This window comes from Haliotis rufescens, unplaced genomic scaffold (genome assembly GCF_023055435.1).
Source record: "Haliotis rufescens isolate VD_foot unplaced genomic scaffold, xgHalRufe1.0.p SCAF_22, whole genome shotgun sequence".
Lineage (NCBI taxonomy): Eukaryota > Metazoa > Mollusca > Gastropoda > Lepetellida > Haliotidae > Haliotis > Haliotis rufescens.
In genome coordinates this window covers 13,029,919-13,318,276 of record NW_025963913.1, presented here as the reverse complement: position 1 = coordinate 13,318,276, position 288,358 = coordinate 13,029,919, and the positions used below count along the sequence as shown (strand labels likewise).

At 42.2% G+C, this 288,358-nt stretch overlaps 5 protein-coding genes across 25 annotated transcripts; 3 read left to right on the top strand and 2 right to left on the bottom strand.

The window, feature by feature from the left end:
* Positions 1-10,601: 10,601 nt before the first annotated feature.
* LOC124140101 (neuroglian-like) lies at positions 10,602-92,786 on the top strand. Of its 6 annotated transcripts, none has more exons than XM_046507471.2 (24): positions 10,602-10,717; positions 27,348-27,416; positions 54,593-54,713; positions 55,299-55,404; positions 56,656-57,191; positions 58,882-58,896; positions 65,341-65,440; positions 66,385-66,572; positions 67,120-67,251; positions 67,820-67,963; positions 69,249-69,430; positions 69,673-69,763; positions 75,800-76,075; positions 76,317-76,693; positions 78,770-79,001; positions 79,188-79,318; positions 80,380-80,608; positions 80,758-80,880; positions 81,015-81,188; positions 82,007-82,312; positions 83,831-83,893; positions 86,693-86,818; positions 87,446-87,518; positions 88,570-92,786. In XM_046507471.2, exons 3-24 carry the CDS (start codon positions 54,629-54,631, stop codon positions 88,772-88,774), a joined length of 3,894 nt encoding a protein of 1,297 aa, XP_046363427.1. In that variant the 5' UTR covers positions 10,602-10,717; positions 27,348-27,416; positions 54,593-54,628; the 3' UTR covers positions 88,775-92,786. The 6 variants fall into 6 exon arrangements, with proteins under 6 accessions (XP_046363427.1, XP_046363428.1, XP_046363429.1 ...); XM_046507472.2 differs by lacking the exon at positions 10,602-10,717 and adding an exon at positions 15,185-15,279; XM_046507473.2 differs by lacking the exons at positions 10,602-10,717; positions 27,348-27,416 and adding an exon at positions 33,641-33,922 and having other exon boundaries at positions 87,446-87,506.
* Positions 92,787-104,664: 11,878 nt separating this feature from the next.
* LOC124140100 (neuroglian-like) lies at positions 104,665-178,967 on the bottom strand. 4 transcript variants are annotated; one of them, XM_046507467.2, is made up of 22 exons: positions 178,784-178,967; positions 137,004-137,107; positions 135,196-135,295; positions 134,257-134,639; positions 132,426-132,554; positions 132,191-132,293; positions 130,757-130,947; positions 128,588-128,719; positions 124,444-124,587; positions 123,467-123,651; positions 122,872-122,962; positions 121,848-122,129; positions 120,479-120,855; positions 119,627-119,858; positions 118,733-118,863; positions 117,812-118,010; positions 116,056-116,178; positions 114,523-114,696; positions 114,063-114,188; positions 111,899-112,069; positions 107,036-107,362; positions 104,665-106,769 (listed from the first exon to the last, which is right to left on the bottom strand). In XM_046507467.2, exons 2-22 carry the CDS (start codon positions 137,080-137,082, stop codon positions 106,363-106,365), a joined length of 4,086 nt encoding a protein of 1,361 aa, XP_046363423.2. In that variant the 5' UTR covers positions 137,083-137,107; positions 178,784-178,967; the 3' UTR covers positions 104,665-106,362. The 4 variants fall into 4 exon arrangements, with proteins under 4 accessions (XP_046363423.2, XP_046363422.2, XP_046363424.2 ...); XM_046507466.2 differs by lacking the exon at positions 178,784-178,967 and adding an exon at positions 164,703-164,926; XM_046507468.2 differs by lacking the exon at positions 178,784-178,967 and adding an exon at positions 164,703-164,926 and having other exon boundaries at positions 111,905-112,069.
* A 4,434-nt stretch (positions 178,968-183,401) lies between these two features.
* Positions 183,402-256,517, bottom strand: LOC124140099 (neuroglian-like). Of its 13 annotated transcripts, none has more exons than XM_046507452.2 (23): positions 256,434-256,517; positions 255,188-255,262; positions 252,567-252,672; positions 249,431-249,801; positions 222,423-222,551; positions 222,204-222,306; positions 221,710-221,900; positions 218,335-218,466; positions 217,714-217,860; positions 212,255-212,436; positions 202,343-202,721; positions 201,616-201,986; positions 200,196-200,433; positions 199,541-199,674; positions 198,659-198,872; positions 198,226-198,348; positions 197,647-197,829; positions 197,298-197,417; positions 196,329-196,487; positions 195,198-195,377; positions 192,622-192,663; positions 190,673-190,763; positions 183,402-184,878 (listed from the first exon to the last, which is right to left on the bottom strand). In XM_046507452.2, the coding sequence occupies exons 2-23, from the start codon at positions 255,240-255,242 to the stop codon at positions 184,620-184,622; spliced, it is 3,909 nt and encodes a 1,302-aa protein (XP_046363408.2). In that variant the 5' UTR covers positions 255,243-255,262; positions 256,434-256,517; the 3' UTR covers positions 183,402-184,619. The 13 variants fall into 13 exon arrangements, with proteins under 13 accessions (XP_046363408.2, XP_046363409.2, XP_046363410.2 ...); XM_046507453.2 differs by having other exon boundaries at positions 195,204-195,377; XM_048401530.1 differs by lacking the exon at positions 183,402-184,878 and adding an exon at positions 189,965-190,019.
* Positions 256,518-269,229: 12,712 nt separating this feature from the next.
* On the top strand, positions 269,230-274,463 carry LOC124118548 (contactin-3-like). The gene is made up of 5 exons (XM_048401576.1): positions 269,230-269,796; positions 270,483-270,844; positions 271,189-271,326; positions 273,938-274,046; positions 274,442-274,463. Exons 1-5 carry the CDS (start codon positions 269,714-269,716, stop codon positions 274,461-274,463), a joined length of 714 nt encoding a protein of 237 aa, XP_048257533.1. The 5' UTR covers positions 269,230-269,713.
* Positions 274,464-275,950: 1,487 nt separating this feature from the next.
* LOC124140098 (neural cell adhesion molecule L1-like) lies at positions 275,951-280,198 on the top strand. The gene is made up of 3 exons (XM_046507450.2): positions 275,951-276,520; positions 277,658-277,796; positions 278,545-280,198. Exons 1-3 carry the CDS (start codon positions 276,280-276,282, stop codon positions 278,657-278,659), a joined length of 495 nt encoding a protein of 164 aa, XP_046363406.1. The 5' UTR covers positions 275,951-276,279; the 3' UTR covers positions 278,660-280,198.
* Positions 280,199-288,358: the final 8,160 nt, after the last annotated feature.

The window sequence follows — 288,358 nt, the reverse complement described above, 5'->3', positions numbered from 1 at the left end:
ACCTTGAAGCAAACTATCATAGACCAGTCAGACAGCAGCGATCAAAGAACAGGAAGCGCTTAGTGGTGTGTTTTTTTTTTTTGGCTGGTTCCTGTCTAAAATTGGCATCTTCCGATAATCACAAATACCCTTGTATATATCCATGCAACTTCTTTACAAACTGAGGATGCCTCTGTACAGAGTAAAACCTCGTCATCCCGGCCCCTGTCTGTCCGGAAACCTCGCCTTCCCGGCGATTATCAAGGTAGCTTTATTGACCTTTTTCACACTTCGCTACTTCGGGTTTGAAAGCGAGGCTTGGAGAGGAGAAGGTGAAGGCTGGAGAGCCCATGAAACACATGGAGATGTCAACAAGGCACGCAATCGGGACAAACTGTGACAATTTAACCATCCCGGTACATTTATCGTAAGTATTGAACATTGTTCTTATTCTTATCATTGACAAACTATTCTACTGTTATCTGGTCTCCTTACCGATAAATTTGAGTCTGGCCGTTCTGTTGTGATTTCATTTTAAAATATCCATGACCACCTGGTAACTCCCAGTGCAGTTTATGGTAGCTGAACAGACTTAATACAAATGCTACTGAGATCCTGTAAAGAATAATTAATTGTTTACACACCATTAAGCCAAACTATTTATTGTGAGTTTAAATAACTTTGCGAGTTGTATTTGAAGTCGAAATATTGACCTTTTGACCATATCTAGATATATGTCAGAAACTAACTAAATTGATATGTTGATATAATGTATCAAATTGTAACCTACTGAGAATTTACAATCGTAACAAATCAGAATTTTGCATCAGTTGCGTATTTGATGCAAATTGTAATGGACTCAAATGCATTCCAATAAAATATTAGACCTCTAGATCTACTTGTGCTGTCGATATTGTGAAAGTTGTTATTTTGATTCTCAATGTTGACAGATTAGATATCATGAGGTGTAATATTTCAACTGAATTATTACATAAAAGGTGTTTAAATATTTGAAGTAAAGTAAAGTTTGATCTTCAATTTTGTAAACAATATTTCTACCAAAATGATATTTACTTTACTGTACCAAATTAATTATGTCATGAAATGAACAAAAACCCAACTAATTAATGGCCAGTAAATATTCAATCTACATGTGATCTTTATATAATTTACACAAACAGATAACTCTGTAACAGTTTGTATTCAAATATTTCAAATGCATAAATGGATATTGACATTACTATAAACTTAAAGTATAAACAGAAATATTTTTAATTCCAATGCGTATTGCAATCATAACTCATTTATTCTCTTTGTTTAATTGTAAAACCCATCTGGCTTTATGTCCACAAACATGTTTTGAAACTTTAAAGACAAAATGATTTCTTTTGTGTAAGCAATTGCCATGTTTTATTGATTATTAGTTGTGCTTACTGTGTCATTTTGCAATAATTATATTGTTATGATGTAATATTTTACTATTGTTAACAATCTTTAGAACTTTAGTTTATTTCAATCATGTCAAGTGGTGTGATCATTTTGATAATTTTTATAATTCAATCAAAACGAGAAATATAAAAAAATATAAATACATGGAAGTAATTTGTTTTCCTTGTCAAATAACGATGACAGCATGAATTTATCTCATTTTGTGATGTGACAAAGTTAATATTTTCAAGTCAAGATATCAACTTTAGTAAACAACAAGAAGAGATAAAGAGATAAATTCAAGTGTTATATTTTCTTTGTGATCTTCATGACCTTACCATAGTGTCAATGAGGCAGACTGACTTGATATTTCACCTGATTTTAATAAAAATCTTATTTATTTCACTCTAGCGAAAGTATGTTTTCAGCATGGTCAGACTAAACAAAGTATGTCATGATTAAATACATACCGGTAATACAAATATCAAAACGTGTTTCATTAAAACAAGAGTAAATTTCTGTGTGACATTGATATAAAGAGCTGTAGTACACTGTCACATTGTACCTATATGCCGACGAGGTTATGATAAAACAATCTATTTCTGAAATACGTATCTCGAAATGCACCTTTTGATTCACATCCGGGATCCTGACAGCAAAATGCTAATTCCAGTGTATTACAGGCATATTTTAGTTGGACCTCATGATTAAATGTGAAATATTTTCTGTATTAGATACAGAGGATACCATTTTTTGTTTGTTTGAAATGTCCATCAGAGAAATGCACAACATGCTGTCTGTTCCCTATGAGCTGATGCGACTCACACTGCATGGAGCTACATGTATGCTCTCCAAGCCTCGTTTTCGATCCAAGATGGCGAAAACGTGAAAAAGGTCAATTGTAATGAGACAAAACGACGTATCATGATTCGGACGACTTCACAAGAAACCACACCGTCCGCAAAAACGAGGGTTCGGTGTATTCCATTCAAGTCAGTATGATCCTGTTTTCACACAGTAGGAAACACGTGAACATCTGGATTAGAATAGGTCATCAGCAACCCATGCTTGCAAGGCGACTATGCTTGTCGTAAGAGGCGACTAACGGGAATACTGGAATATTGCCGAGTGCGGCGGTACACAATAAACAAACAAACAATCATATAACAAGTGCTGGAATGTGGTTCTGAAGCCCTGCATTAAGTCTATCTGCCCGAGTTATCACCCTTCCATCACCTGTACTTGACCCTGTCACACGTCAAGTTTTTTCCCTCGAGAGAAGTGGTGGCTGTCTCTCAACCACCTCCTCGACTTTGGGAAGCAGTACGTTCTTGTTGAGCTGAGCAGTGAGCGGGAAGCTGTAGGGGCGGCTGGCTTAAAAAGATTCTTTCTTTTGAAACTTAAATTGGCTATACAGGCTAGTTATCTTGTACTTGCATGGTTGTTCTGTGAGTAAATGTTCAACAAGCATATTTACAATCTCCATATAACCACATTATAAATACATTATACATTTGTCTTTTCAGCCACCTTTGTCCGCAATGTGTACCCCTATCAGACTCACAATTGTAAATTGATCGTACATTTTAAACAAATATTTTGTTCAACAAATATAGTTCCCAGGGTCTGCGATGTGTATGAGAAGATGTAGTGGTTGGTGAAGCTCCTCCTTCAAGACACCTGGTGTTTGTTTGGCTCAAAAAGAGGCCAGAGAAGCCAGCTTGAGAACATGCCATCCACTCCAACACTGAGTTTATAGAGGTACTCAGATCCCGATGCGTGGGTGTGTTCGTATCACATGGTGCTAGTCTCTTCACTGGTAAGATCAAATGGTCGAAAGAAATGTCACTAACCCATTAGTTAACTATAAGTGTAACTTATTCTCGCGTGATTTATGCCAAGGAAACGATTCATCCTAACGAATCACGTCTAACCACGGACTCTCTTGCTACACGCTAAGGATGTGGTCAGTAATGCATTACCTCGTTCCAGCTGAACCTACACATCGTGCACGATACTCCACAGCCTTTAGCCATTTATACATGGGACGTCTTTGTTGACAAAATGTTGAAGTAAAATACTTGTCTTCTAGGCGAATTACCAACATCACAAACCATTATACAGGTCCATCCCACCCAACCCCTATGATCGTCCTCTCTTTCCCTTCATCTTCGCCCAACATCAGAACTATATTATTTATTGGGGCACGGATTTAGTTGAAATTATTTTCAGTAATTCTCTTTGAGCATTATGACTTTCCTTGGCGCTGACTGGATGGTTCGTTCCATTGCTTGTATTGTCTGTGAAGAGTATCGTGGCGGATATAAGCGACAAAACACTTTCCATAATCATAAGACATCTTTGATTCCGACTATATCATAAACACGTGTTCATGAATCAGTGTCACATAGTGATGATACCAGATTGTCTCGAGAAGATGCAAAGTCAAGTCAACTGTTCACCTGAAAACATACGGGAACATATGGTACAAGTCAAAATAGAGAATTGTACGGGACTTTATGTTTGTCATTGATGCATCAAGTTGGAAATGTTCTCCATACATCTACCAAAAAACTTCTAAAAGATTTACTAAGGCATTGAAAATTGAAACATCTGATGAGCATGAGTCGTAGAAACCTTCGTAGAAAAGCATGCTCGATCGATAGTATTTCAGAAGTAGTTGAGTCTAGACACCAAATGTTGGAACTGCTGGAATGTTGACTGTAGTAATCCCTTTTCGTCATGCAGTCTTGCGAATACTTTTTGTCAGACTAAATCTTTATACATAAAACTAAATATGAAAATGATAAGGCAGTTGCACTCGACTATTGTATTTTTAACTCAGGTGGGTAAGTCAGCGGAAGAGAGTTGTCTATTTGACCATTATTGAACGATCATCGATACACCTTATAAGTCAGTATTTCTGACTCTGAAGCTAATAAGTCAGTAATTCTGACTCTGAAGCTAATGAGTCAGTAATTCTGACTCTGAAGCTAATAAGTCAGTAACTTTGACTCTGAAGCTAATAAGTCAGTAATTCTCTCTGAAGCTAATAAGTCAGTAATTCTGACTCTGAAGCTAATAAGACAGTAATTCTGAATCTGAAGCTAATTAGACAGTAATTCTGACTCTGAAGCTAATGAGTCAGTAATTCTGACGCTGAAGCTACTATCTCAGTAATTCTGACTCTGAAGCTACTATGTCAGTAATTCTGACTCTGAAGCTACTATGTCAGTAATTCAGCAAAGGGGGGAGAACGATTGGTACCAGTCTGGGTGCCTACTTCTTGTCTAAATACCCCACCCCCAAATTTAGTACAGATGTTATCCGTATGAGGAAGTCCTGCATGTCACATATTGTTTTCTCAGTAAACTTCAAATGACATTTGTTTCATAGTTGCCGAATTGCCCTGAACCTCTGAAGGTACAGATGTAATATTAGCTAACATCAAAAGGTTTAGTGACAAATGCAACATGGATCAAGGAATGAAGTTTTTCCTTAATTGCATCATTTGGGATAGTGAAAAAGTTGAAAAACGAAATGTTTTGACATAATTGAACTTGGTTTATTTCTGAGATTGCAAAAATTCAAGCAAATCCTTTGAATTTTTGAAAAACCACATGGTATTAATTTCACTTGTCGATAATACTTTCTTTGAACATATGGAAAGTCCTTCCTTAATTGTATGGTTAATCTTTAAGACAGGGATTTTGAGGTACGATTGCTGGACCAATCAATAGATCTCTCTTAGTATGGAGTGAGGTCGTTTGAAAGAATTGTCGCAAATAATTGAAGATGAAATTATCCATTTCGATGAAGTCGCAAATGATATAGGTGACGTCGTTGTAACAATAAATTGACAGATATCCCGCAATTCCTCGTCTCTCGTGGGTTATTACTTGTGTAGAATTTCATCAGGGTATCAAGTTTGGGATTCATTTCAGCCGACACGAACACAGTGGCATTTCGGAAATACTCAATAACAGCATTGAACAATTTGACTATCACCCTATATACTTGCGAGCATAGCAATATACACAAAATGACTGTTAATGACAAAGTCATGAACCATCGTGGAAAGTTACAAACACGATGGATTAACCACTCAATATCCTGATGGTAGACTTGTCGGTGGTCTAAGCGGATCTTCTCATAAATAATACCAAACGGCAGGTGATCAACTCTTTGTTTCAACATTACTCTCCCCGCTTTGCCATGAATCCTATTTTACAATTAGCTAAGCAGAAAACAATGTTTCGCCTCCTGAATGAGCAGACGACACTTGAGGAGTATTTCTCCAAATCAAGCGGGTTGGTGTGGATATTGCGGACGTCTGAGACGGTGTGAGACGGGCTCACCTGAGATAACAACGACGTCGGGTACGGCGTCTCCCAGATACAAATGCCAGGGTTCCTTGTCCTTGTCTCAGCAACATCGACGGACAAGGTGCTTTCTGGAAACTGATTACTGGGCAAACACAGCAGTGTTGTGATGCTCGAGATGACACTCTAAATACCGGCCATGGTGGTCATTTGTCCCGCGATAAAGAAAAGGCCATATGCATCCGAGATTTATCGGCAAATATTTCGGATTCTATGTAGACCACGCACCGTATTGAGCTGTTCATTTAAAGCAGACCCATGCTTGCCGTAAAAGGTGACTATGCTTGTCGTAAGAGGCGACTAACAGGATCGGGTGGTCAGGCTCAATGACTTTGTTGAAACATGTCATCGTATCCCAACTGCGTAGATCGAAGCTCACGGTATCAATCACCGGATTGTCTGGTCCAGATTATTTACCATCCGCCGTCAAATAGCTGGAATATTGTTGAGTGCGGCGTTAATCAACAAACAAAAAACAAACAAACAAAAACAAACAAAAAATCATTTAGGGCATGTCTCTGAAATGAGGGCGAAAAGTGTATTATAGCTGAATACTCTCTGTGGTATATCAGTGTAAGTGAATGTTTTTTGCCGTAGTCAGCAATTTTATAATCTAATCCCGGCGTACTGTGAAAGATTTACTGTGAACCAGGCAGGCACTGGTTGAGAGAATGGAGGAGAATGGAGGCTATCCACGTCGAACCAGGTTGACATCTTGCAAGCATAAGGTACTGGGGAGATTCCCACGTCACCAAATGAACACAAAACACAGAAATAGTTTTGTTATTTAAAAATATATATCTACAAAATAAAAAATGATAAAATACAAATGGAGCCCAGAACAATTCTTAATTTCAGAGCTGAGGCAATCTAGACTTGCCCAAGCATTCTAGACTTGAGTTGTATTGAACATTTTTAATTTATTCTCTAGGGTCTGGGACTAGGGCTGACACAAGTTGTCCTGCATGGGCATTACTTTGCCTGGTGGGCATTTATCTGTTACATACTGTCATAACATGTCGGTGTTTGCGTTGGTGTCAGTGTAGTTCATGAGAGTCCAGTCATATTAATAAGAACATTCCATTTGTCAGCAAAATATATATGTCCATAAATGACTGAGAAATTCATGTTGAGTCGAGTCTTCGTGTGATATTTCAAGCACACACTATGTCCACTTGAAATAGAATTAATTAACGAAGATAGCTGCAAGTGTGCTAATACTAATAAAGTGAGGACAAGCCATTCCGCCGATAAGAAATATTACTTACAGTAATGACATAAATTGCAAAGTGTGCTTTTCAAGAAATGTCCATTTACTGAGCAACAAACATCATCTTCGAGTTTTGATCACGTGGTTTCAATCTGGGTAAGAATCGATACATCTGCACGTGTTTTTCTTTCAGTTCGTGCTTGTAATGTACGTCACTGCACATGCTGCTAAATATAGTCGCTCCAGTCACCTGACCGCCCATCCGCAGTCGGATTGTAACCACGTGATCAAAACACAGCGATGATGTTTATCGCTACGAAAACTGACATTTCTTGAAAAGTGCACTTTCCATGTTTTGTCATTTTTTATTTATTTAATATTCCTTATCCGTGGAGTGTCTTGTTTTCACTTAATAAGAAGTAACACACATACAGCTATCTTCCTTTATTAATGATCGCGATATTTTCGTGATTCTATTTCAAATGGTGAGGACTTACTATAGGACTGTAGTTGTTTTTTAAATGCTCATGACGTTTGTTAAACTACATGTATGGATATAACGAGAATGTCTTCAATGTACACAATAGCGGATTTCTTTTCTATGAGCGATAGTGCATAAAAACAACTTAATTGAAGCATCCAACTCACGCGAGTCTCAATATCAAGAAACATCCATCGACATTAATGCATGTTACGCTGTTGTGTCGTTAATATTATTACATTGTGATCTCCACATAACGACCGTCGTAACAGCTATATTAGTAGTCTGCATTGCGATATTTGTTTTTATTCACTTAGTTTGGGAGTTCGATGACAGGCCTATTCACTTGTCTGACCCTGTATGCATGTGTGCTTTCAGGCGGAAAATGACGCCAGACAGAGTTAGCGCACACAGGGATCTGCTTGTGTTGTATATTCACTTTCATGTGGACGTTTCGTGAAGTAGGCCATTACGAAGTGGCTAGTAAAATAACACTTTCTCATGCTGTAATTTCTTATATGTCTATGGGAAAGTCCATGAATCATGATTTTATTTCATTCATTGTCTGTCTTTGATATCATATCTCAATAGAAATATAAAAAAATATGCACCTTCAACTCATGAATAATATTGGAACACTCTTTTTAAAACAGATATATTGTGCCCACTTTATCAATACACGTATCAGGTATTTCGCCCCCTTTCTGATAAAGAATGTGTTATGTATATCCATCATTGAGGGTGAGGTGAAGTGAATTGGTGTTTAACGTCGCGACCAAGATTATTGCACTTATATAGCGACACGTGTGTGTGTGTGTGTGTGTGTGTGTGGCTGCGTGTGTGTGTGTGTGTGTGTGTGTGTGTGGCTGCTTGTACTAGTCCGGACTGTTTCCGATTTATAGTGCTAGACCACTGAAATACCATGCCGCAGTTTAACATGAATAACCCACTCAGACACAGCCGACCAGTCCTTGCTTAAGCCCCTTAATGTCGAGCGTCAGACCGGGTAACAACAAGTGCCATCTTTTAACGTATTTTGGAATGACGCGGCCGGGGATCGAACCCGGACCTTCCCCTCTCCGGGCGGACGCTCTACCACTAGACCACGGAGGCGGTTATCCATCATTGAATATTAATGGAAACAATATATAAATAGACTGTGCGAGGTGTCGTGTTTAAAAAGTGTTTAAATACTTATTCTTTTTATGGCAACGTAGGGTGTTAGGATGGTGGAGTTTCACACTTTATCTCGGTATCTCACATTATTCAGCTTTATCACGGTGGGATTTCACAGTATACAATTATATTACGATGTAGTTTCACATTATTCAGCAATACCACAGCGGGGTTCCACATTATTCAGCAATATCACGGTGGGGTTTCACAGAATACAATTATATCATGGTGAAGTTTCACATTATTCAGCTATATCACAGTGGGGTTTGACATTATACAGCTTCATCAAGGTAGGGGTTTCACACTATATCACGGTTGGGTTTCACAGCTATATCATGGTTGGGTTTCACAGCTATATCATGGTGGGGTTTCACAGCTATATCACGGTGGGGTTTCACGGTATTCAGCTATATCACGGTGGGGTTTCACAGTATTCAGCTATATCACGGTTGGGTTTCACAGTATTCAGCTTTATCACGGTGGGGTTTCACAGTATTCAGCTGTATTAAGGTGAGGTTTCACAGTATTCTGCAATATCACGGTGGGGTTTCACAGTATTCAGTTATATCATGGCGTAGTTTCACATTATCCAGCTATATCACAGAGGGGTTTCACATATACAGCTTCATCGAGGTGGGGTTTCACAATATATCACGTTGCGGTTTCACAGCTATATTATGGTGGGGTTTCACAGCTTTATCACGGTTGGGTTTCACGGTATTCAGCTATATCACGGTGGGGTTTCACAGTATTCAGGTATATCACGGTGGGATTTCACAGCAATATCACGGTGGGGTTTCACGGTATTCAGCTATATCACGGTGGGGTTTCACAGTATTCAGCTATATCACGGTTTGGATTTCACAGCTATATCACGGTGGGGTTTCACAGATATGTCACGGTGGGGTTTCACAGTATTCAGCTATATCAAGGTGGGGTTTCACAGCTATATCACGGTGGGGTTTCACGGTATTCAGCCATATCACGGTGGGGTTTCACAGTATTCAGTTGTATCAAGGTGGGGTTTCACAGTATTCAGCTATATCACTGTGGGGTTTCACAGCTATATCACAGTTGGGTTTCACAGTATGCAGCTGTATCAAGGTGGGGTTTCACAGTATTCAACTGTATCAAGGTGGGGTTTCACAGTATTCAGCTATAACAAAGTGGGGTTTCACAGTATTCAGCTACATCAAGGTGGGGTTTCACTGTATTCAGCTATATCAATGTTGGATTTCACAGCCATATCACGGTGACGAGCATCTTGAGGTTCGACAATGTGTATCCAAAGGGAGAATCAATGGGGTCAATATTTATTTAAACAGTAGAGAAAAGGGATGTGCCTGTAACACATTCTAAATTCATGTATATTATTTGAACAACTCAACCAGAATATTGTTAAGTCTTTACTAAGTCAGTCAACAAACAAAATTACAGGTATTTTGTTCATTATTACAGCTATATTAAAATATACTTGTACAAAAGTGTTTCAAATGCGGTTTCCACTAACTCATCATATGTATCTGTGAATATATATTCGAACTTCTACACCGTAATTGTATTAAACGTTGCTTCCATTCTACTTCAAAACCGGGTCATTCATGAAATATATAAATCAAACGGCTCCATAATATCATGTTCACTAAACGCCAGTGTGAAATTAGATCAGTACAACAAATACATAACCTGAATTTGAGATGACCCCTGTAACAGGGTTTATTAATTAAAGCTTATAAACTAAATGTGAGTTGTTGAAAATGTCCATGTCCACAAAATGTATTTTCTGCCTGACTGAAAGACATATGTAAGCCTCATTAATTATTTTATTTAGCTTTAAATGATTAATATTATTCCATTTTAAACAGAAATCCATATATCACTTTGCAAGGTGCGCTATTAACCGGGTAGAAGAAACGAGCTCTTTCATTGGCTGTTGCCGTCACGTGCAGTATCTCACACTCGAGCGGTTAGTGCGAAGCTTCGCTTTGACACTGGTGCAAGTGTGCGGAATATTTGCGTTATTGTTTTGGAATTACAGTTATTCCTGATTGGCTGATCACAGTAAGTACTGCAAATTCCACGTGTGTCGTTTGATAGCATGGAGACGTTTGCTAGCGTATGTAAACAAGCAGAGGTGACAAAGACATGACACATGATCTCAAAATATCGATCACGAAGCACACGTTGAATGACAGATACTGTCTATTATGCAGTAACAGTTAAAGCTGTATGTCGATAGGCCCAGACTGTAACACTCGCAGTTTCATTTATTACAGAAGCAGCAGACGACTAAATTAGACCACGTCTTGTCACTCAATATCTGATAGCCTAAAATATACCTAAATAGGACAGTTTTGCCTCAGTGTCGATGGGCTTATGTCTAACAGGGTTCTTCAAGCTACCCCGTACCGCCGTAGTAATGTGTTATTAAGTCTAAACGATACCCATAGTCAGACGGTATGTGGATAAATGGAATGTATTGTGTACATTCTTCTCATATCATTTTATATATACATAACAGTATGGGGCTGACAGCGAGCTGTTCGGGGTACAGCAAGTAGACCGGTTAAGCCAGGGATGTAGGCCTACAGAATGAAGCCTACGAGGTTCACAGTGTAGCCTAGATTTACCATATTGTTTACAGTTTACACCTGTCAATACCACTGCTGTCACTGTGCAAGCAGATCAAGTTCTTAGCGGAGGGACACTAGTATTCTCATCACCGCGACTTTTTGTGGAGAGCTTTACTCATTATCTCGCCTGTAATTTACAGGTGATTAAACTATGGTGTTACCTGTGCAGGCAGCACGACTCGTTAGCAGTTGTAGGTTTTCCTAGATTACACTAGTATTCTGTCCACTATAGCTTCTCCAAATTATTCGCTAAAGGGGGATATTTGCAGATTCTGGTATGCATTACTTCTACTAATGCTAAAAAAACATGTCATAACAAGCTCTTGCTTTTTTAATTACAGAAGATCGGCATCAACATACTGGGTCAAGAGTTCTTATTCAGATAAATGTTCTTAAAACCATTTTCAGGTGATAAGATTAACTACAATAATGATAATTTATTAGGGTTATGTCACTTTCTAGTCATTAGCTGCTTTTAATTCTGCTACTTGCAGTGTTACAAGTAAACACTTGCCCCAGGCTTGTTGAAATACGTACTGCTTGGCTATTGATGAATGGCAAGTTTTAATGAGTATTTGGCGACTAAGATTGATACATTAGGGCACAGAGTAGCTATTAATATAAGTTCCAGAACAGACTCCTATCTTTGAATATCCTCTTGGCTGTGGCACTGTAACATGCTCCCCCACATACCACATTACACTTCATCACTTGATGCCTGTGTTATCCCCATGATATGTATGGATTAGCAAACTCATGTTTGCGTTAGACATTGACACTAGGGCTGGGACGAGTCCAAATTTACTCTCCGGGTGAAACCCCCTTATTGCCCAACTCTACCTGGGTACCCACTGTATTTACAAAATGTCCATTTGGGAATATTTTGACATTAGCCCTGGCAAACTGTATTTAGATTCACATAAAACGATCTGGTCATGCATACTCTTAAGTTGACTGAAGTTTTATCTTTAGTCAAACATGTAAAAGTCAGAAGGAATGGGTGCATAGTCAGAAAGAAATGTGAACATTAGTAACATGTAGTGTAATCATTGAGATAATATTTGACATTAAATAATATATCACATGACTAACCATGGGTCCAGATAGTCCTGTGGGTACCAGGGTCCTACTCAGGCCCCACCCGACCCGAGTACTCGAGTTACCCATCCCAGCCCTCATGGACACTACCCCATTTGACGTGTACTAACTTTTCACTTATTAACTATATGCACCGATCTATGTGTAAGCAGTAGAACGAATCTTGTTAAGTAAATATGAAATGAATATCTTTAATAGTGCAGTATTCATAAAGTATTTATCCTTTAAATGTATGGCTCACACCAAGAAGGTCTAGTTATGCATGTGGCCTTGTATCTTTCATGTATGTGTGTTTCCTTGTTATGTTGCACACGTCCTTGTGATGACTTGTCTAAATCAGGGTCAATCATAGTTAATAAATGAATTCAGTCGTAAAACAGCATCTGCTTACTCAAAACCATTCACCTGAGTGCTACACATGGAAAACATGAAATATTGTCAGACAATGGCAGTTTCTCCACATGAAAGGTATATGAAGGGCTAGTGAATATTGTAAGGGCTAGCTATGTGTAAGTGGGTGCCATCCCTGATCAACAATTTATGAAATACCCAACAGTCTTAAATTATTCTGACTTCTTGTAACAATACCATCTATAGCTCTCTAGACAATGTACTGTTTTTTATATACCATTTGTTTGTTTGTTGTTTGATGCAGCAATATTCCTGCTATCTGTAAATAATCGAACCTGGACCAGACAAACCAGTGATTGACCACCTGGTCCTGTTAGTCGCCTATTACAAGGTTAGAACTAAACTCAAAAACTTTACTAGCCCGGATAAAGATTAAGTGCCCTTATAATGTTAAAACAATGGGGAGACTTTGAAATTTGTACTAGCCCCTAGGAATTTGTATGAGCCCGGGGCTTGCAGGCTACTGTTCAAGTTCTAAGCCTGTATTACGACTGCATGGTTGCTGGAGGTAAGTTCTCAACCGTATCTTCATGGGTTGCTCTTTGTTAGTATTAAAATCGCTGTGAACTTGTTGAGTGTTTGATGTTTGATGCAGCAATATTCCTGCTATCTGTAAATAATCGAACCTGGACCAGACAAACCAGTGATTGACTACCTGGTCCTGTTAGTCGCCTATTACAAGGTTAGAACATCCACAGTGCCCTCTAGCCAATATGTTTCTGCCTTACAATGTCCCATCTTTGATCTGAAATTTAATCACAAATGAATCGGGGTTGTGATTCACCTGCATAAGGAAAGAATATCAACTTGAGAAATATAAGTACTGTATCAGGATACAAATCGTAAGGCACCTATAGTATCCGGAGGGGTAGGGGTGGTACAGTCATCTAAGGCGCTGTGCAGAGCTGCATCCCTGAGGCACGCCAGAAACCTATGATTGTGGGTTCGAATCCAGATTCGCCCCGATTATGTGTCTAGGTTTGTCAGCACCATACTCGAGATCAGGATACGTATTGTATCACGACCCCACCGTATTGTTATACCTCTACCACGTACGTGTCAGTTTTCTGGATGACTTGGTCCCTGACATACTGATGTCCATACACAAACCCTGATTTACTGAGGCAGGGAACACAAGAAGCCGGTGACCACAGGGTGTTGTTGGAGTGTAAATATGTTCCATTGTCATGCCAGAGTGTGTATTTCAGGCATGGGACCACCAGTGTTTTAAAATGCGTGATTCCTGAACATTACCCAGATTGAGTTACTGTTTGGATTACAGTTTACTTAATGCATCAAATCTTCCATAATACTTTGGGCCCTGAATGAACAGCATAGAGTCATCATAATGTTATTGATGTTTGACTTGATGTGTTGAAAGTGCTGTTTGGCCAGGAATCAATGCGGTTGCATGATGGGGAGTACTACACAAGGCTCTCAATGCTCAGTAGTTTGAGCTTGGTTGCACAATATATCTATGACTACAGAGGACTCTCCTTGGCAATCCTGATTTGCTGGCATCTCCTGTCCAGCTGATGTCAATGCCCATACACAAGTAATGTGTACATCAGCTGCATATATTTCAAGAATAAAGGTCCAAAGCAATGTCATCTGTGCTGTTGTTAGCCTTCAATAAAGTGATACCTTATTGACTAAAACATCGAGTCAATCAGTTAAATTTTCTTTGGACAATCAATTTCTGCTCCAGGCATTTAAAGTTCAGCCTTTGTGAACTCTGATTTTCTCCTTTTTACAAGCTCTTATTGTAGGAATGTACAACGTGAAGCTTTGAGTATATATACTCTTCCATGGTGACACTTGTTACTCAGATTCACAAACGACGTCTCTGAATGTTTACTTTGATGAAATGCAGTAGGGTCAAGCTGTCGAATGAAAAGAAACTGTTTGCAATTTGATTATTTTCCAACCTAGATAGACGATACAAATTCTCCAACCTTTTTTTTACCCCATTTAAATCACTGAAGCGATACCCTCAGGTAGAGATGAGCTGTCCATTGATCCCACTCCAGTTGTAGGAAAATATAAATGATGTGGCCACCATTTTGGACATTCCAACATTGCACCTTGCCGGCGGGTACTGGGCGGTTGTAAGTCTGACTGCTCATTAACTGGAGCACTGTTTGCGCTAAGGAATCATGCACGTTCCACTCATTAGTAACACGTTTACCCTCTATCATTATGAGCTTCGAGGCAGTTTCAGTGTTTATCCTTGCATTGGCTTTCTGAGCATAACATTGCTGTAGAAAATCACTACTGGCATTGTTTGGAGATGCAGTTTCCACGGTAACAAGCTGGTAGCGTTGTAGAGTGTTTTGAGTGAGTCATTGAATTTACTATTGTCAGCATGCAAGAAATGCTGTGAAATATTCATACAAGTGTGGCTGCTTGGTGTGAATGCACGAGTCTGATCATGTAGCCGTCTGCTGACATTACCGTCTGCTCGGAGGTACATTAACCCAGGTAAATATGTGCAACGAGATGCTACCACAGAGGAATACATTTCTGTCATTGTGGCTAGGTGCTTTTAGTAGATAACATATCCTATGCTGAAAGCTTAGCTAATCTGTATTACGATAGGTTCAGTGTGAGCACCACTCCAGAGACCTACATGAGGGCATTAATATCACATATTCCACAACAGCAGATTTATTCTGACAGCGTTTCAAACTGGTTGCTGTTTTATGTTCAGGATAAGTTGTTTTTCCTGTATTTCACATGTAGTTTGGATGCTGAAGATGTTGTTTTCCTGTGGTGGTACAAGTCCAGCTTGCAGCGTTTGGTTCATAGTCCTCGATAGACTCTCATAGAATTTACCTGTACATGCTTGATGAAAGGGTAGTAGCATTTGCTGTGGCAAGTGATGAAATAAAGTGAGAGTGTTGAATGTGTGTTTGTTGGGCCACACATTAGCTAGAAGTTTACTCAACTTATTTTAGTAATATTCAAACATTAAGCCATTATGATGACATCATGGTATTGTGCTATTATTCTGAGCCAGGAATTCACAGGGCATTCTGAATGTAGACAACATAATTCTGTAAAGTTATGGTTGATGTATCCATAACATTGTTGCTTGATTCTGTTGACTGCTTCCGGGTTGAACAGATTCTCATGATTTCTCGATTACAGAATTCACCTGTTCATGATTATATTTGGAAACTTATACTCACAACTTGTCGTAGAGCAGTCAACATTATGGCAAGTGTGAGACTGGTTTCTTGACAATATTATTATAAATTGTGTTTTGATGGATTTACAGTCCAATGTCAATTAGAAAATTTTGAAAAAATGGCTATAAATGTATGGCCACTTGGTCTGTACAGGTTTGTATAACTTACTCTTGGACTGACACAACACTTTGGGTACCCACACTTCAGTGCCAGTGAAAAGTGTTTTTTGGTTTAAATGTTTGCATTCAATTATATTTTACAAGATCAGATGTGTAATGATTCTGATTGATATTCTCAGTAATCGCCTGCTTCCAACTGTGATGATAATTTGGTATTGGTAAAGAAGGATATTGTGAACGTGAGACAATATGCTCACAAAGACAATAATTAATTCATTTATGTTACTTGTTTATTTATGCCAGAGGATGTCAGTAACCAAAATGCATGAACAAATTTCCAGTATCAGTCGCTAGTATCTGTATTGAATGAGAATGGAAATTAATAGAAAATGGACCGGAGTATCTCGTCTGTGATTCACTTCTATTTGTGTCGTTACAATTGTGAATAATTGATAACAAACTGTAGCGGAGAGACAATATTGATCAAGCAAAGAAAATGCTCTCAATTTGTAGAAGGACAAAACCCAGGTTATCCTGTGTCATTGTTAACCATAATGGACTTCTTAGTTGGGCTTAGCATCTTGTAGACACAATACTGGCAACCATATTGGATTCACAAACTCTTGGCAAGAGGGATTGTGGTCCCTTCTCGTCATGTAGTTCCCCGATGCTACGGGTGATTTGGGAAGCACTAAGGGTGTATTGATCTGGAGGCACGTTAGTCTGGGTCGCGTCTTTCTTAGTCATAATAGTCACTTCCCTGATCAATACATGTACTGTAATTGATGCTGTGATCCCATCTTAGTGTTGCAGGATTAGTCATGAACCTTCAGTTAGGAGCGTCGGGATCTACACGGTGCTCCGTGGGTAATATTTCCCCACTACGTACTGCAGATACAATGATGATACATGTACTAGCACATGTACTAGCATGGAGGGAAATATTGGTATCGGGTGACTCATCGTGTGTTACATTGGGTATAGATTGGGATACGCATGCTGCATCATTTGTTTGCTGGGACAGTGTTCATGAAGTCTTTTATCTCTTTGAATATCTCTTTGAAAACCTATGTTAATTAAACAAGAAGTTATAAGCACCATATTAGTTTTGGAAATATGAGAAATCTGTTGGGTGTCGTCTTGAATACATTTGGTTGTTATGATATGAGCTTGTGAAGTTTGATTTAGAAATGGTCATGGACGACCATTTCTTAAAGTGATGAAAAAAATGTTTGTTATTTAACATTAATAAATTTATAATTTAATTCTGCTGTGAGACTGGAGCTTGAGTTGTGGCTGTGTTTAGGTTTTCCCAGACATGTATTTCATAATTGATTAATCAATGATGGTGGCATAGAGCTGAAGGTAACTAGTGCACCTTGCAGGCTCCTGATCAATATTTAACGGAATCTGCCATCAGTGTCTGTTAGAACAGCTTAATGTTTTACTGGCCTGAAACAAGGCAATAAACTGTACATGTCAGATATATGTGTAGAGCTATTCCCTTTGATCTGGCTCAAGGTGAGATTACTCAATTTGTTTCCATGCCCTCTGACCTGGATGGATCTGGGTGTCCATCGGCAGGCAGGCAGGCAGGCCAATATGGTAAAGACTTCAAACGCTCCTTTATACCAGTGCAACAATATGCTTGTACCTGAACATGTTTATGTCATTGTAAGGCACGATATTGGGACAGAACATGGTAGGATTTTACTATACAATTGTCATTCAAGAAAGACATCTACAGTTGGGTGACGAAACAATATTAAAAACTTTGATACAAATGTTGCTATTGAATGATATATGCAGGAGCACATGCAACACTCAACTTGCATTGTTTGAAGTTTAGATGCAGTTTTTCAGACTAATCCCTGGAAAGAATGCTTTATAAAGAGAATATTTCATTTTTCACAGAAGTTAAGGGAGGATGGTATTGAATGAGGAAGCATGGCTATATTTCTACTCGGCTTATTTTCAATATTTAACAATAATATCTCTGAGTTTTTTATATGTAATATACGGTAGTAAACAAAAAGGGCGACTGTGCTTGTGGTAAGAGACAAGTCAGGGGATCGGGTGGTCAGGCACGCTGACTTGGTTGATGCATGTCATCGTATCCCAGTTGTGTAGATCCATGCTCATGGTGTCAATCACTGGATTGTCTGGTCCAGACTCCATTATTTACAGACTGCCATGATATAGCTGGAATACTGCTGAATGTGGTGTTAAACAACAAACAAACATACAGTAAACTATGGTTATAATGAACTCTAAGGGACTGATTTTAGTTTGTTATGATCATCATTTAAGTTTGTCATAAGCAAATGGCCAGGACCAAGAAGTAAGTAAGTTATATCCATCAGTTCATTATAAGCGTGTTTGTTATTAACGTGGTTTGCTGTACTTGAACAATTGACAACACATCATGTTCATCTACTAATTACAAACTGCAAGTGCTTTGACAACCTTTAATGAAGCAGTGCAAACAGGGCTCCAGTGACTAGAGACACCTACTTACTGTAAGTCTTTGCTCAATGTATTTGTTGTCTGCTTTGGAATATCAATATTAATAATCAAATAACTCAAATTCCTTTTTTTTTATTACTCAGATATATGTAGCACTAATGACAGTGGTAAATGAAAACAGTAACCCTTTGCCAGGGGATTCTGGTAGAGACCTGGTAGAGTAGTGGTCTAATCGTGACTCACTGACCAGAGGAGACCTGGTAGAGTAGTGGTCTGATCGTGACTCACTGACCAGAGGAGACCTGGTAGAGTAGTGGTCTGATCGTGACTCACTGACCAGAGGAGACCTGGTGGAGTAGTGGTCTGATCGTGACTCACTGACCAGAGGAGACCTGGTGGAGTAGTGGTCTGATCGTGACTCACTGACCAGAGGAGACCTGGTAGAGTAGTGGTCTGATCGTGACTCACTGACCAGAGGAGACCTGGTAGAGTAGTGGTTTGATCGTGACTCACTGACCAGAGGAGACCTGGTAGAGTAGTGGTCTGATCGTGACTCACTGACCAGAGGAGACCTGGTAGAGTAGTGGTTTGATCGTGACTCACTGACCAGAGGAGACCTGGTAGAGTAGTGGTCTGATCGTGACTCACTGACCAGAGGAGACCTGGTAGAGTAGTGGTCTGATCGTGACTCACTGACCAGAGGAGACCTGGTAGAGTAGTGGTTTGATCGTGACTCACTGACCAGAGGAGACCTGGTGGAGTAGTGGTCTGATCGTGACTCACTGACCCGAGGAGACCTGGTAGAGTAGTGGTCTGATCGTGACTCACTGACCAGAGGAGACCTGGTAGAGTAGTGGTCTGATCGTGACTCACTGACCCGAGGAGACCTGGTAGAGTAGTGGTCTGATCGTGACTCACTGACCAGAGGAGACCTGGTAGAGTAGTGGTCTGATCGTGACTCACTGACCCGAGGAGACCTGGTAGAGTAGTGGTCTGATCATGACTCACTGACCAGAGGAGACCTGGTGGAGCAGTGGTCTGATCGTGACTCACTGACCAGAGGAGACCTGGTAGAGTAGTAGTCTGATCGTGACTCACTGACCAGAGGAGACCTGGTAGAGTAGTGGTCATATCGTGACTCACTGACCTGAGGAGACCTGGTAGAGTAGTGGTCAGATCGTGACTCACTGACCAGAGGAGACCTGGTAGAGTAGTGGTCTGATCGTGACTCACTGACCTGAGGAGACCTGGTGGAGCAGTGGTCTGATCGTGACTCACTGACCAGAGGAGACCTGGTGGAGTAGTGGTCTGATCGTGACTCACTGACCAGAGGAGACCTGGTGGAGCAGTGGTCTGATCGTGACTCACTGACCAGAGGAGACCTGGTAGAGTAGTGGTTTGATCGTGATTCACTGACCAGAGGAGACCTGGTAGAGAAGTGGTCTGATCGTGACTCACTGACCAGAGGAGACCTGGTAGAGTAGTGGTCTGATCGTGACTCACTGACCAGAGGAGACGTGGTAGAGTAGTGGTTTGATCGTGACTCACTGACCAGAGGAGACCTGGTAGAGTAGTGGTCAGATCGTGACTCACTGACCAGAAGAGACCTGGTAGAGTAGTGGTCTGATCGTGACTCACTGACCAGAGGAGACCTGGTAGAGTAGTGGTTTGATCATCACTCACTGACCAGAGGAGACCTGGTAGAGTAGTGGTCTGATCGTGACTCACTGACCAGAGGAGACCTGGTAGAGTAGTGGTCTGATCGTGACTCACTGACCTGAGGAGACCTGGTGGAGTAGTGGTGTGATCGTGACTCACTGACCCGAGGAGACCTGGTGGAGTAGTGGTCTGATCGTGACTCACTGACCTGAGGAGACCTGGTAGAGTAGTGGTCTGATCGTGACTCACTGACCAGAGGAGACCTGGTGGAGTAGTGGTGACTGATCAGCACTCATGACTGTTCTCAGATGTCTGTGAATGTCCTATGACCACACTCCCCATGTTTTTGTCGAGATACATTGATTGTGGAAAAAACTTTGGATTTGAATACTATCGTTTGCCAGGTATCTATAATCACTTAAGACATTGTTAAAATTTTGATTACTAAGAATATATTGGATCATGTTAGCATCATATGGTTGAACTTTATATGATCTATGTTCCATATCTTTCATTAACAGTACAATGGTCACAGTTGGTCACAGCTGCCTGATCTAGGTGTAAATGTAGAAATGTACGTGTGACAATCATTAGGATATAATGCCATGTCTGATTATAACATTCTTCCAAGACGGAAACAAGTGTATTTTGATGGAAGCAGCATGAAGCTTATTCAGGGGTATGGGCACAGCATGGCTGTTATTACATGCATTGTGTCCACCACAAAAGCTGATAATATCAGGCTTGGTTAGAATTTAATAGCTTCATTGTCCAAAGGATGGGATAATTGAAATGAAAATAGGTTTCCCTTGCCCAAGGCAGGATGTATGACCCAGGGTGATTTTAGAATAGGACGGAAAATAGATGAAATGTCAGACAGTGGTGGCGGAATTCTGTGGCTGGTGAGAGAAAGTGGGTGGAGAGAGAGGGACCATGTCAACAGTGCTGATAATGAATACCTGTATCAATTCATGAATTCCTGGTGCAAGATGTCGACATAGTGAGACACTTGGGTGTATTTCACTGGATTGTCCGGTCCAGACTTGATTATTTACAGACCACCATCACATAGCTGGAATATTGCTGAGTGCGACGTTGAATAACAACAAACAAAACTTGGATATATTGGTACATGAAATTATATATTTGTACGTTGTTTTTGATGGTGGCAAAATATTGCATTCTATATGTGGCATTCATGTAAGATTTATCTGATATTTCTATTTTGAAGATAAATACAGTCAATCATGTTAATAACTCTTTTATTGTTGGGAGTTCCCATGACTCATTATGTCCCCCCCAGAATGGAGGGAGACATATTGTTTTTGGCACGGTTCCCGTCGGCGTTGGCGTCGGCGTCAGCGTTGGCGTCGGCGTCGGCGTCGGCGTCGGCGTCGGCGTCGGCGTTCCCGACGATTCCGGACCATAACTCAGAAACCGTTTAATATTTTTTCGCGAAAATTTTGTATACACATTAACCCAGCACTGAAGTGGTGCCTTTTGCTATTTAGAGATTTTTGACATTTTTATTTTTTCTCGTTTCCATGGAGATAACTTGAACATAGACTCTGAATGGGGGTAAGCTTGGTTTCCGGACCATAACTCGGAAACCGTTTAATATTTTTTCGCGAAACATTGTATACACATTAACCCAGCACTGAAGTGGTGCCTTTTGCTATTTAGAGATTTTTGACATTTTTATTTTTTCTCGTTTCCATGGAGATAACTTGAACATAGACTCTGAATGGGGGTAAGCTTGGTTTCCGGACCATAACTCGAAAACCGTTGAATATTTTTTCGCGAAACTTTGTATACACATTAACCCAGCACTGAAGTGGTGCCTTTTGCTATTTAGAGATTTTTGACATTTTTATTTTTTCTCGTTTCCATGGAGATAACTTGAACATAGACTCTGAATGGGGGTAAGCTTGGTTTCCGGACCATAACTCGAAAACCGTTGAATATGTTTTCGCGAAACTTTGTATACACATTAACCCAGCACTGAAGTGGTGCCTTTTGCTATTTAGAGATTTTTGACATTTTTATTTTTTCTCGTTTCCATGGAGATAAGTTGAACATAGGCTCTGAATGGGGGTAAGCTTGGTTTCCGGACCATAACTCGGAAACCGTTTAATATTTTTTCGCGAAACTTTGTATGCACATTAACCCAGCACTGAAGTGGTGCCTTTTGCTATTTAGAGATTTTTGACATTTTTATTTTTTCTCGTTTCCATGGAGATAACTTGAACATAGGCTCTGAATGGGGGTAAGCTTGGTTTCCGGACCATAACTCGAAAACCGTTGAATATTTTTTCGCGAAACTTTGTATACACATTAACCCAGCACTGAAGTGGTGCCTTTTGCTATTTAGAGATTTTTGACATTTTTATTTTTTCTCGTTTCCATGGAGATAACTTGAACATAGACTCTGAATGGGGGTAAGCTTTGTTTCCTGACCATAACTCGAAAACCGTTTCATATTTTTTCGCGAAACTTTGTATACACATTAACCCAGCACTGAAGTGGTGCCTTTTGCTATTTAGAGATTTTTGACATTTTTATTTTTTCTCGTTTCCATGGAGATAACTTGAACATAGACTCTGAATGGGGGTAAGCTTGGTTTCCGGACCATAACTCGGAAACCGTTGAATATTTTTTCGCGAAACTTTGTATACACATTAACCCAGCACTGAAGTGGTGCCTTTTGCTATTTAGAGATTTTTGACATTTTTATTTTTTCTCGTTTCCATGGAGATAACTTGAACATAGACTCTGAATGGGGGTAAGCTTGGTTTCCGGACCATAACTCGGAAACCGTTTAATATTTTTTCGCGAAACTTTGTATACACATTAACCCAGCACTGAAGTGGTGCCTTTTGCTATTTAGAGATTTTTGACATTTTTATTTTTTCTCGTTTCCATGGAGATAAGTTGAACATAGGCTCTGAATGGGGGTAAGCTTTGTTTCCGGACCATAACTCGAAAACCGTTTAATATTTTTTCGCGAAACTTTGTATACACATTAATCCAGCACTGAAGTGGTGCCTTTTGCTATTTAGAGATTTTTGACATTTTTATTTTTTCTCATTTCCATGGAGATAACTTGAACATAGACTCTGAATGGGGGTAAGCTTGGTTTCCGGACCATAACTCGGAAACCGTTTAATATTTTTTCGCGAAACTTTGTATACACATTAACCCAGCACTGAAGTGGTGCCTTTTGCTATTTAGAGATTTTTGACATTTTTATTTTTTCTCGTTTCCATGGAGATAAGTTGAACATAGGCTCTGAATGGGGGTAAGCTTTGTTTCCGGACTATAACTCAAAAACTGTTCAATATTATTTCATGAAGTTGTAACATATTAACCAAGTCCTGAAGTGGTGCCCATTAGTTGTTTGAAATTTCTAGGAGTTCTATTTTTGTCACTGTTATTTAGTAATGGAGGGTGGGAATGAAGAGATGGGGTTTAACGTGAAGTAAACGAATGAATGGGGGTTAGGGGAGTGGGGGGAGACATATGTTTTTACGAGTAAAAACACTTTCTAGTTGATATATGGACCAAGGTAGATCCTTCATTTGCAGTTTTCAGGATGTATTTATATTAGGAAATTGTTGTAAATTGTCATAAGTTATTAGACATTTAAATAATGCAAACGTTGTAAGGTAGTTGGTGTTTCTGTGTTAGTCTGTATCACCGTGTGTATCATGATACACAACTGTATCACAGTCACGCATCAGCCACAGTGTGACTCTATACTGGAAACCTTGGTACAGTCAAGTCCCGTTAATCTGACGTGGGTGTATTGAAAAATAAAACACGATAGATAACGATACAAACATGTTGTAATAAAAAAATGAAAATGAAATATTCATATTGTTATGTTAGCAAGATAGGTTTTCTAATCATGCAACCCCTGAACCTGAACACAAACCTACTGTGACAGGCAGTATGACTGGTTCAGAATACTTTAAAAGCATAGTCTGGAGTGGAAGTCGCCAGTTTGAAACTAGTGCCGCAAAGCTCAAGAAACTTGCTTACTTTAACAGCCACTGTCAACTTCCTGTTAGTCTTTTCATTGGTCGGTCAAAATTCACGAAAGGTCGTTCGGAAGTGACCTGTAATAGGATGTATCTGATTTAAAGAGATTGAGGTAATCTAGGCATGTGATTAATCCTGTTTTGGTTATTTAAAGCATTTATTGTTTATTGTTAAGCAAGTTTATCTTTGCAGCCTTTGTAATATACAGGCTGTGTACTCGCGGGCAGATGACTACGGAGTACTCTGATCACCGTATCGGATATACGAGATTGAGTAATAAGTTATTTCGGTTATTTGCTACATATTTGGTGTGTCTGAGTCAGAGTGCGAGACTGTCAGATTAGCATATCTAAATAGGACTGATTTGGTCAGTTCTCATCATTAGTGTCTGATAAAAGCGATTGTCAGATTAACAAGTGTCGGATTAACGAGACTTGACTGTATATATAAGTTTTGCATTTCTTTCCCGAAAAAGTGAAAGTACAGTTTGCATATGATGGGTGGGAGGGCTTGCTTGATATCCAGCATGATGCCATGATAGCAACTTTCTATGTGTCATGAAGGAATGAAGACCGTCCCTTGAGAGATTGAGTGAGTAAGTTTGGTTTGGTTTGGTTTTACTTTAACGCCAAGTATTCCAGTTATATCACAACAGATTAGCTTCTTGTGGAAAGCCTGAAATGATGCTGTTCTTAGATGTCTACCACTGTGGTGAAACCCACATGCACAGGTTTGGTGCTGACAAACCTGGAAACATAATGGGCGCGAACCCAGGATTTGAACCCACAATCAAAGGTGTCTGTTATGCCCAAGGGTCGCAACTCTGCACAGCTATTTGCTGTGCCTTGGATGTTAAGGCCACCTGAGAGATTGAGAAGATACTGTAAATAATTGTATGATTGATATGAACATGATTTGTCCTGATGTTAAAGTTGATAGCAAGTGTTGACAAAACGTTAAGACATACATCAGCTTGAAAGGTGTAGGAAATAAAAGGTCCAACTACATGACATGATACAGAATAGCACAGACACGCACAACAGTTGTATGGGGCAGGATATAAGACCCAGGCGCACACAACAGTTGTATGGGACATGATGTAAGACCCAGGCATGCAAACAGTTGTATGGGGCAGGATGTAAGGCCCAGGCATGCAAACAGTTGTATGGGGCATGATGTAAGACCTAGGCGCACACAACAGTTGTATGGGGCATGATGTGAGGCCTAGGCGCACACAACAGTTGTATGGGGCAGGATTTTAAGGCCCAGGCGCACACAACAGTTGTATGGAGCATGATGTAAGACCCAGGTATGCAAACACTTGTATGGCGCATGATGTAAGACCCAGGCATGCAAACAGTTGTATGGGGCATGATGTGAGACCCAGGCATGCAAACAGTTGTATGGGGCATGATGTAAGGCCCACGCACACACAACAGTTGTATGGGACATGATGTGAGACCCAGGCATGCAAACAGTTGTATGGGGCATGATGTGAGACCCACACACACACAACAGTTGTATGGGGCATGTTTTGTAGAGTGTTGTGTTGATCTGGAAAGAAGGTATGTGTCCGCTTGATGACAGACATGTTTTGTAGAGTGTTGTGTTGATCTGGAGGGAAGGTACGTTTTCTAAACAATCCTGATGAATTATCTTGTGCAGTTCTTAAAGAAATCTGCAGGATTTACAGATTTGCTTTCATCTGATCTTACTCCAGGTTTCAATCACAGGACGTTTCAGTGCAGCACAAATGTATGTCATTAAATGTACATCTAGAAATACATGTATTGATTAGTTCTATCTGACATATATATTCTCATTGCTCAATCGTGTTGTTTTCATGGGACAGTTTAAACAGACATTTCAGTGATAGTGGTATTTGTCCTGGGCATGAGTGATGTTCCCCTTTTGGTAATGTTATGTAAATATTCTCATTTCTGATACAAAATACATTTATTTTGAACATGCATTAAACTGAAACTGATAAAAATATTGCTGGGTTTTATCTCCTAAAGGTTGAAAAAGCCATTTAACAGTGAAGTTGCCCATAATGATCTGGGTTAGAATTGGTCTTCAGCAACACATGCTTGTGGTATGACTGACAAGACCAGGTCATCAGGATCGCTGTCTTGGTTGATGCATGTCATTGTATCCCTATTTGTGCGTAGATAGATTATTCACAGACCATCGTCAACAGTTGGAATATTGTGAGTGTGATGTAAACAATAAACAAACAAAACAAAACAAAACTATCAGTCAAGTTAATCATGAAATTTGTCATCATTTATATGATTTACTTGATAACTTTTAGAGATGCAGTTCCAGCGGCTGTCTGGCAAGTCTAGCAAGGACTGAGATCCTAAAAGATGATGAGGCTCATGTTGACATTAAGGGGAAGAGTTCTAATACAGATATTTAGTGAAAATATCACGAGGGGAACATGGGGTTTTATGCATCTTGAGGCGAGGGGAACAAAACCTGACAAGGGACGCATAAAACCCAACATACCCCAAGTGATCCTGCTATAACGAATTTATCTTATAGACATGTTTTAATGTGAAACTGTAAAAGAATTAATACAAATTCAAAATTGATAGAAAACAGCTGTTCGATTGAGCTAAGGTTAACTTGTGCTATGTAACATGACTTCCATTGACTCAGAAAAGTGTGCTGCTTTTTGCCTTGAAGCGGGGTATTAGGGATTTATTCTGCCTGTGAGAAATCCACGTGCAGCTTGTATTGCTCGTGTATTGCTCGTGGTGGGGTATAGGAGTTTTATTCCCCCGCTGAGAAATTTATTACCCTCAAAGGCGGGTTACACAGTATTTTATCAAGATCACGGGGACCAATCAGATCTCATCATTCTGACATGGAGGTAAGATAATACTCCTTGCACTTCGCAAGTGTAGGTGCAGGACATGAGACGATCGTAGCACTAAGTATGTGTCCATTTTTTAAACATATGGGGATGCTAAGCAATTCAGAACCTGACATAAATTTGATAATTTTGATTAATATGTTTGATTTCTTTAAAGGTTAACAAACAGTAAATGCTGTCTGTCTTTTTCAGGCTTTTCTCCAGCAAGACAGTTATAGTGGAATATATGTGCTTACCGGTAGATACTCTGGATTTATTCAGGTGAGTGATTGTTATATCAGTGCTCTCAATGCATAATTAGGCATGTCTCATTAAGTTTTGACTATTCATACTGTTTGAACCTTTATTCCTGTTATATCAGCTGTGCAATGTTGTTGCATCAGAGAGGGGAAGAGCAAGAAGCTCCTCATGCAGAGTGTAGAATTACTGAGTACCAGGAGCATTGTGTTGGAAGTGTGGACCTCAAACATATTCATCTACCAGAAAGGAGATTATGTAACATCTGATCAGGCAAATTGTACAAAAGATGGTGGACAGACCCTTTTGGGGTGATGGAAAAATGCTTTCTGGGTGTCATGAAATATAACGATGACAATATTTTACCCATGAAGGCCTAGCTGAGCGTACATTCCGATTGGTGATATTGTCATAGTTGACTCACCATCCTCATCAAAGCTTTCACTTTCACATGGTGTCACCTAAGGCCACACTATTTATGAATCCGTCTGTCCTTCCAAGGACATTTTTTGTGTGACCTGTAACTTGAAAACAACTACATAGATTCTTTTCTTTCAATTTTTTTTATTTAATGAAGAAATACAGCTTTTTAAAAAAAATTATGCTTAGAACTTTTTTTTTACTTAAACATTTGTGTGACCTATATCAGATATCTTGAAAAGTTTTGCATGGATTCTCTACCAATTGGGGGTACACGTTCTATACCAATAGGAGAGGTGCAGTGTAAACTTTGTTTTCAGTATTTGGATTTTACTAAGAATTTATATTTTACTTCAACATTTGTGCGACCGACAACTTAAAAAACTCATGATGTCAATCACTGGATTGTCTGGTCCAGACTCGATTATTTACAGACCGCCGACATATAGCTTGAATACTGCTGAGTGCGGCGTTAAACAACACACAGATAGACAACTTTAAAAAACTACATAATGGATTCTTTTCCAATTTGGGGTACAGTTTCTATGCCAATAGGAGAGGTGCATTTAAGGTTTGATTTTGATGAATGGATTTTCTGAGAAAATATTGCTTTTTTCATGTTTTGAACTTAGAAATATGTTAGAGTCGAAGTTGGGGTATTAGTGAGGTCTTGTTGAATTTTATGTTTCACGGATTTATTCCAGCTGTTCCACACAAGGTCATTCGAAATAAAAATATATAACTATGTCAATCGTTTATTTCTTTGAAAGTCATTCTGCTGTAGAGTTATAACGTCAGCTGGCTTGTTGAATCACTGATAGTGATGTAGACATGGAATTTATATGTAACATACTGTATTGTATTAGAGGATCTATATTACGTGTGGGAGACATAATAACAATGAATATTTTTATGTTTCATTTATTTCTTGGACCAGCTGCTTTTCAGTAGGATCGGCGTGCCTTTGAAACAAAAAAATGAGCTTGGAGTGATGGATCTACCCCTGGCCTAGTCATTCTTCTAAAAATGTCTACCATATTAGACATATTTCTGACAATGATAAATATCTGTCAGAATGATATCAGAACATGAATGTCCCACTTGGACATGCTACATGTGTAATGTGATTGGCCACATTGCTTGTGTCAGGGCAGCTCAGTGGCCATGGATGAGAGTGGGCAGTATGGGAGAAGCCACATCAGTGATCACACTTTAATTGAACCACTGCACTTTTGTCCGATTCCACGTCTCCTCTGAGAATGCTGGGGGCATGTTGAGCTCTCCTCCTCCTCCATGTAACAGAGATAATCAGCAGACGGTACTTAACATGGCTGTCAATTCTCCACAACCAGTTGGTAATCAGCGAAGGGCTACACCAAGGCTTGATTGTCAGCATTGTCTGAACTCATACAATACCACCTGGGGCAGATGTGGACAAGATTTTCACCAGCAGCCATTCAAAATTAAGTTGTGTCAATCAGTGATATCTGACTGTAAATAGCAGTCTATTGCCTTGTCTGTGTTGCTACTCATATGCGGAGACATGCTAGGGCAAGTGATTCATGTTCAGTAAGGTGTTGTCTGGCTCATGATGAGGGTGGTAATGGTCATTTGTGGTGTATCCCTTGAGCCCTCACGACACCTACAAGGACATGATGATAGTCTCACAGCTCTGTATGCATGGCAGGACTTACCTGGAGGTGAGGTGAGGTGAAAAGGGGTTTAACACTTGCACTTATATAGCGACGTGCATGCACATGTGTGTGGCTGCTTGTTCTAGTCTAGACTGATGCCGCTTTATAGTGCTAGCTCACTGTGACACCCTGCCACATTCTAACATGAATACCCCACTCAGACACAGTATACTGACTCCGAGCGGACAAGCCCTTGTTTTAGCCCCTTAACGCCGAGCGCCAGACAGGGTAACAACAAGTACCATCTTTTAACGTCTATTGGTATGACACAGCCGGGGATCGAAACCCCAGGCCTTCCGCTCCCTGGGCGGATGCTCTACCACTAGAACACAGAGGCGGTTCGGCAGGACTGGATGTCAGAGTCTCTGGATAGAGTACAACAGGAGACATGATGCTGATGAACTAAATTTCAATAATTATTGCAAACAGGTATTAGTGTTCAGTTGTGATAATTGAGCGATAATGGGAGCAATTATCTGTTTGTTTTGAGGTAGATTGATAGAAAGGACCTGTTTGTCCTTTGATGGAAGATAGTGGATGATTAAAAATGTCTGGTATAATGTGATTAAATAACATGAAAAGATGAAAGGTTTGTTTTCTCCACTCTTGAATAAATACCCAATGTCTGCACTGTTAAGTTAATTGAGATGTATTGAAACATATACCATGGTTTCTGCAACTAACCCTAACCATGCCACTGTACCTGATTGTGTTTCAAGGTTTGTCAGCACCATGACTCTGGACAATGCTTGTGGGTTTCACCAAAGTCGTAAAAAAAACGTCTGAGACATGCATCACTTCGGGCTTTCCTCCCACATAAAGCTGACACGTCGGGATGTAACTGGAATATACTGTTGTTCAAAGCGGTGTTTAGCCCAACTCACTCACACTCTCCATCCGTAGAACATACCTCTGTTACAAGGTATGCCACAGGGCACTGCACTAGTCAATGTAACTCATGCACTGCAGTAATGCAATGTTTCAGCTGGGATATGCACATCAGTGTTTACAAATCTATAGATGTGATATTGCCGATTATGGCGTGGAGCACATTTCCTCGCTATCATGCGCTGTGTCCTCCCCCATTTGGTCCTTGTTCGGCCACACATCCTCAGATATGGTGCCTCTACAGATACTCAATGTAATCAGCAAAGTGTTACACACTTTAAGTTCTCATTGAGTCTCACAGCATGCCTATCATTAAAGTGTAATTTGAGGAGATTTAGGAGAGGATGCCGGGCCATGTCAACAGGCTATCTATAGGTTAACTTGTCACTTGAACCAGGTTGGCATCTTAAATGCCAGCAATATTACTGTGGAGGTACGAGTGTAAAGTTCAAAGATGAAAACTTTAAAAATCAGATACTCTTTATCTCCTTTCTGTTAGCTCTATGAATTTTTTTGCACAGTTAAGTTGCAGCTACATATTTTCATGTTGAAATATCTGAGATGTCTCTCAGTATATGGCAGATTTGGTGGATTATCGGACATTAGCACACAAGACATGCAGAGTTAAGTCATCTCAAATCGGTTGTATTCTTCAAAATCAAACTACCTGCTGTAAAATTGTGGACTACATATCAAGGTGTGCTACAGTGCCATTGCACTATTTTTACAGTGTGACTCCAAACTGAGATTGGTATTCATTGTTGCAGAAATTGTTTCAGTAGATGCTATTACCTATTTTGTGTAATATTGTCATGTCTTTGACCTAGCCCAATTCTGTTCTTCACGCCAACCTTTGCCTTTTTATGCCTTACATTTCAGTGGTGGTGTCATGATGAGTAAATATTGTATGTAACTGACTCTGTGTGAGACATTGAGCCTCTGTTGAAGTCAGGGAATATTGGGTTGGACGGATCCAAGCTAGTTGCTGAGCTAATGATGCTCCTGAATGGAATGACACAGGCTATATCCGGCACTGTTTATTTTTTTCTCCCCCAGTACAGAGGTTACAATACATCTTGTTGACAGCTCCAACCTGTACCAACAATGCTGGTGATCTAACACAGACAGTGCTGATGAAACAAAGGTCACAACGAGGCAGTCGCAGTGCCATGTGAAACAAAAACGGACAAATCTGTGTGCAACTTGTGAAAATATGTCCAGGTTGTGTATTATGTTGCCCCAAAGTGGTGGAATGTTGAGACATTCTGAGAAGATGTTAGGACATTATGGGGTATTTGTTCTGTGCAGGGTGTGATACGGAGGGCAGGTGGAGGAGGAATAATTAACCCTGGCAGTAGGGCTGTGACGGGCCCAAATTTACTACCCAGGTACCCTCCACCCTAGCTATTACCTAACCCTACCTGGGTACCCGTTGTAGATATTTAGAGATAGGTACAAACTGTCCGATTTGGAAATGTTTGACCGTAGCCCTGGCAAAATGTATTTAGATACATGTGTAAAACAATCTGGTCATGCATACACTGATGTTTACTGCATGGAGTTTTATCTTTATTCAAACATATAAAAGTCAGAAGGGATGTGTGCATTGTCAGAAAGAAATGGGAACATTAGTGACTTGTATTGTAACCATAGAGTTTTAGATAATTTTTGTCATTAAAAAATATATCACATGACTTACTACGAGTCCAGGTAGTCCTGTGGGTACCCGGTACCTGCTCAGGACCCACCCGACCCAAGTACCCGAGTTACCCGTCCCAACGCTACCTGGCAGCGTGTCTGTGCAGCTTGTTTTATATCCACTCCTTTCCATAATGTGTGGTATTTTGGCGTTCTAAATTTATTTTTATATAAGTTTTACAATTCAAGAAACGAATAAGATCAGTGGATTTTTTTTTCAGTCTGACATTTTACATGAAACTGGAACAAATGTTGAAACATTCCAGAACATGTATATTATTTTGTAGGAGCATATGCAGTAGTTGTGCATTATTAATCAGGTTTAATTCTCCATTTTAGACTGCTAATTATGTCCCTTGCAGTTGAACCTTTCGGATACGGATACTGTTCTAACCATATTAACACTTGTATTCAACAAGAGCTAGCCAACCTACCTTGTTATCTTGTGACCATGTTATCTTTCAACATTTAGCCAATTAATTACCCTGACAAGGCTCAGTGACTTTGTCCCCTACCTGAGGCCGTAGGGAACATGCTTGTTTATGTACTGTGGCACGTGTCAGTGTGTGGGATGTGAAAGGTTGCAGGTCATGTGTCAGGGTCTGGGAATGGCAGCCCCAAGTGGCGTGTGTAAATGGTTAGGTAAACAGGAATAAAGTGGTTTTAATCATGGGTGTATCCCTCCTACAGTCAGTATGCAATGTTGTTTCCGAAAAGTAGAAATTGTACCATGATATGGTGAGAATATTGGTTCTGCTGGGAGCGTGTCGTGTCAAGACTGTTTTCCCATGTCAGTCATGCATGGGCTTTTGTATCACTTTCAATGTAGGGTCTTTGTCTAACCATCAGTGTTGATGTCATCATAAGACCACGTGTCAAGTATTTGGTATAATGCGTCAAGGAATTTATCAAAGCTTGGTATTATTATAATTCCAAAGGCTTTCTTTTTTAGTATTCAGTGTGCTTTATAATGTTTTGATACAATGATAATTTTCATAATGATAAAATAATTGCATAATATTGCTTTATGTCACTGCCTTTATTGTGCCGTTTTTGTGTAAGGTGTGATTTTGTTTGTTCGTTTGTTGTATAACGCCGCACTCAGCAATATTCCAACTATATGACAGAGGTCTGTAAATAATTAAGTCTGGACCAGACAATCCAGTGATTGAAATCTTGAGCATCGATCCAAGCATCAACCAAGTAAGTGAGCCAGACCACCGGATCCCGTTAGTCGCCTCTTACAACAAGCATGGGTTGCTGAAGACCAATTCTAACCCAGATCATCTTCATGGGTTGTTAGGTGTGAATCATAACAGATCAGTAAGTAGTGCCATGCTAGATCAGTAAGTAGTGCCATGCTATTTTCTGCAAGTGATTTCATATCAACCCTACCCAATTTGCCTCCGTATATTCAGATCCAAGCGGAAGGATGACAAATGATATTGTTTGCCTCAACCATTGGAAGTATTGATTTATTAGCACTTATTCTGAAACAGACCATAACCTAATTTAGACAGAGCATCAGCATTCAGTAGGCTGTTCCATTCTATGAGCAGCTTCCCTCCGCTAACCAGGAATGGCTAGAATTGGCACCGGGCATATTGAGAGATCGTTAAGTCAGTGAGGGTAGCAGTGTAGAGGTAGGTGGTTGATCCTTGTGGGGGACAGTCTGGTGGAGTGTTTCCAGACTAGGACAGACAGACACACTTACGGATTACCTGGCCTTTGTACTCTTGTGTTAGATGTGATAGGTTCTGTGGAGCTAGCAGCAGAATTCAGGCAGGAAGTGGAAGGAAGAGCGAGGTGGCCAGTAAGATTGTTTGACAGGTATGTGTGTGCAAATGTATTTTTGCTTGTCTGAGTAACAGATGGGAGACTCTTAGTAACAGATGAGCAGAGGAAACTGATGGAATGTACTATTTGTTGATATTTCACGATTTAAAACATACAGTAAGGAAAGCTGCTTAGCAATGATAATTAGACAACATATATACTCTTTTTTATGGGTAATTGATATTTAAAAATATAGAGTTTGTGTGACCAGCTGAAATGCCTGACCATTAGCTACAAGTGGATGTCCCGAGCTGATGTCATGGGTGGCGTTGGGGGCTGGTGACACAGCATGGGCATTACTCAGTGCCAGTGTACGTCATTATGTTAATGTCACTGTGCATCTACCGCTGCCTCCTCCATCCAGCAGACCTGCGCCATACTCTAACACAACTAAGAAGAACCCAGCTTCCATTGATTATGCTGGGGGAACCCACAGTCTTCCTGAATCAGTCAGAGACTAGTATTGATCTCTCGCTGCTGCAGGTTGCCTGATTCTCGTGTGTCTGCTTCGACATGTCCTGAATATTTCAGTGATTCTCCTCATTTTTACTCAGTCCAATTTAGATATTGTCTTGCCCTGACTGTGGTTTATGAGTTTATTAATTCATTTTCCTTCTTACAAGTGATTATTGTTCACATTGCATTACCGTTCATGTGATGGATCTGGGAGATAGGTGGCAGCAAGGTCCTAGATCAAGAGAGCTTCCCCAAGCACTGTAATCTTCAATATTGCTCTCTTCTGGTATGTACAGATGAGATGGAATACATTCAACATGTATGCTTTCACAGATCATACTACATAACAGTGTTTCCAACTAAACGAAAATATATAATATTCTTATTGGAAATAATAAATCATGAATTAAAATATTTTGTCATCAATAAACTACAGTGATGTATGCTGGACTTGGTTAATTCAGCAAATTAAATCAAATCTAGGAAAAATAAAGTCAATTGTTTTTACTTTTTAATTTCGCCAGTGATAATCATAATGTCGAAAAATGAAACCTCATGCAAAATATTCATTCCTGGTACGAACTCTTTCACTAGAAAACACATTTTGCAGAACCTTGGAACATTGTGGTGATCACCTCGTATCACCTCGTTACTGGAAAGTCATAAGAGACAGGAAGAAGCAGGCTGCCACATCTGCTTGTTGCACTGGCTAATCATTATGTCTTCTTTTTTGCACGTTTTGAATTAATCGGTCCATTATGATAATGAATTTGGTAACCAGTGCTTTCTGACAGCTGTATGAATTCACCAGGGCTATCAGGAATGGCAGTTGTTTGCTTATCAAAGTCAGTTTCCATGCAGATTTAGCATATGTTTAGCGATGCTTCTGCTTGCTCTGTGGCAGTGTCCGCTTCTATACCAGGGCCAACTTGCATGAGTCTCCGTGTCCAGGCTATTGTATAGAATTGACACCAGTCAGGTATCCCTTTGACGCAGTTGTTATATTCCCTCCATCATTCACTAGCCATTTGAAATTTTAACATTTGAGTAATTTTGAGTAATTTTGTATAAGGAAGTTGAGATTCACATGAAGGAGAAGGCCTGGGTTCGATTCCCCACATTGTGAAGCTCATGTCTGGTGTCCCCTGCCTTGATAATGTTGGAATATACTCATTCACTCTGTGACCTACTCATTGACAGCTATTTGATTGGTTGGGATAGGTTAATCCAAAGATTCCTGGAAAGACTAGATCTTTGACTAGATCTGCAGACTGTTTGAGTGACAAATTCAATTCACAATTGTTCATGGCACTCTAGTTCTAAACTACCAGACATGGCACTCCCATCACCCTGCCAGACACAATGCATGGCACTCCCATCACCCTGCCAGACACAATGCATGGCACTCCCATCACCCTGCCAGACACAATGCATGGCACTCCCATCACCCTACCAGACACAATGCATGGCACTCCCATCACCCTGCCAGACACAATGCATGGCACTCCCATCACCCTGCCAGACACAATGCATGGCACTCCCATCACCCTGCCAGACACAATGCATGGCACTCCCATCACCCTGCCAGACACAATGCATGGCACTCCCATCACCCTGCCAGACACAATGCATGGCACTCCCATCACCCTGCCAGACACAATGCATGGCACTCCCATCACCCTACCAGACACAATGCATGGCACTCCCATCACCCTGCCAGACACAATGCATGGCACTCCCATCACCCTGCCAGACACAATGCATGGCACTCCCATCACCCTGCCAGACACAATGCATGGCACTCCCATCACCCTGCCAGACACAATGCATGGCACTCCCATCACCCTGCCAGACACAATGCATGGCACTCCCATCACCCTGCCAGACACAATGCATGGCACTCCCATCTCCCTACCAGACACAATGCATGGCACTCCCATCACCCTGCCAGACACAATGCATGGCACTCCCATCACCCTGCCAGACACAATGCATGGCACTCCCATCACCCTGCCAGACACAATGCATGGCACTCACATCTCCCTACCAGACTCAGTCTGTGGTGGTATAAGATGATTCAAGACTTCTACTACAGACAGGCGTGGCAGGTGTGCTTGGCATGGAACCCATCCAAGGAATGTGTGCAGTTTGATAATTACCAAGTCAGCAGTTTGAAGCAGCTACCTACTGGCTCCACAGACAGGTGTATGGAGGAGGCAGGGGACCCCTGCTTCTCACAGTTCTGTTGAATAACCACTCAAAATAGTCTTGCCGGAATGCAGGAGTAGGTCACCGCAACACGATAGGGTTCAAGCAGATACCGTGAAGGGAAGAAATGTTGACTACAACAATGATGACTGCTGTGCTACCTGCAACTGTTCCAGTGTGCACTACTGCATGTGGTGTTACACCGGTGATAGTCATTGATGATTTCTTGTGACATTGAGGGATGTTGGTATAGGTCAGGTCCCCATCCAAGCTCGGCAGACTTAGGATTGATCGTGTGCATGATCTCACCTCATGTGCACCTCTAAATTGGATACTTCATTAACAAATTGATAGATTAGACCACCCGTACACTTTCTCAGATGCAGCTTAATGTTACATGCCTCTACATATCAGCCAGATCAGTCACACTTGCCTCTTAGAAGAAACTGCCGTCATATGGCTGGATTTTTGCTGTGCGCGGTGTTAAAGAACAAACAAACCAAACAAACGTAGAAGAACTGAGTCTGTGGAGGAGCCAAACATCATCAGGGTCACCATACGACTCCACTACAAAATATATCACGTGGATACATTTTGTCCCGAATATTGACAGTGTGAACTCTCCGTCTAATAGACGGCACTTATTTCTATTCTCCAGTGGCACCATACACCATGCATTAAAGAAGTTAAGCATATGCTATTGATGGGCTGAGCTTTTACAGAAACTCTTGATCCTACTGTTGGCAGCATGGTTCAATTGATGAAACAGATGGACTTGAGATATATCCAAGTATACAGTATATAGACATAGTTTGATATAAATAGCACTGGAGCAGCACAAGGACAGGCTGTTCAGCCTGCTCTGTGTTCGAGCTTGTCTTGATCCTTTTCTATCTTATAATTGTAATATTGATATTGTCCCCGTTCTTGCGAGGAACAAACTATAGATCTGTAATGTCATGTGTTAAAGTAAGTATTATACAAGGAATATGGATATGTGAGTAGTAAACATTCAAGATATATCACACTTAATTACAGTTGTGCGGACAAAGTAATGACAATACTGGATTACTTGAGGTCAGTTCCTGGTTGAAGGCATAGCTGGTGAAAAGTGCCATCAAAACCCATGTACCTCCACTCTCTGTCACATTCCCTGCCAATATTCCTGTGTTAGTATTGTCACGGGCACTGTGAACTGAGTAACATTCATACAGTCAGCCTGACAGCCATTGGTTTGAGTTGTACACATCATGTCTGTGTTGCAATGTCATCCAGGGCCCTACCCAGTCAACCGTGACTCTATACACAGTTGCACGGTGAGGGGATCATGGCAACATACTGCCTGTTGTATGTGGGAGACGCCATCTTCCTTGCAGATAGTCAAAAACAAGCATCTGCCTATTGATGAAGTTGGAGGTCATTGATCAAAGATATTTTGTGGGGAATGCAGCAAAAGTAAACATGTTGTGTAGAACTGCAACAACTCTGACAAAGGCGTTTATTGTATTTTTATCAAGCAAAAAAATTGAGTGAAATGTTCAGTAAGATTGATTGAAATGTTCTGGTAGATATTGATATATTGATATAATAAAGAGGTTTAAGTTATTATGTATATAAGTACAATAGCATAAGTATAGCCTGGCAAATTGATCTATGCAGACCATTGGGATTGGTGATATGTGTGTTTTTGTATATGTGATGTTAGCAACTCAATTGATGTTCAGCTGCCACATGAATATTATTTTTGTAGATTCAGTTTGCAAATGGAAAAAAAGAACATATTGTAGTTTCATGATGGTCGGTATTTCTTTTCTTCTCAGGCTACTGTTTCAGTTACTATGTGCGAGATACAACTGTACTTACTGTATATAGGGGAGGTGTGATAGCCTAGTGGTTTTAGTGGTTTGCTTGTCACGCCGAAGACCCCGGTTCCATTCTCCACATTAGTACAATGTGTGAAGCCCATTTCTGGTGTCCCCCCACCGTGATATTGCTGAAATATTCCTAAAACGGTGTAAAATGATACTCACTGACTACAGTATACAGGTCTGAAGCAACCCATGCTTATCATACTGATGTGGTCAGGCAGGGTGACTTGGTCGTTGCATGTTATATCCCAATTGTGTGGATAGATGTTCATGTCAGTCACTGAATTATCAGGTCCAGACTTGATTATTGAAAGACCTCCATCATATTGCTGGAATATTGCTGAGCGGGGCATTAAGAAACAAACAAATCTAACTATGTCTAAAAATGTGCGCCACTGCTTCAAGTACAGCAGTACTTATCACAGAGTGTATAACTAGAACTGATGGGCTTCAAAGTAAGGACTGAGCACATTCTTTACATTTCCCTCCAACCAGAATATACACATGGTGCTATCTTCTGCCGCTGCAAGGGGGAAACCGATAGGCTCAGTGATAAGGAAGATTTGTGATTTAGATAGGCTTCCTCCTGAGAACTTAATAAAAATTCTTCCTTGTAATACAATCTTGTTCTTATCTGAAATAAAAAAGAAGATACACATTAAGAAATGTTTTCAATTTTTAGCTGAAATAGGATGACTCATGTTAATCCATGTCTTTAGCCAGTTTGAACGACAGCAAGTTGGATAGGGGGGACAGTCTGTTTTGTCAAACTTGAGAAAGGTTAAGTGTGACTTACCTGAATTGAATCACTGGAAAGTGTATATTGCCATTGCTTGACTTGAATGAAAACTGTTATCACAAGTTAGCATTAAAGCACCATGTTCAAATAGGGTATGTGACTTATTAGATTTGGAAGAAGGAAATGATGGTCTCATTGGCTAGATGATGATCAAAGGGTTATTATGCCACACAGAAACTATATCGAACATGGTAACACATTCACACAGCTACATCAGAAGGTGTCTGCAGGCTTAATAAGTTACTGCTAAAGAATTGTAGAATGTGGCAGAATTTGAATTTGATGTAAACCTGTTGGTCTGGAAACCCAGTTTTCCAGGCAAAGATCATCAGGAGCATCTACATCAAAAGGACTCATCGCAGTGATCTTGACAATTTCCCCAGGAACAGTACTGTCTGGCTGAGTGGAGGTTTACTGTGTTTTCATGTTGGTCATGGAAATCCAAAACATACCAGAACCATGAGTGTTTTATCACCAGCAAAGCCTAGTATCGTGGGAGGGACCTGTGCAGACAATGCATGTGGCTCAAGGGTTCATTGTATATGCTGGTATCACCGCTTGGGACACTAATCCTGGCCAAAAGACCAATTGATTGACTAGATTAGAACAGTTTGTACTACAACGTGTGAACTCCTGAACTATATTGAGGAGACAAGGTGATCAATGGGGAGATTATTAGAGAGATCCCACACACTGAAGGACATGGATTTAGCTTATCGGAGCTCAGAGGAGCAATTGACACTCAAAGGCCTGGCAAAGATCTTGGCATTACCTGCTGGACTCTTGATTGAATATTGTAATAGAATCCTATACCCAATTTGAGCATTATGCAAGTGGGTGAGAGATGTCCGGAAACCTCCATATCTGCATTCTACATACCTGTACATGTGTCATTAGAAGAGCTGGGGTATCAGCAAGTTAACTGAGTTTCACTCAATACTTTACAGGGTTGGACCTTGACTTACGAAAGTGGGAATCCAGGGTCCCTGCAGGCAATTTGAGGGTCCTGTGAAGTGAGGAAGTGGTGTAGTGTACTGTATGTCTTGATAATTACTTTTGAGCCAGGAATGAATCAGTGATCATGTGGACAGTAGTCATGATTGATGGAGGAAATGACTGACAACCATAACTGCTCTTGATGCACTGTAGGTACAATGAATATAATTGTGCATCCGTTAGGATGCAGTATGTTCTTTTTCTGCTACCAATCTCAACATTTGTGCATCACATAAAAACCCAAGTTCATCTATCAAATTCTTATGATGTTGTTGTCCATCATATGGTTTGATTCTTTACGCATGCATATTCAGGGATTCATCTAGGTGTTCTCAGAGGCAGATATTCAAGCCAAAGTCAACAGTAGAAGTTGGTGAAAACTCCCAATTTGTGAATTTGAAATTTCCCAAATGTTTTGGATTATAACTGTTAAGTTTAACTGCGCAAAGGTGATTTGTCTTTTACTGATAAACTAGGACAAATAAAGAGGTTAATGCTTTTTTATGTAAACTTGATTTCTTTGAATGCAATCCTAAGTTTGAAACAGAATGTTGCTTTTTTTCTCATTCATCCTGCCGCAGGCACTTAATTTGAAATCCTTTGTAAATCAAGACTGAAGAAAAGGAAGAGCTTTTCATCACCACAGATGGTCCGTGGGTAATGTTTATTTTGACTTGGTCCTTTCAACAATAAAAACATTGAGTGTTATCCTGTGAAGTACATCTGGTAAGATATTCAAGAACTGATGTCAGTCAAGTTGGTTGCTTGAGACCCAATGGTACCATATCTTATCCATGTAAATTAGCATCTCTGCATAATGCTAAATAATGCTAAGTAATATCTTAAATCAGGTTTTCCATGGCTGATAATATTTACCACATTACAAACATCAGTGTGCAAGTTTGAAAGTTCAACATTTTAGTAACATTGAGATGCAATATATTTGAAAGTAACATATTCATTATGAGCCTGATGGAAGGGCCAAGTTCCGTTGTATTGAGGATGGTATTCCTAAAATGAGGAACAGGATGGGGCGTTCCTGCTGCCAGGGATCGCCAGGTAATGGGTGTTCTCCCTTGACCTATATCCTACTTCTGACACTGGCAACTTCCCCAGGAACAGAAGCCATCTGGAAGCCATATTGAATAATCATTGTTACCAAGACTGGGATTTGATGAGATACAAGTGGGCGGCAAGTACGAGGACAGAATGTAGTTTCACTGTTAGTGGGGAAAACCACATCTCCTATGTCACATGACCAAACTTATCGCTACTTGATCTGCACAATGAGTTTGTATTTGTCGGTGTATTTCTGCAGTGTGTACATAATAACACAGAAGAAGGTTCTGATTGGACCTCTGTTTTTATTTTATGTGATGTAGCACTGTGGTTAAAGCATTTTCTTGTCATGCCGTTGAAATGGGTTCTATTCCTCAGATGTATAAAGCTCATTTCTCATGATCCCCGCCATAATGTTGCTAATATTTCTAACAGAGGCATAAAACCCAACTCACTCACTATCAGCTGAAGTAGTACTGCTTTTGCCCAGAATACCTTCATGACTTTTAATCTTCACATCAGTTGGTAACAGTTGTTTTTTTTCTCTTCCTGTTAAAATGTTTGTCTTGTTCAATGATTCAGGAATGTGACAAGTATACAAAAAGAATTGTGCATGTGAACAATTGTTGTTTATGTAATTCTACAGTACATTATGAGATGTAGACAACTGTAAGTCTGCAAGGATGGTGGTTAACAATGATGACCCAACTGAAGCCCCTGTTATGAATGTAATCATAACAATGATACAAAACAATGGTAGCTATGTGGAAGCCATCCCTGTGTCGGCAAGGGTTTAGCCTGCACAGGACACCAGCAGTGATGCCCATCACTGACTGGGATCCCTCGTAATCTTTGATTGATGCCGAACGCTCTCACTTCATTTGATTGTTGTAGAGACACAGATTTGTGTAGCCCATGCTACATCAACTGAATATAAGACACAATGATGTGCCATTAATCTTCTTGTCCAGTGACTCACCAAGTAAGTGAATCTCTCAGGGACACAAAGCTAATGAATATTGAGTTGCTTGGGGTGCTTGCCTGTCTGCTGATGACATTTGGTATTCCTCATGATGATTCTCCTTTTTAGGGAGTTTCCCCATTTCAAAGATCAAGAAACAACATTATGTATAATCCTTTTTCTGAAAAGCCTCTCATTGATGCTACCCACATCCATTTATAGAAGGAGTTGTCTGAAATGTACAGTATCCATAGCAACTCCACTGAACCTTGATGTTTCAACATAGATTGTTCCAAGGCTAATGTCACAGGCAGAAATTACACTTGATCATGCTGTATTATGCTGCAGGAGCAGGGTGTGAATCACACATGTTGCAAATACATTTTCAGTCTTTGTCACCAAAATTTGCATAAAATCAATAGGTGTCTAAATGACAATGTTGATTTGAACAACTACAACCATTACTCACAGCTTGGAACATATGGCGATCATTGATCGTGGCAGAGTGGAGTAACGAGTCCATCCCCTGCATTTACATTGTCAACACGTCGCCTTAGATCACCCTGACCAACCCGCCCCTCCCACAGTTCTTTGTCACTTGTGATGCAGATGTTGTCCTTAATTCTGTGCCGGCAACGTTCATGTCGTAAATGTTCTTCACTTTCTTCTTTGTTCCTCTGAAGTGGAAGAAAATTAAAAAAGGAGAGGGAACATTTATCTCCTTGAATTATTGCCTCCAAGCACAGTTATCCCAGAGAAGGTAATCAGTGAGTTACCACCAGTGGAAGAAGAGCAGGGCTATACACAGGTGTAAGGGACACGGTCGTCACACAGGCCTTGTCTTTGTGGGTTACACAGAGTATTGCTGGTTGATGTTCCATATGCCCCCATGACAAATATATTATCAAGCATGTTGTCAGTTTTACTGAGTATGTAATCACAAAAGAGTCCAATGTTAAAATAGGGAGTGTATTCAGGGTTCTATTATTGGTTAAAATAGGTTGTGTATTCAAGGTTCTATTATTGGTTAAAATAGGGAGTGTATTCAGGGTTCTATTATTGGTTAAAATAGGTAGTTTATTCAGGGTTCTATTATTGGTTAAAATAGGGAGTGTATTCAGGGTTCTATTATTGGTTAAAATAGGTAGTGTATTGAGGGTGCTATTATGCGTTAGAATAGGTAGTGTACTCTCGGTGCTATTATTGGTTAAAATAGGTAGTGTACTCTCAGGGCTATTATTGGTTAAAATAGGTAGTTTATTCAGGGTTCTATTATTGGTTAAAATAGGCAGTGTATTCAGGGTTCTATTATTGGTTAAAATAGGTAGTGTACTCAGGGTTCTATTATTGGTTAAAATAGACAGTGTACTCAGGGTTCTATTATTGGTTAAAATAGGTAGTTCATTCAGGGTTCTATTATTGGTTAAAATAGGTAGTTCATTCAGGGTTCTATTATTGGTTAAAATAGGCAGTGTACTCAGGGTTCTATTATTGGTTAAAATAGGCAGTGTACTCAGGGTTCTATTATTATTTAAAATAGGTAGTTTATTAAGGGTTCTATTATTGGTTAAAATAGGTAATGTACTCAGGGTTCTATTATTGGTTAAAATAGGCAGTGTATTCAGGGTTCTATTATTGGTTAAAATAGGTAGTGTACTCAGGGTTCTATTATTGGTTAAAATAGACAGTGTACTCAGGGTTCTATTATTGGTTAAAATAGGTAGTTCATTCAGGGTTCTATTATTGGTTAAAATAGGTAGTTCATTCAGGGTTCTATTATTGGTTAAAATAGGCAGTGTACTCAGGGTTCTATTATTATTTAAAATAGGTAGTTTATTAAGGGTTCTATTATTGGTTAAAATAGGTTATGTACTCAGGGTTCTATTATTGGTTAAAATAGGTAGTGTACTCAGGGTTCTATTATTGGTTAAAATAGGTAGTTAATTCAGGGTTCTATTATTGGTTAAAATAGGTAGTTAATTCAGGGTTCTATTATTGGTTAAAATAGGTAGTTAATTCAGGGTTCTATTATTGGTTAAAATAGGTAGTGTATTGAGGGTTCTATTACCGTATTTTCTTGAGTATAGTGCGCACCCATGTATAATGCGCACCTCCCTCTAGCGGGTTCAATATTTTGGAAAAAAAGAAATTTGAATATTATGCGCAAAAAAAATTTACACCGTACCCTTTCAGCGAAGTCCGGCAAACGAACGGGTGCTGAGAAACTTCGTCAGTACAAATTCGAATACATGTTTATTTACCGTTTAAATAGTATTTATTGTTCTGCTAGGCATTGTTTTATATCTAGGGATTAAGATTACGTGATCGCGAGAATTTCATGTTGGCATAGAATCGTCAAACAAAAACAAATATGACTTTTAACGAGTCAAAGTATGTCATTTATGATATATGTATCCATTCTCTGTCAACTAAAGTTCATTTCAAGGCGTCAATAGCGGTATTCTGACCGTTGTTGCTGTTAATAACGGTGAGTTGTGCGATCTTCCGATCGCTTCACACACGATTACACCGAAATTAATAAAAACAATATTATGAGGAATTTTGAATAAAATTAATGAAGTAAGTGACAAACATAAGTCCAGATATACAAAGAACACTTTTTATAGCCAGACAGTGTAATTACATAATTATTTTGCGTACTTCGGTATGGATTTGTTGACATGGTATTTCCGGTGTTTCGTGCATCCAAACTCATAATTCGTGTATAATGCGCACCCCCTTCTACACAGCTGTGTTTTTTCGAAAAAAAGTGTGCACTATACTCAAGAAAATACGGTATTGGTCAAAATAGGCAGTGTATTCAGGGTTCTATTATTGGTTAAAATAGGTAGTGTACTCAGGGTTCTATTATTGGTTAAAATAGGCAGTGTATTCAGGGTTCTATTATTGGTTAAAATAGGTAGTTTATTCAGGGTTCTATTATTGGTTAAAATAGGCAGTGTATTCAGGGTTCTATTATTGGTTAAAATAGGCAGTGTACTCAGGGTTCTATTATTGGTTAAAATAGGTAGTTTATTCAGGGTTCTATTATTGGTTAAAATAGGTAGTTCAGTCAGGGTTCTATTATTGGTTAAAATAGGTAGTTCATTCAGGGTTCTATTATTGGTTAAAATAGGTAGTTCATTCAGGGTTCTATTATTGGTTAAAATAGGTAGTTCATTCAGGGTTCTATTATTGGTTAAAATAGGCAGTGTACTCAGGGTTCTATTATTGGTTAAAATAGGTAGTTTATTCAGGGTTCTATTATTGGTTAAAATAGGTAGTTCATTCAGGGTTCTATTATTGGTTAAAATAGGTAGTTCATTCAGGGTTCTATTATTGGTTAAAATAGGTAGTTCATTCAGGGTTCTATTATTGGTTAAAATAGGCAGTGTACTCAGGGTTCTATTATTGGTTAAAATAGGTAGTTTATTCAGGGTTCTATTATTGGTTAAAATAGGCAGTGTACTCAGGGTTCTATTATTGGTTAAAATAGGTAGTTTATTAAGGGTTCTATTATTGGTTAAAATAGGTAATGTACTCAGGGTTCTATTATTGGTTAAAATAGGTAGTTTATTCAGGGTTCTATTATTGGTTAAATAGGTAGTGTATTCAGGGTTCTATTATTGGTTAAAATAGACAGTGTATTCAGGGTTCTATTCTACTATTAGGGATGAATGTTGGAACAGGACATGGATTATTTTTTGCATGTTCTTCCTTTTGTACTGCTAGTATGAGTCTGAGTGACCTGGGGGCCTGTGTGGAGCCACTGACTTGCTCCCATGGTGGAAGTGGGCGTGGCACCCTGTTGACTCATGTCAGCTGGTAGGAGTGTCGACCCAAGATTTGAAGGAACCATCCTGGTGAAGATTTGACTGTAAGCAGTTTGGTGGATGGGATTCTGAGTTGAATACTAGTGTTGAGAGTTGAAGATATATATGGACATATTTATGAACACATGTAAGCTTCGGGACCTCCTTATGATGGGAAGTGAGATGTGTCGAAGGACAGGAGGAGATATAAGAAACCATCCCATAAATGCTGTTCATGTGGACAGATTTAATAACTGAAAAGCTTTTATTTCCAATCATCAGGATGACTCATGGAGGGTTGAGTGGGTGGAATGACCAGTGCAGCTTGACTCACAAACTTTGCATTTGGATATTGGCTTTATTAGCCTCAGGTGTCATATATTATACCACCTACAGTGTGGGTATATATTTTTCATTCAATGCAGATAATTGGTGTTTTATGCTTGTGATAAATTTCTTGTATGAGGGGATAAATTATGAATTTGGATGTCATTGTTATTATTTATGGCTGTCTCTGATAAAGTTTGTTGTTTAGTTAACTCCTTTTGGCAAGATTTCTTGATGCAATCATTTTTGTCTGGACAAGTCAGTTGGTTGTAAGAAGGTCCATGATAAAAGAAGGCACTACTTGAACCGTGGTACAAGGAAGATGTCAGCATGGTTGGCAGACTGAGGGATGTGCCACTGAAGGTGTGAAGAGCATTCTGTGAGGACACATTCATAACACGATAGCTGCAATTTGCATCATTCAGTTAATTTTTCCGACCACAGCCACTCTATGCAGGGAGTTGCCACGACTGGTAGGCGGCAATCACCACTAATACTGCTGTACACAGGCGCCATTTGCCAAGCTGTGGTAGGTGTGAGGGTTGATGAGGTAATTGGCCTAACTCAAGTTGTTACCTCAGTTCTGTGTAGTGGAGGTGTGTAAGTGCCAGATGCACACTGTGAGTCACAACAATTGTAAGATGGACAAAGGATGCATCAGGTTACATAGCATTTCATTGCAGCAGCCTTCTCACGGCTGTGTGGCCACACTGGATGCAACAACGGAAAGGTTATCTCCCAGACACAGGGCTCGTGATTCCCTGGTATTTATTCATGAGAAACACACCCTGCAAGATACCAGGAATCCCAGGGAAACAAAAGACAGATAATATATAAACATACATGCTTTATTTTGCAGATAAAATTAAAATATGCTGATAATAAATTCATGGATTTCAATTTAACCAGAAAATATCATTTGCTTTTTTACATATCTTGGCTTTCCAATTTGAAGTGGGTGAAAGTTGAGACTGCAGGTAATGGGTGCTTGTGTATTATGGCTTGTTGTGACTGCATGTAACCAAAGTACTACACATTAAGAGCATTGTGGAGGTCAAGTGTCCAGATGGCAGCACTTGATTGCTCCCATGCCTCTTCAAGTGGTCACATGGTCATCATAACTGTACCATCAAAGTGACCCGGCCAGATGACAACACTGGCCAAATGGCCAGGGAATATGGCCATGTTTGCCTACTGGTGTCTTAGTAGGACCTAAATGTCCCAGGGCAGTAAAGCATGGAATATATTGATGAGGAAAAGATACCAAGGTCAGGGTATTCTGAGTGGCTGGGGAGATATGGGAGATATCACCCCTGTTGTATTGACCTATGGATCCTGGGTGAGGACTATGAGATGTCATCAAGATAGCATTGGTGCAATATTGAGAATCAGTTCTCTTGAAGCCAACACAATAAAGATTAAGAGATATCATCAGGAGGTATTGTAGTCCCTTCCTCAGTAGGACTGGAGTTATTAGTGACAGTTACTGATGATGCCCTTGGGCCGAGCCAGCACCTGCTGAGAGAGCCCTGTCCCATGTGGCTATAGGCTGTAGATAGTACAGTGTCCTTTTACAAGTATAAATAGGTGTTGAAGGGATCATTCTGAGGATGATACAGGCTTGGACTAATTGGTTAAGGTAGGTAGTCAGTTGACATGTTAGGATTTTGCCTGCTTTTTCTTAAGAAGGTACATAGAGGGATTGGTTTGAGTTCTGCCAAAACTCAACTCATCTCAAGAAAAATAAAAGGCTTTCATTGCAGGCAGGTTAAACAGGCATGCAGTGACAAGACCAAGATGTCCAAAGACATTTCAGAATCTGTGTACAGGACAGGCTTACTTTAAGATCCGGCGGGGGAGGGGGGTGGGACATGGTATTGCTTAATCAGATAAACATGTGTACACCATTGAGTTGAAATATTTCCTGAACGAATGGTTCACCTGGTATCCATTGCTGATATCATTGAGTGGATTCACCTGGGTGCTCATCTTGTCCGATTGATACACGGTTGTACACATGCTGCTGCTTCCAGTTTGGCCTTTTTCTATAACCGTCTGAAGGTTGTTCATGTGATCATTGTCTTTTGACCAGTCTCTTTTATTCACTGTCTTCACACTGAGCTGTCAGAATTACTTACCTATCTGTCTATTTTGTAACACTTTCACTGGTATATCCTTTATGTATCACATTGGCTATTTTTGGGAGAAAGTTTTAAGATAATTATATCTTGACCTACAGACAATAAGTAATAAGTAGTTCATATTCTGGATGCCTCATGTAGTTGGTTACCATCTAAACATCAACTTTCCCCTATATATTTGTTTAGTTATTTGATTGTGCTATTCCCAAGAATTTGGTCAACTAATCTTTGCTGTCATTAAATCAGTTGATCGTCTTTTTTTCGCCAGCTCTGACTTCAGTAGAATTTGGAACCAAGTTTATGAACCTGTTGTGAATATATTTCATGATGATGCATTTAGCATGTACCAGCTGTGACCACCAGCAGAGAACTGGTGTTTGAGTGCTGTCACAAACACTGCTGCAGTACATGTGGGCAAATGTTATTGACTCATGGTGTAGAGTACAGTTGTATGTGGTCACTGCAGCAAAAGGTGTGGAATTGTGTACTATAGAACTGTAACCAGCTCGCCTCTGAACAGCACTAGAGACAGTGGACAAGTCCACTCAAAGGTGCACCAAATTGGTTCCTCTTTAGATTGTTGGTAAACTCAATCTTGGCTGTACATTTTGGAGTTGGAAAGTGCATGCTTTCATTGTTCAAATCATATGTTCTTGTGATAGACATTAGCAGATGTGAGCTTGAGTACAAGGTAAAGGCATCTCTCTGACTGAAAGCCAAGGTGAAACATCATTTATCCTTAACCCAAACAAGACAAGTGTGGGTCTGTTTGTTCAACAGGAAGGGCATCTAGTTTTGAGAGTTGTTCCACCCTTGACATGTGTTTGAAGTGGCAGTTATCACTGCTGTGGTGTTTGACCCAAGCCAGACAGGGGTGAACATGTCTTGTGTTAATTGCAACCACCTATCTGGACTGACAGGCACTGGGATCTGTTTCACAATATGAGAACAAAATATTATCAGCAGGCTTACCCTTGAATAGGTTGAATGTGGAGGTTGCAGATGTAAATGAATTCTATTAGGCAATGTTGTCTATTGTCCTCATGTACAGTATAAGTGTTGTAGCAGGACGACCCATGAAGATAGAATGTGTAGAATAGGTCTTCAGCAACCCTTGCTTGCCATAAAAGGCGACTATGCTTCTCGTAAGAGGCGACAAACGGGATCAGGTAGTCAGACTTGCTGACTTGGTTGATGCATTTCATTGTATCCCAATTGCCTGGATCGATGCTCATGATGTCAATCACCAGATTATAGCTAGTATTGCTGGGTGTGGCATTAAACAACAAACAATACGTCAGTAGCTGGACAGGACAGGACAGGACAGGACAGGGGAGGGGAGACCATGAGCGTATCACTGACCCCACTTCCCAGTGCCATGGCTAACAGGCTTGTGTACAACATCCTCCTGTAGCAGTGCAGGACTGCATGTTATTCATCACTTATCCCAGTGTTGCCAGGGTAACCATCGTTGTGCAGTACAGGACTGCTTGCCCTTCATCACTTATCCCAGTGTTGCCAGGGTAACCATCGTTGTGCAGTACAGGACTGCTTGCCCTTCATCACTTGTCCCAGTGTTAACGTTGCCAGGGTAACCCATCCTGGTGCAGTTCAGGACTGCGCTCCATTCATCACTGTCCCAGTGTTGCCAGGGTAACCATCCTGGTGCTGTGCAAGACTGCGCACCATTCATCAATGTCCCAGTGTTGCCAGGGTAACCATCCTGTTGCAGTGCAGGACTGCTCGCCATTCATCACATGTCCCAGTGTTGCCAGGGTAACCATCCTGTTGCAGTGCAGGACTGCACACCTAACACCACTCATAAGTGGTCCAGTCACTGCTTATGATAGGACTGTCTATCGATATATATCAATGAAATCGATAATCGCTAACTAAATAACTAAATCAGTTATCGATGAATATTGGAGAAGTAACTTCAAGCAAATATGCAAGAAAATCCCGAAAGAAATCCACATATTTCACTCCACTGGTCAGCAGTGGCACATTTATGCAGGGAATACTTTGTGGAAATTTGAGATGTAACAAAAAACAGTTACTTTATTTCATCACAATGTAATCTGACAACAATTTCATATCTAAAATTGTTCATTTCTTCCCATCGACGATAATTTCCGATTATCGATCCTTTTAGCCAGCCCTAACTTATGAAGACCACAATTAAGTTTTTGTGATAACAGTGAGTTAACGTATTGTCACGGTCATGTTGTTGACTTTTCTGGATGTCTTCAGGCTGCTGACAACACGACAGAAGGTTTCTATTGGATTTGAACACCACGCACAAACCATGACCTGTTCCACAACAATTTCAAGGCACAATTTGGCGGTTGGGTTGCCTAGTGGTTAAAGTGTTTGCTTGCCACACCGAAGACCGGGGTTTGCTTCCCGACATGGGTACAATGTGTGAAGCCCATTTCTGGTGTCCCCCGCCATGATATTGCCGGAATAATGCCAACAGTGGCGTAAAAAACATATTCAAGACACTCACTCAAAGCACAATTACCGTATTCGACGTAATAAGCGCCCAGGGCGCTCTCAAAATTAGAAATAGGGGGCTCTTATTAGAATATTATTTGAGTTGAAAGATCGTAAATTTCGTGGTTTATGCCGACAGCCTGAAATGTTTATATACGACAGATATATTTTTCCAGAATTTAATTGCCCATAATTAAGGGTGCATATAACATACGAGTGCGTATTATACACAAATAAATAAGTCTTGTGTACATTAATCAATTGGAAGGGGTGCTAATTGAGATTGTTCACTAGCCAATATATTAACAAATATCGCTGTGGGCGCTTATTAGAGCGGGGCGCTTATTACGAAGAATACGGTAATATCAATGTCATAGCTCTTTGTGGAACCTGTTCCTTGGGTGTTGGCTCTATTGCTTGTCATCATCATGATCATCCACTAACTGTGCCCCACCTTGCCTCTGTGTTTTTGTAATGGCCCATATTGCATGTTTTGTGTACACGTGAGTAAACAGGTTGTTGTATTGTTGTGAAGCACCTTCGCTTTTATGCAGTTTTGTTATATTTCTTAAGACTTTTGGCTTTTATTTTTCACATTGTCAGGGATGTCATCATAGGTCAAATTTTTAATGCTGATACTGTATAGATACAAAGTTATGATTATCAATACTAAGTTAATAATTTACTGCCACATAGAAGCGTTTACATTTATTAGGATTCCCATGGTTGAGATGGACATTAAGAAGGCAGAATTTGAATATTTCTTTAACCGTTTTTCTTTCAGCTTTATTGAGGTCTACGTAGGTCATTTATTCTATCCACAAACAGAATAATTAAATCTGAAATTAATTGATATATCAAAACCATGCTTTCCTAACCTGCTGTTTCCTTCTGGTGACTGAGAAACGGCAGCAGTGCTGACATTGAGTGCTACCACGGTTACACAATATTTTCACAAGCTGACATTTTTGAGCTACAGATGTTAAGTAAACAGTTGGAGTCTTTGTGATGATAATGTTCCATATGAGAGATTGGATTGATACCAGAGAACAGGGATATGTCAACCACACAACATGTCTCCCAGGTTCTGTATTTATGTGTCTATGATTAGAGAAGTAACATGCACAGGGCCTAGCATTCAGCCTGTATAGAGCAGTGACGTGCACAGTGCCTAGCATTCAGCCTGTATAGAGCAGTGACGTGCACAGTGCCTAGCATTCAGCCAGTATAGAGCAGTGACGTGCACAGTGCCTAGCATTCAGCTTGTATAGAGCAGTGACGTGCACAGGGCCTAGCATTCAGCCAGTATAGAGCAGTGACAGGCACAGGGCCTAGCATTCAGCCTGTATAGAGCAGTGACAGGCACAGGGCCTAGCATTCAGCCTGTATAGAGCAGTGACAGGCACAGGGCCTAGCATTCAGCCTGTATAGAGCAGTGACAGGCACAGGGCCTAGCATTCAGCCTGTATAGAGCAGTGACAGGCACAGGGCCTAGCATTCAGCCAGTATAGAGCAGTGACAGGCACAGGGCCTAGCATTCAGCCTGTATAGAGCAGTGACAGGCACAGTGCCTAGCATTCAGCCAGTATAGAGCAGTGACAGGCACAGGGCCTAGCATTCAGCCTGTATAGAGCAGTGACGTGCACAGTGCCTAGCATTCAGCCTGTATAGAGCAGTGACGTGCACAGTGCCTAGCATTCAGCCTGTATAGAGCAGTGACGTGCACAGTGCCTAGCATTCAGCCTGTATAGAGCAGTGACGTGCACAGGGCCTAGCATTCAGGCCAGTATAGAGCAGTGACGTGCACAGTGCCTAGCATTCAGCCTGTATAGAGCAGTGACGTGCACAGTGCCTAGCATTCAGCCAGTATAGAGCAGTGACGTGCACAGGGCCTAGCATTCAGCCAGTATAGCGCAGTGACGTGCACAGGGCCTAGCATTCAGCCTGTATAGAGCAGTGACAGGCACAGGGCCTAGCATTCAGCCTGTATAGAGCAGTGACGTGCACAGTGCCTAGCATTCAGCCAGTATAGAGCAGTGACGTGCACAGGGCCTAGCATTCAGCCAGTATAGAGCAGTGACAGGCACAGAGCCTAGCATTCAGCCAGTATAGAGCAGTGACGTGCACAGTGCCTAGCATTCAGCCAGTATAGAGCAGTGACGTGCACAGGGCCTAGCATTCAGCCAGTATAGAGCAGTGACAGGCACAGAGCCTAGCATTCAGCCAGTATAGAGCAGTGACGTGCACAGTGCCTAGCATTCAGCCAGTATAGAGCAGTGACAGGCACAGTGCCTAGCATTCAGCCAGTATAGAGCAGTGACAGGCACAGTGCCTAGCATTCAACCAGTAAAGAGCAGTGACGTGCACAGTGCCTAGCATTCAGCCTGTATAGAGCAGTGACGTGCACAGAGCCTAGCATTCAGCCAGTATAGAGCAGTGACGTGCACAGTGCCTAGCATTCAGCCAGTATAGAGCAGTGACGTGCACAGTGCCTAGCATTCAGCCAGTATAGAGCAGTGATGTGCACAGAGCCTAGCATTCAGCCAGTATAGAGCAGTGATGTGCACAGGGCCTAGCATTCAGCCTGTATAGAGCAGTGATGTGCACAGGGCCTAGCATTCAGCCAGTATAGAGCAGTGACGTGCACAGGGCCTAGCATTCAGCCTGTATAGAGCAGTGACGTGCACAGAGCCTAGCATTCAGCCAGTATAGAGCAGTGATGTGCACAGAGCCTAGCATTCAGCCAGTATAGAGCAGTGATGTGCACAGGGCCTAGCATTCAGCCAGTATAGAGCAGTGACGTGCACAGTGCCTAGCATTCAGCCAGTATAGAGCAGTGACGTGCACAGTGCCTAGCATTCAACCTGATAGAGCAGTGATGTGCACAGAGCCTAGCATTCAACCTGTATAGAGCAGTGACGTGCACAGAGCCTAGCATTCAACCTGTATAGAGCAGTGACGTGCACAGAGCCTAGCATTCAGCCAGTATAGAGCAGTGACGTGCACAGTGCCTAGCATTCAACCTGTATAGAGCAGTGATGTGCACAGAGCCTAGCATTCAGCCAGTATAGAGCAGTGACGTGCACAGTGCCTAGCATTCAGCCAGTATAGAGCAGTGACGTGCACAGTGCCTAGCATTCAGCCAGTATAGAGCAGTGACGTGCACAGTGCCTAGCATTCAACCTGTATAGAGCAGTGATGTGCACAGAGCCTAGCATTCAGCCAGTATAGAGCAGTGATGTGCACAGTGCCTAGCATTCAACCTGTATAGAGCAGTGATGTGCACAGAGCCTAGCATTTAACCTGTATAGAGCAGTGACAGGCACAGTGCCTAGCATTCAACCAGTATAGAGCAGTAACATGCTCTTGGGCAACCTTTTGGGGGGGGTGGGGTTGAAGAAGTCTGCTAGCAACTTGAAGCAGAAATAGTGGGCTTGTGCATGACAAAGCTGACATTGACCACACGTTCATGATTCAAGATATTGGTTGTAACTTTCTATGCCATATTTTAAGGTAGATATGTGACTCTGGAATTATGTTTCAGGTAGTGCAGTAGAGAGGGACCAATGCTGAGTTAACAATGGGTCCAGGTCTGCCTCCTGCCCTTGTGCTGGTGGTCCTATCGACAGGACTGGCCATAGCAACAGAGAGTCTTTCTAACCCCAGTAAGTGCAAACACACCCCACACCTTTATCTCCAACAACAGGAATCAAGCTGGATGTGTTCATTTTAATTGGCTATTATTGATATTGTAGTTTTGTTGTTGGTTTCATTATATGGTAGGTTGATGTCATTATTGTTTAATACTATTTTGATTTTCATATTGATGTCATAGTTTGTTGTCTATATAATTATTGTGTCATTGAAGTTGTAGTTTCGTTGATATAGGTTTTATCATTTTAGTTTTGATATATATGTTCACATGGTTTTATTGATAACATAGGTTTTTTATATACTTTTACTGCTATTATAGTATTATTGATATCATAGTTACATTCCAGGTATGATCCTGGCATTAATACTTCAGTCTCACAACACACATGCATGGCTAGTGTGAGGTTAGACAGTGTTTGACTCTAGTGCTTATGTGAGTTGTAGTTTTCTCCCCTTATGTAGTATTGTCACATACACATCCGGTCTTGAATGTAGTGGCATCTAGTGCCTGGTCACCCCAGCATTAACCAGTACTTCACATCCTCTCTATGTATGTACTTGTGTACTTATTTTCATTGTCATTATTATTGTTTCAGACTCCAAGCCGCCCAGTGTTGCCAGAGCTACTCACAGGAATGTTTATTACTTAGCTGAAGAGAAAATAGAGTTGGGTTGTATAGCTGAAGGATCCCCCGAGCCTGTGTAAGTACCGGTAGGCAGAGGAAGCTGGAGGGAGTGGGGAGTGGGGCGTGGGGCGTCAGTGACGAAGAGATCCCAGAGGCCCATGCTTACTGCACTAGAGGAAGCTGGAGGGAGTGGGGACTGGGGCGTCAGTGAAGAAGAGATCCCAGAGGCCCATGCTTACTGCACTAGCCAGTTCTAAAATTGGGTGGTCAGACTTTCAGACTCAATGTTTTGGATGCATTTTTATCATTTCAAAATGGCAAGGATCTTTGCTAATGCTTTTAGACACTGGTTTTTCTGGTCCAAACTTCATTATTTTCATGGTGCTGTGTTCGAGCTGAAATATTCGCTGATTGCTGGATAAAATAACTTTCACTTATACTCTTCTCTGAAAGGATACAATTACAGCCTCAGAGTATATAAAAGACTGTTTTATTAATTGAATTCTGTTCTCAGGTTAATGTAGAATAGCTTTGTGAGACTGCTATCTACTTTAGTATAGGATCTGGTACAGGGTCTCACAAGAGTTGTCAGATCCAACATCAGATCTCCACTTGGAGCTGTTGTCAGATCCAATGTCATATGTCCACCTATAGGGGACACCATCATCCAAACATTCCTCCAATAGCTGTAGTGGTAATAGAGATAAAACAAGTGAGTTGATATTCAATTTCTCGGCAATATTTCGGCCATATAGCAATGCATGTTCTGAAAGAAGTATATCATCTTCCTAAGGCAAGCATGCCCTCTAGCCTATATCAAAGCCTAGTTTCTACCCTTGCCACATCACGGCCACTTTTCTTGGCTTGACCCTGGCGCCACCTTGCGTAGATCACGAGTTGTGCCCCTTGTAATGAAAACGCTATATCCAATCAGATCGCTGTTCTTATCTCGTATAGCTTCACAAAGATAGCAACTACCATAGGCGACGACCTAGTCAATCAGATAACGAAAAGACATGTTCGTGTCAACAAAGACAGGCAGCGGTAAATCACGTTCATACGAAGGTGTACGAGTTGTGAATGTAGATTTTGTTAAATTTAGCAAAAGAAAGTGGGCTTGATCTAGCAAGGGTGGAAAAAAGCAAGTGGGCGCTCTTGGCTTGGGAAGTTTGAAGTATATGGACATGTGTTTAGGTGACCAGTAAGGTCTGTCCAGTACTGGCACTCTGATAAGAACTTTTGCTCAAACTGTGCCCAATATGCAGTGTAGATTATGATTTTGTTTCATAATATATAACATGCACTACATGTTATACATTGTTTTCAGATATTACTGGCTGAGAAATGGCATTCGAATGAACCTGAGCATTCCCGAGAACAAGGCACGGATGACCCTTCAGTCTAACGTGGGTACTTTGGTCATTGACCAGGCTCGGACCACTGATGAGGGAGTGTATCAGTGTGTGGCTGAAAATATTTTCGGCAAATCTATTTCAATTAAAAGAAACGTGCAGTTAGCAAGAATGGACCCTTTCCCCACCACAGTACCTCAAAAGAAGAGGGCATTGTTGGGGCGATCAGAAATTCTTACGTGTAGACCTCCAAATAGCATTCCAAGAGCAAAAATCAGCTGGATTATTGTATCCGAAGGTGACCTTGACTACCGGGATGAGGATTCGGAAGAGGGGTTTAACTTTGTGAACTTGGATAATCGGATTACGATGGATTGGAAAGGTAATCTGTATATAACCAATGTGAAACCGGAGGATGGCCAGGAAGGGGCCAAGTATGTGTGCATGGCCAACAACAAGATTGTACGATCATTCAATCAAGGGGAGGATAAAATTCTGGAACCTTTCGGAAGTAAGTATTGCTCCTTCCCTCCAGGATTATATTGCTGCATGTCATGTATGTAGTCAGTATGGAAAAAGTAGCCAAAATGATGTCATTTAAAAAAGGGGATCTGATTATGATTTGATAAAAAAAGTGTTCAAGAAGTTTAGAGAGATTAATTCATGTGCAGGACGACACCAGTGAGTATATGTAAGTCATCCATAGGCATTATCACAGCGCTCACAACTCGAACCAATACAATACAATCCTTCAATGGCATACGTATGTAAAAATTAGGTTGGTTCATATGCCTATGCCCCATGATTTGTTAGGCATGAGGTTTTGACCCAAAGAAAGGGAAGGTTGACATCTGTGCATACATGTGGAAACACTTAATGCCAGGGTTGCTGTGTTAACAGGTTTATATGTTCCTTTGAAAATGCACATTTGTTCTATGTACGACTAGATCAGCAATGTGAGAGAGCTATATGTTATGGCGCAACATTTGGGAAAGAGTTTTAGTAAATGAAGTCTCAAGAGTTCGGCCGAATGATTAGGGGCCTCGTCATCTAGGATGCTGCAATTTGCTGTGCAGAATTGTATCTCTTAGACATGCCAGGCATCGTGGGTTTGAATTTTGGTTTGCCCTGATTATGTTTCTTGGTTTGTCTACACCATATCGGTAATCGTGTATTTCACCATAGTGGTTAAGGTCTGAGTCCTGCATCACTTGGGGCTTTCCTTGTACATCAAACTGACACGCTGTGATACCATAGAATCACACATTCTTATCACTCATCATTGGCACTCTGAAGTCATGCCCCTCACTTTTAAATGACATTTTGTCTGTTTATGACATGTCTAATGAAATATCCTAGTTATATGGATAAGTAACAGTTGATGTTTGGGGTTACTTTTAAAAATAAGTGGAGGGAAACAAATTTTGATGTTCTCTGTCATCAATAAAACTTTCATGTATTTTTTGTAAGGATGAAGTTATTTAAAAAGAAACTGGATAATGGTAATGTAATTGTTACTTACATGTGTGGACCAGGCACTTGACTGGTAACTGGTGTGCTGAGGAAGGAGGAATGCCACGAAAGAACTGACATCTTGGATACAATTTTGTGATTCTGTGATGTGCTGATAGTCTATCCTGTCTCAGTGTCTATAAGATGCCACACAAGGGTTTCAAGTGGCCATTTGTAGCAGTTGTTTGTTTGTTTGTTTGTTTTTGAACGCTGCTCCCAGCAGTATTGTAGCTTGTTCATAATAAAAATCTGGACTAGACAATCCAATGCTTGATTTACTCACCGCAAAGACATGATGGAATAGATTAATAGGTGGTTGTCATGAAAGACCAACCTTCAAAGACATTCCCCATCCCCTTTTTGATGAAAATAAACATACAATCAACATGATTACTTGTAAAACTTAACTTTAATCCACCAAAGCATTTTAATCTATGATAGTTCTTGATCATATATATGCATGATTGTGCAACAGATTTGTTTTTAGTATGTAATAGAGATACATATTTAAACTTGTTACTTTTGCTGAAACCGTTCACATTTGAATATTTGTGTACTGTTATCTGTTGCCTGCTTTAAATATGATATTTTATGTGTGCTTCACCAGATGACTTGCTACCATGTGGGAAGTCATGCTGTGATAGCTCGCAAATACTGTCAATGCTGAGCTTTTATTTTGTCATTTACAGAGGACGGTGAAAAGGGTAAACTTCTACAAATCTTGTGCCAAATTAGGATCAGTGACTCTCTTAATCCAGCGTAGCTCTTCCTCTAAAATGCTCTACTATAATACTAATTCTCTTCTTCTCAGTCCAATGTTTCTGTAGTGCTGTGACCTGTAACTTTGTAAAGGACATGCATTAACCAGACTCTCTAAACCCCATATAGAAACAAGAAGTCGTTTTCTTAGATGTTTTCTGTTTCCTGAAGACCTGTGATTGAGTAGAAATAGTATTTACAAATCTGTACACTTGTATGTACACATGAAGGCATTAGCGATCAGCTGCACCGAAGCGGCATGCTTAGGGTTATTAATATTTTAAACATATTTAGTAAAAGCTGCAATTTAAAATAGCATGATATTGGAATATATTATTCCTGATAAAAAAATAGTTTCAGATACAATTTTTCCCTATCCTTGTATCAAAATCCTTTAAAGTTATATCATTGGGTAAGTTTTAACTGAATCACCTGTAGATTCCAATAAAACATGCGTACAGCTGATTGCTGTTTCCGGCTTAGTTTATCAGAAAATACAGAGGGTAACCTTCATCTCTGCATGTAATACAATGCCTAGCAGAACAATAAATACAATTTAAACGGTAAATCAACATGTCAAATTTTTACTGACCAAGTTTCTTATCACCCATTTGTTTACCGGAATTCGCTGAAGGGGTACAGTGTAATTTTTTTCTGCACATGATATTCAAAAAGAATTTCCCCTAATGCTGAATCCACAAGAGGGGGGTGCGCATTATACTTGGGTGTGCACTATACTCAAGAAAATATGGTACTTTATAACAATTCAGTTTTTATGGATGCGTTGGGTATGTCTCAACACTCAAGGAAATAAGTTTTTAATCCCATGCTAACATTTGGTACTGCTCCATAGATGGTATTGTTGTAGCTTGTGTGTTTATGTACTTCAGACATTGTACCTGGGATGTATCTATTGGGAGATAATAAGTGGGGTTCGCTCCCCTTGATCATATAGCCAGACACTGGAAAGTTAGGACACGCCATTATATCCGCAAACTGTCGAAAAGGACCAAATTGTACAGTTTGTTGACAATAATACAATACTGCATTGATGCACAATTATATGTATAATATAAATGTATCATGTATTCTCTGTGTTAACAATTGACATTCTTTAGCTATTGTATTTAAATATTACTGGTATTTTGGGGGTCCCTAGATTAGGTCAAAATGGTTGTTCTAAACAAAACACTAATCCTTATTTGTCTAACATGTATAAGGTTCTACGTGCTTACTTGTCATGAACACACACACACACACACACACACACACACACACACACACACACACACACACACACAAGTTGGCTAAACGTTGTATTGTGAAACACTGAAATCCATGAATTTCAAAGAAAAATTTACAAGCACTAAATTTCCATTGACCGTCTGCTACAAATGCGACTGCACCTTGTATCGGAAGTTGCTGTAGTGGGTGGAAATAGAAAATAGGTGGTAAAATTATCAACAGATTTTCAGAATCACATGGATGTATTGTACTTGAGATGATTCAGTGCTGTCGAAAGTGGAATCTTAAGTCCAGTATGGTAACAAAACAGCAACAAGTGTTTTCATCTATAAAGTATAGCGTGACATCTTTGACCCACAGTGGCTACTCTGTCTCATGATGCATCTTACATATGCATGTGTGTCATGATGCATCTTACATATGCATGTGTGTCATGATGCATCTTACATATGCATGTGTGTCATGATGCATCTTACATATGCATGTGTCTCATGATGCATCTTACATATGCATGTGTGTCATGATGCATCTTACATATGCATGTGTGTCATGATGCATCTTACATATGTGTATCAGTGTATACATACATGTACTATAATTATGTACACCTGAATGTTACAATGTGTGCTGTCTGTCATAACATTTGTGAAGTTCTCTCTAAATGTGGCAAGCCAGTATAGTCTAACCCAATTGTTTCTTTACATTACAATGGGTGAAGACCTTTTCTGGTGTCCCCCTTCATAATATTGCTGGAATTGTGCTGAATCCATACTCACTCGCTCACTCCCTCTTTACATTACATACGTACCCCATGAAGATCCGGGGTAGAATAGGTCTTCAGCAACTCATGCTTGTTGTAAAAGGCGACTTTGCTTGTCATAAGAGGCAACTAACTGGATCAGGTGGTCAGGCTCACTGACTTGGTTGATGCATGTCATCGATCCCAATTGTGTGGATCGATGCTAATCACTGGATTGTCTGGTCCAGACTCGATTCTTTACAGACTGCCGTCATATAGCTGGAATATTGCTGAGTGCGGCGTTAAACAAACAAAAACAAAACATTACATATATTTACACGGGTTTTTTTTTACTTGGACACTGGTTCTAAAATTTGTATTTCAGTCGAATTAGACAAGCAATGGCAAAAATATGATCAAGAGATGTTTATGATCAGTTAATTTCATGCTCATCTCACTTAATAGTATGAAGTTCAATTGATATGCCCCACTTCCGGTCTCGTTGCCATGGTTTGCTTTGTTAAAAGTGTAGTTTAATTGACGGATGCATTTGTCAGTTGATAGAGTAGGTGGTTGATGATACACATACCTCCAATTTTCACTGGTGCTAAGAAGGGTAACTCAGGGGCTTCTGTCGGATAGATCATGAGTAAGACCCAGGTACCCACATGACTACCAGGCGTAGTTTTAACAACAAATTTGTTTGTAGCCAGCTTGCTCCTTTTTAAAGTTACTGACCCTTCTCCAAACTAACTCGCCTACAACTAAATGGTTGAGGCTGTGAAGTGGTCAAACTTGAGGTCGTGTAGTCACCTAGCAGGGCTCGGAAAAATTTGAACTCCATACGCCTAAAATGTTCTTTCCTGCACTCAAGGTTAAATCTTACACAACATTTCAAAATGGTGGCTGGTTGTCACTCTGCCGAGCCGATCCAAGCTTGGCCAAAATGGCCATCTACTTTAGGTTTCAGCAAGCCCTTTGTCATGTGAACTGGCCACAGGCCAACAGGCCAGCAGTTAACCTCAGCAGTTAACCCGACCACTGGGTTACTACCCTGGCCAGTGGTTAGTTACATGATAGTTTAGTTTGATGACAATAACAATAAGACTCCATGGTTCCAGTAGAAATTGCTTATGTTCTCATTTCTTTCTGACTATGCACGCATTCCTTCCGACCTTTATATAAATGAGTAAAGATAAACATCTTCTCTGAAACTGCTGGACCAGTCAAGCAGAACCTTTGCATGCTTGTTTCTTTTGATGATGCCAGTATATTTGTTCATCATATTCTGATACAGTATGCAGTATGCATTGCTCACAGTTTAGAGTTTATTTTTGTGAAAGGTGTCAATTGAAAGTTAATGTTTTGTGAAACAACTCGAAAAAATGCAGAGGACTGAAAACTTATTTTGACTCTACTCGCCCTACTTTTTTATGCTTATCACTTTCTAGGGGCAACAGAGAAGAAGGAAATTTAGATTTGTTTGTTTCCACTCATTTACCATGTTTACAGGGGATTGAGAAATAATTCTCTTGTATTTTTATTGTTTAGGTCAGCAATAATAAAATATTTTTAAAAAATCATATTTTTAGTAGTGGAATGTAATCAAAATCCAGGAGAAGTGTATAATCCAACTTATTAACTGTTTAAATGCAAGGAATACCAAAAAGAAGCAGGTGAGCAAAAGGCTAGGTGCAGCATATGCTGACAACGGAAGTGAGTCGTGTGTCAGATTGAACACTCTTTCATCACCGACCCCGAGTGTTTACTTTTTTTACCAAACCTAAGGTACAGTGTTTTATCTGTCTTCTATTCTGAAACAAACAATCTGAAACACCATTTAGCAACAATTTTATGTTTACAGCACACTTTCTATGACCCCTAGGAAACGGACATAAAATATCCCTTGCTGGCATACATGTACTTGTAATACAGATTCTTTAAGCATTGTGGATTATGAGTGCCTCTTTAGCCTAGGGGCTCGCCCACTCACTAGGCTACATATACAGAGGTTGCAGGTTCCATCACACTGAAATTGGAGTGACATTTGTCATTTGTCAACACTGCCCCCACAAGAAACACACACCACGCACATGTTCAGATGGAGGGACTGTTATATGGAGTATGTTCAAATGCAAAGTATATCTGTGGGACAGAGGCACTTTGTGTAAAATATCCCTGGGTGAGGGGGACTTTCTGTCCCTGCTAAGAATCATAAGATGATACCATTAGAGGTTTAAGGGCCAGTATATAAAATACCATGAATGTTTAAGGTTTCTGTATGGGTGTCACATTACCCGTGGAGTTTAAAACCTACAGTTGATTGTGAAGGTATTTAACAGGGGTTGCAAGGTTGTTTACTAGTACAGTGGGATGTCCTGTGTTTATATTTTGTTTAATGAGTCTCCAAATGTTAGAAACTTGTTTATTCACTACAGTCCTATCTTTAGGGATCCATTCTGTACTCATGTGAACCCTAACCTGCTGTGATATACAGCTGTCAACCCAGAAATGTTTCAGTGAGTGAAATTGGGTTTAACCACTTTTGGGCATCGTTCCACAAAGCAATCTTAGCACTACAATTATCGTAAGCCAGTGTTTAAGTGTGGGAGTTACAATCTGGTTGAAAGTATGATATAGATTTGTTTTAACAGAGAGATGTGGAAGAAAGATATAGTAATTTGTTATAGGTGTGTGAGATTTCCTACAGAGTTGATAGGGATGTGTTGTTCAGCCAGCCAACTTGCTATTCAGGTCAAAATTTCCTTTAATATACTAATTAATATAAAATAACTGTGCTTCATAAATTAGTTCTTTGGACTAGTGACTAAATGTGCAGATTAAAATGTATGTGCCCAATAAATCCAGGCTTGAGTCAATGCAGACTACCATATTTTCTCGAGTATAGTGCACACTTTTTTTTAAAAAAACACAACTGTGTAGCAGGAGGTGCGCATTATGTCTATGTCAGCACGTAATTCTCGCGATCACGCGCACAGGAGCCTAGACGGTGACTGGTCAGACTGGTTCCATGTAAAAAATAATACCCGGCAATAGCAAACAGCTGCTTCGCTTGGGTTATTATTATTTTAAATATATTTAGTAAAAGCTGCATCTAAATTAACAAGATATTGGAATATATTATTCCTGATAAAAAAATAGTTTCAGATACAATTTTTGCCGATCCTTGCATTAAAATCCTGTAAAGTTATATCATTGGGTGTGTCTTGACCGAATCACCGGTAGATTCCAAGAAAACGTGTGTACAGCTGATTGCTGTTTCCGGCTTAGTTTACGAGAAAATACACAAGGTAATCTTAATCCCTGGATATAAAACAATGCCTAGCAGAACAAAAAATACAATTTAAACGGTAAATCAACATGTCCGGTGATTTTAAATCTCAAATTTCGAATTTGTACTGACAAAGTTCCTCATCACCCATTCGTTAGCCGGACTTCGCTGAAGGGGTACGGTGTAAATTTTTTCTGCACTTGGTATTCCAATTATTATTTTTTTCAAAAATACTGAATCCGCTAGAGGGTGGTGCGCATTATACACGGGTGCGCACTATACTCAAGAAAATACGGTAACAGTTATATATGTAACCCAATACAGACTTAATTGTCACTTGAAGCCATTAACATCACACAGCTTCAGTGTTGAGAAAAACACAATTTGACCTCATCCATTGTTCATGACATCTCAGATAATTACATTGCATCATTTGAACAATAGGCTGCCTTCTGTGAAGTTTCTTCATTTTCTCTCTTAATATTACAAAGAGTAAAATATAGAATAACCAACTTAAAACTCTAGATTAACACCATTCATTCACTCGGGACAGTTCACTGTAATTTGGCGTAGCTCACTGCTTATTCTGTAAATATCCCATTCAAGCTTGAATAACATTATGCTAAAAGTGGCGTAATTTTCTTCTTTGATAATGAACCAATTGCTAGGCTGCTGTAAGTATACAGTTGCGTGCTGGCATAGACATATTGCAAAGCAGCTTAAATTTGTCTTTGGTTTCAACTGACAGAACATAAAGCACTTCTTGGATGTCACCTTTGTGAGAGTTGTCCAAAGCAGGAAAGAATATTTGCAGTGCCTTGTTAACAGAGCAGATGTCAGGTGATGGGTTTAGTGTGACCTATGAATGTTCACATCTCTTCTTAGTCCAAGCAGTTGTAATGAAGAATTGAACAGCAGTTTATTGGTTACAACCCAGTCTTCATAAAATATTTCATAATCATGCTAATTTACTTTAGTAGGTATGTCTTTGCCCAAAAGGCTAATCCAGTAAGCAGGTCTGTTGCTTCAGATTCTAGATCCTGCTAACTGGTTTGAGACATGTTTCATACAGACGTGTCGTGAGAGATGTTGTCATACTCTGTTTTCTTCCAGAGCCAGCTGATGAGCCTGTGTCTCTTCTGTGGCATTCAACCTTAGATGTGCTTGGACTCGTGGGCAAAACAGCCAAGTTCAAGTGTATTTTCGCAGGAAAGTAAGTGTTGCATGTGACTCCACTATTGCTGGCCGAGTTTACTTGTGAATGCTGTAACAATGCTCGTCCAGCTCATGACACTGCCCAGTGCAGTAACAGCAGATGTGATGAATACTTAAGACTGCTCATTACATTGAGAAGATGGCTTATATCCACACTTGGAGCCTTGACAGTCTTCATCCATGGACCTACTGCATTGTCATATACTGTATTTTCAGCTATTGAGATATGACACATCAAGCAAGAAAAGTAAACTTTACTCAGTTAACTGCTTATACCCCAATCTATATCATTATATTCTAAGTTGACAGTCTTGTTGTAGTTATGGGAGAATCGTCTTTTTATTTTTCTAAGACCACTTGCATTAATGTCATTATGAAGCTTAGGCTTGGTGTTGGTGCTCACGTAAACTCATGATTTTTCTCAGTATGTGTCTTTTGGTATGTTTGTGTGGTAAGAAGTGCTATGGCAGTGTTGCTGGTACGTCATTTTATCAAATCAAGTACTGGTATGTTTTTTCCTCATAAGAATATGTTGACTGTGTTGTCTGCTTTTTTGTCACGGCATCAAGTCAAGTCATGTCACCCAGTGTAATGATGTTGGAATTATACAATTATGTTGTGTTATTTATTGACTTAAGCCCAAAGTCAATAGAACTACCCCAGTGAAAGCAAAAAGTCCATTAATCTGACTGATGTATGTTTTCCGTCTTATGCCCTTGGTTAAAATGAGACAATGGCTGCAGGACTACTAAGAAGATCCACTGTCAGTCCCTTACTGTAACGTCGTGTCAAGCTTTTGTGGACTGGATCTAACACATCAGCAATTTTCTCAACTCCCATTCATTGACTCTCGATACTTGGTTTGTTTGTGAAGCTCACGGAATGTCATGTCAACTGAGAATCTATAGGTGACAGTCATAAACTGGATGTGTCATCTTTCAGCCCTCAGGTAAAAATTGTATGGAAGAGAAAAGGAAAGGAGCTGACGTCTCGAATGTCACAGAGCAGGGATATGTTTGACTTAGAAATCAAGAGAGTCAAGTATGAAGATGCTGGACTTTATGTGTGTGAAGGAAGCAACACGGCCCATGACAAAGTCATCAAAAAGACCTTCAATCTCACAGTAGAGGGTGAGTTGACCATTAACACTGTCCACACTTGAAACACATACTACACGCATTGACATGAAACCCACACCACATACATTGAGAAGGAGGGGAGTTGACAGTCTTACCTGCCCACACATGAAACCCACACCACACACACCCAGATGGAGGGGAGTTGACAGTCTTACCTGCCCACACATGAAACCCACACCACACACACCCAGATGGAGGGGAGTTGACAGTCTTACCTGCCCACACATGAAACCCGCATCACACACACCCAGATGGAGGGGAGTTGACAGTCTTACCTGCCCACACATGAAACCCGCACCACACACACCACACACATTCAGATGGAAGGGAGTTGACAGTCTTACACATCCATGTTCATAGACCAAAGTTCAAAAAGGTTTATTTTGGAACCATAAAGATTCATTGTCTTGGACAAAATGTGAAATTGGCAAGTTCCCCCTGAACATCAACACTAGGTTTATGAAAAGGGAAAGTCTTGAGTGAATTGATAGTAGATTGGAAGATGAAACACTTAATAATCCTGAATTCCACTTTGCAGCCAGACCCAAATGGGTGTTGGAGCCTAAAGACCTGACTGTGGGTGTGGAAGAGAATGCAGCGTTTTCCTGTGAAGCTAAAGGAAGCCCTCAGCCCACAGTCCAGTGGTACATCAATGGGAACCAAATTGAACGTGAGTATTCTGGACATACTGAAACATGCCAAAACCTTTTTCTAAATAGTCTGATTATTTTGTGTAGGATGGAATGCAGTATATTGTTTTTTAAGCTTCACAATCCATGACATTGCATAGGAATCCTTCTTGTTTATCAGAGGGTTGTTCAGTTCATTTGCAACAAGGTGTTTACTTTCTCCTTGAGTTAGTGATTAAAATGTAGCAGTGCATCTGCAGTATTTCAGCCATATAGTGATGAGAACAAGTTGCTATATATATATATACAATTGTGTCATGAATACAAAACCATATTTATAAACAAATTTGTCAAACATATTTGGGCATAACAATAAAATTTACATGTTTAAAACATGGGCTGTTGGTCTCTTTGAGTAAAACATTACAAGCATGAACCATGAACATTTCTCACAGCAACATCTCTTTCAAAAAAAAAATGTTTAAATTTAAATTGTGACAATAACAATTGAATCATTTTGACACAGAATCTTTCAGGGCTGATGATGATGATGATGTTTATGTGATAACTGTTTGGCATGTTTCCTTTCATGGGATTGTTGTTTTCCAGTGGAACCCCCTAACCCAAGAAGAAGGCTGCAAGGAAATAAACTTATCTTTACAAACCTGTCCAAGTCTGACTCGCAGGTCATTCAGTGCAATGCCACCAATAAGAATGGCTTTATGTGGGCTGATGTCTTCCTGCATGTTCTTGGTGAGTCTTTGATGAGTTTCCGCCTCGACCCTGTAGGGGATCTGGCTTGTCATAAGAGGTGACTAATTTGGATCAGGTGGTCTGACTAGGTTAATACCTGGTCATCGTACCTGAACTAATGGGATATTGATCCTAATGTTAACCGTGGTATTACTCACACACCATATCTGCATGTACAGGAAGCATCTACTGCTTGAAGACTGACTTGGATGTTGAAAACCATGTAGCATCTGTCCTGGTGATTGCTTCACACCTCAGGTTTCTTGGTTGACTACGATACTTCCAAACACAGAAGTAGATTAGGATGTGAAGATTTGTCCACACACTAGTTATTATTATACCCCCGACATAAAAGGGTAGGGGTGTATATTTATACCAAGGAATTACGACCTTCCTTCCGTCTGTCCTTCCGAGGACATACTTTGGTGCGACCTATAACTTGATAACAACCAAATAGATTCTTTTCAAACTTGGTGAACACTTTCTATACCAATAGGAGAGGTGCAGTGTCAAATTTGATTAAAGTAATTGTATTTTCTAAATAAAAAAAACACAGCCCTCTTTCATTTTTTTACTTAGAATTATTTGACCTGTAACTAGCTATAGAAAACTACTTCATGGATTCTTTTCAAATTTAGGGAACAGTTTACATACTTATAGAAGAGGTGCAGTGTAAAGTTTCATTTTGACTTGGGTATTTTCTGAAAAAAATATGATTTTTTTAATGTTTTGTACGTAGAATTTGTTTTTACGTCAACATTTGTGCGACCTATAATTACTTCATGGATTTTTTTCCAATTAGGGGTACAGTTCCTATATCAATAGGAGAGGAGCAGTGCATAGTTTGATATTTATTACATTTTCTGAGAAAATATTGCTTTTATCAGGTTTTGAACTTAGAAATGTTGGAGTCGAAGTCAGGGGTATATGGGACTCCTGCACACTTTTTTTCTTGTTTGCATTATGTTTTGTCATTTTTATGCAGATACAATTGTGCTGAAATGGATTGAGTTTAATTGTGCATTTAAATCTCTGCGTAAAACACAATGTCTTGCAGAATAGGAAATACAATTTAAATGGGATCAACATGTTTAGTTATGTTTTATCACATGTTTCCCATTACTATTGACTAAGTTTGTTATCACCTGTTCGTTCAACTGAAGGAATGGGAGATAGTTTTTTACTGTGAATAATTCTCCAAATTGTTTTATTTTGTATGTTTTCATAGTGCATTAAACATATGCTGTGTTGTTGGTACCTGTTGAGAGCTTGATCCTGTTTGCAGCCATCCCAGCCAATGTAGACCGGGAGCCCTTGCCCAGACTGAAGGTGGCCGAGGGGCAGACAATTACACTGACATGTGAGTCGTCGGGGAAGCCCAAGCCCAGCGTTGTTTGGTTCAAGGGGAATCAGCCCCTGACTGGGGACCGCCATGTTGTACAGGATAACGGAGATCTCCTCATCAAGGTGGGTGCAGAAACAGGAATATAGCTGGAATGTTGCTGAGCACGGTGTTAAAGAACAAACAAACAGTAAAAAAAGGAAAAGATTATGTATGAGAAGAATTTGTTTTTAATATTATCAATTGGTTTAATGCATTACACTTATATACCAAATGCAGTTGGCAGATCAACTAAGGGTTGAGTAATCTGAATGGCTGGGCAAGGTACTTGATTATTGACCTGCAAGCTGTGTTATTGCTGTTACAGAATGTGAACCACAAAGACACCGGCAACTACAAGTGCTACGCTAGGAACAGGTTTGGGAAGGATGAAGCTAATGGAACACTCACTGTTAGAAGTAAGCATTGACAATAAAACATTTAATCAATATTGATCAAAACTACTAAAAGATACTGGTTTCACCAAAGTGGTAATCGTCTGAGACCTGCACCACTTCGAGGGGTGACAGTGTATTACACACTGTGATATAACTGCAATATTGTTCAAATTGGTGTTAAACCAACCCAACTCACCCACTGAAAGTAACTTCCATGTTCCCTCTCTGTTGTACCCTTCAATGTAGCACTGACTCGGTCATCGCGTGATAACACATGGCTCCCAAAGTTTATGTAAACTCAAGTTTTCACTGACACAATGTTTTTTCACAAAGCAAAGATGTTACCAGCTGAACACTGGAAATACCAATCAACAAATCCAAACTGAAGTACCCACTTTAGTACTAGTATAATGCTCTCTGGTTATGAAAACGTGTTCATTGTATATCTGGACATACGTTTGTAATATATCTTATTCATGTTATTCCAAGTTTCATCATTGTGAGGGATCACTGTATATTTCACTGGTTATAAGGTTTTTATGTCATCAGTAACAAATGTTATTAATGGAAATCAGTGTGCAATCATGTCAGAAAAGCTTTATTTTATCTTATCCTGACTAATACTTATTGCTTATCTCTCTCTCTTCCGAATAGGTAGTGGAAACGTCCTGTGCTGTTCCCAAAGAACAGAGAAAACAGCTTACCCAAATGCACCCTCACTCTGCGCATGCGCACCGGAACCATGTGACCAAGCCCATTAACTCATCACTCTCTCTTTTTCGCGCCATCTTGGCAGCTGGAAATTTTTTTCTTTGCATCATAATCCAAGCTTTCCATAAAAATTCACCCTTTTTAACAAAATCATTTGCTTGGATTATCTTCTGTGATATTCTATACATCATATCTAACGATTATTTTATATATTTGGCATTAGAATTTTTCGTAATTTGGACTCAAATGCAGCCCCTATCGGAGATCATGAAAACATGTAACTGATGTAAATTACGTTTTTCAGATTTCGGACCCTCATCCAACCTGTACCAGCTGCACAGTACAGAACTGCACTGCAGAGAATAGATGCAAATTCTGCGCCCCTTTTGGGGAAGGAAGAATTTAGTAATTATCTTTTTGCAGTGCTGAGGAAAAAGCTGGATCGGAAATGACGTGAGTCATCACGCTCGTTATCATCCACGGAGACGGCTAAAAGTAAGAAGAGGCAAGAATACGCCCTGCCCTTCGTCAGAATATGTTTCCCGCTGAATATGATGCAGTCACCCCCCCATCTTACTTCCTCGTCTACCAGGAAGAAGTCTAGAGGGTCTAAGAATAAACCTACTGAACGCTTCAGTAAGGCTATCACTCTACAACAACTAGCTAAGAAAAAGAGTGCTGCATCATCTACTTTCATCAGCTGTCTTCCCCTAGGGGAGAGCATGTTTTTGCAGAGGTTATTACCTCTACAAAACCACAGACTTCATCCGCAGTCATGAAGGGAGTTTCAAGAAAATCAGCTGTTTCTTCTAGCCAGAAGAAAGCCTGCGCGCAGACAATTACTTCCGCACAACACCAGAGGTTCGCGCAGCCCGCAGTGTCATCCAATTCGGCTACAAATACAACCGATATATACCTCAATCAGCCTCAGACCTTCGCGCAGATACCGGCCTTCGCGCAGCCCAACACAACAATTACGCAATCCTCTACCTTCGCGCAGGCTATTAATCAAAAGAGTATACACAGACGCCAGCGTTCACGCAGGCTCCCGCCTTCGTGCGGCCTTCAACGTTTACACTGCCAACTACCTTCACGCAGGCTACCTTTTTTACACAAGGTACTTTGCTAACGCCTGCTATTAATACAGATGTGATTGCAAATATCACACAACAAGTCATAATGGCTATGCAACAACAAATGTGTAAACAACCTGGCACGCAGTCGACTACCTCTTCACACAATAGCTCGCAGATGTCGCAGCCTTCATTTACGGCTCCGAATCCTAACGCCTCCTATCTTCTGCGAGAGGAGGATATGTTCGAGCCCCTTCAAAATGAGGACACATCGGGGGTAAATTACCCTTCAATTTATGAGGATCATGAATTAATGGCGTGGATTACAGATAGACTGCCAATATCATCACCGTCAAGAAATTCTTCTCCCACTGATACATACTGTATCAAAGGGGACGATATAGACACACTAACCATCCCACCGATAAAACCAATCTCCAACATTGCAGAGAATCTTAATGTTTCTTTTGCGAAAGCCACGAAATCACAAGGACTTCAAATACCGAGCTTTAATTCTAAGAAATTCCCCATGCACGCCATGTCGCAATTTCTTCGCTCACCAGAGATTGATGAAGATTACTCACTCCTGTCAGAACGACCGCGAAAGAATGCTACTTTCAGCTCTCGTCAATCAAAAGAAAAATCAAGAAATTATTTCTGATCATATGAGTTCAGTGTCGGCAGGTTTAACACTACTACAGCAACAAGGTCTTATAAATAATTCTAATTGGTATACCTATACCAAAGAATTATTAAGACAACCCTGGGAGGCCCAAACCATTTTTAATGGTAACATACGCAAAATCAACAAAGAAGTGCTTTAAGACTCCAAAGATCATATGCTGATCAAGTCAGTTCAGACTATGAATTCTATGTATCGTCAATCCATGCAGAAAACCCAATTCAAAAGCTGTATGACGGGCATTCAAAAAGCTAAAGAGAAACGCTCGTACAACTACAGAGGCGGGAAATCATCTGCTTTTCGCAAGTCGCATGACACGTCATGTGATGCCGACCGCCGCCGCAGATTGAGGTGATCTCGCAATATTACCAGCGAAGATGGGCTTTTGAACGACAGGGAACTCCCCCCACCAGCCGTTCATGTACAGCATTCCCCAGTAGGCGGAAGATTGGCAAGATATTGGATGAATTGGGACATTCTAGGTGACGAATTTGTTTCCAACTTTCTAAGAAAGGGCTACGCGCCGACTTTACTCAAGAAATCCCCGTAACCTCGCAAGCCACCGAAAATACCTTATCGGAAAGAATTGTTGCCGAAGTTAACTGAAGCAATCAATTCACGTCTCAACAAGGGCGCAGTCGAGATAATTCATCCAGAATTACTAACGCCGGGTTTCTATTCACCGATCTTTTTGGTTCTCAAAAAGAATTCAAACGGAAAGTTTCGTTTGATTTACAACATGAGAAAATTCAACAAGAAATACCTCCCAAAACCAGAGGATTTCAGAATGATTCAACAAATGATAAGACAGCACGACTATCTCGGAAGCATCGATCTACAGGATGCTTACCTACACATTCCCATAAAACGGACTTTCAGGAAATATTTATGTTCCTCTTTGAAGGACAACATTACCAGTGAGCGGCCCTGCCCTTTGGAATTTTTAACAGCAGGCCTATGGTTAGAAGCAGAAAAGCTCTACCACATCAATTACCTGGAATGTGAGGCAGTAATCCGTGCATTATTTCACTGGGCCCGCAAGTTAAGAAACCAACGTCTGATGATCAGAACATACAATTCAACTGTGGCATACAATATAAACCTTGACCCTCCTGAAGTTGACATTTCAGCTTTACGAGCTAGTAGACAATCTGAACTTAACAATAAAGACAAGACATATACCAGCAGTGGCATATATCTTAGCAGACGCCTTCACCAGACCAGCCAAACCATCACCGACAGAATGGAAGCTACACCCAGAAGCATTCCAACTGGCTATAAAAGAAAAAGGTTGCCCATTAGATAGACCTATTCGCAACCAGATTCAACAATCAGATAACAACATTTGTATCACCAGTGCCAGACCCACTAGCTTGGTCAGTCGATGCTCTGTCAATATCATGGGAGGGACTAAACGCGTATGCGTTTCCTCCACCAGCCGTGATACCACAGATATTACAAAAGATCCTACACACGAGCAGCATACAACTGCTTTTGGTAGCGCCTTACTGGCCAGCGAGAACGTGGTTTCCAGATCTGGTCGAACTAGCAGGAAATCCAATATTAAAACTTCTAAACTGGCCAAATTTACTGCTACACCCCCCCTCCAATCAGGTCCATCCAAGACCAGATCTATATGAACTTCACGTATGGAGCATATCAAGAGCAGTCTCGTAAAAGAGGATATTCCATGAGAGCAGCTAAGGCAGTCTCCTTAGCACTTCGTAGATCAACGAGGAATCTCTATGACGATAAATGGAAACGTTTTGACCAGTTTGCAACATCCAAGGGTTTTTCTGCAGCCAAACCTACTATACCACAAGTAGCAGATTACCTATGTCACTTACGAAGTACAAGGAATCTTAAAGGTTTGACACTGGGCACTTATTTGGCCGCTATCAGTTCTGTACTGACAATGGCTAACGGGATAAAACTTACTAAAGTTCCCGAGCTGATAGCCCTACTCAGATCCTTCAGACTTGAGGACCAACAGAAAGATTTAGAGCCCCAGCATGGGACCTAAATATAGTGCTACAACACCTAACCAGTAATGCATACGAACCGCTCCAACAGGCCGACTTTGAACACCTGACGCAGAAAACCCTATTTATTCTGGCATTAGCTACGGCAGCCAGAATATCTGAAATCCACGCGATAGACTTCAATCGCATCACATTTGACAGTGGTAACAACTCATCAGCGCACCTTGGCTTAAGATGGGACTTTATTGCAAAGAACCCGTTACCAGGCCAACCAGACAGACAATTCCATGTTCCGGCTCTTTCCTCCGTCCTTGGTGCAGAGGATACAGAGGATTTATCACTATGCCCAGTCAGAGCCTTAAGATTATACCTACAAAAGTCTAAACCTAGAAGACAAGGTTTTAAGAGACTATTTATTCCTTTATTAAGGAATACACACACAGAGGTATCCAGAACAACTATCTCATTTTAGATGAGAGCTGTTATTCTCAGAGCATACAGAGCAGTGGGATTGGACCCCCCTTCAGCCTCCAACCCTCACGAAGTAAGAGCCTTAGCCTCAACTTTGGCACTTCACGGCAACTGCTCCATAACAACTATTATGGAAGGTTGTTTCTGGAAATCGGATACAGTTTTCGCCAATCACATACCTCAGAGACCTTGCTACAGAAGACTTAGCTGGTATTCACCAATTGGGACCATTAGTTGTGGCACAACGACTCACGAATCCTACCAGACGACATTAGAAGATCACACTCACCCAATATCACGTAGACTTGTTGACATCAGGTTACTTTTCCATAACCAACGACTGAGAGTCCATGCCCCCTGTTTTACTATGTATGTAATTCAGCACATGAGTGAGAAATGATTGTGTTAAGATTATTGCTCTTCTCTTAACACTTTAATCGTTTAAGGTGAACAAGATTTTAATCTTAGAAACTTTATAAATCCACAAATCTATATGATTTACTTCCATTTTGCTGCTCACAAAAAAGGAAGGTGGTCCCCAAATGAAGAATTTACATAGAAGATTAACAACGTTCCTATGGGGTGTATAGAACAGATCGACACATACATAATCACACATACAGGTGGAACCCACCACCTACTGTGAGATTCAAGCAGTAAGTATGAGTCAGGATAAGATAAAATATGTATTTTTTAGAGTAAAAATATCATTTATACTTATCCTGACTCATACAAATGAGTACCCTCCTGGCCTTCCCCTCTTTCCACTGATGTGTTCCGACCATTAAGTAGGAAATAAGAGAGAGTGATGAGTTAATGGGCTTGGTCACATGGTTCCGGTGCGCATGCGCAGAGTGAGGGTGCGTTTGGGTGAGCTGTTTTCTCTGTTCTTTGGGAACAGCACAGGACGTTTCCACTACCTGTTGGGAAGAGAGAGAGATAAGCAATAAGTATGAGTCAGGATAAGTATAAATGATATTTTTACTCTAAAAAATACATGATTTTCAACATTGTTTTCTAGATCCTACTTGGTCAGCTTGTGATTGATTCTTCGAACATGTTTTGTGTGTAGGTAACATGAAGATGTTTTAGATTTATTTCATGCAATTCCTCATACAAAGAAATCTTTAAATTTCAGAGAAAACTAAAATAGATTCTGAACCACTTGACCTTGAGTTAATTTATGGCAACGAGGCGACCTTTACCTGTGGGGCCATCACTGACCCCCTTGAGACCCTGGAGTACTCCTGGCTGCGCAATGGTGTCCGAATTGAAGAGGATGACCCCCGATTCAGCATCATGGATGGCACACTGACTATCATTGACATCAACAGTAAAGACACTGCTAACTACACGTGCATGGCATCTAATGGCCTTGACAATGCTACAGCTTCTGCTAAATTACAGGTCAAAGGTAAGCTTGTCCTCAAATGATTTTAAGAAAGTACAAATCTTGGTCATTTGTTTGATACACATTCTTGACTTTAAAGTTCAAATTTTGATGAATCACATAAAACCCAACATTCCCTTTGTCTTCTCATGATAAGTGTTTCTTGCGTTTAGTAGTGTATGTTCTTGCGTTTAATAGTGTATGTTCCTGCATTTAATAGTGTATGTTCTTGCGTTTAATAGTGTATGTTCTTGTGTTCCTACAGCACCACCTGATCCACCCTACAATGTGTCAATGAAGCACTGCTACGCAAATGATGCCATTTTGAAATGGCAGTTTGATACAAAACTGGAAAACTTCTCTCCTTTGCAAAGTTTTATTGTGGAATACAACACATCATTCCACCCAGATGTCTGGGTCACTGGTGCAAGGCCCTCTGCTGATAGTCGCGAGGCAGAAATAAAGCTTTCATTATGGGTTAGATACAATTTCCGTGTCAAGGCCATCAATGAAATCGGTATTGGCAAACCAAGTGCTATCAACCCGGCGGAGTGCAAGACTCCCCAAGGTCGTCCTGACCGGCATCCCCGGAAGGTCCAGACTGTGGGTGACAAGACCAACTTCCTGGTGATAGAGTGGGAGGTAAGACTGGACAACAATCAACAGTCAAGTGAACAATTTTAAATCTGATCTTCAATCAGTCAAACAAGATCTTACCAGACCTGTCAACCCTCCCGCATTTTGCGGGAGACTCCCGCAATTTGATGAAATCTCCCAGTCTCCCGCATGATTGACTATTTCTCCCGCAAAACAGAATTCTTCATTATTTTAAAAATTCACTTCCATTGTCCCGTGAGTAAAAACAATGAACGGGAAGTTTGCGTCCCGAATTGTCTGGTAGGCTCCCGGATTAGCGACCCTTATCACAGCCACCCGCAGGGGGACCCAGATGTTGCCTTTGTCCAGTAATCAACTGGTAATTAAATTCATATGGTGAATGATTGAACAATGTAAGCTGTTAAGAAAACTCGGATAGTCCTAACAGATGCCTGAAGGGTTGAACTTGAAATGAAAAATCAGCCAAGTATTCATCACTTCAAGAAATGAACTGTTGTCTTCATGTTCTTAGCGTGTTTATTCTTCCATAATTTAAGAACATAGATACATATGGCCGGTCCAGTTATACATGACTTTATTGGTTATCAGATTTGTCAGAAACTTTGTTAAAACATTAACATACCTCAAAGTTACGTCATTGAACTCTTGGAAATGAAAACAAAATATGTCCTGCAAGCGCTGTCTTCAGAAACAACACTATACGTGATTGGTTGATTCGGCAGTCGAAATAACAATGAGTTACACGATCAGGCTTCCTCACAGCTAGGGTTTCAAAGTCAAAGTTTAAAGTGACACTTATAAATTTCCTTTTGACTGACAGGGTGACTTGTGTGCACAGAAAATATCAAAATAGAACTTTATCAAATTTCGTGAGAACGTATCATGTGATTATTTTACACGATTTGATTGGCTAATAGTTTGCTTGCGTCCCAGATCTGCAATCTAATTTGAATACAACAGTACAAGTCAACAAATGAGATTAATACACGTCAAGGTCAGAAAGGTCAACAATGACAACGAGACTCATTGCATTCATAAATTGTAGTAAAACGTAATAGTACTTCCAAATATGGCATAAATTTCTTGGAATGGAATAACGTGAACATTTCTAGGAAATTGAAGAAGCGAAGTAATGGGACTGTCAACAGACTACCGCAGACAGAAAAAAACCAGCATATCTTATTGAAATTAGGGGCGATGATGTTGCGTCAGGATAAATGCATTTGATATTTCTTTGGCAAATTTTGTAACCAACATCGCGCCAAATACTCAGAAAACCTGCATCGTAACGAAGCCTGACAACTGCTCGGATTGAACACGTCTTCAACTGGTCAAGCTACCGATTGTGAAATTTCAATATCTGTTTGCGTTTATCTGAGATGATCTTTGAACGAAAGTTTTATGGGTAGATGGTGCTGGGGTTTATTTTGGAGGAGGAAAATGCAAACGGAAATTAAGCAAGCTGTACGTATAAGAAACTTATTGATTATTTATTGTTTCAAAATATTTGGTTTTCTTAGTAACATTATGAAAAATAAAAGTTTGAAATTATCTTATCTTCACTATTTTAAAAATCTCCCCCTTTGGAGGCAAATCTCCCCCATTTTGAAGGCAAATCTCCCACATTGTCATGATGAGGGGTTGACAGGTCTATCTTACCTGTATTATGTTTTAGACCACTCACAAGGTTCGTACTGGCATGAAAAGGTCTTGAAATTTAAGATCCCTCTTGAAAAGCCTTAATTTTTAGTGTCAACCTGAAAGCCTTGAAAATCACCAAAATAGCTTGAAAAGCCTTGAATTTGTACAAAATGACATAAACTTGTTAATAAAAGTAGTAAATGTACAAAACTAAAACTTATGTACCAAGGATGTTTAAGTGTGATGTATCTAAGCCATTATCATGCTAGAATACTTGCTGTACCTTGGAGAGAAATCAAAGATATCTAGAGAGAGGACTAGGCAATGAAATGTTAGCTTGTGCCATCAACCATTGGTTTCCCAGTCAAATAGATAAATATAGTCCTCTTAAACATAAATATATATCACTGTCTCATTATGTTACTCCTACTAAAACTTGAACATTGTTTATTTGCTCAGCCCATGCCCCAGATTGAGCACAATGCACCCGACTTCTTTTACAACATTACGGTGAAGGAGGAGGATGGGGACGGCGTCATGAACTTCGCAGAGGCAGATTCCACAGTTGGCAGGAGGGAGATCTTTATCAACAAGACCTACAAGCCCTATAAGATCATAGTGAGAGCACAGAACAGAGTGGGACAGCCATACCTCCCAGCTGAGGAAATTCGGGGTTTCTCTGGGGAAGCAGGTAGGAGATTGCAAATGCCACTTAGACAATGATAAAGTAAGGAGATTTCAGACTAACACCATGCACTCTGGTAAAATAACATGTTATAGAACATACACGCTCATGACATTCAGAGCTATCGCTTCAAGTGAGACAGCATTTTCAAAAGAGACCGAAAATGTTTAATAATGGATGGTTTGTTTCCAGCACCAACTGTTGTCCCTGGGAACTTCGAGCTGGACCCTGACAAGAATGTGACAGCAACAAGTGCAGGTTTCCGCTGGGATCCTGTCAACACAAGCACAGAGTCCATGCAGGGAGAATACAAAGGTTACAAGGTATGTGCTAAACACACATGGTCTGGGTTGGATCGAAAGACATTAAAAGATGGTACTTGTTGTTACCCTGCCTGGTGCTTGGCATTAAGAGGCTTAAGCAAGGACTGGTAGGCTCGGACCGGTCATACTGTGTCTGAGTGGGGCATGGTATCTCAGTGGGCTGGCACTAAAAAATCGGCATGAGCCTGGACTAGTACAAGCGCACACGCACACGCACACGCACACGCACACGCACACGCACACGTACACACACACACACGTTGCTATATAAGTGCAATAAGCTTGAACATGCCGTTAAATCCCATTTCACCTCAGCTCATGATGTGACAACATTTGGGATGAACAAAGAATAGTGATGGCAGTGATCCATTTATTACTGTTAGGGGTCAGAACCTAAGCCTGGGGACCCCATGCAGCAGTAAGGGGCAGTAAGTGAATGTGTTGAGTAGCTGTGACGCTGCTGGTCCAAAGCAAACAGCAACCCGGAAATAATCCAGTCTTGACCACACTAGGTGAATAGATCTGATGCAGCTTTCAACAGTATTTAGGTCATAATTCGGCATATCTTCTTGATGTAAGCAAAAGTCTTGAAGTCATGCAGGTCTCAGAGCTTTATCACTGCCACAAGCACAGGCGTGGTGCTGACAAATTCAGAAACTGCATCAGAAACTGGGATTTGAACACTGCACTGAGACTTGCGGTCCCTCACACGACTGGGACACCTGTGATGTACCCCCACACTAATTAGTGGTTAATAGCATAAGCATGGCCATTGTAGTGTCATACAGTGAGCAGTCTCACACATTGTAAGAACCCAATCTCCTTTTTTTGTCAGCCCTTTTAGATGGGGCTAGTACTTGATCGTTGGGAATGCCACTGTCTGACCGAGCTCACATCGTGAGTCACCCTTTTGCTGCTTCAGTTTCTTGTTACACTTGCCGTCATGACAACTAGGATGTTGCAGACTTTGGTGTAAACCATCATTTGAAACAGTTCCTTGATATATGTTTCATGTGTTTGTTAATGTATTGACCAATGAGTGACATTTTCTTCAATGACAGGTTCGTTACTGGAAGAGAGAACAGAAGGAGACGACACTGCACGAAGTGTTCATCCCCGACACAACCAAGGATGGCGCTTCACGGAGACGGAGACAAGCAGACAACAAGATGAGGGCAGAGGTGCGAAACTTGCCCTCGTACTCAGAGATAGAGGCTGATGTTGTGGTCGTCAACAACTACTTCAGCTCTGAAGGCAGCAACATCGTCAACTTCTCAACACCAGAAGGAGGTAAGGAGTTTCTGAGGCTAGGTTTTATACAACTTGTGTATGTTGTTTCTCAGTATGTTGTATAGACATTGGCATACAGTACTAGTGAGAGATAACCAGAGAGTACCTAGCTTTCTGGCTGTTTACACCTACATATTCTCTGTTTTCAGTACCGTCAGCTGTAGAGTACCTGGATGCTCTGTACCGTGGCTCCACGCACTTCCTGCTGGAGTGGGGGGAGCCCAAGGAGCCAAACGGCAATGTTACTGGCTACAGGGTTGGCTACAAGAAGAGTAAGTGATGACTACAATCAGTCTTTTGTAGATGCTACCTTTATTCTCACAGTTTGAAATACATAATGAGTCTCTTCTGTGCTTCATTTAGATAAGGAAATTTGATAAATTATTTGTGCTGTTTTGTCCTTCAGTACAAGGCCTGGAGGTTGGTGAGCTGGTGGTGGGTAAGACAGTGACGAAGCGGCGCGTGTTTCTAGGGGGCCTGAGCCCAGACACCGCGTACCGCGTGTACGTGTGGGGGCTGACACAGGAGGGCCAGGGGGAAGAGTACTACATCGACACACGCACAGCTGAACACACATCAGGTAAACAGAGAGAGTCACCTTATAAAGGATAAGATATATGGATGAACGACATTACTTTTTTACAATTATGGGCAACGTGATGTACAGTTTGGTTTGTTTGTTTGTTTAAACGTTGCTCATCCATATATATCTTATCCTTACTATGTACTTCAATCTGGATTCGATTCCCAACATTGGTACAACGTGTGAAGCCCATGGAATATTCCTAAAATCGGCGTAAAACCATACTCACTCACTCTAAATGCTTCCCAATGAAGTTAGACACCTAATCACTAGTTGTGGAATTTGGAATATATTTAGCCACAAGTTTTATTAAAGTCCGGAAGTAAAGGCCATTGGCTAATGTAAAGGAAGTACAGAGTATATAATGGATCAAGTGCCACTCTGATGAAATAATTGAACACAACTGTTGTTCCAACAACATACTGGCAATTAGAATTGTCTGGGATACTTATTCAAAGTAAACAATCATTCTTTAATGCATTGCGTTTTTCTACCCGTATTTTATTCATGTCACTGCATGTCTGCTTGATTTGGGAGGAAGGCCCATAGTAATGCAGATTTGAGGTGTTTACCACTTTGGTGAAACCCAACTAGCACGGACTGAAGCTGCTTCAGGATGATGCTTGGATTTGACACCACAAGTTTCTGGCAGCTCTGCAGCCCAAGAGATAGAACCACTAAGTGCTTTTTTCAAATATCAAAATGTAATACAGTCAAAATTTTGAACACTTTTAAAAAGACATGTACTGATCCATTTGATATGCTGTTCTTAGTCTATTGCAGCATTGTCAAATGTTGAGAATGATTTCTTCCAGACCTTGTTCGTCCGGTTGTTGACAAAGTTATGGCAGCTGCTACAGCTGTCAATGTGACATGGCGCATCCCAGACATCGATGGAAGGCCTGTGGGAGCTCGCTCGTTCCTGCAATATCGCCAACTTGGGAAGGGTGATTGGGACAGTGTTCCGGATGAAGAACATGAAGACTTCTGGCAGCAGATTGAAGGTCTGAAGGAAGCAACACCCTACCAGGTGCGCGTGGTGACGAAAACAGGGCAGTATGGCACCGAGAGTTACCGGGAAGCCGCGAGTGACCAGCGCACATTTACAACCACGGGTGTAGGCAAGTACATTACGATACTCTCAGCTAACAAAGTGTACTATAGAACAGCAACACTGATGATAGGGAGGCAGATGGACTGTGTTTTAGGTGGTGTCAAGAAATGGCCAAAGGGCCTGGTGGCGTACAGTGTTGTCTAAGTATTTGTCCGTGCTCTTATTAATGTCTCTTGGCTTACTACATGTGCTAGAATTATCTTTAACACCATGCTTACATATTTACACATATTTCTGAAAAGTTGACATATGAAAGTGCATGTGAGGGGGCAGCAGGTGCTTCCCAATGGTTTGAAGGCATATTTCACACAGCCAGGGGCATGTATGTCACATGGAACACGGTGTAGCCATTAGGAACATCATACAATGACAACATTAGTCCTGACTCTGGCGCTTTATTTCCTTGTTATATTGGGTGTTTATGAACTTGAATTATGGAAACCTTTGCAATATCTCTGGTGATATATATACTGTAAATCTTGAAAGTTTTGCACCATTAAATTATTGCAAGTGGGTAACAAGAGCCTTAACTGCACCTGGAATGTTTTGTGACATCATGTCGATGAGATTACCAAAGATAAAAGTTGCTTTTGCACATGTTATTTTTTATGAGTAGGATACAGTGTGATGAAGAGCTAACTCAGTGTCAGTCAGTGTTTGGGTAACTACAGATGAATGTGTTGTTGTAGTTGACAAGGGAGGTCCGAGCGGCATGCATATCTTACAATAGTGGACCCATGAAGATTCAGCAACCCATACTTGCCGTAAAGGGTGAATATGCTTGTCGTAAGCGGCGACTAACGGGATTGGGTGGTCAGGCTCGCTGACTTGGTTGATGCATGTCATCGTCTCAATTGCGTGGATCGATGCTCATGATATCAATCACTGGATTGTCTAGTCCAGACTTGATTATTTACAAACCGCCGTCATACAGCTGGGATATTGCTGAGTGTGCCGTCCAGCAACAAACCAACCAATCTTACAATAGTGTTTATATTCAAGACTGGCGTATGTCTGGACTACTCAGTGTTATGTGAGGAAACTGACTCAGCGTGGCAGGGTAGTGAACTAGCCGGATTAGACTAGTGACTGAGTGACAGTTCATAATAAGGAAACAGGGTCTGAGGAATTATTTATTTAATCCTCTTCTGCCTAGTTTGACAATGTGGGGAGGTGAATAAACGAAATATGAATCCTTACATTTTTTGTTTGTTGTTGGTCTGCAAAAATAACTGTGTCATGAAACTATTGCGTGTGTGTGTCACTCGCAGTTTTCGCAGTACTTTCCTTCTCGCAAAACTTTCCAGATTTACAGTATATAATGATTGTCCTTTTACTATTTGCTGAGGTACTAGCTGAGAATGAGTTGTAATATTATGACAGTTTAACAAGTTGCTATGGTCCTGTACAATAGCTATTTCATCTGTTCACTACAAGAAGGTTGGAGGTTAATAATACTATCTTGGCATACCTTAATCAGCACCTATTTTAAGCCGAGGTTCATGAACATGTTTGTTTACAACAGATACCTTCTTTCCTGTCTTCGCTTACCTGAATGCAAACGAAACCACCAACAATTCTACTGGAGGTTTTATCAATATATTTTTTATTCTGAACGTGGAGATTAACCAGCATGCATTGCATAACATTGGTTCCATGTTTTGAGAGTCAGTCACCCATCTGCATGGCGCCATACTACTCGTGGCACCAGCCCTGTGTTGGCTGATGTTAGTGTAGTGACACATTCGACTGACAAGTATTGTACCCATATAGTCAGGAGTTGTTCCAGAATTAACATGATGATTGTTGCCAGGCATTTACCTGCAGCCAATAACTTCTATCTAAGAATAACAAGTAGTGTTTTTTTAGGAATTAATGACAATGTAGTGATATTTGGGCCAAAAACTATGGTATATGGATGGTGCACACATTAATTCATGTCGGGTATAGAAAAGTAGTTGTTCAAACATCAAAGCTTTTGGAGAAGACTTCAACATGTATGTTGGTATTTAGTGAAGTAAATTATTTCCAGCTGTACAGAATATGTCATGTTTCTTTCTGCTTAGCTGCAACAGTCCCTGCCCTCCATTGTTGGACACTCTTGGGTAGTTGCGATAGCGGGGTTGAAAAAGCCTGGAATATTAAGGTCCTTCTTGAAAAGCCTTGATTTTTAGTGTCGACCTTGAGAAGCCTTGAAAATTGCCAAATTAGCTTGAAAAGCCTTGAATTTGTACAAATTGACATAAACTTGTTAATTAAAATATAATAGCACACAAAAATATGTACCAAAGATATTTCAGTGAGATTTATCACAGTGATAGATTTGTGTGCCAAAGGCCCTGAAGAATTCATGACAGACTTAATTTATTCTTTTGTTAGGTAAAAAATAAATCTTGTGTGATGGTCTTAGGACTAGTACCGTATTTTCTTGAGTATATAGTATGGCGAATTTAATCTAATATTGACAGACTAAGGCTTATAACCCAGTATAACCAGAAAATGACAGTATCTGTATGAAAGAGCCTTGGATAGTTACCCTCTATTCCGATCTCCAGATTAACAGCATGCATATGTTGCTGTAATGGTGGCGTTGTCATCGTTCAGTTTGGACAGGTTTCTTTAGCCCCACTTTAACCCTGATGTTGGACTGTCATGTTGTTTGTAGAGTGGCACCGAGGTTCATAAGGAGGTTGCTATGTTTACAGGCGGTGTAGTAAGTAAGGACACAAATGAGGTTCTTGATAATACTGACAGTGAGGAAGGTATGTATGGAGTTTGTTTAGGAATGATAATTCCTTTTCTACAACATGCAGCAGCCAGGCTGCTGGGCATACCTTCTGTACAGATCTCTCTATAGCCTATGCTGCCGTCGCGCATGAAGTGAACGATAAAAATGTAGCAGGTTGACGTTGAATGTAAATGTTGCACTGATGCATGATGGGATTGCAGCAATCTGCCACAAAGTTGAGGTCCAATTCTCAAAGGAACTTTTGCATGTATTTTTCACATGAAGGCTAGGAGTCGTTAGGCCAACGATCTCTTGGTTAATGTTAGAGGACCACTCTCTATGGACATACTGTGCACTAGATCAATGTAAAATACTTTGTCTGAAGTATGAGAGTGAGGGAGGAGTGGAAATGGTCAGTGACATGCGGCCAGCTCACACCAAGAGCCTGTGAATAGTGTAAACAGATCTTGCATCACAACAACAGAAGCTATTTTGGCCCCTTTTTTACCTGCAGAAATATTTATTATTAAGTCAATATCACAAAGCCTTTGACATTACTATTCATCATGTACCCATATCAGACCTTATTTTGATGATCATGTAGCAAATCCTACGGGAGCAAGTCCAGTGCTATGTTTGCGTTGTCCTAGCTTTGCCGGTACATGTGTGTTAGGCTGCAGAAGCCTGTGAGTGTGTGGTGGCCCGGATGGGGGTCTGCGGCGGAGACGGCCGGTACTTTCTTCTTTACAGGGTCACACAGGAGCGGTCAGGTTGAATGGGTTGACAAGTTTCTCTTTAAGTATCAAGTTCAGTATTTGCTTAGCTTTTCCTGGCTGTCATGGCTTATTGTCTGCTGATTATGATGTGGGTAGCAATTTGAAATAGAGCTGTTAATTATGAGACAGACCCTATAAATGTAATACTAGGAGCTGTATATTCACAAGGAAGCAAGGCCTACTTAGTCAATGGATGTTTAGAATGTTTTTCATGAATCTTTGTATTTGACATGATGGGTTGTCAAGGGTTTCTCAATGATGTTGTTTGCAACTTGGCATGTATGGTCTAATTCTTCATTTTTTTGCAGTTGATATGATTATACTAATGTTTAATATAGAGCTGCCACTAAAATGATTGAGATGTTTTCTGATATAGAAGTCCGACCATAGTGTGACCATTCATAAGCCTTGTGGTTTAGAAGATCATTTGATGTCATTTTTGTCAAATGTGTCAAAGGATCTCCAAACCCAAGGAAATCCAATAACATGCATTTTGAGTTCTTACTAATTTATGCACAAATTCCCATAAACATTAACTGTCACAAGAATGCACACATTCTTAGAAATATCGGCTTAATGGACAATATTAAGACAATGCACTTTCTGCATGAGATTACCCCTGCTCAGAGAATCTCAAAACTGTAGTGTGACTTTGTAACTGAAGTATCTCAACTTTCAAATTCCTTGAGATGTATTCAAGTCCTTGAACAGTCAGTTTATTTCAGTGCCCCCATGGATGTAAGTTAAACAGTCCTGTCACTGTTGACTGAGTAAAGGATTTCCTTGTTTTGGATTGAATATTTTGAGATAAAACATTGTGTTCTTTTTATTTGTCACATACAACTTTGGATTCATCTAACAGCAGTTTTATTTTGTTTTCCAGCGGCCAAGAGGGCCAATGTGCTGAGTGCTGGATGGTTTATTGGAATGATGGTGGCCATAGCCATTCTGCTTCTCATCCTCATCATCGTCTGCATCATCAAGAGAAACAGGGGAGATAAATACCATGGTCAGTTATTAGTTACTTCCCTTGGAGAACAGTATTTCCACCAGATCATTACTTTATACGGGGCGGTGACATTAATGAAATGAAGTATGAACAAAAGGAAGTCAGGTTTAATGATTTTTTACACAAAATTTATCAAGACTATGCTTTGCATAATGTTTATGTTCCTACCAGTGTCTCAAATATGTTTACTCCCAACAAGCTGATCAGTGGGTTGGTGACTTGCCCGTCTTGAAAGTTGCAGGCCCGCATTTCTCAAAATTTAAAAATCTTTGAATGAGACATCATAAATCATGAAAACATGGTCTCTGCAACGAAATGCTTCAAAACAGAAATACAGCAATTGCCTTTTGGTAGAGAGAATTGATTGATTGTAACCTCTGCTACGATTGGTAGACTCTCTAAGATGAACTTGCACTTTAACAGTTTGTAAATAAGAGTAAGAACAAAATTAAATGACAATTTGAAGTAAATCTTTACTGGGCAGGTAGGAAAAAACTTCACCTTTCCTGACAGAAATGTTGACAACTATTTCGAACATTGGTTCCCACTTTGTTCTAAGAATACTCTTTATCATTAACATGACTTAAATGAATTCTACTTTGTCTGAACTGTCATGTGTGGTTGCAGTGCAAGAGAAGGAACGTCTCCGTGGCAGCAACCCCGATGACGGACAGGATCACTTTAATGAGTATGCAAAGAGGTATTCCTTCCCTGTCCTGCTCTCCAGGGAGTCGATATACTGGTTCCCAACAAACGCCACCCCATTAGTCAATGAAGTCAACATATACTGGCATAAATGGAAATATCCCCATCATGTTGCTAGACCACCTCAAGTACTGACTGGCATACTTGGAACATGTCTTTGTTTCAATTACAACATAGATAAGATTTCATATACCTCCGACATGTGTTATTTGTGTAGATCAAGTACAAGTCAAACAGTCATATGTCTACTTATGCTTATCTGGAATTTCTTCTCTAACAGTTCTAGTTATTAATATATTAAATCATATCTGTTACTAATAATGAATGGAAAATAAATTTAATTTAGCTAAACATTTGGTAGTGGCACGTTTTCCACAAATGAAATGGTTCTCCTTTAGCCCTGAACAGCTGTGAATAATACTGGTCAACAAAATTAACCATCACCCCTACTAACATCGAGCTCTGTGATTGCCTTTACCAGCATTACCAAAATGTGTTTTCAGGAAATATTTCGGCTTCCATTTCTAAAATGTTATTCCTGATTGCATGTAGTGTTGTGTGTGATCCTGTGTCGATGTGGATGGCACTGTCCCTCCTGTAACCAGTGTGTGGACTCCTGATCTGTCATCTGCTTCATCTCTCATGCTTGTCTCTCCACTCTCCACACTTTGCTCCTGACATTACTGAAGCCCCTGGTGGAGGAGCTCCGTCAGTGGACATTGACCCTGCCTCAATTACTGACATAAGTGCGGGAAACACCCCATTGTAAACATCTCTCAAATTGTTGGGGAGGGACAAGGAAGAAAACTTCCCCCTAGACAGATGTTGTTTGTCCACTGTGAGCTCCTGTGCCAGTCAGTATTAACCAGAATTAGCATATCATGTTGCATGGTTCATTTCTCTAATACTGTCTCTATCAATAATAATAAGTACTAATATAAAGCTTCAATATTTCCTGGTGAAATATTTTTCCTTTAAGCATGGATGTTATTGTATGTTTTTTTCTGGTGATCTTTGCTGTAATGTGTCCCTCTTTTTGTCTCCAGTGATGAGAACGGAGTTGGACAAAGTAATTCATTCGAGAACAACCCAGAAAAGATGCCTCTGGAGTATGACGAGACAGACAGCATGGAGGACTATGGTGATGTAGACCCAGGGAAATTTAATGAAGATGGGTCTTTTATTGGTCAGTATGGAGTTCAAAAGTCCCCCGAGCCAGCAAATGCCTCAGCTATGTCAACTCTAGTATAAGGAGCCCGGTCATCTCATTTAGATAGCATCATCGAAAGTGTGGAATTCTCAGACTGGGAGTGACCTGCCTTGATAGGTACATTGCTTATATCAAGCCAGTAAATGACAGTTTAGTTATTAAATGACATATGTACTGACACAAGTTCAAGAGGAGCTGGTCTTGTTGTACTGGCACACACTGTATTGAGGCTGGAAGTTACAAGGAGTCTTAGGTCACCAACATACCTAATGGACCACACTGGAGGACCAATGTCATCTACAAGACAAATATTGTCTTCAAGCTGTTGAATGCAAATTTACACCAATGTGAAATAAGAAGCACCACACAAAAGCCATGAAGTGCTTACATTGTGAAATAGTATGTTGTTATGAAATGCTGAAACACCTGATCAGTAAGAGGAAGAATTGAGCCAAATGATGGGTGACAAGAAGTACACTTTTGTCAGGAATCGCAGCTTTGTGCATGGACAGACAGTACCAATATTGGTGTAACAGGAGTAAATATGCTGCTCTGCTGACCTAAGAACTTCACAGTCTCTGTGGATGACTATTCATAACATCAGATCAATTGCCTTACCTATGAGGACCTATAGAGCAGATGAGTGCTGTCTGTTTTCTTCAAGAGTATTTTATCATTGGTTGCAGTAGCCACGTATCTAACTGAGTGATTCAGTTGTTGCTTCAAACGTGTGCAACTCATCATAACCCATATAATCCTCCTAGACGTAGTTGTCCCACTGTATTGTACGTAGTAGTTCCCGATGCTGGTTGTGATGTTCCGAACTGCTTTCTCCACACCCATACACAGTGCGTAGTAGTGTCCGGCGGTCCTGTCCACACAGACCGCTGTCTGGATCCCACAGAGCTAACAGTTGGCAGGAGGAGGCCCACCTGTAGCCATGTATAGTACCCAAAACAAGTTAAAAAAGCCCCATTCCTTCATAGGACTACAGTTGATCTGTCATGGCTGGTGGGTATTGCCTCACACAGCCTTCCAATTGTGGGTGTTCTTTAACTTGTTTCCTGTAATATATTCAAAGGCTATCTAGATTTTCAGATTAGAGGTACGGGAATTGAGTCCTGGTAACAAGTGACAAATCACCTAACTTCATGACCTGGGCAAATCTCTTGATGCAAGTTTTATTCATGAGTAGGGTTAAAGATGCTGCTCCAGGTAGCTGATGAAAGTTGTGCATTCTATTGGAATCATTACCAAAAATAAACACATCAGATTTATTTTTGATGTGTTGGATGACAGCTATCATATCAGATATTCCAACCTGTGCAGAGCTACAGATGAGGGAAACAGTCATTGTAACCATGGAGGGCCTGTAGGATGCAACTCCCAACGCCTCACACCAACATGTTTTGATATGTTCTACAAGTTCTAGTCATGTTACTCTTGATAGTTCACATGAAGTTCTTCTCCTATCAACCCAGATAGTCTTTGGTTAGTTGTTTTGTGTTATTTATGCTGATGTAACAATTATTGCATAATCCCGTTATTCACATCGAGTGCAAATTCAAGTAAAAACATGGCCGCAAAGTATCCGTGCAATACTGTTTAATCACTGCCGTTACGTGATCAGTTCTTCAGGATATTACCTTGAAGGTTGTAACTGCCATTATGATATAGATGTGTTTTAGCTGGGGAAAATGCCATCAATTTAGTTTGAGATTAGTGATGCATTAGTTTATTTGTGAAAGTATCTATTATGGATATTTTTTGGCAGCCTAGGCAGAAGTATGTTCAGCTTATTGCACTCTGTCTATTAGAACTTCCACTTTCTTGATTCTAAGCTTTGTAATCTACCTCTTTGATTTTGAGATTTATTGATGTGTAATTCAGTTGTAATTTCTGTCAGTGCCAAATAATTATTTATCATTTGTGAATGGTCTTCATGAAGTTGTATTTTTGGTTTCTGGGGTATGGTTTGAGTCCTATATCAAGTGCTTACGTTGATTATCTCATTGTTGCGGAGGTAAGAGGTTGCCACGGAGACATGCTGACGGGAATTCCAATGTTTTCAAGACAGGCATACATACAAGTTGGTTTGCACCAGCAAATTACATTTGTATATTTTTATAACATTTGTTTTTGGAACATTACAAGCAATGTTTGTTATTTATGACCGAAAATGTTAATTTTGTTTTTGTTATATACCAGTGCCCAATGCAAGATCTGTATTGCTGTGTGTGTGTGTGTGCAAAGAATATTAATGTCTTGTATTCTTGTTATATCTTGAAATAAGCATTGTTTTCAGGAGATTTCCCTAACCACTTACCATCATCAAAGTACAGTGTTCAATAATTGTACTGACCAACACGCCAGTGTAAATGCTTTACTAGAGTGCTTCGTGTCCTCTGCTTGAAGTAGAGTGGTGTCCCCTTGATTTGGAGGAGCCATTTTCCATTCCCATATATATTATCAAGTGCATTTAGTGGAAATGTCCGTCGAAGTTCATTATGTAATGTGACTTTATATGCTGGAAAAAAGATCTGATATTAATATTGTCATTGATTTTGTGTCATAACCATGTCCTTGATGTGAGAAATGTGTCATCTGATTTTTATTTGAAGCTGTTCGTGTCAGATGGGACATGTCTAATTATCCGTTAGAGTTACCTACCCATTTTTCTCCATGGCTTTTATGTCTGGTATTAACATATTAATCTCTCGGTTGACACCACACATCCAACATTGTCATCCGAATCCTCCATACTACTGCTAGATCACCTTTTCATTTCATGTGGAGAAAAGCATATTCATTGGTTGCACATTTTGTTTATTTTATGTAGTATGTAAAGTAGTGCAACGTTAGCTCCAAGCATGTTAGTTGCCACAAGAAGAAGGCCTAGAGTCGAGAGACTGGCAACTCTCTCAGTCAGAGCTGTGTTGGCCCAATATTGTAACATGAGGTGCAGCTGAGCTTCAACCTAACACTTGAACTGCATGTGCTGGTTGCAGTTGAAGGTGACATCAAACAAATGCCGTTCAGGGGACAAGCATAGGTAACTCGTAAAGAAGTTAGATGAAAAATAGTTCCTCAATGTTTCATGCTTGCTACAACTGTCATATGATATTTGAAAGTTGGTTTATATCTTATGATTTGGATTAATTTGCTTGCTAAGAAACAATAAGTTGCATAATGTCTTGCCTTGTGGCACCATAGCATGATAAGACCTAGATAGTGCATAGCTCACATTCTGGAGAGAACTATTTATGCATAATTATAAGATACATTCCTGTGTGTTTGTGATTTTGTTCCCATTAGCACTGACTGGGTACTAATCTTCCAATTAATATATGCTAAGGTTTTTATATGATGTTTTTTTATGATATGGTTTGTCATTTTCCTGACTTAAATTATTTTTGTCAAGTTATGGGGGAAACCTAGATTGTGATTTAAGATGGTTAAATTGTAAAATCTGGTGGTTTTGTGTACTTTTTCCCACTTTATATTCCGTGCCTTCTAATAAATTACCCTCAAGCCATTAGTTGATGGATGAAATTGTTTTCATGTTCATTAAGTTAGTGCTCTTTTCATGGGTTTGTATTTTATTTAGAAAATCTGAATTTTCACTTTCAGGTCAGGAAAAGGACAAAGCAAAGTTATTGTATTTTATTGAATGTTATGCCCCTCCCTGTATATACTTCTTGTCAATATGAATGACTTGTTGGCTGCTGAATACTTCGATATGGTCTTTGCCTAATTACACAATATCTTAATCTTGTTGGCCATTTCTCTAGAGGGGTTGTCTCAAAAGCTGTTATGTTCATTCAAATCAATTTGTCTACATTCATAAATTTCATTTGTGCAAGGGAAATCATGTAGCAGCAGATATTGCAAAACTATTGGCATGGTAACCTTTGAGACAACTCCCTATGCAAGCAAGATTAAACGTGGCTTGAACTAGTCAACACTTTCATCCCTCTATCTGGCTATTATCATCATGTTTGTATGTGCAAATCTTTTCACAGAAATCAAAACTGAATAAAAATGTGCTTGAAATACAATACTTCTGTGGTTATTTATAACAATCTTACCATCCTCCACAGCTGTTGACTTGAGAACTTCTACAGAAAAGGATAAAAGACATTCACTCAAAATGCCACACTTCATGGGGTAGGTAATATAGGTTTGGGCTCAGTCCTTCATATGGATGACATATGTTTTCAAAATATCTCCCAGGAAGGGATACAAATTAGATCAAGTTAGAAATCAACAATCAAGAATCAATATTTTTGTGTCGGGGAAACCACTATGGACACAAGAATATTTTTGTGTAGGTCATTTACTTGTATCATGCTTAATAACTCCTGTCATGGTGTGAATTCCATTTATAACGTAATGACTGATAGCAACCAGGTTGTGTGTATTTATACACCCTGTTCTACATGACACTCCATGAGAACATCGTTCCCCACAGTGTAAAATATAACAAAATAAAACTCCAGCATGATAATTCATCTGAGGTGCTACTCCAAATATGCATACCACATACATCATACTCTTGCTTAGAGCCCTATATATGTGCACAGTTCTAAATGTCATAAAGAAAAAAATGTCTCCCCGAATCCCCCTCCCTAAAGTTATGTATGTATGCATTGCCGTTCAGTCCTTTTAGTTATGTTTACGTTTAAGGGGGGATACAGGCGCTAATTGCTAAATGCTAATATAAATACTGAAACTAACTAGACTATATACTATATCCACTACATACTAATTGCTAAATGCTAATATAGATACTGAAACTAACTAGACTATATATAGTATATACACTACATACTAATTGCTAAATGCCAATATTAATACTGAAACTAACTAGACTATATACACTACATACTAATTGCTAAATGCTAATATTAATACTGAAGCTAACTAGACTATATACTATATACACTACATACTAATTGCTAAATGCTAATATCAATACTGAAACTAACTAGACTATATACACTACATACTAATTGCTAAATGCTAATATTAATACTGAAACTAACTAGACTTTATACACTACATACTAATTGCTAAATGCTAATATTTATACTGAAACTAATTAGACTATACTGTATACACTACATACTAATTGCTAAATGCTAATATTAATTCTCTCAGTGAGCTAGCACTATAAAAGGCTATATGACGGCGGTCTGTAAAAAATCGTGCCTGGACCAGACAATCCAGTAATTGACATCATGAGGATCGATCCATGATCCACGCAATTGGGAAACGATGACATGCATCAACCAAGTCAGCGAGCCTGACCTATTCTAACCCGGATCGTAACAGATTTTTCAGTTTAAATGCAGTTGTTTGTTTCTGTCCAAATAATATATTTTCTGAGGCAAAGTGTAAGTCTAGTGAGCTAGCCCAAGGCGCCCAAACTCGCTACTGAGGAGACTGACGTGTTGTACTATAGAGGGTATCTCTCGTCAACGTCCTGTGTTCACTAATGTAATGCCAGAGTAACACGCTCCTTCAGCTCTTACACTGACAATCCTCTATGTAATGCCAGAGTAACACGCTCCTTCAGCTCTTACACTGACAATCCTCTATGTAATGCCAGAGTAACACGCTCCTTCAGCTCTTACACTGACAGTCCTCTATGTAATGCCAGAGTAACACGCTCCTTCAGCTCTTACACTGACAATCCTCTATGTAATGCCAGGGTAACACGCTCCTTCAGCTCTTACACTGACAATCCTCTATGTAATGCCAGAGTAACACGCTCCTTCAGCTCTTACACTGACAATCCTCTATGTAATGCCAGAGTAACACGCTCCTTCAGCTCTTACACTGACAATCCTCTATGTAATGCCAGAGTAACACGCTCCTTCAGCTCTTACACTGACAATCCTCTATGTAATGCCAGAGTAACATGCTCCTTCAGCTCTTACACTGACAGTCCTCTATGTAATGCCAGAGTAACACGCTCCTTCAGCTCTTACACTGACAATCCTCTATGTAATGCCAGAGTAACCAGCTCCTTCAGCTCTTACACTGACAGTCCTCTATGTAATGCCAGAGTAACACGCTCCTTCAGCTCTTACACTGACAATCCTCTATGTAATGCCAGAGTAACACGCTCCTTCAGCTCTTACACTGACAGTCCTCTATGTAATGCCAGAGTAACACGCTCCTTCAGCTCTTACACTGACAGTCCTCTATGTAATGCCAGAGTAACACGCTCCTTCAGCTCTTACACTGACAATCCTCTATGTAATGCCAGAGTAACACGCTCCTTCAGCTCTTACACTGACAATCCTCTATGTAATGCCAGAGTAACACGCTCCTTCAGCTCTTACACTGACAGTCCTCTATGTAATGCCAGAGTAACACGCTCCTTCAGCTCTTACACTGACAGTCCTCTATGTAATGCCAGAGTAACACGCTCCTTCAGCTCTTACACTGACAGTCCTCTATGTAATGCCAGAGTAACACGCTCCTTCAGCTCTTACACTGACAATCCTCTATGTAATGCCAGAGTAACACGCTCCTTCAGCTCTTACACTGACAGTCCTCTATGTAATGCCAGAGTAACACGCTCCTTCAGCTCTTACACTGACAGTCCTCTATGTAATGCCAGAGTAACACGCTCCTTCAGCTCTTACACTGACAGTCCTCTATGTAATGCCAGAGTAACACGCTCCTTCAGCTCTTTCACTGACAATCCTCTATGTAATGCCAGAGTAACACGCTCCTTCAGCTCTTACACTGACAATCCTCTATGTAATGCCAGAGTAACACGCTCCTTCAGCTCTTACACTGACAATCCTCTATGTAATGCCAGAGTAACACGCTCCTTCAGCTCTTACACTGACAGTCCTCTATGTAATGCCAGAGTAACACGCTCCTTCAGCTCTTACACTGACAATCCTCTATGTAATGCCAGAGTAACACGCTCCTTCAGCTCTTACACTGACAGTCCTCCAATGATAAGTTTTGTTCGAAACGGGGCGGTCGGGGAGCCTAGTGGTTAAAGCGTTCGCTCGTCACGCCGAAGTCCCGGGTTCGATTCCCGACATGGGTACAATGTGTGAAGCCAATTTCTGGTGTCCCCCGCCATAAAATTGCTGGAATATTGCTAAAAGCGGCGTAAAACCATACTCACTCACTCAATTTGTTCTAAACGAATGTCAGACCTGCGTTTCTTTGCTGTTTGGTAGATTAGGAATACAAAATGTGTATTGAACTCGCCAAAGGCTTGCATATCACAATGTCATTCCTTAAATATGGCGTTTACGACACACTCGGCTAACATTGTCTGTATTAATTGGAAGTTTTAAACCGCAAATATTGAAGTAAGTTAATTCTAATTGAAACTTTGAACAAAATTTGGTACCACTAAATACGTGTTTCTATGTTCGAGGAAGAGTAAGAAATCTTTGCTAGCGATAACAACCATGTTCAAGGAAAAAGCTGAAGCCACCTGAAAATTTACACATGCACAAAAGTTAAGGGCCACCCTCCATATTTGTGAGCTGTTACTTTTGGCACTTAATGATGACTATTATAACGAGATGTACGATTGTTATAAGCCGTATATGTAAACCTCATGTGATGCAAAAGTTGTCCCAAAGCAAGTTTATCTTGTGTTCCAAAAGAATATGAGCAGAAAGGAATTTTACCGAAGACCAGAAATTGAAGGATTCGAAAACATTGAAAAACTTTTTTGTCATGTAACAGTCATGATATCAGAAGACCATATCAGGTGTCACATAGATACCCTAGGGAGTGCAGAGTCTATTGCAAGACAGAAACGTCAGTAACGGGTGTATGACCCACGGACATTGACCACAGCTTCAACCCTACGCCTCATACTCATTACACGTCGTTGAATGCTTCTCTGAGGCAAACGGATCCATTCTTCATGAAGTGCGGCTTCAAGTCCAGCGAGATGTCTGATATTCCGGCCAAGAATGTCCCAGAGATGCTCAATCGGATTAAGATCCGGACTACAAGTCGGCCAAGGAAGAGTGGCAATAGCTTCTTGACGCAAAAAAGGCAAAACTGCCCGAGATCTGTATGGTCTAGTATTGTCGTCCATGTAAACAGGTCTTGTCTGAAGAGGATCGTTGTCAAAATGAGAGACTACCACTGGACGAAGAACGGCATCTTGGTATTGTTGGCCATTCAGGTTTCTACGAATTGTCATCAGCGAAAGTTTGCAACCGAAGGAAACACAACCCCATATCATGACAGACCCCCCGCCACATGCTAAGGTCTTCTGGATGTTCCTTGGTGCAAAACGAGTATTACGTTGCCTCCAAACACGTATTCGACCACCAACAGTTCGTAGCAGCATTCGACACTCGTCAGACCAATGGATCCTTCTCCAGTTGGCCAAGTTCCATCGACTACGGGCACGACACCATATCAGACGATTCCGCATGTGCCTCTCAGTCAGTTGAGGACGTTGTACTGGTCTTTTGGCGTTATAACCAGTCGCTCTGAGGCGACCCCTTACGGTCATCGTCGAGAATCTCTGAATGGTAATCCACTGCAGTCTTAAATCTGTTGAAGTGGCAAACGGATGTCGTCTGACTATCCTGAAAAGACGTCTATCCTCTCTGTTAGAGGTCTTTCTTGGCCTACCAGACCTATGTCTGTCATTGACATCATTGGTTTGACCATGTTTGACAATCAAACGAGTGGTAACACTGTGATGACGACCCATTTGTCTTGCAATGGCCCTGCATGACATGCCAGCATTTTTCACGCCTATCACTTGTCACCTTTCAGCATTCGTTAACTTTCTCCTCACCATGGCTGATTTTCAACCTCTATTGGAAGGGGAATCTCACACAGGAGCAAAATGCAACCACGTGTCTGAAACTTGAATTTCACTATTTATAGGGTAGGGAAACTGCAGCAACACGTTAAGCACGCTTTCCTTGTGGTATCTGGACAAATTTGGGTTCATGAAACTACGGAAGCCTTATTCAGTCATACATCATCATATTTCGTATTTCTGATTCCCACACGTAAAATCAAGAGACTATGAATATGGCGGCGCTTAACTTTTGTGCATGTGTATAGTTTGAGTTTACTTTAAGGCAGCAAAGCAGAAGTGTGTTCAAGGGTGATCAGGCCAGGCTTGTTCGAGGGGACAACTCAATATGGCTTTATTATATGTGCAGAGTCTTCTCCTTTAACAGTGGCAGGATCCCATCCGGTGCTCGTGGCTTTCATAAAAGTGGTGAGTGCTGACTACGGCATTTCAGGTTTTCTCTCAACATAAAGAATGCAGACACGACGCGATAAACATATTCAAATCATAGTTGAACTAAACCACTCACCGTTATGTCTTGGTAAAAAGTCTCTTGCAACGTGTGGTCGGACATAATCATGCTGCAACGTGACGTGAAGTCCCTGCATTTGCACAAGGGTAGAACATGATCTCGAACGATATCGTTCAGAGAGTGTACGCCATTCAAATTGCTATTTACAATGATGAGTTGAAAACCGAAGACGTTGAGTAACGCAAACGTCGCTAAGACGTCCTCATGGACGCCTGTAGACCAATGCACGGCTATCAGAGCTGTCTAGATGAAACTTGGACTCATATGTGTGCAGAATACTGTCCCAGTCCTGCCTTCTGAACCTCAGATGGTGCCTACACCAAGCTTGGCGTGCCTGACGGTGATGTGGAAGTAAAATCGTTAATGTGGCAGTTTGGTCTCGATTCCCTAGATGCACCATCCGAATATTATTGGCTTGTGGCAAGTCATGAGTGTTGCAAAGAGATGAAATTGTGTTTTGGTGAACATTAAAATATCTGGCAACTGAGCTTTGCGCCATTCCTCTTTGCAGCATACCCACGGCGGTATACGTTGATTTCCAACAAGCCGTGACATTGCATAAGTGTTATTTACGGATAAAAATCAAATTTGTTTTATGAGCACCTGATAGCTAAGCAATTATTGTCTGCTGTTCATATTTGGTATGAGTATCATGCTCCTAAGGAACACACAAACAACCAAATTGTGCGCCGTGCATTAACATGCACTTGCGAATTGTGAATCATGAACTTAAAGTCTCGGAGATGTCTTCAGGAATATGTATTGAAAGATGTATTATTTCTTTTCAACGCATTTTGTTGAACTCTATATGAAGCACAGTTATTTTTGCCGTTAGTATATATCCTGCTGTAGTATAATTGAGAAACATATTACCCTGCCTAAGATTGAACAAAGAATCGGCTACCACGGATATAGTTACATTGCCATTTCCCAGTTCTCTTCTTCTTCGACACTGGCAGAACTTATCCCATCTGTTGTCATAAATGGCGGATGTTGAAGGGTCTCCAAGATCGCGCCACCACTTCTGATGCAGTTTTGGAGAACCCGGAAGTTAAGCGTAGTAGTTTCTTAGCTTGAAGATGAAGGCTGTGGGGCAGCCGTAAAATATGTCCGACCTGGGCTGACGCAGATGATCGTGACGCTCCAGTGGTTTGAGTGGTCCCTTCATGAGTAGTGGACACAGCGTGGACAAACACGGACTGTTTGGACAAACTGGAGCTATGAAGATCATGATGCAATTCGTGTCCTCCGACTACTTCAAACTGTCAAACCCAGGTGTGACAACAGTTGGATCAGAAAAAAATGTATTCTGTTGGAGCTGATTTCTATCATCATCTGCTGATAGGAAGTCGTCTGTATATCTGTGAAGCCTGACCAGATGTATATGCGCAAATCTGATCGTGGCCGTGATTCGAGTGAACATCCAAGGAGCTATTGATATGCCGACTGGAAGAACATAGTTTTCATAACGTTGTCCATTTCCTGCAAAATAAAGATACTTCCGGAATCCAGGGTGAATGGCAATATGAAGATGTGCATCCCGGAGATCCAACCTGATTTACCAGTCCTAAGAGCGGTTCTTAGATTCCTTACTGATACCATCTTGAATGTTGGTGAAAGGACAAGATATTCCTTGTTGTAAATTTGTCCTTAGTCATACGCACGTCTGTCGTACTTTTCTTCGGTACTAGCAAGCCCAGAGAATAAAAGCCCTTGGTGAGGTTTAATTTCTTCAGTACCCGAATAGCTCTCTTGTCCAGTAATGTTCGTATGGCCAAGTCTGTAAGTTCAACTTGGACCCTTCCAGATCGGGCTTCGGGCAGGGATACAAATGCTGTTGGAGATGGAATTTGAACCCGCTTCTCACAACTTTGAAATCCAGTGGTCGGTCGTTATGTGCCTCTAATCTCCTGGCATACCATTATCAGTATTATGAAGAGGAGGTATGGCATGGCGCACTGCTGCCACGAATCAACTGATGTATGATCCACTCTTCATCTTTGTCTATATTCAGAATCCATATCCGTCGAACCTAGTCGTGGTGGGTACAGTCAACTTGGTGATGGGTGATTTCACCAGCTTGTAGTAATCCTCATCAATAGATGGAAGTTCTGGAACAGGAGAATCGTGTGTCTTGTACGTGCGCTTCTTAATCTGAGGCAACGTCTTATCGCCCTTTAATTTATGAGTGAGTGAGTGAGTATGGTTTTTCACCGCTTTTAGCAATATTCCAGCAACATTGCGGCGGGGGAAACCAGAAATGGGCTTCACACATTGCACCCATGTCGGGAATCGAACCCGGGTCTCCGGCGCGATGAGCGAATGCTTTAACCACTAGGCTACCCGACCAACCCCTTTAATTTATGAACGCTGTTGTTGACTCGTGTGCTCGCATTGCTAGGTAACGTCTGAATGTGATGCTTGTACGGCGAAAACGATGGTCCACCAAAAATGGCACATTCCATCATCTGGGATGCTGGCTCTTCAATAACTTTGGCTCCAACAGATAATAAATCTCTTCAATCCACTCCGTAAAGGAATAGCCTGCTTCAAATTTGTCTGCGGGTGAAGATTCAAACTAAAACATCTGTGATTCCTGATTCACAATCCGATCTGACATTGTTGTCCCCCACCCTAGTGATAGGTGGGATGGTGAGGTGAGGTGAAATTGGGTTTAACGTCGCGTCCAAGATTATTGCACTTATATAGCGACGTGCATGCACGTGTATGTGTGTGTGTGGCTGCTTGTACTAGTCCGGACTGATGCCGATTTATAGTGCTAGCTCACTGAGATACCATGCCGCAGTTTAACATGAATACCCCACTCAGACACAGTATACTGACTCCGAGCCGACCAGTCCTTGTTTTAGCCCCTTAATGCCGAGCGCCAGACAGGGTAACAACAAGTACAATCTTTTAACGTCTTTTTGAATGACGCCGCCCGGGATCGAACCCTGGACCTTCCGCTCTCCGGGCGGACGCTCTACCACAAGACCACGGAGGCGGTCTGATAGGTGGGATGGTGCAACCCGTGGTCCAGTGGAGACCAGCGGACAGTCTTATCATGTCGAACTGCAGGATCACACGACTGACAGTCTATATCATGTCGAACTGCAGGATCACACGATTGACAGTCATTATCATGTCGAACTGCGTGATCACACGATTGACAGTCTATATCATGTCGAACTGAGTGATCACACGATCGTCAGTCTATATCATGTCGAACTGCAGGATCACTCGATTGTCAGTATATATCATGCGGAACTGCAGGATCACACGATTGTCAGTATATATCATGTCGAACTTCTTGATCACACGATTGACAGTCTATATCATGTCGAATTGCAAGATCACACGATTGTCAGTCTATATCATGTCGAACTGCTGGATCACACAATTGTCAGTCTATATCATGTAGAATTGCAAGATCACACGATTGTCAGTATATATCATGTCAAACTGTGGGATCACACGATTGTCAGTATATATCATGCCGAACTGGAGGATCACACGATTGTCAGTCTATATCATGTCGAACTGCAGGATCACACGATTGTCAGTATATATCATGTAGAACTGCGGAAACACGCAGTAGTCAGTATATATCATGTCAAACTGCTGGATCACACGATTGTCAGTCTTTATCATGTCGAACTTCTTGATCACACGATTGTCAGTATATATCATGTAGAACTGCGGAAACACGCAATAGTCAGTATATATCATGTCGAACTGCAGGATCACACAATAGTCAGTCTTTATCATGTCGGACTGCAGGGTCACACGATTGTCAGTCTATATCATGCCGAACTGCAGGATCAAACTATTGTCAGTCTATATCATGTCGAACTGCGGAATCACGCAATTGTCAGTATATATCATGTCGAACTGCAGGATCAAACTATTGTCAGTCTATATCATGTCGAACTGCAGGATCACACGATTGTCAGTATATATCATGCCGAACTGCAGGATCAAACTATTGTCAGTCTATATCATGTCGAGCTGCGGAATCACGCAATTGTCAGTATATATCATTCCGAACTGCAGGATCAAACTATTGTCAGTCTATATCATGTCGAACTGCGGAATCACGCAATTGTCAGTATATATTAGCCGAACTGCAGGATGAAACTATTGTCAGTATATATCATGTCGAACTGCATGATCACACGATTGACAGTCTATATCATGTCGAACTTCAGGATTACACGATTGTCAGTCTATATCATGTCGAATTGCAGGATCACACGATTGTCAGTATATATCATGCCGAACTGCAGGATCACACGATTCTCAGTCTATATCATGTCGGACTGCGTGATCACACGATTGACAGTCTATATCATGTCGAATTTTAAGATCACAGGATTGTCAGTCTATATCATGTCGAATTTTAAGATCACACAATTGTCAGTCTATATCACGTCGAATTGCAGGATCACACGATTGTCAGTATATATCATGTCGAACTGCAGGATCACACGATTGACAGTCTATATCATGTCGAACTGCAGGATCACACGATTGTCAGTATATATCATGTCGAACTGCGGGATCACACAATTGTCAGTCTATATCATGCTGAACTGCAGGATCACACGATTGTCAGTATATATCATGTCGAACTTCTTGATCACACGATTGTCAGTATATATCATGTCAAACTGTGGGATCACACGATTGTCAGTATATATCATGCCGAACTGCAGGATCACACGATTGTCAGTCTATATCATGTCGAACTGCGGGATCACACGATTGTCAGAATATATCATGTCGAACTGCAGGATCACACGATTGTCAGTATATATCATGTCGAACTTCTTGATCACACGATTGTCAGTATATATCATGTCAAACTGTGGGATCACACGATTGTCAGTATATATCATGCTGAACTGGAGGATCACACGATTGTCAGTCTATATCATGTCGAATTGCGGGATCACACGATTGTCAGTATATATCATGTAGAACTGCGGAAACACGCAATAGTCAGTATATATCATGCCGAACTGCAGGATCACACGATTGTCAGTCTATATCGTGTCGAATTGCAGGATCACACGATTGTCAGTCTATATCATGCCGAACTGCAGGATCACACGATTGTCAGTCTATATCGTGTCGAACTGCAGGATCACACGATTGTCAGTCTATATCGTGTCGAACTGCAGGATCACACGATTGTCAGTCTATATCGTGTCTAATTGTGTTGTACATTCTGCGTGCCATAAACACCGCTAACTTCATCAGTTCCAACATTTATTTCCGTCTTCGAAATCTACAGTGTCTCGTAGTTGCAGTTTCACGTTAGGCGGATTATGTCAATAAATCCTGTTAATTAAGCCCGACGATCATGGCTGCCCTTATCATCACACTACCACCACCAAATCTGTCCACTTCCTGTGAGCAGTTTCGTGCATAACGTTCCCCGCGACGCCTGTAAACACGACGTGTACCATCCGCCGGGCGAAGCATAAAACGTGACTCGTCACTTAACCAAACTTGTCTCCATCGCAGTTGTAGTGAGTGAGTGAGTTAAAGTTTAACGTCACATCGGCAATAATGCAGCCATATCGTGACGAACCATCGCAGTTGTAGCCATACTCTGTGACCTTCATACCATTGACGTCGCAGTCGACGATGCTGGTCAGTCAAAATGACAGCTCAAAGTGTTTGTCTAGCGCGAATACCTTCAGTGCGGTTCCTCTGTCTGAGCTTATATCCTCCGCAATCCTGGTATTGCCGTAGTTGTTGAGGTGGGTGTGGTGGTTCTTTCACGTTAGTGACGTAGCCGTATGATCCGTCTGTGTTCTAGTAGTGATACGTGGTCGGCCGGATCTTGGAAGGTCCCGTGTGTCTGATAACGGTTTCACAGTCGTGTTTGGTGCTACATCGAAAAATCATGCAATCCATACAGAAATGACCAATTCAATTTTGGTTTTAACTTTGTATGGCCGTCAGCAACACTGTCAATTATCTATTATACTACTTTTGCGTGTCTTTTTGGCAGAGTATAGTTCATTGACACGAAGATATATCTTGTGTGACACCGAACGTACTGAGCCTTCTGAATGATAGGTGTATGTTCTGATACACTTAAATTGGCAATTTTAACATTTCACCTTTCCATTCTTTAACCAGCGATAAACAACTGCAGGATGTAATAGCCCATTACTGGTCTTTTGTGGTTTTACCTGTACAGCTCATCTCTGTGGATGTTTGTGGTCAGTGCCCGGTACCCCATAGAGAGGTCACAAGGGGGCACCATGGCTACCGAGTTGGGTTGGATGCATGGTGGCCAAGAAAGGTTGGCTGTTATCTGCCATGTAAACACCTCGTCCTGGATAGATTCTCAAACTATCAACCACTGGTTTGCCTGATCCAAGGATTATTTCGCTGACCGCCACTTAGAATGATTATTCACTCACAGAATAGCCAGGCAACAATGTCGATTGGGCAAATATTCCAAGCAACCAATAAACACGTATATTAACTATCACTCACCAGTGGAGTTTAGTATATCTTCTTCACCACAGAGAACCCAAAGGTAATCATTCAAGCGAACACGTACATGAACGGAGAGCGCGTTTATTTACAGCATGAACATGGCAGTGGTGTACAATATAAATAAACAGGGCTGAGGAATTAAGATGTGATGTATACGTGTGTAACACTAATGACAAACACCGAACTATCAGACAAAGGTTGGTCGGCTCGTTCGTGTTCTCGTGACCAATTTAGAGTGAGTGAGTGAGTATGATTTTCCCGCAATATCAGACCAGAAATGGGCTTCATTGTACCCATGTAGGGAATCGAATCCGGATCTTCGGCTTGAGGCCAATTTAGAAATTTGATATTAATGACGAATGTCAGAATACACCGTATGTACAATCTGGGGGACCTACCAACTCTCGTTCCTTCAGGGCAAGACAATAATAATTAACTAGTAATGGCTCTTGAAGGGTAGATTCTCATCCTATCGGGTACCCAGTCATTGCTTGGTTGACAAGGAGACACGCGGTGTTTTACAATCAGTTCCAGGAAGGATAGGAACACCAGAAACGTGCATGAGTCGACATTTAAATAATTGTTTAAGAAAAAAAGGAAAGATAGCACATCTAAAAAACCCATCTAAAATGAGTTGGATGATACTGTAGCCAGCACACAGTTGTATGGTAAATAGACATATGAGTGGTCGTTATGCGACCCGTGCGGCACGGGATGAGAGCATGAGCTTGACGCCGGCAGGGGTTTAGTCGCATCTAGGGATGAAAACGTTTTATGATATATTGTCGGGTATGCACAGATCGAAGACGGGTAGATGCCCCGTGGACCAAGCCTGCTGACAGGGAATGTACTTACATACAAGTCACAGACATCACAAGGGGCGGCAGCTGCACTAGAGTATACAAAAGCATAGACATTAAACTTTCCCTAAATGATAAGAGATCATTAAAGGTTCATAGCATATTTACACTGCTTTCAAACTCGGACACGTTCAATGTGCATATCAATAAATAAGAGACCACTTGTTCAGAGTACAAGAACAACCCACCTGTATGTTGAACAGTTGCAAACACACGACTGTGACGATTCTAGTTGCAATCATGATCAACAATCATACGTGTCTACATACATCTGTGACATCTGATTCAATCTAAAAAGAATTAAAGTTGATAATGATATACTCAACTGGATATATCGAACGCGTTCGTAATATACGCAATTTGCTATGTTTATCACATTAAAATTCATATAGTTTCAACCCATGTTTGGCTTTTCGGATTTATCGGAGTTAACATGACTGCAGTGCTAGCTCCTGATACCGTGGTGCATATATTCGTTGTACAAAGATAGGATGCTTTATAATAAGCTTCGCAGATGCAGAGATGTCAAAAACACGCATGGTATAGGAAAGCTTCGTATATATGTGATCTTGCAGTGGGGGTCAAAACCCACAGATGAAATAATAATGGAAACATAATTGCACGATCCGTTATGTCAGGAATTACGCTTGTGAACACAGTGGAGAGTGCATAGGGTGCTCTGCCACCAGATGTTACAGACGTAGACCTTCAGTGTCCAAGTAGAAGTCAGTATTGCCACGATACAACGTCGGCACTGGTAACGCTGTTTTCCATGATTCTGTCATAGCAGCAGGTTTCTTCACACGCATCTAATAATTCATGGATGACAAATGTTGCTGCCAAGTTGACCTCATACCTCTCAAGCTATTATAAAAACTGTCCTAGATTGCCGAGGATGCTTCATCAGCTTGAGACAAACAGAGTCAGCGATCGGAAGACGAGACATAAGACACACACGATAATATTCCATTGAATTCTACTCGCGTCATTGCCCGAAACTGCACAAGATTTCTCCTCCTTCGCGTCCTTTTTCAAGGTCACCTGAAAGAACTGACCCTTGCTGGGGTTGTTCCTCTGGACGACACACTTGTACATCCCCGCATCCCCCACCCTTGGCTTCAGGATGATGAGACGAGCGTCGGTCAGCCGATGGTGGTCAACCATGATGATGTTGTCTGATGACCGCAGCACGGAGACGTCGTCCTTGTACCATTTCACGCGGGACCGGTACCCCTTCATTCTACATATGAGATCCAAGGGTGCCTCGTTCTTAACCACGGTGTAGATTATATCCCCACTTTCTGAAACACCTGAAAAGACAAGAATAATGTAACACTGTTGGTTAGGGACACACACACACACGCACACACACACACACACACACACACACACACACACACACACACACACACACACACACACACACACACACACACACACACACACACACACACACATTTTATGTAACATACTCCGGACCCCCAATAGTTTTGGCGCCCTAACCCCCAGCCCGCTTTCGCTGTGTCATTTTGCATAACCTTAAGCCCACCTTCTGATGTTTTACCATGCACCTCACCTGTTACGTCAGGTAAGACGATCCCCGGCTCTGTTGAATCTTTGCTTCCGATATCGATGTCCACCACCTTCGTAGTTGACACAGATGACGTAGAAGGCGACCCTGTTTCACTTGCATACATCATTGTAGTCGTGTATTCTTTGTCTGTTGTTTCAGCTCTTTCTGTAGACAGCCCTTGCATAGGCGTCGTAGAATGCATGGGCGTCTTCGGATGTGTTGATTCTGTGACGAAGACGATGTTGCGGGTAACAGTGTCTTGGGTGGCCATATCTTCATCATCACCTGTTCCGTTTCCTGAACCGTAGTCTGTTTCATGGTCATATTCATCTGAGGGGGGAAGGGTGGCAGGTTTAGAAGTAACAACGAATGTGCGCGCTGCTATATGTAGATTATTATACGAGCGTGTGTTTTATGCTGATTTTATGGAACGAGTATCAGAACTCTTGTATTTCCCGAGCCAGCGCGAGGGTAATACTTGAATTCTAACGCGAGGTTCGTAAAATCAATATGGTACACGTTAGTGTAATCATTTCTTGTTTACCCATTATTTTTTAATCCTTTTGAGCTGCCCGTTAGAAAAAAATGTACTGATCACCACCGCTTTCCTAGAGCACCATAATTTGTCGAATGACCTCAACAATCGTCAGCTATGACGTCATTTCGATCTTACGTCACAATAACATTCAAATGACGTCAACAAGGCCATCCGGATGACGGAAATAATACACACTAGAAGTGATATATTCACTTGTGCACATACAATTTTTATGCATTTGGTTATTTCTAACCCTGTGAGTTGTTAAATCATTTATTACCTACGAGGACAAACATATCGGGGTTCATAAACATTATATGTGCCCTAGGGTTATATCACGTCACGAGACAACAGTGAATTGTTTCCGTTATCAGGACGGTATTGTTGACGTCATTCGAATCTTATTGAGACGTGAGGTCGGAATGACGTCACACTAGAAACGACATCATAGCTGAAGATTGTTGACGTCATTCAACAAATTGTGGTTCCGCTGCTGTTGCTACTTGCTGTCCTTATAAAACACTAAAATTAGTCTCTGTATGTAGACATCGTCTAATAAATAGAACACTATATTCGTCTTCATGTCATACTATGTTTACGGCACTATATTTCCGCTCTCGCTCGGGGATTACCGGAATTAGCAAGTAAAGCTTTAATTCCTATAAAACAGCTTAGTTATAAACTTCGAAATATCGCCCCCAAAGTGTTGTTTAAAATGTTCGACTCTCAGATTAAACCTATTATTTTATATGGTTCAGAGATCTGGGGGGTTCATAAATGGTTGTTTCTCGAGCGTTTCCAAGCAAAGTTTTGTAAATTTGTTTTGGGTATCGGTTCCAAATCTACAAATGTTGCAGTGCTCGGAGAGTGTGGTCGATACGGTATTTATATTGATTCTTACACAAGATGTTTAAGATACTGGTTTAAGCTTCTTAATATGTCTCAAGAGAGATTTCCAAAACGGGTTTACGATATGTTATTAGGTTTGATGCCGTTGGTAGGAATACATGGGTTTCGGCTATTAAGAATATGTTATATTCTCATGGCTTCGGACATGTGTGGGAATTTCAAGGTGCTGGTGATCCTGAATATTTTATAAGTGAGTTTATACTGAGGGTTAAGGACTGTCATGCACAAACATGGTATTCTGAATTGTCTGGATGCTCGAAATTAGAACTGTATTCATTATTTAAGACATCATTATCACTTGAACCGTATCTATTAAATGTATTATCAAAAGAAAAGCGACGTATGCTTACCCTTTTACGTATTGGAGAACTGGGAATTATGCATAACACAGGAAGGAGGGATGGCATCGATAAGACACTCCGGTTTTGTCCATTGTGCAAGTCAAGGGCAGTTGAAAATGAAATTCATTTCATTCTTGTTTGCCCCATTTATGAAGATATTCGCTCAAAATATTTCCCATATTTAGACTTCATTACTGGTAATAATCGTAAAGACACACTGGTTAGAATGTTAAACTCTTCTGATGTAAACCGCCTTGAGAACTTAGCCAATTATGTTAAAAATGCTATCTGTCTTCGTTCTTCTTACCTGTAAATATTATTTCATGCAGCACTTGATGTGAAACTAATTTGTATATATCTGTACGTGGGCCTGAGGCCTTATTACCGAATAAACTGATTGATTGAAACCGGAATTTAGACATTCGTGTCGTAAACATAGTATGACATGAACACTCATATAATACCCTGTATATATTACCCTCATAACGACACGGCTATATATGGTATTATTTCCTGTGGTTCTCGGCTCGGAACTATAATATACAGTTACTACCAATAAAGGGCAGCGTTCAACTTCATTGCAGTATTAATGTGTGCATGTTGTTTGACGCAGCACTAAGCAATATCCCAGCTATATCACGGCCATCTGTAAATATTCGAGTCTGGACCAGACAATCCAGTGATTGACATCATGAGCATCGATCTACACAATTGGGAAACGATGACATGCATCAACCAAGTCAGAGAGCCTGACCACTTGATCCCGTTAGACAAGCATAATCGCCTCTTACGTCAAGCATAGGTTGCTAAAGACCTATTCTAACCCGAATCTTCACGGGTCTATGCTATAAATGATTCATGTTTATTGTGGTTTCTCGGTATCAGTCTTGAATGTTAGGAGAGCAAGAATCTAAGGTTCACCACTGGCTGGCTAGTGTTGTTATGTGCAGAAAGATCTTGGAGTGACTGGACAGTCCATCCCTCACAAGTCTTCCGAACTCAATAGTTGAGATTCTAGGACAGAGTTAAAATACTGGGACATAGTTGAGATATTGGACATAACTGAGATATTGGACATAGTTGAGATATTGGTCATAGTCGAGATATTGGACATGGTTGAGATATTGGTCATAGTTGAGATATTGGATATATATGAGATATTGGACATAGATGAGATATTGGTCGTAGTTGGGATATTGGACAAAGTCGAGATATTGGACATAGTTGAGATATTGGATATAGTTGAGATGTTTGACATAGTTTAGATGTTGGACATAGTTGAGCTATTGGACATGGTTGAGATATTAAACATAGTTAAGATATTGGACATGGTTGAGAAATTGTACATAGTTGAGATATTGGACATAGTTGAGATATTGTACATAGTTGACATACTAGGACAGAGTTAGGATACTGGGACATAGTTGAGATATTGGTCATAGTTTAGATATTGTATTTAGTTAAGATATTGGACATAGTTGACCAATATCTCAACTATGTCCCAGTATCTCAACTATGTCCAATATCTCAACTATGTCCCAGTATCTCAACTATGTACAATATCTCAACCATGTCCAATATCTCATAGTTGAGATATTGGTCATAGTCGAGATATTGGACATAGTTGAGATATTGGATATATATGAGATATTGGACATAGATGAGATATTGGTCGTAGTTGAGATATTGTACATAGTTGAGATATTCGACATAGATGAGCTAGTAAACACAGTTGAGATATTGGACATAGTTGAGATATTGGACATAGTCGAGATACTGGACATAGTTGAGATATTGTTCATAGTTGAGATATTGGACATAGTTGAAATATTGGACACAGTTGAGATATTGGACATAGTTGAGATATTGGTCATAGTCGAGATACTGGACATAGTTGAGATATTGTTCATAGCTGAGATATTGGACATAGTTGAGATACTGGTCATAGTTGAGATATTTTATATAGTTAAGGTATTGGACATAGTTGAGATATTGGACATGGTTGAGATATTGTACATAGTTGAGATATTGGACACAGTTGAAATATTGGACATAGTTGAGATACTGGACATAGTTGAGATACTAGGACAGAGTTAAGATACTGGGACATATTTGAGATATTGGACATAGTTGAGATATTGGACACAGTTGAGATAATGGTCATAGTCGAGATACTGGACATAGTTGAGATATTGTTTATAGTTGAGATATTGGACGTAGTTGAGATACTGGTCAAAGTTGAGATATTTGACATAGTTGAGATGTTGGACATAGTTGAGAGAGTGGACATAGTTGAGATATTGGATATAGTTGAGATATTGGACATAGTTGAGATATTGGACATAGTTGAGATATTGGTCATAGTTGAGATATTGGACATAGTTGAGATGTTGGACATAGTTGAGAGATTGGTCATAGTTAAGATATTTGACATAGTCGAGATATTCGACATGGATGAGCTAGAAACATAGTTGAGATATTGGACATGGCTGAGATATTGGACATGATTGAGATATTTGGCATAGTTGAGATATGGACATAGTTGAGATATTGCTAATGATCACATAATAATGACTACGCATAAAAAACATATACAGGAATAGGGGTGAACAACACCATGCACAGATCATGCACAAATGATTGCATGCCAATTTAATTCAAGAATAGTGTCAAATGGCCTTCTCACAACATTGTCATAAACTATGTCATTTGGAGTTGTAGCTGAGACCCCTGTATTGGAGAAGTGTTTAGTAAGCAGAACAAGGAGTGGAAGGAATAGTGATGGTGAAGAAGTAGTGAAGGTCATATTACTAATGGTGGTAGCACCAATAGTGGTGGCAGTAGTTGCAGTGGTGTAAGTAGTAGTGGCAGTAGTAGTGGCAGTGGCAGTAGTAGTAGTAGTAGTAGTAGTAGTAGTAGTAGTAGTAGTAGTAGCAGTAGCAGTAGGAGTAGTAGTAGTAGTAGTCGTGGTCGTAGTGATAGTAGTAGCTGTAGCAGTAGTAGGTGAAGTATTTGCAACGGTGTTAATAGTAGTGATGGTAGTGGTGGCAGCATGAGTGAGGAGACCATCTGACGTACCCTCACGTTCTCTCTCGGCCGTGTTGAACAGCTCTGTGTCACTGACAGCCCGCTGCCCACTGTCCAGTGCCACGACCCGCGCCTGGTAGGTGGACTGAGGATGAAGACCATACACGCTTTGGGAGAACCGGTTGCCCTCTACCTTCGCCCCGCGTGTCCAGGCATTGGTCCCTGGTGATGCACGGGTATATCACATGTATTGCACGACCACACAACCATGATGTTAGTACCAATCACATAGACATTCATGTTTCCGTTAATTGAATTGCCCAAACTTAAAACTTGCATGTATTGCCTTCTCAAAATCCTACACAAGTCTGTACCATGTATGTATCACCTTCCCAACAGTTTGTACCATGTATGTATCACCTACTCAACAGTTTGTACTATGTATGCATCACCTGTACTACAGTGTGTACCATATATGTATCACCTACCCAGCAGTTTGTACCATGCTTGTATCACCTGCCCAACAGTTTGAACCATGAATGTATCACCTACCCAACAGTTTGTTCAATGCATGTATAACCTACCCAACAGTTTGTAACGTGTATGTATCACCTACCCAACTGTTTGTACCATGAATGTATCACCTACCCAACAGTTTGTATCATGTATGTTTAACCTACACTACAGTTTGTACCATGTATTTATCACCTACACTACAGTTTGTACCATGTATGTATCACCTACACTGGAGTTTCTACCATGTATGTATCACCTACCCAACAGTTTGTATCATGTATGTATCACCTACTCAAGAGTTTGCGCCATGTATGTATAACCTACCCAAAAGTTTCTACCATGTATGTATCACCCACCCAACAGTTTGTACCATGTATGTATCTACTACCCAACAGTTTGTACCATGTATTTATCACCTACACTACAGTTTGTACCATGTATGTATCACCTACACTACAGTTTGTACCATGTATGTATCACCTACCCAACAGTTTGTATCATGTATGTATCACCTACTCAAGAGTTTGCGGCATGTATGTATAACCTACCCAACAGTTTCTACCATGTATGTATCACCTACCCAAAAGTTTCTACCATGTATGTATCACCCACCCAACAGTTTGTACCATGTATGTATCTACTACCCAACAGTTTGTATCATGTATGTTTAACCTACACTACAGTTTGTACCATGTATTTATCACCTACACTACAGTTTGTACCATGTATGTATCACTTACACTACAGTTTGTACCATGTATGTATCTACTACCCAACAGTTTGTATCATGTATGTTTAACCTACACTACAGTTTGTACCATGTATTTATCACCTACACTACAGTTTGTACCATGTATGTATCACCTACACTACAGTTTCTACCATGAATGTATCACCTACCCAACAGTTTGTATCATGTATGTTTAACCTACACTACAGTTTGTACCATGTATTTATCACCTACACTACAGTTTGTACCATGTATGTATCACCTACACTACAGTTTCTACCATGTATGTATCACCTACCCAACAGTTTGTATCATGTATGTTTAACCTACACTACAGTTTGTACCATGTATTTATCACCTACACTACAGTTTGTACCATGTATGTATCACCTACACTACAGTTTCTACCATGTATGTATCACCTACCCAACAGTTTGTATCATGTATGTATCACCTACTCAAGAGTTTGCGCCATGTATGTATAACCTACCCAAAAGTTTCTACCATGTATGTATCACCCACCCAACAGTTTGTACCATGTATGTATCTACTACCCAACAGTTTGTATCATGTATGTTTAACCTACACTACAGTTTGTACCATGTATGTATCACCCACCCAACAGTTTGTACCATGTATGTATCTACTACCCAACAGTTTGTATCATGTATGTTTAACCTACACTACAATTTGTACCATGTATTTATCACCTACACTACAGTTTGTACCATGTATGTATCACCTACACTACAGTTTGTACCATGTATGTATCACCTACCCAACAGTTTGTACCATGTATGTATCACCCACCCAACAGTTTGTACCATGTTTGCATCAACTACCCAACAATTTGTATCATGTATGTATCGCCTACCCAACAGTTTGTATCATGTATGTATCACCTACCCAACAATTTGTACCATGTATGTATCACCTACCCAACAGTTTGTACCATTATGTATAACCTACCCAACAGTTTGTGTTGTAGGAGGTAATAAGCGGCGGCTCTTGTGTTAGAGCTGTTCTTGAGAGCCCATGTAATTTCAACAGCTCTGTCTGTTGGCTCCATATCCAAAATCTGTGGCTTTGTTATAGCTGAAATCCATGTATTATAACAACTGAAACGTGTTTATAGATACATTACACGCACAACAGAAGTCTACACTATGAGACAGACACCATCCAACATCCGGTATTTCTTAACCAACAGACGGCGCTGTCACAACGAGGCTGTTCAATATACTAATTTTCTACTTAGTACACGTTTTATGTACTCCACCATACGATAAATACAACAAATCAAAATGTGAAGGAAAATAATTAAATATCACAGGACACACACATAACTGAGGATGAAACACTGCATGTGAACTGTCACTGAACGTTGTACGTGCCAACTTAAGACATTGGACAGAACACCACACTTTACCCGTGTTCTTCTTGGCTGTTTTCGCATCCATGTAGATTGGGTCACCAGGACCCTTCATCGTCAGTGCCCAGACATACACGCGGTACTCCGTGTTGGGCTGGAGATCCTTGATGAAGGAGCGTCGCCGCGTGGTCTCCGGCAGGACCATCATATCTCCTGTGTGAGTACTGTTCACTGTGGCAAACACAACACTGTCATTGCATGGCCACTAATTCTTATAAATGTCTGTAAATGAGATCTGTGATTAAGCAAAGGACAAGGTACTTAAGGGACGTTTTCACAAACAGGATCTGCATAATTCAAGCAGAGACCATAAAGTGGATACTATTTCACGGTCTCTGATTCAAGGAATGAGAAAAACCTTTAAAATCGTTATGAATGTTATCAAATGTCTTTATATAAAAAAGAATCAGACTTGGTTCATTTCAACACTTGCATTTTTGGACTTATAACAACTTTCAATGTATCGATCGGTAAGGATAAAACATTATCGAAAAGAATGACTTTAAAGTTTTTTCAAGAAACGCTTTACTAATATGATAATATGAACAAGCCATTGTCCCTTTTCACTACTTTTAGCCAAACGTACGTATTTTTGTATGTCAGGACTCCCAACTTACACATGGAAATAAGAAAACATCTTCCCGAGGTAAGGGAGTTAACTGACTATAAAAGTCAACTTTCCACCCTTGTCGAACTAGGCTGCAATTTTGTGGCTCGATCGAAGCGAGACCAGTGGCGATTACGAGTTATGTCCCTTCTATGTCCCTCCTATTGACCAATCAGATTCGACCTCTCATATCACTTGCATTTGATTCAAACAAAATGGTGGCGCCCAGTCAAGACAATCTGATCGATAATCAAGATCTTTATTGTCAGAAAATGGGTCTTACCTTGCAAAGTACATCAAATTACTTGAGAACCTTGATTAAAAACATGAAAAGATCATGAAAATATCTGTCTATCTCATTAAAATCAGATCTTAGTTTTGTTGAGCGATAGCGAGAACTAAGATTTGATTTCATTGAGATTGTGCAAATCCTGCATTCGACCGAAATCTTTACGGAAGTCCCTATGTTGTTCATGAATTGAATGTCGTTTCGTTACGCAATTTTAATTGCACTATGCATAGACTCGTTAGTCCAGCCAATATATAACTCCATAATTGCAGACTAGTGGAAGGGTGGAAACTTGACTTTAACAGTCAGATAATTCCCTTGCTCCGGGAAGATGATAATAAAAGAGCTATTTGAAAATATTTGATAATCGTCATACCAAAGTTTTCCATCAATATTACATTTGACATTTCTAGATGTTCATTATCCTTCTCCGTCCTTTATTAAGTTATATTTGATAGAGAGAAAAAGGTCCATGTATATTTCAAAAGTATCAATATGGGTGTTCCGTTAAGTCCATGATAAGTCGTACATAAATGCATATCCATATAAGATTTAGAAAAAAACATTCTGAGAGTGGTGAACGTCAACGACACAAGACAATCACCGGGAACTTTATGTCAGTGTAAGCACTTACTTAGTCTGTAGCCGACTTTGTAGCCAGTCAGAATCCCATTGGTGTTCTCCGGCCGCCCCCAGTCTACCAGGAAATGGATGGCCCCACGGTGCAGTACGTTGATGTACTGTGGGGGGTCCGGCACTGTCAACGGGGAACAGGAGTCGGTCAGATGAACCTTCTTAGTTTAAATACACCCGGTGTCCCACACGTCTCTTTCCTATCTATCTGTGTAGCCGACTACCATGTATACTCAACAACAAAAGTTCCCGTGACACCAAAATTTTAGTGTATTTTTCAAACAAGTAAAGTTTGTTTTTCAATATTGTAGTACATGTATGGAATGAAGTCACAAAAACGCAACTGCTACAGAAAAGCATGCATTCCATGCAAAAATTGACTTTTATGCAAGCCCCATGCATTTCACTACCCAAGAATGGGTATAAAAACATGTGCGTTAACGGGATTCCATAAGCATTGTTTAGCATCGTGCTGACAACAACCACTCAGAAAAACAACAAAATTACGCAATTATTCAACATTACGAGATGCCACGCCTGTCCCAAAATGAGCGTCTGCGAGCCATTGGTATGCTTGAAGCAGGATCGAGTCAACGTGGTGTTGCAAGACAATTTAACATCCACGGAAACATTTAGTGTTTATGGCAACGTTGGCAACAGACGAATGCAGTCAGAGACCATCCTCGGAGTGGCAGCTACGCGTAGGCAATAATCGACAAGAGTGAGTGAGTGAGTGATTACAGCAAGACAGAGGACCCGTTTGATAGTGGTAGAGGGAAATCTCAATGGACAGCGCTACCGCGACGAGATCATCGGCCCTGTTCTACCGTTTTTGCGTCGTCATTACCCAGGCATTACCTTTCAACATGACAACGCCCGGCCTCATATTGCTGGACTTGTTCAGGATTCGCTTCGACAAAACAACGTGAATATCATCCCCTTGCCGGCTCGCTCCCCTGATATCTAACCAATCGAGCACATGTGGGATGAGATGGATCGGCGCCTTCGACGTCATGATCAACCACGTGTTCCACAGACACTCGAGGAACTTCGAAACATGCTCCAGCAGATATAGACAGATATCCCACAGGACTTTGTGCGACGCCTGGTCCATTCCATGAGACGAAGATGTGTTGCTAGCATCGCACAAGAGGTGGACACACGCGCTATTGATTTGTAAATTGACATTTTGGCATGTTCATGTTGTTTTTTTATGAAATCACGCATTTTCTGAAGTCAGTATGGCAAATTTAACCATTTGAACACTTACAGAAGTCTTTTATCTGTTGCAAACCGAAATTGTTTCAGATTTGGTAAAAAAACATAACTTTGCATTAAATCTTATTCAATGTCACAGGAACTTATGTTGTTCAGTATATATTTTCACAAACATGAAAGCCTTAGAACAATATAGAAAGCTGATGTCACTAATGCGATTCCTGTGTTCAAAATCTGTGTTTTGTGTTTAACGCTGCACTCGGCAATATCCCAGCTTATGACGGCGGTCTGTAAACAATCAAGTGTCGACTAGACAATCCAGGGATACGATGACATGCATCAACCAAGTCAGCAAGCCTGACCACCCGATCCCGTTAGTTGCCTCTTACGGCAGGATTGAGTTGCTGAAGACCTATTCTAACCTGGATCTTCACGGGTCGACGTCACTATAAGTGGCGTGTGACAATGAATGATGATGGCAGGTAAATTAAACATGACGGTTTCATCTTGATGAAGATGAATATATTGTTCTAACATACCTCCTTCTGGAGTGCTGAAGTTCACGACGTTACTGCCGATGCTTTTGAAATGTGTGTTGACGACCGTGACGTCAGCCTGAAGATCGGAGTACATCGGCAAATTCCGGACTACTGTTTGAGTTCCAGATATTTCCGTGGATTCGAGTGGAATAAGCGTTTCAAACACGTTGTCAGGGTCCCCTGATTTCCAGTATCGGATCTGCAGGAGAGCCATGAAGATAATGTACGGAACCAGTTTAACCTCGAACTAGTTAACAGTCAACATGTCAGGGAAGCAAAAATGTAATGTTATGTAATGCTGAGTATATTTAACTGGTTCTATGGTGTCAAGTTGCAATACAATTTACCATGGTTTATCAAATGAAAACTATTGTTTGTGTGTTTGTTTGTTGTTTAACGCCACCCTCAGGAACATTCCAGCTGTATGTCGGCGGTCTGTAAATAATCGAGTCTTGACCACCATGAGCATTGATCCACGCAATGGGATCGATGACATGGATCAACCAAGTCAGCGAGTCTGACGACCCGATCCCGTTAGTCGCCTTTTACGACAAGCATAGTCGCCTCTTTCCGTCCATGGTCAGGTATGGGTTGCTGAAGAACTATTCTTGCGAAAAAGTGAAAAAGATCACATATAAAACGCTTTTCAATTTTTTGGTGAATAGGTAAACTTATTTAATAAACCCCACCATAACCTTGCCTTGTACGTATGTCATGGTAAGTCCTTTAGAAATAGGGATTCTTAACATAGGAGTAGTTCAGTAAATATTATGTACTTTGACAAAAGATGCCATCTACAGGCGAGCTCACCCACTCGTTTCCGCACCTCATATCACCCCCACCCCACCCCCACCAACCTTCCCCCACCCCACCCCCACCCCACCCCAACCCCACCCCCACCAACCTTCCCCCAAGCAATACCATGTATCCGCGCAGCATCCCTCGAATCAATTCTGGGTCGTCTTCAACCCCTACCCACGAGAGTTCGGCTTGTCCTTCACCCAGACGGGAAAAGTCGCTCAGGGTCAAATTTTCAGGAAAGACCAATGGAACTGAAACAAGATTGAAGCAACTCAGAGTCAACATTTTTTTAAGTGTAGGACGTGATCCACGTTTTCCCTGACGATTCTCAAGTACATGATGTACATGCGTTATGTTTGTTTGTTGTTTAACGCTACACTCAACAATATCCCAGCTATATCAGGGCTATCTGTAAACAACATCGTGAGCGACTAACGGGATCGGGTGGTCAGGCTCGATGACTTGGTTGATGCGTGTTCCGCGCAAATAGGATACGATGACATGCAACAACCAAGTCAGCGAGCCTGAACACCCGACCCCGTTAGCATAGTGACCTCTTAGGGCAAGTATGGGTTGCTGAAGACCTATTTTCTATCCGGACCTGCACGGGTTTCATGCAATATGAACATACAGTGTTTGTTGTATACATGTCTTTGTAGAATCCCACCTGACGGTACGTCAGTAGCGGCAGTTAAATGAAGGAACGGTTCCGTTCTGGAAGATGCCGACAAAGGAACACAACCCTCACACAAACCACAGGTCACCTTGGCACCTAATTTGTAGGTGATTCTATTTATGCTAGCTTTTGTCCGGCATGGTAGAAACATATGTGGAAACGTATAATGCACAAACAGAAAGGGTGATATTTTGAAGAGCAAATAATTCACACTTACCCTCTTTTTGCTCTAATTTTTAAGTACAAAATGGTTCAAAAGGAACCGCAATGGACGTTGCACCGTCGCGCACCTGGCAACATAGTTGATGTTCATAACGCTCACTCACTCACTCACTCACCTCCCTCCCCCGAGTAGCCCATGTGACTAGTGGCAAGCTGTGGAGGTTCCCCGACACGGTTGGCGGCCTTGACCGTCACGGTGTAGGGCTGGTAGACGTCATCAACCGGTATATCAAAACGGCCCTTGAAAGAGTCGTTACGGATGTAGCTCTGGACAGTGTTGTCGCCCACCTTGCTGATCATGACGACGTAGTGGAAGCCGGGGCCGTTGTGTTGAATTGGGGCCATCGGCTGTAACAGATCAGGGGGACCTCAGGCTCACTTGCTCTTCCATGTACATGTCTGTTTCCCCTCTGACCCTATATCTCCCCAAACCGCATCCTGTACCATCACAAAACCCTTCATTCGCCCTTAATCTGACCCTACCATCGCCAAAACACCCAACCTGGGCCTAAACCCTTACCTAACCCTACCATCACTGTAACTCTAACCTAAACCCTAACTCTAATCATCAACACAGCCCTACTGCAACCGTAGCCCTAAAATTCTAACCCTTCCATCGCCTTAACCAAACCATAGAATATATTTCTAAACCTCCCAAACCCTTCATCGCCATAACGGAACACAGAGGCAACACCCAAACACCATATCAGTACCGATACCCTAGACTAACATTTAGTCCCAGATATAAAGTTATCTCATTCAAAAATATATATCCACAAAATATAAAATCAAATCCAAATGGAGCCAAGAACACTACTTAATTTCAGGGCTGAAGCGATCTAGACTTGCCAAATCTCTCTAGACCAGAGTTGGGAACATTTCTGGATTTATTCTCAAGTGTCTGAGTGACAGACTACCGAAACCCATCCATCACCCAACACCCATCAGATCACATGGCTTGTACTAACCTCCCACTCCACCGCCAGGACGTTGGTTGTATCTGTGACTGTGTGCACCTTCTTGGGGTGGAAAGGTGGCCTGTTTTCGGGGGTTTCACACATATTCATCGTAGGGGCACTAGGAAGGCCGGGTCCAATCTCATTCACAGCTTTCACACGGAAGGTGTACGAACCAAACGGCGACAATTCCACTTTGGCTTGACGCTTATTGGCCCCCACTGTTTTCATCTTGTACCAATTTCCTGGGTCATAGTCGGTGCTGTATTCCACAAAAAATCTCTTCAGAGGTGAGTGGTTGGTCAGAGAAGTGTTGAATTTCCAGGCTATAGTTGCACTATCTCCGTCACAACGTAACAATGTCACTTTTGAAGGCTCGCCCGGGGGTGCTGTTGGGGATAATATGAGAAAGGGTTATTCAAGCCAGGAAGCCTGCATACAACTTTGTACATTATGTTTCTCCCCTTGCCAATATGTTTGCAAGCTCAAGATAAAAGCCCCTGCTAAACGTTAAACTTGCATCGTCCTACATCGAAAGAAGTGATGCAGGTCTGAGACGTTTACCACTTTTGTAAAACCCACGAGCGTAGGTATGACCCAAGGTGACCTGTGGTTTGTGTGAGGAATGTGTTCCCTTGTCGGCATCTTCCAGAACGGAACCGTTCCTTCATTTAACTGCCGCTACTGACGTACCGTCAGGTGGGATTCTACAAAGACATGTGTTCATCTAACACTGTATGTTCATATTGCATGAAACCCGTGCAGGTCCGGATAGAAAATAGGTCTTCAGCAACCCATACTTGCCCTAAGAGGTCACTATGCTAACGGAGTCGGGTGTTCAGGCTCGCTGACTTGGTTGTTGCATGTCATCGTATCCCATTTGCGTGGATCGATGCTCATGATTTTAACCATGCGATTGTCTGCTCAAGAATTGATTATATAAAGATCGCCGTTATATAGCTTGAACATTGTTGAGTGTGGCGTCAAATAACACAGAGTGTACAGTACTTTAAATCGGGAAAAGTGTATGACCACTGCTAACACAGTACATGGCAAACCAGTGTTTGAATTGAATGTCACAGCTTACGACCTGCACTACTTACTAAACACGAACTCTCATAAAAAACCGCTCTGGTTATGTGTGTGTACATATGAATGCTCCTTATCAAAGACACCCCCCCAGCACACACACACACACACACACACACACACACACACACACACACACACACACACACACACACACACACACACACACACACACACACACACACACACACACACACACACACACACACACACACACACACACACACACACACACACACACACACACACACACACACACACGGCCAACCCCAGCTTCATGAGTGTTCCTTACCCTGAACCAGCAAACGTGCAGTCGCCACGACGGAGTCTATGCCGTTGGTTGCCACGCATTTATACACAGCTGTATCTGCCAATGCTACCTTTGTGATGACTAGCCTCCCGTTCTGTCGGTTCAGTTGAGGATTGGTGAAGTCCAGCGTTGTGTTGTCTTTCTTCCACTCATAGCGGAGGTTGTTCACCTCAGCAGGGTCAGTAGCAGCCTTGCACTCCATCACTGCATCCTGCCCGGTCCGCACAGACACGTCCTTAGGACCGTGCACAATCCGTGTTGGATCTGAAAAGGGAGTGGATCAAGGCATAACCTGATGATATATGGTTAGTGAGTGAGTATGGTTTTGCGCCGCTGTTAGCAATATTCCAGAAATGGACATCAGAAATAGGTTTTACACATTGTACCCATGTGGGGAATCGAACCCTTGACGAGCGAATTCTTTACCACTAGGCTACCCCACCGCCCCGTATATGGTTAGAACCGGTAGATAGGTTGCTGAACAGATGCAACTCCAGCTCAACGATAAGCTTCTGTAGGTGGTGCTTCAACGTTAGTAATGCATATAACTAAGGGGTAGATCATTTGATATTTTGACGGGGGTTGGGGTGGTGATGGTGGGCTGTGATTTTATCGAACAAAATAAATTGTTCCCGAAAATTCTTGAAAAAACAATCATGCTTTATATAGTTGTCAAAATAGAAATTCGGCTGCCATAAAAATTGTTTGGCTCATTGTAGTAAGTGAAAAAACCCATCTGGTTTTGCAGCTGTAGCTGATAAAATATCTAGTCTCAATAACAACTCCTAAAGATTGACAAATCATTGATCGGCTTTAAGCACCAAGTCCGCATTTATTCTTTGTCCCCGAACCAGGGATTCGATATGGAACGCACTGAAACACTGTTCCCAACGTGTTTCCTTGTAAACATCGTTCTCTAGGTGTGGCCACAAGCCGTGTACAGTCATCTGGTTAATACGCATATGAAATGCACCATGACAATTAAGGACTTCAGTGAATGACTTACCTCTAATGATTACTGTATATTTACTGTTGTCCTCGCCGTATTTGTTCCGTACAAAACACTTGAACAGACCACCATCTCTCATCATGGCTTTCTGAAAAACCCACAACATTGACTTACAGACATTGTTCCCGTGGCAACACTGTGACACGGATACCAATCAGTCCCTTCATTACCCACTGTTGGTTTAACCATCTAATTGATCTTCTTCGTCCAACAAAACAGTAACCCTACCTCGCTTACATGAAGACATCCACCAAATTTCAAATCAGTGTTCAAACGGTAACTTGTATAAATCCTCTGACAAAATGTGTACCTTATGATAATGCACCCGCACCAATTCTTCGAGAGATACTGAAAAATCTTCTAACATCCCATGTCTGAGTCACTTGAGTTAATCGCCGTTTCGAATTCTATTTCAGATTTATCACAGGGAGTAAGCTTCAGGTGGGAGAATGGTCCCAGTTTACGCAGGTCATAGAGGATCAAGCATGGTCATTTGAACCGAAGCCCTTCGTATCCTCTAGCTGACAAAGCTGTGGCCATGTTAGGGCAGAGACCCGTCTTGTAACAGATTATGCCTATTGGTAACACTTACGCCAATCAGCAGAGATCCGTTCTCAAACAGTTCATATCTCCCATCTGCATACAGTTTCTTCTCTCCCTTAAACCACACGAGGTCCGGGACGGGGTGACCGGTGTGGTGGCAGTGTAGGAGTGCCCTTCCCCCTCGAATGACCTTCACATCTGCATGCTCAGGTTCATTGATGACTGCAGGGATGGCTAGAAAGATTCAAGTCATGAATGTGTTATTGCTCAAACTAGACTACAAAGTGTAGCACTGCATTCGTCAGAAGTATGCTCCATGCGGTGTTCTTCATTCAGTATAATGTACCTAGCAAACCAAGGTTCCAGCCTGCACGGTCCTCAGGATATGATCAGCACAATATATTGAATATTGCCACCTCAATTATTCTAAAGAACCGTTTAGTGGTAAGTTAAATGCTTATAGTTTAAACTACAAATGTACCGCCTTCTGGGAAGTACTCTCAACCAATCAATCTCCATGAACCCTTAAGTCTATTCATGAGAAATGCATTGAAATTCTTATCTTTAATTGGGAACCGTTTATCCTTCCTAACATGAAATCGTCCGCAAGCTCCTTAAATTTGTACCCCAAATCCAACGAACACATAGTCAATGTTTTGTTTGTTTGTTTGTTTTTTGTTTAACGCCGCACTCAGCAATATTCCAGCTATATGACGGCGGTCTGTAAAATAATCGAGTCTGGACCAGACAATCCAGTGATTGACATCATGAGCATCGATCCACGCAATTGGGATCGATGACATGTATCAACCAAGTCAGCGAGCCTGACCACTGGACCCCGTTAGTCGCCTTTTACGACAAGCATAGTCGCCTTTTACGGCAAGTATGGGTTGCTGAAGACCTATTCTACCCCGGAATCTTCACGGGTCACATAGTCAATGTCTCTGGGCTGAAACGAACGTCGTCTTTATCAAATGTCAGCGATTACAGATGTCTGCTTTATGTAACGTTGTACCAAGAACCCACCTAGAATGTTGATGTAGGTGTCGGACCAGACGTAGCCGTGGATGTTGGAGGCGTTACACTGGACGGCCATGGTGTCCGTGCGTCTCACGTCCGTCAACACCAGTTTCCCCTCAGTTATTCTCTGGTTCTCTTTCGGCTCTCGTTCTGTTAGATGTTTGAACATAGACGAATGTAATATCTGGAGATGTGTTACACCTTCGTGACATATGGGGAGGAAACATTTAGGCAAGAAGACTGTCTAAATCAAAACAAAAAAAGGCCAAGAAGTTTAACTTAAGCTTGATGTATATTGATGATCTGATATTGTTCAATCGTGGTCAAATAGCCAATACCCTTTCATTGATCTATTCACGTTTTAGAACTATGCATAAAGAGAGGCAACAAACTATCCAGAAGTCTGTGGGGTGACTTCAACGTACCAATAGTCAACACTAACTTTATGTCGAGCAATTTTCCAGCAGCTGCATCCTTTTCTGTGTTCATTTCAGAACTGGTTAGGATTAATCGAGCAAGCCCTATCGACCAATATTTCAAGAGTTGTTTGATCAGGAGTACAGCATTCAAGGCCTTACTGAAGCATTCACACCATGTTATGGTAGACATGTGGAGGGCATTTCCAAATTTGAAACATCAGCGACCATTTGCCCCATTCAGTTCCCTTTTTGACTTGCACCATATATTCCCGAGTTTGTTCAGATGAACACTTGAATTGTCCTTGCATGAGTTCGTGACTGGTGTCGTCAGTATGGATGGATACGCTCACCTTTTCCTGAACATCTGGTATCAACACTAACTGAAGGTGAGTTGTTAACACACACCGTGATACAGTCGGTATGGATGGATACGCTCACCTTTTCCTGAACATCTGGTATCAACACTAACTGAAGGTGAGTCGTTAACACACACCGTGATACAGTCAGTATGGATGGATACGCTCACCTTTTCCTGAACATCTGGTATCAACACTAACTGAAGGTGAGTCGTTAACACACACCGTGATACAGTCAGTATGGATGGATACGCTCACCTTTTCCTGAACATCTGGTATCAACACTAACTGAAGGTGAGTCGTTAACACACACCGTGATACAGTCGGTATGGATGGATACGCTCACCTTTTCCTGAACATCTGGTATCAACACTAACTGAAGGTGAGTCGTTAACACACACCGTGATACAGTCTGTATGGATGGATACGCTCACCTTTTCCTGAACATCTGGTATCAACACTAACTGAAGGTGAGTCGTTAACACACACCGTGATACAGTCGGTATGGATGGATACGCTCACCTTTTCCTGAACATCTGGTATCAACACTAACTGAAGGTGAGTCGTTAACACACACCGTGATACAGTCGGTATGGATGGATACGCTCACCTTTTCGTGAACATCTGGTATCATCACTAACTGAAGGTGAGTCGTTAACACACACCGTGATACAGTCGGTATGGATGGATACGCTCACCTTTTCCTGAACATCTGGTATCAACACTAACAGAAGGTGAGTCGTTAACACACACCGTGATACAGTCGGTATGGATGGATACGCCCACCTTTTCGTGAACATCTGGTATCATCACTAACTGAAGGTGAGTCGTTAAGACACACCGTGATACAGTCGGTATGGATGGATACGCTCACCTTTTCGTGAACATCTGGTATCAATACTAACTGAAGGTGAGTCGTTAAGACACACCGTGATACAGTCGGTATGGATGGATACGCCCACCTTTTCGTGAACATCTGGTATCATCACTAACTGAAGGTGAGTCGTTAACACACACCGTGATACAGTCGGTATGGATGGATACGCCCACCTTTTCGTGAACATCTGGTATCAACACTAACTGAAGGTGAGTCGTTAACACACACCGTGATACAGTCGGTATGGATGGATACGCCCACCTTTTCGTGAACATCTGGTATCATCACTAACTGAAGGTGAGTCGTTAACACACACCGTGATACAGTCGGTATGGATGGATACGCTCACCTTTTCGTGAACATCTGGTATCATCACTAACTGAAGGTGAGTCGTTAACACACACTGTGATACAGTCGGTATGGATGGATACGCCCACCTTTTCGTGAACATCTGGTATAGACACTAACTGAAGGTGAGTCGTTAACACACACCGTGATACAGTCGGTATGGATGGATACGCTCACCTTTTCGTGAACATCTGGTATCATCACTAACTGAAGGTGAGTCGTTAACACACACCGTGATACAGTCGGTATGGATGGATACGCCCACCTTTTCGTGAACATCTGGTATCATCACTAACTGAAGGTGAGTCGTTAACACACACCGTGATACAGTCGGTATGGATGGATACGCCCACCTTTTCGTGAACATCTGGTATCAACACTAACTGAAAGTGAGTCATTAACACACACCGTGATACAGTCGGTATGGATGGATACGCCCACCTTTTCGTGAACATCTGGTATCATCACTAACTGAAGGTGAGTCGTTAACACACACCTTGATACAGTTGGTATGGATGGATACGCTCACCTTTTCGTGAACATCTGGTATCATCACTAACTGAAGGTGAGTCGTTAACACACACCGTGATACAGTCTGTATGGATGGATACGCTCACCTTTTCGTGAACATCTGGTATCATTACTAACTGAAGGTGAGTCGTTAACACACACCGTGATACAGTCGGTATGGATGGATACGCCCACCTTTTCGTGAACATCTGGTATCATCACTAACTGAAGGTGAGTCGTTAACACACACCGTGATACAGTCGGTATGGATGGATACGCCCACCCATTGTGAACATCTGGTATCATCATTAACTGAAGGTGAGTCGTTAACACACACCGTGATACAGTCGGTATGGATGGATACGCTCACCTTTTCGTGAACATCTGGTATCAACACTAACTGAAGGTGAGTCGTTAACACACACCGTGATACAGTCGGTATGGATGGATACGCCCACCTTTTCGTGAACTTCTGGTATCAACACTCACTGAAGGTGAGTCGTTAACACACACCATGATACAGTCGGTATGGATGGATACGCCCACCTTTTCGTGAACATCTGGTATCATCACTAACTGAAGGTGAGTCGTTAAGACACACCGTGATACAGTCGGTATGGATGGATACGCCCACCTTTTCGTGAATATCTGGTTTCATCACTAACTGAAGGTGAGTCGTTAACACACACCGTGATACAGTCGGTATGGATGGATACGCCCACCTTTTCGTGAACATCTGGTATCAACACTAACTGAAGGTGAGTCGTTAACACACACCGTGATACAGTCGGTATGGATGGATACGCTCACCTTTTCGTGAACATCTGGTATCAATACTAACTGAAGGTGAGTCGTTAACACACACCGTGATACAGTTGGTATGGATGGATACGCTCACCTTTTCGTGAACATCTGGTATCATCACTAACTGAAGGTGAGTTGTTAACACACACCGTGATACAGTCGGTATGGATGGATACGCTTACCTTTTCGTGAACATCTGGTATCATCACTAACTGAAGGTGAGTCGTTAAGACACACCTTGATACAGTCGGTATGGATGGATACGCCCACTTTTTCGTGAATATCTGGTATCATCAATAACTGAAGGTGAGTCGATAACACACACCGTGATACAGTCGGTATGGATGGATACGCTCTCCTTTTCGTGAACATCTGGTATCATCACTAACTGAAGGTGATGCGTTAACACACACCGTGATACAGTCGGTATGGATGGATACGCCCACCTTTTCGTAAACATCTGGTATCATCACTAACTGAAGGTGAGTCGGTAACACACCGTGATACAGTCGGTATGGATGGATACGTTCACCTTTTCATGAACATCTGGTATCATCACTAACTGAAGGTGAGTCGTTAACACACACCTTGGCACAGTCGGTATGGATGGATACGCTCACATTTTCGTGAACATCTGGTATCATCACTAGCTCTGATAGTGATCCGTTACCACACATTCGGAATCGGACAATTGAGTCTGCTTTTAAATGTCAAATTCGCCTTGCCAATTTCCACACAAAAAGATTTCTGAGAAACCACCCAGTATTCCATGTACATGTACCTACTGCCCCCTTCACCCTATTCTATCAGCCAGCTGCACGTCACCTTCAGCATACCTCTCAGTGGGATGCCATTTATAAGCCACTCAATATGTGGACTGGGAGTTCCTGCCGCCCGGCAGTCTATCACCACGTCTTCCCCCTCGTCAGCAGTGACGTCTTTGGGCTCCGTCACCCACGTCGGCGCCGCTGGAACAGGATGGGTGGATTTCTACAAATTTCTTCTATTAAAAAAATTATGTTTTCATAGGCTGACAAAATGGTCATATTGAATGCTGTTTCAATGCATTTATTTTGATAAACATCAGTTACAATATGTATCCATAGAAACAACTAACTTCTACACAATGGTGTCTTTTAGCCCTACCTTCTACGTCCGCTGTGAATGCCCTTGTCAACTATTTTATCCCTACCTTCTACGTCCGCTGTGAATGCCCTTGTCAACTATTTTATCCCTACCTTCTATGTCCACCGTGAATGTCCTTGTCAACTATTTTATCCATACCTTCTACGCCCACCGTGAATGTCCTTGTCAACTATATTTTATCCCTTCCTTCTACGTCCACCGTGAATGTCCTTGTCAACTTTATTTCATCCCCACCTTCTATGTCCACTGACAATGCCCTTGCTAACTGTTTTTAACCCTACCTTCTACGCCCACCGTGAATGTCCTTGTCAACTATATTTTATCCCTACCTTCTACGTCCACCGTGAATGTCCTTGTCAACTATATTTTATCCCTACCTTCTACGCTCACCGTGAATGTCCTTGTCAACTATATTTTATCCCTACCTTCTACGCCCACCGTGAATGTCCTTGTCAACTATATTTTATCCCTACCTTCTATGTCCACTGAGAATGTCCTTGCTAACTATTTTTAACCCTACCTTCTACGCCCACCGTGAATGTCCTTGTCAACTATATTTTATCCCTTCCTTCTACGTCCACCGTGAATGTCCTTGTCAGCTATATTTTATCCATTCCTTCTACGTCCACCGTGAATGTCCTTGTCAACTTTATTTCATCCCCACCTTCTATGTCCACTGACAATGCCCTTGCTAACTGTTTTTAACCCTACCTTCTACGCCCACCGTGAATGTCCTTGTCAACTATATTTTATCCCTACCTTCTACGTCCACCGTGAATGTCCTTGTCAACTATATTTTATCCCTACCTTCTACGCTCACCGTGAATGTCCTTGTCAACTATATTTTATCCCTACCTTCTACGCCCACCGTGAATGTCCTTGTCAACTATATTTTATCCCTTCCTTCTACGTCCACCGTGAATGTCCTTGTCAACTTTATTTCATCCCCACCTTCTATGTCCACTGACAATGCCCTTGCTAACTGTTTTTAACCCTACCTTCTACGCCCACCGTGAATGTCCTTGTCAAGTATATTTTATCCCTACCTTCTACGTCCACCGTGAATGTCCTTTTCAACTATATTTTATCCCTACCTTCTACGTCCACCGTGAATGTCCTTGTCAACTATATTTTATCCCTACCTTCTACGCCCACCGTGAATGTCCTTGTCAACTATATTTTATCCCTACCTTCTATGTCCACTGAGAATGTCCTTGCTAACTATTTTTAACCCTATCTTCTACGCCCACCGTGAATGTCCTTGTCAACTATATTTTATCCCTACCTTCTACGCCCACCGTGAATGTCCTTGTCAACTATATTTTGACCCTACCTTCTACGCCCACCGTGAATGTCCTTGTCAACTATATTTTATCCCTACCTTCTACGCCAACCGTGAATGTCCTTGTCAACTATATTTTGACCCTACCTTCTACGCCCACCGTGAATGTCCTTGTCAACTATTTTTCATCCCTACCTTCTACGCCAACCGTGAATGTCCTTGTCAACTATATTTTATCCCTACCTTCTCAACAACCGTGAATGTCCTTGTCAACTATATTTTATCCCTACCTTCTACACCAACCGTGAATGTCCTTGTCAACTATATTTTATCCCTACCTTCTACGCCAACCGTGAATGTCCTTGTCAACTATATTGTATCCCTACCTTCAACGTCCACTGTGAATGTCCTTGTCAACTATATTTTATCCCTACCTTCTACGCCAACCGTGAATGTCCTTGTCAACTATATTTTATCCCTACCTTCTACGCCAACCGTGAATGTCCTTGTCAACTATATTTTATCCCTACCTTCTACGTCCACTGTGAATGTCTTGTTAACTATCATTTACCCCTACCTTCTACGTCCACTGTGAATGTCCTTGTGAGGGGCCTGGTTCCCTGTTGGCTCCCTGTACACATGTACACTCCTGTATCAGCCTCCTCCAGCTTCTCGATTCGAATCTCATGGTTTCCTGGTCCAAATTTACTTCGTGTTAAGTTCAGCATGGATCCGTCGGCGCGGCTCCAGGACACTTGGGGTCGTGGACTTAAGAAGCGATAGAGAGAACTCAGTTTATATAGCAAGAATTGGTTAGAGTCAGTTGCCAATCAGAAATACCAGGACTCTAGGAGCTCCTATTCAGATCGGTGTTAATTGCCGGAAGGTATTATTGGTTGTGAAAGAACAGAGCTTGGTTCGTGAGTGGCATTTAATTTTGACACCTTGTACCTTATATCAGAATATAATACTTCATATGTACTGGGGTTTTGTCCTGTATACAATAGTATCTTTTCTTGCAATCTTGGGAGGAATCAGCAAGTTTGGATCATCTTTCAAACCACTGAACATTTCATCTGACCAGGACATAGGTTCTTGAGTTGCATTCGTACCGGGTCAGAGCAGGTCCCTAGTGAGTCATGTGTGTCGTACTGGGGGCAGCTTTATATGTCATGTCACCCCTATGGCTCGTTGCCCGTGTTTCCAGTCATTGGATTGTTACTCGATACAGTTACAGGCTGTCGTGGATACAGTTACAGGATGTCGTGGATACAGTTACAGGCTGTCGTGGATACAGTTACAAGATGTCTTGGATACAGTTACAGGCTGTCGTGAATACAGTTGCAGGATGTCGTGGATACAGTTACAGGCTGTCGTGAATATAGTTACAGGATGTCGTGGATACAGTTACAGGATGTCGTGGATACAGTTACAGGCTGTCGTGAATATAGTTACAGGATGTCGTGGATACAGTTACAGGATGTCGTGGATACAGTTACAGGCTGTCGTGAATATAGTTACAGGATGTCGTGGATACAGTGACAGGCTGTCGTGGATACAGTTACAGGATGTCGTGGATACAGTTACAGACTGTCGTGGATAAAGTTACAGTCTGTCGTGGATACAGTTACAGGCTGTCGTTGATACAGTTACAGGATATCATGGATACAGTTACAGGCTGTCGTGGATACAGTTACAGGCTGTCGTGGATACAGTTACAGGCTGTCGTGGATACAGTTACAGGATGTCGAGGATACAGTTACAGGCTGTCGTGGATACAGTTACAGGATGTCGTGGATACAGTGACAGGCTGTCGTGGATACAGTTACAGGATGTCGTGGATACAGTTACAGGCTGTCGTTGATACAGTTACAGGATATCATGGATACAGTTACAGTCTGTTGTGGAACAGTTACAGGATGTCGTGGATACAGTTACAGGATGTCATGGAAACAGTTTCATGCTGTGGTGGTACAGGAGGTATATATACAATATAGTAACATGTACTCACTTGCCCCCGAATATACACATCATCTTCAGCGTCTTCCCCTGCAGACCCAACATTGCGGCCGGAGTTTGCCACATAAGAGACATCGGTTCGTCGACAGGCTTACCTACAACAGAGTGGGATAGTGACGATGTGAGCAATGTCAACTGCATATCCATCCAGTCTTTCATAGCCTTCTGCTAAAAGCGGCTTAAATGTAAAATCGACTCAATTTATGCACTATCTGTACACGACATACCTCCTTGTAGCTTCAACCTGAAGGAGTTCCCGTACGTCATTGATCTTGTGATTTGATTGTAGGCCACACAGGCATACTCCGCGTCCCCCTTGATCTCGTCCTCGCGTACACTCACAAAGTATAGGTCACCTGCAAAAATAGGGTAAGTAATACTTATTGTAACAAGGGTTGGTCGAAAAGCTCTTCAACCAAAACTGCTGCTGCGACAGTTAGAGCAGTCAAAATATTGATTCAAAATGCTCTTAAACTTAAACAGCAGCAGGAAAGGTGAGATCAGTGATGATTCAATACGTTCTTCAACCTAAGCTGCAGGAGGAAAGGTGAGATCAGTGATGATTCAATACGTTCTTCAACCTAAGCTGCAGGAGGAAAGGTGAGATCAGTGATGATTCAATACGTTCTTCAACCTAAGCTGCAGGAGGAAAGGTGAGATCAGTGATGATTCAATACGTTCTTCAAACTAAGCTGCAGCAGGAAAGGTGAGATCAGTGATGATTCAATACGTTCTTCAACCTAAGCTGCAGGAGGAAAGGTGAGATCAGTGATGATTCAATACGTTCTTCAACCTAAGCTGCAGGAGGAAAGGTGAGATCAGTGATGATTCAATACGTTCTTCAAACTAAGCTGCAGGAGGAAAGGTGAGATCAGTGATGATTCAATACGTTCTTCAACCTAAGCTGAAGGAGGAAAGGTGAGATCAGTGATGATTCAATACGTTCTTCAACCTAAGCTGCAGGAGGAAAGGTGAGATCAGTGATGATTCAATACGTTCTTCAACCTAAGCTGCAGGAGGAAAGGTGAGATCAGTGATGATTCAATACGTTCTTCAACCTAAACTGCAGGAGGAAAGGTGAGATCAGTGATGATTCAAGACGTTCTTCAACCTAAGCTGCAGGAGGAAAGGTGAGCTCATTAACCTAGACGTTTAGCGGAGGTCGACAAAAGGAACCAACAAAACAGCTTAACGTGTGTGCATCTCGACCTCCTCTTCAGCGATTCCCCCGGTTTAAAATACTGTATCGCACGGTCGGACAAGAATTAGAACAAGTCATAATGACATAATAATGCTTAAAAACATGCATGGTTCGTTATAAAGTCATCAGGTGTGTTCATATAAATAAAAATCAGGCGTTAGAATTTCAATACTTGCATGTTTTGGGACACTAAATGCATAGGTTAGGCTAAAATGTTACAACAATGCTCATTTTAGCGGTTTCGGGAAGTTTTTTTCTAAAATTTGAACATAGGCAAGTCTTTGGCCAAAGCTGATGTTCGTAAGATTTGTTTGCTTGTTTGTTGCAGTCAGCAATATTGCACCTTTATGACTGCGGAAATCGAGTCTGTGGTTGGCATCATGAGCATCATGAGCATCCATCTATGCTATTGGGATACGATGACATGCATCAACCAAGTCAGCCACCCGTTAGTAGCATGGGTTGCTGAAGACCTATTCTAACCCGGATTTTCACATGTAGATGTTAACAGTACAGGTATATAAAAATCATTTTGGATCAAAAGAGAGTTGCTCATATGTAAATGATATTTTGAAGTTCGAAAAACCAGGCAATGTCACAAATATTAGCAACATTTGTGTTTTGGGTCCAACATAAAACGTTTGAAGCGGCTGACAAATATCCTACGAAAATGCCATTGATTTTCATAACTTTAATACTTGACGTTTCCAGCTGGCCAAGTAGTGCAGTTGTTGTACCTCTTCCTGCATCATATTAACACTGGCTACTGAAGACGTCATCATTTCAAAAGGACGTAATTTATAACTGTATTTTCTTCGTTAAACTTTCTGCCGTTCGCTGACCCCAGTATCACTTACCTTCATAATCTGTGACGACCGTCTCCGATAGCTCCACGAATTCCTGCTCATCTTCGTAGTCGTAGTCGTACTGGTAGGACCACACAATCCTGGCGTTTGGAACGCTCCTGGGGGGGTTACATCTGAGCTTCAAGGAGCGTCCAGGAACTAGACGTCGGGCTCTGACCTGGGAAGTCCTCCCACTTTCAGCCTTGGCCTCGATAAGTTCGTATTTGTTTGACAGGGATATACCGTGTATGTTCTCAGCTCTACATTGGTAGTAGCCAGCATCCGTCGCCTGGGCGTCGTGGATGACAAGAGTATTGCTTTTTGTTACAACCACACGGCCTTTGTTGATGTCGCTGTTGTAGTCAATGTTGACGCCGGATTTCAGCCAATACAGGCTGGAAAGCAATATCAGAAAATGAATTCCGTTTCTTTGTACAAAGTGTTTTACATGTTTGTCACCCACTAGGTCAATGAATATACCTCAATACTATGACAGCTTCCAACGAAAACACATCTACACTGAAACCCGTTAAACCGGACACCATTAATCAGGACATCCGGCTTTTCGGGCAATTACTGTCAGGAACGTCCACAGATATACAATACATTCTTCGGTGCCCATGATTCGTTTATCCGTAAGATTTAACGCAGAACGGTAACGTCCGCGGTGTTTCAGCGTAGGGGTGATGTACATCTATACTACGCTAGGTATTATACATGTATAGTAATTTCATATTTTGTTAAGATATTGACAAGCATTAGTCATTCGGATTGTAAGAATTTCGCAATAAATATGTTGAACTATGTGTCTTTTAACATACTGCATATTACAAGGTTTAAATGAGTCGGCGCGGTAGGTCGCAGTGACCTAGATACAGGTGATGTGTTTGGTCACCATCATCATCAGCAGCAGCAGCAGCAGCAGCAGCCGGCAAGGTGGTGTGTACTCACACGGGTATGGGTTGTCCCTGGGCTTCGCACGGTAGCTTGAGTCTCTCGCCCTCAACAAAGTGCCTCTTCTTTGGGGACATGTTGGCAACAACAGGGGGCACTGGAATGATGACATGAAGTATGACGCCGTCAACACCTTTACAGTAAAGATTGTCATGCTTCTCTCATCGACGGACGGACTTCTACTGTAGATCCGTTTTATCATTTTAAAAGTTTTCTCTAAATCGAACGCACACTTGAAAAATGACTTATTTAGTTTCCTGACATTATATGTTTGACATGGGTTAGTAATCACAATAAAGTTTGACCCATGTTATGTCGTTATGTCGTATATATATATAATCGTAATTGTTGTTTCTGTAAACCGACCGGTTCCGTCTTAACAACGACCTAATATTCAAGTTTGATGCCTTGAACACATTCCCCTTCCTTTGTTTTACAGACATCTACAAAACATCGACCTGTATTTAGTTCTCGACTAGTTGCTACTATTTAACATTTATTGGTCACTAATCTAATATTATCGACCAATAAATGTCAATATGTTTTCCTTGTTTGCTGTTTAACGCCGCACTCAGCAATACCCTGCTCTATAACGGTTGTTTGTAAATAAGGAGTCTGCGCCAGACAATCCAGTGATTGATGTTACGATCATCTATCTACGCAATTAGGAGACGATGACATGCATCAACCAAGTCAGACTGCCTGACCACCCGATCCCGTTAGTCGCATCTTTCGACAAGCATTGGTTGCTGAAGATCAAATCTAACCCGAAACTTCACGGGCCTGTCAATATGTAAGCGACCAAGAAATAAGAAATAGGCAGTACATATCTGCGATTTCCCCGCTTGTTCTGGATAAGGGATCGATAATGTTTGCAACATCAACGATGTACAACACGGCTGAGGAACAAAAGTGGAAATACGAAAGATCACACTTGTTTGTGTCGAAAGTAAATATTCAGAGTCACCTACTTCCGGATCATCAGTTCAAGAGAAGTTAAAACAGTGAAAGGTTAAAGGTGACGGTATAAAATAACGCTCTGCGCTAAAAAAGAAAGAAAACAAATCGATAGGTAACATAGTCAGTTTGGCGTCGGTGCTGAACATTCAAAACTGACCTCCGTGTAATCATACAAACTGAACGGTCAAGATGGACGACGTGTGTACATGTACCGGTCAAGATGGACGACGTGTGTACATGTACCGGTCAAGATGGACGACGTGTGTACATGTACCGGTCAAGATGGACGACGTGTGTACATGTACCGGTCAAGATGGACGACGTGTGTACATGTACCGGTCAAGATGGACGACGTGTGTACATGTACCGGTCAAGATGAACGACGTGTGTACATGTACCGGTCAAGATGGACGACGTGTGTACATGTACCGGTCAAGATGGACGACGTGTGTACATGTACCGGTCAAGATGGACGACGTGTGTACATGTACCGGTCAAGATGGACGACGTGTGTACATGTACCGGTCAAGATGGACGACGTGTGTACATGTACCGGTCAAGATGAACGACGTGTGTACATGTACCGGTCAAGATGGACGACGTGTGTACATGTACCGGTCAAGATGGACGACGTGTGTACATGTACCGGTCTGACAGCACAATACAAGCAACACACACGTAGCAGGTACAGCTGCTATATTGACATAGTACAATACTGGCGATGGTTGGAATTCAGTCTATATATGAAGGATAGCGTGTATCGCCATGCAGTGTCTTCCTAGAGCATTAACTTACATGTACTGATACCTCATGTCAACAATCACATTCACTACCACAACACTTACGGGGTAACTCGTCAGCTGCCGTATGCACGCCCCAATGCAACATCAGAAGCAGCATCGGCCACGCTCTCCCCGTCTCCATCGCCGCTCACTGCCGTGCCACCCACCTGCAACAGCACCAGTATGTTACATAATTATAATCATGTACAGCCAGACCATTTCTCCTGATGTACGTACATGTATTTCCGATCATGTAAAAAGCTGATTTGTAACACCCCCGGGACTGTGCAGACCAAGCTAGGGACTATAACTACACCGAGGGAAAGGAATGTTGTATTGTAATCAGATATACTAGGTTACCCTCTTGTAATATAAATAAACATTAGTGAGTGAGGAAATATTAACTAAAAATGATGAAACTTTATATAATATCATAATCGTGTTAGTACCATTTATCAAATCGTATCCACCTAACAACTACATGAAAAACATGTGTTATATGAACATTTATTTACAATAAAGGTATGTATTATAAAAAAAAAATTGCCAATTACATGTTGTCATATCATTGGTGGTGATGGCTTTAACCATCAGATGCTGCATGTTTTTTCACATGGTCGCTGCTTGTTTGAGTGCATCTATCAGCTGTATTGCGTGTGCGTCTATCAGTTGCATGTCTTCTGCTGCATTGCATGTGCGTCTATCAGTTGCATGTCTTCTGCTGAATGTTTTGTGTGCTGATTTGTTGAAATTTTGCGCGTATCCGCTGCATGTTTTGTATGTCTACATGCTTTATATACATCTACCTGCTGCATGTTTTATGCGTCTATCCGCTGCATGTTTTGTGTGTCTATTCGCTGCATGTTTTGAGTATTGGTTCGCTGTATGTTTTATGCGTCTATCCGCTGCATGTTTTGTGTGTCTATTCGCTGCATGTTTTGAGTATTGGTTCGCTGTATGTTTTATGCGTCTATCCGCTGCATGTTTTGTGTGTCTATTCGCTGCATGTTTTGAGTATTGTTTCGCTGCATGTTTTCTGCGTCTATCTGTTGCATGTTTTCTGCGTCTATCTGTTGCATGTTTTCTGCGTCTATCTGTTGCATATTTTCTGCGTCTATCTGTTGCATGTTTTCGGCGTCTATCCACTGTATGTTTTCTGCGTCTATCTGTTGCATGTTTTCGGCTTCTATCCGCTGCACGTTTTCTGCGTCTATCCGCTGTATGTTTTCTGCGTCTATCTGTTGCATGTTTTCGGCTTCTATCCGCTGCACGTTTTCTGCGTCTATCCGCTGTATGTTTTCTGCGTCTATCTGTTGCATGTTTTCTGCGTCTATCTGTTGCATGTTTTCTGCGTCTATCTGTTGCATGTTTTCTGCGCTTTGGGTCTTACGCAATATAAGCACACACATTATTTTAATGTAACTCCATGTCATTTGCTGAAACCACGATAGTTTCACATTTCAGTCATATAGGTTATGAACCATCTCTTGTAAAACCATGGCATCTACTTGTTAATGAATATTTCCATCTTGTTCATGGGATGAAACAATGTCATGTAGTTCCTACCTCCGTCCCCGAATCACCACACGGTCTGTCCATACAGCACGTTTACGGGTGGGTGGGGACGAGGGGCTGGGGCGGCTGTTCAAAGGGTGTCTGTTTTAAGATGTTATCAGGCCATGTATCAACATATCAACCCATTAAGTGCCTATATTTTTTTTAAAAGGCAGAATGGGTCGTGGTAGGCACGGTTACTACATATATGTATCCAGGTACGTTTCTACATACAGAAATGTACCCCAGCCACAATCAGAATATAGAAAGGTATCCGGTACCCTAAACCACAGACGAGTCCATATTCTTCAATCCAGTAGTGGTACTGGTGCCCCGGAGCACCTAGTCCAACCCTAGCTAGGCTAAGCTAAGACCTCTCATGATTTCTGTAAACAGAAACTTACCTGGGGTGCCTTATCTGTAGTACCCGTGCCGACAACGACCCCTTCAGGTTTAAGAAGGAGAAAAATATTAAGTAAGAAACTCCCCGTTTGAATCAGGAAACAAACGTGCCTATACCATGGATACAGACCCCTCGAGTACCACCGGGCAACAGCTCATGTGAGCTGCGCTCATCCAAGCTTAAACCGTTAGAACCTCGTCTCAGTAAACAGCAACATTGCAGGAATGTGATGGACGTAATGGATGGAGAGGAGCTAGGCATTATCAAAGGATGGCCAGCAGCCGCACGAAATTCTAGGCGAATGTTCGAGTAAACTGAGCGGCCCTTTTAACCGAACAAAGTTTGTGCAGCTCGCTGAAAGGTTTGTTTATAAGAACAACAACTCTGATAAAAGGCTTCTTCTGAACTCTATGAAGGAGAAAGCACGTGGCTAGGTAATGAGGGTGTCTACTTTATCTCCTGCTACAGCGACGATGAAGTTATGTGCGGTTCACCACGGAGAAAACCGCTCAATGCATTGCCTTATTACAATAGATAGATAGATATATAAACGGACGAATAGTGGTAAACAGATGGCTAATCTGAAGGAAACAGGGCGGATACAAATAGGGATAACGGTAGATGCATAGGTAGACAAATAACAAATACACAGGTATATATTAATTCTCATTGGAGATTCAAAGCTGAGGCATACAAGTATACATAAAGGCAATAAAAAAGGCAGGTTACCGTAGATACAAAGACAGGCAGAAAGCGACTGGATGGGTACAAAGACAGAGCTCTCGATCCTAGGTTCTCCACAGTGATCTGTGGCTCTGTCGCGCTACTATACTCAACGAACTACAAAACTATAGGAGATGGCAAATGGACCGTAATTTATTGCATTTGAAACGTCATTGTATGAAATATACAACACATATACAATGGAATGTGTTCAGTTCATCTGTGCCACTGACGGCGCAAACGACGCGACATCAAACACATGCATCCTCAGAAGATGCTGTAACATGGGGCAGATGGAGTCATTCTGAGGTGAGGTGAAATGGTATTTAACGTCTTGTTTAAGATTATTGAACTTATACAGCGACGTGGATACACTTGTGTGTTTGCGTGTTTGTCTGTTTGTACTAGTCAGGACTAATGCCGATTTTATAGAGCTAGCCCACTGAGGTACCGTGTCGCAGTTTATCATGGATATCCCACTCAGACACAGTATACTGACTCCGAGCTGACCAGTCCTTGTTTTAGCCGCTGAATGTCAAGCACCAGGCAGGGTAACAACAAGTATTAACGTCTTTTGGTATGAGGCGGCTGGGGATCGAACCGGGGACCTTCCGCACTCAGGGCGGACTTTCTACCACTAAACCACGGAGGTGGTTGGAATCACCAATGAACCCCAATGAAACCGGTCAATATGAGTCCTCCTCTGGCGTCTATGAAAGCTTCATAACGAAGGTGATTTCTTATGGTCTAGGCAGATACATTCATCTAGCCAATACTGTGGTATCCTGGAACCGGTTACGTAGAGTGCTTGTTCGAATATACCGATCCTGCACAGCGGTTGTAACCCTTTGTGTACATGTCCGAGGAGGGCATTGGTTGTTCTAGTGTTGTTAAGGTGGTTAAGAAGGCGGTGAATGGTTGCCCTGGTAACATTGAAAGGGTCTGCTACTGCACTAATAGTCTGTCAACCAGACCCCAGAGAGAAAAAAAATAAAAAAGGAGTCCAGTTCAAGTCTAGAATGATTTGGCAAGCCCATGTTGCCTCAGCTCTGAAATTGAGGATTGAAGGATCACAACATACACATACACGATGACTATGACGTCAGTAAAGGACATTCCTCACAGAAACGCCCACATCGCTTGAAGCAACAACTCGTGTCACCACCACGACTGCCAAGCCAAGAAAAGTTCATTACATATCCCACTATCAATAGCGAGGTGTGGTGGCATATTGGGCGATTGGGGGTTCAAAGTAAGTTTTCTCGCGCTGCAGGAACACAGTGACACAACGGCTGTACTGTTCCTTATGTAAAGGGCACTGCGTGGTTGTGAGGGTGTGGTTTGAACTAACGACAATGAGGACACGATAACCAAACAAACAGAGACAAACTAGCTAATAGGTAGCTTTATTGAGGGGTGCTTCCACCATGTCAGGGAAGCGGGTGATAAGACGGACCCACTGAATGGAGGAGTACTTCCACCATGTCAGGGTAGCGGGGTGATAAGACGGACCCACTGAATGGAGGAGTACTTCCACCATGTCAGGGTAGCGGGTGATAAGACGGACCCACTGAATGGAGGAGTACTTCCACCATGTCAGGGTAGCGGGTGATAAGACGGACCCACTGAATGGAGGAGTGCTTCCACCATGTCAGGGTAGCGGGTGATAAGACGGACCCACTGAATGGAGGAGTGCTTCCACCATGTCAGGGTAGCGGGTGATAAGACGGACCCACTGAATGGAGGAGTGCTTCCACCATGTCAGGGTAGCGGGTGATAAGACGGACCCACTGAATGGAGGAGTGCTTCCACCATGTCAGGGTAGCGGGTGATAAGACGGACCCACTGAATGGAGGAGTGCTTCCACCATGTCAGGGTAGCGGGTGATAAGACGGACCCACTGAATGGAGGAGTGCTTCCACCATGTCAGGGTAGCGGGTGATAAGACGGACCCACTGAATGGAGGGGTGATTCCACCATGTCAGGGTAGCGGGTGATAAGATGGACCCACTGAATGGAGGAGTGCTTCCACCATGTCAGGGTAGCGGGAGATAAGACGGACCCACTGAATGGAGGGGTGCTTCCACCATGTCAGGGTAGCGGGTGATAAGACGGACCCACTGAATGGAGGAGTGCTTCCACCATGTCAGGGTAGCGGGTGATAAGACGGACCCACTGAATGGAGGAGTGCTTCCACCATGTCAGGGTAGCGGGTGATAAGACGGACCCACTGAATGGAGGAGTGCTTCCACCATGTCAGGGTAGCGGGTGATAAGACGGACCCACTGAATGGAGGAGTGCTTCCACCATGTCAGGGTAGCGGGTGATAAGACGGACCCACTGAATGGAGGAGTGCTTCCACCATGTCAGGGTAGCGGGTGATAAGACGGACCCACTGAATGGAGGAGTACTTCCACCATGTCAGGGTAGCGGGTGATAAGACGGACCCACTGAATGGAGGAGTACTTCCACCATGTCAGGGTAGCGGGTGATAAGACGGACCCACTGAATGGAGGAGTGCTTCCACCATGTCAGGGTAGCGGGTGATAAGACGGACCCACTGAATGGAGGGGTGCTTCCACCATGTCAGGGTAGCGGGTGATAAGATGGACCCACTGAATGGAGGAGTGCTTCCACCATGTCAGGGTAGCGGGTGATAAGACGGACCCACTGAATGGAGGAGTGCTTCCACCATGTCAGGGTAGCGGGTGATAAGACGGACCCACTGAATGGAGGGGTGCTTCCACCATGTCAGGGTAGCGGGTGATAAGATGGACCCACTGAATGGAGGAGTGCTTCCACCATGTCAGGGTAGCGGGTGATAAGACGGACCCACTGAATGGAGGAGTGCTTCCACCATGTCAGGGTAGCGGGTGATAAGACGGACCCACTGAATGGAGGAGTACTTCCACCATGTCAGGGTAGCGGGTGATAAGACGGACCCACTGAATGGAGGAGTGCTTCCACCATGTCAGGGTAGCGGGTGATAAGATGGACCCACTGAATGGAGGAGTGCTTCCACCATGTCAGGGTAGCGGGTGATAAGACGGACCCACTGAATGGAGGAGTGCTTCCACCATGTCAGGGTAGCGGGTGATAAGACGGACCCACTGAATGGAGGGGTGCTTCCACCATGTCAGGGTAGCGGGTGATAAGACGGACCCACTGAATGGAGGAGTGCTTCTACCATGTCAGGGCAGCTTGGTGATAAAACGAGATGATAAACAATAATTAACTTGGAGTAAACTTTCATACAAGAAATTGTTGTTTTCACAGATGCATAATTGCATGATGACATTATGTCCGCAACCAAAGATAGATTTAGTGCCTGTCGAAATTACATATTAGTCTGGACCCTTTCCTGGAAACCATTAGTGTCTTTGGGAAGACTATAGCAGTTATGGTAGTCTTAGAAGTTGAATGGCATTATGGAACAGGGTGTATGGAGTAAAATGGAGCTCCCTCAAGAGAGTCGAATCATCCAAGGTTTTGTTTTCTCTTAATAACAAAGATTGCAGCCGTGGCACATATAGCATGTATGAAGAGTGTGGGTTTGAGTAGCTGGACTTTTATAGGCACACAGGAGACAGGAATTATATACTGAGGTAGGATATTCCAGTGCTCAGTGTCAGGATGATGTTGCGACTTGATTGGGATGATGTACTTCATCTAATTAACTCCAGTAGATTTGATCTGGTCGTCAATTAAAGTGATGAGGTGATAAGGCCGACCGACTGGCCGTTGGAAAATGGAGTCGATTTGTGACTTCACAGACATATGTAAGCCGACGGTGAAGAGTCCACATTCATATCTGTATTTTAACACCATTTCCACTGGAGTTGTAATGACGAATTCAGGAGATGGAGAACCAAGGAAGAAGCTGAGAGTTTCGTCTGATGGCGTATCAAGGAAGAAGCTGAGAGTTTCATCTGATGGCGTATCAAGGAAGAAGCTGAAAGTTTTATCTGATGGCGTATCAAGAAAGAAGCTGAAAGTTTCATCTGATGGCGTATCAAGGAAGAAGCTGAGAGTTTCATCTGATGGCGTATCATGGAAGAAGCTGAGAGTTTCATCTGATGGCGTATCAAGGAAGAAGCTAAAAGTTTCATCTGATAGCGTATCAAGGAAGAAGCTGAAAGTTTCATCTGATGGCGTATCAAGGAAGAAGCTGAGAGTTTCATCTGATGGCGTATCAAGGAAGAAGCTGAAAGTTTCATCTGATGGCGTATCAAGGAAGAAGCTGAGAGTTTCATCTGATGGCGTATAAAGGAAGAAGCTGAAAGTTTCATCTGATGTCGTATCAAGGAAGAAGCTGAGAGTTTCATCTGATGGCGTGTCAAGGAAGAAGGTGAGAGTTTCATCTGATGGCGTATCAAGGAAAGAGCTGAGAGTTTCGTCTGATGTCGTATCAAGGAAGAAGCTGAGAGTTTCGTCTGATGGCCTTTCAAGGAAGAAGCTGAAAGTTTCATCTGATGTCGTATCAAGGAAGAAGCTGAGAGTTTTATCTGATGGCGTATCAAGGAAAAAGGTGAGAGTTTCATCTGATGGCGTATCAAGGAAGAAGCTGAGAGTTTCATCTGATGGCGTATCAAGGAAGAAGCTGAAAGTTTCATCTGATGGCGTATCAAGGAAGAAGCTGAGAGTTTCATCTGATGGCGTATCAAGGAAGAAGCTGAAAGTTTTATCTGATGGCGTGTCAAGAAAGAAGCTGAAAGTTTCATCTGATGGCGTATCAAGGAAGAAGCTGAGAGTTTCATCTGATGGCGTATCATGGAAGAAGCTGAGAGTTTCATCTGATGGCGTATCAAGGAAGAAGCTAAAAGTTTCATCTGATAGCGTATCAAGGAAGAAGCTGAAAGTTTCATCTGATGGCGTATCAAGGAAGAAGCTGAGAGTTTCATCTGATGGCGTATCAAGGAAGAAGCTGAAAGTTTCATCTGATGGCGTATCAAGGAAGAAGCTGAGAGTTTCATCTGATGGCGTATAAAGGAAGAAGCTGAAAGTTTCATCTGATGTCGTATCAAGGAAGAAGCTGAGAGTTTCATCTGATGGCGTATCAAGGAAGAAGGTGAGAGTGTCATCTGATGGCGTATCAAGGAAGAAGCTGAGAGTTTCGTCTGATGTCGTATCAAGGAAGAAGCTGAGAGTTTCGTCTGATGGCCTTTCAAGGAAGAAGCTGAAAGTTTCATCTGATGGCGTATCAAGGAAGAAGCTGAGAGTTTCATCTGATGGCGTATCAAGGAAAAAGGTGAGAGTTTCATCTGATGGCGTATCAAGGAAGAAGCTGAAAGTTTCATCTGATGTCGTATCAAGGAAGAAGCTGAAAGTTTCATCTGATGGCGTATCAAGGAAGAAGCTGAAAGTTTCATCTGATGTCGTATCAAGGAAGAAGCTGAGAGTTTCATCTGATGGCGTATCAAGGAAGAAGCTGAGAGTTTCATCTGATGGCGTATCAAGGAAGAAGCTGAGAGTTTCGTCTGATGTCGTATCAAGGAAGAAGCTGAGAGTTTCGTCTGATGGCCTTTCAAGGAAGAAGCTGAAAGTTTCATCTGATGGCGTATCAAGGAAGAAGCTGAGAGTTTCATTTGATGGCGTGTCAAGAAAGAAGCTGAAAGTTTCATCTGATGTCGTATCAAGGAAGAAGCTGAGAGTTTCATCTGATGGCGTATCAAGGAAGAAGCTGAGAGTTTCATCTGTTGGCGTATCAAGGAAGACGCTGAGAGTTTCATCTGATGGCGTGTCAAGGAAGAAGCTAAAAGTTTATTTTAATGACAAATCAAGAAAGACGCTTTTCCCGAGGAGGTTACCATGTTTACAATTGCAACCGTGACCAGAAAACATACCTCATAAACACAGTAGATAGGTGGATGGCTCAAATAGTAATTAGTGAAATGTCCGAACACACACTCACAGTCTGGGAGGGAAAACCCTTTGGGGTTTCTGCGAAAACACAAATGAGGATTTTGCCAACTTCACCGTGGAGGTAATGCGCAACTGTATCAACAACAGTGCCTCGGGTTGCCGGCAGCAGCAGCAGCCAGCTGCCTCCACGTGGGCCACAGCGACTGCCTGAACACACGCCGACTGGGCAGTGATCCAGCAGAAATGGGAATTGCAGCCTTGTGAATGGAACCTGTAAATATCCAAAAGCTAAATCTGCGAGAAATACACAGCAAATGATTAACGACATGTAAAAAGGGAAGTGGAGAAACAGTTGAAGTCGTAGTAATATTAGTACAAGGGGTTTGTCTGTGTGAGGTGTCATCAGCGAAACAGACACTACAATTTTTTGAATAACACGTGAGTGGGAGGGTGAGGGAGGGTTGGTTATCGGGGGCGTAGTTGTGTGTGTGGCTGCTTGTACTAGTCCGGAATAATGCCGATTTTATAGTGCTAGCCCACTCAGAGACCATGCCGCAGTTTAACATGAATACCCCACTCAGACACAGTATACTGACTCCGATATACTAAACAGTCCTTGTTTTAGCCCCATAATGTCGAGTACCAGGCAGGTTAACAACAAGTCTAATCTTTTGACGTCTTTTGGTATGACGCGGACGGGGATCGAATCCGGGACCTTCCGCACTCCGGGCGGACGCTCTACCACTAGACCACGGAGGCGGTCTTATGGATAACAAGTTCTTGTTTATTGCATATAGCGACTCTTCGATGTAGATCCATAAAATTGTACGTTTTCTTACTTACTCACCAACTTCTAGAATGCAAATCAAACAGTTAATACAGACACTATCTATATATCCATCACTTCGCTTTATGTCTACCCCTCGTTCCAAAAACATATCCATCTATCCATTAACAAGCACAATTTCACTACCTATCAATCAGTACATTTACCATTTCATCCATCTTTAACGACTCAACCTACACGCGCGCAGTATAACATTGTTATTGGTGCACAAACATAACAGTACATGATCTAGTCATACCAAACTGCTATTCAACAACACAATAACAGATCCCCATGCAGATCTGTGTAAATACATCACACGTGAGTCCGTGCTATTTGATTGGCTCACCAAGCAATGTCTTTTGAGTTTATAAACCTAAAACAGAGGCCACGCGTACTAACATGTTGTTGCCTTCTGATTGGTTGATGCGCGGGGCTTGTGCCGCATTATTGTGCTGATCGATGTCATTGAGTTCGTTTCAGTGGCTTCATTTTTTTGTTGTTACTGATTAAATAAGCAGTCTGTGAAGTTATTACTGTTGACATATTTATTAATAAGGAGTGACTTCAGCAAAGGTTTGTTTTTTTTAGAATTATCAACGTAAGACCGACGTGCACAATATGGACACAGGTTTTTACCTCCAAAAAACGCACAAAATAGTGAATTCAATTATTAAATCTACAGCATGAAGTTTACATGTGGCCATATATCGGAGGGCTCCCAGATCATGTCCGTTTAGTTGCGTGGATTGTTCTACGTGGTTATTTTTTACTTTTGGGAGTTGTTTTGGAGTCTTAGGTATGTCGCCATTGCAGGAACTCTGAGTGTTGTCATCCATTGTCTGGAGTGTTGTCATGTCTGTCAGCATTGTCTGGAGTGTTGTCATGTCTGTCTGCATTGTCTGGAGCGTTGTCATGTCTGTCTGCATTGTCTGGAGTGTTGTCATGTCTGTCTGCATTGTTTGGAGTGTTGTCATGTCTGTCTGCATTGTCTGGGGTGTTGTCATGTCGGTGCCTGCATTGTCTGGAGCGTTGTCATGTCTGCCTGCATTGTCTGGAGTGTTGTCATGTCTGCCTGCATTGTCTGGAGTGTTGTCATGTCGGTGTCTGCATTGTCTGGAGCGTTGTCATGTCCATGTCTGCATTGTCTGGAGTGTTGTCATGTCTGTCTGCATTGTCTGGAGTGTTGTCATGCCCATATCTGCATTGTCTGGAGTGTTGTCATGTCTGTCTGCATTGTCTGGAGTGTTGTCATGTCTGCCTGCATTGTCTGGAGTGTTGTCATGTCCATGTCTGCATTGTCTGGAGTGTTGTCATGTCTGTCTGCATTGTCTGGAGTGTTGTCATGTCTGTCTGCATTGTCTGGAGTGTTGTCATGTCTGCCTGCATTGTCTGGAGTGTTGTCATGTCCATGTCTGCATTGTCTGGAGTTTTGTCATGTCTGTCTGCATTGTCTGGAGTGTTGTCATGTCTGTCTGCATTGTCTGGAGTGTTGTCATGTCTGCCTGCATTGTCTGGAGTGTTGTCATGTCCATGTCTGCATTGTCTGGAGTGTTGTCATGTCTGTCTGCATTGTCTGGGGTGTTGTCATGTCCATGTCTGCATTGTCTGGAGTGTTGTCATGTCCATGTCTGCATTGTCTGGGGTGTTGTCATGTCTATGTCTGCATTGTCTGGAGTGTTGTCGTGTCTGTCTGCATTGTCTGGAGTGTTGTCATGTCCATGTCTGCATTGTCTGGAGTGTTGTCATGTCGGTGTCTGCATTGTCTGGAGTTTTGTCGTGTCTGTCTGCTTTGTCTTGAGTTTTGTCATGTCGGTGTCTGCATTGTCTGGAGTGTTGTCGTGTCTGTCTGCATTGTCTGGAGTGTTGTCATGTCTGTCTGCATTGTCTGGAGTGTTGTCATGTCCATGTCTGCATTGTTTGGAGTGTTGTCGTGTCTGTCTGCATTGTCTGGAGTGTTGTCATGTCTGTCTGCATTGTCTGGAGTGTTGTCATGTCCATGTCTGCATTGTTTGGAGTGTTGTCATGTCTGTCTGCATTGTCTGGAGTGTTGTCATCTATGTCTGCATTGTCTGGAGCGTTGTCATGTCCATGTCTGCATTGTCTGGAGTGTTGTCATGTCTGTCTGCATTGTCTGGGGTGTTGTCATGTCCATGTCTGCATTGTCTGGAGTGTTGTCATGTCCATGTCTGCATTGTCTGGAGTGTTGTCATGTCTGTCTGCATTGTCTGGAGTGTTGTCATGTCCATGTCTGCATTGTCTGGAGTGTTGTCATGTCTGTCTGCATTGTCTGGAGCGTTGTCATGTCTGTCTGCATTGTCTGGAGTGTTGTCATGTCTGCCTGCATTGTCTGGAGTGTTGTCATGTCCATGTCTGCATTGTCTGGAGTGTTGTCATGTCTGTCTGCATTGTCTGGAGTGTTGTCATGTCTGTCTGCATTGTCTGGAGTGTTGTCATGTCTGCCTGCATTGTCTGGAGTGTTGTCATGTCCATGTCTGCATTGTCTGGAGTGTTGTCATGTCTGTCTGCATTGTCTGGGGTGTTGTCATGTCCATGTCTGCATTGTCTGGAGTGTTGTCATGTCCATGTCTGCATTGTCTGGGGTGTTGTCATGTCCATGTCTGCATTGTCTGGAGTGTTGTCGTGTCTGTCTGCATTGTCTGGAGTGTTGTCATGTCCATGTCTGCATTGTCTGGAGTGTTGTCATGTCTGTCTGCATTGTCTGGAGTATTGTCGTGTCTGTCTGCATTGTCTGGAGTTTTGTCATGTCGGTGTCTGCATTGTCTGAAGTGTTGTCGTGTCTGTCTGCATTGTCTGGAGTGTTGTCATGTCTGTCTGCATTGTCTGGAGTGTTGTCATGTCCATGTCTGCATTGTTTGGAGTGTTGTCGTGTCTGTCTGCATTGTCTGGAGTGTTGTCATGTCTGTCTGCATTGTCTGGAGTGTTGTCATGTCCATGTCTGCATTGTTTGGAGTGTTGTCATGTCTGTCTGCATTGTCTGGAGTGTTGTCATCTATGTCTGCATTGTCTGGAGTGTTGTCATGTCCATGTCTGCATTGTCTGGAGTGTTGTCATGTCTGTCTGCATTGTCTGGGGTGTTGTCATGTCCATGTCTGCATTGTCTGGAGTGTTGTCATGTCCATGTCTGCATTGTCTGGAGTGTTGTCATGTCTGTCTGCATTGTCTGGAGTGTTGTCATGTCCATGTCTGCATTGTCTGGAGTGTTGTCATGTCTGTCTGCATTGTCTGGGGTGTTGTCATGTCCATGTCTGCATTGTCTGGAGTGTTGTCATGTCTGTCTGCATTGTCTGGGGTGTTGTCATGTCCATGTCTGCATTGTCTGGAGTGTTGTCATGTCTGTCTGCATTGTCTGGAGTGTTGTCATGTCCATGTCTGCATTGTCTGGAGTGTTGTCATGTCTGTCTGCATTGTCTGGAGTGTTATCATGTCCATGTCTGCATTGTCTGGAGTGTTGTCATGTCCATGTCTGCATTGTCTGGAGTGTTGTCGTGTCTGTCTGCATTGTCTGGAGTGTTGTCATGTCTGTCTGCATTGTCTGGAGTGTTGTCATGTCTGTCTGGAGTGTTGTGATGTCCATGTCTGCATTGTCTGGAGTGTTGTCATGTCTGTCTGCATTGTCTGGAGCGTTGTCATGTCTGTCTGCATTGTCTGAGTTTTGTCATGTCCATGTCTGCATTGTCTTGAGCGTTGTCATGTCTGTCTGCATTGTCTGGAGTGTTGTCATGTCTGTCTGCATTGTCTGAGTGTTGTCATGTCCATGTCTGCATTGTCTGGAGCGTTGTCATGTCTGTCTGCATTGTCTGGAGTGTTGTCATGTCTGTCTGCATTGTCTGAGTGTTGTCATGTCGGTGTCTGCATTGCCTGGAGCGTTGTCATGTCTCTGTCTGCATTGTCTGGAGCGTTGTCATGTCTATATCTGCATTGTCTGAAGTGTTGTCAAAAGGCTGTCTGCACAACTATTAAGTATATAGCTAGGGTATAACATCATTCTCATCATACCAAGTGTATCCATCTATGGTGGGTCAAGTAGGAGATCTCGTGCTCCCAGCAATATCAGTCATGTAATCAGGGCCGGGGAGTACGTTAACCAACCAACATACCATTTATTTCGGGAACCTGTGGTTTATCTCTGAACTGGATCCTACAATCAGATTGGTTCATGTTCAGATAAAGTTCGGCAGTAGTTGATTGTAATGGACTCGTTACACCTCCACATCGAACCAATACAGACCGTTTGTGTAATTCCGTGTGACGTAGCCGATGAGGTTGTTAATGCGGGTTAATGTGCTACAGATGAGAAAGATCTGTGGTTTAATATGATAATACTATACAGATGCTTGGCACATATATGGGTGTACATTGGTCACATATTAAATGATCGTTCTTTAAATCCGAAGAACATTATCAATTCGTTGTTGCCTCATAACAAATTATTCGCCACAGGCAACTATTCAATTAAGAAGTATGAATAACAGCATGGTAAGACGTATCTCTGTGTCAAGTGTTCAGGCTATTGATGTTCAGTGCTTAGCACTCACTAAACACAACATACAGCAGTCTATATCTAGGATGCTGCCATACAGCTACGTTTTATGTATATATGTTTACAATGTGCATACACATTCAAAGTTAGAAGTTAAATCCTAAACGTAAAACCTTATCGTCTGGCACAGTTTGCGTACTGACATCACAGAAATAAGGTTCTATTAGATAATTAAGTGTCGCAGCTTGGCCTGTCCATCCTTTGTGACGGTGTCTGTTATCTGTAATCAAAGATTGTTGACTGACGCCCCAAGCGACATGCCACCTCTCATGCATGTTAAGTCCAAGCATAATTATAGATACATAAGCATAAACGTCATAAATATTCATTGCTTGTATTGTCCAATCAGAATGTAGTACGTACGTTTGTAAATGCGTTCATTATCATGTATAAAACTGTATGTTTGAGCTGGTATGAAAGAGAAAGACAGGGTCGGGGTGGCGTCGACTCACGGGACTCGGAAACCACGGTGACAGTCTTGGTCGACGCCATCAATCTCCACACGATGTACAGAAAGACTTAATACTTATGTCTTATATGCGATCCCCTTACGATCAATTACGTAGCGACTGGCCAGATACCAATACGGTGGTCTGTGTGGCACAGACCCAACACACAACTGTCTACATCTAGGATACGGTGTGTGGCAAATACCCAACACGCAGCAGTCTACATCTAGGATACGATTTGTGGCACAGACCCAACACACAGCAGTCTACACCTAGGATACGGAGTTCTGTGTGGCAAATACCCAACACGCAGCAGTCTACATCTAGGATACGGTTTGTGGCACAGACCCAACAAACAACAGTCTACACCTAGGATACGGTGTGTGGCAAATACCCAACACGCAGCAGTCTACATCTAGGATACGGTGTGTGGCACAGACCGAACACACAGCAGTCTACATCTAGGATACGGTGTGTGGCAAATACCCAACACGCAGCAGTCTACATCTAGGATACGGTGTGTGGCACAGACCGAACACACAGCAGTCTACATCTAGGATACGGTGTGTGGCAAATACCCAACACGCAGCAGTCTACATCTAGGATACGGTGTGTGGCACAGACCCAACATACAGCAGTCTACACCTAGGATACGGTGTGTGGCACAGACCGAACACACAGCAGTCTACATCTAGGATACGGTGTGTGGCACAGACCCAACACACAGCAGTCTACACCTAGGATACGGTGGTCTGTGTGGTACAGACCCAACACGCAGCAGTCTACACCTAGGATACGGTGGTCTGTGTGCTACAGACCCAACACGCAGCAGTCTACACCTAGGATACGGTGGTCTGTGTGGCACAGACCCAACACGCAGCAGTCTACACCTAGGATACGGTGTGTGGCAAAGACCCAACACACAGCAGTCTACACCTAGGATACGGTGGTCTGTGTGGTACAGACCCAACACGCAGCAGTCTACACCTAGGATACGGTGGTCTGTGTGGTACAGACCCAACACGCAGCAGTCTACACCTAGGATACGGTGGTCTGTGTGGCACAGACCCAACACACAGCAGTCTACACCTAGGATACGGTGGTCTGTGTGCTACAGACCAAACACACAGCAGTCTACACCTAGGATACGGTGGTCTGTGTGGCACAGACCCAACATGCAGCAGTCTACACCTAGGATACGGTGTGTGGCAAAGACCCAACACACAGCAGTCTACACCTAGGGTACGGTGGTCTGTGTGGTACAGACCCAACACGCAGCAGTCTACACCTAGGATACGGTGGTCTGTGTGGTACAGACCCAACACGCAGCAGTCTACACCTAGGATACGGGGTCTGTGTGGCACAGACCCAACAGACAGCAGTCTACATCCAGGATACGGTGTGTGGCACAGACCTAACACACAGCAGTCTACATCCAGGATACGGTGTGTGACACAGACCCAACACACAGCAGTCTACACCTAGGATACGGTGGTCTGTGTGGTACAGACCCAACACGCAGCAGTCTACACCTAGGATACGGTGGTCTGTGTGCTACAGACCCAACACGCAGCAGTCTACACCTAGGATACGGTGGTCTGTGTGGCACAGACCCAACAGACAGCAGTCTACACCTAGGATACGGTGTGTGGCAAAGACCCAACACACAGCAGTCTACACCTAGGATACGGTGGTCTGTGTGGTACAGACCCAACACACTGCAGTCTACACCTAGGGTACGGTGGTCTGTGTGGTACAGACCCAACACGCAGCAGTCTACACCTAGGATACGGTGGTCTGTGTGGTACAGACCCAACACACAGCAGTCTACACCTAGGATACGGTGGTCTGTGTGGTACAGACCCAACACACAGCAGTCTACACCTAGGATACGGTGTGTGGCACAGACCCAACACACACCAGTCTACACCTAGGATACGGTGTGTGGCACAGACCCAACACACAGCAGTCTACACCTAGGATACGGTGTGTGGCAAATACCCAACACACAGCAGTCTACACCTAGGATACGGTGTGTTGCAAAGACCTAACACACAGCAGTCTACACCTAGGATACGGTGGTCTGTGTGGCACAAACCCAACACACAGCAGTCTACACCTAGGATACGGTGTGTGGCACAGACCCAACACACAGCAGTCTACACCTAGGATACGGAGTTCTGTGTGGCACAGACCCAACACACAGCAGTCTACACCTAGGATACGGTGTGTGGCACAGACCAAACACACAGCAGTCTACACCTAGGATACGGTGGTCTGTGTGGCACAGACCCAACACACAGCAGTCTACACCTGGGATACGGTGGTCTGTGTGGCACAGACCCAACACACAGCAGTCTACACCTAGGATACGGTGTGTGGCAAATACCCAACACGCAGCAGTCTACACCTAGGATACGGTGTGTGGCAAATACCCAACACACAGCAGTCTACACCTAGGATACGGTGTGTGGCAAATACCCAACACACAGCAGTCTACACCTAGGATACGGTGTGTGGCACAGACCTAACACACAGCAGTCTACACCTAGGATACGGTGGTCTGTGTGGAACAAACCCAACACACAGCAGCCTACATCTACGTTCTGGACAAAGTAAACGTTGTGGTCATCGCGATGGTGTTATGAGATGTATATGATGTACTTCCAACACACAGCTCCATGTCTATAACTGACATATTTTTGATCAAGTTACACGTGAGGATCAGGCATAGCCAGTGTTCCCGCGTTCCCAACATTGTCCACTCTTCACAACCAGTTGTCTTCAATAGAAACTCCACCTTTAAGTGTGAGTGTCGGACATCCTTCCTTAGCGTTACCGTGTCCGACCTCATCAATCTACGTAACCCGCAGGGAGAAGTGAAATATTTATACAACTGAACTTCGGCTGATAAAACCGCCTCCTAACCTCAAATAATTCAAGCTGTTTGTCTAATCTATTAAGTCGAATCAATGACGCAGATTACATCAGTTCTCTTGTACAAGCTGTAAAGGCTTCCAGCCAGTGTTCAATGTTTAGTTCTCTGGGTTCGACAGTACCTAGAGCACAGCAAAGGTCGCGGGTTCCGTCAGGTCCGTCAGGTCAATTGCAACATTTTTAACATAATTACGTCGAGGAAAATGATAATAAATGAATCGGAAAAGTGGGAGTAATTAATTAGCACCAAATGTTATACCGTTTTTGTGAAACTATTACTTTAAAGGACGTACAGGATGGAATGCCGTTGCGATGAACCAATAAAGCTTTATGAAGCTGAAATGCCTCGTTACCAAAGGGAGCAACCAAATCAAATGTCATACACACATTCACACAGCCACGCAAGCACGCAGAACAGTACATCACATATGTCATCTTCTTGTCCGAAAACATGGATACTAGTAGCTCATCTCGTCATGATCTCAGTTGCCATTTTCACTCATACCTGCTCCAGTCACGAAAATATCAAGTTTGCAGATCACGAGATGAGATATTAATATTATTTGACAGGAAAAGACACACTATCCTCTATATATATTGGCGGGCTGTAAATAGTCGGGTCTGGGCCAGTGATTGATAGCATGCGCAACAACTCACAGTGGCACGATGGCAGACCGTATCTCAGGTTTCCCGCAGGGTTTGCAGCTGCACTTAATTAATCAGTATTTAGTTTGCGCTCTAAATCGGCAGCAAACTGTGTATTAGCTGGTGCTGGAGTACTGACTGGTGATGTACCACACGCACCGTCAACGCCATAGTTAGTGTGAGTGGTGGTCCCCTGGAGTCCGTTGTATCCGGAGTTGAAAATACAAAAAATGCCTGAGAAAGAAGAGAATGCTGACCAAAACAACATGGCCGCCACCACTACCACACCTCAGCCTATTTGCAAGCAGAGACCGCAAAATAACTGATGCAGGCGAATTAGTGAATCATCGCCCATTACATTGCACAGCCATTGCACATCTATATCGAAATACAAGTTTACTCTCACGGATCGAAATGGTTCAATCATTATGTAAGTTCACTTAATACGCAGTCATACATAGACATGATGAGAATGATTAATTCCCGATTGACCGCATCATATTATCATGTCACTGCAATCAATATGAAAACGGTCATATTATGGTAATCAGTATAAACCAATGCCCTTCAGGATTTGTAAATATGAATGTAATTGCTCCAACCTCGATGTGGATCTAGTGCCATTTAAACCGATAAGTACGATGGTCATCTAACCTCCGTCGGGGTCATTGCAGACGTCCAGAGAGGAAACTACAGCCAGTGGACAGGCCTGACCAGGGCACAGCTCATGTCCAGCATTACAATCTGCACCTCTGAGGTAATAATGATAAGTTTCAATCATAATTTCTAGATTATATAAATACTAAGAACAGGTTGCCCCTATAAAAGCCTGGCGTCCTTAGACCGCTTATCTAGACTCGCCTATTATGAGGATAAAATAACTATACACCCATGGATTTCATGCATTACAGCCTTGGAGCAAGGCTATTCTTACGCATTTTCCTTCGAAACACGATTCGTGGAGGAAAGATGCTTAGGCACATAAAAAGGACTAAAAACTCCCGATATATAGATGCCTGTGGATTTAAGGTTCCATGCTGACGTTGGGTGTATTGCACCCTGGGATTGGTTAGTTACACAGAGATATTCCGTCTGAAATCTGTTTCCTGAAGGCACAATATAAGGTTACACTGGTTAACTTTATATAGACGCAACATTGTTTTTTTCAAAATATGTATTGGTGTCGTTATAATGATATTTGGCAAATTGTATATTTCTTAATACTACAGATGGGCAAATCAACATACGAGACATTCTATTCAATTGATAATTTTGAAATTCAAAGGGGAATACTACATACCACTAAAACCATCGTTAAATCTGGGATATTTGGGGAAAACGCGAATCAAACTAAACGAAGCCGACCCTTGTCTGAGATACATTGTATTTATATTTGCCAATTTAGTTATTTATACAAACATGAAAGTTCCAATATATTTGTTATTCCTGAATCCAACATCAAGCAGTCGAACAGCCATGATGGCGCCAAGGTTGGGCATCCAGAGCCGGCGTTTTGCGACCAAGAATTATGACAATTCCTGACTTCTGTATGTCAGAGACCGACTTCGTGGAACCACGCTGATATTGATAAATCAAGAAACTTTTACCCCGCTTGTCTAATTATGTTATTATTCGATCAAACGGTCCGGAAAGTATCGCTCAACTTGAATGAGTCATGCAACATTGCAATTGGCACATTATCGATTAGCATGTAAAGATGGCGGGGGTTTATCTTCAGTATTCTTAAAGCAAAGATGGACCGAACTCCTAACGTCCCGAAACGCCGAATGACTCAGACAAGCCCCACGTGACTGAGAAGTCGGTCTAGTGTAGAGATGTGTGATCATACTTGACCCATAAACATACAAATACGACTTTCAGCTATAAATTTTCACTAAGGACGCAAATTCACATCGATCGAAATCTACAAAAGTGATTTGATTTCAGATTACATTTGTCAGTTTTCACAAGGTGGAGAAAAAAAGGACAATATTTGTGGAACATGATTGAGTATGCAAGTTTATATCAGAATTCAGCAAGCGCGCAATTCACTTTTAAAGGGATCTTTCTGCATCTCATTACTGAAAAAACATACTGAAAATGAATACGACTGGAACCCTTACACACATTTTTCTTCGGGTGTAGATTTTGATAAAAGGTACGAGTAGTCCAAAAAAGAGGTTTTAATTATCATATGTCAGAGTGGTAAAACAAAATTGTCTTTTGAATTGAATTTTGGGATTTTTACACGATATCAATATCTTTTTTACAGTGTCATCATCGGAGAGTTTAGAGGCACTCAACCAGATAGCTGTCTTGAATAAAAGTCAGAGGTAATTCTCTATCTGAACTCGTTAGCCGGATGTGGTAATTTCATTTCATTATTTGGTTCTGTCATTTAGGAGATAAACCTACTGAGTTTTGAAATTTGATGTAGTCCCACTGTTGAGTAGATACCTCTTATTTCAATTTGGAACCGAGCGCTTTATATCCAATACAGCCCATGCAAGTCTATAATGTTTGGCAAATTTAGATTACTGAAGTATCTGAAAATGAAGAGAGTCCCGGGGCTCCTTTTTATTATATTGTTATTGAGATAATTCTTTTTTCTGTAAGATATGATCATTTCAGAGATTAGATGTTAGTCTGAGCCTTGTTCGTCAAAGGTGGAAACTGGACATTTACAGTCAGTTAATTCCCTTGCCTCGCGAAGATGTAGTGTTCATTACGATTTCCACATTAATTATTTGTTACTCGAGGCGTTAGTTGAATGAGAGTGAAAGAAGTGTTCCTGTTTCTAGAAACAGTGTTTCTTATTTCTGCAAATAAGTAGTCAATGTTTAGTTCCACCTGAACCTGGGTTTACACGTGGTTTACATGGGGCGTCCATGTCTGCGAACAGGCACACCATGACCTTATATCACTGCTACTGGTAATAGCACGGGGCGGATCCAGGATTGTTTAAATTGTGTGTGTGTGTGGAGGAGGGTGGGGGAGGGTCACATTATGATTTTAAGTATTTAATGTTTGTTGACGAATACTAGTAATATATACGCTATAGAACTATTCATATGTGCTTTTTAAAAGGGGATTTCGAAAGTGGTGACAGTCTTAACGAAAATGTACTGTTGCTGCCACAGATTTTGTTTGTTTGTTGTTTAACGCCGCACTCAGCAATATTCCAGCTATATGACGGCGGTCTGTAAAATAATCGAGTCTGGACCAGACAATCCAGTGATTGACATCATGAGCATCGATCCACGCAATTGCGATCGATGACATGTATCAACCAAGTCAGTGAGCCTGACCACCCGATCCCGTTAGTCGCCTTTTACGACAAGCATAGTCGCCTTTTACGGCAAGTATGGGTTGCTAAAGACCTATTCTATTAATTCTATTAAGAATTATATATATTGTTTCAGTAACTTTAATAGCCATAGCGGTTCCATGCTGAGCAAGTGTTTATTACCGTCAATATTTTCCCTTAGCGGCGGTTTGACCAGCAGTTTGGTCGGGTCATGGTCTTTCCATCAACTTTTGACTCCAGGAGATCGGATTGGAAACAAGATACAGCAGCATCAAGCATAGAGTACCAGCATGGCATCAGTGGTAGATAGCTTGGTTCACATCCAGGACAGCTGACTTCCCTGGGGGTTAGGCCCGAGTCTGAGGGATAGTCTGAGGATAATCTGGGGGACAGTCGCTGGGGTAAGGTTCCAGCCATGTTTATTTGTCGGTGTCAGTAAGTGTTTGTTTAACAGAAAAATGTGTTATACGACGCCAGATAATGACAGAGGATATATATGTACTGTACATTCAGCTAAAGAAAGGAAACATTTCGTTGGTAGGGTATTATACTTGATGATGTCGGTTCTGAAATGATATCAATATTGAACTCAGTCAGAAGTTAACATTGCGGTTGCAGCACACGAGGTTGGTTGTGGTCGGGTGGTAATAGCTGCACGTGCACGGGGGCGCTCAGGTCCACTACCAGAGACACTATTCACATCAAGCTCCACCAGGCTAGGAGTGTTTCGTGAGGTCGTTAAACAGCAAGGTGGCCTATTTCCTATGCCTCATACTGAAGGGCCAATTCGTGCTCTTCATATTTAGAAGTCAACAATCGGCAAAATCAATAGTACATGATGCCCATTGATAATTGCAGAAATAATCATCAGTTGCTGTTTAGCCACTCCATTGACGGAATAACATCTGCTGATAATACACCAACTACAGCTGACAGTCGTGGCCGACAATACACCAACTACAGCTGACAGACGGGGCTGACAATACACCAACTACAGCTGACAGACGGGGCTGACAATACACCAACTACAGCTGACAGACGGGGCCGACAATACACCAACTACAGCTGACAGACGTGGCCGACATATACCAACTACAGGCGACAGACGGGGCCGACAATACACCAACTACAGCTGACAGACGGGGCTGACAATACACCAACTACAGCTGACAGACGTGGCCGACAATACACCAACTACAGCTGACACACGGGGCCGACAATACACCAACTACAGCCGACAGACGGGGCCGACAATACACCAACTACAGCTGACAGACGGGGCTGACAATACACCAACTACAGCTGACAGTCGTGGCCGACAATACACCAACTACAGGCGACAGACGGGGCCGACAATACACCAACTACAGCCGACAGACGGGGCCGACAATACACCAACTACAGGCGACAGACGGGGCCGACATATACCAAATACAGGCGACAGACGGGGCCGACAATACACCAACTACAGCTGACAGACGGGGCCGACAATACACCAACTACAGCTGACAGACGGGGCCGACAATACACCAACTACAGCTGACCGACGGGTCCGACAATACACCAACTACAGCTGACAGACGGGGCCGACAATACACCAACTACAGGCGACAGACGTGGTCGACAATACACCAACTACAGCTGACAGACGGGGCCGACAATACACCAACTACAGGCGACAGACGGGGCCGACAATACACCAACTACAGCCGACAGACGGGGTCGACATATACCAAATACAGCCGACAGACGGGGCCGACAATACACCAACTACAGGCGACAGACGGGGCCGACATATACCAAATACAGGCGACAGACGGGGCCGACAATACACCAACTACAGCTGACAGACGGGGCCGACAATACACCAACTACAGCTGACAGACGGGGCCGACAATACACCAACTACAGCTGACCGACGGGGCCGACAATACACCAACTACAGCTGACAGACGGGGCCGACAATACACCAACTACAGGCGACAGACGTGGTCGACAATACACCAACTACAGCCGACAGACGGGGCCGACAATACACCAACTACAGGAGACAGACGGGGCCGACAATACACCAACTACAGCCGACAGACGGGGTCGACATATACCAAATACAGCCGACAGACGGGGCCGACAATACACCAACTACAGGCGACAGACGGGGCCGACATATACCAAATACAGGCGACAGACGGGGCCGCTAATACACCAACTACAGCTGACAGACGGGGCCGACAATACATCAACTACAGCTGACAGACGTGGTCGACAATACACCAACTACAGCTGACAGACGTGGCCGACAATACACCAACTACAGGCGACAGACGTGGTCGACAATACACCAACTACAGCCGACAGACGGGGCCGACATATACCAAATACAGGCGACAGACGGGGCCGACAATACACCAACTACAGGCGACAGACGGGGCCGACAATACACCAACTACAGCCCACAGACGGGGTCGACATATACCAAATACAGCCGACAGACGGGGCTGACAATACACCAACTACAGGCGACAGACGGGGCCGACATATACCAAATACAGGCGACAGACGGGGCCGACAATACACCAACTACAGGCGACAGACGGGGCCGACAATACACCAACTACAGGCGACAGACGGGGCCGACATATACACCAACTACAGCCGACAGACGGGGCCGACAATACACCAACTACAGCCGACAGACACGGCCGACAATACACCAACTACAGCTGACAGACGGGGCCGACAATATACCAACTACAGCCGACAGACGGGGCCGACAATACACCAACTACAGCTGACAGACGGGGCCGACAATACACCAACTACAGCTGACAGACGGGGCCGACAATACACCAACTACAGGCGACAGACGTGGCCGACAATACACCAACTACAGGCGACAGACGGGGCCGACAATACACCAACTACAGCTGACAGACGAGGTCGACAATACACTAACTACAGGCGACAGACGGGGCCGACATATACCAAATACAGGCGACAGACGGGGCCGCTAATACACCAACTACAGCTGACAGACGGGGCCGACAATACATCAACTACAGCTGACAGACGTGGTCGACAATACACCAACTACAGCTGACAGACGTGGCCGACAATACACCAACTACAGGCGACAGACGTGGTCGACAATACACCAACTACAGCCGACAGACGGGGCCGACATATACCAAATACAGGCGACAGACGGGGCCGACAATACACCAACTACAGGCGACAGACGGGGCCGACAATACACCAACTACAGCCCACAGACGGGGTCGACATATACCAAATACAGCCGACAGACGGGGCTGACAATACACCAACTACAGGCGACAGACGGGGCCGACATATACCAAATACAGGCGACAGACGGGGCCGACAATACACCAACTACAGGCGACAGACGGGGCCGACAATACACCAACTACAGGCGACAGACGGGGCCGACATATACACCAACTACAGCCGACAGACGGGGCCGACAATACACCAACTACAGCCGACAGACACGGCCGACAATACACCAACTACAGCTGACAGACGGGGCCGACAATATACCAACTACAGCCGACAGACGGGGCCGACAATACACCAACTACAGCTGACAGACGGGGCTGACAATACACCAACTACAGCTGACAGACGGGGCCGACAATACACCAACTACAGGCGACAGACGTGGCCGACAATACACCAACTACAGGCGACAGACGGGGCCGACAATACACCAACTACAGCTGACAGACGAGGTCGACAATACACTAACTACAGGCGACAGACGGGGCTGACAATACACCCACTACAGCTGACAGACGGGGCTGACAATACACCAGCTACAGCTGACAGACGTGGTCGACAATACACTAACTACAGGCGACAGACGGGACCGACAATACACCAACTACAGCTGACAGACGGGGCCGACAATACACCAACTACAGCTGACAGACGGGGCTGAAAATACATCAACTACAGCTGACAGACGGGGCTGACAATACACCCACTACAGCTGACAGACGGGGCTGACAATACACCAACTACAGCCGACAGACGGGGCCGACATATACCAAATACAGGCGACAGACGGGGCCGACAATACACCAACTACAGGCGACAGACGGGGCCGACAATACACCAACTACAGCCCACAGACGGGGTCGACATATACCAAATACAGCCGACAGACGGGGCTGACAATACACCAACTACAGGCGACAGACGGGGCCGACATATACCAAATACAGGCGACAGACGGGGCCGACAATACACCAACTACAGGCGACAGACGGGGCCGACAATACACCAACTACAGGCGACAGACGGGGCCGACATATACACCAACTACAGCCGACAGACGGGGCCGACAATACACCAACTACAGCCGACAGACACGGCCGACAATACACCAACTACAGCTGACAGACGGGGCCGACAATATACCAACTACAGCCGACAGACGGGGCCGACAATACACCAACTACAGCCGACAGACGGGGCTGACAATACACCAACTACAGCTGACAGACGGGGCCGACAATACACCAACTACAGGCGACAGACGTGGCCGACAATACACCAACTACAGGCGACAGACGGGGCCGACAATACACCAACTACAGCTGACAGACGAGGTCGACAATACACTAACTACAGGCGACAGACGGGGCCGACAATACACCAACTACAGCTGACAGACGGGGCTGACAATACACCCACTACAGCTGACAGACGGGGCTGACAATACACCAACTACAGCTGACAGACGTGGTCGACAATACACTAACTACAGGCGACAGACGGGACCGACAATACACCAACTACAGCTGACAGACGGGGCCGACAATACACCAACTACAGCCGACAGACGGGGCTGAAAATACATCAACTACAGCTGACAGACGGGGCTGACAATACACCCACTACAGCTGACAGACGGGGCTGACAATACACCAACTACAGCTGACAGACGGGGCCGACAATACACCAACTACAGCTGACAGACGTGGCCGACAATACACCAACTACAGCTGACAGACGGGGCCGACAATACACCAACTACAGCTGACAGACGGGGCTGACAATACACCAACTACAGCTGACAGACGTGGCCGACAATACACCAACTACAGCTGACAGACGTGGCCGACAATACACCAACTACAGCTTACAGACGGGGCTGACAATACACCCACTACAGCTGACAGACGGGGCTGACAATACACCAACTATAGCTGACAGACGTGGTCGACAATACACTAACTACAGGCGACAGACGGGACCGACAATACACCAACTACAGCTGACAGACGGGGCCGACAATACACCAACTACAGCTGACAGACGGGGCTGACAATACACCAACTACAGCTGACAGACGGGGCCGACAATACACCAACTACAGGCGACAGACGGGGCCGACAATACACCAACTACAGCTGACAGACGGGGCCGACAATACACCAACTACAGCTGACAGACGGGGCTGACAATACACCAACTACAGCTGACAGACGGGGCCGACAATACACCAACTACAGGCGACAGACGGGGCCGACAATACACCAACTACAGCTGACAGACGTGGTCGACAATACACCAACTACAGCTGACAGACGGGGCTGACAATACACCAACTACAGCTGACAGACGGGGCTGACAATACACCAACTACAGCCGACAGACGGGGCCGACAATACACCAACCGCATAGTATTGAGGGAACCGGATATAAAACAAAGCTAGGTTACATCATGGACTTGAGATGCACCAGCTGTGCTCATGTAGGGCACACAGAACAGAGCTGGGGGAACCTACTGCGACCTTCACTGTCAGTCACTATTGGGTGAGTGAGTGAATGAGTGAGTGTGGTTTTACACCTCTTTTAGCAATATTCCACCAGAAATAGCACAAGAAATGGGCTAAACCAGTCGCAGTAGGACACTAATATTGACACACGACACAAACATATAATTTTGATAAAAACAAAAAACTCCATTTAAATTGGTAAGGAGCCCCAGTGAGATGGGAGATTTGAAATTGAGGAAAAACTAGACTTGCTTCATTTGGACTTTTGTATGACAAAACGAAAGGGCTGGGCGGAAAGGAAAATACTATGGGTGAGGGACTGTGATAAAGACTACCAGCACACCCTACACTGTGTAAATACTCTGTATGATACACCACTCCTTGACACGATGACAACACGGCACAAGCAACATGGTCTATAGTCCGCCGGTACCAACATCAGCATCGATCTTCGGAACCCCAAGTTTAACTAGTCTACCGACTCGGATTAGCGTTTCATAACCTATTTTAAGCGTGACTTACATATCAGTGTTTAATAGCCTTTCATGTTAAAAATCCCATTCGCACAAGGCGTCCTACAGTGGTTAAGTCTGATGACATACATAGTACATGCACGTACTTACATAGCGGCTCCTCTAGATGACGCCGCTGAAACTCATAGTGACAGAGAGGAACCAGCACTTACCCTCAGTAAGCAGATAGTTCCATATATCTCAATCTGACAGCGGGGTCAACAAGTGTTCGGCGTCAGTGGATTCTTAGGGATAAGTACTCCAGTATGTCCAAAACATAAGTCAGATAGAGACATCAGATAGACCCTCTCGCTCCGCTGTAGTTAGACGCTGGCCTGGCAAATGCCCCAGTCAAGTGTACGCCACACTTATTGAGAAGCTACGTGGGTACATCCCTCCTCCCATGCCTAGCACAGCATAACCTACTCTCAAGGCCTGGCGCCAATCAATAATACACTCCAATCATACAATCACAGATATATTATTCAAATTAATCAAATGTATATTCTTATAAATTGGAATTGATTTTGTGAATTTCGAACAAGAGTTTGTTCTTGGGGTTAATTGTGCAGTATGTATGTGGATGAGGTAAGGTGCACGAAGAATTTCGACTTGCTTCTCAAGCACTCAGACGTCAGTCATACAGAAGCCAACATCTGCCAGTTGATACGTGATATCCTGATCCGTGAAATACTCCTGTCATCTTTTAATTTGCCTGAGTCGGCTTTCACTGCTGTTTTAACCATTCCCTAATTAATGGCGCGTTTTTCGCTGCCTCTTCCGAGTTTAGGCACCAAACATCTCCAACTGTCAGCGAGAATTGTGTTACTAAGTCAATGTCTGCCACTAACAATAGCACTAATGGCTGACAAGTAGGCTTTGCAATTTCTGAGAAATAAGGGAGTTGCGGCATGAGCACAAGAGTCTTCAGACATTAACGGAAATAATGTTTGATGACACGCCTCATCCCTCTCCTCCTTTGTTTCAAGCCTGAGCAGACGATCAGATCAGACATATGAATATAGACATGCGAAGTGCTGTCTGCTGTCATGATGTGGCGTTTCGCCACGTTTGCATAATTTTCCGGTAAAGCAAAAAAAGCCACGTACGTGTTGAGAGTGCTGGGAGTCGCCAGACATGTACCGGCGCATGCGCTGCGACTTCAGGCATGTCTGCAGTGATACCCGAGTGAAATCCAAGCTGTTGAAAACATCTGGCAAATGGGCGAATACCATAAACCGAGATTAACGACTTTAAAAACCCATAGCACCTTCCAAAACATTCCGTGTCCCCTGCCTTCTTCAACATGAAGGGTATTTTGTTAACTGTATTCAAGGGCTAATGAACCTCTTCGGTAGACTAACGCTTGATAGAAACAAACAACTCCCTTTAAATTGAAAAGGAGACTCGGTGAGATGGGAGATTCATGAACGTGAGGAAAATCTAGACTTGCTTCATTTTTAGGTCAGAGACCATAAATCGGTATATGGTCTCTGTTTAGGCCTATATCATCACAGTAAGAGCTGGGCAAAAGGGAAAATACTACGGTTCAGGGACTGTGCGACAGACTACCTTCGAGGTGACACCCTTATCAATACGACTTCACATTTTATTCTGCCCTTAACGGCTCCTAGTTGTACATGCAATCAAAGCAACTATGGTATTTGAGGTAAACCTATGGCGGGTCCTGATAAATAGCGCCCCCTATGTATGACCTTCCAGCCATAGAGAGACACAGGACATGATGTATAACTGACCGCGTGTTTCAGCATGTTGTCGAGGAATCACAATCGCTTCCAACTATCGTCTGCTTTAAATATGACATGCGGGTTTCGGGAACATCCGGTTATTAGACTAGAGGTCACAAATATAGCTGTTTTTATTTTGAGGTAATTTTATTGTCCATCATATGATAACTTAATCATACACGGTTGGTGAAGAAATAATCTACACATCAGCACCAGTGGATGTGAGTAACACTCACAATATCAGGTTTCCTCAAATGGAATTTTGGCTGTTACTTAGATGCTACCTCGTTGTTGGAAAACTAGCCCTGAGCCATGACTGTGGAATAAATATGCAAGTCTAGATCAAACTAAACCAAGTCTAGGTTCCCTGAGTCCATATCAGAAAACATGAAAACAGCAGAAGAGGAAAGATTATTTTGAAAATAAAATAAAATTAATTTAAAGAAATGTTTTCATAGACTAATTTTAGTCTATTGGATAACACCTGTACATAATATTGAAACCAGCCCACACAGACCATTAACATGTGTCTCCACAAACCTCCCCTTGGCAAACCCGTCCTTTACCTTGTCACCAGAAGATAGCAATACTGTCCTTGGAATGTAGGCTTGAAGGCTAATTTCGCCAGTAATATAATATACACACCCGTGAAGATCCGGGTTAGAAAAGGTCTTCAGCAACCCATGCTTGTCGTAAGAGGCCACTAGCGGGATCGGTTGGCCAGGCTCGCCGACTTGGTTGATGGATGTCATCGTATCCCAATTACGTGGATCGATGCTCATTATATCAATCACTGGTTTACCTCGTCTCGTCAAACAACAAACAAGGAGTAACATACAGTAGATGGGGTTGATTAGCAGACAATTGATTGTAACCACACGTGTTTTGTGCTCTAAAGAAGTTTAAGTCACAGATATGTGTTTCATATCTGAATAAAGTTCAAAGTACACCGAATTCCTGGGGCCTTTTAAAAAAATTATACAGCGATGAGGGTGGGGGTGAAATACTTCAAATAGCGGGGTACGAGCCATGATGCTGCTGATCCTTTATCACCAGACATGTGCTAACGTTTCATATACATTTATGAAAAAAATAAAAAAGCGCCTTGTAAAACATTCAACGAGATGATTCTATTCATTTAGACTAAGCTGGCAAAGGGTTTGGTTACCCTTGTCGCCATGTTCAGAACGTCACGCCCAAGTCAACACGCATTCCGGCGGTATGTGAACAATCTGTCGAAACATCAGCAAAGTTAATCAAACAAATACAACGGGACCAAGGTCACTAACTGCACCACTTGAAGATAATTGCTATGTAATTAACTACTAATCAGTGTGTGCATTCAACATCAGTAGGGGGCCACAGAATGCCACAAATTACTGGAAATGGTCTTTCATAACCACGTTTTTCAGTCACATTGGATGATGCATGTGGTTTTACTTGCTGTATGACCTGGGTTATTCTCTTAAAACGAAGGGCGATTTAAAATAAATTAATTCGGGAACATATAGCTACATTTCATTCAAATATTGGTGTTTGGCTTCATAAAGCACTTAAGTTTGTGCCCGATAGATTTCGGTTTAATTAATTACCGTGTCGTCACGTGGAGACTTGTAAATAGTTTTATTTCTAAAGTATAGATATAGTGATACGACGAATGCTGACAGTGACATAGGAAGAAAGATGAGATGTTGGATGAAGAACGGGTAGTTAAGTGTATTGAGATAAAGCGCTCTTTCAAAGATAGACCGTGCAGTAGCAGGGTGGTTGAAAAACAACCCGGAACATGAACATTTGATACTGTTTCATACTCTATTTACATGTAGAGTAGGGGAAACATTATAATATTGTAGGGACGAAATGAACATTCGTTCCCTGTCCGAATCGTCGACACACAGCGTGGCGCTGGAAGATTTCCGAGACAAAACTATAAACATGCCACGAACTTGCTGAAATGTCCGCTGTTTTCACAGCAGACGTCGATGTGACAAGTACGTAAAATTAGTTTTATCGTTCTCGGGGAAGCCATTTTAGCCCAGAAATGAGGGGTGGGGGCTGCGGATGGGGGAGGTGTTACCGCCTGTGCACCCAAGCGAGAGGGTGAGAAAGTTACATGCCTGTGGTGGCGTCATCAGCAGGAGTGCGTCTTGTTTGACGCCGCGCAGTTCGTTCGAACATACATCAATTGCGGTAATATCTCATTAATGGGCGAAACACATCTCTAACATCTCAGTGATGTACGCGCTGAAGCGTCTGTGCGATCCCAGTGCATAGTACATTCCGGGGGACAGACTCGTCACATGATGTTCAGGCCGTAACCAAGTACAGAACTTGTATAGCTCTACACAGGGTCTGTTAACCAACTGTATCAGTTATGTACACATTTAACTGACCCTGTGTGGAGCTACGTAAGGTCTGTACATGGTTGACTGACCCAGTGTGGATCTATACAAGCTCTGTACATGGTTGGCTGACCCTGTGTGGGCGTATACAAGCTCTGTACATGGTTGACTGACCCAGTGTGGGTGTATACAAGCTCGGTACATGGTTGACTGACCCAGTGTGGATCTATACAAGCTCTGTACATGGTTGGCTGACCCTGTGTGGGTGTATACAAGCTCTGTACATGGTTGACTGACCCAGTGTGGATCTATACAAGCTCTGTACATGGTTGACTGACCTTGTGTGGGTGTATACAAGCTCGGTACATGGTTGACTGACCCTGTGTGGATCTATACAAGCTCTGTACATGGTTGACTGACCCTGTGTGGGTGTATACAAGCTCTGTACATGGTTGACTGACCCAGTGTGGATCTATACAAGCTCTGTACATGGTTGGCTGACCCTGTGTGGGCGTATTCAAGCTCTGTACATGGTTGACTGACCCTGTGTGGATCTATACAAGCTCTGTACATGGTTGACTGACCCAGTGTGGGTGTATACAAGCTCTGTACATGGTTGGCTGACCCTGTGTGGGTGTATACAAGCTCTGTACATGGTTGGCTGACCCTGTGTGGGTGTATACAAGCTCTGTACATGGTTAACTGACCCTGTGTGGAGCTATGCAAGTTCTCTACATGGTTAACTGACTCTGTGTGGAACTATGCAAGTTCTGTACATGGTTGACTGACCCAGTGTGGGTGTATACAAGCTCGGTACATGGTTGGCTGACCCTGTGTGGGTGTATACAAGCTCTGTACATGGTTAACTGACTCTGTGTGGAGCTATGCAAGTTCTGTACATGGTTAACTGACCCTGTGTGGAACTATTCAAGTTCTGTACATGGTTGACTGACCCTGTGTGGAGCTATATACACGAATTTATTTCGTTCACAAAATATAAATGTAAAGCAACAGATATATTTTCCAGTCACCGCATTTCATGTTGATATACATTGACACATGGAATTCGTCATGCAGGACCGATCATAACTATCTGTGGAGGATTACTCATCTCTTTTATATTACTTCCGAGATTTCAGAACAATTATCTCATTTTTGCAGTCTTCCCGTCATCATTACATATCCACCGAAAATAACTGAGTTTACCAGACAATCATTCCACTGAGCACAAATTGATTTCTATCGGGTAATGCTGCCTTTCGAGCGATGAGAGTTTATTAATTTTGATGTATCGCGGTATCTTTCAATCTATCATAATTTAGGATTTTATTCCACCCGCAGGTTCCATTTGCGAGACAACATAGCAGATCAGGTTTCATTCACGGACTTCGATTTTTACAAGCCTATGTGCATATACCAGAAAACTCAATGAGTGTGTGTAGTGTACCGTATTTCCTCGATTAAACCCCGGGAGTGTATTATTTTCAGACACCACCGGCGTTTAATCGCAAAGATAACAATAGGGAGAATTCCGAGTATAAAAACTTTCTAGTGTTTAATTGAGGAAACACGGTAATTGTCGACAGTCGATCTGCAGGTTTAAGCTCTCTGATTTATCAAAATACACAATTTGTGTATAAAATGCCGTCAGCACTAAAGTTAATTTGAAACCTTAGTCTTAAGGTTAGTCTTAAAGACCCCGAAACAGATGTATCCAATACAGCCCATGCAAGTCTATAATATTGGCATGTCCAGATTTTTTGCAGTTTCTGGCTCATTTTACTTATCTCATGAAGATAATTTTAGAACTGGTTTTTTTCTGGAAAATATGTTCATGAGACTGGGTATTTGTCTATCTAAAAGTTTAAACATCTCTAAAAACCGATTTTTTTCCGTTGCAAGCGTTCAGGTTATAAAATAATTAACTGTCCCCGTAAATTGTCGAAAAAAAATCTAGTCTCAAAATACAAAAAATTCCCCCGAAATCAGAATATCAAATGGTTGCTCCCTCATGGAAATACGATATTTGCAAACAATTCCATTAGCTGGACCTGGAAAAAATAAATATGGCTCAAGTAACTGAAAGCATTTTGGGATCCATGAAACTGATGGCACGGTGACTGACGTTCCCTCAAAACATTACATCATCCCAGACATTACGTCATCCCATCTATTCTTAATGCCGACCACGACCAGGAGAAGTCTGGCCCTGTGCTAAAGTATAATTAGAGGCTGGTGTCCACACGAGGGAGATGTGCAACAACAGCGGCACGGACAACTAATCCTGGCTCACTAGAGGTGCAACAGAATACACGGCCCTGGATGGACTCCCTTCCATCAACTTTACAGGTGCCACGCTGTGATCCAAGAAACGTGCCTTGCAAGGAACAAATAATACCACCATGACATGTGCTGCTGCATCAAGTGGTGATTCATACACTTCACTAAGAGGGTGAATGCCACAGTAAGCACTACAAGATCCTTAGCATGGCGGAATGTATCGAGTCTGGGTTTAGATAAACCAGTGACTGAAACGACTAATGCTACGAGGGAACGATGACCAGGAAACAGTGAAGGCACCGAGCCTGACCACCCGATCCTCTTTCGGCGGCCCTTGCTACAAGCGCCCCGCGAAGCTCCGGGATAGAATATGTCTTCAGCAACCCATACTTCCCGTAAAAGGCGACTATGCTTGTCTTAAGAGTCGACTAACGGGATCGGGTGGTCAGGCTCGCTGACTTGGTTGATGCGTGTCTTGGATCCCAATTGTGTGGATCGATGCTCATGATATTAATCAATGGATTGTCTGGTCCAGACTCTATTATTTACAGACCGCCGTCATATAGCTGGGATATTGCTGAGTGCGGCGTTAAAAAACAAACCAATCAACTACTAAAAGCATGAGATACTGGGTTTATTTCTCGGCATTGCCCACTGTGTGGATGTACATACCGCATTGCATGTACCTACCTGACCATTGATATATTTCGGATTTTTTAACATCTAGCATCATCTTCAATTATCCAGTGTATTGTATCGCCATTCTATTATGACCATAAACGAAGGGATATATGTAATACACTGGTTAATCGAGGTTGAAAAGGCATGATGATCTATTTTTGCTTTCGACACCAGTAATAGTTATGAAATCACTCATCACGGGAACGCCGTGATTGTCGTTAGTGATGATTACTGGTCACGTGATGTCTGTCTGATAACTTCCAGACAGGAGTATGATGGATGGCATCAATTCCACACTTGTATATAACCAGTTGGCAAATGATGACCAATTTCATTACCACATATTTCTCCAACGAGGGCCAGAGAAACTAGGACGTCGCTTTTCAAACGATTTTCTCTGATGGGACCCGGGTAGACCAATGAGTTTGGATATGACATCGGTTAACCTCGGAAGTTTCCGTACTATTAACATACTGCTGCATGAATGTGAGCCACGGGTTAATAAGGTCGAAGTCAGAGGTTGCGAATGTGAAAAGGTGGTTATTCCCGCGAAGTGAGCGTCAAAACGTCGTGTGAGTGAACAGTACTAACCGAAACAATAAGGAAGACCACATTTTCGTTTCTATTTCCAAAGTCAGAATACAAGTCGACATCAAGTTCAGTTGAAAATAGGTAAGTTTACATTTACTACAAAATTTCATATGGCTGAGACCAACTCCATGATATAGCAGGATGCTTGGGGTATGCATTGATTACATAGTAGATCTGTGTTCAAACAGGGCTTGTACAGAATGACAAGGTAAACGACGGTGTTGCTGGATCAGTGTGAAAGGTGACGTATCTGTGTTTTGTGTTACGTGTATGTCGTTCTTAATAATGAAATAAAGGGAGACTTTTCATACTTGTGTAAATCTTGAAGTATCTTTGTTTACTTTGTAAACAGCATCTTTCAGATTAGATTATGTTTTAGAGCTGACACCCATCGCTACACTTGATGATAACGTATCTGCTTTTACTGGTAACGGATGTGTATCTGTTCCCGTCTGTCGTGTTTATAGCATGACAACAACGTCAATTTGATCTGTCATTGTCTTATTGTCCAACGTCTTTCGTCCACCCAAATGATGTGATTTGAAAAAAATTACTTTGGCATTATCAACTTTTTGTTTTGTTGCAGATTATGGCTAAAACTCGTATGGAAATACAGCGAAATTACAGGGAGAGCTAGTGACATGGTTCAAGTAACTAAACATTGCTCCTAATCGTAATATAAGATTGAAAATTACTTCACCATTATTGTTTGAAATACACACTATATCCATAACGTATAGGGCGTTGTGTGTTTCAAGTAATGAAGGGCAGATTAGTCACTGATTAGAGCAGGACCCATGAAGGGCCTGCAGTTAATAAAATGGAAGACACGAATCTAAAGAAGCTGGAACTTTGAAAATGCTTTTCTCCCATCTGAATTTACAGAGAGCATTGTGTGTTCATATATGTCAGAATGTACGTACCTCTAATCACATGTGCATAATTATCTTTCTTTTAATTATTTAAGGTAGCAACACTGTATTTACACCAGCTTGGGAGTTTTAGCGGTATTGTCGCAATACTCACTTGCAAAACTATTTGTAGAAATCTTTCAATACCTTTCATAAACCTTCAGAGTTGTAAATAAGATTTTAATTTGCATTCTTCGTTCACTTTTACATACATGTTTTCACCTAGAATACCTGTGATGTCCTGCAGAGTTGAATACTGAACGACATTGATTGTAAAATACATCGCACAAGAAATTGGCACCACTTAGTGGAGAATGGAAGTAAATGCTATACATCAGATCACTCCTGTGTAAGTGGAAAGCACGTCCATACCACGACAAAAAAATAAATAATTGGTACATTTCTAGTTGATTTTTATAGTTGTAGAAATTGCTTAACAACCAATTAATAGTCAGCACTCATGTTGTAAACCTAAAGTCCACATGTATTTAGTATGTCCTTGGTGCTGCAAATAAGCCTGAAATACAAGTATCCTGCAGACTGAATTGATGTCTGTGTTGTAACAGCTGTTCGCGTAGTCTCTTCCGCACGCATATAAGACTTTAACCCAAAACTCGGCTTCCAGTACACGACAGCTTACAGTCTTAATAACTAGATGTCACAAAACACAGTACCAGGTATATATCAGTGTGGATACTTGACACCAGTACACCAGGATTAAGATAAGTAAACAATACCAGGCAGACAATATGATGAAGGTATGAAGTATGCAGACTAAAACCGTCAGTATCGTTGTAAGACCAGCTGACTAAAATATTAGCAACCTCGCCCGTCAGCCGAAACGTAAACAAGTGTGTGCATGTTGGGGTGGTCTATATATATATATATATATATATATATATATATATATATATATATATATATATATGTCTGGGCCAGGCAAGCCAGTGTGTGCACGTGGCGGTGGTCTATATATATGTCTGGGCCAGGCAAGCCAGTGTGTGCATGTTGGGGTGGTCTATGTATGTCTGGGCCAGGCAAGCCAGTGTGTGCATGAGGTGGTGGTCTATGTATGTCTGGGCCAGGCAAGCCAGTGTGTGCATGAGGTGGTGGTCTATGTATGTCTGGGCCAGGCAAGCCAGTGTGTGCATGAGGCGGTGGTCTATGTATGTCTGGGCCAGGCAAGCCAGTGTGTGCATGTGGCGGTGGTCTATATATATATATATATGTCTGGGCCAGGCAAGCCAGTGTGTGCATGTGGCGGTGGTCAATATATATATATATATGTCTGGGACAGGCAAGCCAGTGTGTGCATGTGGCGGTGGTCAATATATATATATATATGTCTGGGACAGGCAAGCCAGTGTGTGCATGTGGCGGTGGTCTATATATATATATATATGTCTGGGCCAGGCAAGCCAGTGTGTGCATGTGGCGGTGGTCTATATATATATATATATGTCTGGGCCAGGCAAGCCAGTGTGTGCATGTGGCGGTGGTCTATATATATATATATATGTCTGGGCCAGGCAAGCCAGTGTGTGCATGTGGCGGTGGTCAATATATATATATATATGTCTGGGACAGGCAAGCCAGTGTGTGCATGTGGCGGTGGTCAATATATATATATATATGTCTGGGACAGGCAAGCCAGTGTGTGCATGTGGCGGTGGTCTATATATATATATATATGTCTGGGCCAGGCAAGCCAGTGTGTGCATGTGGCGGTGGTCTATATATATATATATATGTCTGGGCCAGGCAAGCCAGTGTGTGCATGTGGCGGTGGTCTATATATATATATATATGTCTGGGCCAGGCAAGCCAGTGTGTGCATGTGGCGGTGGTCTATATATATATATATATGTCTGGGCCAGGCAAGCCAGTGTGTGCATGTGGCGGTGGTCAATATATATATATATATGTCTGGGCCAGGCAAGCCAGTGTGTGCAAGTGGCGGTGGTCTATATATATATATATATGTCTGGGCCAGGCAAGCCAGTGTGTGCATGTGGCGGTGGTCAATATATATATATATATGTCTGGGACAGGCAAGCCAGTGTGTGCATGTGGCGGTGGTCTATATATATATATATATGTCTGGGCCAGGCAAGCCAGTGTGTGCATGTGGCGGTGGTCTATATATATATATATATGTCTGGGCCAGGCAAGCCAGTGTGTGCATGTGGCGGTGGTCTATATATATATATATATGTCTGGGCCAGGCAAGCCAGTGTGTGCATGTTGGGGTGGTCAATATATATATATATATATGTCTGGGCCAGGCAAGCCAGTGTGTGCATGTTGGGGTGGTCAATATATATATATATATGTCTGGGACAGGCAAGCCAGTGTGTGCATGTGGCGGTGGTCAATATATATATATATATGTCTGGGCCAGGCAAGCCAGTGTGTGCATGTGGCGGTGGTCAATATATATATATATATGTCTGGGACAGGCAAGCCAGTGTGTGCATGTGGCGGTGGTCTATATATATATATATATGTCTGGGCCAGGCAAGCCAGTGTGTGCATGTGGCGGTGGTCAATATATATATATATATGTCTGGGACAGGCAAGCCAGTGTGTGCATGTGGCGGTGGTCTATATATATATATATATGTCTGGGCCAGGCAAGCCAGTGTGTGCATGTGGCGGTGGTCTATATATATATATATATGTCTGGGCCAGGCAAGCCAGTGTGTGCATGTGGCGGTGGTCTATATATATATATATATGTCTGGGCCAGGCAAGCCAGTGTGTGCATGTTGGGGTGGTCAATATATATATATATATGTCTGGGCCAGGCAAGCCAGTGTGTGCATGTTGGGGTGGTCAATATATATATATATATGTCTGGGACAGGCAAGCCAGTGTGTGCATGTGGCGGTGGTCAATATATATATATATATGTCTGGGCCAGGCAAGCCAGTGTGTGCATGTGGCGGTGGTCAATATATATATATATATGTCTGGGCCAGGCAAGCCAGTGTGTGCATGTTGGGGTGGTCAATATATATATATATATGTCTGGGCCAGGCAAGCCAGTGTGTGCATGTTGGGGTGGTCAATATATATATATATATGTCTGGGCCAGGCAAGCCAGTGTGTGCATGTTGGGGTGGTCAATATATATATATATATGTCTGGGCCAGGCAAGCCAGTGTGTGCATGTTGGGGTGGTCAATATATATATATATATGTCTGGGCCAGGCAAGCCAGTGTGTGCATGTTGGGGTGGTCAATATATATATATATATGTCTGGGCCAGGCAAGCCAGTGTGTGCATGTTGGGGTGGTCAATATATATATATATATGTCTGGGCCAGGCAAGCCAGTGTGTGCATGTTGGGGTGGTCAATATATATATATATATGTCTGGGCCAGGCAAGCCAGTGTGTGCATGTTGGGGTGGTCAATATATATATATATATGTCTGGGCCAGGCAAGCCAGTGTGTGCATGTTGGGGTGGTCAATATATATATATATATGTCTGGGCCAGGCAAGCCAGTGTGTGCATGTTGGGGTGGTCAATATATATATATATATGTCTGGGCCAGGCAAGCCAGTGTGTGCATGTTGGGGTGGTCAATATATATATATATATGTCTGGGCCAGGCAAGCCAGTGTGTGCATGTGGCGGTGGTCTATATATATATATATATGTCTGGGCCAGGCAAGCCAGTGTGTGCATGTTGGGGTGGTCAATATATATATATATATGTCTGGGCCAGGCAAGCCAGTGTGTGCATGTTGGGGTGGTCAATATATATATATATATGTCTGGGCCAGGCAAGCCAGTGTGTGCATGTTGGGGTGGTCAATATATATATATATATGTCTGGGCCAGGCAGGCCAGTGTGTGCATGTTGGGGTGGTCTATATATATATATATATGTCTGGGCCAGGCAAGCCAGTGTGTGCATGTTGGGGTGGTCAATATATATATATATATGTCTGGGCCAGGCAGGCCAGTGTGTGCATGTTGGGGTGGTCAATATATATATATATATGTCTGGGCCAGGCAAGCCAGTGTGTGCATGTTGGGGTGGTCAATATATATATATATATGTCTGGGCCAGGCAAGCCAGTGTGTGCATGTTGGGGTGGTCAATATATATATATATATGTCTGGGCCAGGCAAGCCAGTGTGTGCATGTTGGGGTGGTCAATATATATATATATATGTCTGGGCCAGGCAAGCCAGTGTGTGCATGTTGGGGTGGTCAATATATATATATATATGTCTGGGCCAGGCAAGCCAGTGTGTGCATGTTGGGGTGGTCAATATATATATATATATGTCTGGGCCAGGCAAGCCAGTGTGTGCATGTTGGGGTGGTCAATATATATATATATATGTCTGGGCCAGGCAAGCCAGTGTGTGCATGTTGGGGTGGTCAATATATATATATATATGTCTGGGCCAGGCAAGCCAGTGTGTGCATGTTGGGGTGGTCAATATATATATATATATGTCTGGGCCAGGCAAGCCAGTGTGTGCATGTTGGGGTGGTCAATATATATATATATATATGTCTGGGCCAGGCAAGCCAGTGTGTGCATGTTGGGGTGGTCAATATATATATATATATGTCTGGGCCAGGCAAGCCAGTGTGTGCATGTTGGGGTGGTCAATATATATATATATATGTCTGGGCCAGGCAGGCCAGTGTGTGCATGTTGGGGTGGTCAATATATATATATATATGTCTGGGCCAGGCAGGCCAGTGTGTGCATGTGGCGGTGGTCTATATATATATATATATATATATATATATATATATATATATATATATATATATATATATATGTCTGGGCCAGGCAAGCCAGTGTGTTTAGTAAACATTATAACGGTCAAAGCCCAAGACGGATATGATCATCGGATGTTAATATTGAATTCTCCAAGTAATGGAGTTGTTTGACCGATGGGAAAAAGGAAACATGTACTTGGACATCAACGTGGATACAACCACAATAGATATAACTACATTTATTAGGCTAAACAAGCAACTCAGAACACTACATAGACATAGTCATCGACGACACAGACGGTTCCTAGACTGGCTATTATCTTTAGTCAGTAGACCACGAGACTTCATCATACATCGGCCGGCCGAGAGCGGTCAAGTCAACAAGGAAGTCTTCTGCACAAATCTGCACTTCGCTTCAAGCGTGCGTCGGATTTTTGAATACAGCAACTTGTGCACAGTTACTGGATTCAATCGTTTCGGAATGAAATCGTTCATACTATCCTCTCTCGGCTGACAGTATCTATACATCAAATAACTTGGCCTTTGAATGATCCAGAGAGAAGGCTATATGGAATAGTGATTGCTGGCATCGAACTGAGCCCTACACAGAGTAACAGTGATGTCAGCCTTGCAATATAACTAGAATATCATACAGACCATCTCCTGCACTACACTGAGAACGGAATGGAGCTGCAATAAAATCGCTCAATTTGTTTCCTAGCTCGCAAAATGTTTGAAATATTGATTAACATTATATAACAGGGCCATTTTCGGAGTGTCTATATGAGGAGTGAGTCACCCATCCCGGCACAGTGCAGGGACCCTCCTGGCACAGCCAAGGTCAGCTTGGCTCTCGTCAAAGCCATACAAAATCTTGCTAACTTGGAAGGATTTTCCAAATCAATATCATAGTGTGATGAAAACTGACAAAATTGTCCATACTTACGCGTCTAGGTCGACGAGCACAAGCTTCCCATCGCCTTGTTCCTTGGGTTCAACTTTTTTAAAGTAATGTTTTATATAAGGAGTGTGGTGTATATTTCATTCCCAGCTGCCAAAGAGGGGCTGTTTAATGCCTTACACCCAAGCCAGGCTGTGCTCACTTTCAGCTTTCATTGACAGTTGGGCCCTACTCCCGAGGAAACCCGATACCCTCTCAGGACACGTTCGTGTGTTGAAGCGCTCGACTGGGAAACAAGGCTAACATGAATTCTCGGATCTCGAAGCCTTTAAATTCATTTTTATTTAGTCCCCTCGCGGTTTGGGTTATTTTGGAACACATTACGCCTGTCTGTTATATTTACAGTTTTGAAAGAGAATCAAAATACTCAGGTTGAATCGAACCCTGGGTCTCGCGCCTCCACCAAACGATGTGTAATTGGAAATACAAATGCGGAGATATGTCGAAACCCGATTTTGCCAGGATCTTTTTTTCAAGAATCACACATAACAGGGAACTTTGTTTATAACACGTTATCCATGTTCCGGAGGAACGAAAACAGCAGATAGTAGGGCCCTTCGTGCAAATATAACTCTTCTGAAATGGCAGAAAAGGATAAACTGAAGCAATATGAAAACTGGATTTTAAAGTGCATTATTTTACACTCAACGCAACGTGGAAGGTACCTGGTTGGCTATAGCATTAATAATTAAACATATCAATCCATGGTCTACAATCATCTCATATATAAGCAACGTTCTTCTGTCGTGACTTGATAAAGACTTGTGGTATATACAGATAGAGGGAGCGAGAAAACAGGCGATATTAAGCCATGCACATACATACAATTGCTTTATACAACATTCGTGTTAAATTAGTGTTGTTTACTTGTGTAATGGCCTGCATATTCAAATCGGCATATAATCATAAAACATCAGCCGGTTATTTGTAGGTCACGTCGGGATTCCTGGTTAGAATTGGCCCCGCATGATATTGTTAGTCGTTAGAGTGAGTGAGCATGCCGCTTTTAGCATATTTCCAGCATTAAAAGGGGACTTTAATAGATCGGGTGGTCAAACTAGGCGTCTTGGTTGATTTTTGTCCCGACGGCGCTGGACGTTGCTCATAATATCAACAACTGGATTGATGTCCCACATTCGATTACCTACATGTTGATGTGATTGGTCTTCTTTATCAATTCAATATTTAGCCATTTTCCTTTAAATAGACAACACGGCTAAGGAAAGGTCATACGGTATTGGGTAATACATATCTTTAAACTTTAGGCTTCAAAGACTGACGAAATATATGTGTAGTTCCAATATTGCGAAACTGGAACCCTCTGACCAGAAAACCCCGCCAAATGCTGAGTGCCAGTGTTTGAATGTCGACGGGAGAGGGCTACACCTATGTTTATTTGAAAACGGATGTTTGTGGTAAACCAAATCCACCGAAGTACAAGTTGCAGCAATTATTCCACAGCAACATAAGAGTTCAAGTAACAGATATTGTCATATGAAACCTCGTGTTAATGACGTTCGCTCTATCTCATCTTCTCGGCTAAACAGCCATTGTTTGAGTTCGTGATGGTGGAGGAGCCTCCCCTCCTTGCTGTTTCATTACCAGGCGTGATGGAACAAGCACGTACTGGTGTGGTTCTGGTGTAGGAATTCAGAGACTTCCTACATTCCTGACAGTTTCTGCAGGGAAATAGGGCATTTCCGTCAGAAGAATCGTGTTGAAGTGCTGTGCAACACTGATGTTCTGCTGGGACTCTGGTGAGTGATGGATGAGTGAGTAAATGTGGTATTACGTCAAGGCTGGCAACTGTGAGTAAACCTTTCAGCTAGTCCCCACATACAACTGACAACTACAGTATTATTAGAATAACATTTAGAATCAGAAATAAAGTTATCTTAATTAAAAATATGTATCTTCAAAATAAATAATCCAAATGGAGCCCAGAACAATGCTTAATTTCCAAGAGCTGAGGCGATCTAGTCTGGCCAAATATTTCTAGACTTGAGTTGGATTCACATTTTAATTCTTCTGTGAATTTCTCACCTTCTATGGGTGAGATGAAATGGGGTTTAACATGGCGTCAAAGATTATTGTACTTATAGAGCAACATGCATGCACGTGTGTGTGGTTGCTTGTACTGGTCCGGACTATTGCCGGTCTTAGTGCTTGACCACTGAGATACCATGATGCAGGTTAACCCCACTCAGACACAGTATACTGACTCCGAGCTGACCAGTCCTTGTTTAGGCTGCTTAATGCCCAGCGTCAGACAGGGTAACAACAAGTACTATCTTTTAACGTCTTTTGGTATGACGCGACGGGGGATCGAATCCCGGACCTCCGGCTGTTTGGGCGGACGCTCTACCACTAGACCACGGAGGCGGTCTATCACAGTACACTATGAGTGAGTGCATTAGGTTTTACGCCACTTTTAACAATGTTCCAACAATATCATGGCGGAGGGACACCAGAAATGGGCATCATCCATTGTATCCATGAGGGGAATCGAACCCGGGCCTTCGGCATGACGGGCATGACGAGCGAACCCTTTACCTACTTGGCTACCCCACCGCCCCGTATCGGCTTGACAATAGAGAAACAATGAATGGATTGTCAGTGTATATACTATATTCATGTCCGTGGCCTGGAGTTTGGCTGTCAAAGCTTAATTCTTGCAAGGAAGGATGCACCAAACCTTACACCACAAAGGGAAACCTTGACATTGCCACATGTATTGCCACATGCATACTAGACGTATCCACACTCATTTCCTTATGCATATAGCAGTGCTTATACATAATAATATAATCAGAACAATCGACTTGAAAATAATATCTTATATACCATGTGTTTCACTGGGCGTGGGCAAAATCTATCTGCATGTGAATAGCATCAGTGATACGTAATTAGATATTGGTTATTGTTTATGTTAAGAGTGCAAACCCTTCACTGCTATAAATAGAATACCGGATGCAGCAACAAAGAAAGGCCCACACCACAACATCCTTACCTTAATCCAATATGTTGTGTCAAAGACATTTTTTATGACTGAATGAAACTGTTCCATAAGACAGATGACATTTGCTATCTGTCACATCATTTACTGCCATACTCAGTCTGGCATCAGTGTGAGGAGACCCCCACTATAATGCCATACTCAGTCTGGCATCAGTGAAAGGAGACCCTCACTATACTGCCATACTCAGTCTGGCATCAGTGAAAGGAGACCCCCACTATACTGCCATACTCAATCTGGATCAGTGTAAGGAGACCCCCACTATAATGCCATACTCAGTCTGGCATCAGTGAAAGGAGACCCTCACTATACTGCCATACTCAATCTGGATCAGTGTGAGGAGACCCCCACTATAATGCCATACTCAGTCTGGCATCAGTGAAAGGAGACCCTCACTATACTGCCATACTCAATCTGGATCAGTGTGAGGAGACCCTCACTATACTGCCATACTCAGTCTGGCATCAGTGAAAGGAGACCCCCACTATACTGCCATACTCAATCTGGATCAGTGTAAGGAGACCCCCACTATAATGCCATACTCAGTCTGGCATCAGTGAAAGGAGACCCTCACTATACTGCCATACTCAATCTGGATCAGTGTGAGGAGACCCCCACTATAATGCCATACTCAGTCTGGCATCAGTGAAAGGAGACCCTCACTATACTGCCATACTCAATCTGGATCAGTGTGAGGAGACCCTCACTATACTGCCATACTCAGTCTGGCATCAGTAAAAGGAGACCCCACTATACTGCCAAACTCAGGCTGGCATCAGTGTGAGGGGACCCCCACTATACTGCCATACTCAGTCTGGCATCAGTGAAAGGAGACCCCCACTATACTGCCAAACTCAGGCTGGCATCAGTGAAAGGAGACCCCACTATACTGCCATACTCAATCTGGATCAGTGTGAGGAGACCCTCACTATACTGCCATACTCAGTCTGGCATCAGTGAAAGGAGACCCCCACTATACTGCCAAACTCAGGCTGGCATCAGTGAAAGGAGACCCCACTATACTGCCAAACTCAGGCTGGCATCAGTGAAAGGAGACCCCACTATACTGCCATACTCAGTCTGGCATCAGTGAAAGGAGACCCCCACTATACTGCCAAACTCAGGCTGGCATCAGTGAAAGGAGACCCCACTATACTGCCATACTCAGTCTGGCATCAGTGAAAGGAGACCCCCACTATACTGCCAAACTCAGGCTGGCATCAGCGAAAGGAGACGCCACTATACTGCCATACTCAATCTGGATCAGTGTGAGGAGACCCCTGCTATACTGCCATACTCAATCTGGATCAGTGTGAGGAGACCCCTGCTATACTGCCATACTCAATCTGGATCAGTGTGAGGAGACCCCTGCTATACTGCCATACTCAATCTGGATCAGTGTGAGGAGACCCCTGCTATACTGCCATACTCAATCTGGATCAGTGTGAGGAGACCCCTGCTATACTGCCATACTCAATCTGGATCAGTGTGAGGAGACCCCTGCTATACTGCCATACTCAATCTGGATCAGTGTGAGGAGACCCCTGCTATACAGCCTTACTCAATACAAACAACAAAAACATGGGATTAATTACAAAACTTTATTCTGGAATGTTGATATGAAATACTTCAACATAATTGTACAATGTCCACTATTTACAAGTATAAAATGGCCCACCCATCCCAATGATTCTAATGATGATGGTCGGAAACATCTGGCCTTAAATTTTAAAGAGATCCTCAAACAACTTCATCACTGTCAAAGCATTACTCGTAAGTACATGTCATTTCTCAAAAACATGATGTTACATACTAAAAAAATAAAATGTAATTATTCAATTCTTACAATGCTTACAAATTCAAAATTGAATTTAGAATAACTAATATTCCAAATGTATTCCACAATTCCAAAATATCATTTTGCTTTTGTACATATGTATATGTTAGGCATGCTCACATGATGAAGGCAATAAGTATGAGAGAAAATTCAATGATTGAACGGTATATAACATTTAAAATATATCGTAAAATAATGTTCATAAATCTGACAATGATCAATACTAGAACGATCATCATTGATGAAATATTAGGCACTATGTACATCATGACAATTTACACTTTCATTGATATGTCAATTGGGGCATCTATGATCAAACTACCATTTAAATGTACATCAAGCTCAAGCCTGGCTTTCTAAAAGGATGTCATCTAGTTGCTAAATAATGAATATTCTGGTACATACTAACATAACTAACACTACCATAGAAAACATGTTGAAACAAATTTGAATAAGCAACACTATTTAGATCTTTCTGATGGATCAGGGTTTCCATATTGTTGAAAATTGTCTTTGAAGCACCATAAAATATACATTGTTTAAGTGCAGTGGTCTCTTGATTCATCATGCTTATGATCACAAGAAATTTGTTTTGCTAAGAATAAGTAATGATTCTTATGTACATATCAGTCTGGCAAGTACTTCCTGAGCAGCAATGCTCACAAGCCACCTGTGTGGGGTAGGGGGGGACAGGGGAGTGGTTGACAGAGTGACTAAAACAGATCTTCAAAACATGACGATGAACATTCAATGCCATCTGGCAGAAATACACACAGAGCATCATTGCGGTATAAAAGAATATTATAAAAGTTCTTTCAAATGAACATTTGACATCAAAATATCATAATGTCATAATATAACATTAAAATAACAAATGTTTTGGGTTAAAGAAATTCTCCAAATTTTACATAAAACAAATGTCTTCAAACCATTATCAGCAAATCACTGCTAGTCAGAGTCCCTGGTTTTCAAACAAAAGAGGATGAGGCTCGTGCCCCTCCATCCCCACCTTGTGAGTTGCCCGGGTGATCATCACGGTCATACTTCTCATCTCGGTGTGACGGCTTCCTGTCATAGTCCTCATACGCGTCGCGGGCATAGTCATCGTCATCGTAGTACTGGCCCGAGTAGCGGTCCTTCTCACTGTGGTAACTTGGCGGATGTTTATCATTCAGCGATGTCTGGCTCTTCCTCATGCTGTCAGCATCACGGTCATAGTCATAGTAGCTGCAACAACAGACAAACATCAATGTCAGGTCACGCTGTCAGCATCGCGGTCACAGTCATAGTAGCTGCAACAACAGATAACAATCAATGTCAGGTCATGCTGTCAGCATCGCTGTCACAGTCATAGTAGCTGCAACAACAGACAACAATCAAAATCAGGTCACGCCGTCAGCATCGCTGTCACAGTCATAGTAGCTGCAACAACAGATAACAATGTCAGGTCACGCTGTCAGCAGTGCTGTCACAGTCATAGTAGCTGCAACAACAGACAACAATCAATGTCAGGTCATGCTGTCAGCATCGCTGCCACAGTCATAGTAGCTGCAACAACAGATAACAATCAATGTCAGGTCACGCTGTCAGCATCGCTGTTACAGTCATAGTAGCTGCAACAACAGACAACAATCAATATCAGGTCACGCTGTCAGCATCGCTGTTACAGTCATAGTAGCTGCAACAACAGATAACCATCAATTTGTAGAATTTTCCTATTCGGAATATTCTATAAGTAATACGTTACCACTGTTATACCGAGGCTGTTGTCTCCCACAACTGCTGCTATAGCGAAATCTACCACAGAGATCTCAATTACCTCATGCAGCACGTGCGTAGCCACCTAGCTGCCATGTGACACCCTTCACTCTTGTCTCCTGCGAGAGCAAGTGCTCGGCGGACGGACGGGCGGGCAGCAGCCCAGTGGTAACGTATTACTTATAGAATATTCCGAATAGGAAAATTCTACAAATTACATTACATGCCTTGAACTCGAGACAATTGATGTGAAGACCTAGTTCGTCTACGCACCACAGCCCCGAGCTCACCTCCCCCTCTAGATGGGCGCCCCAGCCCACTAGAGAGGCGTCTGTATACAGGTTCAACGTGGCCCGGTAGGGCCGCATAGAGACTCCTGATAAGACATTGTAAGGGAGCGTCCACCACTCCAGATGCGGTCGGAGCCGATCCGGGAGGGCGACGGTCGCACTGTTCACTTCCGTTGCTAACAACTGGATTAAAAACCGTTGCAGCGGGCGGAGTTGCAGACGACCCCGTTCGGTGCAGTCCTGGGCTGATACAAGTAGCCCTAACAGCTGTTCCCAAAAGTGAACAGTCTGTTGCACCGCTAAGACTTTGGCAATCATCGCCTGAATTTTGTGCCACCGGTCTGGGGGGACAAATAGGCGATGGGACACCCTGTTGAACCGACCTCCGATGAACTGCAAGTTCTGAGAAGGGGTTAACTCGCTCTTGGGGAGATTGACAATCCACCCCAATTGCTCCAAGAGCCGACGTGCGAAAACGAGATGGCGTGACAGGGTGTCCGTCATTCGATTTGCTACTAGCGAGTTGTCCAGGTACGCGAAGTACCGGACACCCCTCCGGTGGAGGAACCCCACTATGGGGGTGGTTAACCGGGTGAACAGCCAGGGAGCGGATGAAAGACCGAATGGGAGTACAACCCACTCGTAGTGCCTGCCTTGAAAGACAAACCTGAGATACTTGTGATGATCCGAGTGAATCGGAACATGCAGATAAGCATCCTTCAGGTCGATCGAAGCTAGCCAGTCGGCCGGCATGATCAGTGTTTTCAGGTCCGTCAAGCTCAACATTCTAATCTTGGGCGGTTTGCGCAGGTAGAACTCGTTGAACGATTTCAAGTTGTGAATCATTCTGAGTTCGGCACTGTCCTTCTTGGGAACGAGAAATATCCTGGAGTAAAACCCCGGTGTTATTTCTGGTAGAGCTAACTCCCGAACTGCCCTCTTCTCCACCAACCTGCCTATGGCATCGGCGAGGAAGGGAAGATCGGTTTCCGAATAGAAACCTGCCGACGGGGCAACGGTGAGCGGCGGATTCGCTTTGAGATCAAGCCGATAGCCGTACCGAATCGTGTTGACCACCCACGGGTCGTCGAACACTTGTTCCCAATTCTCCCAGTAAGTCTGGAGTCTGGCTCCCACTGAGGAAAGAGAGGGGGGCCGGAAGGGCTGCGGCAGGCGCAACTGTCCAGGGCCAAGTGACTCGGGTTCGCCTACGGGCCAACCGAAGTTGGCGCTGTCGGCATACGAACCCCTCCAATGAGAGTCACCTGGAGGGGCCCTTGCCGTCCTTAGACGACTTGGGCTTTCCCCAGTTCCCCTTCTTCCCGCGAAAGGGCTGCTGAGAACCCTTACCGGAGCCCTCAGAGCGGGGCTTCTTCCCGGAGGAATAAGGACCCGACCCCTTAGGCCTGCCTAACGCAGCATCCTGGGGCGCGCTCCGCTTCGGAGCGGCACCCAGGCGCCTATGCAAGGACCCCACAAGATCCAGTGTGTGCCGAGAGGCCTCGGCAGACACAGCGGCCTGTTGTTCCTTCAGAACCCCAGGGATCTTGTTATTAAACAGGGTCCGAGCAGACCAAGGCTGCGAAAGGAGCACCTCCTGATTGGCAGCGTCCAACCCTGAAGCAGCCAGATACGACTGGCGCCGAAGAAAATGGCACGTGCCGGAAACAAAGGCCGAAGCCCCGGCAACGTACTCCAGGGAAGCATTCAAACCGAGCAAGCAGTTGTAAATGCGCTGGTCTCGGTCCGTGGGAGAACCTTCGACCAGACTGGCCGCTGCAGCCAGGTATGTGTCTCCGTGAGACATTGCCAGCATGGAGTGTCGAGCGAGGGTGTCCAGCTGTTGCAAGGTACCTTGTGGTACCGTGGCAACTGGTGGGGCACGGACCCCCAAACGCTCCACATGGGCTTCCGCAGAAGGACCAGCCTCGGGAAAGGCAAGGTCATGTACTGGGAAAGACCCTTTTCTCCACGACGGGGGAGGTAACGGGAGACCCCAACCGGAGGCAGCCGTGAAGGCCTTCTCCAAAGAAGGCTTAATCCCGCGCAGCAAGGTTGATGCCAGGAAAGCCTTGTCGGACGTCTCGTCGTATACCTCGGAGGAACCCACGGAACCGTGGATTCCCCGCGGTATCGGCAGGGGCTTTGGCATGTCCTCGAAGAGGTCATACACCATGGCCACGCGGTCCTTAACCGATAGCGGAAGCAACGGTTCGGGGGAAGGACCGGTAACCACGGCAGCCGCCGCCGTACCAGGGGACCCCGCGTCCGAACCCGCGGCCACCGAAGAGGCCGGGGACGGAACAGCCAGCGGCCTATCTTGCGATAAGGCCGCCAGCTTGGAGTCCACAAGTTTCGACAACAATGCGGCGATGGAATCCCCAGAAAGCCCGAGGGCCGCAAGGGGATCCGCCGCAGCCGAGGAGGTGGTACCCACACGGGGACCCCGACCGGACGAACCGGCCACCACAGGGGTGGAGACGGACTGTACGTACAGCCGGTACCGCTCAAACTCCGCAGGCCCCAGACCTTCGCACAGGGTGCACCGGGTTTCCCCGCAGGGAACCCTGCACTGCGGGCAACGATCGTGGGTATCCCGGGACAACAAAAATTTTCTGCACACCCCACAACTCCGAGGAGCAGGGGTAGAGGGGGTGGATACTGGGGACATATCCATGTCAGACATTGATTGTTTGCTATAAACAAAGAACAAAACATGGTTACAACGCACGCACCACAATGATTCACAAACGAGCATTTTCACAAGAAAATAAACGAGCAATGTGAACATATAACATACACATATAACTTTTATTAAAGAAATAAGTTATGTTAACCCCCAAAACATACAAGAACAGGGGAAACGTAAAACACAACGTGCATACGCGAACCCCGCAAGTATATAGAAAAAAGGGCGGGAAAATTATAACCAAGCGTAGCTACCGCAACGCCCCATAAAAGCACAGTTTATTAGAGAATAAACTATAATAAATATCAACAAATCTTCAAGGAACGCTTAAGCAGGAGAAAACACGTCTTGCTAAGCAGACGAAGGAGACAAGAGTGAAGGGTGTCACATGGCAGCTAGGTGGCTACGCACGTGCTGCATGAGGTAATTGAGATCTCTGTGGTAGATTTCGCTATAGCAGCAGTTGTGGGAGACAACAGCCTCGGTATAACAGTGGTAACGTATTACTTAATGTATTATCAGGTCACGCTGTCAGCATCGCTGCCACAGTCATAGTAGCTGCAACAACAGATAACAATGTCAGGTCAAGCTGTCAGCATCGCTGTTACAGTCATAGTAGCTGCAACAACAGATAACAATCAATGTCAGGTCACGCTGTCAGCATCACTGGCACAGTCATAGTAGCTGCAACAACAGATAACAATCATTGTCAGGTCACGCTGTCACAGTCATAGTAGCTGCAACAACAGACAACAATCAATGTCAGGTCACGCTGTCAGCATCGCTGCCACAGTAATAGTAGCTGCAACAACAGATAACAATGTCAGGTCACGCTGTCAGCATCGCGGCCACAGTCATAGTAGCTGCAACAACAGACAACAATCAATGTCAGGTCACGCTGTCAGCATCGCTGCCACAGTAATAGTAGCTGCAACAACAGATAACAATGTCAGGTCACGCTGTCAGCATCGCTGCCACAGTCATAGTAGCTGCAACAACAGACAACAATCAATGTCAGGTCACGCTGTCAGCATCGCTGTCACAGTCATAGTAGGTGCAACAACAGATAACAATCAATGTCAGGTCACGCTGTCAGCATCACGGTCACAGTAATAGTAGCTGCAACAACAGATAACAATCAATGTCAGGTCACGCTGTCAGCATCGCTGCCACAGTCATAGTAGCTGCAACAACAGATAACCATCAATATCAGGTCACAATGTCAGCATCGCTGCCACAGTCATAGTAGCTGCAACAACAGACAACAATCAATGTCAGGTCACGCTGTCAGCATCGCGGCCACAGTCATAGTAGCTGCAACAACAGACAACAATCAATGTCAGGTCACACTTTCAGCATCGCGGCCACAGTCATAGTAGCTGCAACAACAGATAACAATGTCAGGTCACGCTGTCAGCATCGCGGCCACAGTCATAGTAGCTGCAACAACAGACAACAATCAATGTCAGGTCACGCTGTCAGCATCGCGGCCACAGTCATAGTAGCTGCAACAACAGACAACAATCAATGTCAGGTCACACTTTCAGCATCGCGGCCACAGTCATAGTAGCTGCAACAACAGATAACAATGTCAGGTCACGCTGTCAGCATCACTGTCATAGTCATAGTAGCTGCAACAACAGACAACAATCAATGTCAGGTCACGCTGTCAGCATCGCTGCCACAGTCATAGTAGCTGCAACAACAGATAACAATCAATGTCAGGTCACGCTGTCAGCATCACGGTCACAGTCATAGTAGCTGCAACAACAGATAACAATCAATGTCAGGTCACGCTGTCAGCATCGCTGCCACAGTCATAGTAGCTGTAACAACAGATAACAATCAATGTCAGGTCACGCTGTCAGCATCGCTGCCACAGTAATAGTAGCTGCAACAACAGACAACAATCAATATCAGGTCACGCTGTCAGCATCGCTGTTACAGTCATAGTAGCTGTAACAACAGATAACAATCAATGTCAGGTCACGCTGTCAGCATCGCGGTCACAGTCATAGTAGCTGCAGCAACAGACAACAATCAATGGTGGGTCTTAAATGTGAATATGTTTCCAATGTACAGAAACATATTCCAATTACTGTACACCCGACATACTCACACTTGACATACATCGACTGTGTGGCCAGGAATGCCGGCACCCCACCCACGAACTACTCCCACCCACCCCACCACACCCCTGGGACACGGACTCCCTGTCTCAATCCAAATAAAGTCTAAATCCACAAATGTGCATCAATGTGTTACCATAACAACACAGTCCTACCTGTTGTTATCTCGGTCATCATAGTAATCGTTGTTGTAGCCACGGGGCTCTGATCCGAAGTCGCTGGACCGATCCGGGATGCGGGAGGTGTCTGGACAGAGAAGCATCAGAATTTATCTTCTTACATGAGAGTGACTTTCTAAAATCTGTTTGAAGCTTCACTGTCATAATAATTTTCACACAAATAAGGTGTCCTTGCTTAACCCAAATCACATGTCTAATTTCATCATACTGATCACTTTTTCCAGACTGAGATACTAAAGACAATGGTCACGATGGTCATAGAGTCAGTATTACAAAGGGAGGAGAGAGATCATCAGAATGTTTACTTATGGAGGTGATCATGGCAGGAATCTTCACAAAACATCCCCATGCTAACCAGGCAAGGATGCTATATATGTAGGGATGGTGGTTAGTTCATGCTTCAGGGGAGTATCATGCAAGATATCTGACAATTTTGATACACTTGTACACTCTGCACATGTTTTGCTTTGGGTAACATGACTAATACAGATATAATCTGCATTTTTGATAATTTCAGCAATGAAACAGGATAATAAAATTAATGAACAACCACCACTTAAATTACCATAAATACATGAATACATCTTTTGGATCAATAAATATTACAACCTCCAGAAGACTGGGCCTACACATGATTGTAGCCCTAGGACTATTGAAGACTTGAACCATTACCAGTTTAATTTTTCTATACAATGGTTGAAGCATAATTGTTGTTGTGCCAGTAGTGGATACTGTTCACTGTACCCTTTATCACAGAAAACAATTCTCCCTTGTCAACTGTCAGCCTGGACACCCTAGAGTCGGCTATGTCATAGCCAATAGTTATGCCAAATAGAATAAAAATCGTCAGCTCAACAAGAGAATCAGGGTCACTTAACCTCCCTTTACGGTACACAAGGGACATTATTGTGTGAAGATAATTCCTCCTTGGACAAACTGGTCTCACATGATCCACATAAAGAATTCCAAAGTAAAATGCCAAACCAGAGTGAACAGACACAAATGACCTTGAGAAATTGTCATTATGAATACAAGTGTTAAATCAGAAGAATGTTGAGTTATATTTTATTACAGTCATGTGCTTCTAACAGTCATACCAAAGAAGAAACACTGATCAATACCTCAAAATGGGGTAAATATAGCAATAACTTGTTTGTAAGTAATCACTTCAAAAAAGTCTTATTCTCTTAAAATGTTTCACTGAAAGCCGCAACTTAAATCTACAACAGTCAGGGTGGCAATAGAGGAACACAAAGTAATGGCATGTCAAACCTAAGAAGCAATAAATGACAAGTATTAAGAGCATTTGTTACCCTGTGGTGTTATGAGATGAGTCCAGCATCAATGATGGTGCCAACATCCTCACAGTAACACCACGATGTTAAGATAGTTATAATTTGTCGGTTCATAACACATCAAAAGCAGAGAGGGAGAAAACAGCGATGACAATGGATAAAGCCAAGCAAGTTGTTACATGGAAAGAACACATACAACTAGACAGACAAGTATTACCATGCAGATGAGGGGACTATGAGACTAAATTCAAAAATGATTCCATACACCCAAGTATGCAAGAATTCAAGATTAACTCGTTTGTTCTGGAGCTTATTTTAAACACTGATTGGTGAACCAGGCCACAACAAAAAGCCTGTGTTTCGGGCAACATGCCCGATCGTACAAAATACCTCTGACTTATCTGCCTTTTTAGCCAGCTCTAATTTTTTACAATGACCCAAAAAATCAGCATGTCTGTCCATCCGTAATCATTTAATCATGTTAATGGTCTTGAACGAAAATTCCTACCTACCTACCAAATTCAAACAAGAGCATCGCGTTGCCCGAAACAGAGATATTGTTAATGATGGCCCTATTCTCATTTTGTCTCTCAGCCTAACCAAGCATCACGATGGAAGTGTCCTACTCACATGGCTCATGTTCTGAATCAGAAGTATCTTTTCCCGACACCCCTGAAATGGATTTATTTCTAGTTTTCTGATTCCGATAATTTGCATCACATTATCATTTCTGGAACATCACTGTATAATGTTCTTGGAAGAATCGTGATAGTGGATGAAAGGCCTGCTTGGAGAACCTGAAGTACTGTTAGTTGATACAATCACAAAGACAGCTGTGGGTGTATTGATGAGCAGTGATTCCACCATGGTCTACACATGATCCATTCAAATTAAAAATTAAACAGAATAATCCCTGTTTTGAAAAATATAAGGATGGAAAATAATAAGAGAACGTATGAGTTTGAAGAGAAAATCAGTTTACAAGGAGAACAAACTACATTGACCACAATGGTCCTGAGGTGTCAATACGGACCACCAGGCACCATCTGGGCATGCTTCCTATGATCTTCATGATCGTAGCTCTTGGAATATGGAACCATTTCAAGAACAGTTCATCCAGATGACAAACAACCAAGAATATCCAACGCTCAATGGGGCTCAAGTTTGGACTTTTGGCAGGCCAGGGTACCAGTTGGATTTATCTCGCCCGCAGCATATGCCTGGAGACACGAGCAGTGTGAGGACAGACGTCCTGTTGAAGTGAGTGAGTTGGGTTTAACGCTGCTTTTAACAGTATTCCAGTTATATCACAGTGTGTCAGTTTAATGCGGGAGGAAAGCCCGAAGTGATGCAGGTCTCGGACGTTTACCATTTTGGTGAAACCCACGAGCACAGATATGGTGCTGACAAACCCAGAAACATAACCGTGGCGAACCAGGATTCGAACCCACAGTCATAGGTTTCTGGCATGCCCAAGGGATGCGATGACTGGGCCACCCGTGCCCCTATCCTGTTGAAACATGGACACTGCCCTCAACACTTCATCATGGTGAAAGATACCAGGGACCATACCATCAAGGTGAATGAGGTCAGTCCTGATGTTAAATGTGATCTCTACCCACGCCATCAGAGATCCCACACTTTACCTGTCATATTGTTTGAAGGCAAATGGCATGCAACGCTCATGATCTCCTCGCCAAATGGGAACTGACATCTGAATGGTTCAGAAGGAACCTGGACTCATCGCTGAGGATGTCACGACACCACTGATATCTATCTTGTTTGCCATTCTGCCGTACCCACTCTAAATGGGCATTGGTCATTCGGACGTCTACCACAAGATGAAAATTTGTGAAACCACTGATCTGAACCCATTTCAACTGTGCGGTCACTTTGCTCTGAAGTCGGTGTTCACGTGGGAAGAGGATTTAAAGTGATCCCATAAATAATGCGCGTTATTTCACAATTGTCACAAGGGGTTGTTTTGGGCTTCCGTCCATGACGTCTCATCACGTCCCGTTTTTCATAGAGGTTCCAGTCATGACAGCACACTGGCCAACTTCTGACAATCTGCTGCAGCTTGTCACACAGATTTTCAGGACCTAATGCCACCAATTAACTGCCAATACTGTACTGAACTTGTGTATTGTCTTGCTATGTTTCCACAACGAAGACACGGGATGTTGGACTGTGCACATGATTTCCACATACATGCATTTCATTGCTGCAATTGGTCAAACTAATTGCAGTGGCATGTATGCAATCAGTCGTCAATAGTTGCCATATTTATGTCTTCATGAGTTTCTCAAATGTTTTCCATCAATATATTACACAAGACTAGTTTAACATGTGATGATTCTGTTTAATGTCAGTGCTCTTGTATGCACTTAAGAACAAAAAACTCAATATCAGTTTTGCATATGTTTTGTATATAGTAAAGAAGTCACTTCTTGTCAGACATGTCAGATGGGCTGAATGTAAAGTATGTCCTCGGAATTGAAAAGCTTTCCCATCTTCTTTCACCATGGGATATTTACAGCATGCTAAACATTAAGAAGATACAGCACATACTATAATCATGCTAACCCACGAAAATGTTGTCAAAACTGCTTATGCAATCTTTGGCTGAATCTTTGAACGTGCATGTGAATGGAGCACCACACATGGCAACCATCGGTGTTCCAGCATTACACACTCCACACTGAACTACAAGGTACCAATATCCACAGTATGGGTGGCACACTATAGACCTGGTCAGGGTGAAGAGTCTTCCTGAGACAGTCATTTATATAAAGTACTTGTCCTATCCAGCAGTCACTGTAGGATCCTCATCCCTACCTCCGTTGCCTAGACAGTCATGGCCATCCATATAGACAGGCAGTCATAGGGACAGTGACAATTCAGCCCAAGAACAATGCCTGAATAATTTAAAGGGGAGCTCATCACATCTTGGATTAGGAATTATTTTGTTAAGTTGAATAAGATTTCGGCATCAGTATGTTGATGGTACCTGGCAGAAGATACTCATGAAAAAACGTAAATGCAAAACTGATGTTGAACTTCAGACTACAGTAATGAACCTGTGCTCCAATACAACATCAATGCCCAAGGTAGTACAACTATAGGGTTAAACCAAGAATTCTACAAATACAGAGCTGACTTGCACCATGCAAGCTGAAGGGATAGTACAGGAGAGATGGACTTACTTATACCTGTATAAGTAGCTTCTGGATAACGACCCTCTGTCCTGGAGGTCCCAGTTCCTCCCATCTCATAGCCTCTCTTGATGACAACATAGGCGAGGACGACGAGTATGATGAGTAACACGAGAGCTACCAACATTCCAATAAACCAGCCGATGTTTCCCACCAGAGCCGATGCAGCCGCTGCAAGTGGAAGTTGTAACAGTTCAAAGATTAGTCCCATACCACTACACACCTTTATCATCTACCACATTGAGACTGTGTGTGAGGTCACCTAACAACTGCTCAACCCTTTAGTTTACCTCAAAGTGATTGAGCTTTATTATATAATGTCTGTTATCAATCAGATGAACCAATCCAATAAACCTGGTGTCATCAACCGTTAAATATGGCAAAGAGATCACCTAACTAGAACTAATTGTAAGTTAGTGCAATGTATGCTTGCTCAACATGCTAAAAACTATTGTTTTTTGTTGTTTAACGCTGCACTCAGCAATATTCCAGCTATACAATGGCAGTCTGTAAATAAACGAGTCTGGACCAGACAATCCGGTGCTTGACATCATGTGCTTCGATCAAGGCAGTTGGGATACGATGTCATGGATCAACCAAGTCAGCAAGTCTGACCACCCATCGCCTCTTACGACAAGCATAGTCACCTCTTACACTAAAGACTAATGTTGCCAATAAGTTCAGGTGGAGGTTTTCTGATGGGAATTTCTGAAGATAAACATATAACAAATTAATGTCACCCAAACATTGTATTCGTAACAATATGACAATGACTAATCTTGGGTACGGGTCTTGGGTACCCGACCTAAGTACCCGAGTTACCTTCCCAGCCCTATTCAGTACCAATGTATAATTTGATCTAGACACTATAATATGGCTGAAATACTGCCGATGTGACTTCAGTATTATCTCTCTCACTCCATATTGGAACTATTTACAAAGGGATTGAGTGAATTTTATATGCCATAATAAGTTTAACAGAAGGGTCAACAGATTGGGCCTGCATGCAAACCAATACCATGTGAATAAGCAGGTCCCCCAATCCTAGCACCAAAACCAGTGCTCCAACATTGCTGTGTCCACACAGCACCTGCCTTCCCTATTGTTACAACTGCGACTCACCAACTCCAAGGGTGGTGACCTGCTCAATGTACGACTCTGTCCTTTGCTTGCCATTGGTTGCAACAACACGGATGTCATATGTGGTTCCTGACTCAAGGTCTGTGATGTTCTTCCATGTGTTGACGACCTCATCTGTGGACTTCTGCCACTCCGGGGCACCTGCACATCAGTAACATGGGAAACTGTGAAGAATATGCTGGCCACACCATTACAACCCATTCACCTCTGTATTGATGTTGATCTAACCACTGTGAAATATGTATATTAGCACTGTGAAATTTGTATTTATCAGAATCACAAGTAAATAAAAATATTTTTTAATATGGTTTAATATTATCCTGGCTTATCTCTCTCCTATTTCGAAAGGTACTGGAGACAACATCTCAGCCCAGCTCACCCTGACCCTTGCAGGCGCATGCTCCGAAACACATCAGTGGAGAGAGGGGAAGGCCAGGAGGGTACTCATGCGTATGAGTCAGGATAAGACAAAATAACTTTGTATTCGAGATTAAATCAGCATGTCTAACTCACAACAGAATTGTGAACATGCCACTGTCTCATCAACTTCCATCATTTCCTTGTCATCTTCATATTACAGGTGTATCATGGTTATCCTCCATTTGGATTTACCAACCACCCTAGCATGTAACAGTGCTTTTACTTTCATAACAACATATTTCCCTTATACCTAAACAAATTTCAGAACAAACATTTCGAGTTGGAGACAGGAATCACCAACACCTGTGGACTAATGGTTCTGCATATTTACCACACACCTTGCAGGAATCACATCAATAATGACAAGTAGTTATCCAAGTCCTAGTTTCCGAGCTGAATACCTCTGAGTTGGTCCTTACAACACAGTGAACAGGTAGGGTGTAACCAGCACTACAAAGGGACAAACACGAGCTGATTCTCTTATTCCCTGTTGGTGTCAGGAATGATGTCCACTGACAGAGATGCCATTACCTTCCTTCCTGTACTCCACGAAGATGACAGTCCCCGACCGAGCGTATGGGTTCACCCACCACGTCACGTTGATGTTGGTCTCCCCAATATTGGCAATAGTGTAGCGCGGGGCCTCCGGATCTGAAACACAAACAGGGCGATTAGTCATCAATAGAATGACAATAACTTGGCTACTAATCATTAATATAAATACAAAAGAACTTTGCTATCAAATATCCGCATAATAACAATGACAAACACATTAGGCATAAGTTTTCATGACATGTCTTTTACTCAGTGTTGTTATTTTCTAATAATTTCTATTACCATGGTTCAGTAGGCAGGTGAGTGTAAAGTGTTAAGAACCTACTTCCAGCTCTCGATGTTGTCAGCTCAATGAAGTATCCATCCCCACGACCCTTGGAGGTACGTGCCCAGATGTACACTCGGTACTTTGTGTTGGGAAGGAGGCCACTCAGGATCTCGGATGTCTGGAAGCGATTGCTGATCTGGGGTTCTCTGTCTTGCATCTTCCCAAGGTCAAGGCCAGACACTGTTCAATAGCAACACTTACTGGGTCATCTTCCAAACTACCACTTTTCGTCATTGTCAATTAGTGTTAGATAAAAACATTTTGATTTACAAGTAGCACTATATTTGTAATAAAAGCACTTATTCCTGCTTTAAGTAGATGAAACTAGCAGAACAAAACACAGGCTGCTCTTTGGCGATAGTTCTTTTGTAGCCATTCCACTAGAGGTAGATATGTAACAACTCTTCAGTCAATTAAAGTCCTGCTCAGTGACAGATGTCCATCAATCCATTGTCAATGTTCACCATTTTCATGGATTTTGATAACAATAACTTACAATATGTTGAAAACAAGCTCACTGTTCACTACTATACTACTCTTCAGCAGCATGTACATACAGTAAGAACAGGTCAATACCTGTCTGGTAACCCATGTCATATCCTATGATTTCTCCATTTTCATCCATCGGAGAGCCCCACTCCAGGTTGAAATGATTGTCACCAATGTTGCGGAACTTGAAGAACTCAACTGGACCAGGAACTGGAATAGGTTTCATACTTGGAGGTATTGCAAGAATCAAGTGAGCATCATACATCATTACCAAACTACAAACTGTTTTCCACTCACATTTAACATGGTCAAGGGTATCAAGGGCACAGTTTGCTTATACTGATAAGTAATTCAGTGATAAGAAATGAGACCAAAAAAATAATCTCAACTCCCTTTTATGATGAAAAAGAAATCTCTGCCTCTAAAAGTGATGAAAAAGTTAACATTACTCTACCCCTGCTCCACTCCCACCAATTAAATATCAAATAGTTAGTTCCGAAGAGAGCTTTCCACAGCCTACCTCCCTCATCTGTGCGGAACTGTACAATGTCGGAGGGCCGTCCTACATAGTAGTTGTTCATGACAGCAACACGTGCCTCCAGATACGTGTAGGGGAGAAGGTAGTCCACCGTGGCAAAGATTTGATTACCAATACGATTTGCTTCCACTTCCTCCCTGGTTATGTCCCATTCTCGCATCGTGGTCTCCCGGAGATTACGGCGCCACATCTGCACCTGACATCACAACAGTCAGATTATGTACAAGACAGGTTTTCAGATATCAACTCACAAAACACAAACTTAGCAAACAGCTGTCATCATCTTGACATATATAGTACAACCTCTGTCGAGTGTTAAAAGGGTTGAGAAACTACAGGAGATAATGTAAGCACAACATCTGTGGAGTACTGACGGAAAGTTTGAGAAACTACAGGAGATAATGTAAGTACAACCTCTGTCGAGTGCTGATGGAAAGGTTGAGTATATACAGGAGATAATGTAAGCACAACCTCTGTCGAGTGCTGATGGAAGGGTTGAGAAACTACAGGAGATAATGTAAGCATTACAGAAGGTTTTGAGAATCTGCACTAGACAAATAAAGACCCTTTTTTTACTTCCTTTTTAAACACAACTTAAGTTAACATGTCCACACCTTCCCTGGGTCTACTGGCCCATGAAGATCCAGGGTAGAATAAGTCTTCAGCAACTCATGCTTGCAGTAAAAGGCGACTATGTTTTTCATAAGAGGCGACTATGGGATCGATTGCGTAGATCGATGCTCATGATATCAATCACTGGATTGTCTGGTCCAGACTCGATTATTCACAGACCACCGTCTTATAGCTGAAATATTACTGAGTGCGGTGTTAAACAACAAACAAACAAACTCTGGCTGTACTTACTTTAAATCCTCTGAACTCTCCATTTATTGAAGTAGCCTCAACATCGACAACACCCATGTCAAAGTTCCAAGACAAGATGGCCGTGGTGTCCTTAATCTGTGTTGCCTGGAGACCTGTTGGCACTATACCAGGAACTGCAAGACAACACAAATTGTCTATAGTCATGGATATTTCAGTAAAGTGTGGAACCATAACATTCTGACTGTGCATTTTATCATGATAGAAGGCAAGAACAAAGCACTAGCATCTTATAGACAATAGATAGTGCCACCCCCTTGGTAAGAGCCTTTGCAGCAGCAGACACAGAGTTACCTTACTGTGTCCAGGGAACTGCGGGGCAATGCGAGTCAGTAGCAATACATTTGAAATAATTCTGTCACTGGCCCCATTAATTAAAAAAGTTTAGTAACATTCAACAAGGTAAGTGCCATTCAAATAACACTATTTACATATGTAGCACTTGTAAACAGCGGCCATCGATCTGTCGGCTGCGGTTCAATCTTCCATGTCTTCCAAGTGCTACTAATTGTGGAAGTCACATTGACATCGATCTTCAGAAGCCTGAGATATTTACAACTCATCATAAGCAACAGAGGTTCTGTTTGGTCAGTTCCAGGGGGTATCAGAATGACATGGGGCAGGGGTGAAAACTCACTCTCTTCTCCTGAGTAGCCAGTGATAGTGACAGCATCTTGCAATGCTTCTCCAATACTGTTCTTAGCTTTCAGTGTGATCTCGTAGGGCCTGTAGACATCGGAGGTGGCATATGTGAAATTATATCTTGTCCAATCATCTATAGGATTTGTGACCATCAAGGAGTCCGGATCTCCCTGTCGTTTGAACTGCAGGATGTAATGGAAGCCTTTGTCATTCTGCTGGATCTGGGGCATGGCCTGCCAAGCACAAAACGGTGGGACTTAGTGAGACATGTTATGTCCAAGCTATGTACAACAGAAACTGTCTCTCGACACAGTGAGTGAGTGAGTGAGTGAGTGAGTGAGTGAGTGAGTGAGCATGGTCTTACAATGTCCCAGCAATATCACATGTGTGATGTCTCTGCCACACAACCCAGATGAACTACACTGCAGGTTGAGAAACATGGAGAGACATAGTGACCTTGCCTTTATCAATGATGTAGTTAATATCAGTGGAGCAACAGTCAGTAGTGATACAGTATGCCCATATGATAAAGCTCATAGTCCTAATTCTGAGGTGAGGTGAGGTGAGGTGAGGTGAGGTGAGGTGAGGTGAGAGTTTTAACATCGCAGTCAAGATATTCCACTTATATAGCGATGTGTATGCACCTGTGTGCGTGCTAGTGTGCCAGTGTGTGTGCTAGCGTGCTAGCGTGCTGAGTCCGACAACATCTTAAAAAAAAAGTATAGAGAGAATCTCACCAGGGTGTCTTTTCAACAATAATTAATTAAACTATCACAACTCCAAGCTTGCCAAGGACGTTTACTAGTGTTGGATCACACAATGAACAGGTTCTATTTATTATCACCCTTGGGGATCTATCTAGGATAACAAACTATGTGCTATTGGCAGAAAAATTGGAAAGAAAAAGGTACTTTTGTTCAAAATTTGGGATTGAATTTATGAAAAGAAGGACGTTAATAAAATCACAAATTTTTAACAAAAGTACCTTTTTCTTTTAAACAAAAATTTAATTTTTTTTTTAAAATACCTTTAAATTTACGAAAATAAGGACGTTAATAAAGAGGTATTTTAACATTTTAAAATTGTTTAATTCCAATTTGGGAATTGTTACTGGCATCTGCTTCAAATATTGGGCCGAATATGGACCTCTGAGCAGGTCTAGATAAATCCTTCACTCTGGAGCATTAATTATTGTTAGACTTTTTAATTTGAAAAACAAGTTTATGTGTCAGACTATCTTAAAATTAGGTGAAATGGGGGTGCAAGAAAACATCAAGACGCACTTACACAATTCAACTGAAACTTTGTCAACCTTAGCATCTTTTTGTTTACATGTTTGGATTTTTCGGTCAACAAGGATAATATGAAAATGCATTGAATTTTTTTTTTTTTAAACAAGGGCATCAAGAACTCACAGTCCATTCAATATGGAGTTCACCCTTCCTATCACCAATAGTCCGGAGATTTTGTGGATGTGTGAAAGGTCGAGCTGGATTGGTTCTGCAAATCTTGACAGTGGGGAAACTTGGGTCACTTTCCCCAATCTTGTTGTAGGCCAGGACGCGGAATGTGTAGTTAGAGTAGGGGGACAGCGTGATATTAGCACTGGTCTTCTGGGACTCCACTTTCATGGCATAGATCCACTGGTCTGGATTAAATGTGGTGTTGTACTGCACAATGAAGTACTGAACAGGGGCGTTGTTGTAGCTGCCTGGTGTCCAGCGGATGGTGGCATTGCCCTGCTCGCAAGATTCTATCCGGGTATTCACTGGGGCATCAGGTCGGTCTGGAATAATTCAGGAGAATGTAGTTAGAGGAAATTAAGATTAGGAATTATGCCTTGTAAATCACTGGCCGCTATTTGACTCATTCCAGTGATGGACCAAGAACTCTGAAATAGGAATTCCTCCATAGACATTCTTAGTACCTTTCATTTACTGTGGGAGTAAACTGTCATATTGTCCCATGTTGTAATTTTGCACAGAGTTGCACCCATGAGCCATACTTCTCTCCTTTGTGAGTTCAAGATGTTTATGGAAAATTTGTTGTCCAATCTTTTCATGGCTCTCCCCAAATTTGTGTGTAGTTCTTAAATGGTTTCTTTATTGTTACGAACCTAATGTCTGTCCTAGTCCTCCTTACCTTTGACTGTAAGCATGGCTGAAGCAGTTGATTGGTCCAGACCGTTGGTAGCTATACAGGTGTAGGTGCCAGAGTCACGGACGATGGTGCCGCTGATGGTGAGTGAGTTGTCCTGGTTGTTGGTGGTCATTCTCTGGTCATTGGCTGTGATGTCCTTGTTGTCCTTCATCCACTTGATCTTCAGGTTCTGGACCTCCTCTGGGTCAGTCGTCCCCGAACATGTGAACTTGGCATCCAGCTGTGCATTCACTTCCAGGTCAAGAGGGCGTTGCTCAATCTGAGTTTTACGCCTCACCATCAAAATACCACTAGCATTCTGACTGCCATATATGTTTTCAGCAGCACAGAGGAAATTCCCAGCATCAGCCAACACCACCATCTGAAAAACAAGGAAATGGTCAAGGTGAAATACAAAAACCTTATTGTTGACAACACTCTCAAATTTGCACCTCTTGCACACAATAAACACTTCAGATCTTAAACAGATGTTCTCTTCACCGTCAACTATCTATCACAGTTGTGCAAATAGTGGTGGTATCTTAGCACCCTGACCTCTTGTACATGTGCAAGAAGAGGAAATGCCACTTCTTTCCAACTTTAAACATCCTAGGTGACAGAATATTGGGGAGGTGGGGGGAGTACTCCTGATGTAATAGAGATAGTATTCCTTGAATTATTAACAATGATAATTTTTGTTTGATAATTCTTGCAAATACCTTACCTGTATTATATCATAGCCAGAATACAGAGAGGGAACTGGTGGGCTCTGGCATCTAGCAATCCCTGGATAGTTTTTAAACAGTCGGCTGCATTCAGAGAGAGACAGAACCCAAATACCGTAATCTGTATGTTCTTTCCCAAATCAGCTCCTAGGGCGCTTCCTAATTGTTCTAAAACAAATTTCCCTAGCTGTTCTGATTAATATAGGTGCACACACACTCAAAACACCTCAATATGCCCCAAATCGGAATCATGCCAAGGACATTTGCAAATACTTGATAAAAATCCATTAAGCCACCCTGACACTTGTAAAATTTTGGTCCCTGCAATGCCGCGCAAGGTGTGCCATTTCGGTGGTACGCAGCAGAGCGTGGAGCCGCGTTTGCACCCTGTTCACGCACTGTACACGCATAAGTTACGCAATGTCTATGCAATGCACGGCAAAAAATGGGCCGCATTGACACGCAATGGCACGACTTGTTTACGTATAGGTTAAGTATTGTTCGCACATTGTTCACGTCTTCAGTACCGCAATGTCCCGCAGTGTCACATACGACACGCATAGTTCCTGCTGTTTCCTGCATCTCAACGCATTGCCCCGACGACTTCGCGCATGCGTGAAGTCGTCGTGGCAATTTTTGGTCACGCTTTGTCCCGCTTGGCGGCACGCTTCAAATCCCGCTGTTGGTGTATGTATATAAACTCCAAATAGAAGAGATGCTTCATTCCTAGACTCATTGTGGACGATACAACATGCTGAATACCAGAGACACTGCTATTGCAGAACAGAGAAGGTGTCTTTATCCGGCAGCTGCAGGACTATTACTTCTTGAAGAGCAGGAGAAAAGGCAGCAAGAGCAAGAGGAAGAGCATGAGAAAGAAGAAGCGACAACCCTAACTAGAACAAGGAAAGCAAGGACAGTGTGGGTTAGGGAATGGTTGGCTAGAAGACATGAGTTCAGACATTATGATCAGCTATTGACAGAACTCCATAAGGAAGATCCCAGAGGCTACAGGAATTACCTGAGAATGACACCTGACCTGTTCCAAGAGATGGTGGAGAAGTTAACCCCTCACCTTAAGAAAGAGACCACATTCATGAGAGAACTGCTTGAAGTTGGACTCAAGCTGGCTGCCACCCTCCGTTTCCTAGTCACTGGAAATTCCTATCCAAGTCCACAGTACAGCTTCAGAGTTGAAGTAAGTACAATCTGCAAGTTCTTACCAGAGGTGTGCAAAGCCATCATTGAAGTCTACAAGGACGAACTGCTCAGCTGCCCCAAAACTCAAGAAGAGTGGAAGGAGGTTGCTGAGATGTTCAGCTCCAGATGGAACTACCACAACTGTCTGGGGGCCCTGGACGGCAGGCAAGTTGCTATGAAGAAGCCACCCAAAGCAGGCTCCCTCTATTATAATTACAAGGGCTTCCACAGCATTGTACTCATAGCAGTTGCAGATGCTGGGTATAAGTTCTAGTATGTTGATGTTGGGGCAGAGGGTGGTGCCCCATTGAGCCAGTCCTACTGTCTCTTGTCATACAACTGTGGGTAGTCTTTTACATATTCTGCTAATTTCATGGTACCAACATCTGTCCACTTATACTCAGGAATTTATTCCTTGGACACTCTGATTCTCTTCTTCTGTTTTACTGTGGGCTCTTCTTCACGTGACAGTTCTATTTAAAGCCCCATTCACATAGACAAAATTTACTCATGTAAGCAAATTTACTCATGGAGTATATTTACTCATGTAAGCAAAAGTATATTTACATTGCGTTCACATGAAGTTTATGCAAGGCAGAAGTAAACATCATTTCATAAATAAATTGTGGACTTTTATCATTTGAGGCCATGTCGCTGTCGAAGATAGTCAACCAGAGGTGAAAGAGAGACTTTCCATACTTTCTTAAGCCCCACTCACATGGACAAAATTTACTCATGTAAGTATATATACTCACGTAAGTAAAAGCGTCCATGTGAATGGGGCTTAAGTCTCTGTAAAAACTTCAAGTTGTGTCTGTGGAACAACATCCACACTTGAGCTTAACGTACGCGACCTATGCGTGAGCTGGGCGTTCCATGATTATGTGAACAACTCGTGACAACACCCTATCGACCGCACGATCACTCCGCGACACGCTCGAATGCGTGAGCGCGGTGCGAACAGACGCGACCACCTCGTTGACAGTTCGTGACCCATGCGTGGCATGGCGTGTCAGAGTGTGTAGTGGATTCCCATGGCACGCATTGACACGCACCGTCGGCAGTGTTCGCGCCGAGTTCGAAAAGTGTTCATGCATGGTTCATGCAAGTGGCACGCCCATGGCACAAAAAATTGATGCGTGCCAAATTTTTGAACATTTTGAAATTCTCTCTACGACATGGCACGCACCCCCGCACCCTTCACACACACCTCACGCTCGTTCCCGAAGACTTTAATCATTGGCACGTCGAAGTGCGAGCCATTGGGGGAACGAAAATTGGCAAGTGTCAGGGTGGCTTTACGGAGGTGCCCTCTCCCCCATTATCGCCTCCATCTCTGCACTAATCTCCTTTGTACTTGAGCAATTCTCTAGAGAAACAGAGTTGAGGCGTCAGTCTGGGAGGAAGCGTCAGACAGTAATAATTTCACAGGGTGGTCCTCCGGTTTCTACAACTAGGCCAGTTTCTTTTGACTGCCTCCTTTCTCGTCAACATGCATAGTCCCACATCCCAATATCATACAGCACACCACACGTGCACGTGCAGGTGGGGAGGCTGTCAACATGCATCGTGCAGGTCTCCCACTATCATACAGCACACCACACGTGCACATCTGGGATCCAGCCAATACCATTACCACTTGTGTAATCTTATTTTCTTCAGCCAGATAACATCTGGGATACTAATTACATGTGGTACTAACTACTAAATGACTTTATCGTGCGTATCCAAACCATTGGCTAATTATGCCCGTAACCTAATCACCCCTTGTAAATGAATCATCCCCGGGTCAGCACCTTGCACCGTGCCCGGGGCAACAGATCCCAAGCAAGGGTCATCCCTCCTTTGTTACATCCTATAGTCCACCATTTGTACACCGTCTCTCTTCAAGTACACATGTGTTTCACTGTATCTAATCGCTTTCGCTTTGTACGTTTTCGCTGCCAATAACGCTTCGAACACCATCTATTTCAGGACTCGTCGTATCGCATTTATATCGCCCTACTCTCTAATTTCACCCTCGGGACATTTTACACTTGTGGATTACCAACTCACCACCTCGACCTTCCGTGATGCCTCCCAAGAGAAGAGCAGCCATCAACCACAGCTTGTGAGGGGAGCCAAGCAGGCTAGGACAACCGGTAGACAAACCCCGGGAGTACACATTGTACTCTGGTAGATCTACCAAGGTAAACGAGCAACTGAAAAAAATACTCCAGTTGATGGAACATTCCGCACCCGGCCCGGTTAGCGCAAACCAACAGGTAAGGCTTGGTTAGTTCTCCCACAATATCGCCCTACATAGGGAGAATCCCTGATGCTCACAACAAGGCTGACGGTGACGCGGCTTGGCCAGCCAATCAGAATGCAAGATACAGGGATTACCTATCCTTCCGTACAGATGGAATAGATGCACACGCCAAACAACAGGTGAGGGAAAAATTCTGGCGTGGAGAGTTCGTTGACCTTGGCACAATCCTAACAAACACCAAGGAAAGCCACGAGGTTGGTACGATAACCAGGGCGTATGATTCCTCAGGTAAGATAATTTTTAAACCAATAAAACAGCAACCAAAGCACCTGTCCCTGGCAAGCTGGACTTCAACTTTCCACATTTTCATGTGTATATATGTTAGTAGGCACTCCGAGGTCCGCACAACCCAGGGGTTGCTATCCTACATGGAAACCATAAGAACGGTGGCACTTCAATTTGGGGGGGGATACCTGGTCAACCTACGACCAACAATTCCGACACAGAATGTCAAGGGACCCCTCACGCCGCTGGGACAACATTGACGGGTAGAGTACATGGTCACACAGCTGGTACAACAAGAGTCAGGCGGACAGGGCGCAATTACACAGGGTTACATCGCCAGTAAGGTATGCTGGGATTTTAATAAATTTGGTTGTAGCAGGCACAACTGTAAGTACACTCACAAATGTGGTAAGTGTGGCAAAAAAAATTACAAACCTGTAGAGGTTATGAATTCTCTGATGAAATCCTGCTTGGGGCACTTATTGCATTTTCCTTGCTCAAGAAAATCTACATGACATAGTTGTAACCATTTTCCTTAATAAAAAATGTTACCACACAAAAAACTTCGTTTTTGTATGATATACGACCACCCTTACGGGGCCTCACCCCCCACGGCGCCTCACGCCAGGGGGAGCAACTCTCACCCAAATCACTTTCCATATGTCAAATGCTGATGGAATGTGGGGAGGTGGGTGGCCATGCCCCAAGGAGGATTTCATCAGAGAATTCATAACCTCTACAGGTTTGTAAAATTCTCTTTCAGATTAAATCCTCCTTGGGGCACTTATTGCATCAAGACAGACTCCCAAAGATAATCTAGGAAGTGGCATCCGTCAGCAACAGGCGTAAATAAATACATCGTATTTGATTATTCAACAGAATAAAATATAGAGTTCAATAAATGGAACCAACCTTATCGTGAGGCACCACTGTCGAAAGGCGGGGACTAGAGACAGGGCATGGTGGACCATATATTATGATAAAGCCTGTTTTTGCGGCTTGTCATAAGTTGAGAACTCGAAACACCCCCCACCCCACCCACACTTTTTTGAACAAGTGATAAAGGGGCGTAGATCACGAGAGACTATAACCCGCGCTGAGCTAGGCCAGAGGGTCCCCGAGGATCGAAGGAGTGCGTGTGCAAAATACGAGTATTATCGAGTAGAAAGGACTGATATTTATCGACCGCAGAAGATAAAATCCGGACCATTACTGAGCAGTATAACTGGAGGACTGTATAAAATCTCGAATGCTCAATCGGCTAGAGATTAGAACTTTGCCCAGTTCGGAGAACTGACTGACCAAACCGAGCACGCTCGCTTGAGTGGTAATGTTTGATGAACGTGCTCGGCTGGCTCCAAATAGCCGCGGAGCAGATCTCCTCAATGGGCAGAGCCGTGGCGTACGCTCATGACGTAGCCACTGCTCTAACCGAATGAGCCTTCAACCTGGTAGGGGGGTCCCTACCTGTAAGCGTATACGCTGTACAAATGGTTGAAACTATCCACCTCGAAATAGATTGTTTGCTCGCAGGTGAGCCAGCCTTCCTAAGGCCGTAACAGCAAAATAGTTGGTTATCCTTACGGATACCCATAGTTCTGCTGATATAGGCCTTGAGGGTCCTGCGGACATCCAAGACATGAGCATTTCTTGCAGTGGTCCCCGAAGAGGAAGGCTGTGAAAGAGCAGGTAGCTCAATAGGAGCCGTTCACGTGGAAGGCGTGTGTGAGTCCGGTAGTCGAAAACTGACTGTCCCGGTGGAGGACAGTTATTTCGAGAGCGGCTGACATAACACAAATGTCGCCTACCCATCTGCCGGACGTTACCGCCACAAGGAACGCCGTCTTCCAGCTCAACAGCTGAAGAGAGAGAGACGACAGATCCCAAAGGTGTCCAAACAGGTAGCACCCTGATATCGTGAGAGTCGCACCATAGTAGGAACTGCCACGTCTCTTGGCGAAGCGACGGAGACGCCGTCCCCCCCTGCTTCCGGATGTTAGTCATCGCCGTTTGGTTGTCCATCTCTAGACGAACCACTTGGCCACGAAGCAGATCCGGGAAGCGTTGGAACACCAACCTGACTGCTCTCAGTTCTAGCACATTGATATGCAGTTTGATCTCCTGCTGGGACCATAGTCCCGAGGCAGTGTGATAATTCAGAACGCCTCCCCAGCCGGAGAGTGACACATCTGTTTGAACTGTGAGAGACGGAACGGGAGTGTTGAGGGGGAGCCCCCGGGACAGATTCCCGACCTCGGTCCACCACTGAAGGTGTGTAATGAGCCACTACAGAGTCTCGAGATCATCCGAGTTCGCCCAAAGTCGACAGAGTGCTTGTTGAATGGGACTCATTCTCAAGCGCGCCCGCCAGACCACATCCACTGTCGCCGCCATGTTGCCCAGTAACTGGTGTACGAGCAGTGTGACTTACGCATAAGGAACTAGATATCTTGTGACAGAGATACACGTCCTCTCACCGTGTTGAAATTCGCCCCTAGGAAGACTAGATTCTGAGTAGGGCTCAGATCTGACTTCTTGAGATTGACTATCCACCCTAGAGTAATCAGAATGTCTATCACGTCTTGTGTAGCTATCTGACTCAGGGATTGCGATAGAGTTCTTAGTAACCAGTCGACGAGGTACGGATGGCAGAACCGACCTTTCGACCTGGCCACTTGGGCAGGAATCAACATCAGCTTGGTGAACACCCTCGGGGCCGTGGAGATCCCGAATGGTAGAACCCTGAACTGATAACACCTCCCGTCGAAAGAAAACCTCAGGTATTCCTTGAACTCGGGGTGTATGGGTATGTAGAGATAGGCGTATTTTAGGTCTATTGACGTTAGCCATTCTCCTGTCTCGACAGCTGAGATCACTGTTTAGGGACTAGGAAATAAGTTGAGTAGAAGCGCTCGCTTTCCTGTCCCTCGGGACCTGGTTCGATCGCAGCTTTCATAAGAAGTGCGTCAACCTCGGCACGGAGGAATTCCGCCTTCTCTCGGGTAGCAGGCACAGGAGTGTGCTTTATACCAGAGAAGGGGGGCAGATGATGTTTCCACCGAGGCAAATGGCCATCCCTTAAAGTGGACGGGGTCCGGGGATTGTGATGTAACTGTCTCCCATTCCTTCAGGAATAGAGCCAGTCAGCCGCCTATGGGGACATCTGGCTTGAGGCAGTGAACCCCGGCTGTCGGCAGTTCGATAACTTGCGACTGTGGGTCCACCCGGGGCTCTTCGGGCGCTAACCCATCGGGTTCCCGGCCCCGCGAAAAAGCTGCTGGCCTCGACCAGCTGCCTTGCCCCGGCCCCTGCCTCTCTTGCTCCTCCCGGCGCCCTTACCTGAAGGAAGCGGCTGCTTCCAAGCAGGTGTGGACTTCTGACCCGGTGCCTCAGCGTAGGAGGGGTCAAGTGGAGAGGCCCGCTTACGTGGTTTTAACGCTTGTACCTCCAACAAGGCCTTAGAGTCTTTGATGGAAGTATGGAAGTTGAGCGGCCTCTCGGACCACCTGCTGAGCCCCAGGGAAGAGGGTGGCACCCATCTTATACGGCAAAGCAAGTAGGTCTTGGCGTGTGGAAGTCGAGTATTTAGATACCGACATCCACAGCCTGCGCATGTCCATAACAGCGCATATCATCTGCGAGGCACAGCTACAAATAGCGCCCCGCGCAAGATGACTGAACTTCCATTAGTTGCGCGGCCAACTCCGAAGAGTCGGCCGGCCCCTCTCCCGCTAACTCCCTCTGTACAGCCGACAGATACGCAGAGTGTACGGACACACGGAGCTGTTGGCATGCATAATGATATTGCTCCTCAAAGCATATGTAAGCAGCCTTCAACTCGGCACCGCACGCAGGAAAGGGGGGCAATCGCCGGCCCTGCTTGAGCTTAGTCAAGTTGGGGGTCTCCGACTCTGGCATGGGCGCAGCCACCTGAGGCAGTACCTGGACAATCCTGTCCCGCACGTGCCTCTGCTGACTCTGGCATGGGCGCAGCCACCTGAGGCAGTACCTGGACAATCCTGTCCCGCACGTGCCTTTGCACCCGGCCCGAAGCCGAGTCCCGGTGCCGAGTCCCGGTGCCGAAGTGCCGGGGGTTCAAGGGAACCTACCTGGCACTGGGTTAGGTATCCACTAGTGGAAGCCTCGGCCTTGGAAGAGGCGTCTGGCTCCCCTAGGGAAAATTGTGCGTCGGTAGTCCACGGCCCAGGGCCTGCCACCCCTCTGCTGGGGAGCGACCTCGAGCCGGAGCCGAAGCTCGGTATCGGATCGTCCCCGAGACCAAGGGAACCCACCTGGCTCCGGGCTAGGTATCCACTAGTGGAAGCCTCGGCCTCGGAAGAGGCGCCTGGCTCCGCTAGGGAAAATTGTGCGTCGGTAGTGCACGGGCAGGCACCCGCCACCCCTCCGCTGGGGAGCGACCTCAAGCCGGAGCTCGGTCTCGGATCGTCCCTGAGACCAAGGGAACCCACCTGGTTCCGGGCTACGTATCCACTAGTGGAAGCCTTGGCCTCGGAACAGACGTCTGGCTCCGCTAGGGAAAATTGTGCATCGGTAGTGCACGGGCCGGTGCCCGCCACCCCTCCACTGGGGAGCAACCTCGAGCCGGAGCTGAAGCCCGGTCTCGGATCGTCCCGAGATCAAGTGGTCTGCCTCGGCCGACGCCGGGCATAACACAAGGTCTCAAAGCCGCGTCCGCCGTCGACAACGGGGAAGGCTCAGCCCATAGCTCCTGCCGGAGCCGAGACTTCACCTCCTCCATCATCAACGCCATCTGCGACTTAAGTAACGCAGAAAAGTCTGCCAAAGAGAGGGTGCAGCGCTTACTACGGGGACCCTCGAGCCTTCTCCCCCGGCCCCCGGAGAGGGAGCAGGGGAGACAGTCTCGGCAGCTTTTTTACCCTTTTTGGATGGGGGGGGGGGAGGTCTTAGCAGATCTGATATCTACCCCGCCTTTAATAGACCTCTTTAAAGTGGAGCAAGTCAACTTTTCTCTTTTTGGGGGCCCGGGGGGTAAAGGCAATGCATATCGGGCATGACCCATCGTCATGCCCGTCCTCCGCCAGACATTTTAGGCAGCGTAATTTCTGAGGTGGGCGGGAAGGGTATTAAAGTGTATCAGTGCGATATAAAGATCGACCAAACTGACATTCTTAGGGCTGGAAATTGACACCAATGCAATGCAGATCAGAATCCCTGGCAGACTACATTATTGACCTTATAACGTGTGACAACAGAATGTGTGCAGCCCTCAACCTTGGAAATGAAATGATTTATGGCACTCAGCTGATGACAAGATGGCAAGATACTACCACTTGCACAACTGTGATGGATAGCTGACAGTGAAGAAGACTTCTGTTGAAAATCCGAAGATGTTAAAAGTGCAGGATTTATGGTAATGAAGTAATAGAGTAACATATCTATGGCAAGTGTTTTTAATTCAAACAACGTAATTACCTCTATGTGTAAGTCGCCGTTGAGTAAAGTCCGATACCGCCCTCCCGTGATCTGCCGTCCCTCTTTGAACCAGGTGATCTGGGGGTCAGGCTTGCCGGTGGTACGACATGTCAGGTTGGCAGACTGACTCTCTGCAACCACCATCTGGTCAGCTGGGGGCACCATGATAGTCGGGGCTTCGGCTGGCAAAGAAATCAACATGCCTCGTGATGATTATCACAATAATCTATATACCCCTCACGTTACACAAGCACAAACTCAAAGTGCCAAAGTGAGACAAAATGGTCAGAGCCATTTTAATATAAAAAATGCATCTAATTCAATAAGGCAAAACTAACATGAGATCCCCTTCCTCCTTATTGATCCTATTCATATCAAGTCACCTTTACAATGCTTATAGTCTGGAAGTTAATCTAAGGTACCGACGTTTACTATATCTGAAAAACTAGTGGACCTACTCCAGTCAAAGTTGGTATGAGATTATTAGACAGGCATACATAACTGGATATTACATTTAAAGACAATCGGTGCATGAATAAAAAATCTGTCTATTTAGCTATCACTATATTTCATCAACAACCAGACCTGTTCGTCACGGGTGGAACAAGCATTCTTTCGCACGGCAAAATAAGACCGTCAAGCTTGCCGACGTCAAGCAGATTGTCTTGAAAGGAATGGGAGAAATTACAGATGTACATTGGGCAAACTGTGTCCAACATGTTATCAAAGTTGAGGAAGAGTATTGGAAACAAGACCAGATACTGTCCAGCCTGTTGTTGTTCATTTAGGTGACAGCACAGACTCCAAAACTGACGACTAGGGCATTTCGTGGGACCAAGAATAGTGCAATACATATACCCCTGTTTCACTACGACATGTAATAGCCCGAATTACCACTGATATGAATTCTTACATATTCGTACATATTCTTAAATATATCTTATTTGATTCCCAAACATTCTTGTGGTTCGTGGGATTCGTGAGAAAAAATTTGTTTATCAAAGAATTTCTAAGAATCGTCAAGAATTTCAGGTTCGTGCTTTGTAGTACATGTCGTAATCGGATCTTGTCCACTTTGTTCAATTCTTGGCTCAGAATTTGATTCTCTTTCACCCGAAACAGCCCCGAAAGTCTCGAATCATCTACGAAAATATTAAAATATAAAAAAAATATCAATGATTTGTCTAAATGAATAATTACGCATGATATATTACACCTAATAACATGATGCATGAAATATAATATATGTGGCAAGGAATGATACATTCAAGTCAATAACACTGACCTGAAAAAGAATGCAAAAATAATTGGATAAATATTATTAAATAACTGCTTGAGATGCCCAACGCTAACACCGTATTCGAGCGTGCGTGATTCCCATGCAACCTTTCGAGTTGAGTTGATTGGTTCAACTGTGTCATATGGCCCTGTGACGCAGGGGTAGGATTACGCAGATGGCTGTTACAATGAATGCTCGTTCCACCCGTGACGAACAGGTCTGGTTGTTGATGAAATATAGTGATCATGGTGATAGCTAAATAGACAGATTTTTTATTCATGTACCGATTGTCTTTAAATGTAATATCCAGTTATGTATGACTGCTTAATAATCTCATACCGACTTTGACTGGATAGGTCCAATAGTTTTTCAGATATTGTAGTAAACGTCGGTACCTTGGATTAACTTCCAGACTATACAAGAGAATTCGGTATTTGCAAGTGTTAATATGATTAAATATCAAATATGACTAAATATGAACTTCAAAATATAACATTATACAAACCTGTCGAATGTCGAATATGTTAATGATGGTAAAGAAATGAAATAGTAAAAGAAGATTCAATAAACATTTTGTTTGTAGTGATTTGCTGCATATTTTAAAAATCGCAAGTAATTGATGGCAATTCTTCTTTGGCATGACTCATTGCATTTAACTTGTTAACTTCTTTCCTTGTGACAGACCTCTATTAATAGCGATATTGATAGTGATATTAATAAAAACAATAAAAAACACAACAAAAACATATTGACATTATCATGGAATAACCCTGCGTGTACACTGACCTACTTCCAGCATCACTGCAGGTACCACATGACTTCGTGCAACACGCTCGCCGCGGCCAGCCAATTCAATTAGCTTCTCCCCAGAGGAGAATTTTCCTAAATCACTTATAAGTCACGGCTGATTTTTATAAATAGTTTTCATATAATTCTTCTCTGGGGTGGCTCATTGCATAATCCCCTGACGGAGGTAGGCTTGCACAATCTAGAGGACCAGTGAATTTGATGAGCCATATGGTGTCCTTGTGATAATAAATTGAACCATGAACCAGGTAGGATCATATAGTTCTACACTACTGTACTTTTAGCAACGTTCTGTTAGGTAACAACCAATATTGTTATCAAAAACAATACAAAAGATGCAATTCACCTTGCAACTCATGTTGTTTGTACCAGTCCACTAGAAGCGAAGGGGTGGAACATACATGGAACAGCCTCCTGTCAACCAGCAAGTCCACATGTAGTAGTTATTGCGAGTGTTGGAGTGTTTTCATTCCACGGAAAAGGACAAACAACATAACTACAGTAGAATGGGTATATGAATCAAAGAACAAACTCTCTCAGCACTTCCTCGGTGAAGGAGTCAAACCGACCACTCTCTTTTAGAGTGACAAGCTCATAGCACCTGATATCAAAATGTACTCTGCTGGCGCCAAATTACTGTTGAGCAGATCTCCTTGATTGACAGTGCTGGCGAATGCTGCAGATCTCAACACCCCTCTAACAAAATGGCCCTTTAATCGTACTGGAGGGACCATGCCTTATGTCGTGTATGGACCCACAGCATACAAATAGGTAGACTAACATTTAGTCTCTGAAATCTTATATTACACAATATCCTTCTTGACTCTAAAAATAAAAAAATTCCCTATGCTGATTTCATGCTGTGGAATAGAGCTAGCTTGAGCTGGCTAGACTTGCTTTTGTATGCATTTCTAGATTATTATTTTTTCATAAAATAAATATATTCCACGGTCATGGTGCAGGACTAACAAATAGGCAACATTGCATTTTACACAACCCCACTGTAACCCTAAAGATTTGAGGGTTTGGCGTACATTGAGTGACGTGGGTAACCTTGCCATTGTATGTGACGAGGGAGGCAAAGGTGTATCCGATAATCTGATTGACACTCTGTCCTCGACATGAGCAGGCTCTGGTCCAGGGAAAATGCAGGAATTGTAAAATCACAGACAGAACTCATTTGTCAATCCTGTCCATTCCCACTAAAAAACTAAAAAAATGTACAATAGGTTGTTGGCCAGTTGTTATACCATCGATGGGGTTTTGAAACTTGGAAATATCTGTGAAGTATCCCCAAATAGTGGTGGGTGCTAACCTGTCATCCAAACAGGGCTGGAGAAACTCCAAAAACTGGGCTAAATTTGCAGACAATCACCACACCAGCAGTCATGATGGGACCACCTGTCCTCGTACTGAATCTTTGTGGAATTCCTCCTCAAAGCCAAACCTGTGCTTTCAACTGCCGGTGAAATGCTTTGATGTTGTAATCGAGAACGGAAGGTGGCCATACCACCTATGTAATCCGTGGATTCGAGTAAGCGTATGTGCCTTGCTAGACAGGAGAAATATCAGTATCCGATGAGCTGGCTGGGTGAGAAACTGGTTGAGTACCCGGGGAAGTGAGGGTCTCTGGGGGCAAACGCCCATAAGGTCAACCTGAAATGCATCAGAAATGGACCATACAGTATATATCTGCAGAGAACATAACACTCAACTGAGTGCGTCCACTCCAATACTGTCCACCCCTGGGATGTAATCGGGAAGGAGAGTGATGCTGTGCCAGCCTCAAACCAGGAGAAAAGACCATGCCCCATGGAGAAATAGCCAATGGCTCTTTGGTGCTTTTCTTCTGAATGTATGCTGCTGCAGTGTGGTTGCCCATCTGAAGCTGAACCACCTGCCCCGGACTACGTCTAGAAAGCACAGGTGAGGAGATGGCTCTCGATTGTCGACACGAGAATGCTGATGTTTAGTGTCCTAAATAAACTCCCAGCCAGCCTGAAAGGGAAGAATCTGTCTGAACTGCACAGTGGCAAGATAATGTAATTCTTCAAATTAATGCATCTCCAAATTAATACTGCTGCTGACCCCTAGCCAAAAATGTGACTCAATATCGATACAAATCCCCCCACCCTATCCCCAGTGGAATAATACATATCCTTACCTTAATCCAATCAAACAGCAAATAGCTTTGCTTATTAGTGCTGAGTAGAGCACTTCCGTAAAACAATTTACAGTGTTTTCCTAAAAACACACAGTTTATATGTTTATTCTGTTGACAGGCATTAAGGAAGTTCAAAAGCATTAAATTAATTGAACCAACAACAGTTCACTGATTGGTATGCGGAGAAGATGTCAACAAACTTGAAGGCAGACAAGACAAAGGTTGTATATCTGAGGAGTGTGATGAACCCAATCGCGTTAATTTCAAGATTTACAGTATACCGAACAGCCAGAGGAATTCCCCCAGCGAAATTCTCAGCCAAAGTTCATCAAATGGAATAGCTGTTGGCACTACCTGAACCAGATGTTGATACTGTTAAATGGGATGCATGAGCAGACGCACCTGGAAGACCACCTCCACCTAAGCTGCCATGTACCCAAACAGGCATAAAATATCCTGGGCTGTGTGGTACTGGCCTGAGAAAATTGTGAGTACAAAATCCTTCAGAGCCATGAATCTCTGGGTCGACAGATAGACAATCCCCCTCCCGGGTCATAAACATTGACCCCCAAGAAAACAAGATCCTGTGACGGATGAAAGTCTGATTTCTTGAGGTTGATGATCCCATGTCTCAAGTCCTGGGCCAGAGCCCAAATAAGCCTGTTGTTCAGGTAAGGGTGACACGGCACCCCCTTCGACGCACTTCTTGGGCTGGGACCATCAACAATTTCATAACAACCCTGGGAGCTGTGGATATGCCAAACGAGAGAAATTTCAGAGATTTCATTTGCCTGCATGACATGCATCAGGGAAGATGTTATATACTAAACCTCTTATTATTAGTAGAGGCTGGATGAGAGAGTCATCAAATAAAATGTCAATAGGTAGACCTGTTAGCTTTTGCTGTAATGAAGGGGATACGAGAGATCTCATAACGATCCCCTCCTTGAGATGTTCCAGAGAGAACAGGACATCTGTATATCTTCTCTTTTTTACTTTTGGCATGAAGCATATACATCATTTGCCTGTTAAATGCCCCTAAGTAACCAAGCACAGCAGGCATTCCTCATGTGCGTCATAATTTGGCAGAAGTCTTCTGCATAAAGTACACTTTGAAAACCAAGTCACTTCATATTACCATATAGGTTGCTGTGAGCCACTTCTAACCCGGAATCTAAACAGGAGGTATGAAACCTAGCAGGTACTTACATAGTACGTTGAGATAGAAATCTCCCCAGATGTAGCCGTGCTTGTTGGTGACATTACACTGGATCACCATGGCGTCTTCCTTGGTGACATTCACCATCATAACCTCATCAAACGCGATTTTCTTGAACCGATTATCTATGATGGCATCTGGAACAGGGCATCATTTGGACATTGTTTCACAATAGAGTCAATAACCAAAACTGTTTGTTTGTTTGTTTTTAAATGCTGCACTAAGCAATATTCCAGCGATATGGCAGCGGTCTGTAAATAATCGAGTCTGGACCAGACAAGCCAGTAATTGACATCATAAGCATCGATGCACAAAATTGGGATATGATTACATGCATCAACAAGTCAGCAAGCCTGACCACCCGATCCTATTAGTCGTCTTTTACGACAAGCATAGTTGCTTTTACTGGTTGAAGACATATTGCAACCCATATAAACACAAAAAAGCTATGTTAACACGTCTTAACAAGGATTTGAGGACATTTATCCATTTCCCTCCATAAACGACCAAAATGTACGTAAAGCAGAATAACAGTTTATTCACAGGTAGGAAAGATGTAAGGGTTTCAGAGAAACCACCCATAAACAAATATTGTGACCTTCTTCTCTCACCTTCCAGGCGTACAGCGTTGATAAACCACTTCACATCAGGCCGAGGCATTCCATTTGCCTTGCACTTGTATCGAGCAGTCCCTCCAATACCCAACTCCACATCTTTTGGTTCGTCAATCCAGTAGGGACGTGCTGCCAAAATTGAAAATAAATATGAAAAAGTATCAACTTAAGATGGGGTTTCAATCAAAACTGGCAAGACCAATGGGAGGATGAAATGTTTAGTTTGAACAAGTTTAGTAAAATCTAAATATTTTTTACATTTGTATACTTTTCCCGCATTACTCCTCTGAGTCTTGGAGCGGCAGGTAAAAAATCATAGCACTGGCACAGGGCACAATAAGAGTTCATCCTCATATTCAACAACCACAATCGTAGAGACAAATGGAATAGTGAAGGACTGCTCAGGCTGTCCTGGTAGCTGATTCTTAGCTGTAAAATCCCAACACAGCCCGAGGTGAACAACTCCATGCGTAATATCGAGTGCATGTAACTCCCTAAACATTGCCTCAGTGGCTAGTAGCAAGAGAAAATTTGTCTACTTGGTGAGGTTAATATAGGATGTTGTGGAGTGGCTCAAAAGGAGGTCCATGGACAACCTCGAAGTACCACATCCAAATCCCAAGCTATGGGACTAAATTTGGCCATTTATATCGCTTAGTGCTCTCTTAAGGCGAGACAAAGCATGCAATATCTGTCTGTGGCAGTTTTCTGTGTAGGTGAATGATTAGATTTGACTACTCAGGCAGGGGTAATGGATTGCTCTTTGCAAGACTTCCAGGTGAGACCAAAATCAGAGTAAGGCTCTTTGTTGCTCTTATTGTTTGCATCACCCTGGGAAGGAGCACTGGAGGCGGAAAAGTGTACACCTTTAGTCCTTCCCAGGGGATGCTGAAAGCGTCGACCACTCAAGCTAGGCTATCCGGTACCAGCGATATGAAGTTTTGGATCTGATGGTTCTGGCTGGTGGCGAATAGGTCGATGTTGGGGCAACCGAAGCTCAGACAAAGAAGAACAAAGGCTTCCGGGTGGAGCTTCCACTCTGTGGGAGCGTCTTTGTCTAGCTGGGATAGAGCATCCGCCAGGATGTTGTGACAGCCTGGAATGTGATGAACCTGGAACTGGATCCCCAGTTGATCCACAAGGTTGAAGAAGTGGAATGTGTGCTGTAGGAGCGAGTGTGAGTAAGTCGTTCCTTGATTCCTGAGACACCAGACAACGGTTGTGTTGCCTGTCGAGATGGTGAACCGGGAGTACCGAAGGGTCTGCTTCCAATGGGAGAAAGCCAGTATAAGCGCTTCCAGTTCGAGGTTGTTGATGTGACACAGTTGTTGAATGGCGACCTGTCCCTCTAGGTGCGCGCCCCATACCTGAAGGGAGGCGTCTACGAATATGTGTAACAAGGTCATAAGCCATGTCAAGGAGACGCCGTCTAAGACGTTTGATTCCACCTTCACCACCGGAGATGAGGTTTGCGGTGATCCGGGAGGACGATGGATATCGATGGATCTTGGCGACTGATGTAAGAGAGCAGGAACATCTGAAATGGACGCAGTTGGAGCCTTCCCCAGTTGGTCAAGTCCTGCGCTGAGGTTAGGAGGCCCAGGAGTACTTGCCATTGGCCCAGCGTGCGTGACTGGTGGAACGCCAGAGACAGCCTTAGAGACAGCTTCTGAAAATCCTCATCAAGGGCTGAGATCAAATTCTTGATCATAGGATCCGGTGGAATAGATGTAAGATCCAACCAAATAGTTTCCTTCTTATCGACACCCAGACCGGGAGAGGGCGCGACAGTCTCGAGTTTTTTGGCCAGCCAATCATCCACCTGGTCAAGGCCGAGGTGAGAGTCATCATTTGAGGGAGCTTCCTCATAGGATGGGCTAAAAGCACCTTCCGAAGAGTCAGAGTTGTAACCTCTGGAATGTTGTTTAACCGAGGTGTTCACTATAGGCATGAGGATGGGCGCCTGTAAGGGTACCTGTAGAGGCGCTGTGTGTATAGGTGCTTGAGGAGATGCCTGTATAGACGCTCGAGGCGGCAGTTGTAGAGGCGTCTGTAGAGGCACTGGTGGGGCCGGAGACGCTGAGACTGGCCGAAGCCGAAAGCACCAGGATCCGCTGCATGGACTGCTGTAAGTACTGAAAGTTCTTGAGCAGAGACACATCCATAAAGGGTAACTGGAACTGTTGCGGATTTGGTTGGTAGGCAGGGTAGCCGTAGCCCGAAGGCATCTGTATATTCGGCTGCATAGCCGCCGTGGAGTAGGCCTGCTGGTAGGTAAGAGCCACACTGGGCATCATTGGGTTGTAGCTATGAAGATAGACGTAGTAGTAGTCGTCAGCGTAGCCTGTGTAGAGACGACAACTGAGGTAGTGGGCTGCAGTAGATACTGGTCAGTCCCTATCCGAGGATACTGGGGAGACACCGCCGGGCTGGAGGGGTGGCAGGCTCAGAAGCATCACGACATTTTGCGCTTTAACTTGACCGCTTCCTAGAATCTCGTAGGTATTTGTTGAACGTTGTGGGGGATAGCGGGAGACAGTCTTTACACTTGGTTGAGTGTAATCACATTGCGTCCCGAGCCCAATTATGTATGCTATAATCGTTTTCTCCTAGCCAGTGGGTTTATGAAAAACATGTAAAACAACACAGCTCTTCCTTCTTTCAGTGAAAGCAGTAACGTGAAGACATCACAGGCCCTTGGTCACGTGGGAGCTGTGTCATAGGGTTGGCCTCTCAGCTAGTTGAAACAACTTCTTCAAGCAAGATCTTCACACAGCTCTTTCTCTCTGTCAAGAACAAGCAGTGACTGCATTAAGGAGTAATGCAGGATAAGTAAAAGATTTAATATATACCAGTACACAAATACGAGCATAATATATATATATAAACATATACTAGACCCATTGCAGAAGAAATTGTACAAGGAAGCAAAGCGCAAACCACAAATTAAAGCCAAAAGTAGACACAACGTGTCTGTCTGATGACAAGCAGGAATATGAAGATATGTGACATCACCACTTCTGTTGGTCACGTGGTAGCTGTGCTGGGTCAGGCTTTAGACTTCACACTTGTATGGAACAACTGTTTCTTTTCCTCAGCCTAGACCATAGCACAGCTCTGTTTCTGTCTTTAGGTCATAAGGAGTAATGCAGGACGAGTAAAAATATAATTTATAGAGGAACTTTTCGGGGTATAGCATTTAACATCTATCATGTCTATAGCTCAACATGATACAGGCAGGGAGATGGCTAATTAAATACAACACACACCACCTGTTGCAACATGATCAAGTTAGCCAAGAAGGATCTTTCAGCTGTCAGCAAATGTCTAAAACAAATATTTTTTAAAGTCTGGGACACATGGTTTACTTACACTCCACTCTCACGGACATGGTTCTCTGAACTCTCTGAGGGGACAGATCATTGGTAGCCCAACACTCGTAGTCTCCTCCATCAGAAAACTCCAAACTTGAAAACACAAGTTCCTGCCCAAAGCTACTCTGCTTGGCGTAGTCGGGCAAAGGTTTGCCATCAGGGCGCACCCAGTGCACGTCTGGTGTGGGACTGAAATGGCAACAATCAGTAACAATACTCCTTCAATACTACTGTGTGTAAACACTCAACTTGATCATGTTGTTAATATCAATTCAATCATACTGACACATTTGCTAAAAATGGTTTCCTAAAACATTTTCAAAACATGTTTAAAGCCACATTAGAAGCTTTTCAAAGCCTGTACCGAACCTAGAGAAGACATACACCAAGGTTTTTTCTACATGCATGAATGTATTTTGTACATGACACTCATTTCACTAGTCATTGTTGGCTCATGGGGGACTGTTGAAACATGGTTGAGGCCTGACTTACTTTCCAGCAAATATACACTTGATCCTGAATTCATCCCCACGTAGTCCGAAATGGTCAGTCGGGGAAGCCCACATGTAGGTGACTGGTCTCTGAACTTCTGAAGCTGCAAACCAAACATTACAAAGATAAGAATGACTAAGACCTCACACCATGTACACTGGACACAGGAAATCAAGGTTATATCATTTATGAAATCACCAGAGATGTGAAACTACTTACATCCCCGTGGTGTAATAAACTGGCGCGCTCCCTGCGTGTTTTTACGCACAATTCCATTCATGGCCATACAGGCATAGGCTTTTCCATCTTGACTGTCAATAGCCTTGACATTGGTGATACGCAGACGAGCTAAAACATAGGAAATATAACGAAATGTATTTTGGGGTAAAAATATTTTTTATACTTATTCTAACTCATACTTATTGCTTATCTCTACTCATTTCCAAAATGTAGTGGACACCTCCTGAACTGTGTACCTGGCGAACAGAGAACATCGACTTTCAGTGGTTGGTTATGGAACATTAAGCAGACATCAATAAGTCTATGTGAATACTGGGTGAGTTTTCTTGTTGTAAGGCCTATCTTCTGTTAGGCATAGTTAATTGTGCCACCACTAAGGGTCCAAACTGGTGAATTCCGGCCACATCTTGTGTAGAAAAATCTCCGAGGTAATGGCTAATGAAAACCATATCCAATCTCCAGAAACAGCCTTCCATAATCAGAAGGATAGAACAGTTTCCATGTAGCACTAATGTAGATGCTATGATTCTCACTAAATGTGGGTTGGAGGCTGAAGGGCGGAAGGGGGGGGGGGGGTGGGTGTTGGGGCTAGCCCCGCCGCTCTGTAGGCTCTGAGGATTACTACTCTCATCCAGAAGTAAATAGATTATTTCTGTGGTATTATTTGTAGATATTCCTTCTGAAATTTTGTCGTCTGGAGCTTGATCTGTTTACGTAGAAGCATAAAGGTAGATGCATACTGGACATAGGGATAAATCCTCAGTGTTCTCGGATCCTAGGACAGATGAAAGTGGCGGAATATGAAACTATCTGTTTGCCTGACCAGGTACTTGATTCAGGCTGAAATGGGCCAATGCATTCTCTACATTGTCAAATCCAGTCTAAGACAAATTAATTGCATGACTATCTGACATTCTAGCTGCATTGGCTAAGGCTGGGAGAAATAATGTCTTCTGAATTAGATGGTCAAAATCAGTATTGGAGAAAACACGCTTACAAGGTTTTGGTAGACAGAGCATGCCCTGGGGAGAGGGAAAAACCAAGGGGGCGAAGCCCTCACGTTTTTTTCCGGACCCCCAGGGCATGCTCTGTCTACCAAAAATGAGGGAAAGTGTTTTTCCATACTTATAAACCGTCTAAATTGATTAAATGTTATAACGAGTATCTATAAATGAGGCGCTTCATTATAGCGCTTCCTTGAAGACGTGATATCATAACTTGCACGTGAAATCGCTGACTTGCCAGGCGTTCAAGAGCACTTGGATGTGTCAACAACAAAACACAACTAAAATACTTACTTTTAAATGAAAGTGAAATCTTCGGTTTCTAAATGTTGCAATATTCCACTTCTTTTAAACTTTTCAAAACGAAAATTCGCAAATTTTAAAGGTGTTTTTTGCTTTACAAGATTTTCGACTTTAAACAATCCACCTGTTACATAGAGGTAGTTGTGACGAAACGGCTAGCAGTTACTTCACGTGCAGATTGTGCAGCATTGATAAGCACTTGTTTAAAAGCATGTGTTTTGAAACCTTGTTGTCCTTTCACCAGAGACTCTGAAGTGGAAAGATGAGCGACAACTTTCATTTTGTTACCCAGTCTTCATTCACTGTACACATGACATTCAAATTTAATTGAATTAAAATTTTGAATTGCTACTTGTGGTCATTTTTTCAGTTACTTGGTTAAACCTGGGATTTGAGGTTTTACATTCAAAGTAAAACCTCACGAACGAAAATAAAACCTCATAATAGGTTTTACTTTGAAAGTAAAACCTCTTAATAGGTTTTACTTTGAAAAAAACTCACAATAGGTTTTAATGCCTATAGAAAGAACTCTCTTACTTAATAGAGATCCCAATGAATAGGTTTATATAAGCTTGTTGTCAGGGTTCATGTGCTTCCCTGGTTAGGTGATTAAGCACCACATTCAGATCTAAGGCTGGAGCTCTGAAATTCTTATGTTTATCTTCAAGTCTGTACGATCATAGCAAGTCTAATATTTCTGGATCTTTGGTGAGCTTGATTCTGATATGCATAGTTAGCACGTAACTATTCGCTAAAAGATAGGTACTTAATGTTGAACCTTTGAGATTCCTGGTACTTTGGAAGTGACAAAGGAATTTTGCTACTTGTGGTAGGGCAGCTTTAGCAGCCATAAAACATTTATAGGTTGCAAACTGGTCAAAGCTCTTGCATTTCTCATGGTATAAATTCCTCATAGATCTGCAATCTGCCTTGGCTGCTCTGTCTGAATATCCCCTTCTAGTGAGGGTGAACGTTATATGTTCCATGAGTGAGGTTCGTAAGTGTCTGGGTTTTGATGAACTTGCATGTGAGGATGAAGAAAGTTCAGCACTTTGGGAATTCTACTGTTGGTGTACCTGTTAGTGCAACAAGCTTTGGGTGCCAAGTCCGTGCCGCCCAGTAAGGCACGACCAAAAGCAGTGATAGGTTGTTAGTCTGTCTGACTTTCTGAATAATCATTGGTATTAGTGTCTGTGGCTGGAATGCGTAAGCATGTAGCGCTTCCCAAGATACTGACAGGGCATCGGTGGGGCAATATCACATTTCACAATGTCTAAAATACGCATTCAATTTGATATTATCATTTTTTATCAAAAGATTAAAAGATTATTCACTATTTCCCGCAAGTTATTGAAAATACAATTCTCGTACACACTTTGAAAACTGGTCCTCAATGAACATGTCAAACAGCAAAATAAAGATGTTTCAAGCAGACCTTTGAATATATTATACAAAGTAATAAAATCAACAAAAATATATCTAAAAGTTGCCAAACTGACATCTTAGTTATTATTTCCATCTTTTCGTGCAATCGCGTGTAATGTAAGTCAAATGACATCTCGGCTTTCGTTGCCTCGTTTTCTCGATGTCTTAAATGCCAAAATATATGCATAAGAAATCTTTGTCACAGCTTGTAACCTAGCACTTTGCATCCATGAAGTTCTATATTTTTAATAGAGATCGCGATTTCATGCATAAAATGTTCAGAATTGTAAATTTTCTAATAAATTGTATATTAATATACTTATCCTATCTCACACTATGCCTTTCCTCTAATTCTTCGATCTTGGTGTGGAAACGTCCTAGAACAAAGTTTCAAGCTTCAAAAACACCACTCACCCAAACACATCCCACACATCACTGTGATCATGGTTCACGCACCACTAAAATCCTGTGCGACACGACCCCAGCGACCTGATCACCTGACATATCCAGCACCCTCATTCTCAATCTAGACCGTACAGGCTGGTGTAACTGTGATGTGGGGATGGTTGGGTGGGCATTAGCGTGTGAGATAGGATAAGTATACAAATATACAATTTATTAGAAAATTTATAAATTTTTAAACTGATCCTGTCTCACACTATGCATTTATCCCACGGTTAGATGGTGGGACGCAGATACCCTAGCCTGTAAGGACTTCAACCGTGAGATGTTCACGAGGAAGCTGCAACTAATCAGGAAAATGCAAAGGATTTTACAAGGATTAGTGATAAACTCGTGTAAGGGTTGCTTCAATAAAACCTCTTTGTGCTACCAAGAGCTATACATCATGACATCGGGGAATCTTGTGTTCCATGGTTTCACACAGGACGTCGTTACAAGAACGACCCCGTAACCATGAACCAGGCGACACCTACTCGGTCATGACTTAAATCTCACCCCGAATAGGAGGAGGTGTTTTGTTTCAAACACCCCATCCCCGGCGCAGGTTCTACAAGACAGACCTCACACATACGCTCCCAAGGACGTAAGGAGGACCAGCTTGGCATCTCTTTTATCGCTTCGTCAACCTATCAAACTCACGTGGAGATTGAATAAGGTAAGAACGAGAAGAGGAACGATTGACGATACCCGTTTATCACACAGGTCATCAATCAACTATTTAGACATCACATGCTCAAAGGCAGAGGTGAGCAGGTAGAAGATCGGGACACCATTTAAACAACTGGCCGCACCAGATGGTGACTTCTGTTGGTGTTGACCCGTTTATCACACAGGTCGTCAATCAACTACTGAGACATCACATGCTCAAAGGCAGAGGTGGCAGGTAGAAGATTGGGACACCATTTAACACATGGCCGCACCGGATGGTGACTTCTATTGACGTAAACCGAAGTCCCAACAGACAAGCATATATACCCTCCCTTTGGGAGCTTGTCTTGGAAACCCGATTAAAATAAGCGATTAATATTGCAGTATATACAGGAAACCAGACTTGGGACTTGTAGTCCACTGGGCTTCCTCATCTGTGCTGTGTGGCTGCTGTGACCTTGGACATCAGCGACTGAGATTCCGAAAGGAGTAGGAGGCAAAACCATATCAGAACGCCATAACATCTCTCCATGATGGCTGAAAGTGTGCAATACTATGCAACGCCAAGGTGGAAGTCACTGCCCTCGTCTCATGAGGATTGGAAGCAGCTGGGGTGGTAGTCCCTCAAAGGTGTAGACCCTGAGGATGATAGAACGCAGCCAGTGGAGATGGTGGTTCAAGATACATCAGAAGTTGCAGCCATCGACAAGTGGATGAAAACAGACGGATGGTCTGAGATGCCTTCAAGTAGATCTTGTAGGCTCAGGCTGGACACAGTGAGACGTCTTCCAAGACATCAGCTCTCAATCAATGAGAGTGGTGGAGGCTGAAAAGACGATCCGGTTGTCCTTGAATGCTTATCTTATTGAAGACGCTGGAACCGGACACAACCAACGTCTAAGCATGAGTCCCTCTAACACGAGCTGCAGAAGCGAACGCAATCAGGAAGATCGTCATGAACGTAAAGTTCGAGGTTTATCCACAAGTGGTTTATAGTCAGCCATGAGAAGTGACGGAAGAATACAGGGAGATCCCATGCTGGAGGGCCAAGTCTGGAAGATTGGTCCATAAGGTGATATGAGCCAATCAGTGTCCAAAGGTCAGCGACAGCAGAAACTTTGGAACCTGAAGTCATGGTAACGCCTGAATTACTCGCAGTCTGAAAGATCTGTGTAGATCTATCGGTTCAGGAACTAGAGTAAGTTTTATCCCATTAGTGTGTAGTTGGTACAGAACTGATCGCTGCCCAGTAAGTGCCCAGTGTCGAATCATAAGATGCCTTGTACTTCTTAAGTGACATAGGTAATCTGCTACTTGTGGTATAGTAGCTTGGCTGCAGAAAAACCCTGGATCTTGCAAACTGGTGAAAACTTTTCCATTTATCGCCACCTAGATTCTCGTTGATTGAAGAAGTGCTAAGGAGGCTGCCTTAGCTGCTCTAATGGAAATCATCTTACGAGACTGCTCTTGATATACTCCATACGTGAAGTTCGTATAATTCTGGTCTTGGATGGACCTGATTGGACGGAGGATGTAGCAGTAGTTTGGAAGTCTTAGTAGTGGAATCTCTGCCAGTTCGACGATCTCTGGAACCCAAGTTCTTGTCAGTCAGAAGGCGCCACCAACAGCAGTTGTAGGTAGCTCATGTGTAGAATCTTGTAGTATCCTTGGTGTTACGTTTACACTGGCGTATACATTTAGTGCAATAACTAACCCAAGTCAATGGCGGGTGAAAAACCATGCAGTCTCTTTTATTACATCACGATCTCACGCACTAGAGAGCAAATAAGGGAGGTAATTCTAATGCAAGTATTGGCACTGATAAAGTAGAGAGTCTGTGGATCGATATTGTATTATATCTTTTATACATACACAACATCTCCTCCCAAGTTAGCTTACATGTTCACCACTGTTAATTGTAAACATTAATAACAAGAGTCAATGAAATTCTTCACTGGTTAAAAGTCTATGTTCCCTGAAATAAACACATTTAACTGAACGTCTTGCAACTGATTCATACAACACAAATCATTTCAATTAAACGATTAATACTGCTGACATTAAAGTCACAAATCAAGGCGGACTGGAGCCTTTCTTTCGCACACTGGATATCGACGCTTCGGAATGACAACCTTGTCATTTACACACTGTTCTGCGTTTACTGTATGTTCTGCGTTTACTGTATCCTGAACACTTGTACATCTTTCTCCCTGAAGGAATGGAATGTTGATGCTACTGCGTTGATCAGGTGTAGCTTGTTTCGACGGAGTGTGTAACACAAGTTGATCTGTGTGATGTCGCCATGTAGTGTTCGGATCTACTTGAACTTGATATGAAACAGGTCCTGTGCGTTGAACAACTGATCCTGGTATCCATTTGGGACCATCACGGTAGTTCCTTACCATAACAGTATCACTGGGTTCAAACTCCTGTGTTCGAATCCTTCGATTGGCTCGGTCTTGGATCTGTCTCTCCTGCGAAATAGCCACTGTTTGAGCTACACTTGGCTTTAGAAGATCCAATCTTGACCTTAATCTCCTACCTACTAACAACACTGATGGTGGTTCCTTAGTGGTAGAATGTGGTGTGTTCCTATATCTCATTAAGAACACTGACAGTCTCTGTTGGAGAGTTGAATCTTGGGATCAACTTGCACGTAAAGCTTGTTTCAGGGTCTGAACAAACCTCTCAGCTAACCCGTTACTTGCAGGATGATAGGGCGCTGACGTTATGTGTTGGAACCCATTCATGCTGGCGAAGTGAGCAAACTCTTCGGACGTGAACTGAGGTCCATTGTCACTTACGATTTGTAGAGGTAATCCAAATCTACTGAATATGCTGCGAAGAGCTTCTATGGTCTTAGAAGCTGTGGTTGAATTCATAATTACAACCTCTGGCCACTTGCTGTAAGCATCAATCACCACAAAAAACATTTTACCTTCAAATGGGCCTGCAAAATCAACATGCAGTCTGTGCCATGGACCTTGTGGGTACTGCCATGGATGCAGAGGTGAAGGTTGTGGCAAGTTCTGATGTCTCTGGCATTCATCACATTCTTTGGCTGTCTCTTCTATGTCGTTGTCTATGTCTGGCCACCACACATAGCTTCATGCGAGGGCCTTCATTTTGACGACACCTTGGTGACCTTCATGTAATTCTGTCAACACCGTCGGTCTGAGACTGTGAGGAATTACAACACGCATGCCCCACATGAGGCAACCTTGTTGAACTGTTAGTTCATCCTTGCGTCTGTAGAATGGCTTTAGAGATTCATTATCAGTCATACACCATCCTGTGAGAGTATTGTCAACTGCTTTTGACAATACAATGTCCTTTCTGGTCTCTGTGGTCACTTTGGAAGCTTCAACTGGTAAACTTGATATCTGTGACAAGTTAAAGATACTAGCTGGGTCTTCATTGTCATAGTCTTTGGCTTTGGCAGGTAACGGTAAACGGGAAAATCCGTCTGCGTTGGCGTTACTTTGGGATGTCCTGTATTCTATGTTGTAGTCATATGCTGACAACAGAATTGCCCAACGTTGTAGTCTAGCTGCCGCTAACGTTGGAATACCAGTCTTTGGTCCGAATATCTTGGTGAGAGGGCGATGATCTGTAACAAGTGTGAATTTCTTACCAATGAGGTACTGTGAGAACTTCTTCACACCGAATGTCAGGGCCAAAGCCTCCTTGTCGATTTGAGCATAGTTGAGCTCTGTGCTCGTTAATGTTCTGGATGTGAAAGCGATAGGTTTTTCTCCATTCTTGGTGACATGTGATAACACTGCGCCAACCCCATATGGAGAGGCATCACATGCTAACGTAACTGGTCACTCTGGATCATAATGTACAAGTACATCCGCTGATGACAACAGTCTTTTAGCTTTCTTAAAGGCACAATCAGCTTCTCTGGTCCAGTTCCATTCAACACCTTTCTCGAGCAACTTGTGGAGTGGTCGGAGCACTGTAGATAGATTCTGTAGGAACCTGTTATAGTAGTTGAGGAGTCCTAGGAAGCTGCGGAGCTGCGTGACATTTTCAGGTGCGGGAGCTTCCACTACTGCTTCTACCTTGTCTTTTGATGTGTGAAGACCATTGGCGTCAATCTTGTGTCCTAGATATTCCACTGAATCTTGGAAAAAGAAGCATTTCTCTCTGCTCACTCTTATACCCCAGTTTTCTAATCTCTGAAGCACATTTTTGAGATTAGTCAAATGTTCTGCTGCAGATTTGCCTGTGATGAGCAAATCATCCATGTAACAAAGTACTCCGGGAAGTCCCTGTAGAATCTGTTCCATTGTACGCTGGAATAGTGAGGGTGCTGAAGACACACCAAAGGGTAGGCGATTGAATCTAAACAATCCTTTCTGGGTACTCAGAACAACTAACTTCTTTGAATCATCTTCCAATAACATTTGTTGGTATGCATTGGACAAATCTATTTTACTAAATTTCTGACCACCAGCCAAATTGGAGAACAAATCTTCTATTCTTGGAAGTGGATGTTCCACACGCTTTAATACAGGATTAATGGTGACTTTGAAATCTCCACAAAGTCTTATTTTACCATTCTTCTTAACCACGGGAACTATTGGCGTTGCCCAGTCACTAAAGTCAACAGGTTCAATGATTTCCTCCTGTACCAGCCTGTCAATTTCTTCATCCACTTTTGGGCGTAGAGAGTAGGGAACTGGTCGTGCTTTAACAAACTTTGGCGTCACTCCCTCTTCTACTTCAATCTTGGCTTTAACATTTTTCACTGTTCCAAGCTCCTTGCGAAACACTGGTGCATGAGCTTGTAAAATGTCCTGTAACTCGCCTTTAGTTTCTCTGGGTACGGCTGTTAACTGTTTAATCCATGGCCAGTGAAGCTGTATCTTGGGAACCAAGATCTTCCCAGTAAAGACGGCCCTGGACCATCAACCACATACAACTCTAAGTCCTCCCTCTGACCTTGATATTCGACGATAACATCTAACTTGCCTTCAGGTTTAACCGGTTGACCTGTATAAGTCTTTAGAACAACATCAGTTTTGTTCAGATTGAGATCACTGAATCTAGATTTATATTCTTTGGTTGATATGATCGATAAGGCTGATCCTGTATCGAGCTACATTTTCAGTTCTCTGTTGTGGATTTTCGGATACACCCAAATGTTGTCGAGGTCGTGACCTTTCACATAGAAAAGAGGAAGTTCATTCATATCATCCCCTTGTTCTTCATCTAGATGATGAACCCTATTTTTGTCATAACCTTGTTTTTTTCTTCCATCTGATTTTAATGGTTTAGATCTACAGATAGCTTTAATGTGTCCAAATTTGCCACATTTGTAACATTCAGTGTCTTTGAACCAACAGTCATGAGCATGATGATTTGTCTTGGAGCAGTGACTACAGCGTGGATATGTGTGACGCTTGTCATGCTTATCTCTGTGTAAAGTTTTCTTCTTTACTGATAACTTGTTTACTTCTGATGTTACCTTGTTGTGTAATTCTTGCGTGTCTTTGGTAGCTGTCTCAAGGGAAACTGAAATCTTCAATGCTTTTTCCAGTGTCAATGCATCTTCTGACAAAAGTCTCTTTTGTATAGAATCCGATCTGAGACCACAAAATAACTGATCACGTAATTGGTCATTCAGATTTGTCCCAAAATCACAATGTTCACTCAACTCACGAAGTGTAGCAACATATTCGGCGATAGTTTCACTTGTTTCTTGGCGCCGGTTTCTAAATCTATGTCTCTGAGAAATTACAACAGGTCTCGGACTGTAGTGTTCCTTTAAAACATTCGTCAATTCCTCCAAAGATTTATCTGCCGGTTTCGCCGGTGATACAAGACTTCTGAGTAAAGTTTAAGTTCTGTTTCCAATCACAGCCAGAAATGAACTCACAAGTAAGTTTTCCTCAACTGCATTCACCTTCAAATACGCATCCATGCGTTCAGCATACACATCCCATGTGCCGTTCGCTTCGTCACTAGTGGCGTGAACAAAAACAATCCTCGTCGCCAAATTGTTACGTTTACACTGGCGTATACATTTAGTGCAATAACTAACCCAAGTCAATGGCGGGTGAAAAACCATGCGGTCTCTTTTATTACATCACTATCTCACGCACTAGAGAGCAAACAAGGGAGGTAATTCTAATGCAAGTATTGGCACTGATAAAATAGAGAGTCTGTGGATCGATATTGTATTATATCTTTTATACATACACAACACTTGGTATCAAGGCTGGTGGGGGAAACGCATATGCGTTTAGGTCCTCCCATGATATTGGCAGAGCATCGATTGACCAGGCTAGTGGGCCCCATGCTGGTGACACAATGTTATCTGATGCAAATAGGGTTATTAGTAGACAACCTTTTCTTTTATTGCCAGTTGAGATGCTTCGGCCGTAGCTTCCATTCTGTTGGCGATAGTCTGGCTGGTCTGGACAAGGTGTCTGCTAATCCACTTGCCGCTCCCGGTATATGTCTTGCCTTTATCTGTAAGTTGAGCTTGTCTACCAAAGGTGAAAAGTCAACTGCAGGAGGGTCTCAGATTTCATCGTGCCTTGCAGGTGCATGCCACAGTTGAAATGAGTGTCCCGATCATCAGACATTGGTTTCTTGTCTGTTGGGTCCAAAGAAATATTGCCCGGATTACAGACTCGTATTCCAGAAAATTGATGTGGCAGAGCTGTCTGCTTCTGACCATAGGCATGATGTTACTTCCAAGTTGAAGTGAGCTCCCAGACCTTGAAGTGAGGCATCCATGAACAGGTGGTTGTTGTATTCCAGCTTGTGTAAACAAGTTCCTGCGCACACAATCGATTCCACTGTCCTTCACAAGAGGTGTCTCCTCAATGAGTTCTGGTACTAGGATGTTAGTCTGGCTCATTAGACTTGATCCAAAGGAATGGAGATCCTGGAATGGTCGTAAGTCGGACTTCTGATTATTTATTAACCAACGTAGTTGAGTTAATAATATCCGGGTAAAAATTGTAGTCTGAGTAATTGTTGATATCGGGGCTTGAATCCCTTTGTCCAGGTAAAAATGTATTACGGTATCCTATGTGACGAACAGCAATTGGTTTAGTCACTCGTGTACATAGTCATGGGTCGAAGCAATTCCAAAGGGTGGTGTACCGCCAGTGACAAGAAGGGTGGTTCTCCTTCAAGTTGTGTTAGTCCAAGCTGTTGTCTGTTGACTGGTGACGGTTGGTATGGGGTAGCGGAGAGGTCGTCCGAAGTGTAATAGCTATTACCATACGTAGAACGTTGAACTTCCGAGTTGTTGATGTGGAAATGCAAACCGACGTTCAAGCACACATAACACAAAAATTGTGTTCTAAAGCAATGGTAAAGTCTTGACGGGTGTGCGTGTGATCTAGTATCTAGTAGAAAAACGAGGCTGAAGATGTAGTTTACCGGTTGGTTGATTGTACGAAGCAGGGTAATCAGGACCACGTGGAATAGCGGTAGTAGCAGAACCCGTGCCTTGAATGGACATGGAGAACATTAGGATCATATACCGAAATATAATGTCGATATTCACCAGCTCTAGTCCTGAATAAGTGAGGGATGAATTGTCCTGCCAGGTTGATCGGCGGCACGTAGAACTAGTGAAGAGACGATAGATTCCATCGTCTAAGCACCGGAAAAAGTGCTGGGCATTCCGGTATCGATGCGACGACAAAAGGCATTGTGAAGATTTGACAGACCGTACGTATAGTCTTTGACTACTACTGTAAATGCTTCGCACGGCTCGCATGAGATCAACCTGTACCAAAGTCAGCATGGTAGTCTTGTTTACAAACAGCAATCTCGGCGTGATATGTAATTCACCCTTGCGCAGAAACAGGAAATACAGCAGTCTTTCCTATCACGTGGTCAAAAGCTCAGGCCTCAGGATGATGTCGTCTGTCTGACGATTCAAATCTGAATAGGTGGAGCGCGTTGTCTCGAGCGTCATAACCTGTAATGGAATATCAGGCTGAAACGAGGTCGTCGATGATAAAGATCGGCTGTGATGATATCGAGCCTCAGGATGATGTTGATTGTGTGACGATTCAAATCTGTCATAACCTTGTAATTGTGATTTCTCATAGGAGAGTATCGTAAGACGATTCATGACTGGCAGGCACGTGGACCGGATCCATGAAGATCCCGGTAGAGAAGAGATGTCAGTATCTCAAGCTCGCCATATGAGGTGACTATGCCTGTAAGAGATCAATGAGACCGGTTGGTCAAGGTCGCTGATATGGTTGGTAAAGGTCATCATATCCCAAGACGTAGACGGATGCTCGTGATGACAATCACTAGATTGTCTGATCTGGACAACGGAATGCAGCGAAGGCCTTGTCCAAGTTCTCGTATAGAAGTCCAATGCACGGTGAGAGAGAGGTCTATTGATTCCGTGGAAGAATGACGATCTTATGACTGAGGACGATCCGTCGTTTGTCTGTTTTATATAACAAAGTTATATCTGGGATAACATCTTCTCAGTACAGTACACATGCTCGTACTTTATGGGGTTGAGTTCCGTCCGGGATTCGAACCCACACTGCCAGAGTAAGGGACCTAATCGCCAGCACACAAAGTCAGCGATCTAACCCACTCAGCCACCGAGGCTTCCTGCAGGTAAAGTCGTACCAGCGGATGAGTTCTTGATCGGACGATGTGCCGATGTTCGATTTATCCATGTGTCGACGTATCGATGTGTCAATGTATCGATTTATCCATGTGTCGATGTGTTGTTGCATCGATGTGTATCGCAGAGTGGAGATCCTCGGTATCTATCTGTAGGAGAGGTACGATCTGACGGACTGTCCATCCAACAACAGCGTCTTGTCGATAATGGTGAAGTATGTCGATAATGGTGAAGTAAGGTGATCTGTCAATCTGTCGATCCCTCGGTCGTCTATGATCCCTTGATCACTCGGTCGTTACGATCCAGCGAAGGATGACGATCTTGTGAGTGAAGATCCGTCGTCAGTCGGCTAACACTTCCTCGCCGACGATTGTAGTGTTTTCGGTCAGAAGGGTTATCGCCATTAGAAAGCCGGAGAGGTGTACCTGTATCCTCAGAGCGCTGTAGAAGCGATGACCTGAGTAGTAAGCGTGTTGGGGGAAGAGGCAACCCTCAGTTGACGGCTTGACTTCCCAAGCTGGGTAAAGGGCCGTAATCCAACATGATGAACTGGCCATTATAATGCGGGACAACTGTAGAAGCCAGGGAGCAGACACGTGCACAGGGACGTGGTCCGCACAGAGGCGGGAATCGCAGCAGTCAAACGAGAAGGAAAGCGATCCTCCTCTACGGATAGAGCTGTAACCATCGCCAAATTGACTATAATATTTTGTTAAGCAAGAAAACAAAGGTACAGCCACAGGGGATAACACAATCGTTTGGGTTTCAAAGCGGAGGAAAAAAAACATGCACGAAAACCGTACACAATGCCTTGAACCGACGAACAGTCGCCTTTATCAAACACTAAGCTAAGTAAATTGAGGTCCAAATCTGGCAAGGTGGTGCACAGTAGACATCATTATTAATACCCCACTCTCTTCATGGTAATGGTAAACTTTAGTAGTGATGTCGTGTATTTAAATTATATACATAAAAAAAAATATATATAAAAAAAATTCTCTGTTCAAGAATAACGTCCGAACACCATAGCGATAGAATTGAGAATGAGGGTGCTGGGTATGTCAGGTGATCAGGTCGCTGGGATCGTGTCGCATGGGATTTTAGTTGTGCGTGAACCATGATCACAGTGATGTGTGTTTGAGTGAGTGGTGTTTTTGAAGCTTGAAACTTTGTTCTAGGATGTTTCCACATCAAGATCGAAGAATTAGAGGAAATGCATAGTGTGAGATAGGATAAGTTTAAAAATTAAACAGAAACCTTTCGTCAAAGTCTGAAAATTATCAAGTACCGTTGCTGTAATTTGACTGGCTGCCTTAGATCACGTGCTTAAATTTGACCCATCACTAACTTGGTAGCAGATGTCAGTGAAACAATATAAGTTTTTTTAATGTATACTGACATTGCAGCCTTCAATGTATGTGTTCTTCATATGAAGCTTCGAAAATGGAGGTATTTCCTCATGTTAGTGAGAGGACAGCCATTATCATTGGGAAATGGGTGATGACAGATATAATTTGTAATTCTTTTTAAAATAATGTTTCCGACTACGTAAACAAAAGAAAATTAAAAAGAAATAGGTAGGTGGGTTTTATGAAATCTTTTATTTGCTGAGAATCTTTAAATTTCCGCTTCATTGGTCGTTAATCTGGACGTTATGAATGTTTTAGCTTACATTATTTTATTTAGAATGAACTTTATTAAGTTGTTTATGAATTATTTATATAATGTAATACACTAACTTTCACATTTATAAACAATAGGATTAATTAGACCTTTCAAATAGTGTACAGCCAAACATGTAGTAGCAAAGATGTTTTACAACAGGGGTCCGGAAACCGTCATATGCGCGGACATGTCCGATTGGGAATCTCAAACGTCCGGTTTAAAATATTGCTTACCGGACATTTAAATTTTTCTGTCCGGACATTCTTAAATTTTGACCGGACATGATCAACAGTTAGGACTGAGCAGTTTCTGTCTGCAGTTGTAACACAATGAAGATTATCTACACTGACAAGCTTTGTTTGTTATGATTGCTGTAAATACATCGTACCTACATGATAGTCCAAGCAGTCAATCACTGTAATAGGCAATAAACTGAGTTGACACTGATTAATCGAGGATTAATTACTGAGAACATCTTGTTAATTTGAGAGAAAGGTGTTTACAACTGTACATAAATACCTTGCATCATTGATGTACCTCATTATCCTCACAATGCTACGATACGTAACCTCAGACAAGAAGCGAAAGCGTGATGACAGCCAGTCGACCGATGCAGATCAGTCGAGTGGATCTGCCAAACCCTCAAAGTTTGGACGATCATTTGTAAGTCGTGGCTCACGACTTTCACTTGATTGACATACAATGAGGATTGGCAGATTTTATTGTTTTCAGTAGCTAGTCGTATATTGAATCTTGATTGACCGCCATTTGGCTTTCTGTGACGATCGATATAATTTTTTTATGGTCAATAATTAAGTACAGATGAAAAAAGTATTCAAATAACTATTGCTATCAACGATATTTTAGTATTTGTGATTATATTATCTGTCTTGCTTTTAAAAAATATTTAGTTTAAAAAAAAACTTTTCCCGTGAGGTCACGTGATAACCAAATATGGGATAATAGTCTCGATCCAAATGTTACAACGCGTACACTTGAGCAGACTCATGAATATAACTCATGAATATTAATTTGACCATTCACTACGTTAACAGATCGTTATTATAACAGAAACAAGAAAACATTGATGCAGAGCATCAAATTCCCCGCCCTATGTGATGCCTCACAAACGCATAATTATGATCTTACTGAAAGGCATGATGGAGCATAATTATATTAACTACAAATAACACAACGCTGTTGTGGAAAAAAATATTATTTATTTTGAGTATTGGGCAATACAGTTGATACATTTGCATAGGGTAGGTCTATTTAAAAATAGTTTCTTGTTTAACGCCACACTCAGCAGTATTCCAGCCATATGACGGCGGTCTGTAAATAATCCAGTCTGTACCAGATCATCCAGTGATTGACACCAAGAACATCGAACTACGCAATTGGAATATGATGTTATGCATCGACCAAATCGGCGAGCCTGACTACCCAATCCTGTTGGTCGCCTCTTAAATTACGGCAAGCATAGGTTGCTGAAGACCTAGTCTAACCTGGGTCTTTATTTAAAAAGTAGATCGAAGGAAATGGAAGCAATTTCTGGCACAAATATAAACATGTGGAAATAGTATCAAAACTGCCAACAACATTGGCAGATGCACATACTCAAATAATAGATCACATTCTTTTTACACTTGGCATTTGTTTATAATAATATAAATGAAAATACTAAGGGCTCCACATGGCAAAAACGTTATACTAGATAAGGTCTTTTTGTCACAACCACAGATGCACATACTCAAAATATTATCACGTAGTTGTAGAACATTTCAATACCGGGGCTAATCAATAACGGAGATTCCTCGTCTCTTGTTTTACGTTTTTTGGTCAGTTTCTTTTTTGTATTTCTTTCTTTCAAAGAATAGTAATTGTGATCATGATGAGTTGAGTTACTCTTTTTTCTTTCTATGTACTGTTTTTTTTATCCAGTGTCAGTAACTGTTGTGGAATGTGGTTTACTTGTAACAATGACTGGTTTGAGTTCAGATGATGATGATTGATTGGTTTGTCGTTTAACGCCGCACTAAGCAATATCCCAGCTATATGACGGCGTGTTGTAAATAATCGAGTCTGGACCAGACAATCCAGTGCCTTATATCATGAGCATCGTTCAACGCAATTGGGATCAATGCCATGCATCAACCAAAGCCTGACCATCCGATCCCGTTTGTCGCCTCTTACGACAAGCATAGTCGCCTGATATACTGTTAAGATGTAACATAACAATTCATCCATACTACTAAACAGAAGTAAAACCGCTTGTCCATTCGGATCAATCTGATCTAAACCATTCCGCTGATGAGAGTCAAATAATGCATACGAATCAAAATCCGTAAAAATTGCAATAGAGACATCATTAAAAGTTACCAAAAGTGACGGGGATATCAATATTGCTTGTTGAAATGATTCTATGAAATTTGTTTTCCCTGCTTCAATGTTTGGAGCACCTGTGACGGAGCCATAAAACTTATCTGTTATGTAGACAATATCACTTGAGGCAGTGGCTGCTGGGAGCTGATTATGACCTAAATACCCCTCATAGCTTTCGGTGTTAAATATGTGACTAGAGAGCTGTGCCTTCATCCAACAGATTATCGAGGTCAGTGGAACACGGTACAGACGCAAATAGATTCGAGTGAGTGAATTAGTAAAATCTAAATATTTTTTACATTTGTATACTTATCCTGCATTACTCCTTAATGCATTCACTGCTTACTTACGACAACTAGAAGGACAGCGCTGCGAAGGTCCTGGGTGAAGAAATAAAGTTGTTGTTCTCAAGTCCCAATCAGTGGCCTTCCGTCGCTGTCCTGTGACCTTGATGACACCTAAGGTCATCTTCACATCACTGCCTGTCGCCCAAGCTCTTAGAAAAACATACTTTTGAGGTTTCTGAAGCCAAAGTGGGGAGGCAAGTCTAACGACGGGTGGGCCTTAAGCGTAGTAATGCAGGATAAGTATACAAATGTAAAAAATATTTAGATTTTACTAAATTTTTTACTTATCCTGCATTACTCCTTAATGCATCTGTATCGGACGGTTTGGAGGTGGGTAAACCTTCAGAATACAGAAACCTCAATAATTCACACCCTGCAATACGACACCAGTTGGTCGATAAACCGTGAAGCGGAAAAGTTCAGACAAAAACGCCATTACGGTAGGGTTGTTCAAAAATCAAAAAGATTGAACATAGGAATTAAAAAGAAAATCCCTATACGCGCTTAGTAATAAAGAAAATAATAGCTATTCAGCTAATTCTTTACTTACTGCGTCATAGAGTCGTCGCTGACAAACAAGATTGTCTAATATTCTTCCACTGGTGGCGACTGAGTGACTGCACATGGAAGTTGACTGGCTCTGTATAGGGCGAGTTCATTATTTGCGTCAGTGGTTGGCAATCTGCAGGATAACAACCAGAGGGCCAAACTTCGAACGTCTTCGACATCCTCGAGAGTCACAACGCGAAGGTTATGACTAACGAAAATATGTGTCGAATCTCCAGAAATATCCTTCCGTGATTGTTCCAAAACCACAATTGCCGTGTTGAGCCCTGGTAAGGCTGACACCTTGAGATCTTGAGGGTAATTCGCTCTCGGCGAGTTCCGTTTGATGATCTCGTAGGCCTGAAGGATTACTGCGCATAACCATAGAGATATGGTATTTGCGATTATGCAACTAACTTCTGTCGTGGACAAACCACGCCTTGTCTTGGAGCGTCGAATGAAAACTCGAACTGCTCGCACCGAGCCCAGGAGAACTTCACCATGTACGATTCCCACAATAGTCGATATCGGTGGGATGGTGAAGAACGGTCGGGTTGGCCTGATAGTAGATTTTAGCAATAAAATCCCAGCATAACCCTAGATGTCCCGTTCCGTGCGTCCCATGCTCAAAACGGATCCGGGTTGAGTCGATCACATGTAGTTCGCTCACCCGTACCGCCATTGCTAATGCCAAGAGAAACCATTGTTTCCTTGGTGATGTCCAAGCTCCTCACAGCGATAGCCCGTTCGCGGAGCTCTCTATACTATACCAAGAGTGTAACGAAGGTGTCACGCGCTGGGAAGGAGCTTGAAAATGAGGATGCAATGAGGGGCTCGAAGGGGGCCCTCGCAAACCTCGAAGTACCACGTTCAAGTCCCAATCAGGTGGCTGGAACTTGGCCTTCTGATCCTCAAACCTGAATGAGCATAATATGGCCTGTAGTTCCGTGACCTTAATCACACTGTGATTTTCCGGAAACGGCCAACACTAAGATAATTGCAGCCAATTACGTAGTAATGGTGCTACCTTCCAAGTGTTTTTGGGTACGCAATGTAGGAGGTATTCCTCTAGGAATTCTGACGCAATCGTAGGGTCTTGTTTCTTTTCTTCCCTGTAAAAAGTCTCAAGTGATCCCCACTTGTCATCGTCTCTGGGAGAGTAACGATGAACTAAAGCTATAGCTTTGCTGCCCGTGTCGAAATAACCCTTCGCACTTAAACGCCTTTTAAAGACGAATCATGCGTGCAGACGTTGGGTGAGGCAATTTTCTGTTGAGGGTGGATGAGTAGGTTGGACCACTGTGAGAGGGGAAGTGAATCGTTTTAGATTTTTCCGAGCTTGACGAACTACCCTCTCGCCGGTTACCAGGGTGCGACCAAAGGAGAGATCGAGATACCTTGTCTCCTTGATCCCCTGTAGCACCTTGGGAAGTAAAAGTGGTGGCAGAAGAGTGTTAGTTCTTTGCCCTTCCCAAGTGATACTGAACTCGTCCACCGCCCAAGTCTGCGGATCCGGCAACGGGGAGATATACGTCATGAGTTGGTGGCCTAGACAAGTAATAAACAAGTCAATGTTTGGTTGCCTGAATTCCTGAAGCAGTAACTGGAATGCTTCTGTGAGAAATTTCCACTCAGTGGGAGCCACCCTGTCTGGACGTGATAAAGTATCGGCCAGTATGTTTCTACATCCGGGGATGTGCTGAACTATGAACCTTAGTCACAGCCGATCCACTAGATGGAAGAAATCTGAATGTCGTTAGAAGTGGAGAGTGGGAGTGTGTTGTTCCCCGATTGCACAGGCACCACACCGCAGTGCTGTTGTCTGTGGATATAGCGAGTTGGGCTAACTGTAGTTGATTCTGCCAATGTGATATAGCCAGAATTAAAGCTTCCAACTCCAAGTTGTTTATGTGCCACTTCCATTGTGTGCCGGGCCATAGCCCTGAGCTTATCTGGTCTTGTAAGTGAAGACTCCACCCCTGAAAGGGGACGTCCACAAACAGGTGTGTATTCGGGGAAAACCCAAATAAACAGACTCCGCAGACATTCAGCGCCACAAATTGAGGCAAGGCTCTAGCTTAGTCGGTAGAGTGATGGCCTTGAGTGGATCCTGACTCCTGATGTAAGGATTCAGGAAAAAATTGAATTGGACGCAGTTGTAAGGGGCCCATGCTAGTTAACTCCTGTGCCGAGGTGATTAACCCTAGCAACACTTGCCACTGGCGAAGTGTGTTTGGTTGGTGTAGAGTAGATGACAAAAGAAGTAGAAACTTGTGCCATCTGTCCCTCGGTACAGATAGGATATCCTGGTCTGTCTTAAACAGGTCTCCTATGAACTGAAGTCAATAGGAAGGAGAATACTCCCGACTTCGCCTCGTTGATTGTCTATCCCAGTTATTGACATGTGTTGATGATACAGTAGATCACCCTCCATCTACGACTCGAACCAAGTGTTCGTCACGTGTAGATAGTTATTGGCTTCATTACTCCTGTAAATAGCCATAAGTGTCACTGACATTTCAAATGGGAAATACTACCATTGGTAGTGAACCCCAATGAACTGGACCTGAAAAGTCTACGGTTGGGATGGATAGTCGAGGCTGATGAAGAATCAAACGTTCGTTGAACACAGAGATTGTGGATCATTCTCATCTTGTCTGGGTCCTTCATGAGTACCAGGTAGGTGTGAGGATAAAACCCCGGAGTAAAGACTGGGTTGTGAACCCACTCTACAGCTCTTCTTACCAACAGTATGTCTATGTTGGATTTTCCCAATCAAACTGTGGTCAACGGTGGGGTTACCTCTACCCTTATACGGACACCATGATATAGTGAGATAAGTACGAAATCGTCCTTGAGACTTGTCTCTGCCACTCCCTTTCTCAGTAAGGGAATGCTGGTCTTCCCTGAGAAACGCGCGTCTAGGCTTATAATTCCCTGACTTGCCAGCCCGCTTGGACTTTCCAAGCTTTTTGGGAACTTGACGTGCGTGTCTGCGATCTGTTCGTTGAACAGGGGAGTAGATGATCAAGGTTGACGTAATAGACTGCCCTTGAAACCAGTATCTCAGTTGGAAACGCTATAAAGTCTTGGGTGTAACGGTAATCTCCGTCAGATAGGTCTCAAGATGAATTTTCCTGTTGTCAAACTGACGCTGTAGGAAAAACACCATAGTTTGGAAGTGATCTAATCAGATAGGGTTATCCTCTAATAGATTCTGATCCACTGCAAACATTGACGATATTGGTCGCTTAAATCACGGAGCAAATGTGAGTTTTGGAGAAGTCTTCCTCCAATGACCTCATGGTGTCCCTCTTATTTACCCTGTTATCAGGGGAGGGCGTTACTGACACGAGATGGTCTGCTTCCCAATCGGGTACATGTGCTAAGCTGATCATGTGCCGGTTACGTAACCGAGTACACTGTAAGCCTTGGGCTAACGTCATTGTAGAGACCTTGATTGGTACGCAGACGCTGCGCTCAGCGCAGGTCTGGAATGTTGGAACAGCGCTAAGCTGATCGTGCAACGTTTGCGTAATAGGAGCACTTTGGGTAGCAGTCATACGCTGCGCTCGGCGCAGGTCTATGCTGGATATGTTGGAACAGCGCTAAGCTGATCGTGCGTCACTTGCGTGATAGGAGCGCTTGGGTATCAGTCAGACGCTGCGCTCGGCGCAGGTCTATGCTGGATATGTTGGAACAGCGCTAAGCTGATCGTGCGACGTTTGCGTAATAGGAGCGCTTTGGGTAGCAGTCAGACGCTGCGCTCGGCGCAGGTCTATGCTGGATATGTTGGAACAGCGCTAAGCTGATCGTGCGTCACTTGCGTAATAGGAGCGCTTTGGGTAGCAGTCATACGCTGCGCCCGGCGCAGGTCTATGCTGGATATGTTGGAACAGCGCTAAGCTGATCGTGCGTCACTTGCGTGATAGGAGCGCTTGGGTATCAGTCAGACGCTGCGCTCGGCGCAGGTCTATGCTGGATATGTTGGAACAGCGCTTAGCTGATCGTGCGCCGCTTGCGTAATAGAAAGACACAATCAGACACAAAGCTCAAAAGTATTGACTGGATCAAGGCTTGCGTCTAATATACCCCCATCATAGCATCTCGATACACTGGTGCTGGTGCTGTCGCCGACGTCACAGATTATCATACATGTATCTGGAAGTGTCCGGCGGCTGAAACAATAGGAGCAGTTACGATACTCACAAAAACCTCCGGTATTGTTGATTTCGGTGGATGGTGTACTTCTGCAATCACAGGCGTCATAATACCTGCCGATAACAACGGTTGGGTGGTAATGACAGAACCATATGTCATTCGCTATTCTGCGATAGTGACATTCCTCTCGTCTCACGACGGAATAACTGCAAAATATGATTGTGAGTAATCTACTTTTATATAGTAAACTCGTTGGATTAGAGATTTACATAAAAATTACATTTTGAATTTTGGCGAGCACATCTACGTGCATGCCTATGACCGTGGATAAAGAGCTTTGGGCGATTATTCCACGACAATATGTACACCACGCAAACATAAGTTATGCAATTAAACCATTGAAGAAATGGTACTGGAAGAATGCCGTAGAATTGAACAGTAATCTATCGGCAAAAATACGAATTGCAAGGGTATACAATATTTTTATATACGCAATTCAATGTAAACCAAGGCTATTTACATTTAGAGATTGGAGAGCACATCCGCGCGCAAACCAACCAATCGTGGATGATAATCTTGTAAGGTTTTTTCCACGACAATTAGTAAAATGCTCAAAGGTATGTTACGCAATTAAACCCTTGTTGATGAGATAATACTGGAAAAGTGCCGAAGAATTTGAACACTAATCTATCGGCAAATTTATGAGTTGCAAGGGTATACAATATTTTTGTATGCGCAACTCAATGTAAACCAAGGGTATTTATATTTTCATTTAGGGTTTGGAGAGCACATCTGCGCGCAAACCAAACAACGTGGATGATAATCTTTGTAAGATTTTTCCCACGACAATTAATACCACGCTCAATCATAAGTTACACAATTACGCCATTGTTGATGAGGCGGTACTGAAAGAATGCCATAGAATTGAACAATAATCTATCGGCAAAAACTACGAGTTGCAAGAGTATACAATAGTTCATATACGCAACTCAATGTAAAACCAAAAATACCAACAAAAAACTATTTAATCGCATAAACATAGGTACGCAATAAAAGAATTGTTGATGAAGCGGGACTGGAAGAAAGCCGTAGATTTGATATTAATCTATCGGCCACCATATTTTTAACGAGTTGAAAAAGTATACAATAATTTTAGTATACGCAACTCACTGTTACGCCAAAGCTAGTAGTATTTAAGAACATAAGAATATGTTATACATACGTAGCTGAGAATTGTAAACAATATGACTACCTCGGCAGGCAAACGATTGTAACACAATTCAAAATGGCGGCGACAACAATATTTTGGCGGGGAAAAAGACAAGTCTTTTCACGCCTAATTAATTCACATAAAACTACACAACATGGTGAAAGTAATATGAAAAGAATACATCACCCATCGCAGATCAATTTTTAAGATTGTAGACAAACTGAAGGTCTAAAATTAATCCAAAAGGAGAGCTCCGCTTGGACACGTCCTAGCTGTGCTGCGACAAGCAGTGATGTGAAGATGACCTTAGGTGTCATCAAGGTCACAGGACAGCGACGGAAGGCCACTGATTGGGACTTGAGAACAACAACTTTATTTCTTCACCCAGGACCTTCGCAGCGCTGTCCTTCTAGTTGTCGTAAATAAGCAGTGAATGCATTAAGGAGTAATGCAGGATAAGTAAAAAATTTAATGCTTTACGTCACATCGGCAATATTTCAGCCATATCGTGACGACAAATAGATTTGAGCCATGGGACACAAAATATATGAGTGACCAGAGCTACGGCTGTACATTGAATTCCATTAAACGGTTGAAAAATACTACAGCCTTGATGCAAATTCGCCGACACACTACTCCGATTTTGCTTTGACTTTGCTACCAAACGTTTCACATGTGGCTGTGTGCGGTGCACTGATTGAAAAAAACACGGGGGACTGGGTTAATTCAAAATACGGAATATAACTATTCCAAATATTGCCAGGGAACATGAGCATCCAAACAATCAAAAGTGTGGTATGTAGAATGTGGAATTCAGCCATATTACATTTAAATTGAGATGTCGTCGTTGTTCATGAATAAGCATATTCAGAACATAATTTTTATTATGCTGTTATTTACGATCTCCGGAGCACAGTTCTTCTTTTGTATACACCATGAAAATCAGAAATTTAGTCCTTGAGGAAAAAGGACATCGGATTACACATGAATGGTTTAATAATGTCAGCTAATGACAAGAAACGGTCAGATGCATCAATTAACTACATAAAGACGATTTTGAAGTATCTCTTATTGCTTGAAAAGAATAGCATCAACATTCCACGCACATGATTTGTATGTTTTGTTTCCGTAAATGCCTGGCTTGAAATTTTGAATAAACCAACATGTCGACATACATGCTACAAAATTAACGTTTCCTGTATACTTCACCGCCTTAAGGGCGGGGAAGAACAAACGTATGTTTTCAATGTATATCTAAAATGATATTATTTGTTATTAATTGTCCGGTGAATTAAACAATTTAAATTGAAACAATTCATAATTCATCATATTATGAATACGTAACAACTTGTAATGTGTGTGAAAAGTCGTCCTAAAATACGCTATTTGAAGGGGGCGTGGCCTAAATGCAAATGTCCCATTGGGATTTTAAATTTTCCGGACGCCTGTTTTACAAGCAGAAATTTCCTTGATAAATGTTGGCTTCATCTACAGTAGAGGACGTAACGTGTACGCGAGACGGCTCTCCCGTCTCGCGTACAAGTGACCACCTGATCTATCACACAAGTGTCTCTGGGAACTTGGTGTCACAGCAGTAATCTTCTGGTTGGCTGGTGTTAAAAGGGTTAAACGGTGCCGATGCTGCCAAAATAGCAGTGTCTTTCATGCATTTCCACCCATGACATGAATATTGTTATATTGCCATTTGTGCACAAGCTGAGTGCCAGGGATATGATAAAATGTTCTTGAAAAATTGAGTTGTTTTAATTTTGTTACTCCAGAATTTTTTGTTATACCTACCTAACCTTTTAGGACAAAATTCAAGTAAAACAAATCTCTGAGGCTTTTTTTTTTTAATTGGCCTACCTCACTTTTGAAATCCGTAAACCAAGAAATAAAAAAATGTCGCCTAACCAGGCTTGGTCACTGCTTGAGGTGCAGTGCAATTTAGCATTCTCGTCAGATGTTTTCTCTGTTCTCTGGGAACACAGATCAGGAAATTTCCACTACCTTTTGGAAATAAGTAGAGATAATCAATAAGTATGAGCAAGGAAAATATAAAATTTAAATTTTCTGCAAATAGTAATACTGTCCAGAAACAAATATAAAGATAGATAAGGATTCCTCTCAACATGTCACACTAAGCTGAAACTGATAGATGACAACAATAATAACATGTGAAATATAGATGCAAGCAGCAATGGCAGGCTCCAAGTGACACACGCACGCACGCACAAACAGCAGCGCTGACGGAACATCGCCGCTACAAAATTGGCTTCTGCCAGGATGCCCCAGTGTGTTCCAAACCCATTTCTGACCTCGTCCATATTTGAATCTAAAATGGTTTGCGAGTACCAATGCTGTCAAAAGTTTGGCTCAGTTGCAAGACATCGCCACTGTGAAATAGGCATGTGTCTGGGTGTCCCAGTGTGTTCTAAACCAATTTCCAACCTTGTCCATGTTCTAATCCTTAAATGGTTTGCTAGTGCCAATGCCGTCAAAAGTAAGGCACTGGAGCAATTGGCTATTGCATGTTGGGAAACTAAAAAACATGCATCAACCAAGTCAACACGCCTGACCATCCGATTCCGTCAGTCGCCTCTTACGACAATCTTAGTCACCTCTTAACATGCTTAAGCATGTTAAGACAAGCATGGGTTGCTGAAGACCAATTATAAAACTGATTTCAAGGGTAGTATAGATAATGACATTTGCAACAAGACTGGGTATTGCTCTTGGGTCTCTGGGAAGCGAGTGAATGGGGGCTCATCTTATATTTGTGAGGCGCTTCCTTCAGTATTTGCACTCAATGAGAGTACAAAACATGCAACTGAAAATCAAATATAACCACCAAGCTGGGTTACTTTTAACATGCCACCAAGAACAAAATATGAGGTACATATGGCACCAAGACTTCAAGCAAACTTTCAATACATTCTGTGAAGAACCTTACAAGATATTATATCTAAAGTAAAATGTATGAGAAAAAAATGATTAAAATACAAACCCAATATGGCCGCAACTAAAAAAATATATCTACATCATGTACATAAGACTATCAACATTTGATGTGTTTTGCATGGAGACAATTTTGGAAGGATTTCATTAAGTAGATTCAGCAGAGTATGGATTTGAAGACATGTACCCAAAACACACTGAAAACCTTGAATCCAATATGGCTGCCAAACCATGTGACCAACGAACAAAGTCAAAGAACAAAAATGTCAAGCACCTAAAGCAACAGACACATACAAAGTTTGATAGTAATTAATACAGCGGTTGAGGGGTAATAGGGCAAAATAAAGTTAGTGTTAGTTATCTGCCTTTGGTCACTGGGCCTATGGCCTTGGGATTTTTGGATACTCTAGTACTAGTACTCAAGTAATCAACTGTCTACAAAATTGAATAAAATCGAGCCAGTGGTTATTTTGCTATCTCTGTTACAAAATTCAGCCAGTGGTTATTTTGCTATCTCTGTTACAAAATTCAGCCAGTGGTTATATTGCTATCTCTGTAACAAAATTCAGCATAATAATACTCATAATGATCTTCATGATTACAATCATCTTCCCGAGGCAAGTGAGTTAACTGACTATAAAAGTCCAGTTTCCACCCTTGCCAAACTAGGCTGGTATTATGGAGTTACATTTTGGCTGGACTAACGAGTTTATGCATAGTCCAATCAAAATCCGGGTCGTAAAGTGTCATGCAGATTTTGGTCGACTGCAGGAATTGCAAAGCATGTAGGCCGCTAACTCGTTGTCAACAGATATTTTCTAAATCTGTTCATATTTTTAATCAAGGTGCTCACGTGATTTTATGCGCTTCTCGATGTAAGACTCGTTTTATCAGAATATAGATCTTGATTATCGATCAGATCATCTTGACTGGGCGCCACGATTTTGTTTGAAGCAAATGCAAGTGATACAAGAGGTTGAATCTGATTGGTCAATAGGAGAGGCATAGAAAGGACATAACTCGTAATAGCCATTGGTGGCGCTAAGATCGAGCCCAGGAATTCCAGCCTAGTTCGGCAAGGGTGGAAACTGGACTTTTAAAGTCAGGATGGATTACAATAGGGTCCTACAGTCTTTCAGCTTGGAGCCCTAATAAGAAACTTAATAAGTCACTTATCACAAGCATGGATTTTTTTGTTCCTACTCTATGTCCATTGATGTTTGAATGTCTGTCCACACAATACTCACACTCATGATCCATGGTGACTCTGGCATCGAAGTTGATGGGTGTAAAGCCGCCATACTGCTCCTTGATGACCCAGTACACCTCCGGAGGGGGAATACTCTCTGGGGCCACGCAGTTCAAGGTCTGAGATTCCCCCAAATATGGTGAGAATGTCACGTCTGCTTCCACATCAAACTCTTTCAGCTTTGCTTCACGCAGGTTGATGTTTATGGTTGCTGATGTGCCATAATCATTCTCAGCAAAACACTGGAAAATCCCCTCATCTTTGTCTTCTGGTCTGTTGATGACGATGGTTCCAACATTGGCAAGCTGGACCATTCGGTCATCATTACCACTTGGGTTGAAATCAATTCCATTCTTTTGCCATGTGTACCTGGTAAAAACAGATTAAATAATGGGATCCTCTTTTACATAATTATTGTAGTTATCAAAGGTTACATCAGTTTGTCATTATCTAATGTTTAATATGTTAATTAACTTAGATCATTAAAATCACTGAATAGAACAGGATTTGTTGTTGCTTCTGCATTGCAATATGGATGGTAACACATAATGTTTCAAATGTTGCATTTATATAATCATCTGAATTAAAATTGGAATTCTTCAGACTGTTCTACTCTCATGTGTGGTACTTCCCCAGCCTAACGGAGTTACTGTGAGCTGCAGAGGACTTGATTTCAGTTGCTGATGGTTCATATCGAAGGAAGATTGAAAATGATTCAAGTCGTATGTTGACATGTTATACATTGGGGAAACATATGACTATTGATGCTGACAGTAGCAGGGATTGTAATAGTGGTGCTCTTGTAGTGGCATTCCATCCAATGACCACCTGTACCTGAAGAGGCTAAGGAACGTAACTCTCCACAGCCTAGTGAGTCCACTTGGCCACCAGATCCTGACAAGGCTGAGGAGCGTAACTCTCCACAGACAGCTGAACCTGACAAGGCTGAGGAACGTAACTCTCAACAGCCTAGTGAGTCCACTTGGCCACCAGATCCTGACAAGGCTGAGGAACGTAACTCTCCACAGACAGCGTAGTGAGTCCACTTGGCCACCAGATCCTGACAAGGCTGAGGAACGTAACTCTCCACAGACAGCGTAGTGAGTCAACTTGGCCAGCTGTACCTGACAAGGCTGAGGAACGTAACTCTCCACAGACAGCGTAGTCAGGCCACCAGATCCTGACAAGGCTGAGGAACGTAACTCTCCTCAGACAGCGTAGTGAGTCCACTTGGCCACCAGATCCTGACAAGGCTGAGGAACGTAACTCTCCACAGACAGCGTAGTGAGGCCACTTGGCCTCCAGATCCTGACAAGGTTGAGGAGCGGAACTCTCCACAGACAGCTGAACCTGACAAGGTTGAGGAACGTAACTCTCTACAGACAGCGTAGTGAGGCCACTTGGCCAGCTGTACCTGACAAGGTTGAGGAACGTAACTCTCCACAGACAGCATAGAAAGGCCACTTGGCCAGCTTAACCTGACAAGGTTGAGGACATAACTCTCCACAGACAGCGTAGTGAGGCCACTTGGCCAGCTTAACCTGACAAGGTTGAGGAACGTAACTCTCCACAGACAGCGTAGTGAGGCCACTTGGCCAGCTTAACCTGACAAGGTTGAGGAACGTAACTCTCCACAGACAGCATAGTGAGGCCACTTGGCCACCAGATCCTGACAAGGCTGAGGAACGTAACTCTCAACAGACAGCGTAGTCAGGCCACCAGATCCTGACAAGGCTGAGGAACGTAACTCTCCTCAGACAGCGTAGTGAGTCCACTTGGCCAGCTGAACTTGACAAGGCTGAGGAACGTAACTCTCTATAGACAGCGTAGTGAAGCCACTTGGCCACCAGATCCTGACAAGGCTGAGGAACTTAACTCTCCACAGACAGCGTAGTGAGGCCACTTGGCCAGCTGAACCTGACAAGGTTGAGGAACTTAACTCTCCACAGACAACGTAGTGAGGCCACTTGGCAAATATGATACTATATTTTCTTGAGTATAGTGCGCACCCAAGTATAATGTTCACCTCCCTATAGCAGATTCAGTATTTTGGGAAAATAAAAAATTCCAATATGATGCACAGAAAAAATTACACTGTACCCCTTCAGCGAATTCTCGTCAACGAACAGGTGATGAGAAACTTGATCAGTACAAATATGAAATTTGAGATAAAATATCACCAGACATGTTGATTTACCATTTAAATTGTATTTTTCAATCTGCTAGATATTGTTTTACATCCAGGGATTAAGATTACCTTGTGTATTTTCTCGTAAACTAAGTCCATGAAGTCGGAAACAGCAATCAGCTGTACACACGTTTTCTTGGAATCTACCGGTGGTTCAGTCAAGACACACCCAATGATATAACTTTACAGGATTTTAATGCAAGGATCAGCAAAAATTGTATCTGAAGCTATTTTTTTATCAGGAATAATATATTCCAATATCTTGTAAGTTTAGTTACAGCTTTTACTAAATATATTAAAATAAATATAACACTTAGCGAAGCAGCTTATCGCTATTGCCGGTTATTATTTTTCACATGGAACCAGTTGGACCGGTCACCCTCGAGGCTCCCATGCACGTGATCGCGAGAACTATGTGTTGACATAGAATCGTCAAACTATAACAAATTTGAATTTTAACGAGTCAAAGTATGGCATTTATGATATATGTATCCATTCTCTGTCAACTAAAGTTTGTTTCAAGGCACCAATAGCGGTAATCTGACCGTGGTTGCAAGATTTTGCCAAAATTAACTAAAACAATAGTAAAAGGAATTTTTAATAAAATTGATGAAATAAGTTACAAACATAAGTCCAGATATACAAAGAACACTTTTTATAGCCAGCCTGTGTAATTACATGATTAATTTGCGTACTTCAGTATGGATATGTTGACATGGTATTTCCGGTGTTACGTGCTCACAGTTATGTCTTTCTGTTGGGGGAAAAAACATCAAAACACATTAGTACGCGAATAATGTGCATCCCCTTCTACGCACTATACTCAAGAAAATACGGTATTCATCATACAAAGATTCATGTTAAAAGAAGAAAAAGGCTACCTACTTAAAAGTTAATATATATATATATGTCCTAAGTACATGAACACAGCACATGAGTGTTGTACCTGGGGTTGGGTATGCCTTCGGCAACACATGGCATCTCCACAGTTTCCCCGGCTTTGAAGAACACATCATATCTTGGCTGAATGTAGACTCCTGGTGGCCGTGTTACTGAAACAAATAAACATATCTCCATGACAACTGATAAATTTACTTCTGTCAATTACTCTAGAAATGCCCACCGTTCATATTTATGGGATTAAATAAATTTCTTACGCTCCCAGCAAGAGAATATAGTCGATAGCCACACACTAACAATGGGGCTGCCGGAATCACACACAAATAGCATGTGGACAAGCTGATGAGAATTCTATGCATATGCTGCGACAAATCTACTGTGACATGCACATAATCATTGATAATGTACGTATATGATAGATAATCTTCAATATATTCAAATTCAGATATATTTTGTTATTGTGTTCATGTATACACCATGTTATCTGATCACTGGACATCATGAGTATAGTGCATCTAAGTCATCATGAGGGCATCTTCCCGAGGCAAGAGAGTTAACTGACTTTACAAGTCCAGTTTCCACCCTTGCCTGGAATTCCTGGGCTCGATCGTAGCGCCACCAGTGGCTATTACGAGTTATGTCCATTCTATGCCTCTCCCATATGGACCAATTAGATTCCACCTCTCGTATCACATGCATTTGCTTCAAAAAAATGGTGGCACCCAGTCAAGACGATCTTTCGGCAAGGGTGGAAACTGGACTTTTATAGTCAGTTAACTCTCTTGCTTCGGGAAGATGCCATGAGGGGTTTGTCTTTAATTATTTCACTAAGTTGTAGACCATGTAGACAAAAATACACAATATGGTTGAAGTTTGAAGACTTTGTGGAAACCATATTACCTGCACCTAACTCTTTCAACACCAGTCAACCAGAAGCGTTTACTGCTTGACACCGAGTTCCCAGAGACTCTTGTGTGATAGATGAAGCCAACATTTATCAAGGATAATATATCCTGATATCTGCTTGTAAAACATCCTTGCTACAACGTGTTATACACCATTTGAAAGGTCTGATCCCACTGTTTATAAATATGAAACTTATGTTTATCACATTATTTAAATAATGCACTCACAACTTAATTAAGTTTGCTGTAAATAAAAAATGTAAGCTAACACATTCATAACGTCCAGATTATGGACCTAGGAAGAGAAAATTTTATGATTTTTGGCAAATACAAGACTTCATAAAATCCACTTACCTATTTCTTTATTATTTGCATTGTTTACGTAATTGGTAAATTATTTTAAAGAAATTTTAAAGAGTTATAAGTAGTATCTGTCATCACCCATTTCCTGATAACAGCGTCTGTCCTCTCAGTAACATGAAGAAATACCTCCGTTTTCCAAGCTTTGTATGAATAACACGTTCATTGAAGACTGCCATATGACACAATTCATTCGCTAGAAAGCTTGTTTTTTTCATCTACACATTCATAACATCGTCTGCAGGCTTTTAGTATATGTAACATGCGATTTTATTGGATTAAAACTGGTTTCTAATGACGCTTTCTTCCCGAAACCTGCTACAAGGTTCATGATTGGTCAAATTTGAGCACATGACCTAAGGCAGCCATTTAAATTACAGCTATGGTACTATCCTTGTGTATGATGAATTTCAGATTTTGATGAAAGATTTTTTAACATTATTCTGAACGTTTTAAGCAGGAAATCATTATTAAAAATATGGAACTTCATGGATGTATCAAGCTAGGTTACGAGCTGTTTCATGCATATATTTTTGCATTAAACATCGTGTCCGAGCCGTGAAATCAAGGCAACGACAGATGAGATGTCATTTGACTTACATTACACGCAATCGCACACAAGATGGAAATAATAACTTAGATGTTAGTTTGACAACTTTTAGATACATTTTTGTTGATTTTATTGATTACTTTGTATAATATATTTAAAGATTTGCTTGAAACTTCTTTATTTGTCTCTTTGACATGTTCAATGTGGGCCCGCTGTCGAAGTGTGTCTGAGAATTTTATTTCCAATAATAGTGACATAGTGAAATGGTGAATAATTTTTTAATCTATCGATAAATAATAATAAATTGAAATGGAATACATATTTCAGACATTGTGAAATGTGACAGATTTAATAAATGAATGATATGACAGGTAGGTTCATAAAATTATATACTAATTTGAGGTGACTACGGTCTACCGGCCTGCAGTGCCTGGGCTTGAGTGGCTTCTTGGCCGGTGTACCGGTCAACAGTGTTGAAAGAGTTAAAGTCCCATTGATTCTGGAACATGTGAGTTTTCTCTCAAGAGACTTTTCTCATGGGTAACCCATCTATGTTCATGGTGTCTTTACAATGAATCTTCCACAAACCAGTTGACATGGCTAACTTAAATCTAGCATGTACTAGTAGCAGTTACTTTGGCACCTAGTTGCCTAGATGAACAACTTCCTCTTTCAAACCAGGATGAACAGGAGGGCCTCTAGGATCTAGATCTTCTTAGAGACGAGAATATGTTTGAGAGAAGCCCTCCGAAAACTGTGCCCCTAATTGTTGAACTATGTCAACCATTCACAGTTTTCGTGAATATAGATCTGTACTGTCAACCATAAGACTTGCAACATCCCGAGTCTCACCTGCCAGTATTCCGGTGCAGCACAGCATGCATGCCAGCAGCACAACTCTCCTCATTGTTACTTGTGACAAGGTCGCTGGAAGGTAATCAGAAACAAACACCATGTATATGCTGTATACTCATCAATGTTTGCCATGAATAATATACAAATCCCAGCAGCATACGTTGTCCAACATGTCTGAAGTTTTGTGTGTTTGTTCTTTGCACCCTTGCCCCGACACTAAAGTAGAATGGTAACGCGGTCAGATCTATAGTCATTGATAGTAGAATGGTTAAAATACTGATTCACTGGTGAGACGAGATCTAAAGTAGAATGGTAAAAAATACAGATACACTGGTGAGGCCAGATCTAAAGTAGAATGGTAAAAAATACTGATACACTGGTGAGGCCAGATCTAAAGTAGAATGGTAAAAATACTGACACTGACAGTGAGACCAGATCTAAAGTAGAATGGTAAAAATACTGACACTGACAGTGAGGCCAGATCTAAAGTAGAATGGTAAAAAATACTGACACACTGGTGAGACCAGATCTAAAGTAGAATGGTTAATAATACTGATACACCAGTGAAACTGATAATGACAAACAGTCAAACCTTGATGTGTCCAACTCCTGGTTGTCTCCAACTCATTTGGGAGTCCCCAAGTATCCAACTTGAGCATAAATTTCTTTTGATGTCTCAAACCCTGGATAACTCTAAGTTTTTCCCAGGTTCGCATGAGTTTGACACAACGAGGTTTGACTGTGGTGTCATGGTCATACATGTGAAACAACTGTAATAAGTGCTATGTTATACACTGGAGAGGCCAGATCTACAGTAGAATGGTAAAAATACTGACACACCAGTGAGGCCAGATCTAAAGTAGAACTGTAAAAATACTGACACTGACAGACCAACTTATCCAATGTAATCTGACTAAACTTCTCAAATTATAGGATTAACATGATTTGATATTTTAACAACCTGGGGATAAAGTAAACTTTAAAACAACAAAATCCAACAGGAATCCAGTCTAATATTCAGAGGACAAGATATACTACTGATTTGAAACTTCTGATACTTCCGCAAAGTCCTTGGCTATGAGTGTCGTCATGCTCGACGCTCCAAGTTCTTTTACCTGTATCCGTACGACAATTTACCTTTGACGTCTGCATCTTTGATCGTACCTGTGTTTCTTCAAGACGATATAGCCATAGGCAAAATCACATAACTCGTATTCATATGATCAAATGCAATGTCGCCTACCTGTTACTTGTATGTTTCAATCCGCCATTTGCTTTCTTTTGAACTGGGACGAGCGCAGGTAAATTCGTACCTGGGTTACTGTCAAAAGTAGAACCACAATGCGGAAATGCATGAAAACGACACAAGTTTCCGTCTCTTTATACCGAATACAAGAACTTCAGTGCAAACAATCGCACTGTGCACCCTGGGTTATTAAAATCAATAATAATAATAATAATAATAATAATTCTCAATTTGATTTTGAATAATAACTTGATATTAGAGATGATCCACGATAGTCGTACAGCATTCAACTGCCATAGTTATAAAGTGTGTTCAATTCGTGATCAGTGCTATTCATAATATAAAAAAAACAAATACTTTCAAATGTAGAACATTCATGACTATATTCGGAGAACGCTCAAAGAATCACATAAACATTCTATCCTGATTAATCAGCAGAGAAATTATTTTTTAAAAATGTTGTTTGCTGGGTTTTTCAGAAAATTTGTTTTCCCCAATAGATTATTAAACATTTATCCTTATCGTCGACTTGGACATGGCATGGTATTTGAGTTTTAGGGTGACTTGGAAATTAAAGGTCTGTTTGTGTCCGATACATCACTTACTTTAAACAAGATGAAAGTGAGTAATGAAAATGTGATGATTAAAATCTGCTTCAGGATCTAATTTATTATTTAAAACTGTAACGTAACATTATTTTATTTATCAAAGTAGGTATTCAATCCATTAAAAAGCTTGTCAGACAAAAAACGAAAACCGCAAAAATTGTTTGATGGTCAATGCACAATATTTGGTCTTCCATGTTATATCAATTTTTCACGATGTGGACACGAAGTCTAATATAGCCCACTGAATTGAACCATAAAAATGTTGGGGCATAGAAGTGTAATTAGAGCAAAGTGGGCTGGATTTTTTAAGTACTGATATGATTGCCGTCTGACAATGTCTGATCATTCATTTCGATAATGTGCTTCCCTCTCGGGACCATCCCAGTGGCTGGCGGTTGCACACATATAGCAATGAGTTAACTCCCTTAGGTCGAGCTTCTCCGATCTTATACAGGTTATGTCACCTGCATTCCTGAAAGCGCCCCCTTGCGACACTTTGAAACATTCCAATGCAATGAGTTCACTTTGTGTTGTCTGTCGTTGATCTTCTGCGCATTTCTAATGCATGTAGTAAGCGGCTGTATAAATATATTTCCACAGTACATTTGGGTCAGTACGTAAGAGGCATCAATATTTCAATGGTTTAGGGACTCATTTTATTACTAGATTCTAGATCTATCCTTTTAAATAGAGGGGCCAACCAACATCACGCACTGGCTTTTTATTTAATTCTTTGTATTTTTCTTGTTCAATTTTTCACCACATTTTCAAAAATTATTATATATAATCTATAACTCTCAATAATTGAAATAAGAGTCGGAAGGCAAACAGGTGCAGACAATTCAAGTTCCTCGGTGACAAGTGGGTTTCGAAAACGTGGATCGGCTTACCTTGTGGAACGAATGTCTGTTTCAAGTCATGATTAGGGACTGGTAATTTATTACATTTTTTATATGGGAGGGTGGGCCGATTGTCTAAGGACTGTATTATAATTTGTTGACCCCTGCCGACGGAGCCCTCTAGATCCGCACCAGAAGCATAAATATGGCACAACAATTATTGCAGAACAGGGCACCTCATTTACCTCACTGCAAGCCCTAAACATGCGAAATCCCCCTGGATTTACGCCGAGAACAGTTAGCAATAAAGTTTGGGACCTCAACCCAACATAACATCTCGACCCAACATAACACCATAATCCAACATAACACCCTAATCGATCATAACACCCTAAACCATCATAACACCCTTATCCAACATAACACCCTAATCCATCATAACACCCTTATCCAACATAACACCCTTATCCAACATAACACCCTAATCCAACATAACACCCTAATCCATCATAACACCCTTATCCAACATCACACCCTAATCCAACATAACACCCTAATCCATCATATCACCCTTATCCAACATAACACCCTAATCCAACATAACACCCTGATCCAACATAACACCCTTATCCAACATAACACCCTAATCCAACATGACACCTCAACCCAACATGACACCTCAACCCAACATAACACCCTGATCCAACATAACACCCTAATCCATCATAACACCCTAATCCAACATAACACCATAATCCAACATAACACCATAATCCAACAAATCCTTAAAAACAATTTAAGACTAAAACACCAAACACTAGCATGGAAAAATCCATTATTAACACCAATCTGTCAACGCACACTCAACTACTTAAACATACACAAACTAAACGATTAAAAACAAAACACAAAACCAAACAACATCTTCACACCCAAACTACAAATCCCCAAATAAAGACACAACACTTTCCTCTAAACTAAACAAGAAACCGGGGCGGTCGGGTAGCCTACTGGTTAAAGCGTTTGCTCTTCACGCCGAAGACCCGGGTTCGATTCCCGACATGGGTACAATGTGTGAAGCCCATTTCTGGTGTCCCCTGCCGTGCTGGAATATTGCCTAAAGCGGCGTAAAACCATACTCACTCACCCCACTAAATAAGAAACCGATCCCAACACAACTAAAGCCACCAAACTATCATACATACACGAAAAATTGCCAAATTGGTGTCACGTGTGTACAGACGGGTTCTCGGACCTGGGCTAAAAGAATCCATATATGTAAATAACACACAAAAACATAAACTCCCTTAGTTCCCCCACATATAGCACAGCATTCTTCAAAATCAAATTTTCAAAAATTAAATAAGCAACCCTAAAGCCCCCCAGGTTGCCCTTCCTTTTCGGACATACCCTGGCAGGGCCGTGTGCGAAATACGCATAAAGTCGGAAAGCGCACGTAAAATCCCCATCTCTCTCTCTCTCGCTCTCTCTCTCTCTCTCTCTCTCTCTCTCTGATTTGCATCATTAACTGGAATCTATCTATATAATACCGAGACATTCTTCGCTTTAGAATCACTGTGTCTACTTGATCGCACTGTTGACAAATGAAAACCGAGGCTTTATCTATCGACTCACAATGAAGGTTCTAGCGGTCGTGCTGTTGGTTTCTGTGTCGATGGCAGGTAAGACACCTGCACATAACACAGGATATGTTTATGTAATAATAATATGTATTACTCGCTGTAACTGGCATTATAAACATTAGTACAATACCCCATTCGTTATCTACTATTCGCCCCCTTCATGTTGTACCTCGTGGCAACAACCATGTCCAGGTCGCAAAATGAAAGCCATGGCTGGTATAAGTGTGTAGGTGTGTGTACTATGCGCGTGGAGGCGCAAGGCGGTGACGGTGACGCTTGAAGTCGTGGCCTGCTTACATGTATTAACCTGATCCAGTGCTGTGCACATAGACAACCACAGGGTGTATGATATTGCTATGGACTGCTTACCCAGTTCTGTTGTATTTATCTGTATTTTGTTATTGCCCTTGACAAATAATGTAATGTAATTGTATGTCTCCACATCATTTGAGGAAATAAAGAGTATCCATTCATTCTTTCATTTATAGCTCCTGAAGCAATATCAGTGATGTACACACAACACCTCGGAGTATATAGCTCCTGAAGCAATATCAGTGATGTACACACAATACCTCGGAGTATATAGCTCCTGAAGCAATATCAGTGATGTACACACAATACCTCGGAGTATATAGCTCCTGAAGCAATATCAGTGATGTACACACAATACCTCGGAGTGTATAGCTCCTGAAGCAATATCAGTGATGTACACACAATACCTCGGAGTATATAGCTCCTGAAGCAATATCAGTTATGTACACAAAAATACCTCGGAGTGTATAGCTCCTGAAGCAATATCAGTGATGTACACACAATACCTCGGAGTATATAGCTCCTGAAGCAATATCAGTTATGTACACAAAAATACCTCGGAGTGTATAGCTCCTGAAGCAATATCAATGATGTACACACAATACCTCGGAGTATATAGCTCCTGAAGCAATATCAGTTATGTTCACAAAAATACCTCGGAGTGTATAGCTCCTGAAGCAATATCAGTGATGTACACACAATACCTCGGAGTATATAGCTCCTGAAGCAATATCAGTTGTGTACACAAAAATACCTCGGAGTGTATAGCTCCTGAAGCAATATCAGTGATGTACACACAATACCTGGGAGTATATAGCTCCTGAAGCAATATCAGTTATGTACACACACAATTCCTTGGAGTGTATAGGTCTATAGTGATATCAACTATGTCGTAAACTATATATTTTGCCGACATCGGATTCTTCACTTCCGTCATAAAACATTTAAGGACATTCGGTTGATGTGTGAATTTTTTTTCCAGCCTCCAGTCCTTATACTCAAGAAACTCTCCAAAACACCATTTCATCCCTGTGTTTGGTAAGTGTAAGATTATTCATGCTTATACAGGGAAAGACTCAACTATGATTATTGTGATTTACAAATACTTTAATTAAGTATCATAAAGTGGTATTGTATGTTAGATTAACTGGAATGTTGTTTTATATATCTGTCTATCGTGGCACGTCATTGACTTTCTCAAGTTTCATTTATACATCAGTCTATCGTATGTGTTTATTCCTTGTGCCAATGAGAGACACATGAATTGGGTGAACAATATAATACAGACATTCACGTACTGTATGAATTCATTAACATCATTGCATGACAATTATCCATGGAGCATTTTTCAAAGTCGTACAAAATATTAAGTGATTTTCAAAAACATTTGGATGTATAGAACAGTATTTTGAAATATGCTTTAGCCTTACGTGGTCATAATGCGGACAATGCATTATAATGGTACATTCATCTTCAATATTATTTCACAAAACGTACTTCTCTAGCAGCAGCACTATATAACGACTGGATCACTGTAGATGTCATGTGATGAACACCTATACAGAGCACGTGACATACGAACTCTTTGTAAGATAAATATAAAACAAATAGGGATTCAGGTATGTCTGGAATAAACACTTTGTGAAGTACTTTTAAGAAGATGACGAATTAAACGGTTGAAAATGTACACAAAATGGCTCAATCTCTCACTACACCAATTAAATATTTCTGCAATAGATTCTTCTTAACAAACGTGTTGAACTGATTGTTGGTGTTCAATTGATCATTCGTACGCAATGCACATTCTAACTGTCTATTCGAGAAACAAAGATGTCTTTCTCATCTTTTATTGAATTAACTCGTCGCACAATTCAATCCTAGTATCAACTGAAGAGACAAAGATGCTTAACCAAACTGCCTATGTCTCATGGCAGAGATTTGTCAAATATTGAAATGGACAATATCTACTTACAACACATGTGTGAAAGTCATTGTGAACATTGCGAATACGATGTTTGGGCAATATTCTCAATTTTACACGTTAATCTTAATTTCAGTTAATATCTTTTCGGGGATCATAAGTCTACTTCTTTTTTGTATAAAGAAACAAACTGATGGATGTATTTTATTTTAGACACCCCGCCGCGATGGATTCCTCAAATTCCTGTGTCACTGGCTCAGAATTGGTAGGTCGGATATTCACACATGGTACAATAGATCACTTCAGATTCAAATGCCTCAATGTATGCTGTACATGCACACAACTATACGAGGCGTAACGGCTGCTGTTAATAAAGCCCTTTGTGATTATATGCAAAATGACAACTGATAACATACATGAATGCGGTATTGGTATTTGGTTGAGTGGTGCGACATATTGATGTACCATACCCTTATTGTTTTGTCACTCATTGGAATAGGAAAGGTTAACAGAGACGTATTTCCCTGTTTAAACCATATGGCGGAAATTGCTCTCCAATATTTTATATTTCATTATCAGCAATCCGTTCATCCTGAGAAGAGGTTGAGACTGAATGTTGCTGGTACAGAGCGCGAGACATTGACCCCAATATCCAAATGAATGTGTTACTATTGTGCGAAAGACAAACTTCAAATTGATATTAATGAATGTTTTCCTTTTGATGACAGTCTCCTCCTTGACGCCGAGGCCACCAGGTGAGTGTCTCATTCTTCTCACGGTAACTTGGGGACTCAGCTTAATGTTGTGTTCTTGTACATAGCCATACAACGTATCCTCATCATCAAACTACATTAGGGATTGGCTGACAACCACATTCTTCACTTTCTGATTGTGTGGGCTCCCATAAAATGTACGGTTTCTAATTTGAATAGGCGAACAAATGGATCAAGTGTTCAGGCTCGGTGACATCGTGTCGTCTTTCCCCGACGGCGTTGGATGTTGCCCATAATATCAACCCTTGGGTTGTCCGGTCCAGACTAAATTGTTTACAGACCACAGAAATGTAGTTAGAATATTCCTGACTGTGGCGTTAAACACCAATGAAACATGTCGTTATTTACATGATACATATTCCAAGCAGTAGTTCACATGTTCAGCACCATAGGCTTCATGTCCTGCTTGTTCCACTGTAAATGTGTTGTAAACGTCTTGAGGACGAACAGTTATGATGTTTGCGTCTTTTTCCAGTGAACCTGGCACCTGTGTTTCGACAACCTCTGAGATTTTACGTTCTTGAACACATACCTTTAGGCGAGTATAATGCATGCGTATTGTTTACATTATATTTTGACATAGAGTTTTTCAATGACCGCTTCACAAAATGAACTCATCAGACATTCGTAAGGAGGGTAACCGCCATAAGCATCTATATCTGATATTGTCTATTTATCTCAATAAATATCTAAAAAAAACCACCTTTCGCTTTTCTTTCACATTCTTGGCAGAAATCGTGTTAAATGATGTAAAAAGAAATTTCCTGGTATGTGAGTCCTGACACGTGACTACTAACTCTCATACATCCCACAACAGGCACTATCGTTGGCACGGTGACTGTCGAGGACTCAGACGGCCCCCAGAGCCCAGTTCTGAATGTTGGTGATGGACCGCTTACCGTACAGGGTGAAGCAAGGCAGACATACCCCGGAGTCTTCACTACCACCCTCATCCTCACGCAATTCCTCGACGAGGAAAAGGTGTGTTTACAGACGATAGGGTAACAGGCACACTCCGGCACAGTGGCGACTTAGCATTACACCACTGCCACACTCTATTTTGCATATCACGTACTGAAAATTCCCGTTTACGTTTTTGAAAAATAATAATTCTGTAAACAATTCTTTTTTATTATATCTCTTCTACCATGGTAATATTTTTTCCTTTTCTTATTTTCTGTTAAGTCTTCAGGATACTTTATCTCGACAGCCGTAGTATTCACTGCCTTTTGTTTAATTCACTTGACATAAACAGAGTCTTTTCATGGAATTCTCGTGCAGCAGTACTTCCGGTTTCGGTGGCGTTTGGGTCTCTGCACTGTATCCGTTTCTGTCATAATTACGTTTTCAGTGATGCTTTTCTTTGTTTGTTGTTTAACGCCGCACTCAGCATTATCTCACCTATATGCCGGCGGTCTGTAAATAATCGAATCTGGACCAGACAATCCTGTGATTGACATCATGAGCATCGATCCACGCAAATGGAATACGATGACATGCATCAACTCAGCGAGCCTGAGCACCCGATCCTGTTAGTCGCCTTTTACTACAAGCATGGGTTGCTGAAGACCTATTCTACATCAGATCTTCACGGGTCTTTCACATTTGCCATTATCATTCATCAACTATCGGGATTTGTTTCATGCCCTCCTTTGTCATCACATTCTTCTGTTTTTCTTTTTGGTAATGGTTATTTGTATAGCGTGGGCCTTAAGGAACTCTGAGGAAGGAGAGTGCTGACAGGTTACCCCTTCGAGCGTGCGTTCATCATTTGATAATCTACGCTCCTCAGACTGGTGTAGATTTCTGTACGTTAGATGCATCATACACAATATTGCTGCTGCACAACTGACTAATGTGGTATTATTGCAACACAGAGGCATTTCATCATAAAACCAAAAGGTTTTGAGAATAAAACAAAACAGTAATACAATCAGCGTTCCTGGCTCAATCTATTATATAAGTTGTGAGAAACAACCTCATTGCACTTGGCCGGATTAGAACCTGGCACCACGGAGATGCCAATATAGGACAGAGTAATTTAATTCAATACCACTGCAAACGTCGGTTCATTCGTGTTTCTAATTGATACACCTAAGAACCAGTGTCAATGTTGTCATTTCAGAGGTCAGTGTATACCATGCCCATACATGCGTCTGATGGCAAGAATCAGGTAAGACGGTTTCAGGGGATTCACTGTTTAATTCAGGCCAACTTTTAAAGTGTTTACGAGCAAATTGATCAAACACATACGAACTGAACATATGTATATGTCTCTTGTTTATATTTGTTTGAATTACATGACTTGAATATACATAGAGGCCATCTTCGTTTCGTAAGACCTCATTAACATGGCATTAGTGCCGTGACGTTTTTGAACATGGCAGTTTGGTTTTTCATCGTTACCTATAGACATGGATCGTTGTCCGGACTAATGCCGGTTTTATAGTGCTAGCTCACTCAGATAGCATGCGGCAGTTTAACATGGATACCCTACTCAGACACGGTGAACTGACTCTGAGCCGACCAGTCCTTGTTTTATTGCTTAATGCCGAGCGCCAGTCGGTGTAACTAGACTATGTTTTAATGTTTTGCTGGGGATCGAACCAACCCCCAACCTTCCGCCCTACGAGGAGACGCTATATCCACTCGACCACGGAGGCTAGAGATATATCCAATGGATATCGTCTCATATGTATCTACGGTCAACTCTATGTTCACTACAGGACCTGCAGGAGAGTAGGTATAGAGAACTTTGTATTGCTTTCCAGACGAGTGCAGTGGTCTCGTTAATTGACCTTGAGTTTAGTCTACCCCATGCAGACCTTGAGTTTAGCTTACCCCCATACTGACCTTGTGTTTAGTCTACCCCCATACTGACCTTGTGTTTAGTCTACCCCCATACTGACCTTGTGTTTAGTCTACCCCCATACTGACCTTTAGTTTAGTGTACCCCAGACTGACCTTGAGTTTAGTCTACTCCATACTGACCTTGTGTTTAGTCTACTCCATACTGACCTTGAGTTTAGTCTACCCCCATACTGTCCTGAGTTTATATTACTCCATACTGACCTTGAGTTTAGTCTACTCCATACTCACCTTGAGTTTAGTCTACCACCATACTCATCTTGAGTTTAGTCTACCCCAATACTGACCTTGTGTTTTGTCTTCCTACATATTGATCTTGTGTTTAGTCTATCCCCATACTGACCTTGTGTTTTGTCTTCCTACATATTGATCTTGTGTTTGGTCTACCCCAATCCTGACCTTATGTTTTGTCTTCCTACATATTGATCTTGTGATTTGTCTACCCCCATATTGACGTTGTGTTTTGTCTTCCTACATATTGATCTTGAGTTTAGTCTACCCCCATACTGACCTTATGTTTTGTCTTCCTACATATTGATCTTGTGATTTGTCTACCCCCATACTGACCTTGTGTTTAGTCTACTCCATACTGACCTTGAGTTTAGTCTACTCCATACTGACCTTGAGTTTATATTAGTCTACCCCCATACTCATCTTGAGTTTAGTCTACCCCTATACTGACCTTGAGTTTAGTCTACCCCCATACTGACCTTGTATTTAGTCTACTCCATACTTACCTTGTGTTTAGTCTACTCAATACTGACCTTGAGTTTAGTCTACCCCCATACTTACCCTATAGTTTAGTGTACCCCATACTGACCTTGAGTTTAGTCTAATCCCATACTGACCTTGAGTTTAGTGTACCCCATACTGACCTTGAGTTTAGTCTACCCCATACATACCTTGTGTTTAGACTACCCCCATACATACCTTGTGTTTAGTCTACCCCCATACTGACCTTGTGTTTAGTCTACTCCATACTGACCTTGAGTTTAGTCTACCCCATACTGACCTTGAGTTTAGTCTACCCCCATACTGACCTTGAGTTTAGTCTCCTCCATACTGACCTTGAGTTTAGTCTACCCCCATACTGACCTTGTGTTTAGTGTACCCCATACTGACCTTGAGTTTAGTCTACCCCATACATACCTTGTGTTTAGTCTACCCCCATACTGACCTTGTGTTTAGTCTACTCCATACTGACCTTGAGTTTAGTCTACCCCATACTGACCTTGAGTTTAGTCTACCCCCATACTGACCTTGAGTTTAGTCTCCTCCATACTGACCTTGAGTTTAGTCTACCCCCATACTGACCTTGAGTTTAGTCTCCTCCATACTGACCTTGAGTTTAGTCTACCCCCATACTGACCTTGTGTTTAGTGTACCCCATACTGACCTTGAGTTTAGTCTACCCCATACATACCTTGTGTTTAGTCTACCCCCATACTGACCTTGTGTTTAGTCTACTCCATACTGACCTTGAGTTTAGTCTACCCCATACTGACCTTGAGTTTAGTCTACCCCCATACTGACCTTGAGTTTAGTCTCCTCCATACTGACCTTGAGTTTAGTCTACCCCCATACTGACCTTGTGTTTTGTCTTCCTACATATTGATCTTGTGTTTAGTCTACCCCCATACTGACCTTGTGTTTTGTCTTCCTACAAATTGATCTTGTGATTTGTCTACCCCCATACTGACCTGTGTTTTGTCTTCCTACATATTGATTTTGTGTTTAGTCTACCCCCATACTGACCTTGTGTTTTGTCTTCCTACATATTGATCTTGTGTTTAGTCTACCCCCATACTGACCTTGTGTTTTGTCTTCCTACATATTGATCTTGTGATTTGTCTACCCCCATACTGACCTTGTGTTTAGTCTACTCCATACTGACCTTGAGTTTAGTCTACCCCCATACTCATCTTGAGTTTAGTCTACCCCCATACTGACCTTGAGTTTAGTCTACCCCCATACTGACCTTGAGTTTAGGCTACCCCCATACTGACCTTGTGTTTAGTCTACCCCATACAGACCTTGAGTTTAGTGTACCCCATACTTACCCTATAGTTTAGTGTACCCCATACTGACCTTGAGTTTAGTCTAATCCCATACTGACCTTGTGTTTAGTCTACCCCATACATACCTTGGGTTTAGTCTACCCCCATACCTACCTAAAGTTAAGACTACTCCATACTGACCTTGTGTTTTGTCTTCCTACATATTGATCTTGTGTTTAGTCTACCCCCATACTGACCTTGTGTTTTGTCTTCCTACATATTGATCTTGTGATTTGTCTACCCCCATACTGACCTTGTGTTTAGTCTACTCCATACTGACCTTGAGTTTAGTCTACCCCCATACTCATCTTGAGTTTAGTCTACCCCCATACTGACCTTGAGTTTAGTCTACCCCATACAGACCTTGAATTTAGTCTACCCCAATACTTACCCTATAGTTTAGTGTACCCCATACTGACCTTGAGTTTAGTCTAATCCCATAATGACCTTGTGTTTAGTGTACCCCCATACTGACCTTGAGTTTAGTCTAATCCCATACTGACCTTGTGTTTAGTCTACCCCATACATACCTTGTGTTTAGTCTACCCCCATACTGACCTTGAGTTTAGTGTACCCCATACTGACCTTGAGTTTAGTCTACCCCATACATACCTTGTGTTTAGTCTACCCCCATACTGACCTTGTGTTTAGTCTACTCCATACTGACCTTGAGATTAGTGTACCCCATACTGACCTTGAGTTTAGTGTACCCCATACTGACCTTGAGTTTAGTCTAACCCCATACTGACCTTGTGTTTAGTCTACCCCATACAGACCTTGTGTTTAGTGTACCCCATACTGACCTTGTGTTTAGTGTACCCCATACTGACCTTGTGTTTAGTGTACCCCATACTGACCTTGTGTTTAGTGTACCCCATACAGACCTTGTGTTTAGTGTATCCCCATACTGACCTTGAGTTTAGTCTACCCCCATACTGACCTTGTGTTTAGTCTACCCCCAAGGGCAAGGCCATTCTGCAGCTGCTGGCCACCGACGTGGACACTGGAACACCGGGTGTTATAGACAGCTACTACATTCGGGTAAGCAACAACCTTGGGATACATACCTTGTAGTGTAACCATTTGTCATTTGAAAATAGATAAGAGAAACTGGGAATATAATTTGAAAGTGGTTGCTTCACAGATGTCATGCATGTTGTATATGTATATGATTATACCCTGGTATAGACCAAGGTGATTTTGACCTTGGTGATGCTTCACTTCCTCCTTCCTCCTTTCTCCTTCAGAGCACTGACATCTTCATCAAGAATCACTTGGCCATCATCCCCCCTGCCTCGGGGCGCCTTGTTCTGGTCGAGCCGTTGTCATCCATGGCCAGACGCAAAACACTGGAATTTACAGTCGGGGCACGGGTACGTCAACACTGAACAATACCTTCAGAATGAGGAACTTGCGTATATGTAGAACAGGACGTCACTTCATATTGCCTCACATACTATACTATAATGTAATGTACTGTACTGTTTCTTACATGCATTATATATTATCAGGCCATTGTCATGTCATCTTGGATATATCGATGATGTAATTTTGTCAGTGTCTCACAAGACCAGTGGCATTTCACAATGAAAGAGAATTGTCACTGTGACACTGACATGTGAAGTCTGCAAGTACGTCAGATGTGTCGGAAACTGAAACATGAATGTACTTTTGTCAGGATGTACAGGGGATGACCGGCTTCACTCGCGTCATAGTGATGATCTCTACTGATCCGACTACAACCCCCACCACCACCACCCCCACCACCACCATCACCACTCCCAGCATAGGTGAGTTTGATTGTGACACTCAGTCGTATAACATGTCAGGACATATAGCTGATCGTTGGAGGTACGTAGTTAAACTGGGTTTGAAGCACGAAAATCTCTTGGATCTTTCACGGCATATAAATACTTTTCTTGCAATATGTCAAGTAGTAGTACAGTATTTGGTATTGATTTCTGGACATTGCTGTAGAAATCATGGATTAACCTAGGCAATACAAAACTCTGATATCACGGTTGATGGCACGCGATAATGACACAGGTTGAATGTGACTGCAGTCGTAAATAGATTATCAAATATTAAGCCTTATCTTGTACCTTTAACATTATTAACGTTCTCCTCCCTCACTTCTCAGGGACTTGGGGAAAACGTGGTGTTGTTGCACATTCAGGTTGGATGTTGGTATGTAACACATGAGAATGTGTCATTGCAGTTCCACGACCACCGAAGATACTGACCAACAACTCCGATATGGATGAACAAATGTACTTCTCGGAAAGCGAGGGCACTGCTTTGCTCCTGAATTGTGAAGCTGATGGCTACCCGCAACCAAGGTCAGTGGACCAAACATTGAGTATCTATGTCCTATATATATCTGTTGGCTTCAGTGGCAGTGTAACTAAAAAAGGGCATGTCATCTTTGTATACTGGCTGTTTCAAGGAATAGTACCATTGCTTCTCGGAAGATTCATAGAGATATGTTGGGTGCACTGTATGAGCTACCTGATTCTGTCTCATCATACCTTGATGCCACATGCCTCTGGTTGAAGACCACATATGACGCCTGGTCTGGTCCAGGGCCAAAAATAACACACTGGCTGTCACAGCCTATCTAGAACATTGCCAGGAACAATGCTGGCTCAGCTACTGTCAGCACAAGGTCAGTCCACAACGTCCACTAAATATACTCCGAGGGGATTCCGTGTTAGCATCGGTCCCCAGCAATCTATACTTGTCGTAGGAGGCGACTTTATGGACTGGGTTGTCAGGCTAAGAAATTTGGTTGATATTGTGTCATTGTACTCTGGATGGATCGTTGCTCATAATATCCATGACAGTATTCTCTGGTCCAGACTCGGTTATTTACAGGTCGACATCATACAGCTGGAATGTTGCTGAGTGCGGCGTTAAACAATGAAAACAAAACTGATGAGATATAGGTAGCGACTCTTATGCATGTTGGCTCAAGGAAATATTTTAGATCATACTTGAAAACTAAAACATTTCCCTACAATTTCAGTTACAAGTGGGAGAAGAATGGCAGATCGTTTGTTTTGGGTGAGAACATGTCACTCAACAACGGAACACTCGTTATTTCTGGACCGACAGCAAGTGATGGTGGTGCTTACCGCTGTTTCGCAACCAATATGTTGGGAACTAGTGTAAGCGCCAGATTTCATCTGATGGTTCGTTTCCTCGGACGTTTCCCCAATATTCCCAGAGCTGAGATGACTGCAGTTGTAGGGGAACATCTGACCCTTGAATGTCTGCATCCCTCTTACTCATCGGAGTATATTCAGATGGACTGGGAATATAACGACAAGTCTTCCACAGCATTTGAACCTTTCGTGCCCAACACCCGCATTGTGCAGGATGCATGTGGTAAGTTTTATCCGACCCTCAACACACATCTTCCATGTACCTTTGTTGGGCGGTAGGGTAACCTAGTGGTTAAAGCGTTGTTTGCATTGCCGCAAGACCTGGGTTCGATTCCCCACATGGTTAGAAGAATGACAATCCTCAGTGATATCACTGTAATTGCTGAAAGTTGGTTAAAACCAAAGTCACTCACTCGATGCACCACTTCCACCTGGAAGACCTCTCCTGATTTCTATCAAGGACACGGTTCATTATAAAGATGCTACTACTCACTGTGTTACTCTGTATGTGAATGCAATTCTATTTCTAAGACTCAAGGGTGATGATTGTCTGCATTTTGCTTTCAGGCAGTTTGATATTCCGCAGTGTTGAGGAGGGAGATTTTCCCGTTGGTCGTGTTTTCCGCTGTCTTGTCTCCATAGGCCAGATTGTGTCAACTACCAGTACCAACATAACAGTCAACTTGACAGTCGTAATAAGACTGGGTATGTCATCCCAACTTGACAGTCATAATTAGACCAGGTATGCCATATCAACATAGCAGTAAGAATTAGACTGGGTATGTCATCCCAACTTAACAGTCATAATTAGACTGGGTATGTCATCCCAACTTGACAGTCATACTTAGACCAGGTCAGCATAACAGTTAGAGTTAGACCAGGTATGTCATCCCAAGATAACAGTTAGACTTCGACCAGGTATGTCATCCCAAGATAACAGTTAGACTTCGACCAGGTATGTCATCCCAACGTGATAGTCATAATTATACCAGGTATGTCATCCCAAGATAACAGTTAGAGTTAGACACCAGGTATGTCATCCCAAATTGATAGTCATAATTATACCAGGTATGTCATCCCAAGATAACAGTTAGACTTAGACCAGGTATGTCATCTCAACTTGATAGTCATAATTAGACCAGGTATGTCATCCCAAGATAACAGTTTGACTTCGACCGGGTATGTCATCCCAACTTGATAGTCATAATTAGACCAGGTATGTCATCCCAAGATAACAGTTTGACTTCGACCGGGTATGTCATCCCAACTTGATAGTCATAATTAGACCAGGTATGTCATCCCAAGATAACAGTTTGACTTCGACCGGGTATGTCATCCCAACTTGATAGTCATAATTAGACCAGGTATGTCATCTCAAGATAACAGTTAGAGTTAGACACCAGGGATGTCATCCCAAGATAACAGTTAGACTTCGACCAGGTATGTCATCCCAACTTGATAGTCATAATTAAACCAGGTATGTCATCCCAAGATAACAGTTTGACTTCGACCGGGTATGTCATCCCAACTTCATAATCATAATAAGACCAGGTATGTCATCCCAAGATAACAGTTTGACTTCAACCGGGTAGGTCATCCCAACGTGATAGTCATAATTAAACCAGGTATGTCATCCCAAGATAACAGTTAGTGTTAGACCAGGTATGTCATCCCAACTTGATAGTCATAATTAAACCAGGTATGTCATCCCAAGATAACAGTTTGACTTCGACCAGGTATGTCATCCCAACTTGATAATCATAATAAGACCAGGTATGTCATCCCAAGATAACAGTTTGACTTCGACCGGGTATGTCATCCCAGGATAAAAGTTAAACTTAGACCAGGTATGTCATCGAAACTTGATAGTCATAATTAAACCAGGTGTGTCATCCCAAGATAACAGTTTGACTTCGACCGGGTATGTCATCCCAACTTGATAGTCATAATTAAACCAGGTATGTCATCCCAAGATAACAGTTAGAGTTAGACACCAGGTATGTCATCCCAACTTGATAGTCTTAATTAAACCAGGTATGTCATCCCAAGATAACAGTTCGAGTTAGACACCAGGTATGTCATCCAAACTTGATAGTCATAATTAAACCAGGTGTGTCATCCCAAGATAACAGTTTGACTTCGACCGGGTATGTCATCCCAACTTGATAGTCATAATTAAACCAGGTATGTCATCCCAACTTGATAGTCTTAATTAAACCAGGTATGTCATCCCAAGATAACAGTTAGAGTAAGACCTGGTATGTCATCCCAACTTGATAGTCATAATTAAACCAGGTATGTTATCCCAAGATAAGAGTTAGAGTTAGACACCAGGTATGTCATCCCAAGATAACAGTTAGAATTAGACACCATGTATGTTATCCCAAGATAACAGTTAGAATTAGACACCAGGTATGTCATCCCAAGATAACAGTTAGACTTAGACACCATGTATGTTATCCCAAGATAACAGTTAGAATTAGACACCATGTATGTTATCCCAAGATAACAGTTAGAATTAGACACCAGGTATGTCATCCCAAGATAACAGTTAGAATTAGACACCATGTATGTTATCCCAAGATAACAGTTAGACTTAGACACCATGTATGTCATCCCAAGATAACAGTTAGAATTAGACACCAGGTATGTCATCCCAAGATAACAGTTAGACTTAGACACCATGTATGTTATCCCAAGATAACAGTTAGAATTAGACACCATGTATGTTATCCCAAGATAACAGTTAGAATTAGACACCAGGTATGTCATCCCAAGATAACAGTTAGACTTAGACACCAGGTATGTCATCCCAAGATAACTGTTATCCTAACATGACCATCCTGACCTAAGTCTTCAGCAACCCATGCTTGCCCTAAGAAGGCAACTAAGCTTGTCGTAAGAGGCGACTAACGGAATCGGGTGTTCAGGCTCGCTGACTTGGTTGATGCATGTCATCGTATCCCAGTTGCGTGGATCGATGCTCATAACGTCAATCACTGGATTGTCTGGTCCAGACTCGATTATTTACAGACCGCCGTCATATAGCTGGAATATTGCCGAGTGTGGCGTTAAGCAACAAACAAACAAACATAAGAGTAGTTCCACCCTTACATAAAATCTTTTCCTTTCCATCAATTCTCAAATTGATAAAGTTGGGGCAGTAGAAGTACAGAATAGGATCCCTGTGTGATGGATGTCTCTCTATTTGCTCTCAGTCACTGGTTTGCCATGTCCAAACATGCTGGTTGACATGCTATGTTGATATTTGTTCATTTATACATTTGTATTTCATAAAGTCCTATAATTTCTTCAGGTATTGATGGGTCTGCTGGGAAACTCCCAAATTTGATTTACTCCAGCGCAAACCACGTGACAGCTGTAGCTGGACATCCACTGACGATGTACTGTGTGTACGGTGGGAGGTACGGTCACCATGCGGTCATTCATCAGGCCCCTTGTTTGTGGCCTCTGTAACTTGTGGTTATAGTCTCACCATCTCTTTAACCCGAGGTTACAGTCTCACCACCTCTTTAACTTGTGGTTACAGTCTCACCATCTCTTTAACCTGAGGTTACAGTCTCACCACCTCTTTAACTTATGATTACAGTCTCACCATCTCTTTAACCTGAGGTTACAGTCTCACCACCTCTTTAACTTATGATTACAGTCTCACCATCTCTTTAACCTGAGGTTATAGTCTCATCACCTCTTTAACCTGAGGTTACAGTCTCACCATCTCTTTAACTTGACGTTACAGTCTCACCATCTCTTTAACCCGAGGTTATAGTCTCATCACCTCTTTAACTTGTGGTTACAGCCTCACCATCTCTTTAACCTGAGGTTACAGTCTCACCATCTCTTTAACTTGACGTTACAGTCTCACCACCTCTTAAACTTGACGTTACAGTCTCACTATCTCTTTAACCTGAGGTTATAGTCTCACCGCCTCTCTAACCTGATGTTACAGTCTCACCATCTCTTTAACCCGAGGTTACAGTCTCACCACCTCTTTAATTTGTGGTTACAGTCTCACCATCTTTTTAACCTGAGGTTACAGCCTGACCACCTCTTTAACTTGTAGTTACAGTCTCACCATCTCTTTAACCCGAGGTTACAGTGTCACCACCTCTTTAACTTGTGGTTACAGTCTCACCATCTCTTTAACCTGAGGTTATAGTCTCACCGCCTCTCTAACCTGACGTTACAGTCTCACCATCTCTTTAACCCGAGGTTACAGTCTCACCACCTCTTTAATTTGTGGTTACAGTCTCACCATCTCTTTAACCCGAGGTTACAGTGTCACCACCTCTTTAATTTGTGGTTACAGTCTCACCATCTCTTTAACCTGAGGTTATAGTCTCACCGCCTCTCTAACCTGACGTTACAGTCTCACCATCTCTTTAACCCGAGGTTACAGTCTCACCACCTCTTTAATTTGTGGTTACAGTCTCACCATCTCTTTAACCCCGAGGTTACAGTCTCACCACCTCTTTAACTTGTGGTTATAGTCTCACCATCTCTTTAACCTGAGGTTACAGTCTCACCACCTCTTTAACTTATGATTACAGTCTCACCATCTCTTTAACCTGAGGTTATAGTCTCATCACCTCTTTAACTTGTGGTTACAGTCTCACCATCTCTTTAACCTGAGGTTACAGTCTCACCATCTCTTTAACTTGACGTTACAGTCTCACCATCTCTTTAACCCGAGGTTATAGTCTCATCACCTCTTTAACTTGTGGTTACAGCCTCACCATCTCTTTAACCTGAGGTTACAGTCTCACCATCTCTTTAACTTGACGTTACAGTCTCACCACCTCTTAAACTTGACGTTACAGTCTCACTATCTCTTTAACCTGAGGTTATAGTCTCACCGCCTCTCTAACCTGACGTTACAGTCTCACCATCTCTTTAACCCGAGGTTACAGTCTCACCACCTCTTTAATTTGTGGTTACAGTCTCACCATCTTTTTAACCTGAGGTTACAGCCTGACCACCTCTTTAACTTGTAGTTACAGTCTCACCATCTCTTTAACCCGAGGTTACAGTGTCACCACCTCTTTAACTTGTGGTTACAGTCTCACCATCTCTTTAACCCGAGGTTATAGTCTCACCGCCTCTCTAACCTGACGTTACAGTCTCACCATCTCTTTAACCCGAGGTTACAGTCTCACCACCTCTTTAATTTGTGGTTACAGTCTCACCATCTCTTTAACCCGAGGTTACAGTCTCACCACCTCTTTAATTTGTGGTTACAGTCTCACCATCTTTTTAACCTGAGGTTACAGCCTGACCACCTCTTTAACTTTTAGTTACAGTCTCACCATCTCTTTAACCCGAGGTTACAGTGTCACCACCTCTTTAACTTGTGGTTACAGTCTCACCATCTCTTTAACTTGTTAAAGTGTCAAATGATGTGAGAGAAGGTTCATAGTCCAGCATAGTTCAGATCAACCAATACATCAGTTGATATCAATACATGAACGATCAGTCGACATTATTGTGAAGAATATGGCAGCTTCCTAAACCTTGTGGTTACAGAAAAGTTGTAGAACAAATGAATGTTTACAATGTACAGATGTTGGGCAAATGTCATCCAGACAAGCTCTAACCGTCCTTCTTAGTGCACTTGCACCACATTAAATCTATGTATGAATGTATCTCGACTTCTTTACCCAATGTACAACATCCACTAAGTCGTTGAACATTTACCTTGCTCAGACCTCTACCCAGCCAGTCGTGGACAACGAGTGTGGGGACAGATCGACAGTGGACAATAGGGTGGACACTGAGTTTTACATTGCCTCTGTGGGGACGGAGGATACCGGCACCTACAACTGCTCAGCCACCAACCAGCGGGGAACCAGACAGACTAACTACGAAGTTACAGTTGAAGGTGAACTAGAGTCCTTCCCCCCTCTCAGCTTTCAGACCTTGCTCGTACACAGTGCAGAGCGTGAAGGCAATCAAAACACGGGGCCACAGTTAGTGAGTTGGGTTTAACGTCGCTTTTAACAGTATTCCAGTTATATCACGGCGTGTCAGCTTAGTGTGGGAGGAAAGCCCGAAGTGACGCAGGTCTCGGAAGTTTACCACTTCGGTGAAACCCCAATGGTTTCAAAGGGGTTGGATATATTGATACACAGAGTGTACTCATATATACTCAAAACACTGTCTTTGAAAAACATTATCATTGTGAAAATGTATGTTCCCATATCCCAACAATTCCATGATCATACTGTGCTATGGTGGAGTTGTGGCTTCTGGGTAGGCCTCGGAGATTTTTATGGATTGTTATAAACTGTGTACATTCTAGTGGCGTTGTTCTGTGAAGGGTACGACCGAACAGTACCCAGGCCGAAAGCCAAAAACAGAACTATACCCTAACTGGCATGCTACTGCAGAGAGTAGAGCAGCTGGATGAGTTCATGAGATGGTGAACAAACAGTTCCGGCCAACAGGAAGACTTTCTGTATATTTCACTGCCCAGATCCTTTCTTTTAACCAGAACTATCTCATTTCTACACCCCGTCCTGCCACAACCTGTTTTCTTATTTCTACCAGGGCACATTTATGCATACAGAAAAGTTTGTTTGTAAGGCCAGACGTTATTACCAATTGGTATATGACTCCATCCGACTCCAAATATTAAAATGGTTTAAAAAATAAGACATGAAAGCGGGTTTTTTTCCGCCGACCAGAAATAAGTCCAAAAAATTTTAAAAACCACATTATTTACTGTCCCTCTCGATAATTTTTTTTAATTATTTACAATACTATAATTAAAACCTGTTGACAACGAATTATAACGAATCACTATTCCTTTCGCCCCTACATTTGTACCTACTTAATATTTTGAAGAAATCCAGAAAAATATGTTTGAAACTGGAATTTATATTTTATAATTTTTCGACATACCGAACTGAATTTTGGAGCACTGTAACCTGTAAACCAATAAAAATGAATAAGTCTGGCCTAATTGAATTGCAACACTCATGTTCATGCTGACAAACAAATTATTATTTCTTCATAGAAAAAGCAATATTTACATCCAAGTTAGAAGATCAGAGGCTGATGGAGCTGTCTGGAGGCGTTGCTTCATTCAAGTGTTTAACCCATGGAAACCCAAGCCCTAAGATTGACTGGATCATTAACGGCCAGCAATGGGCACAGTAAGTACATTTACCTCACACAACTGTCTATCCAAGCGGCTTCTTTTAGATGGGGGGCATCACTGATGTGGATCTCATCATTTCATACCATGGCTGCAGTAGTCTGGTTACAGTAGGTGGTCAGTTTAAATAAATAAATGTAGCTTATTACATTTTTTGCTTTTTCTCTATTTGGAAATTTAATACCATAGAACAACAAGCGTTGACAGATAGGAGTTGATGCACAGGCAAAGCAAAGATCGAATATAAAGGAAATCATCTTTCTGAAAGAATTGAATTATCTAACATGTTGAATTAGTAATCTTTGATGGTTTATTGCATATATATCTATATTGAATACCATCAGTTTACATTTCCAAACTCATAAACAAACAATGCTCAAAATATGCATATTTGTAATGGAAACATGGCCTTTCAGGGCAGATCTGATCTTGTTTATGTTACCAGTTACGATCTTCAAGTTAAGTCAAAGTAAAACTATTAAAACCATCTAATATACAGTCAAGCTTTCACTAGTTATTATTTTTTTTCTTTTTACAACAAAATATGGCAGGCTACACCGTAAACCTCGTGTGTGGTCCGACGTTCCTGAACTAAAACATAGTGCCATAGCTCACCGGGTAATACATTTAACAGACAGTTGATGGACTCTCAAGCTGTCCCACACAGGTGTAATATTTGACGTCCTTGTGTTCCAGGACTACATTATTGCAAACAACATTCCAGTTTCTATGTTTGAATATTTCAGATGCTACTTCAGCAGCTGCCGTGAGAGAAGCACGCGTGGAGATTCACCAGGGTACTCTGGTGATGTCGGGGGCAGGCCCGGGGGACCAGATGGTTGTCGGGTGTATGGCCTTTAATCGATACGGCTCTGTGTACCAGGAAGCTAGACTCATCTGAACCATGTACACAGTACACTTGCTGACAATTCACTCTTACAGATCCAGATGACATAGTCATGCTATTCCCGTTGGAGATCAGGTCGTCACAGTTGTAACTGAGTAGGAATGATTCTTGGCTATAGAACTCAGGGAAGATCAACTCTCAACTAGGACCTGACAGATGTTATTGTACGGTTACATGGGTCTGTGATAGTGGATTGTTGCTCACACCATCTGGGAAGATCACCTCTCAACTAGGACCTGACAGATGTTATTGTACAGTTACATGTGGGTCTGTCACAGTGGATTGTTGCTCACACTATCTGGGTAGATCAACTCCCAACTAGGATCTGACAGATGTTATTGTACAGTTACATGTGGGTCTGTCACAGTGGATTGTTGCTCACACAATCTGGGAAGATCAACTCCCAACTAGGATCTGACAGATGTTATTGTACAGTTACATGTGGGTCTGTCACAGTGGATTGTTGCTCACACTATCTGGGAAGATCAACTCTCAACTAGGACCTGACAGATGTTATTGTACAGTTACATGTGGGTTTGTCACAACGGATTGTTGCTCACACAATCTGGGAAGATCAACTCTCAACTAGGACCTGACAGATGTTATTGTACAGTTACATGTGGGTTTGTCACAACGGATTGTTGCTCACACAATCTGGGAAGATCAACTCTCAACTAGGACCTGACAGATGTTATTGTACAGTTACATGTGGGTCTGTCACAGTGGATTGTTGCTCACACAATCTGGGAAGATCAACTCCCAACTAGGATCTGACAGATGTTATTGTACAGTTACATGTGGGTTTGTCACAGTGGATTGTTGCTCACACAATCTGGGAAGATCAACTCCCAACTAGGATCTGACAGATGTTATTGTACAGTTACATGTGGGTCTGTCACAGTGGATTGTTGCTCACACAATCTGGGAAGATCAACTCCCAACTAGGATCTGACAGATGTTATTGTACAGTTACATGTGGGTCTGTCACAGTGGATTGTTGCTCAAACCATCTGGGAAGATCAACTCTCAACTAGGACCTGACAAATGTTATTGTACAGTTACATGGGTCTGTGATAGTGGATTGTTGCTCACACCATCAGTGAAGATATTACAGCGAGAGCCAAATTTAATTGTTACTAGATTCCCAAGAAAGTCGGTAACCGGAAACCCTAATTAGTATATATATATATTAATAGAGATTACAGTGATATTGGAGGTAGCTTACATAAACCGCGTCACTTAGCACAGATTGAAACTCTTATAGCTGTGAAAGGAACAAGAAAACTATGGGGATATGGACAAGCATACAAACCACGATTACATGATCTCTGCACAAGAAATCAAATGTATATATAACATCGAAAGTTAGTTATCTTGGGGCATGGAACAGATTTGGAAGAAGCAAGTCTTGAGATTTAATATAAACATGATTAAAATTGTATGATGCTGTAAAAAGAAAATATGGAGTTTGGGTGAAGATGTGTAATCATGAATTGGACGTATGAATTGTCAATAAATCTTAAAATTTGTGTTGCCTTGGATGCTGTTACTAATAATAGACTCCAGTGAAAATAAGTGTTTTGACAGTATTTAGAACAACCATAGCCATGACACCTCACTACTGATCTCCACTCGACATCATGCTGATGACCAGACTCACATGTCCACAGGCTACCAACACTTGCCAGGAGGTAAGCACAGAGCAAACTCCAGTATTTCCCAACCCAACTTAATCTGTTTTCTTTGCCTTTTCATATTCTTGTATAAGTTATATATACATTTCAAACTGAGAGTCTATGTAAATAATGTGTTCATTGTGTTGTCATGCATCAATATTTCACAAAGTAAAATCATTAATGCCATTTTGATATTGGCACAAGGTAAACTATGTTTAACATGCAAATAGACAAATGAAATGATTAATCTTCATAAGTAATTCCTCATAATAACAAAATTCAAAAGAAGCTGCAAAACATTAAAACGAAAACTCATCTAAGTTCCACCTAGACACATGCCATAATTGGGATTGTATTCAGCATTAAGAACATTAAATGTAGTGTGGAAACACTTGCCATCTGATCATCCAAATAAACCCCACTGAGGATGTACCTCCACCGTGTCCACATGTTTGCAACCTCACAAGTGTGCAAAGTACATATCAGTGTGCTCAGATGCCAGTCATTATCACAGAAAAACAGGAAGTATGTATGAAGACATAAATGCTAAAAGAACTGCCCATGAAATGTGTGTTACACTGAAAGAAGCGCAGTACACTCTCACTATCACCCTTGTTTGTTTCAATGGGCATCTACAAGTGAGAAACTACAAGTATATAGAATGTTTCAATAAGCCCCTTTAAGTTCATAGAATGTTCCAATGAGCACCTACAAGTATATAAAACACTCCAGGGAGAAAAACTACAAGTACATAAAGTATTCCAGGGAGAAACTACAAGTACATAGAGTATTTCAGGGAGAAACTTCAAGTACAGAAAGAATTTCAGGGAGAAACTACAAGTACAGAAATATTTCAGTGAGAAACTACAAGTACATAAAGTATTCCAGTGAGAAACTACAAGTACATAAAGTATTCCAGTGAGAAACTACAAGTACATAAAGTATTCCAGGGAGAAACTACAAGTACATGAAGTATTTCAGGGAGAAACTACCAGTACATAAAGTATTCCAGTGAGAAACTACAAGTACATAAAGTATTCCAGGTAGAAACTACAAGTACATAAAGTATTTCAGGGAGAAAATACAAGTACATAAAGTATTTCAGGGAGAAACTACCAGTACATAGAGTATTTCAGGGAGAAACTACCAGTACATAGAGTATTTAAGGGAGAAACTACCAGTACATAAAGTATTCCAGGGAGAAACTACAAGTACATAAAGTATTCCAGGGAGAAAAACTACAAGTACATGAAGTATTCCATGGAGAAACTACAAGTACATAAAGTATTCCAGGGAGAAACTACCAGTACATAAAGTATTCCAGGGAGAAAAACTACAAGTACATGAAGTATTCCAAGGAGAAACTACAAGTACATAAAGTATTCCAGGGAGAAAAACTACAAGTACATGAAGTATTCCAGGGAGAAACTACAAGTACATAAAGTATTCCAGGGAGAAACTACCAGTACATAAAGTATTCCAAGGAGAAACTACAAGTACATAGAGTATTTCAGGGAGAAACTTCAAGTACAGAAAGTATTTCAGGGAGAAACTACAAGTACATAAAGTATTCCAGTGAGAAACTACAAGTACATAAAGTATTCCAGGGAGAAACTACAAGTACATAGAGTATTCCAGGGAGACCCTACAAGTACATAAAGTATTCCAGGGAGAAACTGCCAGTACATAAAGTATTCCAGGGAGAAACTACAAGTACATGAAGTATTCCAGGGAGAAACTACAAGTACATAAAGTATTCAAGGGAGAAACTACAAGTACATGAAGTATTCCAAGGAGAAACTACAAGTACATAGAGTATTTCAGGGAGAAACTTCAAGTACAGAAAGTATTTCAGGGAGAAACTACAAGTACATAAAGTATTCCAGTGAGAAACTACAAGTACATAAAGTATTCCAGGGAGAAACTACAAGTACATAGAGTATTCCAGGGAGAAACTACAAGTACATAAAGTATTTAAGGGAGAAACTGCCAGTACATAAAGTATTCCAGGGAGAAACTACAAGTACATGAAGTATTCCAGGGAGAAACTACCAGTACATAAAGTATTCAAGGGAGAAACTACAAGTACATAGAGTATTTCAGGGAGAAACTACCAGTACATAAAGTATTCCAGGGAGAAAAACTACAAGTACATGAAGTATTCCAAGGAGAAACTACAAGTACATAAAGTATTCCAGGGAGAAAAACTACAAGTACATGAAGTATTCCAGGGAGAAACTACAAGTACATAAAGTATTCCAGGGAGAAACTACCAGTACATAAAGTATTCCAGGGAGAAAAACTACAAGTACATGAAGTATTCCAAGGAGAAACTACAAGTACATAGAGTATTTCAGGGAGAAACTTCAAGTACAGAAAGTATTTCAGGGAGAAACTACAAGTACATAAAGTATTCCAGTGAGAAACTACAAGTACATAAAGTATTCCAGGGAGAAACTACAAGTACATAGAGTATTCCAGGGAGAAACTACAAGTACATAAAGTATTCCAGGGAGAAACTGCCAGTACATAAAGTATTCCAGGGAGAAACTACAAGTACATGAAGTATTCCAGGGAGAAACTACAAGTACATAAAGTATTCAAGGGAGAAACTACAAGTACATAGAGTATTTCAGGGAGAAAGTACAAGTACATAAAGCATTCCAGGGAGAAACTACAAGTACATAAAGTATTCCAGTGAGAAACTATCAGTACATAAAGTATTCCAGGGAGAAACTACTAGTACATAAAGTATTCCAGGGAGAAAAACTACAAGTACATGAAGTATTCCAAGGAGAAACTACAAGTACATAAAGTATTCCAGGGAGAAAAACTACAAGTACATGAAGTATTCCAGGGAGAAACTACAAGTACATAAAGTATTCCAGGGAGAAAAACTACAAGTACATGAAGTATTCCAAGGAGAAACTACAAGTACATAGAGTATTTCAGGGAGAAACTTCAAGTACAGAAAGTATTCCAGGGAGAAACTACAAGTACATGAAGTATTCCAGGGAGAAACTACAAGTACATAGAGTATTCCAGGGAGAAACTACAAGTACATAAAGTATTCCAGGGAGAAACTGCCAGTACATAAAGTATTCCAGGGAGAAACTACAAGTACATGAAGTATTCCAGGGAGAAACTACAAGTACATAAAGTATTCAAGGGAGAAACTACAAGTACATAGAGTATTTCAGGGAGAAAGTACAAGTACATAAAGCATTCCAGGGAGAAACTACAAGTACATGAAGTATTCCAGTGAGAAACTATCAGTACATAAAGTATTCAAGGGAGAAACTACAAGTACATAAAGTATTCCAGTGAGAAACTACAAGTACATAAAGTATTCCAGGGAGAAACTACAAGTACATAGAGTATTCCAGGGAGACCCTACAAGTACATAAAGTATTCCAGGGAGAAACTGCCAGTACATAAAGTATTCCAGGGAGAAACTACAAGTACATGAAGTATTCCAGGGAGAAACTACAAGTACATAAAGTATTCAAGGGAGAAACTACAAGTACATGAAGTATTCCAAGGAGAAACTACAAGTACATAGAGTATTTCAGGGAGAAACTTCAAGTACAGAAAGTATTTCAGGGAGAAACTACAAGTACATAAAGTATTCCAGTGAGAAACTACAAGTACATAAAGTATTCCAGGGAGAAACTACAAGTACATAGAGTATTCCAGGGAGAAACTACAAGTACATAAAGTATTCCAGGGAGAAACTGCCAGTACATAAAGTATTCCAGGGAGAAACTACAAGTACATGAAGTATTCCAGGGAGAAACTACCAGTACATAAAGTATTCAAGGGAGAAACTACAAGTACATAGAGTATTTCAGGGAGAAACTACCAGTACATAAAGTATTCCAGGGAGAAAAACTACAAGTACATGAAGTATTCCAGGGAGAAACTACAAGTACATAAAGTATTCCAGGGAGAAAAACTACAAGTACATGAAGTATTCCAAGGAGAAACTACAAGTACATAGAGTATTTCAGGGAGAAACTTCAAGTACAGAAAGTATTCCAGGGAGAAACTACAAGTACATGAAGTATTCCAGGGAGAAACTACAAGTACATAGAGTATTCCAGGGAGAAACTACAAGTACATAAAGTATTCCAGGGAGAAACTGCCAGTACATAAAGTATTCCAGGGAGAAACTACAAGTACATGAAGTATTCCAGGGAGAAACTACAAGTACATAAAGTATTCAAGGGAGAAACTACAAGTACATAGAGTATTTCAGGGAGAAAGTACAAGTACATAAAGCATTCCAGGGAGAAACTACAAGTACATGAAGTATTCCAGTGAGAAACTATCAGTACATAAAGTATTCAAGGGAGAAACTACAAGTACATAAAGTATTCCAGTGAGAAACTATCAGTACATAAAGTATTCCAGTGAGGTGAGGTGAGGTGAAATTGGGTTTAACGTCGCGTCCAAGATTATTGCACTTATATAGCGACGTGCATGCACGTGTATGTGTGTGTGTGGCTGCTTGTACTAGTCCGGACTGATGCCGATTTATAGTGCTAGCTCACTGAGATACCATGCCGCAGTTTAACATGAATACCTCACTCAGACACAGTATACTGACTCCGAGCCGACCAGTCCTTGTTTTAGCCCCTTAATGCCGAGCGCCAGACAGGGTAACAACAAGTACAATCTTTTAACGTCTTTTTGTATGACCCGGCCCGGGATCGAACCCTGGACCTTCCGCTCTCCTGGCGGACGCTCTACCACAAGACCACGGAGGCGGTCTTATTCCAGTGAGAAACTACAAGTACATAGAGTATTTCAGGGAGAAACTTCAAGTACAGAAAGTATTTCAGGGAGAAACTACAAGTACATAAAGTATTCCAGTGAGAAACTACAAGTACATAAAGTATTCCAGGGAGAAACTACAAGTACATAGAGTATTCCAGGGAGAAACTACTAGTACATAAAGTATTCCAGTGAGAAACTACAAGTACATAAAGTATTCCAGGGAGAAACTGCCAGTACATAAAGTATTCCAGGGAGAAACTACAAGTACATGAAGTATTCCAGGGAGAAACTACAAGTACATAAAGTATTCAAGGGAGAAACTACAAGTACATAGAGTATTTCAGGGAGAAACTACAAGTACATAAAGCATTCCAGGGAGAAACTACAAGTACATAAAGTATTCCAGTGAGAAACTATCAGTACATAAAGTATTCCAGTGAGAAACTACAAGTACATAGAGTATTCCAGGGAGAAACTACAAGTACATAAAGTATTCCAGGGAGAAACTACAAGTACATAAAGTATTCCAGTGAGAAACTACAAGTACATAAAGTATTCCAGGGAGAAACTGCCAGTACATAAAGTATTCCAGGGAGAAACTACAAGTACCTGAAGTATTCCAGGGAGAAACTACAAGTACATAAAGTATTCAAGGGAGAAACTACAAGTACATAGAGTATTTCAGGGAGAAACTACCAGTACATAAAGTATTCCAGTGAGAAACTATCAGTACATAAAGTATTCCAGTGAGAAACTACAAGTACATAAAGTATTCCAGTGAGAAACTACAAGTACATAAAGTATTCCAGGGAGAAACTACCAGTACATAAAGTATTTCAGGGAGAAACTACCAGTACATAAAGTATTCCAGTGAGAAACTACAAGTACATAAAGTATTCCAGGGAGAAACTACAAGTACATAAAGACTTTCAGGGAGAAAATACAAGTACATAAAGTATTTCAGGGAGAAACTACCAGTACATAGAGTATTTCAGGGAGAAACTACCAGTACATAGAGTATTCAAGGGAGAAACTACCAGTACATAAAGTATTCCAGGGAGAAACTACAAGTACATAAAGTATTCCAGGGAGAAAAACTACAAGTACATGAAGTATTCCAGGAAGAAACTACAAGTACATAAAGTATTCAAGGGAGAAACTACCAGTACATAAAGTATTCCAGGGAGAAAAACTACAAGTACATGAAGTATTCCAAGGAGAAACTACAAGTACAGAAAGTATTCCAGGGAGAAAAACTACCAGTACATAAAGTATTCCAGGGAGAAAATACAAGTACAGAAAGTATTCCAGGGAGATAAACTACAAGTACATAAAGTATTTAAGGGAGAAACTACAAGTATATAAGAGTATTCCAGGGAGAAACTACAAGTACATAGAGTATTCCAGGGAGAAACAACAAGTACATAGAGTATTTCAGGGAGAAACTACAAGTACATAAAATATTCCAGGATGAAAACTACCAGTACATAAAGTATTCCAGGGAGAAACTACCAGTACATAAAGTATTCCAGGGAGAAACTACAAGTACATAGAGTATTTCAGGGAGAAAATACAAGTACATAAAGTATTCCTGGGAGAAACTACAAGTACATAAAGTATTCCAGGGACAAAATACATGTTCATCAAGTATTGCAGTGAGAAACTACAAGTACATAAAGTATTCCAGGGAGAAACTACAAGTACATAAAGTATTTCAGGGAGAAACTACAAGTACATAGTAGTATTCTAGTTCGAAACTACAAGTACATAAAGTATTCCAGTGAAAAAACTACAAGCACATAAAGTATTCCAGGGAGAAACTACCAGTACATAAAGTATTCCAGGGAGAAACTACAAGTACATAAAGTATTTCAGGGAGAAACTACAAGTACATCAAATATTCCAGGGAGAAACTACCAGTACATAAAGTATTCCAGGGAGAAACTACCAGTACATAAAGTATTCCAGGGAGAAACTACAAGTACATAAAGTATTTAAGGGAGAAACTACAAGTATATAAGAGTATTCCAGGGAGAAACTACAAGTACATAGAGTATTCCAGGGAGAAACTACAAGTACATAGAGTATTCCAGGGAGAGACTACCAGTACATAAAATATCCCAGTGAGAAACTACAAGAACATAAAGTATTTAAGGGAGAAACTACAAGTACATAAAGTATTCCAGGGAGAAAATACAAGTACAGAAAGTATTCCAGGGAGATAAACTACAAGTACATAAAGTATTCCAGGGAGAAACTACAAGTACATAAAGTATTCCAGGGAGAAAATACAAGTACCTAAAGTAATCCAGGGAGAAACTGCCAGTACATAAAGTATTCCAAGGAGAAACTACAAGTACATAAAGTATTCCAGGGAGAAACTACAAGTACATAAAGTATTCAAGGGAGTGACTACAAGTACATAGAGTATTTCAGGGAGAAACTACCAGTACATAAAGTATTCCAGGGAGAAACTACAAGTACATAAAGCATTCCAGGGAGAAACTACAAGTACATAAAGTATTCAAGGGGGAAACTACCAGTTCATAAAGTATTCCAGGGAGAAACTACAAGTACATAAAGTATTCCAGGGAGAAACTACCAGTACATAAAGTATTCCAGGGAGAAACTACAAGTACATAAAGTATTCCAGGGAGAAACTACAAGTACATAAAGTATTTCAGGGAGAAACTACAAGTACATAAAGTATTCCTGTGAGAAACTACAAGTACATAAAGTATTCCAGGGAGAAACTACAAGTACATAAAATATTCCAGGGAGAAACTACCAGTACATAAAGTATTCCAGGGAGAAACTACAAGTACATAAAGTATTCCAGGGAGAAAATATGAGTACATAAAGCATTCCAGGGAGAAACTACAAGTACATAAAGTATTCCTGGGAGAAACTACAAGTACATAAAGTATTCAAGGGAGAAACTACAAGTACATAAAGTATTCCAGGGAACAACTACAAGTACATAAAGTATTCCAGGGAGAAACTACAAGTACATAAAGTATTCCTGGGAGAAACTACAAGTACATAGAGTATTTCAGGGAGAAAATACAAGTACATAAAGTATTCCAGGGGAAACTACAAGTACATAAAGTATTCCAGGGAGAAAATACATGTTCATCAAGTATTGCAGTGAGAAACTACAAGTACATAAAGTATTCCAGGGAGAAACTACAAGTACAT

Excerpts from the sequence above, each read along its gene's own strand:
- LOC124140101 (XM_046507471.2), top strand. The coding sequence starts at position 54,629 with ATGGGTCCAGGTCTGCCTCCTGCCCTTGTGCTGGTGGTCCTATCGACA. Across the intron at positions 79,319-80,379 it reads GAGAATACAAAGGTTACAAG|GTTCGTTACTGGAAGAGAGA; the intron begins GTATGTGCTAAA and ends CTTCAATGACAG. Across the intron at positions 81,189-82,006 it reads CACAGCTGAACACACATCAG|ACCTTGTTCGTCCGGTTGTT; the intron begins GTAAACAGAGAG and ends GATTTCTTCCAG.
- LOC124140100 (XM_046507467.2), bottom strand. The coding sequence starts at position 137,082 with ATGGAGACGGGGAGAGCGTGGCCGATGCTGCTTCTGATGTTGCATTGG. Across the intron at positions 132,555-134,256 it reads GGTCGTCACAGATTATGAAG|GTGACCTATACTTTGTGAGT; the intron begins GTAAGTGATACT and ends CTATTTTTGCAG. Across the intron at positions 116,179-117,811 it reads CTTCAGCACTCCAGAAGGAG|TGCCGGACCCCCCACAGTAC; the intron begins GTATGTTAGAAC and ends CCCCGTTGACAG.
- LOC124140099 (XM_046507452.2), bottom strand. The coding sequence starts at position 255,242 with ATGAGGAGAGTTGTGCTGCTGGCATGCATGCTGTGCTGCACCGGAATA. Across the intron at positions 218,467-221,709 it reads CATGTCCGTGAGAGTGGAGT|CACGTCCCTACTGGATTGAC; the intron begins GTAAGTAAACCA and ends CAATTTTGGCAG. Across the intron at positions 195,378-196,328 it reads GGTCACCACCCTTGGAGTTG|CGGCTGCATCGGCTCTGGTG; the intron begins GTGAGTCGCAGT and ends TTCCACTTGCAG.
- LOC124118548 (XM_048401576.1), top strand. The coding sequence starts at position 269,714 with ATGGATGAACAAATGTACTTCTCGGAAAGCGAGGGCACTGCTTTGCTC. Across the intron at positions 270,845-271,188 it reads CATTGTGCAGGATGCATGTG|GCAGTTTGATATTCCGCAGT; the intron begins GTAAGTTTTATC and ends TTTTGCTTTCAG. Across the intron at positions 271,327-273,937 it reads GACAGTCGTAATAAGACTGG|GTATTGATGGGTCTGCTGGG; the intron begins GTATGTCATCCC and ends TAATTTCTTCAG.
- LOC124140098 (XM_046507450.2), top strand. The coding sequence starts at position 276,280 with ATGTATCTCGACTTCTTTACCCAATGTACAACATCCACTAAGTCGTTG. Across the intron at positions 276,521-277,657 it reads CTACGAAGTTACAGTTGAAG|AAAAAGCAATATTTACATCC; the intron begins GTGAACTAGAGT and ends ATTTCTTCATAG. Across the intron at positions 277,797-278,544 it reads AACGGCCAGCAATGGGCACA|ATGCTACTTCAGCAGCTGCC; the intron begins GTAAGTACATTT and ends TGAATATTTCAG.